General features: G+C 43.1%; 1 protein-coding gene across 1 annotated transcript; it reads left to right on the forward strand.

The window, feature by feature from the left end:
• The first annotated feature begins 14,781 nt into the window (after positions 1 to 14,781).
• Positions 14,782 to 233,464, forward strand: LOC126484688 (putative odorant receptor 71a). Its single transcript, XM_050108283.1, has 7 exons — positions 14,782 to 14,910; positions 142,431 to 142,574; positions 167,713 to 168,095; positions 192,652 to 192,751; positions 214,366 to 214,479; positions 221,865 to 222,020; positions 233,292 to 233,464. The coding sequence occupies exons 1-7, from the start codon at positions 14,782 to 14,784 to the stop codon at positions 233,361 to 233,363; spliced, it is 1,098 nt and encodes a 365-aa protein (XP_049964240.1). The 3' UTR covers positions 233,364 to 233,464.
• The last annotated feature ends 16,687 nt before the right edge of the window (positions 233,465 to 250,151 follow it).

Genomic DNA, 250,151 nt, shown 5'->3' on the forward strand with positions numbered 1-250,151 from the left:
TTAATATAATACTTGATTATTTTTGTTTTGTTAAGAATAAAATTAGGACACTACAAAGTCAAAATCTCGTGTTTTTGAGTCACTCGTCTTCTGACTGGTTTGATGCAGCCCGCTACGAATTCTTCTCCTGTGCCAACCTCTTCATCTCACAATATCACTTGCAACCTACGTCCTCAATTTTTTGGTGGACATATTCCAGTCTCTGTCTTCCTCTACAGTTGTTACCGTCTACAGCTCCCTCTAGTACCACGGAAGTCTGATGTCTTAACAGATATCCTACCATCTTGTCCCTTCTCCCTGTAAGTGTTTTCCACATATTGCTTTCCTCCCCGATTCTGCACAGAACCTCCTCGTTTCTTAATTTATCAGGTCACTTACTTTTCAACATTGGTCTGTAGCACCGCATCTCGAATTCTTCGATTCTCTTCTGATCCGGATTTCCCACAGTCCATGTTTAGTTACCATACAATGCTGTGCTCCATATGTACATTCTCAGAAATTTTTTCCTCAAATTAAGGCCTATGTTTGATACTCTACTAGGCTTCTCTTGCCTGGGAATGCCCTTTTTGTCAGTGCTAGCCTGTTTTTGATGTCCTCCTTGCTCCGTCCGTCATTGGGTATGTTACTGCCTAGGTAGTAGAATTCCTTAACTATCTACTTCGTGACCATCAGTCCTAATGTTAAGTTTCTCGCTGTTCTCGTTTCAGCTACTTCTCATTTCTTTCGTCTTTCTGCGATTTACTCTCAATCCATATTCTGTACCCATTAGACTGATCATTGCATTCAGCAGATCATGTAATTTTTTCTTCACCTTCACTCAGAATAGCAATGTCATCAGCGAATAGTATCACTGACATCTTTTCACCTTGAATTTTAATTCCACTCCTGAACCTTTCTTTTATTTCCACCATTGCTTCGTCGATGTACAGATTGAACAGAGGGGGTGCAAGACTTCATCCCTGTCTTACGCCCTGTGTAATCCGAGTACTTCGTTCTTGGTCGTCCACTCTTATTATTCCCTCTTGGCTCTTTTACACAATGTGTATTTCCCGTCTTCCCCTATAGCTTACCCCTATTTTTCTCCGAATTTCGAACATCTTGCACCATTTTACATTGTAGAACGCTTTTCCTAGGACGGAAAGTCCTATGAACGTATCTTGATTTTTCTTTAGCCTTGCTTCTATTATCAACCTCAAAGTCAGTATTGCCTCTCTGCTGTTTTGCCCTTTCCTAAAGCCAAACTGATCGTCCTCTAACAGATCCTCAATTTTCTTTTCTATTCTTCTGTTTATTATTCTTGTCAGCAACTTGGATGCATGAGCTCTCAAGGTGATTATGCAGTAATGATTCTCGCACTTTTCAGCTCTTGAAGTCTTCGGAATTGTGTGAATGATATTTTTCCGAAAGTCAGATGGTAGGTCGCCAGACTCCATACATTCTTCACACAAACGTGAATAGTCGTTTTGTTGCCACTTGCCCCGATGATCTTAGAAACTCTGATGGATTTTTATCGATCCCTTTTGCCTTATTTGATCTTAAGTCCCACAAAGCTCTCTTAAATTCTGATTCTAATTCTAGATCCCGAGTCCCTTCTAAATCGACTCCTGTTGCTTCTTGTATCACATCAGACTAGTTTTCCCCCTCATAGAGGTTTTCAGTGTACTCTTTCCATCTATCAGCTTTCTCGTTTGCATTTAACAGTGGAATTCCCGTTGCACTCTTAATGTTACTACCTTTGATTTTAATGTCACCGTACGTTGTTTTGACTTTCCTCTATGCTGACTCAGACTTTCCGAAAATCATTTCTTTTTCGATTTCTTCACATTTATCCTGCAGCCATTTCGTCCTAGCATCCCCGTTCTTCCTATTTATTTTGTTCCTCAGCAAATCGTATTTCTGTATTCTTGAATTTTCCTGAACATTTTTGTACTTCCATGTTTCATCGATCAGCTGAAGTATTTCTTCTGTTACCCATGGTTTTCTTTCCAATGTCTGTGACTGCCCTTCTTAGAGATGTCATTCCTCTTAAACGCTACTGCCTACTGAGCTGTTCCTTATTGCTGTATCTATAACCTTAGAGAAGTTCAAACATATCTCGTCATTCCTTAGTACTTCCGATTGATTGTTCCTGACTAACCTCTTAAACATCAGCCTACTCTTCATCACGACTAAATTGTGGTCTGAGTCTATATCAGCTCCTGGGTACGCCTTACAACCCAGCATCTGATTTCGGAATCTCTGTCTGACCATGATATAATCTAACGGAAATCTTCCCATACGACGTGTCCTTTTGCAAGTATACCTCCTCCTTTTGTGATTCTTGAACAGAGTATTCGCTATTACTACCTGAAATTTATTTAATTACTATAATCAATTATAATACTTACATAACTGAATTCAGTGTTCGAGTAGTAATATTCCCTCTATACAGGGCGATTCAGCTGCCCCTATAGATAGGTTTTATGCAACCCACAACTCCTTCAAGAACCACGTGCAAAATTTTCAAGTTCTCATGCTTCATACACACTAACGATTAGTTTTAAAGAAAAATTGAATAGGACCTTTTTGTAGGAAAATTAAACGCAGTTGAAGTTTATACCGAGGTACGTTTTCGCTGGAGGCCGCAGTTTCGGATTATTTAAGAAAAACTCTTCTGAAGTTCTCTTTTGTTCGTTTTTCTTGAATAATTTGAGTACTACGCCATCTAGCATAAACTTATCCTGATACATAAATTAACTACATTAAATTTCCTACAAAAAAAGTTCTGTTAAGAGCTGTGGGAATAATAGTTTGCACATAGCGATCGACAGAATATGAAAAGCCTGCACATGGTATTTGAAGGTATTGCAGGTTGCATAAAGCACATGGGTAGGGGCAGCTGGCAGAAGTCATGGAATAGCGATATGCACAAATACAGATGGTGGCAGTATCGCTTATACAAGATGCAGAGTGGCAGTGCATTGGTAGAGCTGCCATTTGTGCCCAAGTGAGTCACATGAAAAGTGGTTATGGTGGCACAACGGGAATTAAGAGACTTTGAACGCGGAATGATAGTTGGAACTGGATGTAAGGAACATTCCGTTTCGGAAATAGTTACAGAATTCAATATTCCGAGATCCACTGTGTCAAGAGTGTGCCGAGACTACCAAATTTAAGGCATTACCTCTCACCACGACTAATGCCAGTGCCACTGCTAACAGCACACATTGCCTGCAGCACCTCTCGTGGGTTTGCGACCATATCAGTTGGACCATAGACTACTGAAAAACAGTGGCCTGGACAGGTGAGTTCGATTTCAGTTGTTAGGAGCTGATGGAGAGGTTCGTCTGTTGCACACACAACCCTAAGCAATGGACCCAAGATGTCAACAAGGCACTGTGCAAGCTGGTGGCGGCTCTATAACAGTTTGGGGTGTGTTTACATGGAATGAACAGGGTTCTCTGGTCCAACTAAACCAATCATTGACTGGAAGTAATTATGTTCAGCTACTTTGAGACCATTTCCAGCCATACAAGGATTCCATTTTTATAGATGACAATGCCCCATGTCACTAGGTCGCAACTGTTCGGAGTTGGTTTGAAGAACATTCTGGACAGTTTGGCTACCCAGATCACCCAACATTAATCCCATCGAAGGTTTATGGGACATAATTGAGAGGTCAGTTCGTGCACAACATGCTGCACCGGCAATACTTTCGCAATTAAGGATGGCTATAGAGGCAGCACGCATCAATATTCCAGCCATAAAAAGTACTGGTCCTAGCTCACGTGGCTCAGTCCTGGCTCACACCAGGACCGACCCTAGTTACCTAGCATCAGTACTTTTTACCTACTATATTCCCAATATTCACTTATTTGCATTTAAAAAACTCCTGTTTTAGTACAAATTACTTACAAAAATTTATGAACATGAATAATTTTTCATATCACGTTCAGTTATTGTAAAATAATTATTTCTTTCTCACAGAAGGTGAATGTAAGAAATTAAATTTAATACTCTTTATGAAAGGTGAACGTAAGAAAATAAATAAAATGAATTATGGTGGAGGTAAAAAGAAAATAAATAAATAACTTTAGTATAGAAAAGACCAAAAACCTTCAGCGCCGTATGAAAGAAGCTCTCAGAAGGAATTTTTCGACTTCTCTATTTTTCTGATCTTCTCATCCTCTGGGTTTTTTTTCCAAGTGCCTTTCAACGACTTCCTAATAGCTGCTGTTATGCATGTGTCTTCCTTCGTCTTTAATTGAGTGAGTAGAGCTTCTTCAGCAGCATCTTGGTGTACAATGATTCCCATTGCTTCAGTGGCCAGCACGCTCCTGGCCTGGGGCATTCTCGAAGCAGATATTTTCGACCACAGCTTGTATGTGTAGTTAGTATTCGAATGACAAAGTATATTCTAAAAATCCTGTTTTCATCTGTTTATTTGGGATGTAAATAAATTATTCTCTTCATAGTTTTGTATTTCATCTGAAGATACAAAATTTAAATAGCGTGTAATATTTCTTTACAACACTCAAAATAATATTAAAAAAAACATTATGTGTTAAATTAGATGTATCTTCCAGTGATGTTTTAAAGGGCGACTGCTTTAGCACCATCTCTGAATGAAGTGATGAACTGCTTAATGAACTGCACGAGAGAATGTGTACGCGAGACGAAGCAGAGTGAATCAGCACGCGGCCTTATCCGATATCCTCTGACACCAGGAGTGATGGAAGTGTTGCTCTAGGTCAATATTAGCTTATCTGGAGGCATTTGCTTATTTTAGTGATTAGTTCATTAACAGCATGCACAGTGCTTCGGCCCTTTCTAAATCCAAACTGATTATTAAGAATAATGTTATGTTTTTTGTTATATTTTTCTAGTTGGTTACATATTACTCACCTAAATGTTTTAGAAATAATTGGTAATACTGATTCTGGGCGAAAACTTCCTATCTCCTCTTGCCTGCCCTTTTTGTCAATAGGTCGAACTTCTGCATACTTCAGCCTGTCTAGAAAGCAGCCCTCATCAAACGATTGATTTATTTTGTGACAGAGTTGTGCTGCAGTATTAGCACATCCTGACTATTATTTTTGTTGGAACTTCATCCCAGTCCACAGATTTGAGATTTTTTAGGGATTTTTTAATGTTAGCCACTTCATAGTAGCATACCTAAGTGAATATGAATTCTACTGATCTGGGCTGCATTATATTGGGACTTACAGGTGGAAGAGGGAGATTGTCAATTATGTCAGAATTTATGAAATACCTGTTCGAATTCTTCGCAAATATGTCTGGAGTTTGTAATCATTTCCCCATCTATTTCTAATTTATGAGTAAAACTTTTTGTTTATTTCTGCACCTACTTGACTCCTGACAATTTGCCATACAGCTTTTGATTTATTTGTGGCACCTGATATGTATTTACTGTTTGCCATTTGTTTTGCCAGTTTAACTACTCTACCAAATATTTTTCTGTATTTGTTTACTTCGCTGACAAACTCTGCTTCCATGTGCAGTTTCCTCTTTCTAATACTAGAGATCCTGATGCCTTCAGTTATCCACGAGTTCTTTTCACATGACTTTTCTACCTGCAATCTACACAGAAAGGTTTCAAATTTGTCTAAAAATGCACCTGTAGCTGAATAGACAGCGATATAGTGTATACTAATAATTGAATCACTGATTGGAAAACGGAAGATAGGGCAATTTTTTCGAAAATAAGCTGAGATATACATTTAATTTTGGAGCTGTCCACATATCTATGAGTGGAAACGGTAAGAAAAAACCAGTAATAATACGGAAAGTACAATCTTTTAAAGTTTGTAGCTAGTGAAATAGAGAAGAGTGTCCGGACATTCTTCTGGTTTCCACACACTAGTGTAAGCAGCATCACCAGATGTCAGGCAAAGAATGTTACAACAATGTTACTAAGTGGCATTTAAACACATTGTTTCAGTTTTACTGACCCACATTATTGTCAGCGTGTTTACGTAAGTTGGTGTTTGTAGACTAATAGCATAATGAGTGAAAGTGACTCTGAAATTGTAAAAGGGCACGGGAGAAGAAAAGGTGTAAGAAATGTAGATGACTACATCAAAGAAAGACGCAAGAGAGCTGGATCACTAGGACAGGAACACGTAACCTCTAAGGGACTAGTTGTGTCAGCAAAACGGTCTGCTCCACCATGCAAGTAAGTTTTATATAAATGTTTTCAGGTGATATTTGTCTTCATTTTACTGCTAAATACTTAAGTGAAGTATATTGTATCTTGCTCCAACATTCTGTTTTATTGCAGTTGTTCCTAAACGTGTTTTGAACATTTCAAAGATGAGGATCAAATGGAAAAATTAGGAGATTGTACGATGGTAAAAGTAAGAGGGAGGAAGATCTATATTTAATGGGACTGAGAGTGCATTCACCTGTACAAGGGAGAAGGAGCAGAAAAGAAAATACGACGTTTGGGGTGAAAGGTACATTCAGATTCTTTGTTATGAGACAGACCGAAAGGATACAGGTATGTTGCAAAGCAAGGATACAGGTGTGTTGCAAAGCATTTTGCAGCTTGCATGCTGTGAATGGTAAGGCTGTTGTATGTCTAACATCGCTCCTTGTTAATGGCTAGTCTCCAGATGGCCCTAGATGAAAGCATATTAACAGAGGAAATACAGTTGGATCTGATGTCATTGCTAAGATTGATGCTCATATTCGATCTTTCACAACCGACCAGTCACACTACAGTGGCAAGAGTATTGTATATTAGCATTCCAACATAAATGTGAAAAAGATGCACGACTTGTGATAGAAACCCAGAATTGACAGTGAAGTATGAATATTATCTCAAATACTTTAACGAAAATTTTGATTATAGATTCGGTTGCCCACAAGTAGATTTATGTTCTGCCTGTGAGGAGTTTCTAACCGAAATTAAATCTCTATCCCGACTGAAGTTACAAGACAAGGGGCTGTTGCAGAACTGATGGTTCACAAGCGATGAGAATCTAAGTTTTATGAAAAACAACATGAGGTGTTAAAACTGTGTGCTGAAAGGAATTTTGTAGGAAGCCTGGTGTTTGAGTATATGCAGAATGTCCCCCTTCCTTGTCTTCCTTCTACTTAAGAAAACTGTGACTTTTTGTATTTGGAATCCATAACCTGAAAGACAATACAGCACAGTTTTACCGCTACCATGAAGGACAACGCAAACGAGGTCCCAATGAAGTGCACACATTTCTCAGTAACTACATATGTGGACTACCTGACTCAGTGAAAGAACTACATGTGTTCAGCGATTCTTGTGGCGGACAAAATACAAACAACACTGTTGTATGGTATCTGATGTATCTCGCAATGACTGGGAAATTCCAAATAATTCAGCATTATTTTCCTGTTAGAGGTCACTCCTTCCTCTCATGTGACAGGGATTTTACCATAATGAAAAGAGTCATACAACAGTAAGATAGAATTTACTCAGTCAAACAGTATGTTGGAATGATAGTTAATTCAAGAAAGACACTGAATTCGTTTCAAGTCAAGATTACTGAACACAAAGATATCACTGACTTTAAGGAACGATGGCCACATCACTTCAAAAAATCTTCATTTGCCATAAATTGTTAAGCAAAGGAAAGATTTTCGCTTGCTAAATTTCCTCATTTGACCTATAAACATCAGAATCCAGAGTATGTCTTTTGTTTGGAATGGATAGATGGACTGCTTCACAATACATACAGGGTTTTAAAGGAAAACAAACACCTGATTTTCCAAGAACTATCGCAAGCAACAATAAGATTCCTATAAATACGAAGAAGCAGAAATAATAAAATAGTGAAGTACATTCCATTAGAGTATCAAGAGTTTTTTAAAAACATTCTTTAGTGGTCCACAGGAAATACTGATTTCTAGTCTGATGGAAAAGATTAGGACTTCCAAAAAGACAACATTGTACAGTCTGATGAAGAAGATTAAAAAGTGTAAAGAATATTGTTAGTAAAAAAAAAAATTATTTTGTATCACAGTACATTGTATCCCTTAAGCTGTTTTACTAAGTAAATATCAATGTTTTCGAATGAGCAGTAACGTAAATAAAAATAAATAGCTGTGTAAATCTATTTTACTGTAACATTCCTTGCAAACTCCCTACGAGAGGATCATTTACTGGAAAAGGGACGATTGTCCACCAACTTCCAAAGAGGATAGCTTCAAAAATATTTATCGAATGCGCTGGGAAGACTGATCATTGCGTACAGACAACCTAGTTCTACAAGTTTGTAATGGATCACAAAACTGTAGGAACAATATTGTAAGTGTTAACAAGTTTTTTTTAGTTTTCTCTAAAGAGACGTTTTTAGACTTTCTTCCTTTTTCCAATCAGTGATTCAATTAATATGCCATATTCCAAAAGATCGGTGCAGTAGCTTTCAAGTAATAGTTACTCGTCCAAGCCTGCCTTCAGAGCTTAGTAATCCATCTACTAGAATGCACGATCCTTCAACACTAATTTTCGACAAAAACTGGCTGCTAAATTGTAACCTGAAAGTGAGTTTATCAAGTTTATATTTTCACTTTTAAGCCTATGTTCGTTTAAGCATATAACTTTTCCAGAACTTGTGTTCTCCAGAAATACCTCTAGTTCATGCAATTTGTTCATCATCCCTACTGACTATGTTAAGGTGAATTATGAAATTATTATGAACTAAATCAAACAAAGAATCATTTAATTGGTCATCGAAATTGGCACCTGTGTGGGTCTTTAATTCTAAATTGCATTCCGTAATTTTGTTTCTCGTGGACCAAATTCCATTGGAAGCGGTCCACTCTGTTAGTTTCCCTGTGAAGGATCGTCGAGCACAATAACAGACTTATTTCTACTTTCGTTGAAGAGAAATCTCTTCAAGAGCATTGCTTATGTTAGAAGGTAGCATTATTTTACCATATTTGTTGAGATGCATTCCATAGCGTGCGAAACAGTTTCTTTCATAGTTACTAGTGCCTATCACCTTAACATTCACAAAATTGGCACAGCTTCAAATTAGTATGTCTAATTTCTTTGTTAACGCACGACCAGTCTGGTAAGTCATACCTTAGTGGCAATGTTGTTATGATGACATTGGTGAAATACAGGAACCGCACCACTATAAACAGGTTCTTCATAAAGGCACTAGATTCTTTCCTGTAGAGGTTATTAGCACCCCCTATGAGCATAGCACAATCAGTCCTTGTGAAATCAGAACATTTTTCGTTAACACTTACTGTTGCGGTATAGAAATTTGCTCCAGTTTTTACGGTACCAGAAACTTGAACACTGCCATTTACAATGTCAATAATTCCGGAATGTTTCGTGCATGACTACCGCCAAATAGTTTCACTTTCTTCTTTTGTAGCCGTTTTTCCACTGCTGAGCCGTTGTTTGACGTAGACTTAGCATATTCCTTTGAAAAACCGTTATTATACAACGCTAAGATGTCTTTCTCAGTTTCCTGGTGTTTATGGCTGTCCTCTTTAGATGAAGTACAATTTGTACCGTGAATCAACATGTCAGATTTGTTTACATCGGATTCTTTACTGTAATCTTCTAGCGATGGGAGCCGGCCGGTGTGGCCGAGGGGTTCTAGGCGCTTCAGTCTGGAACCGCGCGACCGCTACGGTCGCAGGTTCGAATCCTGCCTCGGGCATGGATGTGTGTGATGTCCTTAGGTTAGTTAGGTTTAAGTAGTTCTAAGTTCTAGGGGACTGATGACCTCAGATGTTATGTCCCATAGCGCTCAGAGCCATTTGAACTAGCCATTTTCTAGCGATGGAGAGAAATGTATTTTCTTTTCCAAAAGTGCACTCGTATTCTTCAGTACAGTATACTTTTTGTTTAGAGCAAACATATCACTTTGAAGTGCCCTGATTATTTCGTCCTATTTTCTGATTACTTCTTTAAATTTGCGTTCACAGGTATCACTTACGCACGTAAGACAAGACCATGTATAATCGTCAGTTTCAAATTTTATGCTTACTTTGGAACATTTCTCATTAAACCAACATCGACAGTTGCTACACTGGATACCCTTTAATACTTTCTTGTCACAAATCTTGCAGTTGTTTTCACTTACGACTTTACCGCACGGCGCCATCTTGGGTAAGTGTTAAGATAAAACATTGGCTGTTTTGGTTATGGCAAGGCAAACACTGTGTTTGTCCACCAATTTAACCAATGTCTTGGAGGAATCTGAAGACTTTTCCGTACACCTAGCAAGTGAGCTGTGACTGGTCCTTTTTATCTGCTTATTCCTGACTGCAGGACATTCCAATGACTTGTTGAGTCCATGCCACGTCGGGTTGCTGCACCAAGCCTGACAAAAGGAGGTCCTACACGATACTAGGAGGTATCCTATGACTCTTATCGCCTCAGATTAAACTAGATATAATTTGATGCTTTAACTGAGAAAAAGTTAAATGCGAATGCGGCACGAACATCGGTGAATCTGCGTATCCGTTCCACCCGGCATTGCCTCGTCTAACTGAGCTAATGGGACAGCTCGGTAGAGTGCAGAGTTCATGTTACCTGTTCCAGGCCATGGTGACAGCAATTACAGCGTTGACATAGCCTCGTTTTTTAAGTCACATTTCCATGAAACCTAATGGCGGGACTACACTACTTGCCATTAAAACTGCTACACCAAGAAGAAATGCAGATGATAAACGGGTATTCATGGGACAAATATAGTATACTAGAGCTGACATGTGACTACATTTTCACGCAATTTGGGTGCATAGATCCTGAGAAATCAGTACCCAGAACAACCACCTCTGGCCGTAATAACGGCCTTGATACGCCTGGGCATTTAGTCAAACAGAGCTTGGATGGCGTGTACAGGTACAGCTGCCCATGCAGCTTCAACACGATACCACAGTTCATCAAGAGTAGTGTTATGACGACCCAGTTGCTCGGCCACCATTGACCAGACGTTCTCAGTTAGTGAGAGATCTGGAAAATGTGCTGCCCAGAGCAGCAGTCGAACATGTTCTGTATCCACAAAGGCCCCTACAGGACCTGCAACATGCGATCGTGCATTATCCTGCAGAAATGTAGGGTTTCGCAGGGACCGAATGAAGGGTAGAGCCACGGGTCGTAACACATCTGAAATGTAACGTCCATTGTTCATAGTGCCGTCATTGCGAATAAGAGGTGACCGAGACGTGTAACCAATGGCACCCCATACCATCACGCCGGATGATACGCCAGTATGGCGATGACGAATACACGCTCCCAATGTGCGTTCACCGCGATGTCGCCAAACACGGATGCGACCACCATGATGCTGTAAACAGAACCTGGATTCATCCGAAAAAATGACGTTTTGCCATTCGTGCACCCAGGTTCGGCGTTGAGTACACCATCGCAGGCGCTCCTGTCTCTGATGCAGCATCAAAGGTAACCAGAGCCATGGTCTCCGAGCTGATAGTCCATGCTGCTGCAAACGTCGTCGAACTGTTCGTGCAGATGGTTGTTGTCTTGCAAACGTCCCCATCTGTTGACTCAGGAATCGAGACGTGGCTGCACGATCCGTTACAACCATGCGGATAAGATGCCTGTCATCTCAACTACTAGTGATACGAGGCCGTTGGGATCCAGCACGGCGTTGCGTATTACCCTCTCTAACAACCCTACCACAACAAAGGTAAAAAATTAATTATGAATGTAGTGTTGCTCACGCTGCTAAATATTGCATTTTTGGGCAACAACAAAGTTCTATTACGTGGCAGGTGTCATTAGAGCACAGTTAATAAAGTCATTTCTTGAAATAATGGATAAACTAGGCACTCATCTTTTCGTATTTCCCACGCTGGTCTCGTTGTGAACTCATGGCTCCATCGTCGAAAATCTAGGTAGTGATGATTCCAAGCTCGGATGCAAAGAGGCCTAGGTGTTATTCTGCGATATTCAAAAGTTTTATAGATGTGTTTCATAAACCATTTTTGAAGATTAAACTTTTGCATCTTAGGAAAATGGTGATGTAGAAAAGTAATCACCACTCCGAATTTAAGTTACACTTCTTTTTTATTACTTTTGTTGCAATATCACGTAACTCGTTCCAAAACATCACTTCACAATATAAAAAATACTTGAAAATATCTTCCTCACTGTTAAAGTTCACATTTCATAAACTGACTACAATTTGCGTCTTTTTAACACGACGACCAAAACTTGACTCTCTAATAACCGCTTACGCGCCCAAAAATCAGAGTTACAAGTACGTCAAAGATCATAGTGACAAAAGAAAGAATACACATAAGAATATTATCATTGCAGTATATACATATCGATGTATCGAAGTACCTCTACATGAATGAAATCAAATCTGAATGTTGTCACAGAAATATGTTAACTATTTTACAGAAACACAGTAGGATATTGCTGGTATCGAGAGGTTGAGGTTACGTAATTCAAGTACCATCACACCTCCTGAACCCACCGATTCCATATTCTGTCAACGGTCATTGGCTCTCGACCAACGCGAGCATCAATGTCGCGATGCGATAAACCGCAATCGCGATAGGCTACAATCCGACCTTTATCAAAGTTGGAAACGTGGTGGTACGCATTTCTCCTCCTTACACGAGGCACACAACAACGTTTCACCAGGCAACGCCGGTCAACTGCTGTTTGTGTATGAGAAATCGGTTGGAAACCCATGTCAGCACGTTGTAGGTGTCGCCACCGGCGCCAACCTTGTGTGAATGCTCTGAAAAGCTAATCATATCACAGCATTTTCTTCCTGTCGGTTAAATTTCGCGTCTGTAGAACATCTTCGTGGTGTAACAATTTTCACCTACATCTACTTCTACATGACTACTCTACAATTCACATTTAAGTGCTTGGCAGAGGGTTCATCGAACCACAATCATACTATCTCTCTACCATTCCACTCCCGAACAGAGCGCGGGAAAAACGAACACCTAAACCTTTCTGTTCGAGCTCTGATTTCTCTCATTTTATTTTGATGATCATTCCTACCTATGTTGGTTGGGCTCAACAAAATATTTTCGCATTCGGAAGAGAAAGTTGGTGACCGAAATTTCGTAAATAGATCTCGCCGCGACGAAAAACGTCTTGGCTTTAATGACTTCCATCCCAATTCGCGTATCATATCTGCCACACTCTCTCCCCTATTACGTGAGAATACAAAACGAGCTGCCCTTTTTTGCACGCTTTCGATGTCCTCCGTCAATCCCGCTTGGTAAGGATCCCACACCGCGCAGCAACAGAGGACGAACGAGTGTAGTGTAAGCTGTCTCTTCAGTGGACTTGTTGCATCTTCTAAGTGTCCTGCCAATGAAACGCAACCTTTGGCTTGCCTTCCCCACAATATTATCTATGTGGTCTTTCCAACTGAAGTTGTTCGTAATTTTAACACCCAGATACTTAGTTGAATTGACAGCCTTGAGAATTGTACTATTTATCGAGTAATCGAATTCCAGCGGATTTCTTTTGGAACTCATGTGAATCACCTCACACTTTTCGATATTTAGTGTCAACTGCCACCTGCCACACCATGCAGTAATCTTTTCTAAATCGCTTTGCCACTGATACTGGTCTTCGGATGATCTTACTAGACGGTAAATTACAGCATCATCTGCGAACAACCTAAGAGAACTGCTCAGATTGTCACCCAGGTCATTTATACAGGGTGTTACAAAAAGGCACGGCCAACCTTTCAGGAAACATTCCTCACACACAAATAAAGAAAAGATGTTATGTGCACATGTGTCCGGAAACGCTTAATTTCAGTGTTAGAGCTAATTTTAGTTTCGTCAGTATGCTCTTCCACCTACGCTCAATGGAGCACGTTATCATGATTTCATACGGGATACTTTACCTGCGCTGCTCGAACATGTGCCTTTACAAATACGACACAACATGTGGTTCGTGCACGATGGAGCTCCTCTAAATTTCAGTCAAAGTGTTCGTACGCTTCTCAACAACAGATTCGGTGACCGATGGATTGGTAGAGGCGCACCAATGCCACGCTCTCCTGACCTCAACCTTCTTGACTTTCATCTATGGGGGCATTTGAAAGCTCTTGTCTACGCAATCCCGGTACCAAATGTAGAGACTCTTCGTGCTCGTATTGTGGACGGCTGTGATACAATACGCCATTCTCCAGGGCTGCTTCAGTGCATCAGGGATTCCATGCGATGGAGGGTGGATGCATGTATCCTCGCTAACGGAGGACATTTTGAACATTTCCTGTAACAAAGTGTTTGAAGTCACGCTGGTACGTTCTGTTGCTGTGTGTTTCCATTCCATGATTAATGTGATTTGAAGAGAAGTAATAAAATGAGCTCTAACATGGAAAGTAAGCGTTTCCGGACACATGTCCGTATAACATATTTTCTTTCTTTGTGTGTGAGGAATGTTTTCTGAAAGTTTGGCCGTGCCTTTTTGTAACACCCTGTATAGATCAGGCCATTAGTGTGTATTTTGCTAGAAACACTTGAATTGGGATGAGGACTCACATACTCGTCGCCAAGTGCGGTATTTTTTCTTGGCCCTGCATACCGCAACGTTTACTTCCGTTTAAACTCGGCATGAGCAGAGTGTAGTTGATTCCAGTTTACTGCGTGCCTTTAAATCGGTACAAACAAACGGCTTACAGGGGGGCGGTAGCGTCGGAGGCGGGTCGGGATCTGCTGGGCCCCGGCGAGAAGGTGCTGCGCCTGTTGGGGGTGTGGCCGCCCCCGGGGCCGGAGGCGCGGGGGCGGCTGCGGGGGCGGCTGCCGGCGCCGCTGCTGGGACTGCAGCTGGGCATGGTGGGCGTGCTGGCCAGCACGGCGGCGCACATACACCAGGGCGGCGGCGGCGACGACGACGAGGAGGCGCGACAGACCTCCGTCGCCATCTTCATTGTCGGCACCGTCATCGGGATGCTCGTCAAGGTCAGGAGTAAACATTAACAAACACTGCTCGAACCAGACTGTAATAACTCTTTCGCATCACGCTGAAAAGTGCCCCTTTACTCAGCACTTTCATTTTCCTCACACTATACCGTGTTTTCTGTCTATAGTGATGCTTATACGAGGGATGTTCAGTAAGTCATGCAACACTTTTTTTCTCGGACAGTGTCGGTTGAAAAAAAAGCGGAATTTATTGCGGAATATTCCCACTTCAGTCGTTATACTTCCATGAAGTTCCGATAGATGGCGGTGTGGTGTCACCGCCAGACACCACACTTGCTAGGTGGTAGCCTTTAAATCGGCCGCTGTCCGTTAGTATACGTCGGACCCGCGAGTCGCCACTATCAGTGATTGCAGACCGAGCGCCGCCACATGGCAGGTCTAGTCTCTTGAGACTCCCTAGCACTCGTCCCAGTCGTACACCCGACTTTGCTAGCGATGGTTCACTGACTACAGACGCTCTCATTTGCCGAAACGACAGTTTAGCATAGCCTTCAGCTACGTCATTTGCTACGACCTAGCAAGGCGCCATATTCAGTTATTATGTCTTCTGAACAGATAATATTGTGACTCATGTACCGCCAAGAGCGACGTTCATCATTAATGGATTAAAGTTAAGTATCAAACTACGTCCGCTTTCTGAATTCTAATTCCTTGTCATGTTCCAGACCTCACGTCAGTATAGTTCTTCCCTCCTCACGCCAGCCTGCGTGAGCTAAAACGCGTGCATTTCGGCCTCCTCTAGTAACACGGTGTTGGCTCTTCTGCCAACACAACAGGCGGCGCTATAAGTATCCTTCAAAATGGCGTCTGTAGTCGTGGTGCATTCCAAGCAGACACATGGCATCGCGTTCCTTTTTTTTAGAAAACCAGAAAATTGGAGGCACTCATAGGTGATGGTGAGCCCCCCTTCTAACAGCCGTGTTCCTTAAGTATCTAGAGGAACGGAAGGTTCCAAATGATTGGAAAAGAGTACAGGTAGTCCCAGTTTTCAAGAAGGGTCGTCGAGCAGATGCGCAAAACTATAGGCCTATGTCTCTGACATCGATCTGTTGTAGAATTTTAGAACATGCTTTTTTGCTCGCGTATCATGTCATTTCTGGAAACCCAGAATCTACTCTGTAGGAATCAACATAGATTCCGGAAACAGCGATCGTGTGAGACCCAACTCGCTTTATTTGTTTACGAGACCCAGAAAATATTAGATGCAGGCTCCCCGGTAGATGCCATTATCCTTGAGTTCCGGACGGCGTTCGATAGAGTTCGGCACTGTTGCTTGATAAACAAAGTAAGAGCCTACGGAATATCAGACCGGCTGTGTGGCTGGATTGAAGAGTTTTTAACAAACAGAACACAGCGTGTTGTTCTCAATGGAGAGACGTCTACAGACGTTACAGTAACCTATGGCGTGCCACAGGGGAGTGTTATGGGACCACTGCTTCTCACAAAACTAGTAGATAGTGTCGGAAGTTCCATGCAGCTTTTCGCGGATGATGCTGTAGTATACAGAAAAGTTGCAGCATTAGAAAATTGCAGCGAAATGCGGGAAGATCTGCAGCGGATAGGCACTTGGTGCAGGGAGTGGCAACTGACCCTTAACATAGACAGATGTAATGTATTGCGAATACATAGAAAGAAGGATCCTTTATTGAATGGTTATATGATAGCGGAACAAACACTGGTAGCAGTTACTTCTGTAAAATATCTGGGAGTATGCGTGCGGAACGATTTGAAGTGGAATGATCATATAAAATTAATTGTTGGTAAGGCGGGTGCCAGCTTGAGATTCACTGGGAGAGTTCTTAGAAAATGTAGTCCATCAACAAAGGAGGTGGCTTACAAAACACTCGTTCGACCTATACTTGAGTATTGCTCATCAGTATGAGATCCGTACCACGTCGGGTTGACAGTGGAGATAGAGAAGATCCAAAGAAGAGCGTCGCGTTTCGTCACAGGGTTATTTGGTAAGCGTGATAGCGTTACGGAGATGTTCAGCAAACTCAAGTGGCAGACTCTGCAAGAGAGGCGCTCTGCATCGCGGTGTAGCTCGCTGTCCAGGTTTCGAGAGGGTGTGTTTCTGGATGAGGTATCGAATATATTGCTTCCCCCTACTTATACCTCCCGAGGAGATCACGAACGTAAAATTAGAGAGATTCGAGCGCGCACGGAGGCTTTCCGGCAGTCGTTCATCCCGCGAACCATACGCGACTGGAACAGGAAAGGGAGGTAATGACAGTGGCACGTAAAGTGCCCTCCGCCACACACCGTTGGGTGGCTTGCGGAGTATAACTGTAGATGTAGATGTAGAGCCATTGGGCGAGGCTGATTGTGACAGTTTTTTGTTGAACATCATCACAGGCGATGAAAAATGGATTCCTCACTTCGAACCAGAAACAAAACGCCAATCTGCGGACTGGCGTCACACCACTTCTCCTCTGAAGAAAAGTTTCAAAGCCATTACCTCGGCTGGTATAAAGTCATGGTCGACGGTCTTTTGGGTCTCTGAGGGGGTTACTCTGTTTCATGCCCTCCCTCATGGTGCGACGATTAGTTCTGAAGCGCATCATGTGACCCTCAGGAAACTGAAGAAACGACTTCAATGTGTTCTTTGCCACAAAGCTATAAATGAATTGTCCATCTCTATGACAACGCAGGACTTCACATACGTTTGAGCACTCGAATGGACATCACAAAACTGTTCTTTCTCATCCACCCTACAGTGCAGGTCTCTCGCTTTCCGACTTCCATCTGTTTGGCCATGATAAAAACTCAATCCGTAGCAAACAGTAGGTGGAAGATATTGAAGTTACTGATGCGCCAAGATGTCAACTGCGACATCGACCAGTAGAGTAGTACCTTGTCAACATATAAGCCCTCACAACAATTGGGTGTAAGGCCGTCGCATTGAGTGGAGATTATGTTGAAAAATAGGGTTTTCTAGCCAAAAAAGTGGGGAATAATATGGCGTACTGGAATCTTGAGTAAAACCAACCTACTTTCAGAAAAAAAGTGTTGCATTACTTACTGAACGCTCATCATATTGTTATACTCCATGCGTATATGTTCTCGCCAATGTCCATCAATCGATACAAACTTTGTAGCAACTTCTTTGCTTGATCACTGCAACAATGTCGACTCTTTGAGAGCCTGTCTGCTTGCAACCAGTGGGATTCGTCTGGGGGTGTTGGGCCATGATGGTTCAGTTCATTTGAAAGAGGGACACCAGTACATTACTGTATTGTGGAGAGGTCTTAGAGCAATTGCGCTGTGTGCTGATGTAGGGAGGAATGCTACTTGTCTGGCGGAAGCCTAAGCTGTTAAACAGATCCAACAATGCAAGAGTAATTAGATGAGATCATTACAACTTACATGCTTTAAAGAAAGTTAATTTTTGTGAGGAGGTTAGTGTGACACGATTTCATCAAGAGCACTCCACATGCAGGAACTCGGGCATGTCCTTTCGCACAGCGGTATAGGCATACGTCGGAAGCTGTTTATTGCATCTCGCGTACATTATTTTGCTTCGTTATGTTGTAAACGTACAGACATTACCCGCTCCATATACAGGGTGTCCAGAAAAGGGCTCACTGATTTCAAAATTAAATATCTCGAAAACAAATATCGATAGAGGAATGCAGTAAACGGTATGTTTATTGTGAAAGCTGTAAGAAGTTTATACAGCAGTTTGAAATAATAGTTACAAAAGCTGCTAACAGATGGCGCTGTACGCTGTACAGCTCATATCAGCACACATAACTGAAATAATCGTATGAAAACAATCTTTGCAAACAATCACATCACAATGTTTTCAAAATGTTCACCATTGGCACTACAAAGGTGGCGCAAACGAAGAATGAAATTCGCCATCACATTTCGTAGTGTCTCTACCGAAATGGATTCACATGCCACAGAGATCGCCGATTCAAGCTCGTCCAGCGTGGCGGGATGTTTCGGGTAGACCATGTCTTTCATTGTGCCCCACAAAAAAAAGTCACAGGGAGTCAAATCCGGCGAATATGGAGGCCAATCCATTCCTGCACCAGTAAATTTGGGATATTCCAAAGCAATGACTCGATTCCCGAAGTATTCCTCAAGAAAGCGAAACACTTGTTCGGTCCGATGTGATCGGGCTCCATCTTGCATAAACCATTCAGTACCTGGTCGATCCTCTAACGCTTGCTGTGTGGCGACAAATTGTTCCAAAACTGCAACGTTACGTGCACCAGTGACCGTTTCTCGAATGAAAGAAGGGTCAATAATGCCTCTGCTGCATACTGCAGCCCACACAGTAACTTTAGGAGAATACAGGGGTTTCGCTCCACACCAATATGGCTTTTCGGAACCCCAAAATCGCCAGTTCTGCTTATTCACGTGTCCATTCAGGTGGAAGTGTGCTTCATCTATAAGCCAGACGCAGCCAACATCAAATCCTTCACTATCAATCATTGTGAGCATCTGATTAGGAAAGGCAACCCTTTGTTGCACAGCTCGTACGGGTATGGCCTGGTGCGTTTGAAGTTTGAAAGGAAACATGTGTAGGCTCTTTCTCAGTATTTTCTGCGTGCTGGAACGCTTCAAACCAGTCTCAGATGCAATTCTATGGACGGATGACATTGGATTTCGCTGAATAATTCCAGAAACTGTGGCGATATTTTCAGGCGTAACTGCGGTTTGCTTGCGGCCAACATGCCCCACTAGATCATCAGTTACGCTGCCTGTTCGTTGAAATTTTGCGAAGAGCGTACGAATGGTTTTCGCATCGGGTCCTTTTGGAACATTAAATCGTGCTTGAAAACTTCGCCTTGTTGCCGTAGGACTCTCTTCTAACCTGTGGTAGTCTAGCACCAGAAAAACGCGTTGTTCAATGGAGTACATGGTTTTAATCTCTTCCTTCGGTACGCTAACCTCCTTTCACGTTTCAATAGTGGGACTGATCGCTCTGGGCTTCGGATCACTATTTATACTAGGAATTACGTATGGCGATTAAAGCGACATCTGTTAGCAACTTTTGTATTTATTATTTCAAACTACTGTATAAACTTCTTACAGCTTTCACAATAAACATACCGTTTACTGCATTCCTCTATCGATCTTTGTTTTCGAGATATTTAATTTTGAAATCAGGGAGTCCTTTTGTGGACACCCTGTATATACATTAGTTTCTATATCAGAACTGTATGCTACGAAAGTGATTATTCGTCTGCTTGTAGATTCAAATTTTAAACTGCGCGTTGAAATATTCCTAATGGGCTGTAAAGTTATCTGCTTCTGTTGGCGGACTATATGCTCCTTTTTATTCATTTCTCTCGGTTTCAACTGAAAACGAGCATTATCATTTATTTTGTATTTCGGCCCACTTGAGTGTGTTGCTCTGCTTGACTGTCGTCTTGTTAGATTACGTGAGCTAAATACACGATTCACCAGCATTCTGATGAATAGACACTCGTCTGTTGAACTACCACCGAACAATATTAATAATGATCAGTCCTTCTCAGGAAGCTATTAGGTTACAGATGCTGATAAAGGTAGGTGGACGTGTGCCACATTGCTGGCTGTTTTTTTACGAAGTATTGGGCTATGTAAACTCACTCACGTTTACAACATTATCTATAAAGGAGAATCAGGCTTCAAAGTTGCCCTTCATGACTTTCGTGACTAACTATTTTGTAAATTAACGTTATTGCTCGGCTGGACACTATAAGGAGAAGACTAACCCATATTCAGTGCAATCCATTGCCTTTGCGAACTAATATATTCACTGTGCAGTATGCAATCATAAGATGTGCAGCCCCGTTTCTTTTCATTGGATTAAATTTATGAAAGTACATGTACTTTGTTACTACTTTCTACTCAATTCACGAGTCCGATCGCATTACCAACTTGTTTCTCGGAGTAGTAGCGTACTGGGTCTCTTGGTGCAATTTTGACACCAAATTGGTATCAAATTGCTATGCAAATTAATTAACTTGATCAATTAATTACCGCCACCACCACCGCCTTCCCATCCGCAGATGACGTCATGGGCTTTCTTCAGCTGACACATGGAACCCCCCACCCCGTCCCCCTCCACAACCCTCCCCCTCTCCCTCCCCCACCTATCCCATTGGTGGGAATTTCGAATTTTGGTGAGAATTTATTTGTCCCAGGGATGTACTGACGCCCCCACCCCCCGGGAATTTGCGGGAAATTTAAAATGGCGGTGCCCTTCCTGGGACTCAAATCTTGGTCCATCAGGACAGGAAGGCCCAAGTGCTGCCCCCAACACATGGAAACTGACCAGATGCAGGAGAGGAAGGCTAGGTTAGTGTACTTTATTTATTTCGGTTGTAAACTGAGGTAAAGATTGTTCATAATTACGTAATTAATTATAAAGATTTGTCGAAATTACATAACAATATGCTTGACGCTACACAAGGAGGGCCCGAAATCGTAAGACAGCCCAAAAATTCACGATACCCTACAACTGGTATTACCCACTGGGAAAATATTTCAAAATACGACTCGAAACTAGTGGCACACATACTCAAACTCTATCTTTCATCTATTAGCTGGCAGAAAAAAGTCTGGGGTAACAAGGTACTATCTTTACTTTTTATTACAGGAAATATGTTCAACTGGTATAGGACAGAGAGGAGTTTAATAAGTGTATTACCTGTAAGCATACAGCTGTTTGACTTCAGAATTCGCTATAGATGCCTCGCCCTGCAGCCCAGGAATCGAAGCCAATAGACGCTACTGCGGCTGATGGAAAGTGCTTCACTGATCTAATTACGCATCGAAATTATCGAGAAAGAAAACAGCATTCATAATGAACGGGTCATAATGCAACACATGCACTGGGGAAAATCGTTGTCCCGACAGGCTGCAGATGGGCGGCAGTTGACTGTGCATTCTCCTTGAAGTACGATCGAGCACTAGCGAAATTATAGGCACCCCTGCCGCTCCCTCCCTCCACCTACTATGCAGACACAGACCTTTTCGGACAGGTCAACTGCTACTGAGTGCCTCGCAGTTTTTTCTGCGGCCTACCGCCCTTCCTCTGGCAAAGGAGCGGCACCCAGCCTGCTTTGAGGCGAGGGTCCTTCACCAACACAAAAGGATGTAAAGCCAGCTAAATATGAGATAAATGAGGGCCGCCATGCCCCACGCGCTGTGCCCTGCTCGGGGCACATCGACCCCACACACACAATGGACCGTCACCACATCACTCCTGCAAGTGCCTGCCTTGGACACTCTGCACTGTAGCAATTGTATTTAACATCAATATATCTCTATTAACCGAACATCTACTAAAAAGGAAACAATCGTGATGATGATAATAAATATCCTCTTTCCATGAAAATGGGCGCAGTCTTTTTTCTTTTTAGTTTTATGTTTTATGTTTAGTTTTTAGTTTGAAAGGAGGATATAAGATGAACATCAACAAAATCAAAACGAGGATAATGCAATGTAGTCGAATTAAGTCGGGTGATGTTGAGGGAATTAGATTAGGAAATGAGACACTTAAAGTAGTAAAGGAGTTTTGCTATTTCTGGAGCAAAATAACTGATGATGGTCGAAGTAGAGAGGATATAAAATGTAGACTGGCAATGGCAAGGAAAACCTTTCTGAAGAAGAAAAATTTGTTAGCATTGAGTATAGATTTAAGTGTCAGGAAGTCGTTGCTAAAAGTATTTGTATGGAGTGTAGGCATGTATGGAAGTGAAACATGGACGATAAATAGTTCAGACAAGAAGAAAATAGAAGCTTTCGAAATGTGGTGCTACAGAAGAATGCTGAAGATTAGATGGGTAGATCACAAAACTAATGAGGAGGTATTGAATAGAATTGGGGAGAAGAGGAGTTTGTAGCACAGCTTGACTAGAAGAAGGGATCGGTTGGTAGGACATGTTCTGAGACATCAAGGGATAACCAATTTAGTATTGGAGGGCAGCGTGGAGGGTAAAAATCGTAGAAGGAGACCAAGAGATGGATACACTAAGCAGATTCAGAAGGATGTAGGTTGCAGTAGGTACTGGGAGATGAAGAAGCTTGCACAGAATAGAGTAGCATAGAGAGTTGCATCAAACCAGTCTCAGGACTGAAGACCACAGCAACAACAGCAACATGAGCAAAGTCATTGTAGTTTTTACGTTCGACTGCAGGATAGAATTTGCATCTCATTACTTTGCAACAGCCAACGAAGCACATCGCCGCCAATTACAAATGGCCAAAATTCAGAGGTCGGGCTATACACTCCCTATATATGTCCACCCTGCATAATATTGGGAAAAAATAACTTCCACTATTTTGCTGCGAAAATTACTAGTCACCTCAGAATGCCCTCGCTATATCGAAGCCGTTGCCAGAGTAAAGAAAAAATGAGAATTTAAACTCCATAGAAAAAAACACCTATGTTAAGCAATTTATTTCAGCCTGATGGAGAAATTACACTACCTGAGAGCGTCTCTCGCTCTCAAATCAGTGTCTGTAAATAAAATGTCGTGCATATGTGTATTACAAACGTTTTAGACACATGAAATAACGTTAGAGAATACAATCTTGCACACCACTTCCTTACATGTCGGAAAAAATCATTTTACTTTTGAGAACTATAAGCCATAAGTCAAGAGAAATTTACTGTTTAGTGCACTATGGCAGGTTCCGTTTTACAATGCAAAGCTATATTACACCTGCGTTTGCAAAACAAATCGTCCGAGCCTGTCTTGCAATAGAACCTCCCGTAAGATTTTACTGCGTCTCTCTCCCTCTCTTCCATTACATAGAAATCAAATACCATCTACAAGCTTACATTTGACATTTTTGATCCATAGCTCCCCTCTACCGACCTTAGTGTAAAATCCCTACCACATAACAGCCATTCAATTGCAACAGTAGCAGATTCTTGGGCTCTAGTTTTGTACGCAATTTGATCATCACAACCTGTTTCATGCAATCTTTTCACATGTCGGAAAAATACATGTATCATTTCTAGATTCCACAATGAGCTATAAATCAAGTGGTGTCTACTTTACAATTAGAAGTTATGAAGTATGAAATAACACAGGACTTGCGGTAACACCTATTTTTAAACACGCAATCGTGACGATAAGACAGTCACGATTCCACAAGAATCGATATAGCCGATTTCTATTAGTTTTATGGGCAAAATCAGTGTAGTTCTGAGAGAACTATCTGCATCTACCACTTGTAATGCCACCCAATGTAACTGCACGGTTCCAAACAACTGTCTGAAGGTGGTGACCTCTATATTAAATCCCATGCTCCACAGTGACAAAGTAGCAGATATCCAGTGTTCCGCCAAGTCTCTCTCCATCCCAACCAAGTGATTTCAATCATTATTTGCTAATAAACAGCGTACCAGTAGGCGGATGGGATGGGAAAGACAACGTCGATATGGGACAATGTACTGTAATATGCACCACAGTTGATAGCGCAATCAATTTTATCAGTTGCTCCGTAATTTCGACGCCAGCCAGTGACACAGCAAATAGCTTCCCGATTTCTGTATCATCGACAAATCACCCCTCCACTACTTTGCAATTACAATATGCTAGATTGCAAATACAGGTAGATGAGTGTGCAGTATGCCTATTTGGCTACCAAATCATACCACACAGTGTCCTATAGCGATGCAATTAGGTTATCTACATATTTCCAGCGCATCGATCATAGTGCAGAATTTAACTGGCCATTTCTCCCTGTGTGGATGAGCATCCACAGTATTCTCGCTTTCATGGGATAAAGGCGGAGACTGACAGACCTCCCCCACATTGGATTTGACCAATCCTCCTGCAACAACAATCTTGCTTATGCCACCTACTCAAATTTACAAGATCTCTCCAGATATGTTTGTGTCGAGGAGGGTATCACCTCTTATTGGTGTACAGAAGACATGAGAATGTTGCGATGATATAACAGATGGTTTAGAAGAAAAATATGGTGTATACTTGACGGAGCTCCATACGGATAGAGTTTGAAACATTTCACATAAATCAACTGTGCTATCAATTCTGAAGCATTATTCCACTGTGTGGATTCAGTATCAGAAGGTACCGGGATGAGAACAATGATTGTAAAGCGTTATCACACATTAATATGATGAACCTCAAAATTGTGTATTGTTAAAGACACGTGGTGTCCGAAGTATTAGTCGTGCAGAATGCAAATACTCTTAATTAATTCTGGATATATTTGTCCAACATCAGACATACAACCATTCCGCAAGTTTCCTACTTCAATCACTATGGCGACAAACTTTAAAATGATAAAACTACTTCCTTCTACACTATTATGGTGTCCCAGGAAGACTTCGTCAGTGTATATTCGCCGCTCGAGCTGCTTATAAACCAACTAGAACGAAGTCAGGAGACTGCTGTTCTTTCTCTTAGGAAATTAATGGATTTTATATGTCCTTTTAATATAATAACTGATGATGGTCGAAGTAGAGAGGATATAAAATGTAGACTGGCAACGGCAAGGAAAGTGTTTCTGAAGAGGAAAAATTTGTTAACATCGAGTATTGATTTAAGTGTCAGGAAGTCGTTTCTGAAAGTACACTCCTGGAAATTGAAATAAGAACACCGTGAATTCATTGTCCCAGGAAGGGGAAACTTTATTGACACATTCCTGGGGTCAGATACATCACATGATCACACTGACAGAACCACAGGCACATAGACACAGGCAACAGAGCATGCACAATGTCGGCACTAGTACAGTGTGTATCCACCTTTCGCAGCAATGCAGGCTGCTATTCTCCCATGGAGACGATCGTAGAGATGCTGGATGTAGTCCTGTGGAACGGCTTGCCATGCCATTTCCACCTGGCGCCTCAGTTGGACCAGCGTTCGTGCTGGACGTGCAGACCGCGTGAGACGACGCTTCATCCAGTCCCAAACATGCTCAATGGGGGACAGATCCGGAGATCTTGCTGGCCAGGGTAGTTGACTTACACCTTCTAGAGCACGTTGGGTGGCACGGGATACATGCGGACGTGCATTGTCCTGTTGGAGCTGCAAGTTCTCTTGCCTGTCGAGGAATGGTAGAACGATGGGTTCGATGACGGTTTGGATGTACCGTGCACTATTCAGTGTCCCCTCGACGATCACCAGTGGTGTACGGCCAGTGTAGGAGATCGCTCCCCACACCACGATGCCGGGTGTTGGCCCTGTGTGCCTCGGTCGTATGCAGTCCTGATTGTGGCGCTCACCTGCACGGCGCCAAACACGCATACGACGATCATTGGCACCAAGGCAGAAGCGACTCTCATCGCTGAAGACGACACGTCTCCATTCGTCCCTCCATTCACGCCTGTCGCGACACCACTGGAGGCGGGCTGCACGATGTTGGGGCGTGAGCGGAAGACGGCCTAACGGTGTGCGGGACCGTAGCCCAGCATCATGGAGACGGTTGCGAATGGTCCTCGCCGATACCCCAGGAGCAACAGTGTCCCTAATTTGCTGGGAAGTGGCGGTGCGGTCCCCTACGGCACTGCGTAGTATCCTACGGTCTTGGCGTGCATCCGTGCGTCGCTGCGGTCCGGTCCCAGGTCGATGGGCACGTGCACCTTCCGCCGACCACTGGCGACAACATCGATGTACTGTGGAGACCTCACGCCCCACGTGTTGAGCAATTCGGCGGTACGTCCACCCGGCCTCCCGCATGCCCACTATATGCCCTCGCTCAAAGTCCGTCAACTGCACATACGGTTCACGTCCACGCTGTCGCTGCATGCTACCAGTGTTAAAGACTGCGATGGAGCTCCGTATGCCACGGCAAACTGGCTGACACTGACGGCGGCGGTGCACAAATGCTGCGCAGCTAGCGCCATTCGACGGCCAACACCGCAGTTCCTGGTCTGTCCGCTGTGCCGTGCGTGTGATCATTGCTTGTACAGCCCTCTCGCAGTGTCCGGAGCAAGTATGGTGGGTCTGACACACCGGTGTCAATGTGTTCTTTTTTCCATTTCCAGGAGTGTATTTGTATGGAGTGTAGCCATGTATGGAAGTGAAACATGGACAATAAATAGTTTGGACAAGAAGAGAATAGAAGCTTTCGAAATGTGGTGCTACAGAAGAATGCTGAAGATTAGATGGGTAGATCACATAACTAATGAGGAGGTATTGAATAGAATTGGGGAGAAGAGGAGCTTGTGGCACAACTTGACTAGAAGAAGGGATCGGTTAGTGGGACATGATCTGAGGCATCAAGGGATCACCAATTTAGTACTGGAGGGCAGCGTGGAGGGTAAAAATCGTAGAGGGAGACCGAGAGATGAATACACTAAGCAGATTCAGAAAGATTTAGGCTGCAGTAGGTACTGGGAGATGAAGAAGCTTGCACAGGACAGAGTAGCATGGAGAGCCGCATCAAACCAGTCTCAGGACTGAAGACCACAACAACAACAACAACATGTCCTTTTAAGCTGGAAACATACGTACTCTCAATCACACTTCCCGCGTCAGTCGTGCTTATCATTAGTAGTAGTAGAAGTATTGGTTTTGACGGATGCGGCTATGTCTCACAAGGAAACAGAGTGAGGAAAAACCCACATGAATAGTTTCGATAGCTGATATATTGAGATACAACCTGCGTCCTGCTGCACGAAAATGCACACGAAGAAACAGCAGCTTCTTAACTTTTTACGAGGGAATAAGCACCACGTTCAGTAGCCAGAGGAGATGCAACAGTCTTTTTGCTGTTTACAGTAACATCACCACAGCTTTGGTAGCACTCCTCCTGCACAGAGAAGTCCTGGTCTGATATTAGGTACGTTTGCTCATGTGTAGGTTAATATAACAAATTCTTCCAAACATCACATCTCTCGTGTACAACCCCCTCACGCTATTAAAGGTGATATATGTGAGATTGGTCCTCTCTCCTACAGAATATTCTTGGGAATACCATAAGTCTGATAAACACATTGATTCTTCTTCTTAATACTTAAGGAATAACACTATTTGTGGGAACCAACTATAATTCGGTAATATCTATATTCGGCAGCATGTGTTAGAACGCAGTTACGGATTGAGATACATATGTTTTGCCTGCGTTAATATGTCACCTCTGTGTAATACTTATGTCGCCTTTGTTAAAGTATGTGTTACGAAGACCCACGTAGTTTACAGAGAGGGGGTGAGGGTTAAAAGTGAATGCAGCCAGACATAATTTTTAAGCTTTTCTCGGTCTTGAGTCTACGGTTACTCCCAACCCACCTCAGTTCCCCGCATTTTGTGGTACTGTACTTTTCCTCTAATTGTATGCCTTCTCAGCCAATTTACGTGATTTTGGGAGTTCTTATCGTGATTTTACATATTTCTTCGTATTTTACTGAATTTTACGTATTTTCCATCAATTTGTCATAATTAAATCAGGTTCTTCTCGATTTTTGCCGATTATATGTCAATTTTTCATATCTTTTGATATGTTTCTGTACTTATATGATCATATTGCTGGCACATCCATGAGTTGTTTGATTTTATACGGGGATATTTGCATGCCTTATGTGTTGTTGGTAGAAGAGCCAACACCGTGTTACTAGTGGAGGCCGAAATGCACGCGTTTTAGCTCACGCAGGCTGGCGCGGGGAGGGAAGAATTATATTGACGTGAGGTCTGGAACATGACAAGGAATTAGAATTCAGAAAGCGGACGTAGGTAGTTTGATACTTAACTTTAATCTATTAACGATGAACGTCGCTCTTGACGGTACATGAGTCACAATATTATCTGTTCAGAAGACATAGTAACTGAATATGGCGCCTTGCTAGGTCGTAGCAGATGGCGTAGCTGAAGGCTATGCTACACTGTCGTCTCTGCAAATGAGAGCGTCTGTAGTCAGTGAACCATCGCTAGCAAAGTCGGCTGTACAACTGGGGCGAGTGTTAGGACGTCTCTCTACACCTGCCGTGTGGCGGCGCTCGGTCTGCAATCACTGACAGTGGCGACACGCGGGTCCGACGTATACTAACGGACCGCGGCCGATTTAAAGGCTACCACCTAGCAAGTGTGGTGTCTGGCGGTGACACCACATCTTATCCTGAGAATTCCCCTCTTCCTGATGATCTACATGTATCCATTTTGGATAGGAAAATCATGGAAACCATAGTAACACTCGCCTCGTGCCTAGATGAGACTCAACAAGTGGTGCACATTGGAAACTCGTGGTCTGGAAACAAATACGTGTACTGCTTCGACACATTAAAGAGCTTCTCTGAGGACTCACATAGTGATGTACTTGTTGGAAACTGAAAGTCTGGCACAGTTCTACACATTCATCTCCCTTCCATTCTATCGTGTTGGGGCTTGTATGTTGCTTCCGACAGAGCTGCAGCCCCACAAATAGCGAAAAAGTCTTCGAAAAACGATTCTGTAGGGGACGTATTAAATTTAAGTTTATCCTGGCAAAGAGAAAAGCATCTTCGGTGCATGTTATATCACCGATATTTGGTAACAGTATTGTCTGGATTCTCCAATTATATTAACAAACCAAGGCATCCTGCTGCGCCTACTTGATTTCCTTTTATACTCTTAAAGGTCCACGATGACTGTAAATAAGCAACCCAACTCCACTATTTTGTGTGCTAGATGTCCGTTGGACGAAGGGAGACAGTCCTTCGTATTACTCTTATGTTTGGTACAGAACTGTAATCGAATGGACCCAGTCACTTACAACCAAATATTCCACAGATACAGTGCAATTGCTCTATTTTCTGTATGACTATGTCTGTGTGAGTGTTATGGAAGATTGTCACAAACCACACCCAGTTCACTCACCGGTACATCCACCTTCGAACCATATCCGAACGTACCGTGTTCTAGACCATCCTCTAGACACCATACCAGATATAATGCATGGCGGATCCACCAGTGCAACATATGCATGGACACAGACATACAAAAAATAGAACAAATGCGTTGCATCTGTAGACTCTTTAGTTGTGAGTGACTGGGAGCATTCGAATACAGTATATTACCATCTGACTAATGTGCTGTTCTGTATAGTGCATAAGAACAGTACTCAAGAAAGGACTCTCTCCATCAGACGGACATCTGGCACACAACATAGCAGGATTGGGATGCCCATGTACTGTCATCATGGACCTTCAAGAGCACGAAAGTAGGTGTGATTGGCGCAACAGGATGCCTTGGTTTGTTGTTATTACTGGAGAATCTAGACAATTTTGTTATGAAATATCGGTAATGTAACTTGCACCGAAGATGTTTAGCTCTTTAGCAAGATGAATTTAAATGTGCTTACATCCCCTACAGAATCGTTTTGCGAAGGGTTTTTCGCAATATCCGCGGCTCTGGCACCGTCGAAAATAACGTACAAGTGGTTGAAATCGAGACTTCGCGATTGGTAACATGTGCATGTATAGAGCTATCAGCGAAGGACGGTTGTGGTTCGAATCCATGACTTGCTAATTGTTCGGCTATAAATAATGATCGCGGGAGTGCATATCCTGCAGGTACGGGAAGGGAAAACTCTCACGTTCCAGAATGCCAAGTGCAGCTGACGCACTGTAACTAACGAATAACTTATTACGAGGATAAAAAACAAAAATCTGCAGTATTCAGATGCCCTGACATGGTTTTGGAGACGTATCAGATTTGGAAGGTGTAAACAAAAGTAGCGTAGCTCATCTGGTAAGCAATAAGAGCATATACAGGGCTATTACAAATGATTGAAGCGATTTCATAAATTCACTGTAGCTCCATTCATTGACATATGGTCATGACACACTACAGATACGTAGAAAATCTCATAAAGTTTTGTTCGACTGAAGCCGCACTTCAGGTTTCTGCCGCCAGAGCGCTCGAGAGCGCAGTGAGACAAAATGGCGACAGGTGCCGAGAAAGCGTATGTCGTGCTTGAAATGCACTCACATCAGTCAGTCATAACAGTGCAACGACACTTCAGGACGAAGTTCAACAAAGATACACCAACTGCAAACTCCATTCGGCGATGGTATGCGCAGTTTAAAGCTTCTGGATGCCTCTGTAAGGGGAAATCAACGGATCGGCCTGCAGTGAGCGAAGAAACGGTTGAACGCGTGCGGGCAAGTTTCACGCGTAGCCCGAGGAAGTCGACGAAAAAAGCAAGCAGGGAACTAAACGTACCACAGCCGACGGTTTGGAAAATCTTACGGAAAAGGCTAAAGCAGAAGCCTTACCGTTTACAATTGCTAGAAGCCCTGACACCCGATGACAAAGTCAAACGCTTTGAATTTTCGGCGCGGTTGCAACAGCTCATGGAAGAGGATGCGTTCAGTGCGAAACTTGTTTTCAGTGATGAAGCAACATTTTTTCTTAATGGTGAAGTGAACAGACACAATGTGCGAATCTGGGAGGTAGAGAATCCTCACGCATTCGTGCAGCAAATTCGCAATTCACCAAAAGTTAACGTGTTTTGTGCAATCTCACGGTTTAAAGTATACGGCCCCTTTTTCTTCTGCGAAAAAAACGTTACAGGACACGTGTATCTGGACATGCTGGAAAATTGGCTCATGCCACAGCTGGAGACCGACAGCGCCGACTTCATCTTTCAACAGGATGGTGCTCCATCGCACTTCCATCATGATGTTCGGCATTTCTTGAACAGGAGATTGGAAAACCGATGGATCGGTCGTGGTGGAGATCATGATCAGCAATTCATGTCATGGCCTCCACGCTCCACGCTCACCCGACTTAACCCCATGCGATTTCTTTCTGTGGGGTTATGTGAAAGGTTCATTGTTTAAACCTCCTCTACCAAGAAACGTGCCAGAACTGCGAGCTCGCATCAACGATGCTTTCGAACTCATTGATGGGGACATGCTGCGCCGAGTGTGGGAGGAACTTGATTATCGGCTTGATGTCTGCCGAATCACTAAAGGGGCACATATCGAACATTCGTGAATGCCTAAAAAAACTTTTTGAGTTTTTGTATGTGTGTGCAAAGCATTGTGAAAATATCTCAAATAATAAAGTTATTGTAGAGCTGTGAAATCGCTTCAATCATTTGTAATAACCCTGTATTTATGGGAAAAAGTATCAGAGCGGCAGCAGAAATCAACTCTGTACACATGTCAGCTCTCTGCTGTAAATGCATACACAGTAGAGTGCAAGTCAGTTGAAAGTCTAGAACTGTGCCAGACTTCGATTTTCCATGAAATGCATCGATACATGAGTCTGCAGCCAAGCTTTCTAATGTGTCGTAGCAGCACACGGATTTGTTTCCAGACTTCGAGTTGCCAATCTGCACCACTCGTTGAGTCTCATCTCGATACGAGGCGAGTGTTGCTACACTTTTCATGATCTTTTCATCCAAAATGCGTACATCTAGATCATCGGGAAGAGGGGAATTCTCAGAAGGTTTTAGTAAGCAGGTGTATAGGAAACACAAATATACCCATATGGATCAAACATTGCACGGGTATGCCAGCAATATATGGCCATATACATACAAAAACAATCAATAAATATGAAAAATGACATACAGTCGATAAAACTCGAGGAAAACCTGGTATAATTACGACAAATTGCTGCTAAATGCATAAAACTGAAGGAAATACTTCGAAATACGTAAAATCGCGAAAAAAATTACCAAAATTACGTAAATTGGCTGAGAATACATAAAATTAGAGAAAAAGTGTCACGAAAGGCGGGGGGACAGAGGTGGGTAGGGGATACCTGGACACTCAATAGCGAGGAAAGCTTAAAAATTATGCTCTGGCTGCATTGATTTTTAACCCTCACCCTCTTCGAGTAAACTACGTGGGTTTTCGTATCACATACTTCAACAAAGGCGACATACGTGTTACACAGAGGCCAAACAGAAAAGTAGGCAAAACATATGTATCTCAATTCATAACTACGTTCTCAAACACGCTGTCAAATACAGATATTACCAAATTACGATTGGTTCTCACAAACAATGTTATTCTTTAAGTATTAAGGAAAACAACCAATGAGCCGGCCGAAGTGGCCGTGCGGTTAAAGGCGCTGCAGTCTGGAACCGCAAGACCGCTACGGTCGCAGGTTCGAATCCTGCCTCGGGCATGGATGTTTGTGATGTCCTTAGGTTAGTTAGGTTTAACTAGTTCTAAGTTCTAGGGGACTAATGACCTCAGCAGTTGAGTCCCATAGTGCTCAGAGCCATTTGAACCAAAACAACCAATGCGTTCATCAGACTTAAGCCATTCCCTATAGTATTCTGTAGGAGGGAGGACCAATCTCACATATGTCACCTTCAATAGTGTGAGGGGGATCTACGCAAGAGATGTGGTGTTAGGAAGGAATTGCTATATTAACCTACACATGAGCAAACGTGCCTAACGTCAGACCAGGGCTTCTTTGTGCAATAGGAACGCTTCCAGTGCTGTGCTGATGCTACTGTAAACAGCAAAAAGATTGTTGTATCTCCTCTGGCTACTGAATGTGGTGCTTACTCCCTCATAAGAAGTTGCTGCTTCTTCTTGTGCATTTTCATGCGGTAGTACGCGGGTGGAACCTCAATGTATCATATATCGAAAATATTCATGTCGCCTTTTCCTCGCTCCATGTCCTAGTGAGGAATAGCCGTATCCGTCAAAATCGATACTACTACTACTAATGCGGGAAGTGTGATTGAGGGTACGTACGTTTCCGACTAAAAAAGACGTTTAAATTCCATTAATTTCCTAAGAGACAGACTTCTCCTGACTTCGTTCTAGTTATCTTTGTCCCAGGGCTGTGCTGAGGTCCCACCCCCAACCCCACTTGGGAATTTGCGGGGAATTAACATTGGCGGTATCATTTCTGGGACTCGAACACTGGTCCTCCTCGACAGAAAGCACAAGTGCACCTCGAAAACAGAATTATACCACCAGAGACGCTTGGAATTGATGGGAAATTAAAAATGGCGGTGCCCTCGCTGCGACTCGAACCCTGTTTCTAATGGAAAGAAAGCCCAAGCGTATACCCCCCTCCCCCCTCCCCACCCAAATGGAAATCGTCCTGATACAGGAGAGGAAGGTTAGCTTAGTGTACTTTATTTATTTTGGTCGAAAAACTGAAGTAAAGATAGGTCATAGTTATGTAAAGAATCATAAAGATCGGGCCTATATGCATAGCGCTGCACAACGACGACCTACAATCGCAATACAACTCAAAAATTGACGACACCAAATAATGGATGTTATCACGCTGGGAAAACCTTTCCCAACACCGCTTGAAACAGTGATATACACACTCAAACTCTACCCTTCACCTACAAGCTGGCGGAAAAATGGTGGTGGTGTGAGGTACTAACTTTATTCTTTTTGGTGGAAAATATGCTCAACTGGCGAGATGCCGGTGTTGGACAAAGATGAGTTTAAAAAGTGTATTACCTGTAAGCATACAGTGTATCTATCGTTGTTTGACATCAGAGATCGCTTCAGGCACCTGCTCAAAAACCACCCTACAGTCCAGGTAATCGAAGCGAATACATGCTACCAGAACAGATCGACAAAATGAATCACAACTATAATTAAACTTCTCTCACAGAGAAGTCGATATGGAGCCTGTAGTATTCAATCCCGACGCAATTTCTGTGTTGCATCGTCAATGTGAGAGTGTGAGGGTTACAGTAAATGGGTTGTGGTTTATCGGAAACAATATAATGGACACCCAGGAGAGGTTCCATTCGGCGACTGTCTCAGAGAGAATTCGGCATGCAGTCTGTATTAGTCAACCGCGACACAATTCCTATGTTGCATCGAGAATGTGACGGTACAAGGGTTACAGTAAACGGGCTGTGGTGCATTGGAAACAAACTAATAGGCTCCCAGGAGAGGTTTCATGCGGTGACCATAGCCACGTTAGGCTCCCGGAGAAAAGGAGGCATGGAGAGTGTAGTATTCAATCGCGACGCAATTTCTGTGTTGCATCGTCAATGTAGCGGCGGGAGGGTTACAGTAAACGGGTTGTGGTGCATCGGCGACAAACTGCTGGACTCCCAGGAGAGGTTCCATGTCGTGACCGTAGCCAAGTTAGTCTCTCAGAGAGAAGTTGGCATAGAACCTCTAGTATTCAATTGAGACGGAATTTCTGTGTCGCGTTATGTGAGGGTGCGAGGGTTACAGTAAACAGGTTGTGGTGACTCAGCAACAAGCTAATGGAATCCCAGGAGAGGTTCCATGCGGTGACAATGGACATGTTTCTCTCTGACATAAGTCAGCATGGAGAGTGTAGTATTGAATCGTGATGCACTTTCTGTGTTGCATCGTCACTGTGTGGTTGTGAGGGTTACAGTAAACGTATTGTGGTGCATCAGAAACAACCTACTGAACTCCCAGGAGAGGTTTCATGTGGTGACAGTAGCCATGTTAGTCTGTTAGGGTGAAGTTGCCACGGAGCCTGTAGTATTCAATCACGATGCAATTTCTGTTTCGCATCGTGAATGTGAGGGTGTAATGGTGCATCAGAAACAAGCTAATGAACTCAAGGAGAGGTTTCATACACTGACCATAGCCACGTTAGTCTCTCAGAGAGAAGTCGGCATGGAGCCTGTAGTATTCATTCACGACGTAATTTCTCTGTAGCGTCGTGAATGAGAGGGTCCGAGGGTTAGAGTCAACGTGTTGCGGTGCATCGGAAAGAAGCTAATAGACTGCCAGGAGAGCTAATAGACTGCCAGGAGAGGTTCCATGCGGTTACTATAGCCACGTAAGTCTCTCGGATTGAAGTAGAATTGGAGTCTGTGGTATCAATCCCGACGCAATTTATGTGTTGCATCGACAGTGTTTGCTTGGGATGGTTAATGTAAACGGGTCGTGGCTCATTGGAAGCGAGCTACTGGAATCCAAAGACAGGTTACATGCAGTGACCATTGGCACATTAGGCTCTCAGACAGATATCTGCAATGGAGCCCGAGTTATTTAAACACTTTGCAATTTCTGGGAGTCCATTAGCATTTTTCGGATGCACCACAACCCGTTTACTATAACACTCGCACCATGACATTCACGTTAGGAATAGAAACTGCGTCGCAATTGAATACTACAGGCTCCACGCCGATTTCTTTCCTATAGACTAATGTGGCAAAGGTCACCTCATGGGACCACTACTTGGAATCCAGTAGCTATTTTCCAGCGCACCCCAAGCTGTTTATTGTAACCCTTGCACCTTGACATTGACGATGAAACACAGAAATTGCGTTACGGTTGAGTTTTACAGGCTACATCTCTCTGAGAGAATAACGTGGCTACGTCACAGGATGCAATCTCTCCTGGGAGTTCAGTAGATTGTTTCCGATGTACCACAACCACTTTCTGTAACCCTCGCACCCCAACATTGACTATGCAACACAGAAATTGCGTCTCGATCGACTACTACAGTCTCCATGACGACTTCTCTCCGAGTGACGAACGTGGCTACAGTCACCGCGTGGAACCTCTCCTGCGGTTTAATGATGCACCACAACCCATTTACAGTAACTCTCACACCCTCGCATTGACGATGCGACACAGAAATTGCGTCGCAGTTGCATAATACTTACTCCATGGAGACTTCCCTCCATGAGACTAAAGTGTCTATGGCCACCTCTTGCAACCATCCCTGGGAGTCGTTAGCGATTGGATACCTCAGGCTACATGACGACTTCTCTCTGAAAAGTCGGCATGGAGCCTGTAAAATTCAATCGCGACGCAACTTATGTGTCGCATCGTCAGTGTCAGGGTGCGCGGGTTACAGTAAATGTGTTGTGGTGCATTGGAAATTAGTAAACCGGTCGTCCAGGCGAGGTTAGAAGCAGTGGCAGTATCCACGTGGGTCCTCCAGAGAGAAGCCATCATGGAGCCTGTAGTATTCAATTTCGACTCAATTTCAGTTCTGCATCGTCAGTGTAAGGCTGCGAGGGTTACATCCCAGGGTTCTGATCCATCGGAAGGAAGGAACAAGGCTACGGGTACTGCGTGGAACTACTCCTGGGAGTCCACTAGCTAGCTTCTGATGCACCACTATCCGATTACTGTAACCCTCGCACCATCACATTGTTGATACAACACAGAAGCTCCGTCGTATTTAATATTACGGTCCCCATGCCGATTTCTCTCTGAGAGTATAACGTGGCTAGGGTCAACAAATGTAACCTCTCCTGGGACTCCATTATTTTGTTTCCGATACACCACAGTTACCTTCGCACCCTCACATGGACGATGCAACACAGAAATTACGGCGCGATTGTATAGTACAGGTTCCATGCGGTGACCGTAACCGTGTTAGCCCCTCAGAGAGAATCGGCATGATGACTAGTATCAATCACGATGCAATTTTTGCGTTGCACTGTCAATATCATGTTTCGAGGGTTACAGTAAATGGGTTATGGTGTATCGAAAAAAACCTGCTGGGCGCCCAGGAGGGATTGAACGCAGTGACCGTAGCTATTTTAGTCTCTCAGACAGCAGTCAGCATGGAGCTACACGGGTGCATCGGAAACAAGCTACTGGTCTTTGAAGTTAAGTTACTAGCATTGGCCATATCCACGTGTGTCCCTCGGTGGGAGGTCGGCATGGGGCCTGTAGTGTTCAATAACGACGCAATTTCTGGGTTGCATCGTCAATGTGATTGCGCGAGGATTACCATAAACGGATTTTGGTGCATTGGACACAAGCTACTGGTCACCCAGGGGACGTTACAAGCACTGGCCGTATCCACGTGATTCCCTCGGAGAGAAGTCGTCAGGAACCTGTAGTATACAATCGCGCCGCAATTTCTGTGTTGCATCGTCATTGTGATGGTGCATAGGTTACAGTTAATGGGTTTTGATGCATCGGAAACAAGCTACTGGTCTCCCTAGGGCGGTTACTGCAGTGGCCGTATCCACGTGAGTCCCTTGGCGAGAAGTCGTGATGGATCATATAGTAAACAATCACGACGCAATTTCTGTGTTGCATCATCATAGTGAGGTTGCGAGGGATACAGCAAACAGGTTGTGGTGAATCGGAAGATAGCTACTGGCCTCCCAGGGGAGGTTACAAGCAGTACCGTACCCACGTGATTAACTCGGAGAGAAGTCGTCTCGGAGCCAGTAGTATTTAATCGCGACGGAATTTCTGTGTTGGATCGTCTTGTGATAGTGCGAGGATTACAGTGAATGAATTGTGTTGCACTGGAAATAAGGTACTGGTCTCCCAGGAAAGGTTACGAGCAGTGGCAGTAACCATGTGATTCCCTTGGAGAGTAGTTGTCATGGAACCTGTGGCATGCAATCGTGGTGCAATTTCTGTGCTGCATCGACAATGTGAGGGTGCCGAGGATTATAGTAAAAGGTTTGTTGTAAATCGGAGGCTAGCTACTGGTCTGCCATGGGAGGTTACAAGTAGTGGCAGTAGCCAGGTGAGTACCTGGGAGAAAAGTCGGCATGGGGCCTGTAGTATTCATTCACGTCTCAGTTTCAGTGTTGCATCATCAATTTGAGGGTAACAGTAAACTGGTTGTCGTGCATTGGAGACAAGGTACTGGTCTCCCAGTGGAGGTTGCTAGAATTGGCCGTATCCACGTGAGTCCCTCGGAGAGAAGACTGCATGGAGATTGTAGTATTCCATCGCGACGCAATTTCTGTTTTGCATCGTCTATGTGAGGGTGTGAGGGTTACGATAAACGGGTTGTTGTTGTGCATTGTAAACATGCTACCTGTCTCCCAGGGGAGGTTACAAGCAGTGACCGTATCGTCATGTGAGGGTGCTAGGGTTACAGTAAGCGGGTTGTGCTGCATTAGAAAGAAGCTACTGGTCTAGCAAGAGGGTTTGGAAGCAGTTACGTATCCACGTCAGTGCCTGGGAGAGAAGTCGGCATCGAGCCTGAAGTATTCAATCACGACGCAATATCTGTGTTGCATCGTGAATGAGAGGGTGCGAGGGTTACAGTAAATCGGATGTGCTGCATTGGAAAGATGCTACTGGTCTCTCAGGGGAGGTTACAAGCAGTGGCCGTATCCTTGTGAGTCCCTTGGAGAGAAGTCGCCATGGACCCTGTAGTATTCAATCGCGACGCACTTTCTGTATTGCATCGTCAATATGAGGGTTCAACGGTTACAAAAAACGGCCAGGAGCTTGTTTCCAATGCAACACAACCTGTTTACTGTAACCCTCACACACTCTCATGACGATGCAATACAGAAATTACGTCGCTATTGAATACTATAGCGCCCATGCAGAATTCTCTCTGGGGGGCTCGCGTGGATACGGCAAGTGCTTATAACCTCTCCTGGAAAACCACTACCTAGTTTCCGATGCACCACAACGCATTTACTCAACCTGGTAACAAGCTACTGATCTCTCATGGGTGGTTACAAGCAGTGGACCTATCCATGTCAGTCTCTTGGAGAAAAGTCTGCATGGAGCCTCTAGTATTCAATCACGACGTAATTTCAGTGTGGCATCGTCATGTGACGGTGCGAGGGCTACAGTAAGTGGGTTGTGCTTCATAGGAAACAAGCTACTGGTCTACCAGGTGAGGTTACAAGCAGTGGCCGTATCCACGTGAGTCCTTTGGAGAGAAGTCGGCATGGAGCCTGTAGTGTTTCATCGCGACGCAATTTCTGTGTTGCATCGTCGATGTGAGGGTTTTTGGGTTGTATTAGATGGATTGTGGTGCATCGGAAACAAGCTAATGGTCTCCAAGGTCAGGTTATAAGGAGTGGCAGTATCTACGTCTGTCGCTCGGAGATGTGTCGATATTCAATCGCGACGCAATTTCTGATTTCCATCGTCAATTTGAGGGTGCGAGGATTACAGTAAACAGGTTTTGCTGCATGGAAGGAAGGTACTGGTCTCCCAGGGGAGGTTACAAGCAGTGGCTGTATCCACGCGAGTACCTCGGAGACAAGTCTGCATGGAGCCTGTAGTATTCAATTGCGACACAATATGTGTTACATCTTCATGTCGGTGTGAAGGGTTACAGTAAACGGATTTTTCTGTTTTGGAAACATGCAGTGGTCATAAGCACGTCAGTGACTCAGAGAGAGGTCGGCATGGAGCCTGTAGTATTCAATCGCGTCGCAATTTCTGTTTTGCTTTGTCAATGTGAGAATGCGAGGATTATAGTAAATGGGTGGTGCTGCATTGGAAAAAAGCTACTGGTTTCTTCGGTTAGGTTACAAACAATGGCTTTATCTACATGAGTGCCTCGGAGAAAATTCCGCATAGAGCCTGTAGAATTCAAACGAGACGCCTTTTGTGTGTTGTATCGTCAATGTGCGGCTGTGAGGGATTCAGTAAAAGGTTTGCGGTGCATTGAAACAATCTACTGGTCTCCCAGGTGAGGTTACAGGCTGTGGCCGTATCCACGTGAGTGCCTCAGAGAGAAGTCGGCATTTGGCCTGTAGTATTCAATCGCGACGCAATGTCTGTGTTGCATCGTCATGTGAGTGTCCGATGGTTACGGTAAACGGGTTGTTCTGCATTGGAAACAAGCTACTGGTCTCCCAGAGAAAGTTGCAAGCAGTGGACATAGCCGCATGAGTGGCTCGGAGAGAAGTCTGCATGGAGCATGTATTATTCAATCGCGACGCAATTTTTGTGTTGCATCATCATGTGACGGTTGGAGGGTTATAGTGAAGCGAAATGTATTGTGAGGAGGGCTATACGAGAGGTTTTCAATGAATTCGAATGTAAAGTTCTATGTTCTGACTTGGCAAAAAATCCTAAGAAATTTTGCTCTTATGTCAAAGCGGTAGGTGGAAAAAAACAAAATGTCCAGACACTCTGTGACCAAAATGGTAATGAAACAGAAGATGACAGACTAAAGGCCGAAATACTAAACGTCTTTTTCCAAAGCTGTTTCACAGAGGAAGACTGCACTGTAGTTTCTTCTATAGATTGTCGCACAGACGACAAAGTGGTAGATATCGAATTAGACGACAGAGGGATAGAGAAACAATTAAAATCGCTCAAAACAGGAAAGGCCACTGGACCTGATGGGATACCAGTTCGATTTTTCACAGAGTACGCGAAGGAATTTGTCCCCCTTCTTACAGCGGTGTACCGTAGGTCTCTAGAAGAGCGTAGCGTTCCAAAGGATTGGAAAAAGGGCACAGGTCATCCCCGTTTTTAAGAAGGGACGTCGAACAGAATTGCAGAACTATAGACCTATATCTCTAACGTCGATTAGATTGTAGAATTTTGGGACACGGATTATGTTCGAGTATAATGACTTTTCAGGAGGCTAGAAATCTACTCTGTAGGAATCAGCATGAGTTTCGAAAAAGACGATCTTGTGAAACCCAGCTCTCGCTATTCTTCCACGAGACTCTGAGGGCCAAACACACGGGTTCCCAGGTAGATGCCGTGTTTCTTGACTTCCGCAAGGCGTTCGATACAGTTCCCCACAGTCGTTTAATGATCAAAGTAAGAGCATATGGACTATCAGACCAATTGTGTGATTGGATTGAAGAGTTCCTAGATAACGGAACGCAGCATGTCATTCTCAATGGAGAGAAGTCTTCCGAAGTAAGAGTGATTTCAGACGTGCTGCAGGGGAGTGTCGTAGGACCGTTGCTATTCACAATATACATAAATGACCTTGTGGATGACATCGGAAGTTCACTTTTTGCGGATGATGCTGTGGTATATCGAGAGATTGTAACAATGGAAAATTGTACTGAAATGCAGGAGGATTTGCAGCGAATTGACGCATGGTGCAGGGAGTGGGAATTGAATCTCAATGTAGACAAGTGTAATGTGCTGCGAATACATAGAAAGAAAGATCCCTTATCATTTAGCTACAATATAGCAGGTCAGCAACTGGAAGCAGTTAATTTCATAAATTATCTGGGAGCACACATTAGGAGTGATTTAAAATGGAATGATCATATAAAGTTGATCGTCGGTAAAGCAGATGCCAGACTGAGATTCATTGGAAGAATCCTAAGGAAATGCAATCCGAAAACAAAGGAAGTAGGTTACAGTTGTTCAAGTGTGGGATCCGTACCAGGTAGGGTTGATAGAAGAGATAGAGAAGATGCAACGGAGAGCAGCGCGCTTCGTTACAGGATTATTTAGTAATCGCGAAAGCGTTACGGAGATGATAGATAAACTCCAGTGGAAGACTCTGCAGGAGAGACGCTCAGTAGCTCTGTACGGGCAATTGTTCGAGAACATACCTTCACCGAGGAGTCAAGCAGTATATCGCTCCCTCCTACGTATATCTCGCGAAGAGACCATGAGGATAAAATCAGAGAGATTAGAACCCACACAGAGGCATACCGACAATCCTTCTTTCCACGAACAATACGAGACTGGAATAGAAGGAAGAAACAAGCTACTGGTCTCCCAGGGGAGGTTACAAGCAATGGCCGTATGCACCTGAGTCACTTGGAGAGAAATCGGTTTGGAGCTTCTAGAATGCAATCGCGACGCAATTAGTCTGTTGCCTTGACAATGCCGGGGTGTGAGGGATACAGTAAAAGGTTTATGGTGCATTGGAAACAAGCTACCGGTCTCCCAGGGGAGGTTACAAGCAGTGACCGTATCCACGTAATTCCCCTGGAGAGAAGTTGACTTGGAGCCTGTGGTATTCAATCGCGACGCAGTTTCTTTCTGCGTTTCATCGTCAAATGATGGTGCGAGGGTTACAGTAAATGGGTTGTCGTGCATTGGAAACAAGCCACTGGTCTTACAGAGGAGGTTATAAGCAGTGGCCGGATCCATGTGTGTCCCTTGGAGAGAAGTGTCCAGGGAGCCTATAGTATCTAATCGCGACCCACTCTCAGTGTTGCATCGTCAATATGAGGGTGCGAGGGTTACAGTAAACGGGTTGTGGTGCATTGGAAAGAAGCTACTGGTTTCAATGGAGAGGTAACAAGCAGATGCTGTATTCATGCGAGTTCCTCATAGAGAAGGCAGCATATAACTTTTAGTTATTCAATCGTGACACAATTTCTGCGCTGCATCGTCATATGAGTGTGCGAGGGTTACTTGAAATAGGTTGTGCTGCAATGGAGAAAAGCTACTTACAAGATGTGGCGGTATCCACGTGAGTCCCTCAAAGAGAGGTATACTTGAAGGCTGTAAAATTTCTGTGTTGCACCGTCAGAGTTACATTGAAAGGGTTGTGGTGCAGTGGACACAAGCAAATGGTCTCCCAAGAGGAGGCTACAAACAGTCACCATATAAACGTGAGTCCATAGCAAATAAGTCGCCATGGAGCCTGTAGTATTCAATAGCTACGTAATTTTTTTGTTGCATCTGTGAGTATGGGAAGGTTACAGGATATGTTACAGGATATGTTACAGGTTATGTTACATTGGTAATAAGCTACTGGACTGCCAGGGGAAGTCACACGCAGTGGCTGTATCCATGTGAGTCCTTCGGAGAGAGTCGGCAAGGTGCCTGTAATATTTAATCGCGGAGCAAATTCTGTGATCCGTCGTCAATGTGAGTATGTGAGAGTTACTTTAAACGGCTTGTGCTGCAGTCAAAAGTAGCTACTGGTCTCCAAGGAGAGGTTACAAGCAGTTGACGTTTCCACGTGCGTGTCTCAGAGAGAAGTCGGCATGAGCCGGTAGTCTTCCATCGCGACGCAATTTCTATGTAGCATCGTCAGTGTGAGGGTTCGAAAGGTACAGTAAACGATTTGTCATGCATCGGAAACAAGCTCAAGTCTCCCAGGGGGAGCTACAAGCAGTGCCAGTAAGCACTCGTGTCCCTTGGAGAAGTCGCCATGGACCCTGAAGCATTCATCCCGACGCAATTTCTGTGTTGCATCGTCAATATCAGGGTTCGAGAGTTACAGTGCACGATTTGTTATGCTCGGAAACAAGGTCTCCCAGGGGGAGCGTCAAGAACTGCCAGTAAGCACATGTGTCCCTTGGAGAAAAGTCGCCATGGACCCTGAAATAATCTTTTCCGTACGTTCTTCCTCTTCTTATATACACGGTTACTAAAACGTGGCATCGTAACCAGAACAATGCTTTACATAAGAAGTATAATACTACCAACAACAGGCGCAACACTGAACTAATTCGAAACGGTAAACAGCAAAGAGACGATGTTCCGCGCTCTTAGCGCTTCGTTTGTCACAGAAAACAATGTAGCAAATCCTTGCACACTCGCTGTATGCGTAACATAAGGCGCTGTATGCGTAACAGGCCGAGAAAATCCCAAGCAGTTCGCCAGGAAGTCACGAGAGGGTGTTAGATGCATTCAGCGGCCGCCCATTTCCTCTGCAGGCGTGGGCGAAAGTGGTAATAACTCCACTTCTAGGGCTAGTAGAACAATAATTAAAAGTTTACATTAAAGAGAAATGTTCCAATTAATTTTCGACAGCAAAAAAAAAAAAAATAAAAAAAAAAAAAAAAAAAAAAAAAAAAAATCGTAACATTTTGGATTTGACCACCTCCGGCTCCCTAAGTATTCATTCGAGACGCACCTTCAGTGTTGAATCGTCAATACGAGGGTTCGAAAGTTACAGTAAACGATTTGTTATGCATCGGAAACAAGCTCAATTCTCCCAGGGGAAGATCAAGCAGTAGCCGTAAACACTCCTGTCCCTTGGAGAAACGTCGCCATGGGCCATGCAGTATTCAATCGCGACGCTATTTCAGTGTTGCATTGTCAATATGAGGGTTCGAGAGTTACAGTACACCATTTGTTATGTAACGGAAACAAGCTCAGGTCACCCAGGGGAGGCTACAAGCAGTGCCAGTAAGCACTCGTATCGCTTGGAGAAAAGTCGCTATGGACCCTTCAGTATTCAATCCCGACATAAATTCCGTCTGGCATCGTCATTATGAGGGTTCGAGAGTTACAGTACTCGATCTCTTATGCATCGGAAACAAGCTCAGGTCTCCCAGGGGAGCCTACAAGCAGTGGCAGTAAGCACTCGTGTCCCTTGAAGAAACGTCGTTAAGGATCCCGAAGAATTCATCCCGACACAATATCTGTGTTGCATCGTCAATATGAGGGTTCGAGAGTTACACTACACGATTTGTTATGCATCAGAAACAACCTCAGGTCTCCCAAGGGAGCCTAAAAGCAGTGGCAGTAAGCACTCGTGTCCCTTGGAGGAAACTCGCCATGGAAGCTTCGGTAATCAATCCCGACCCTATTTCAGTGTTGCATCGTCAATATGAGGGTTCGAGAGTTACAGTACACAGTTTGTTATGCAACGGAAACTAGCTCAGGTCTCCCAGGGGAGCCTCCATGCTGTGCCAGTAAGCACTCGTGTCCCTTGGAGAAAAATCGCCAGGGACCGTGAAGCATTCAATCCCAACGCAATTTCTGTGTTGCATCATCAACATGAGGGTTCTAGGGTTACAGTACACGATTTGGTATGCATCGGAAACAAGCTCAAGTCTAGCAGGGTGAGCTACAAGCAGTGCCAGTAAGCTCTCGTGTCCCTTGGAGAAAAGTCGGCATGGACCCTGAACTAATCAATCCCGACGCAATTTCTGTGTTGCATCGTCAATGTGAGGGCTGTAGAGTTACAGTACACGGTTTGTTATGCATCGGAAATAAGCCGTGGTCTCCCAAGGGGAGCTGAAAGCAGTGCCAGTAATCACTTGTGTCCCTTGAAGAAAGGTCGTTATGGTTCCCATAGAATTCATCCCGACGCAATATCTGTGTTGCATCGTCAATATGAGGGTTCGAGAGTTACACTACACGATTTGTTATGCATCGGAAACAAGCTCAGGTCTCCCAGGGAAGCCTACATACAGTGCCAGTAAGCACTCGTGTCCCTTGGAGAAAAATCGCCATAGACCGTGAAGTATTCAATCCCGACCCTATTTCTGTGTTGCATCGTCAATATGAGGGTTGGAGAGTTACAGTACACGATTTGTGCCGCATCGGAAACAAGCTCAGGTCTCCGAGGGGGAGCTACAAGCATTGCCAGTAAGCACTCGTGTCCCTTGGAGAATTCGCCATGGATCCCGAAGTATTCATCCCGATGCAATATCTGTGTTGCATCGTCAATATGAGGGTTCTAGAGGTACAGTACTCGATTTGTTATACATCTGAAACAAGCTCAGGTCTCCCAGGGGGAATTACAAACAGTCCCAGTAAGCACTCGTGTCCCTTGGTGAAAAGTCGCCATGGACCCTTCAGTATTCAATCCCGACGCAATTTCTGTATTGCATCGTCAGTATGAGGTTTCGAGATTTACAGTACACGATTTCTTGTGCATCGGAAACAAGGTCAGGTCTCCCAGAGGAGCTACAAGCGGTTCCAGTAAGCACTCGTGTCCCTTGGAGAAAAGTCGCTATGGACCCTTCAGTATTGAATCCCGACGCAAATTCAGTGTGGCATCGTCAATATGAGGGTTCGACAGTTACAGTACTCGATCTGTTATGCATCGGAAACAAGAGCAAGTTTCGCAGGAGGAGCTACAAGCGGTGCCAGTCAGCACTCGTGTCCCTTGGAGAAAAGTCGCCATGGACCTCGAAGTATTCAATCCTGGCACAATTTCGGTGTTGCATCGTCAATATGCGGGTTCGAGAGTTACAGTACACGATTTGATATGCATCGGAAACAAGATCACGTCTCCCAGGTAGAGCTACAGGATATGCCATTAAGCACTCGTGTCCCTTGGTGAAAGGTGCCATGGATCCCGAAGTATTCAATCCCGACGCAATATCTGTGTTGCAACGTCATTATTAGGATTGGAGAGTTACAGTACACGATTTGTTATGCATCGGAAACAAGCTCAGGTCTCCCAGAGGAACCTAGAAGCAGTGCCAGTAAGCACTCGAGTCCTTTGGAGAAAAGTCGCCAATGAACCTTCAGTAATCAATCCGACGCAATTTTGTGTTGCATCGTCAATATGAGTGGTCGAGAGTTACAGTACACGATTTGTTATGCATCGGAAACAAGCTCAGGTATCCTAGAGGGAGCTAGAAGCAGTGGCAGTAAGCACTCGTGTCCCTTGGACAAAAGTCGCCATGGACCATTCAGTATTCAATCCGGACGCAATTTCTGTATTGCATCGTGAATATGAGGGTTCTAGAGTTATAGACCACCATTTGTTACGCATCGGAAATAAGCTCAGGTCTCCCAGGGGAGCCTACAAGCAGTGGCAGTAAGCACTCGTGTCCCATGGTGAAAGGCGCCATGGACCGTGAAGTATTGAATCCCGACGCAGTTTCTGTGTTGAATCGAGAATATGAGGGTTCGAGAGTTACAATACACGATTTGTTAAGCATCGGAAACAAGCTCAGGTCTCCCAGGGGAGTCTACAGGCAGTGCCAGTGGGCACTCGTGTCCGTTGGAGAAAAGTCGCCATGGACCGTGAGTATTCAATCCCGTCGCAATTTCTGTGTTTCATCGTCAATATGAGGGCTGTAGAGTTACAGTACACGATTTGATATGCATCGGAGCAAGCTAAGGTCTCCCAGGGGGAGGTACAAGCAGTGCCATTAAGCACTCGTGTCCCTTGGAGATAAGTCGCCATGGACCATGAAGTAATCAATCCCGACGCAAATTCTGTGTTGCATCGTCAATATGAGGGTTCGAGAGCTACAGTACACGATGTGTTATGCATCGGAAACAAGCTCAGGTCCCCCAGGGTGGGCTACAAGCAATGCCAGGAAGCACTCGGGCCCCTTAGAGAAAAGTCGCGATGGACCCCGAAGTATTCAATCCCGACGGAATTTCTGTGTTGCATCGTCAATATGAGTGTTCGAGCTATACAGTACACGATCTCTTGTGCACCGAAAACAAGATGAGGTCTCATAGGGGGAGCTACAAGCCGTGCCAGTAAGCACTCATGTCCTTTGGAGAAAAGTCGCCATTGACCCTGAAGTATTCAATCTCGACATAATTTCTGTGTTGCATCGTCAATATGAGGGATCGAGATTTACAATACACGATTTGTTATGCATCGGGAACAAGCTCAGTTCTCCCAGGGGAGCCTACAAGCAGTGCCAGTAAGCACTCGTGTCCCTTGGAGAAAAGTCGCCATGGACCCCGAAGTATTCAATCCCGACGCAATTTCTGTGTTGTAACGTCAAAATGAGGGTTCCAGATTTACAGTACACGATTTCGTATGCACCGGAAACATGCTGAGGTCTCATAGGGGGAGCTACAAGCAGTGCCAGTAAGTACTCGTTTCCCTTGGAGAAAAGTCGCCACGGACCTTACAATATTCAATAGCGACTCTAATTGTGTGTTGGATCGTCAATATGAGGCTTCTAGAGTTACAGTACACGACATGTTATGCATCGGAAATAGGCTCAGGTCTCCCAGGGAAGCCTACAAGAACTGCCAGGAAGCACTCGTGTCCCTTGGAGAAAAGTCGCCATGGAACCCGAAGTATTCATCCCGACGCAATTTTTGTGTTGCATCGTCAATATAAGGTTCGAGAGTTGCAGTACACGATTTGTTACAAGTCGGAAACAAGCTCAGGTCTCCCAGGGGGAGCTACAAGCAGTGCCAGGAAGCACTCGTGTCCCTTGGTGAAAGGCGCCATGGACCCTGAAGTATTCAATCCCGACGCAATTTCTGTGTTTCATCGTCAGTATGAGTGTTCGAGAGTTTTACTACTGGATTTCTTATGAAACGGAAACATGCTCAGGTCTCCCGGGGGAGCCTACAAGCAGTGGCACTAAGCAGTGGTGTCCCTTGGAGAAATGTCGCCATGGACCGCTAAGTATTCATACCGACGCAATTTCTGTGTTGCATTGTGAATATAAGGTTCGAGAGTTGCAGTACACGATTTGTTATGCATCGGAAACCAGCTCAGGTCTCCCAGGGGAGCCTACAAGCAGTGGCACGCACTGGTATCCCTTGGAGAAAAGTCGCCATGGACCCCTAAGTATTCAATGGCGACGAAATTCCTGTGTTGCATCGTGAATATGAAGGTTCTAGAGTTACAGTACACGATTTGTTATGAATCGGAAACAAGCTCAGATCTCGCAGAGTGAGCTACAAGCATAGCCAGTAAGCACGCATATCACTCAAAGAAACGTCGTTATGGACCCTGAAGTATTCAGTCCCGACGCAATTTCTGTGAAGCGTCGTCAATAAGAGGGTTCTAGAGTTACAGTCCACATTTAGTTTTGCATCAAAAATGGTTCAAATGGCTCTGAGCACTATGGGACTTAACTACTGAGGTCATCAGTCCCCTAGAACTTAGAACTATAGTCTTAATTTTAATGATTATTCTTTATTGTTCGTTTGCTAGATTGAGTCTTCTTTCTTTTTATATTTTTTTTGAGGCTAGATTGGTTCCTACTTTACTTTTGATTTTGGGTTGAGGCTATCAACTAACCTAAGGACATCACACACATCTATGCCCGAGGCAGGATTCGAACCTGCGACCGTAGCGGTCACGCGGTTCCAAACTGACGCGCTTAGAACCGCACGGCCACTCCGGCCGGCCTAGTTTTGCATCGAAACAAGTTCAGGTCAACCAGTGGTGCCTACAAGCAGTGGCAGTAAGTACTCGTGTCCGTTGGAGAAAAGACGCCATGGACCGTGAAGTGTTCAATACCGGCCCTATTTCTGATTTGCATCGTCAATATGAGGGTTCCAGAGTTACAGTACACGATTTGTTATGCATCGGAAACAAGCTCAAGTCTCCCAGGGGAGCGCTTCAAGCAGTGGCAGTAAGCACTCGTGTCCCTTGGAGAAAAGTCGCCATGGACCCTTCAGTATGCAATCCCGACGCAATTTGTGTGTTGCATCGTCAATATGAGGGTTCGAGAGTTACAGTACATCATTTGTTATGCATCGGAAACAAGCTCAGGTCGCCCACGGGAGCCTACAGGCAGTGACAGTAGCCAGTCTTGTCCCCTGGAGAAAAGTCGCCATGGACCATGAAGAATTCAATCCCGACGCAATTTCTGTGTTGGATCGTCAATATGATGGTTCGAGAGTTGCAGTACACGATTTTTTATGCATCGGAAACAAGCTCACTTCACCCTGGGGAGCCTACAAGCAGTGCCAGTAAGCATTCGTGTTCCTTGGACAAATGTCGCCATGGACCCTAAAGTACTCAAATCCAGACGCAATTTCTGTGTTGCATCGTGAATATGAGGGTTCGAGAGTTACAGTACACGCTTTGTTATGCATCGGAAGCAAATTCAGGTTTCCTTACGGGAGCTAAGAGGACTGCCAGTAAGCACTCGTGTCCCTTGGAGAAAAGTCGCCATGGACTCTTCAGTTTTCAATCCCGACGCATTTCCTGTGTTGCATCGTCAATATGATGGTTCGAGAGCTTCAGTACACGATGTGTTATGCATCGGAAACAAGCTCAGGTCCCCCAGGGTGGGCTACAAGCAATGCCAGGAAGCACTAGTGTCCCTTAGTGGAAAGTTGCAATGGACCCCGAAGTATTCATCCCGACGCAATTTCTGTATTGCGTCGTCAATATCAGGATTCGAGAGTTACAGTACACGATTTGTTATGCATCGGAAACAAGCTCAGGTCTCCCAGGGGGAGTTACAAGCAGTGCCAGAAAGCACTCGGGTCCCTTAGAGAAAAGTGGCGATGGACCCCGAAGTATTCAATCCCGACGGAATTTCTGTGTTGCATCGTCAATATGAGGGTTCGAGATATACAGTACACGATCTCTTATGCACCGGAAACAAGATGACGTCTCATAGGGGGAGCTACAAGCCGTACCAGTAAGCACTCATGTCCTTTGGAGAAAAGTCGCCATTGACCCGTATTCAATCTCGACATAATTTCTGTGTTGCATCGTCAGTATGAGGGATCGAGATTTACAATACACGATTTGTTATGCATCGGGAAGATGCTCAGTTCTCTGAGGGGAGCCTACAAGCAGTGTCAGTAAGCACTCGTGTCCCTTAGAGAAAAGTCGCCATGGACCCCGAAGTATTCAATCCCGACGCAATTTCTGTGTTGTAACGTCAAAATGAGGGTTCCGGATTTACAATACACGATTTCGTACGCACCGGAAACATGCTGAGGTCTCATAGGGGGATCTACAAGCAGTGCCAGTAAGCACTCGTTTCCCTTGGACAAAGGTCGCCATGGACCCTTCAGTATTCAATCCCGACTCTAATTGTGTGTTGGATCGTCAATATGAGGCTTCTAGAGATACAGTACACGATTTGTTATGCATCGAAAACAAGCTCTGGTCTCCCACAGGAGCCTACAAGCAGTGGACATAAGCAGTCAAGTCCCTTGTTGTAAAGCCGCCATGGATCCTGAAGTATTCAATCTTGTCGCAATTTCTGTCTTGCATCATGAATATCAGGGTTCGACCGTCACAGTACACGATTTGTCATGCATTGGAAACAAGCTCAGGTCTCCCAGGGGAGCCTACAAGCAGTGGCAGTAAGCACTCGTGTCCCTTGGTGAAAAGCCGCCATGGACCCTGAAGCATTCAATCCCGATGCAATTTCTGTGTCGCATCATGAATATGAGGGTTCGAGAGTTACAGTACACGACTTGTAATGCATCGGAAACAAGCTAAAGTCTCCCAGGGGAGCCTACAAGCAGAGGCAGTGAGCAGTCGTGTCCCTTGGAGAAAAGTAGCTATGGACACTTCAGTATTCAATCCCAACGCAATTTCTGTGTCGCATCGTCAATACGAGGGTTCCAGAGTTACAGTACACGACTTGATATGCATCGAAAACATGCTCAGGTCTCCCGGGGGAGCCTATGAGCAGTGGCAGTAAGCACTCGTGTCCCTTAGTGAAATGCCGCCATGGACCCTGATCTATTCAATCCAGACGCAATTTCCGTCTTGCATCATGAATATGAGGGTTTGAGAGTACCAGTCGCCGTCGATACTTTAGTATTCAATCCAGACGCAATTTCTGTGTTGGATCATCGATATGAGGGCTCGAGAGTTACATTACACGATTTGGTATGCATCGGAAACAAGCTTAGGTCTCCCAGGGCGCGCAAGAAGCAAAGCCAGTAAGCACTCGTGTATCTAGGAGAAAAGTCGCCATGGACCCTGAAGTATTCAATCCCGACGCAATGTATGTGTTGCATCGTCAATATGAGGATTCGAGAGTTACAGTACACGATTTGTTATGCATCGGAAACATGCTCAGTTCTCCCAGGGGAGCCTACAAGCAGTGGCAGTAAGCACTCGAGTCCCTTGGAAAGAAGACGCCATGGACCATGAAATAATCAAAGCTGACGCCATTTCTGTGTTGCATCGTCAATATGAGGGCTCGAGAGTTACAGTACACGATTTGTTATGCATCGGAAACAAGCTCAGGTCTCCCAGGGGGCGCCACAACAAAACCAGTAAGCACTCGTGCATCTTGGAGAAAAGTCGCCATGGACCCTGAAGTATTCAATCCCGACGCAATTTCTGTGTTGCTTCGTCAATACGATGGTTCGAGAGTTATAGTACACGATTTGTTATGCATCGGAAACAAGCTCAGTTCTCGCAGGGGAGGATGAAACAGTGGATGTACGCACTCGTGTCCCTTGGAGAAAAGACGCCATGGACCCTGCAGTATTCAATCCCGACGTAATTTCTGTGTTGAATCGTCAATATGAGTGTTCGAGAGTTACAGTACACGATTTGTCATGCATCGGAAACCATCTCAGTTCTCCCAGGGGAGGATCAAGCAGTGGCCGTGGGCACTCAGGTCCGTTGGAGAAAAGTTGCCATGGACCCTGCAGTATTCAGTCCCGACGCAATTTGTCTGTCGCATCATCAATATGAGGGTTCGAGAGTTACGGTACGCGATTTGTTATGACTCGGGAACAAGCTCAGGTATCCCAGGGGAGCCGACATGCTGTGCCAGTAAGCACTCGTGTCCTTTGGAGATAAGTAGCCATGGATCCTTCACTATCCAATCCCGACGCAATTCTTGTGTTGGATCATCAATATGGGGGTTCGGGAGTTACAGTATACGATATGTTATGCATCGGGAAACAAGCTCTGGTCTCCCAGGGGAGCCTACAAAGATTTTCAGGTAAGCACTCGTGTCCCTTGGAGAAAAGTTGACATGGGCCCTGAAGTATTCAAACCCGACGCAGTTTGATGTTGCATCGTCAATATGAGGATTCGATAGTTACAGTACACGATTTGTTATGCGTCGGGAAACAAGCTCAGTTCTCTAAGGGGAGGATCAAGCAGTGGCAGTAAGCACTCGTGTCCCTTGGAGAAAAGTCGCCATGGACCCTGAAATAATCAAACCCGACACAATTTCTTTGTTGCATCATCAAAAGCAGGGTTTGGCACTAACAGTACACGACTTATTATGCATCGGAAACAAGCTCAAGTCTCCTAGGGGAGCCCACAAGCAGTGCCAGGAAGCGCTCGTGGCCCTTGGAGAAAATTCGCCATGGACCTTGAGGCATTCAATCCCGACGCAATCTCTGTGTTGCATCCTCAATATGTGGGTTCGAGAAGTACAGTACACTATTTGTTATGCATCGGAAACAGCTTCAGGTATCCCAGGGCAGCCTACAAGCAGTGGCAGTAAGCTCTCGTGTCCCTTGGAGAAAAGTCGCCATGGACCCTGAAATAATCAAACCTGACCCAATTTCTGTGTTGCATCATCAATATGAGGGTTCGAGAGTTACAGTACACGATTTGTCATGCATCGGAAACAAACTCAGGTCTCCCAGGGGAGCGTACAAGCAGTGGCAGTAAGCACTCGTGTCCCTTGGAGAAAAGTCGCCATGGAGCCCGAAATATTCATCCCGACGCGATTTCTGTGTTGCAACGTCATTATGTGGGTTCGAGAGTTACCATACACGAATTGTTAAGCATCGAAAATGAGCTCAGGTCTCCCAGGGAACCTACAACCAGTGGCAGTAAGCACTCGTGTCCCTTGAAGAAAAGTCGCCATGGACCCCGAAGTGTTCATCCCGACGCAATTTCTGTGTTGCATCGTCAATATAAGTTCGAGAGTCGCAGTACACGATTTGTTATGCGTCGGAAACTAGCTCAGGTCTCCCAGGGGAACCTAGAGGCAGTGACAGTAGGCAGTCGTGTCCCCTGGAGAAAAGTCGCCATGGACCGTAAAGAATTAATTCCCGACGCAATTTCTGTGTTGCATCGTCAATATGAGGGTTCAAGAGTTACAGTACACGATTTGTTATGCTTCGGAAACCAGCTCAGGCCTACCAGTGGGAGCTACAAGCAGTGCCAGTATGCACTCCTGTCAGTTCGACAAAAGTCGCCATGGACCGTAAAGTACTCAAATCCAGACGCAATTTATGTGTTGCATCGTCAATATGAGGGTTCGAGAGTTACAGTACACGATTTGTTATGCTTCGGAAACAAGATCAGGTCTCCCAGGGGGAGCTAAAAGCAGTGCCATTAAGCATTCGTATTCCTTGGAGAAAAGTCGCCATGGACCCTGAAGTATTCAATCCCGACGTAACGTCTGTGTTGCTTCGTTAGTATGAGGGTTCAAGAGTTACAGTACCCGATTTGTTACGCATCGGAAACATGCTCAGGTCTCCTAGGGGAGCCTACAAGGAGTGGCAGTAGGCACTGGTGCCTCTTTTGAAAAAGTCGCCATGGAACCTGAAGTATTCAATGTTGTGTGTTGGCAGGAGAGGCAACAGCGGTTTTGAGTGGAAGCCGAAAGGCACGCGTTTTAGCTCACGCAGGTTGGCGTGAGGTCTGGAACAGGACAAGGAAATTAGAACTTAGAAAAACGGACGCAGATGGTGGAATACTTAACTTTAATCCATTAATGGTGAACGTAGCTCTTGTCTGTACAATATTCATTATCTCAATAGTAACTGGTAATGGCCCCTTGCTAGGTCGTAGCAAATGACGTAGCTGAAGGCTATGCTAACTATCGTCTCGGCAAATGAGAGCGTATTTTGTCAGTGAAACAACGCTAGCAAAGTCGGCTGTACAACTGGCGCGAGTGCTAGGAAGTCTCAATAGACCTGCCGTGTGGCGGCGCTCGGTCTGCAATCACTGATAGTGGCGACACGCGGATCCGACGTATACTAATGGACCGCGGCCGATTTAAAGGCTACCACCTAGCAAGTGTGGTGCCTGGCGGTGACACCACACTCAATCCCGACGCAATTTAAGTGTGGCATCGCCAATATGAGGATTCTGGAGTTACAGTACATGATTTGTTGTGCATCGGAGACAAGCTCAGGTCTCCCAGGGGGGCCTACTAGCAGTGCCAGTAAGCACTCGTGTCCCACGGAGAAGAGTCGCCATGGAACCTGAAGTATTCAATCCCAACGCAATTTCTGTGTTGCATGGTCAATATGAGAGTTCGTGAGTCACAGTCCACGATTTGTAATGCATCAGAAGTTCAGGTCTCCCACGGTGAGCTACAAGCAGGGTCAGTAAGCACTCGTGTCAGTTGGAGAAAAGACGCCATGGACACTTAAGTTTTCAATCCCGACGCAATTTCTGTGTTACTACGTCAATATGAGGGTTCGAGAGTTACAGTACACGATTTGTTATGCATCGGAAACAAGCTGAGGTCTCCCAGAGTGAGCTACAAGCAGTGTCAGTAAGCATTCGTGACCCTAGAAAAATCACGCCCGGCGCCCTTCAGTACTTGATCCCGATGAATTTTCTGTGTTGCATCGTCAATATAAGGGTTCGAGAGTTACAGTACACGATTTGTTATGCAGCGGAAACAAGCTGAGGTCTCCCAGGGTGAGCTACAAGTAGTGCCAGTAAGCACTCGTGTCCCCAGGAGAAAAGTCGTTATGGAGCCTGAAATATTCAATCCCGACGCAATTTTTGTGTTGCATCGTCAATATGAGGGTTCGAGAGTTACAGTATACGATTTGTTATGCATCGGAAACAAGCTCAGGTCTCCCAGGGTGAACTACAAGCAGGGGCAGTAAGCACTGGGGTCCCTTGGAGAAAAGTCGCCATGGACCCTCAAGTATTCAATCCAGACGCAATTTCTGTGATCCATAGTCAATTTGGGTTTCGAGAGTTACAGTCCACGATTTGTTAGGCATCGGAGACAAGCTAAGGTCTCCCAGGGGGGCCTACTAGCAGTGCCAGTAAGCACTCGGGTCCCATGGAGAAAAGTCTTCATGGAGCCTGAAATATTCAATCCCGACGCAATTTCTGTGTTGTGTCGTCATTATGAGAGTTCGAGAGATACGGTACACGATTTTTTATGCATCGGAAACAAGCTCATTTCTCCTAGGGTGAGACACAAGTAGTGCCAGTAAGCACTCGTGTCCCATGGAGAAAAGTCGCCATGGTACCTGAAGTATTCAATCCCGACGCAATTTCTGTGTTCCATTGTCAATTTGGCTCTCGAGAGTTACAGTACACGATTTGTTATGCATCGGAGACAAGCTCAGGTCTCCCAGGGGGGCCTACTAGCAGTGCCAGTAAGCACTCGTGTCCCATGGAGAAAAGTCGACATGGAACCTGAATTATTCAATCGCGACGCAATTTCCGTGTTTCGTCGTAATAATGAGGGTTCGAGAGATACGGTACACGAATTTTTATGCATCGGGAACAAGCTCAGGTCTCCCAGGGGGAGCTACAAGCAGTGTCGGTAAGCAATCGTGTCCCTTGGAGAAAAGTCACCATGGACCCTGAAGTATTCAATCCCGACGAAATTTTTGTGTTGCATCGGCAATATGTGGGTTCGAGAGTTACAGTACACGAATTGTTATGCATCGGAAACAAGCTGAGGTCTCTCAGGGGATCCTACAAACAGAACCAGTAAGCTCTCGTGTCCGTTGGAGAAAAGTCGCTTCGGACCCTGAAGTATTCAATCCCGACGCCATTTCTGTGTTGCATCGTCAATATGAGGGTTCGAGAGTTACAGTACACGATTTGTTATGCATCTGCTACAAACTCAGGTCTCCCAGGGGATCCTACAAACAGAGCTAGTAAGCACTCTTGTCCCTTGGAGAAAAGTCACCACATATGCTTCAGTATTCAATCCCGTTGGAATTTCTGCGTTGCATCGTCAATATCAGGGTTCGAGAGTTACAGTACACGATCTGTTATTCATCGGAAACAAGCTCAGGTCTCCCAGGGGAACCTACAAGCATTGGCAGTAAGCACTCGTGTCCCTTGTAGAAATGTCGCCATAGCCCCTGAAGTATTCAATCTCGACGCAATTTCTGTGTTGCATCGTCAATATGAGGGTTCGAGAGTTGCAGTACACGATTAGTTATGCATCGGAAACAAGCTCAGGTCTCCCAGGGGACCCTACAAGCAGTGCCAGTAACCACGTGTCGCTTTTGGAGACAAAACGCCGTGGACCCTTCAGGATTCAAACCCGACGCAATTTCTGTCTCGCATCCTTAATATGAAGGTTCGAGAGGTACAGCACACGATTTGTTATGCATCGGAAACAAGCTCAAGTATCCCAGGGAAAGTACAAGGAGATCCAGTAAGCACTCGTGTCCCTTGGGGAAATGTCGCCATGGACCCTGAAGTATTCAATCCCGACGCAAAATCTGTGTTGCATCGTCAATATGAAGGTCCGAGAGTTACAGTATTCGATTTGTTATGCATCGGAAACAAGATCAGGTCTCCGAGGTGGAGCAACATGCAGTGCCATTAAGCGCTATTGTCCCTTGGAGAAGAGTAGCCATGGACCTTGTAGTATTCAATCCCGACGCAATTTCTATGTTGCATCGTCAAAATTAGGGATCGAGAGTTAAAGTACACGATTTGTTTTGCATCGGAGACAAGCGCAGGTCACCCACGGCATCCTACAAATAGAGCCAGTAAGCACTCATGTAACTTGGAGAAAAGACGCCATGGACCCTTCAGTATTGAATCCCTACGCAATTTCTGTGTTGCATCGTCAATATGAGGGTTCGAGAGTTACAGTACACGATTTGTTATTCATCGGAAACAAGCTCAGGTCTCCCACGGGACCCTACAAGCAGTGCCAGTTACCACGTGTCTCTCTTGGAGAAAAAACGCCATGGACCCTTCAGTATTCAATCCCGACGCAGTTTCTGTGTTGCATTTTCAATATGTGGGTTCTAGAGTTACAGTACACGATTTGTTATGCATCGGAAACAAGCAATGGCCTCCCAGGTAGAGCTACAAGCAGTGTCAGTAAGCACTCGTATCCCTTGGAACATACACGCCATGCTCCCTTCAGTACTCGATCCCGATGAAATTTCAGTGTTGCATCGTATAAATGAGGGTTCGAGAGTTACAGTACACGATCTGCTATTCATCGGAAACAATCTCCGGTCTCCCAGACGATCCTACAAGTAGAGCCAGTAAGCACTCGTGTACCTTGGAACAAACATGCCATGCTCGTTTCAGTAATAGATCCCGATGAAATTTCTGTGTTGCATCGGAAATATGAGGTTTCGAGAGTTACAGTACGCGATTAGTTATGCATCGGAAACAAGCTGAGGTTTCCAAGGGTGATCTACAAGAAATGCCGGTAAGCACTCGTGTCCCTTGGAGAAAAGTCGCCATAGATCTAAAATATTCAACCCCGACGCAATTTCTTTGTTGCATCGTCAATATGATGGTTCGGGAGTTACAGTGCATGATTTGTTATGCAGCGGAAACAAGCTCAGGTATATCAGGGGTAGGTACAAGCAGTGCCAGTAAGCACTCGTGTCGCACATAGAAAAGTGGGAATGGACCCTGAAATATTCAATCCCGACTCAAGTTCTGTGTTGCATCGTCAATATGAGAGTTCGAGAGTTATAGTACACGATTTGCTATGCATCGGAATTAAGCTGAGGTCGCCCAGGGGGAGCTATAAGCAGTGCCAGTAAGCAGTCGTTTCCCTTGGAGAAAAGTGCCATGGACCCTGAAGTATTCAATCCCGTCGCAATTTCTGTGTTTCATCGTCAATATGTGGGTTAGAGATTTACAGTACATGATTTGTTATGCATCTGAAATAGGCTCATGCCTCCCAGGGTGGGCTACAAGCTGAGGTCTGTCAGGGTCAGCTACAAGCAGTGACAGTAAGTACTCGTGTCCCTTGGAAAAACGTCGCCATGGACCCTGAAATATTCAATCCGGACGCAATTTCTGTGTCGCATCGTCAATATGATGAATCGAGTGTTACAGTGCCCGATTTGTTATGCATGGGAAACATGCTGAGGTCGCCCAGGGTTACCTACAAGCAGTGCCAGTAAGTACTCGTGTCCCTTGAAGAAGAGTCGCCATGGACACTGAAATATTCAATCCCGACGCAATTTCTGTGTTGCATCGTCAATATGAGGGTTCGAGAGTTGCAATACACGATTTGGTATGCATCGGAAGCAAGCTCAAGTCTCCCAGGGGAGTCTACAAGCAGTGCCAGTAAGCCACTCGTGTCCCACGGAGAGAAGTCGCCATGGACCCTGAAGTATTCAATCCCGACGCAATTTCTGTGTTGCATCGTTAATATGCGATTTAGTGAGATACAGTACCCGATTTGTTATGCATCGGAAACAAGGTAAGGTCTCCCAGGGGGAGCTACAAGCAGTGGCAGTGAGCACTCGTGTCCCTTGGAAAAAAGACGCCATGGACCTCTCAGTATTCGTTCCCGATGAAATATCTGTGTTGCATCGTCAATATGAGGGTTCGAGAGTTACAGTACACGATTTGTTATGCATCGGAAACAAGGTAAGGTCTCCCAGGGGGAGCTACAAGCAGTGGCAGTGAGCACTCGTGTCCCTTGGAAAAAAGACGCCATGGACCTCTCAGTATTCGTTCCCGATGAAATATCTGTGTTGCATCGTCAATATGAGGGTTCGAGAGTTACAGTACACGATTTGCCATGCGTCGGAAACAAGCTCAGGTCTCCCAGGTGAGCCTACTAGCAGAACCAGTAACCACTTGCATCCTTTGGACAAAAGTCGCCATGGACCCTGAAGTATTCAGTCCCGACACAATATCTGTTTGCATCGTGATTATGAGGGTTCGAGAGTGATAGTACACGATTTGTTATGCAGCGGAAACAAGGTGAGGTTTCCCAGGGTGAGCTACAAGCAGTGACAGTAAGTACTCGTGTCCTTTGGAAATCGTCAATATGAGGATTCGAGAATTACAGTACACGATTTGTTATGCATCGGAAACATGGTGATGTCGCCCAGGGTTACCCACAAGCAGTGCCAGTAAGTACTCGTGTCCCTTGGAGAAAAGTCGCCATGGACCCTGAAATATTCAATCCCGACGCAATTTCTGTGTTGCATCGTCAATATGAGGGTTCGAGAGTTGCAATACAAGATTTGTTATGCATCGGAAGCAAGCTCAAGTCTCCCAGGGGAGCCTACAAGCAGAGCCAGTAAGCACTCGTGTCGCTTGGACAAAAGTTGCCATGGACCCTGAAGTATTCAATCCCGACGTAATTTCTCTGTTGCATCGACAATATGAGGGTTCAAGAGTTATAGTACTCCATTTGTTAATCATCGGAAACAAGCTGATTTACCCCAGGGTGAGCTACAAGCAGCGACGGTAAGTACTCGTATCCCTTGAAGAAACGACGCCATGGACCCTGATATATTCAATCCCGACGCAATTTCTGTTTTGCATAGTCAGTTTGAAGGTTAGGAAGTTACTGTACACGACTTCTTATGCATCGGAAGCAATCCCAAGTGTCCCAGGGGAGCCTACAAGCAGTGCCAGTGGGCACTCGTGTCCCATGGAGAGAAGTCGCCATGGAACCTGAAGTATTCAATCCCGACGCAATTTCTGTGTTTCATCGTCAATATGAGAGTTCGTGAGTTACAGTACACGATTTGTTATGCATCGTAAACAAGCTCATCTCTCCCAGGGGAGCCTACGAGCAGTTTCAGTAAACACTCGTGTCCATTGGAGAAATGTCGCAATGGACCGTGGAGCATTCAATCCCGACGCATTTTCTGTGTAGCATCGTCAATATGTGGGTTCGAGCTATACAGTACACGATTTGTTATGCACCAGAAACAAGCTCAGGTCTCCCAGGTGAGCCTACAAGCAGAGCCAGTAAGCTCGCTTATCCCTTGGACAAAAGTCGCCATGGACCCTGAAGTATTCAATCCCGACACAATTTCTGTGTTGCATCGTCAATATGAGGGTTCGTGTGTTACAGTACACGATTTGTTATGCATCGGAAGCAAGCTGCGGTCTCCTAGGGTGGGCTTTAAGCAGTGACAGTAAGTACTCTTGTCCCTTGAAGAAACGTCGCCATGGCCCCTGAAATATTCAATCGGGAGGCAATTTCTGTGTCGCATCGTCAATATGAGGATTAGAGAGTTACAGTACCCGTTTTGTTATGCATCGGAAACATACTAAGTTCGCCCAGGGTTACCTGCAAGCAGTGCCAGTAAATACTCGTGTCCCTTGGAGAAAAGACGCCATGGATCCAGAAGTATTGAATCCCGACGAAATTTCTGTGTTGCATAGGCAATATGAGAGTTCGAGAGTTACAGTACATGTTTTGTTATGCATCGGAAACAAGCTATGGCCTCCCAGGGTGAGCTACAAGCAGTGTCAGTAAGCACTCGTGATTCTTGGAAAAAACATGCCATGCGTCGTTCAGTACTTGATCCCGATGAAATTTCTGTGTTGCATCGTCAATATAAGGGTTCGACACTTACAGTACACGATTTGTTATGCATCGGAAACAAGCTCAGGTCTCCCAGGGTGAGCAACAAGTAGTGCCAGTAAGCACTCGTGTCCCTTGGAGAAAAGTCGCCATGGACCCTGAAGTATTCAATCCCGACGCAATTTCTGTTATGCATCGTCAATATGAGGTTTCGAGAGTTACAGTACGCGATTTGTTATGCATCAGAAACAATTTCAGGTCACCCGGGGTGATCTACAATCAGTGTCAGTAAGCACTCGTTTCCCTTGGAGAAAAGACGCCATGGAACCTTCAGTATTTGATCCCGATGAAATTTCTGTGTTGCATCGGCAATATGAAGGTTCGATAGTTACAGCACACGATTTGCTATGCATCGGAAACAAGCTCAAGTCTCCCAGGGGAGCCTACAAGCAGAGCCCGGAAGCACTCGTGTCCCTTGGACAGAAGTCGCCATGGACCCTGAGGTATTCAATCCCGATGCATTTCCTGTGTTCCATGGTCAATATGATGGTTCCAGAGTTACAGTACACGATTTGTTATGCATCGGAAACAAGCTATGGTCTCCCAGGTGAGCCTACAAGTAGTGCCAGTAAGCAGTCGTGTCCCATGGACGCTGAAGTATTCAGTCCTGACGCAATTTCTGTGTTCCATCATCAATATGATGGTTCGAGAGTTAGATTACACGATTTGTTATGCATCGGGACAAGCTCAGGTCTCCCATGGGATCGTACAAGCAGTGCCAGTAAGCACTAGTGTCCTTTGGAGAAACGTCGCCATGGATCCTGAAGTATTCAATCCCGACGCAATTTCTGTGTTGCATGGTCAATATGTGGGTTCTAGAGTTACAGTACACGATTTGTTATGCACCAGAAACAAGCTCAGGTCTCCCAGGGTGAGCTACCAGCAGTGTCAGTAAGCACTCGTGTCCCTTTTAACAAAGACGCCATGGACACTTCAGTATTCAATACCGACGCAATTTCTGTCTTGAATCGTCAATATGAGGGTTCGAGATTTACAGTACACGATATGTTATGCATCATAAACAAGCTCAGGTCTCCCAGGGGATCGTACTAGCGGTGCCAGTAAGCACTCGTGTCCCTTGGAGAAAAGTCGCCACGGACCCTTCAGTATTCAATCCCGATGCAACATCTGTCTTGCATCGTCAATATGAGGGTTAGAGTGGTACAGTACACGATTTTTTATGCATCGGAAACAAGCTCAGGTTTCCCAGGGTGAGCAACCAGCAGTGCCAGCAAGCACTCGTGTCCCTTGGAGAAATGTCGCCATGGACCCTGAAGTATTGCATCCCGACGCAATTTCTGTGTTGCATCGTCAATATGAATGTTCGGGAGTTACAGTATACGATATGTTATGCATGGGGAAACAAGCTCAGGTCTCCCAGGGGAGCCTACAAGCAGAGCCAGTAAGCACTCGTGTCCCATGGCGAAAAGTCGCCATGGACCTTGAAGTATTCAATCACGGCGATGTTTCTGTGTTGCATTATCAATATGAGGGTTCGAGAGTTACAGTACAGGAATTATTATGCATCGGAAACAACCTCAGGTCTCCCAGGGGAACCTACAAGCATTGGCAGTAGGCACTCGTGTCCCTTGGAGAGATGTCGCCATGGACCCTTCAGTATTCAATCCCGACGCATTTCTGTGTTGCAACGTCAATATGAGGGTACGAGAGTTGCAGTACACAACTTGCTATGCATCGGAATCAAGCTCACGTCTCCCAGAGGTGCCTACAAGCAGGGCCAGTAAGCACTCATGCCGATTGGACAAAAGTCGCCATGGACCCTGAAGTATTCAATCCCGACGTAATTTCTATGTTGCATCGGCGAAATAAGGGTTCAAGAGTTATTGCACACTATTTGTTATGCTTCGGAAACAAGCTGATTTATTCCAGGGTGAGCTACAAGCAGTGACAGTAAGTACTTGTGTCCCTTGGAGAAAAGCCACCATGGACCCTGAAATATTCAACGCCGACGCCATTTCTTAGAGCATCGTCAATATGAGGGTTCGAGAGTTACAGTACACGATTTGCTATGCATCGGAGACAAGCTCAGGTCTCCCAGAGGAGCCTACAAGCAGAGCCAGTAAGCACTCATGCCGCTGGGACACAAGTCGCCATGGACCCTGAAGTATACAATCCCGACGCAATTTCTGTGTTGCATCGTCAAAATAAGGGTGCGACAGTTACAGTACACGAGTTGTTATGCATCGGAAACAAGCTCAGGTCTCCCAGGGGGAGTTACAAGCACTGCGAGTAAGAATTCGTGTCCCTTGGAGAAAAGTCGCCATTGACCCTGGAGTATTCTATCCCGACCCAACTTCTGTGTTCCATCGTCAATATGTGGGTTCGGGATTTACACTACACGATTTGTTAAGCATCAGAAACAGGCTGAGGTCTCCCAGGGTGAGCTACAATCAGTGACAGTAAGTACTCGTGTCCCTTGGAGAAATGTCGCCATGGACCCTGAAATATTCAATCCGGACGCAATTCTCTGTGTCGCATCGTCAATATGAGGATTCGAGAGTTACAGTACACGATTTGTTGTGCATCGGAAACACGCTGAGGTCGCCCATGGTTACCTACTAGCAGTGCCAGTAAGTACTCGTGTCCCATGGAGAAAAGTCGGCATGGACCCTGAGGTATTCAATCCCGACGCAAGTTCTCTGTTGCATCATCAATATGAGAGTTCGAGAGTTACAGTACACGATTTGTTTGCATCGGGAACAAACTCAGGTCTCACAGGGGAGCCTACAAACAGTGCCAGTAAGCACGCCTGTCCCTTGGAGAAAAGTCGCCCCGGTCCCTGAAGTATTCAATCCCGACGCAATTTCTGTGTTGCATCGTCAATACGAGGGTTCGAGAGTTACAGTACACAATTTGTTATGCATCGGAAACAAGCTGAGGTCTCCCAGGTGGAGCTACAAGCAGTGCCAGTAAGCAATCGTGTCCCTAGGAGAAAAGTCGCCATGGACCCAGAAGTATTCAATCCCAACGCAATCTTTGTGTTGCATCGTCAAAATGTGGGTTCGAGAGTTACTGTACACGATTTGTTATGCACCAGAAACAAGCTCAGGTCTCCCAGGGTGAGCCACAAGCAGTGTTAGTGAGCACTCGTGTCCCTTGGAGAAAAGACGCCATGGACACTTTAGTATTCAATCCCGGCGCAATATCTGGTTGCATCGTCATTGTGAGGGTTCGAGAGTTGCAGTAAACGATTTGCTATGCATCGGAAACAAGCTCAAGTCTCCCAGGGGATCCTACAAGCATTCCCAGTAAGGACTCGTGTCCCTTGGAGGAAAGTCGCCATGGACACTTCAGTATTCAACCCCGACGGAATTTCTGTGTTGCATCGTCAACATGAGGGTTCGAAAGTTACAGTACACGGTTTGTTATGCATCGGAAACAAGCTCAGGTCTCTCGGGGAAGCCTACTAGCAGTGCCAGGAAGCAGTCTGGCCCTTTGAGAAAAGTCGCCATGGACCCTGAGGTATTCAATCCCGACGCAATATCTGTGTTGCATCCTCAATATGAGGGGTCGAGAGTTACAGTACACGATTTGTTATGCATCGGGAAACAAGCTCAGGTCTCCCAGGGAGAGCTACAAGCAGTGCCAGAAAGCACTTGTGTCCCTCGGAGAAATGTCGCCATGGGCCCTACAATATTCAATCACGACCTAATTTCATTATTGCAACGTCAATATGAGGGTTCGAGAGTTACGGGAAACGATTTGTTATACATCGGTAACAAGCTCAGTTCTCCCAGAGGGGGATCAAACAGTGGCCGTAAGCACTCGTGTCCCTTGGAGAAAAGTCGCTATGGACCCTGAAGTATTCATTCGCGACGCAATATCAGTGTTGCATCGTCAATATAAGGGTTTGAGAGTTACAGTAAATGATATGTTATGCTTCGGAAACAGTCTCAGTTCTCCCAAGGGAGGCTACAAGCAGTGGCCGTAATCACTCGTGCCCTAGGAGAAAAGTCGCCATTAGCCCTGTTGTATTCAATCGCAACGCAATTTTTTGTGTTGCGTCATCAATATGAGGGTTCGAGAATTACAGTAAACGATTTGTTATGCATCGGAAACAAGCTCAGGTCTCCCAGGGGAAGTTACAATCTGTGGCCGTAATATCTCGAGTCAATTGGAGTGAAGTCGCAATGGAACCTGTAGTATTCAATTGCGACGCAATTTCTGCGTTTCATCGTCAATATGAGGGTTCTAAAGTTACAGTAAACGATTTGTTATGCATCGGAAACAAGCTCATGTCTCCCAGAGGAAGTTACAAGCTGTGGCCGTAATGACTCGAGTCCCTTGGAGTGAAGTCGCCATGGAACCTCTAGTATTCATTTGCTCACATTATTTCCGTGTTGCATCGTCCATATGAGTGTGCGACAGTTACAGTAAAAGTTTTATTATGCATTTGAAACAAACTCAGGTCTCCCAGGGAAGTTACAAGCTTTGGCCGTGATGACTTAGTCCCTAGGAGAGAAGTCGCCATGGACCCTGTAGTATTCAATTGCGACGCAATTTCTGTGTTGCATCGTCAATATGAGGGATCTACAGCTACACTAACCGTTTTGTTATGCATTGGAAACAAGCTCAGGTCTCCCTGGGGAAGGTGCAATCTGTCGCCGTAAATGACTCGATTCCCTTGGAGTGAAGTCGCCATTTACAATGTAGTATTCAATTACGCCGCCATTTCAGTGTTGCATCGTCAATATGAGGGTTCAAGATTTACAGTACACGATTTGTTATGCATCGGAACCAAGATCAGGGCTCCCATGGGAAGTTACAAGCTGTGGCCGTAATGACTCTAGTCCCTTGGAGTGAAGTCGGCACTGACCCTGTAGTATTCATTTGCTCAATCAATTTCTGTGTTGCATCATCAATATGAGGGTTCGACAGTTACAGTAAAAGATTTGTTATGCATCGGAAATAAGCTCAGGTGTCCCAGGGGAAGTTACAAGCTGTGGCCGTAATGACTCAAGTCCCTTGGAATTTTCCTTGAAGAGAAGATAGAGAGGACCCAAAGAAGAGCGGCGCGTTTCATCACAGGATTATTAGGTATGCGTGATAGCATTACGGAGCTGTTTAGGAAACTCAAGTGGCAGACTCTGCAAGAGAGGCGCTCTGCATCACGGTGTAGCTTGCTGTCCAGGTTTCGAGAGGGCGCGTTTCTGGATGAGGTATCGAATATATTGCTTCCCCCTACTTATACCTCCCGAGGAGATCACGAATGTAAAATTAGAGATATTTGAGCGCGCATGGATGCTTTCCAGCAGCCGTTCTTCCCGCAAAACATACGCGTGTGGAACAGGAAAGGGAGGTAATGACAGTGGCACGTAAAGGGCCCTCCGCCACACACCGTTGGGTGGCTTGCGGAGTATAAATGTAGATGTAGATGTAGGAGGGTAATACGGAACGCCGTACTGGATCCCAAAGGCCTCGTATCACCAGCAGTCGAGATGACAGGCATCTTATCCGCGTGGCTGTAACGGATCGTGCAGCCACGTCTCGATCCTAGAGTCTACAGATGGGGACGTTAGCAAGACAACAACCATCTGCACTAACAGTTCGACGACGTTTGCAGCAGCATGGACTATCAGCTCGGAGACCATGGCTGCGGTTACCCTTGACGCTGCATCACAGACAGGAGCGCCTGCGATGGTGTACTCAACGACGAACTTGGGTGCACGAATGGCAAAACGTCATTTTGCCGGATAAATCCAGGTTCTGTTTACAGCATCATGATTGTCGCATCCGTGTTTGGCGACATCACGGAAGCGTGTATTCGACATCGCCATACTGGCGTATCACCCGGCGTGATGGTATGGGATGCCACTGGTTACACGTCTCGTTCACCTTGCAACGTCCCCTTAGAAAAATTAGTGAATTACTGCGCTGGTACACCCGTTACGTTATTTGCTTTTCAAACAGCTGAGAGAAAATGAACGTACTCAGACATTACTCTCTTTACTTATTCTGATCAACACTAAACTGACACACAATATTTTTTAGCGCAACGCAATCTGACTTTCAAAAATCCCTACAAAAGACCGTGACTAACAATAACCCATACTATTCATGAATCACTTACGTCACAAAAATCTTCGTTACTCAAACTGCTGCAATACAGTGAGCGCCACTACTGCCAGCTAAATAAAAGATTCTAAATACTGAAGCCACTATCTGCTGATACGCATAGTTAGCAAATGAAAGATTTTGATACAGAACAATGTATTTACCTTAAGTGTGTTCAAAAGTCATAGTATATATATCAGTTCATGACATCCAGTCTTAGAAATTTACTGTCTCTAATGGACACACGTCCAGATCATCGGCTCTCAAAACTCCGCCATCTCTCTCCCCATATCCACCAGTGCTGGCGGCTCACCTCCAACTGCGCAACGCTACTCGCTGTTAACAGCCAACTGCCCAACACTACAATAGCATATACTCCAACAATGTAAGCCAACCACAGCCTTCACACAGCGCAGTCAGTGATTTTCATATAGGGCGCTACGTGGCGTTACCAACATTAAAACCTAAACAGCCTACTTACAACCTCATGTTCGCATTGACGGCACTTTGAACAGTGGACGTTACATTTCAGATTTGTTACGACCCGTGGCTCTACTCTTCATTCGATCCCTGCGAAACCCTACATTTCAGTAGGATAATGCACGACCGCATGTTGCAGGTCCCGTACGGGCCTTTCTGGATACAGAAAACGTTCGACTGATGGCCAGCACATTCTCCAGATCTCTCATCAGTTGAAAACGTCTGGTCAGTGGTGGCCGAGCAACTGGTTCGTCACAATACGCCAGTCACTACTCTTGATGAACTGTGGTGTCGTGTTGAAGCTGCATGGGCAGCTGTGCCTGTACACGCCATCCAAGCACTGTTTGACTCAATGCCCAGGCGTATCAAGGCCGTTATTAAGGCCAGAGGTGGTTGTTCTGGGTACTGACTTCTCAGGATCTATGCATCCAAATTGCGTGAAAATGTAATCAGTTGTCAGTTCTAGTATAATATATCTGTCCAATGAATACCCGTTTATCATCTGCATTTCTTCTTGGTGTAGCAATTTTAATGGCCAGCAGTGTACATCCCGTTTGAATACTACACACTCCATGTCCACTTCTCCTGAGTGAGTAACGTGGATACAGTGACCGCATGGAACATTACCTGGGCGTCAAGTAGCTTGTTTTCGACACACCAACACGCATTTACTGTCCGCTCCCTTCCTCACTTTGGCGAACCAGCACAGAAATCGCACTGCAATTGAGTACCACCGGCCCCATGACACATCCTAGAGACTAACGTGGCTACGGTCACCAAACGGAACCACTCCTGGGAGTGCTTTAGCTAGTTTAAGATGCACCACAACCCATTTACTTAACCCTCGCACACGCAAATTAACGATGCAACAAAGAAATTGCGTGGCAATTGAAAACTACTGGTTCCATGACGACTTCCCTCAGAGGGACTCAATTGTATACGTCTACTGCTTTTAAGCAACCTTAGGAGACCAGTAGTATATTTACAATGCACCACAACCCGTTAATTGTATCCCTCACACCCTCACATTGACGATGCAACATAGAAATAGCGTCGGATTACATATCACAGGCTCCATGTTGACTTCTCTCCAGAGAGAATCACGTGGATATAGCCACTGCTTGTAACCTACACTGGGAGACCAGTAACACGTTCCTGATGCACCACAACCTATTTACTGTAACCCTTGCACCATCACATTGAAGATGCAACACAGAAATTTCGCCTAGTATGACAGGCCCCATGACGATGTGTCTCCGAGGTACTCATGTGGATATGGCCACTGCTTGTAACCTCTCCAGGGAGACAGTAGCTTGTTTCAGATGCACCACAAATTGTTTACTATAACCCTCACAGCCTCACATTGATGATGCAACACAGATTTTGCATCTGTGATATACTACTACAGGCTCCATGCTGACCTCTCTCCGGAGTACTCACGTCGATACGGCCACAGCTTCTAATCTCCCCTGGGAGGGCAGTAGCTTGATTCCAATGCACCACAACGCATTTACTAAAATCCTCGAAAAATCACATTGACAATGCAACACAGAAATTACGTTGCGATTAAACACAAAAGGTTCTCTAAAATGGACTCCCGTGGATATGCCCACTGATGTAACCTCCAATGCGAGACCAGTAGCTTGTTTCTGATCAACGACAACCCGTTTACTGTTACCCTCGCACCATCACATTGACGATGCAACACAGAAATTGCGTCGCAATTGACTATTAAAGGGTCCATGGCAACTTCACTCAAAGGGACTTGAGTCATTACGGCCACAGCTTGTAACTTCCCCTGGGAGACCTGAGCTTGTTTCCGATGCATAACAAATCGTTTACTGTAACTGTCGAATTCTCATATTGACGATGCAACACAGAAATTGCGTCGCAATTGACTATTAAAGGGACCATGGCAACTTCACTCCAAGGGACTCGAGTCATTACGGCCACAGCTTGTAACTTCCCCTAGGAGACCTGAGCTTGTTTCCGATGCATAAGAAATCGTTTACTGTAACTCTCGAACCTTCATATTGACGGTCAAACGCTGAAATTGCGTCGCAATTGAATACTACAGGGTCCATGGCGACAAGGAGACCGCGACGTGTAACCAATGGCACCCCATACCATCACGCCGGGTGATACGCCAGTATGACCATGACGAATACACGCTTCCGCGATGTCGCCAAACACGGATGCGACAATCATGATGCTGTAAACAGAACCTGGATTTATCCGACAAAATGACGTTTTGCCATTCGTGCACCCAGGTTCGTCGTTGAGTACACCATCGCACGGGCTCCTGTCTGTGATGCAGCGTCAAGGGTAACTGCAGCCATGGTCTCCAAGCATGCTGCTGCAAACGTCGTCGAACTGTTAGTGCAGATGGTTGTTGTCTTGCTAACGTCCCCATCTGTAGACTCTAGGATCGAGACGTGGCTGCACGATCCGTTACAGCCACGCGGATAAGATGCCTGTCATCTCGACTGCTAGTGATACGAGGCCGTAGGGATCCAGTACGGCGTTCCGTATTACCCTCCTACATCTACATCTACATTTATACTCCGCAAGCCACCCAACGGTGTGTGGCGGAGGGCCCTTTACGTGCCACTGTCATTACCTCCCTTTCCTGTTCCACACGCGTATGTTTCGCGGGAAGAACGACTGCTGGAAAGCCTCCGTGCGCGCTCGAATCTCTCTAATTTTACATTCGTGATCTCCTCGGGAGGTATAAGTAGGGGGGAAGCAATATATTCGATACCTCATCCAGAAACGCACCCTCTCGAAACCTGGACAGCAAGCTACACCGCGATGCAGAGCGCCTCTCTTGCAGAGTCTGCCACTTGAGTTTCCTAAACATCTCCGTAATGTTATCACGCTTACCAAATAACCCTGTGACGAAACGCGCCGCTCTTCTTTGGATCCCCTCTATCTTCTCTTCAACCCGACCTGGTACGGATTCCACACTGATGAGCAATACTCAAGTATAGGCCGAACGAGTGTTTTGTAAGCCACCTCGTTTGTCGATGGACTACATTTTCTAAGGACTCTCCCAATGAATCTCAACCTGGCTCCCGCTTTACCAACAATTAATTTTATATGATCATTCCACTTCAAATCGTTCCGTACGCATACTCCCAGATATTTTACAGAAGTAACTGCTACCAGCGTTTGTTCCGCTATCATATAATCATACAATAAAGGATCCTTCTTTCTATTATTCGCAATACATTACATTTGTCTATGTTAAGGGTCAGTTGCCACTCCCTGCACCAAGTGCCTATCCGCTGCAGATCTTACTGCATTTCGCAGCAATTTTCTAATGCTGCAACTTCTCTGTATACTACATCATCAACCACGAAAAGCCGCACGGAACTTCCGACACTATCTACTAGGTCATTTATATATATTGTGAGAAGCAATGGTCCCATAACACTCCCCTGTGGTATGCCAGAGGTTACTTTAACGTCTGTAGACGTCTCTCCATTGAGAACAACATGCTGTATTCTGTTTGGTAAAAACTCTTCAATCCAGCGACACAGCTGGTCTGATATTCCGTAGGCTCTTACTTTGTTTATCAGGCGACAGTGCGGAACTGTATCGAACGCCTTCCGGAAGTCAAGGAAAATGGCATCTACCTGGGAGCCTGTATCTAATATTTTCTGGTTCTCGTGAACAAACAAAGCGAGTTGGGTCTCACACGATCGCTGTTTCCGGAATCCATGCTGATTCCTACAGAGTAGATTCTGGGTTTCCAGAAATGACATGATACGCGAGCAAAAAACATGTTCCCAAATTCTACAACAGATCTATGTCAGAGATATAGGCCTATAGTTTTGCGCATCTGCTCGACGACCCTTCTTGAAAACTGGGACTACCTGTGCTTTTTCCAATCATTTGGAACCTTCCGTTCAAAAAATGGCTCTGAGCACTATGGGCCTTAACATCTGAGGTCATCAGTACCCTAGAACTTAGGACTACTTAAACCTAACTTACCTAAGGACATCACACACATCCATGCGCGAGGCAGGATTCGAACCTGCGGCCGTAGCAGTCGCGCGGTTCCGGACTACAGCGCCTAGAACCGCATGGCCACCGCGGCCGGCCAGAACCTTCCGTTCCTCTAGAGACTTGCGGTACACGTCTGTTAGAAGGGGGGCAAGTTTTTTCGCGTACTCTGAGTGGAATCGAACTGGTATCCCGTCAGGTCCAGTGGACTTAGCTCTGTTGAGTGATTTCAGTTGCTGTTTTATTGCTTGGACACTTATTTCGATGTCAGCCATATTTTCGTTCGTTCGAGGGTTTAGAGAAGGAACTGCAGTGCGGTCTTCCTCTGTGTAACAGCTTTGGAAAAACGTGTTTAGTATTTCAGCTTTCCGCATGTCATCCTCTGTTTCAATGCCATCATCATCCCAAAGTGTCTGGATATGCTGTTTCGATCGACTTACTGATTTAACGTACGACCAGAACTTCCTAGGATTTTCTGTCAAGTCGGTACATAGAATTTTACTTTCGAATTCACTGAACGCTTCACGCATAGTCCTTCTTCCGCTAACTTCGACATCGTTTAGCTTCTGTTTGTCTGAGAGGTTTTGGCTGCGTTTAAACTTGCAGTGAAGTTCTCTTTGCTTTCGCGGTAGTTTCCTAACATTGTTGTTGAACCACGGTGGGTTTTTCCCGTCCCTCACAGTTTTACTCGGCACGTACCTGTCTAAAGCGCATTTTACGATTGCCTTGACCTTTTTCCATAAATATTCAACATTGTCAGTTTCGGAACAGAAGTTTTCGTTTTGATCTGTTAGGGAGTCTGAAATCTGCCTCCTATTACTCTTGCTAAGCAGATAAACCTTCCTCCCCCTTTTATATTCCTATTTACTTCCATATTCAGGGATGCTGCAACGGCCTTATGATCGCTGATTCCCTCTTCTGCGCTTGTAGAGTCGAAAAGTTCGGGTCTGTTTGTTATCAGTAGGTCCAAGATGTTATCTCCACGAGTCGGTTCTCTGTTTAATTGCTCGAGGTAATTTTCAGAGAGTGCAATCAGATGCTCTGTCCCTACCACCCGTCCTAAACATCTGAGTGTCCCAGTCTATATCTGGTAAATTGAAATTTCCACCTAAGACTATAACATGCTACGGAAATTTATGTGGAATGTATTCCAGATTTTCTCTCAGTTGTTCTGCCACTAATGCTGCTGAGTCGGGAGGTCGGTAAAAGGAGCCAATTATTAACCTAGCTCGGTTGTTGAGTGTAACCTCCACCCATAATAATTCACAGGAACTATCCACTTCTACTTCACTACAGGATAAACTACTACTAACAGCAACAAACACGCCACCACCGGTTGCATGCAGTCTGTCCTTTCTAAACACCAACTGTGCCTTTGTAAAAATTTCGGCAAAATTTATCTCTGGCTCCAGCCAGCTTTCCGTACCCATAACGATTTCAGCTTCGGTGCTTCCTATCAGCGCTTGAAGTTCCGATACTTTACCAACGCAGCTTCGACAGTTTACAATTACAATACCGATTGCTGCTTGGTCCCCACATGTCCTGTCTTTGCCCCGCACCCTTTGAGGCTGTTGCCATTTCTGTACTTGCCCGAGGCCATCTAACCTAAAAAACCGCCCAGTCCACGCCACACAGCCCCTGCTACCCGTGTTGCCGACTGCTGAACTATCCAGCGGAACCCGAAACCCCACCACCCTATGGCGCAAGTCGAGGAATCTGTAGCCCACACGGTGCCAGAACCGTCTCAGCCTTTGATTCAGACCCTCTACTCGGCTCTGTACAAAAGGTCCGCAGTCAGTTCTGCCGACGATGCTGCAGATGGTGACCTCTGCTTTCATCTCGCTAGCGAGACTGGCAGTCTTCACCAAATCAGATAGCCGCCGGAATCCACAGAGGATTTCCTCCGATCCATAGCGACACCTATCATTGGTGCCGACATGAGTGACCACCTGCAGATGGGTGCGCCCTGTACCCTTCATTGCATCCGGAAGGACCCTTTCCACACCTGACTCCCCCCGGTATGTACACGGAGGGCACGTTGGTTTTCTTCCCCTGCCTTGCAGAAATATCCCTAAGGGGCCCTATTACACGCCTGACGTTCCACCTCCCAACTACCAGTAAGCCCACCCTCTGCGACTGCCCGGATCTTGCAGACTGAGAGGCAACCTCTGGAACAGGACAAGTAGCCATATCCGGCCGAAGATCAGTATCAGCCAGAGACAGAGCCTGAAACCGGTTCGTCAGACAGACTGGAGAGACCTTCCATTCAGCCCTCGGGAATGTCTTTCGCCCCCTGCCACACCTCGAGACGACCTCCCACTTTACCACAGGTGAGGGGTCAGCCTCAATGTGGGCAGTATCCTGGGCAGCCACAGCCATAGTCCGATCGGCGGATGCGTGGGACGAGCTGGCCGTCCCCGACAAACCCATGTCTGGCCCCCACAATGATGCCCATTGGCAAGTCTCAAGCTATGTGACCGAAGCCAACACTGCCTGAAGCTGGGAGGGAAGGGATGCAAACTCAGCCCACATCCGAACACAGCAGTCGCAGTCCCTATCCATGCTAATACTGTTGTGCAAAGAACGCCTGCACTAATCTACAGAGAGCACAAATAATTCGACACAAAATTTAAACGGTTATTAAAATACAAGATTGCCTAGTAAATGCAGTAATGCTGCTACTTGCGCACTGCTGACACACTGCTTGGCGGCAGAAGGAGACTACGCGATTTTACACTATTCAGGTACTATAAAACGCGATGCGCTCCTGAACCCACCTATTCCGTATTCTGCTAATAGTCATTGGATCTCGACTAACGCGAGCAGCAATGTCGCGATGCGATAAACCGCAATCGCGATAGGTTATACAATCCGACCTTTATCAAAGTCGGAAACGTGATGGTACGCATTTCTCCTCCTTACACAAGGCATCACAACAACGTTTCACCAGGCAACGCCGGTCAACTGCTGTTTGTGTATGAGAAATTGGTTGGAAAGTTTCCTCATGTCAGCACGTTGTAGGTGTCGCCACCGGCACCAACCTTGTGTGAATACTCTGAAGAGCTAATCATTTGCATATCACAGCATCTTCTTCCTGTCGGTTAAATTTCGCGTCTGTAGCACGTCATCTTCATGGTGTAGCAATTTTAGTGGCATTGTCAATGTGAGAATGCGAGTGTTACAGGAAATCGGGAATTAAGTAATGGACTATCTGGAGAGGTCCCATTCGGTGACGGCAGACAAGTTAGTTTCTCGAAGAGATGTCAACATTGAGCCTTAAGTATACAATCACTATACAATTCTGTGTTGCATCGTCAATGTGAGGATGTGAGGGTTACACCAAACGGGTTGTGGTGCTGCGGAGTCACGCAAATGAACTTCCAGGAGGGGATTCCATGTGGTGACCATCACCACGTAAATCTCTTGGAGTGAATTGGGCTTGCAGCCTGTAGTATCCAATCACGAAGCACTTTCTGTATCGCATCGTCAATGTAACGGTGCGAGGGTATCAGTAAAGGGGTTCTGGTCCTTCTGAAAGAAGCTACAGGACTCCCAGGAGAGGTTCCAGTCGGTAACCATAGCCACAATAGTCACTCGGAGATAAGGCAGTAATTAGCCTGTAGTATTCAATCGCTTTACAATTTCTCTGTCGCATCGTGAGTGTGAGGTTGCAGGGTTTTCAGTAACCGGGTTGTGATGCCTGGGGAACAACATAATTTTTTTTAATTTTTTTATTTGTTACGACACAGGATAATGTTATAAATGCAAACAATGATAATGATACAATAATTCAAAACAACAAACACTAATAGTCATACGCAATAACCCACCACCTTATCTAATCAGTGGGTCCTTTTATTACAGAATAGCAAAAGCAGCTTATACTTAATACAGATTACTGGCACAAGCTATGGACAAGGTTAATCTATCTTGTTAACTACACTAAGACTAATCTACTCTGCAGCGTTACAGTTGTGCCAGATGACCTACAAACCTACTTTTTTGTGGCCTGCTCACCGAGCTGATCCCAGTGAACGGGCCCCTGGCACTGGGCTGGCCAATTTACTTAAAGATCGCTGCACTCCCTACCTGTGTTAGTAGTGTTAGTGTTCTAAATTGTACATTGTGTCTAGTCTAACTACTTTTTAATATCTAGTGCGAAATTCCAAAGTCGGGAATGATACACCTGCTTTCCTAGTCCTGCAGCGCGGCGGGTTTCGGTCGTGAGAGCGGCCGGTCAGTACCGCGCTCCGTGGTATTGGCAGGTGTACCTCGGTCTAGATCGGTTCATCTCTGGTCTTTAACCATTTTTGTTCCTGATGAAATCCCTCGTAATATTTTGGAATATTTCGTTTGCCAAACTGTTTAGGAGATTGAAGGTCTCGCCACGTCCTATTAATTAATGCATGTGTGTCTCTATTCGGTAATTGGGTCCTGAGTTCGTGCGCCACATCATCGTGTAATGTGCAGACGATGTATTCGGGTGTTACTTCCGGAGAACTATAGTCACATACTGGTGTTGCCTGTTTTCCAAATCGACAAAGATATGTCGGAAATGGCCTATGTCCTGTAAGAAAGTGCATCAGAACCCTGCTCGGCTCAAAATAGCCTATCTGTAGTCTCTCCCTGATGTTTGGCAGTAGTTGGAATACTCTTCTTCCAGTTACCTCATTTTTCTCATTGTTGTTGCCATAATTACTCGCCCCTTCTTCTAATTGCATACTTATTCCCTACTTGTACTCCCATGATTTCCCTAGTCCTCTCTACTTTCCCCTTGGTGACCCAGTACCACGCTGCCTTCTCTCGAATCTTTATGTCCAGAGGACATAACCCCATTATTACCAGTAAGCCCCCCCCCCCCCCCACGGGAGTTGTACAGTATGCTCCGACAGAACGCAATAACTTATTCCTCTGCACCCTTCTCACAGTCATGGCAGGCACCACCCTCGTGAGCCTGTGTGCCCAGACACCGCTCGCATATCCTACTAAGGATGTCAGGATACTATTGTGATAGTTTGACCAAGTTTGGAGGTAGGTGGAATCTTTTGTGGCCTATATTAATGAGATTGTTTAAAACTTCTAATGCTCGCTGTGTTATGCTGTCTATATATGAGGTGTAATTGCATTTTTGATCTATTGTAACTCCTAGATTTGCCTCGCGATGCTGAAGAACTGGAGTTCCTTCAATTCTGACGGTCGGATTCCTGAATAGACTTCCTTTCATTAAGAGGTATGTAGACTTACATGGTGTGATGGTCATCTTCCACTCATGAAGTTCTGTCATTGCTCGTTCTACTTTGGGTTCGAGTTCCTCTCGGCTACGGCAGCCTACCAACAGGAGGACGTCGTCGGCATAGACTATCACGTCTAACACGTCCTCTCAAAGTTGTAGTTTCTCTAGGAGCGGTTCTCTGTTGATATCCCAAAACAGTGGCCCCAGAACAGATCCCTGGGGGCACCCCGTCGTGATGGTTTTACTTATTCTTCCGCTAGGCGATGATAACCAGACCTCCCTGCTCATGCAGTAGCTCCTCAGACAGCCATAGAGGGGCCCTGGGCACTCCTTCTCATGCAAGAGGGAGAAGAGCGAGGGCCACCACAGGTTGTCAAAGGCACCACTGATGTCTACCATGATGCCTACCACATACTTGTGCGGGGCTGAGCTGCAGACCTCAGTTGCCAAGGAAATTGCGTCAGACGCCAATCGCCCCGGCCTGAAGCCGAACTGCCTGTCACTCATCCCGCACAGTATCCTGTGTGCTGCCAGTCCGTCAGCCAATAGCTTCTCCAATAACTTCCCTATGATGTCCAGGAGGCATATGGAGCTGTAAGACTTAGGTTCTGTGGGGTACTTGTCCTATCCCTTCTGAATGATCATCACATTTGACCTTTTCCAAGTTTTGGGAAATTTTCCAGTCCTGAGACATTCATTAAACAATTCTGTAAGAGATGCTATTAGCAGAGGGGCGAGGATCTGTAAAACCTCTGCTACTATTCCGTCTGACTCAGGCGCCTTTCCCTTTTTTAATGATTTAATTTGTGCAGTAACTTTGTCTACTGAGAAGGGGTACACCATGGTGTCGTTGGTGTATTCTTCCTGATCTTCCCTGCTGATTTGCTGTTGGATTTCATTATCCTCATTTTCTTCATCATCGGGCAACAGAGTGCGCAGGAGAACTTCGGCAGTTTCCTGCCACGACTCTGTCATTCTGCCTTCATCTCTGATTGTCGAGAGGACCACAGGAGACCTGATTTTCTCTCTTGCCAATTTTAACGGCATTCCGCAAGGATCTTTGGCTAGTTGACTCAATACGTATCTCTCCCAGCTTTTCACTCTTACTTCCTTTAATTCTTTTTGAAAAATCTCTCTTTCTTCTCTGTATTGCTGCACCCAGTAGTGCTTTTCTTGCCAGACGGCACTTCGCTGGTAGTACCTCCCCGCCCGTCTCACAGACTGACGCATACGTTCAAGGTCGGCAGTCCATGGCGATGGGGAGGCCGCCATGGCCCTTCTCCTGGTTGGCACAGCGGCCTTTACCGCCCTAACAACTGACCCTACCAGCTCTTCGCCGTACCTGTCAACGTCTAGATCACCCTCAGGCAACGGTGGAACGTCACACTCCCGAGCTAGGCATTCCCAGTGCCGAGCGGCACTCTTCTTCACTAAGACAGAAGGAAATTAAATTATGATCGCTTGTAGTGGCGTGATCAAGAACATTCCAACTTTTAATGAGTCGAATGGCATTAGGCGTTGCTAGGATGACATCTATGTTTGTCCCTTGTCCACCTCCTCCTGTGTAGGTGGGGGGATTTCCGGGTTTGTTTGTCACTACAAGTTGAGAGGCCATGATCAGTTCTTCGGCCTTCTCGCCGTGTGCGTCTGTAGTGCCGCTGTACCACATGGGGGACTTTGCATTTATGTCTGCGTGATAATGACCCTACGCCCACGCAGCGCAGTGATGACTCTCGCAAAGTGGTCCAGGAAATCTTCAAGGCCGCCCGGAGTGGCCGTGCTGTTCTAGACGCTTCTGTCTGGAACCGCGTGACCGCTACGGTCGCAGGTTCGAATCCTGCCTCGGGCATGGATGTGTTATGTCCTTAGGTTAGTTAGGTTTAAGTACTTCTAAGTTCTAGGGGTCTGATGACCACAGATGTTAAGCCCCATAGTTCTCAGAGCCATTTGAACCAATTTGAAATCTTCAAAGTTTCTTCCATATTGAAAGTACATGTTCACAAGGTATATTATTCCTACTGGTGTCTGTAATGCAACAACGTTGCAGTGACTGTTCAATAGCTGCATTATTGTGGTGGCCAGTAGGGTTCTATTCACGACTATTAGAACTGCCTTTGGCTCTTGTCCAGTGGAGATTGGGGGAGGTGGTAGACATGAATGAGATTTGTGCAGCCCGGGAGTATGGCTCCTGCAGTCAGACTACATCCAGTCTTCTCTCCTCCACTACCATTCGAAGCTCCTGCATGACTAGCCGACTGTTACGGGTGTTTATCTGTCCTATCGTGATTTCAGATGTCGTTATGGAAAATAGGTGTGAAAGTTGCAATCAGGCCATGTTTTGTTTTAGTCTGACGCGATTCGGACGTTTGCAAGGACAGACTGTACGTAAATTTCCTGCATATTAAACTCCTCTCCTCTTCTCTCAAAAACCTTCCTAAGCAGGTCACGCAGGGCTCCGAACACAGTGGGAAGATTCATTGACTATAGCTGTATCCTGTCCACAGCCTCCATTGCCGAGAAGGTGACCTTTCTTCCGTATTTATGCCCTATGCGTACGACGTGCCTGAGCGCCGTGGTAAGGACAGCTGGCTGCTCCAAACGCGATAGCTGCATTGCGAGCTCCAAGTTGGGGTGTATCCCTCTTGGGCCCATTTCCGCAGCTCTTTACACTACTTGCGACTGGATCGTACTCGTAATCGTACGCGTACTCGTGACTGTGTTGTCTTGTAAAACAAGTTTAGGTTCCTGAGCAGGGATTATTCTATTTGTTTTAGTCGATTGTGAGCTGTCTTTTGTTTCTTCAACTGGCTCGGTCTGGATGCATAAATCGACCGTGATTGTCTGTTGTGGGCTCATCTTTTCCTGTTTTATAACAAAGCTTTCTGCCTCCGGGTTGAGTGTCGAATAGGCACTCGAAAGAACCGGAGTCATGGGCTCAGTCTGAATACATAGATCAGCCATAATTTCTCCTAGTTCTTTTGTTTCTACAACTGGCTAGGTCTGAATGCATAAATCGACCATAATTGTCTTTTGTTCTTTTGTTTATTGAAGAGATTTTAAGAACTCTTTGGATTTATTTACTCTGTCAGCATCCCTTCTCTTCTTGCTTGGAGACTTGATTTCGTTGACAGCTTCAGCCATAATCTGTTCTGGAGATAATGCGCCGTTCCAGCATTTTATAGGTTGGGCAGTTTCTCCCAGTTGTGCCGCACGTCCTTTTGCCCCTGCGTGTACATTGTATACAAACCCCTGATTTTCTACAGTCCTTTACTGCTAGAATATTTGTGAATATAATCTATGTCCCTACAGTCGTGGCATCAGGGTACGACCAGATAGTCTTTCACGTTTATTGCATGCAATCCTATATACACCCTGCCCATAGCTGTTAGCTTCCTCCATAAGGCCCCTGTTACCTCGGCAACATGATGAACTACATCCCTGTCCCTAGGTCCTGTTTCGAATCTAAGCTTAAATTCTTTTAAGAATGATTCCATGTCCAAGTCACCAAGTTTCTGCTGGCACAGGGTTTCGCATAAATCTTCATTATTTTTGTCATCTTCCAAGGCAACATCTACGATAACTACGTTTTTGGTTGCTTTTACTCTATTGATCTTAATTGTTTCCCTTACTGGATTCACGGCGGTGGCAAACACTTCCTGAACCTTTTCTATATCTTGGCCGGGCATTGGTCTTAGAAAGACTGCTGTGTCCGGCCGTTTGGAGACCTTTGGTATGGTTTCTCTGGTGGTTTGGGCCTTTATTGCAGCTTGTGCCGCGACGCTGGCCCATTTCTTAAGTGGTTGTCTCCTCAGCCTCTCATTTTCTTTTTCCAGTTCTTCTATCCTACCTTCTACCTTAGCATTGTCAATTGCCCATGCCACTAGCTCGTTTATGATAGCCTGCACTGCAGCCTGGCTAATTTTGCCATTCTTAATGTTGTGGTCTAGGAACTGGGTAGCTCTCAAATGCCTATCCATATTACTCTCCTCCGTCGCCTGACCCAGGCCATCTTGTGGCGAGGGATCAGCTAACAAAAAAGCCTTTATGGGCGCACTCAAATCGCTTGTTCGTCAGAAGCCATCATTAATTAGACAAGCGAAAAAGATTGGGAGCCGGCTCCTCTGGCATGGTGGGGGGGACTAAATGCAGCTCGCCCACCAACCTCACCCCTATGTCAAGGGCACTCCTGAGCTGCCGGGTTCAGCACACCATTGCCAGTGTAGTGCTCCCCTTCAGTGGCCCCGTCATCGACGATTTCTCTCAGCGTTCACCGGAAAGTGCACCCCACACTCCGGAAAAGTGGATGTACTCCTCGTCCTTCGCCGCCTACTTACCCAAGCTTCCACCTAAAGACCTAGGACTCACATCCTGGGTTTGGCAGAACACGCCCCCGTTACCCACAGGCGTGTGCTCTGCACAAAGAGAGGGAGGGAAGAGGAAACTGCCCAGCGCAACTGCAACCGAATAGCTCCACTCAACCCCCCCCCCCCCCCCCTCAGGGACAGATCTTCGGTCCCAGGACACAGCTACCTCTGTGCCATGCACACATCGCTTTCGCCTTGGGTTGGGGGCCTTCCTTTAACATCCTACCTTGATGGGAGTTTAACGTCCTTCCTTGACTCACGACAACCCTCACCGTACGCAGCACGGAGATGTTATGATGATGTGATGGTTATGATGTTATGGCCCGGGTCTTATGTTGTTGAGTCTGACATCATCGAGGTGGTGTGGCACTCAGACCCGAGTTATGTTCCCCAGAGGGCCTCCACACGTACTGGGGGATCATGGTCGACCATGACTCACCCACCACTTTTGATAGCTCACAGTGGGCCAGTGCAAATCAGAGAGGATTTCACCCAGTCAACGGCTAGCCTTATAACATCATGCATGGACAGCATTTCCCGTGTTAGCTTCACCCCACCTGAGGGGGTTACTGAGCGCCGGGGCTACGTCAAGGGATAGGATATTACGGTCTTCACCGCACTCAGGTACCTCTGACCCTAAAGAACACTTCAGAACAATCTGAACATTTCCAGGAATCAGAGGGTCTCCTGACGGTCTAAACCCAGTTACAGAAGGCAAGACACTTCCCCCAGGTGACGCCACGCAGACCGCTTTCCAGTGCGAAACAACATAATTTCTCACCAATGGAAATTTCATTCGGTGACCGTAGCTGTCTTTTTCTTACGGAGAGAAGTCGGCATGGAGCCTGTAGGACTTATCGCGACGCGATTTCTGTGTTGCATCGTCAATGAGAGGATGCGAGTGTTACAGTAAACAGGCTGTGGACCATCAAAAACAAGCTACTGGTCTGCCAGGGGAGGGTACTAGTAGTAGCCGTATCCCCGTGAGTCCATCAGAGAGAAGTCCACACAAAGCCTGCAGTATTCAATCGCGACGCAATTTCTGTGTTGCATCGTCCATAACCCCGTGAGTCCATCAGAGAGAAGTCAACACAAAGCCTGTAGTATTCAATCGCGACGCAATTTCTGTGTTGCATCGTCAATGTGAGATTGCGAGGGTTAGAGTAAATGGGTTGTGGTCATTGGAAACAAGCTACTAGTCTCCCAGGGGAAGTTACAAGCGGTGGCCATATCCACGTGAGTCCCTCAGAGAGAACTCAGCAAGGAGCCTGTAGTACTAAATCGCTGACGCAATTTCTGAGTTGCATCATCATAGTGAAGGTGCGAGGTTTACAGTAAATGACTTTTGGTGTATCAGAAACAAGCTACAGAATTACCAGGAGAGGTTCCATGCAGTGACCATAGCCATGATAGTCTCTCGGAGATAAGTCAGCATGGAGCCTCCAATTTCTGTGTTTCTCTGTCAATTTGACGGTGCAAGTTTAAGAGTAAACGGGTTGTGGTGCATCGGAAACAAGCTAATAGACTCCCAGGAGAGGTTCGACTCGATGACCGTGGACACATTAGTCTCTCGGTGAGAAGTCTGCATGGAGGCTCTAGTACTCAATTGCAAACCAATTTCTGTGTCATATCGTCAATGTGAGGATCCACAGGTTGCAGTAAACAGGTGTTGGTGCATCGGAAACAAGATAATCGATTCCGAGGAGAGGTTCCATGCAGTGACTGTAGCCACGTTTGTCTCTCGGAGAGAAATCATCACGGAGCCTGTGGTATTCCAATGCGACTCAATTTCTGTGTTCCTTCGTCATAATAAGGGTGTGAGGGTTACGGTATATGGGATGTGGTGCATCGTAAATGTTATATACACTGATCAACATCCACATGATAATAAAATTTGCTTTATTAGGTGAAGCCAGGACACCACTTAATTTTACAACAGATAACCTTCTTTGGAAAATAATAAGACTTTTCTCCTGCCCCAAAATTTAGTATCAAAACACGAATATACAACCCTAATAAAATTGACTTCTATAACTGAACTTGGTAGTGCTCTCTCGATGCTCTCCAACGGAGACTGGCGTATTGAAGACGGGCACCTGGTCGATCCGGCTGCGACGATGTTTCCTCCTGGCGGCGGTCCGCGGCGTGTCGAAAAGCCCCTGTTTCCTTTCCTGCCGGCTATTTAACCCGTAGGCTCTGATCTTCCTCCGCGTATTCTGTCGTGAGCATTGGCGGCCGTTGGTGATACCCGATTGGCGGATGGTGATGTCATCGTACGAGTATTACCATCCAGTTTGGTAATAGGGGTCGCGCGCATGCGTATTCCGCGGCTGCTTTCATGTTTGGCGGGAAACGCCCCTAGTGCCAGAACTACGTTGCAGGTGCGGCTTATTCTGCAGCGGTAGCGGCCCGTTGTGTTTGCGTGGCTGTGCACGCCACGGCATCTCAGAGATTCCATGCTGTGACTGTAGCCACGTTAGTATCTCGGAGATAAGTCGCAAAGGAGCCTCTAGTATTCAATTGCGACGCAATTTCTGTGTTGCATCGTCAATGTGAGGGTGTGAGGGATACAGTAAACGAGTTGTGGTGCTTCGGAAACGAGCTAATGGACTCCCAGGAGAGGTACATTGTGGTGACTGTAGACACGTTAGTCTCTCAGAGAGAAAGCGTGGAGCCTTTAGTATTCAAGCGCGATGCAATTTCTGTGATTCATCGTTAATGTGAGGGTGGAGGGTCACAGTAAACGGGTAGTGGTGCATCGAAAATGAGCTGCTTGACTCATATGTGATGTTCTATTTGGTGACTGTAGACACGTTAGTCCCTCAGAGAGAAGTTGGTATGGGTCCTGTGGTATTCAGTCGTGACCCTATTTCTGTGTCGCATCGTCAGTGTGAGTGTGCGAGGGTTATAGTAAATGAATTGTGGTGCATTGGAAACAAGCTATTGGACTCCCAGGAGAGGTTCCATGCTGTAACCGCAGCCACTTAACACTTTGGGCCCTTAGCCATAGTGCACGAAACTCTACCACAAGTCCTATCTGTTTTTAGAGTATTTTAATTTACTACAACTTTTAAATGGTTTTTGTTATAGTAGTGACAGTACCCTTATTGAAAAGCCTGAACTTTCTACTTTGAAGCTATGTATAATACTTTGTTCTTTTAATCAATATTTGCTTTAATGAAACTTTCAATTATAGTACTATTTTTGAAAAGTGAAAGTTTGTTCAAGGAAAAATGGACTCAATGTTCAGAAGAAAAACTACATTATTTTAGACAAGAATTTTAATAATTATTTATACAGCTTGTTTTATATACACTATCTCCCTTCAGCTTTTTTTAAGATGCAGTTTCCGTCTTTGTATGATAAATTTTGAAGCATGGTAGTTTGCAGAATAAAACTTTGCATTCGCTACACTGGTAACATGTCTTCTTGCGCCACACTCTCCCAGTATGCTTTTTGCCTCTCAGAGAACACACTAGACATTGGTTTTGCTTCTGTTTCTTGCCTATATCTGACTCAATCTTTTCCAGAAAATGTTTTCCAGTTGATAGTCTTGAGAGTCTTGGACCAGTGCTCTCAAATACAGGATCTCACACTTATACACATATGGACTACAATTGCCAGAAACTTTCTCAATTCTAAGGGAGTAACTCCTTTCCACTTTCATAGGGAGCAGGTAGGGGAAAGGAATTTGTGTTTCATAATTTCTTTATGCTTTGTTGTGCATACAGATTAATTTGCTGCTTTATATGATTCACCATACTGTCTGTAAATAAACACAAAAAGAATTCTAGAGGTGTGCTGTTCTGGAATAAACTGGTAAGGCAGCACTTCCCAGATTGTCCTGAAAATGGATAGATTTATGGCACATGATCAGTAGTCGTCCAGCCTTCCTCAGAATCGGCACAGCACGAATTTCTCGGTCTCACATTCACCCTTGGTCGCCCATGCACTACAGATATGGTATCACCAGGAACAATGGCAATACATGCTTCTGAAGAACTTGGATGCTCGCTCTCCTCGTCTGAATCTACCATAAAAGTAGCATTTACAAATGAAATTACTTACTACAGTAGTTAAGTATTGAAAGCTCTTTCAATTGAGATCTGAATAAAAATATTTCATATTTTGTTACCTGCATTCCTTACCTGAAGACTCAGAATCTTCTTATTGAATATAGTCTACGTCATCATCAGAATCAAGCAAATCAACATCCTCCAAAAAATCAACATCTCTTTCATCAAACTCGCTCCACGAGCGATTTCATCACCCGTCAAACCACGCTTCACCATGACGGCGGAACTGAACGCCCGCGCAGCAGAATATCCACGCTCGCAAAGCCTCACAAAAAAAGAAGAGTGGTTCTCCCTTGTCCAACATGTCACACCATCTAGCGTCAAATACTTCAACTATACCATCTGCCGTGCTTCCCAGACCATTGTGAGACCTACAAACACGTAAAGGAAGGAAGGGGATGATCGAGCACACGCACCCTAAAATTATGGGAGTCCAATTTACGGGATGGCCAGGCGCGCCCGTATTTTTACCGGTGTGGCCTCCTAAGTGGTAATATCTCAGAGAGAAGTTGGCATGGAGCCTATAGAATTCAATCGCGAATCTATTTCTGTGTTGACTCATTAATGTGAGAGTCTGAGTGTGGTGTCACCGCCAGACACCACACTTGCTAGGTGGTAGCTTTAAATCGGCCGCGGTCCATTAGTACATGTCGGACCCGCGTGTCGCCACTGTGTGATCGCAGACCGAGCGCCACCACAAGGCAGGTCTCCAGATACGGACTAGCACTCGCCCCAGTTGTACGGACGACTTTGCTAGCGACTACACTGACGAAGCCTCGCTCATTAGCCGAGCAGATAGTTAGAATAGCCTTCAGCTAAGTCAAAGTCTACGACCTAGCAAGGCGCCATAGCAATTGATAGTTTGATAGTTATCGTATGAAATGTCTCATCAAGAACGCTGTATACAAATGGTGGATTAAAGTTAAGTATTCCAGCAGCTACGTACTTTTCTTTATAGCATTCGTAAGTATCCTGTTTCAGACCATCAAGTCCGCCTGCTTGCTTAATGGGCGCCTCCCTTAAATAATGTGCGTAGTGTTGGCAATCTGTCAACACTACACTGAGAGTTACAGTAAACACGTTGTGGTGCATCTGAAATAAGCTACTGGTCTTCCAATAGAGGTTCCATGAAGTACCATAGCTGTGTTAGTCTCTCAGAGAGAAGTTTTCATGGAGCCTCTGGTATTCAATCGCGACGTAATTTCTGTGTTCCTTCTTCAGTGTGATGGTGCGAGGGTTAATGTAAACGGGTTGTGTTGCATTGAAAACAAGCTAATTCACTCCAAGGAGAGGTACCATGTGGTGACAGTAGACACGTTACTCTCTCGGAGAGAAGTCAACAGGGAGCCTGTAGTATTCAATCACGGAGCAATTTTTGTGTTGCATCGTCAATTTGAGGGTGCGAGGGTTACAGTAAAAAGATTATGGTGCATCGGAAACCAGCTAAGGGATTACCAGAAGAGGTACCATTCGGTGACCGTTGACACGTTAGTCTCTCCGAGGGCAGCTGCCTTGGAGCCTGTAGTACTCATTCGCGTCGCTATTTCCGTGTCGCATCGTTAATTCGAGGATCCAAGAGTTACAGTGATAGGGTGTTGGTGCATCAGAAACAAGATAATCGACTCCCAGGAGAGCTTCAATTCGGTGGCCGTAGCCACGTTATTCCGTCGGAGAGAAGTCGGCATGGAGCCTGTAGTATTCAGTTGCGACCTTATTTCTTTGTCACATTGTCAATATGAGGGTGCGAAGGTTATAGTAAACGGGTTGTGGTGCATTGGAAACAAGCCAATGGACTCCCAGGAGTTGTTCCACATGGCGACTGCAGTCACTTAATATCTCGACCGTGAGCATGGAGCCTATAGATTCAATCGCGACAGAATTTCTGTGTCGCATCGTTCTGCCATCGTTAACTATCACATCTACACCACGGCAGCCAGAAGAATTTTTCGCCATGATGGCTTCGACATGCTGCAGAAAACAGCTGGATACAAGCGGTCGTGCGCTTTTGGCCTTTCACCTGTAACTGACAAGGTTGTAAGTAGGCTGTTTATGTTTTCTTATTGGCAACGTTACGTAGCGGTCTGTGTGAGAATCACTGGCTGTGCTGTGTGCAGTCTGTGTCTAGTTTGCATTGTTGTCTGCCATTGTAGTGTTGGGCAGCGGCAGCTGGATGTGAACAGCGCGTAGCGTTGCGCAGTTGGAGGTGAGCCCCCAGCAGTGGTGGATATGGGGAGAGAGATGGCGGAGTTTTGTGATTTGTAAGACTGTATGTCAATTATGACTATTAAGGTAAATACATTGTTTGTTCTCTATTACAATCTTTCATTTGCTAACTATGCCTATCAGTAGTTAGTGCCTTCCTTAGTTTGAATCTTTTATTTAGCTGGCAGTAGTGGCGCTCGCTTTATTGCAGTAGCTCGAGTAACCAAGATTTTTGTGAGGTAAGTGATCTGTAAAACGTATAGGTTAATGTTAGTCAGGGCCATTCTTTTGTAGGGATTATTGAAAGTCAGATTGCGTTGCGCTAACAAAATATTGTATGTCAGTTTAAACACAGTCATGTACAATTGTTCTAAGGGGACGTTTCATATGTCGACCCTTATCCTAGGATACCTCACTGGAATCTTCTGACTTTTTTCTTGTAGTTTGTGTAATTAGTGTAGCTATTGTTTATTGCTAGTGCGTAATCATAGAGAGAATTTCCTTTGTAGTTGTAGTTTTTCATTGTTGTACAGTAAAACAGTTGTGGCATGCATGTAGATTTGCACCAAGTATTTCGCAGCTGCAATTAACTAGATATTATTTTCAGTGCTATGTTAATGTGTTCTCTTATTTTTGCTCTTCAAATTGTGCTTTTCTGTGTTATCGTGTGAAATATTGTGACAATAATGGCGTGTGAAAAACGTAACACTAGGCTCCAAAGTAAACTGAGAAATAATAGTGACGACGAGCGTAGCTTGCCAGCAGCACTGTTTAACGAATTAACAGACGTTCAAAGTAGTAATTTGGTAATTGTGCATAGGGAAATGGAGAGGGCGGCAAACAATGGCGTAGGCAGTGAAACAATTAGTGAACAGGGAAGCATTATCGATCGATCGCTCGGCAACAGCTCGCCTCAGGAATCCGAAATGACAGGACACAATTTTGCAAATACTGTAGATTCAGGTTTTGGGTCCTCACCGTTTTCGCAAATAAGTCAAGACACATTTTCTGCTTGTCAAAATGTAAATGTTGCCGGTGTAACTTCACTGCCGAAAAGCACTGTGGAACATGTTTCAGACACCAGTGCATTGTTAATACAGTTGATGCAACAAATGGGACAAAGGCTACAAAAGTTAGACACAATGCTTGAACAAAATCAGAAACAAATGGGACAAAATCTTCAAAAGTTAGACACAATGGAACAAAATCTTCAAGAGTTAGACACGATGGAACAAAATCAGAGACAAACACAGCAGCAGCTTCAAAAGTTAGACTCATTGGAACAAACTCTTGAACAAACACGTGAAGATTTAACTACTGAGTTACATAACATTGAATCGAAATGTCAAAAAGTCTGTAATGACGTAAAAACTTAAATTTGTGAGCATTTTCAACCTATTTTTTCGCGGCATGAAAATGCATTACAGAATCACGAAGCAGCCATAAAAGAACTGCAAACTATTGTTCATGAAAATCATGAGACCTTGCAAGCTAAATTTGACTCAGTTGCATCTACCGATTTGGTTACGGAACTTGAAAAAACTCAGGAAAACTTAAAGGACACAGTAGATACTCTGAAACTTGGTTCAGAAAAACACACTGAGGAAATAAGTACACTATCAGAGAAAGTAGCCGAACTTTCGGATCAGTTCACTAATTTATCTACGAAGGTAGATGATAATTTGAATGACACAAAACCGGTAGTCTTTAATGACACAGAAGAGAGCGAACAAATTAGGAAACTGAAACAAAATCTGAATCAAATTAATACGCAACACCAAAGAGAAATCCGGGAAGTACAAGATCAGCTGACACAGGTAATACAAGAATTACGTATTTCAGAGGACACTCGCGCTCCGACACGGGAAGAGGGACATAGAAATACGGAACAACCACAAAATAATAACACAGGACACTTCGGAAATTATGAAAGAAATTGGCAAGGCGCATTGGATTTTGAGATGGAACCGCCGACACAACGTAACAATGACCGATATGCTACTCGCCGACACGATGATTTTGACTATAAGCTGTTCATTACTACACGTAAATTCAAAACGTTTAAGAATTCTGCCAACGACATTCATCCACAAGCGTGGCTTCATCAATTCTCTCATTGTTTTCCTCCCAACTGGTCATTGGAGCACAGGTTAGAATTTGTGTGTGGCTACTTGGAGAATGAACCAGCTGTAAGAATGCGATCGGTCATTCACGATTGTCACAATGAAGGAGATTTTTATCATGCCTTCCTCTCAGCATATTGGTCTCAAGCTACACAAGACCGAGTAAAACATAGCATCATAATGATGAAACATTTCGAACAATCTGAATTTTCCAGTCTTGTGAAATATTTTGAAGACATGTTGCACAAGAATCAGTACCTGTCAAACCCATACAGCCCCTCAGAACTCATCCGTATTTGCTTAATCAAACTGCCTGAACATTTACGACATATTATTTTAGCAGGACGTTGCAAAGACGACACTGAAGCTTTTCAGGGACTGTTACAAGAATTAGAAATTGACACAGACAGTCGCGGGATGCGAAAACAGGAAAACAATCACTACAGGTCACACCCGTCACAATTCCGTGACGACAGAAACAATAACTGGACACGACAAGTCTATTCTTACAACGCAAATCGTGACCAAAACAGACACCACCCATATAACAACCACTGGCAGAGTAATAATAGTTACAGAGAAAGTTTGCATTTCCGTAGTAATGACTATCACAGAGACAATCAGAGAAACAGACAATTTGGGAACCAAAATAATTATTATCAAGGGAGACAGAATAACTTTAGACGCAACGGTCCGCCGTGCAGTGATAATTCAGGGAGAAATTCTCCACCACTTAACCGACAAGAAAGAAACTATGGAATCTACCGACATGACGACAGACGATATGATCGTAACGACAGACCTGAATTGCATCAGAACTGGCGGGATTCAAACAGAGCAGGGCCCTCTCGGCAAGGCGAATTTGTAGAAGTTAGGTCTCCTAATCCCAGTAACGACGCGCGCCAACAAAGAAACAGACAATGACTCGCACCGCAGGCAACCACGTGCGGCCGCTGGCTCAGGGAAAAATAACATAGACGCTAACCTTGAAAAAAATTCCAGTTTTCTTTACCGACGTATACCACATGATAATTGCGTTAAAGTTGAAACTCTGTGTACTAGGAGGAGCAAAAGGTTACACCACATTTCACATGTAAAACCGCTTATTGAAAGATAATCTGCTTTTTAACTTTGTCTTTGCCATATAACTTTTCACTTTACATTACTAGTATGCTTTGTCAGACTTAGAATCTGTTAATATGCAACAATGTTTGAAGTTAAATATCCAGTCAAGAACCAAGAGAACTTATTTAAACAGAAATTACGAATGCATTGTTATTGTGAACAGACGACACAGTGTTATTGTGTGTGTACATTCTTGCTTGTTAGTTGCATGATTACGTAATAACTATAAGGCTCACATACTTAGAACATTTACCAGTACTGCTAATGAGATTTTAATGCAACATTTTGGTTTAGTTGAAAATACATTCTGGATTTAAAGTACTTTCTGTGGAATTAATGATGACTTAGCATTTGGTTTCTTTGACAGATACACGATTATATCACGACGCTACTAATGAGTGACAATTTACAATGTTGTTTTTGCGGTGTATCTGTTTTATATCTGCACAGTTTTTCTGAATTCTTCTGGAAAGCAAAACATGTTTTAGTAGTAAGCTACAATGTGAGGGCCTTTTTCGTAGCACAACAATACTTTACAGTATAGTACTTTCTTGATCACTGTAATGTACGTAATAACTACGATATCTGTACACAAAGCATTTCACTTTCGTTTATGATGGGGTAAGTACATTGACTTCTGCAGAACTTAGCTTTCGGAGGACGATAATTACGACACTTCCACAGAATTATCTTACAGCAAGACGCACATTTAGCGCTACAGGACATGCATTTGAGTGATTAATTTTGTACTAAAAACATTTATTTTTAAAGATATTTGAAGTACAATGATACGAAGTTTTTCCGTGATACATTTCATTCCATTGTTGTAATCTGTAACACCTGAGGGTATAATTACATTGATCCTCAGGGGGGTACACGCCTACTTTGTGTACCATGTGTTTGGCAAGCACAAGGAGCCCTAGCTAATATGGTATTTGCTTATACAACTTTACACATCGGTACCATATTTCTCTAACACAGAATTACACAGCTATCTGATCATTTAACTGAGAGATAAACTTTTTTTACTACATCAGTGACAGATGTTTACGTAATTACACAGTTGGATAACTTCACACTTATCAAATTGTATTTTGTCTGTACTTTGTGAAATGCTCATATTTTTCGGAACCATTGTGATACTATGGGAGCTTTGAATGTCGTATTTCTTATGGGATCATGATTTTTTAGAGTACGTTTGAGGTAGATGACACTATTGAAACGAGCAGAGAATTTTTTTTAGGTTTTGACATTATCGCAGAAAGCTACGACGTTTTTGAGATTTGACTGAGGTGTTATGATATTAGTATGACGACGATGTGTATTATGTTGTTGAGGAATGTTTATTACGCTACGTACACTCCTGGAAATGGAAAAAAGAACACATTGACACCGGTGTGTCAGACCCACCATACTTGCTCCGGACACTGCGAGAGGGCTGTACAAGCAATGATCACACGCACGGCACAGCGGATACACCAGGAACCGCGGTGTTGGCCATCGAATGGCGCTAGCTGCGCAGCATTTGTGCACCGCCGCCGTCAGTGTCAGCCAGTTTGCCGTGGCATACGGAGCTCCATCGCAGTCTTTAACACTGGTAGCATGCCGCGACAGCGTGGACGTGAACCGTATGTGCAGTTGACGGACTTTGAGTGAGTGCGTATAGTGGGCATGCGGGAGGCCGGGTGGATGTACCGTCGAATTGCTCAACACGTGGGGCGTGAGGTCTCCACAGTACATCGATGTTGTCGCCAGTGGTCGGCGGAAGGTGCACGTGCCCGTCGACCTGGGACCGGACCGCAGCGACGCACGGATGCACGCCAAGACTGTAGGATCCTACGCAGTGCCATAGGGGACCGCACCACCACTTCCCACCAAATTAGGGACACTGTTGCTCCTGGGGTATCGGCGAGGACCATTCGCAACCGTCTCCATGAAGCTGGGCTACGGTCCCGCACACCGTTAGGCCGTCTTCCGCTCACGCCCCAACATCATGCAGCCCGCCTCCAGTGGTGTCGCGACAGGCGTGAATGGAGGGACGAATGGAAACGTGTCGTCTTCAGCGATGAGAGTCGCTTCTGCCTTGGTGCCAATGATGGTCGTATGCGTGTTTGGCGCCGTGCAGGTGAGCGCCACAATCAGGACTGCATACGACCGAGGCACACAGGGCCAACACCCGGCATCATGGTGTGGGGAGTGATCTCCTACACTGGCCGTACACCACTGGTGATCGTCGAGGGGACACTGAATAGTGCACGGTACATCCAAACCGTCATCGAACCCATCGTTCTACCATTCCTAGACCGGCAAGGGAACTTGCTGTTCCAACAGGACAATGCACGTCCGCATGTATCCCGTGCCACCCAACGTGCTCTAGAAGGTGTAAGTCAACTACCCTGGCCAGCAAGATCTCCAGATCTGTCCCCCATTGAGCATGTTTGGGACTGGATGAAGCGTCGTCTCACGCGGTCTGCACGTCCAGCACGAACGCTGGTCCAACTGAGGCGCCAGGTGGAAATGGCATGGCAAGCCGTTCCACAGGACTACATCCAGCATCTCTACGATCGTCTCCATGGGAGAATAGCAGCCTGCATTGCTGCGAAAGGTGGATATACACTGTACTAGTGCCGACATTGTGCATGCTCTGTTGCCTGTGTCTATGTGCCTGTGGTTCTGTCAGTGTGATCATGTGATGTGTCTGACCCCAGGAATGTGTCAATAAAGTTTCCCCTTCCTGGGACAATGAATTCACGGTGTTGTTATTTCAATTTCCAGGAGTGTATTTCTCATGATGAAATATTGAAGAAGTGTCGATGAATATGTATCATGAGGTAAGGAATAATGAGTAGTGGTTAGGGACTCTGATTTGTGGAACAGGATGTTGGAAACCAAGAACTGTACTTTAAGAGTTATGAAATGTGTGTAAATGCTTGCATGTACCACAATGCCAACGAAAATTTTTTGGACACTGTTATATTTACAGGATTTTGTTTCTACACATTTGTAACGTATATTTTCGACCTGTGAAATTTTCATATGAGACTGTCACTGTAGCGGAAACTGGTGTCTTAAATATTTCGGTAAGAAAGTTAAGTGATCACCTGCACCTAATGCGTCATGGGCACCCAGCTGGGCGACAGTCGCCTTAAAAAAAGCCATTAGCGTGTGCCTTCCAGAGGCACAGGTGAAAAATAAAAAGGGGAGGCCATTATCCTGGCTATTGACGTTCCTTTGTAGAAAGCATCAGAAAAACGACACGGTCGAACTTGATAACATATGATTACACTGTGGAGCTCTTAATTTATGATATTTACTAAATTGCCTAATGAAATGACGAGGAACATTTTTACATCTATTGTCTTGCTAGCTGAGAGAAATGCCATATGGCTTGCTTTATGTATATATTTGCTCATTTCGTTTAATATCTAGTTTCTAGCTGCACTGCAGCATTGCTTATTATAAAATTTAATAGATGTACTAATATCACTATTTTCTGTCTACAGACCTAGTAATGAATACGTTTCTGATAAACTTTCTTGGAAAAGAGAGCACAAATAGACATTTCCCTTCACAGGAATTGCATAAATACTATTTTTAATGACTTGGTAATTTCTTTTCTAGAATAAATTGTGATGCATCACTCTAGTGTTAAGATGTGACATAGGTATTAGACATGGTCATTTTCAGTGTAATATTTTTTCTGCTTGAGCTTTGTCATGTTTAGATATAAGCTTCTGTTTGCCAGGCATAGTGCTACTGAATTTTAATTTGTGTTACTCTGCTAAGCCAGATTTATTTTTCTTGTTTGCTGCACATTGCCTTATATTAGTTGTAATATTGCAATTGCTTTGCCAGTTTGAATTTTTTGTCATTGATGTTTGTGTTACTTGTTTTGTGCTGCTGCATTGCCTCGTCCCTTAGTTTAGCATCTGAGCTCAGTAGATGTAAGTTAACTTAAGAGGGGGTAGACTATATAAGAGAATGAGTTGCAATGAATTGGAAGAAACGCATTGAGAAGATATAAGAAACAGATTTGGCAAAAATGAGTATTGTGCACTGAGAAATAATTATTTTGAAAGAAATATGAATAGAATACAGAAAGCAGGTATAGATAGGACATTTGGGAATAATTATGAATGAAGGGAGATCTCCAAGAAGTAAAGATAGTTTTGTTTGCAAAATACTGCAGTAAAACAAACCCTGTCCTTTCCTTTTGTATTATTATGCTATGTGTTTGTGTATCCTTGTGTATTTCTTTTCTTCCTGTCTCTGTGTACTGTTTCATAGAAATTTTTTTCTGTTCTAGTACCAAGCTACATTCACTATGATGAGGAATACTGTTATCCTCAAATATAATTTGCATTTATAATATGTTATTTTCTTTGTAAAGATGTTTAGACATTATTTATTCTGTTTTGTTTTAATGCTCATGTGTAAAGTTGATGTTTCAAAAGTTATTCTGATCTTTTATGTAGGTACTTATAATTCCTGTAACACTGATGTATATGTTATTTCGATTCTTTTGTAAAGCCTGTGTTACTACAAATGTTATCTGCATTGTTACGTTCTTTAATGATGTATTTTGTACGTTTGTAATTGTATTCTTATGTTATAAAATTGTAATTGACACCAGTTCATCATATTATTAACTTGTAAGTTACATTTCACTGCACACGTTTCTGTTGGTCATAGTATATGGACAATATGTGAGAAGTAGGGACTGTTAGTGTTTGCACGTGTGTTAAAAAAATTCAGCAAGGGACTGGATAACGGCATTGCTGGTTCTAAGGACAATTCCAAAAACTTCGTGAGTGTACAAGTGGTGGTTTATGGACTTGCTATATTGTCTGCAAGACTTCTAAGGACAATTCCAAAAACTTTGTGAAAGCACAAGTGTTGGTTATGGACTTGCTATATTATCCGCAAGACTCTTCAATGGTGATTGTGCACCTGCACAGTCACAACAGATGGCTGCTGGCCATCTCTACAAGGACTACAGTGGGTCTACATCTTTGATGATCCATCAATACCATTATCTCTACAAGGACTACAGTGGGTCTACATCTTTGATGATCCATCAATACCATTATTTCTACAAGGACTGCAGTGGGTCTGCACCTCTGGTGGCCCACCAATACCGTAATCTCTACTAGTACTACAGTGGGTCTAATCTGTGATGACCTACCTACCAATATTCTTCAAAACTTCGACTGACTCTGCGGTGGGTTTGCTCTGTTGTGGCCCATTACCTGTCAGCATGTCAAGAGTCAGCACTGTCTTTCCGTTGGAAGGACAACACTGCTTCTTCAAGATGGCATGGAAATCTACTACTTCCGTGTGCATTCTCTTTTACTACTCAGACTTTGAGAAAAAAAAAACACTGTAATTTTACTGTGATGAACACAGACTGGACTGTGAGAAAGTTTAGCTTTTGACCAACATTGTATCAATAAGTGTGTGCATTTGATTTCTTTGTTATTGTAATTATGAAAAATTTTTTCAAATCATTATTGGCCACTGCCCAAAACAATTTGTAAAATTTTTTTGTGGGGAGCATGGGGGCTATGTAAGTAGGCTGTTTATGTTTTCTTATTGGCAACGTTACGTAGCGGTCTGTGTGAGAATCACTGGCTGTGCTGTGTGCAGTCTGTGTCTAGTTTGCATTGTTGTCTGCCATTGTAGTGTTGGGCAGCGGCAGCTGGATGTGAACAGCACGTAGCGTTGCGCAGTTGGAGGTGAGCCGCCAGCAGTGGTGGATGTGGGGAGAGAGATGGCGGAGTTTTGTAATTTGTAAGACTGTATGTCAATTATGACTATTAAGGTAAATACATTGTTTGTTCTCTATTACAATCTTTCATTTGCTAACTATGCCTATCAGTAGTTAGTGCCTTCCTTAGTTTGAATCTTTTATTTAGCTGGCAGTAGTGGCGCTCGCTTTATTGCAGTAGCTCGAGTAACCAAGATATTTGTGAGGTAAGTGATTTGTAAAACGTATAGGTTAATGTTAGTCAGGGCCATTCTTTTGTAGGGATTATTGAAAGTCAGATTGCGTTGCTCTAACAAAATATTGTGTGTCAGTTTAAACACAGTCATGTACAATTGTTCTAAGGGGACGTTTCAAGGTCACCTTCAGCTTTGGGTTGGGACTGGATCGATGCAGCAACAGTTGCACAGCAAACATCATCGAGACAGAGAGCAACGGAAAAGCAGAAAGGGAAATTCAGTAGACTTTCGCTGCAACAACATGGAGCAGAACATAAAGTTACGGAACGTGCTGTGATCAACATGACAGCGAGAAACATCGACGCAGGTGCCATCTCAGCACTTAAGAAGGGACTTAGCTGCTCCTTCGCCACGAAGCATCTCCTTCGCTGACATATGGAGTGGTGTTGAACAAGCAGTTCGTAAGTTTCCAAGTGATGTGGCTGAGGAAATTCCTAGAGAAACGAGCCGTATTCTCTTAAAATCCAAACCACCAGCTTCAAACATGACTGGAGCTGAACGCAGTGGCCTCGGTGCTCTCCAAAATTATCCTCACCATCGTCCTACCAGCTGACAAGGGCAATGCTGCCGTCTTAATGGAACGAGCCGACTATGACGCAAAAATCAGACGGGTGTTGGAGGAAGAACGTACAAAAAATTACCTCGGAATCCTACATTCAGAATAGTGAGGAAGACTACAGAGCTTCTCAAACGGTCGTCGCTGGAAGAGAATACTATTAAGAAGCTCCTCCCCAAGGCACCAAAACCGCCCACGTTCTGTGGTCTGCCGAAGGTGCATAAGAAGGACACACTGTTGAGGCCGATAGTGAGTACCATCGGATCGCCGACCTACAAACTTGCTAAACATCTGGTCAGCCTCCTCTCTACACACGTTGGACACTGTGGACACCATATATAGAATACTGCGTACTTCATCAAACTGATTAAAGGCCTGCGACTTGCTGAAGGGGATATTATGGTTAGCTTCGATGTGGTTTATTTATTCACGTGTGTCCCCATCACAGACTCTATTGACTTGCTGTCCCAGCTCTTTGACGACACCATCGTGGATTTATTTAAGCAAACTCTGGCGTCATCATATTTCTTACATGATGGAGAATATTTTAACCAAACTGACGGCGTGGCGATGCGAAGTCCATTAGCTACAGTAGTAGCCAACCTCTTCAGGGAGCATTTCGAAGACATCGCTTTGGACACGGCTCCTACAAAGCCGAGCTGTTTTTATCGCTACGTCGACGATACCTTCGTTATTTGGCCACACTGAAAAGTTAGAAGAGTTCCTTGAGCATCTTAACAGCATCCACGACCACATAAACTTCACAATGGAAGTAGAGAAGTAGGGTTCCCTACCGTTCTTGGCCGTGCTTGTCCGCCGTAAACCCAATGGGTCTCTAGGTCATAGCGTTTACCGAATGCCCGCCCACTCGGATCGACATCTACACGCCACCAGTTTCCTTCACCCAGTACAGCAACAGTCAGTTCTGAGGACCTTAGTACATCGAGCTGAAACCGTCTCAGACACTGAAAACTTGCCGAGAGAATTGAGCCACATACGCAAAGCTTTTAAGGAAAACCGTTACAACAACAAACAGATCTCACAAGCAGTGTCATCCAATCCTCAAAGGATGAAGACCTCTGAAGAATACACCAAGCAGGTTGCATTATTACCGTTTTGTGGTTCGACAACAGGGAAGATTAGTCGCCTCCTGAAGAGGCATAAAATAGACGCAATCTTCAGGCCTCCGGCGAAGATCCGGCAACTAATGCAATCTGTGAAATACAATGTAGGCCTCAGAACGCCAGGAATTTACAAGATACCGTGGGGATGTGGGCAGTTCTATGTGGGCCAGACTATTCGCAGTCTTGAACAACGCCGGATAGAATATAAAAGGTGTTACCGTCTGCGTTATCCCGAAAAGTCAACTGTAGCACAGCATGCTCTGGAAAACGGACACCGAATGGCATTCGATGAGACGTCTATTATTAAACGGACTAATGGCTTCTGGGATAGCGAGATAAACGAGGCCATAGAGATTAGAATTTCTGAGAACACCTTCAGTAGAGACGGTGGATTGCAGCTGAATACAGCGTGGGATCCGGTGTTGAGGGAGATGAAGCGGGCTCGGTGGTAGCGCGACCAAAACATTACCATATATGGTGCGGGACTGAGCACCAATGATGTCACGAGCGACGGATTGGCTATATAAGCACGGCAATGACAACCACACGACAGTCATGCACTTGACAATGGCACAGGAGAGCTCTGCCGAAAGCTCGTGGGCAGTAAACCACTTGACCGGCTTGAAACCCGCGAAAGAGTGTGCAAGGGTTACAGTAACTGGATTGTGATGCATCGGAAAGAAGCTACTGGACTCTCTGGAGCGGTTCATTGAAGTGACCGTACACGTTAGTCTCTTGGAGGGAAGTGGGCTTGGACACTGTTAATACTTGATCGCGATGCAATTTCTGCGTTGCGTCGTCAATGTGAGGTTGCGAGGGTTGGTGTAAACGGGTTGTGGTGAATTGGAAACAAGCTAATGGACTTCCAGGAAAGGTTCCATGTGGCGACCGTAGCCACGTTTCTCTCTTGGAGAGAAGTCTGTATGGAGCCTGCAGTAATCAGTCATGACGCGATTTCTGTGTTGCATGCTTAATGTGAGGGTGCGAGCGTTACAGTTAACACCTTGTTGTGCGTCAGAAACTAGGTAATGGACACCCAAGAAAGTTTCTAGGAGGTGACCGTGGACACTGTAGTCTTTCGGAGAGAAGTCGTCATGGAGCCGGTAGTATTCAATCGCGACGCAATTTCTGTGTTGCATCGTCAATCTGTGGCTGCGACGGCTAGAGTAAATGGGTTGTAGTGCATTGGAAACAAACTTCTGGACTCACAGGAGAGGTTCCATGTGGTGACCATAACAACGTTGCTCGCTCAGAGAGAAGTCTGTAGTGAGGGTCTAGTACTCAATCGCGACACAATTTCTGTGTTTCATCAACAATGTGAGGGTGCGAGGGTTACAGTGAAAGGGTTGTGGGGCATTGGTAACGAGCTATTGGACTCACAGGAGTGGTTCCATTCGGTGACCATAGCCGCGTTGTCTATCGGAGAGATGTCGTCATGGAGGCTGTAGTATTCAATCGAGACGCAATTTTTGTGTTGCACCGTCAATGTGAGAGTGCGAAGATTACAGGAACAGGTAGTCGTTCATCGGAAACAAGCTAAGGGACTCTTAGGAGAGATTCCACGCCCTTGCCGTAGACACGTTTGTCTCTCAGAGAGAAATCGACATGAAGCCTGTAGAATTCAAGCGCGTCGCAATTTCTGTGTCGCATTGACAATATGAGTGAGGAAGGGTTGCTGTAAACAGGTTAGATTGGAAGCAAGCTAATGGTCTCCCAGGAGAAATTCCTTTCGGTGACCGCAGCCACGTTATTCTCTCGGAGAGACGTCGTTATCGAGCATTAAGTATTAAACTGCGACGCAATTTCTGTGTTGCATCGTCAATGTGAGGGGGCGAGGGCGACAGTAAACGGTTTGTGGTGAATTGGAAACAAGCTAATGGACTTCCAGGAGAGGTTCCATGCGGTGACCTTATCCACGTTTGTCTCTCAGAGAGAAGCCAGCATGGAGCCTTTATTACTCAACGCGACACAGTTTCTGTGTTGCACGTTATGTGAGTGTGCAATGGTTACAGTAAACGGGTTGTGGTGCATCAGAGACAAGCTAATCGGCTCCCAGGAGAGGTTTCATTCGGTGACCACAGCCAGGTTAGTCCCCCAGAGAGAAGCCAGCATGGAGCTTGCAGTATTCAATCGAGAACCTATTCAGGTAACGTTACGGTGCGAGGGTCACAGTAAACGGGTTGTGGTGCTTCGGAAACATGCATTTGGACCTCCAGTAGAGGTTCCATTTGGTGACCATGGACACGTTACTCTCTCGGAGAGAAATAGGCGTTGAACCTGTAGTTCTGAATTTCCAACATTTTTCTGTGTCGCATCGTCAATGTGAGGGTGCGAGGTTTACATTGAACGGGTTGTTGTGCATCGGTAACGAGCTATTGGACTCACAGGAGTGGTTCCATGCGGTGACCATAGCCACGTTAGTCCTCAGAGAGTAGTCGGCTTGGGGCGTGTAGTATTCAATCGTGACACAATTTCTGTGTTGCATCGTGAGTGTGATGGTGCGAGGGTTACAGTAAATGGGTTGTCCTTCGGAAGTGAAACAACCAGCTTGTGTAATGTACTGGGGAAAATCAAAAAAATGGCGCTGATCATTATGGGACATAACGTCTGAGGTCATGAGTCCCCTAGAACTTAGAACTACTTAAACCTAACTAACCTAAGGACATCACACACATCCACGCCCGAGGCAGGATTCGAACCTGCAACCGTAGCGGCCGCGCGGTTCCAGACTGAAGCGCCTAGAACCGCCTGGCCACTTCGACCGACTGGGGAAAATCGTCATTCCCTATAGACTGCAGAGGGCATTGTAGTTGAACGTGCGTTCTCCTCGATCTATAGTCGCAAACTGCCGTAATTCGAGGCCCTCTTCCTCATGCCTCCTTTTTCTTCCCTCCATCCTCCTACGGCGAGGACACAGGTTTTTCCAACGGTCCACCCTTTGCTGTTTCCTGCCACCCATATGAGGCCGCTGGCCACACTTGTCTTTCTGCCATCTGGCCGCATAAGGCGACGCTCCTACGCCAACACAATAGCGTGACAGTCAACTTAACAATAGGAGATAAAAGGACAGCTGCCTCAAGTGCGATTTGTTCGTCTAAAATATAGCGACAGAGCCTCCACAGTTCATGGCTCAAGTGGCTCTGAGCACTATGGGACTAAACTTCTGAGGTCATCAGTCCCCTAGAACTTAGAACTCCTTAAACCCAACTACCCTAAGGACATCATACACATCCATGCCCGAGGCAGGATTCGAACCTGCGACCGTAGCGGTCGCGCGGTTCCAGACTGAAGCGCCTAGAACCGCTCGGCCACCACGGCCGGTTCCACAGTTCATCCTCTTGATCAGAGCGCTTCTGTGTCTGGTGACCACTCCCAGTAGACACACCCCACCTCGCTTCAGCTGCCTGCCATTCTGAGACTGAGAACAATTGTACTTAATGTCAATGGAAATCTTTCTTGCAATCTGTTAAACGTATTTCTCCACTCTGGAAAAACAACGAAATTCCAGAGAACGCTCCGGATGACTTTTTCAAAATTCTGCTGCTCGCAAAAGAGGAAGCTTTCTGCCTAAATCGAATGCAGCCTTACCCCGCAGCGTCTTCAGTGTCCGGCGGGTGGGTGACGCCGACAAGAGCTGCACATACAATGGAGAGTGACGCCGAAATCCATCAGAACAAAACCGTGATAAATGAGTGCTCCCCTGATCACGGGCTGTTTGTCTAAAGGGCCAGCCGCGACCTCTTAGGGACCTCCCACCACGCCTTGCTGAGAACTGGACCGTAGAAAACACTATCGCAATGATAATAACTGTCCTCTTTCCACGAAAATAGGAGCAGTCCTATTTCTTTTAGTTTTATGAGCAAAATCGGTATAGTTATAAATTCAACTGCAGGATACAATTTGCATCTCATTATTTTGTGACATCCACTGCCGCCGATCACAGATGATCGCGTTTGTATTACAAACATTTCAGAAATGTGAAATAACATTAGAGAGTACGATCTTTCATGCCATTATCTCACATCTCGGGAAAAAACACATTCATTTTATTTTCGACAACAAGAAGCTATAATTCGAGAGGATGCAGCTGTTTTGTACATTGTGACAGGTCCCAGTTACCAATACAATGCTGTATAGTACTGTTGTTGTTGGTGTGGGCTTCAGTCATGAGACTGGTTTGATGCAGCTCTCCATGCTACTCTATCCTGTGCAAGCTCCTTCATCTCCCAGTACCTACTGCAACCTACATCCTTCTGAATCTGCTTAGTGTATTCATCTCTTGGTCTCCCTCTACGATTTTTACCCTCCACGCTGCCCTCCACTGCTAAATTTGTGATCCCTTGATGCCTCAGAAGATGTCCTACCAACCGATCCCTTTTTCTAGTCAAGTTGTGCCACAAACTTCTCTGCTCCCCAATCCTATTCAGTACCTCCTCATTAGTTACATGATCTACCCACCTAATCTTCAACATTCTTCTGTAGCACCACATTTCGAAAGCTTCTATTCTCTTCTTGTCCAAACTATTTATTGTCCATGTTTCACTTCCATACATGGCTACACTCCATACAAATACTTTCAGAAACGACTTCCTGACACTTAAATCTATACTCGATGTTAACAAATTTCTCTTCTTCAGAAACGCTTTCCTTGCCATTGCCAGTCTAGATTTTATATCCTCTCTACTTCGACCGTCATCAGTTACGAGGTGCATTCAAGTTCTAAGGCCTCCGATTTTTTTTCTCCAGACTGGAAAGAGATAGAAACATGCGCATTGTTTTAAAATGAGGTCGCGTTCATTGTCAATACGTCCCAGAGATGGCAGCACCGTACGGCAGATGAAATTTTACCGCCAGCGACGAGAATGAGAACTGTTTTAAATACCTAAAACGGCGACGTTTTCCTTACTTGAACAGCGTGCAGTAATTCGTTTTCTCAATTTGCGTGGTGTGAAACCAATTGAAATTCATCGACAGTTGAAGGAGACATGTGCTGATGGAGTTATGGATGTGTCGAAAGTGCGTTCGTGGGTGCGACAGTTTAATGAAGGCAGAACATCGTGTGACAACAAACCGAAACAACCTTGGGCTCGCACAAGCCGGTCTGACGACATGATCAAGAAAGTGGAGAGAATTGTTTTGGGGGATCGCCGAATGACTGTTGAACAGATCGCCTCCAGAGTTGGCATTTCTGTGGGTTCTGTGCACACAATCCTGCATGACGATCTGAAAATGCGAAAAGTGTCATCCAGGTGGGTGCCACAAATGCTGACGGACGACCACATGGCTGCCTGTGTGGCATGTTGCCGAGCAATGTTGACGTGCAACAACAGCACGAATGGTACTTTCTTTTCGTCGGTTGTGACAATGGATGAGATGTGGATGCCATTTTTCTATCCAGAAACAAAGCGCCAGTCAACTCAATGGAAGCACATAGATTCACCGCCACCAAAAACATTTCGGGTAACCGCCAGTGCTGAAAAAATGATGGTGTCCATGTTCTGGGACAGCGAGGGCGTAATCCTTACCCATTGTGTTCCAAAGGACACTACGGTAACAGGTGCATCCTACGAAAATGTTTTGAAGAACAAATTCCTTCCTGCACTGCAACAAAAACGTCCGGGAAGGGCTGTGAGTGTGCTGTTTCACCAAGACAACGCACCTGCACATCGAGCTAACGTTACGCAACAGTTTCTTCGTAATAACAACTTTGAAGTAATTCCTCATGCTCCCTTCTCACCTGACCTGGCCCCTAGTGACTTTTGGCTTTTTCCAACAATGAAAGACACTCTCCGTGGCCACACATTCACCAGCCGTGCTGCTATTGCCTCAGCGATTTTCCAGTGGTCAAAACCGACTCCTAAAGAAGCCTTCGCCGCTGCCATAGAATCATGGCGTCAGCGTTGTGAAAAATGTGTACGCCTGCAGGGCGATTACGTCGAGAAGTAATGCCAGTTTCATCGATTTCGGGTGAGTAGTTAATTAGAAAAAAAATCGGAGGCCTTAGAACTTGAATGCACCTCGTATTTTGCTCCTCAAATAGCAAAACTCATTTACTACTTTAAGTGTCTCATTTCCTAATCTAATTCCCTCAGCATCACCCGACTTAATTCGACTACATTCCATTATCCTCGTTTTGCTTTTGTTGGTGTTCATCTTATATCCTCCTTTCAAGATACTGTCCATTCCGTTCAACTGCTCTTCCAAGTCCTTTACTGTCTCTGACAGAATTACACTGTCATTGGCGAACTTCAAAGTTTTTATTTCTTCTCCCTGGATTTTAATACCTACTCCGAATTTTTCTTTTATTTCCTTTTTGCTCAATATACATATTTAATAACATCGGGGAGAGGCTACAACCCTGTCTCACTTCCTTCCCGACCACTGCTTCCCTTTCATGCCCCTCGACTCTTATAACTGCCATCTGGTATCTGTACAAATTGTAAATAGCCTTTCGCTCCCTGTATTTTACCCCTGCCACCTTCAGAATTTGAAAGAGAGTGTTCCAGTCTAGCATTTACGAAACAAATCGTGAGAGCCTGTCTCTCCTTATGTACGTGCGAGATTGAAATTTCGTTAAAAGATATCGCCGCAACGAAATAGAAATAAATGCTTGTCAGGAATCATTTCATGCTGCCCTAGCCCATTCATATCAACTGGATAGGCTAAGCAGTTAAATTGATGATGAGAGTCAATTTGCATGGCGAGTAATTTTTTCTCTTTTCAGTAGTAGGATTACACTCACCTGGTAGGTCAAATGTGAATCCATGGAGGGAAGACGATGTTCTTTTCGAGGAACACTATTGAGAACCGACATTTGAAGCTGAACGCAGAGGGATTCTACAGCCCACACCATACATTTTGCGTAAGGACTTCGCTATTAAAAACACGACCGTAGCGACTATGTTACCGTCTCCCTGCATAAAAAGCAGTCTTCAGTGTACAGGCACACACGAATCGCTGATAGCATTATGCTTTCTGGTTGAAATACTGTCTGCAATTTGGAATCAAGTCTATCCATTCTACCACATCCTTGCGCTGGATCCTGTAGAGACGTCTTTTAACACTAGAAGGACCGGGGGTTTCGATTTACGTAAAAGGACCAACCCATCATTTTGACGGGTACAGCTTTATTTGCCGTTTTTTAAAAATGTAAACACATTTTAGCACACATTCATTTATTTCAGACAAGTTACACAGTTTACCAGAATGCAGTTTTACTTTTTTCTGTAGAATGACATGGTATAATGAAGATTTTATACCTAAAAATTGATCAAAGTGGAATGGATAACTTTCCGTAGAAAAGAAAACCATGTGTTTTAACACAAATATCTGAAAAGCATAATATATTCTAGAGAAAACATTTATAATCCTGCTTTTACTGATTCAAAACCACCTGCTGCATCATAACACCTCGCACAGGTGTATTCAGCATTGCCTAACCATGGTCTGCAAACATACTTGCCACACTTTATACGTCAATGCTTGCTTCTATTCTTGCCTCTAGACCGTCCAATTTGACAAGTCTTCCGAATGTTGCAACGATGCGATACTGTACTGGGAAGAGTATTTTCTACCCTTGTGGCCTTATATACTGAAGTCAACTCTTCTGCCAATTTGTATACAAACTGACGTCTGCTTAATTTTTCTCCTGTTACTTCCTTACAGACTCTCCAAGCAGTCACAACCGGTAAGTCCAATACATTGAAAAAAATGTGCATGGGCCATCTGCGTCATCCATACTTCACAGTGTAAAGACGAGTCATTTGATCAATTACGTCAAAGCCATAGTTGGTGTTATTGTAGTAGGTCACTGACTCGGTTAGCTTTCTAGGATGTCGTTCATCGATAGTTTCTGTGTCATGCACTGAACTCAAAACAAGCACTTTTTTCTTCCATGATGTCACCTGACTTATAAAGAATAGTTGTGTGCAAAGGTGCTACAGCAGATTTTGCTGATCGAGGTATTTCCCTTCCAGATTTCTTCACTGTGCCTACAACGCTCGTACTCTTACGTTTCAAATTTTCTGCAAGGCATTTCGTGGTGAAAAACTGTTGCAGGTTATGTTTCTTCTTGCGGAAATAAAGGCTGCATAAGACACGTTACAACACGCTCTGTAAGGGGAGCACCTGTGCGACGCTGCTCATCTTTGTCTAAGTAAGGAAACCCGTTCACTAGATACTTAGAATTCGTGTCAACTGAAAGCCAAAACTTTATTCCAAAGTTGTCTGGTTTATTGCTTATGTATTGAATGAAAGAGCATCTAGCCTTGCACGGAAACAGTTGGTCATCCCCAGTAATATTTTCAGCTGGAATGTAACACAGCAAGGAATTGGCAATGAAAGTATTCCACACAGCGACAGCAGGTGTAAAACGATCTGTCTTTAGTATGTGTGAAAGTATGCTGTTTTCGTCAAATCGCATAAACCGTAAAATTTCGGTGATCTTATTTCCGCTCACTGTGTGCCGAAAAAATGCTGGTCCCCATGTATTCGGCCATAACAGCTTCAATGGAAAGTTTTTTGCTCCATATACGCCTCGTAAATAGATAAGTGGTATTGCGACTTATATTGCATTGACGCTAATGGTCCAGTCATTATCATGTAGTGAAACGTCCTCTTAGAACAATTATACACGACTGTCCTTAACCTGACACACAATATTTTTAGCGCAACGCAATTTGACTTTCAGAAATCCCTACAAAAGAATGGCCCTGACTAACATTAACCTATGCATTTCACAAATCGCTTACCTCACAAAAATCTTGGTTACTCGAACTACTGCAATACAGTTAGCGCCACTACTGCCAGCTAAATAAAAGATTCAAACTACGGAAGACACTAACTACTGTTTATTTACCTTAATAGTCATATAGCAGTTCATGACAAATTACAAAACTCCGCCATCTCTCTCCCCACATCCACCACTGCTGGCGGCTCACCTCCAACTGCGCAACGCTACGCACTGTTCTCATCCAGCTGCCGCTGCCCAACACTACAATGGCAGACAACAATGCAAACCAGCCACAGACTCTCCCCACATCCACCACTGCTGGCGGCTCACCTCCAACTGCGCAACGCTACGTGCTGTTCACATCCAGCTGCCGCTGCCCAACACGACAATGGCAGACAACAACGCAAACCACCCACAGACTGCACACAGCACAGCCAGTGATTCTCACACAGAGCGCTATGTAACGTTGCCAACAAGAAAACATAAACAGCCTACTTACATAGCCCCCATGCTCCCCACAAAAAAATTTTACAAATTGTTTTGGGCAGTGGCCAACAACGATTTGATAACATTTTTAATAATTACAATAACAAAGATATCAAATGCACACACTTATTCATACAATGTTGGTCAAAAGCTAAAATTTTCTCACAGTCCATAAAGACAGTCCAGATTATTCATCACAGTAAAATTCCAGTGTTTTTCTCAAAGTCTGGCAGTAAAATAAAATGCACATGGAAGTAGTGGATTTCCATGCAGTCTTGAAGAAGTATTGTTGTCCTTCCAATGGAAAGACAGTGCTGACTCTTGACATGCAGACAAGTAATGGGCCACAACAGAGCAAACCCACAGTAGAGTCAATCGAAGTTTTGAAGAGTATTGGTAGGTCATCACAGAGCAGACCCACTGTAGTCCTGGTAGAGATTACGATATTGGTGGGTCACCAGAGGCGCAGACCCACTGCAGTCCTTGTAGAAATAATGGTACTGGTGAGTCAGCAAAGACGCAGACCCACTGTAGTCCTTGTAGAGACAGCCAGCAGCCATCTGTTGCAAATGTGCAGGTGCACAATCACCATCAAAGAGTCTTGCGGAGAATATAGCAAGTCCATAAACCACCACATGTCCACTCACAAAAAATTTGTTTGAAATGTCCTTAGAACCAGCAATGCTGTTATCCAGTCTCTTGCTGAATTATTAACACACGTGCAAACACTAACAGTCCCTTCTTCTCACATATTGTCCATATACTATGACCAGCAGAAACGTGTGCAGTGAAATGTAACTTACAAGTTAATAATATGATGAACTGGTGTCAATTACAATTTTATAACGTAAGAATACAATTACAAAGGTACAAAATACATCATTAAAGAACATAACAATACAGATAACATTTGTAGTAATACTGGCTTTACAAAAGAATAGAAACAGACATATACATCAGTGTTACAGGAATTATGACATAAATACATACATAAAAGATCAGAATAACTTTCGAAACATCAATTTCACACATGAGTATTAAAACAAAACAGAGCAAGTAATGTCTAAACATCTTTACAAAGTAAATGACACAGTATTAGAAAAATTCTGCAACATAAATCTTATTAGCTAAACACTTAAAGACAGGTTAAAGACAAATACACAATAGTACATACACACATAGCAAAATAATACAAAAGTAAAGGACAGGGTTTGTTTTACTGCAGTATTTTACATGGAGATCTCCTTTGGTTCATCATTATTCCCAAAAATCCTATCTATACCTGCTTTCTGTACTTTTTTTCGTATAACTTCTCAATGCATTTTTTTCCTATTGTCCATAGTCAGTTTCTTATGTAGTCTACCTCCTCTTAAGGTAACTTAAATCTACTGAGCTCAGATGCTAAACTAAGGGACGAGGCAATGCAGCAGCACAAAACAATTAACACAAACAGCAATGATCAAAAATACAAATGGTGAAGCAAGCAGCATAAATTACAACTAATGTAAGGCAATGAGCAGCAAACAAGAAAAATAAATCAGTAGTAAACTGGCTTAGCAGAGTAACACAAATTAAAATTCAGTAGCACTATGCCTGGCAAACAGCAGAAGCAAAGGTAATATATTATATCTAAACATGACAAAGCTCAAGCAGAAAAAAATATTACACTAAAGACAACAATGCAGACAAGGGAAATGTATATTCACATCTTAATGTCTATGTAATTAAAGTGGCGCACCACAAGAAGTTATTCTACCAAAAAAATTACCAAGTAGTTGAAAAGAAAATTATGAATGCATTTCCTGTGAAGGTAAATGTCTTTTTGTGCTCCCTCATTTTTTTGAAAAAAATTATTATTTACTCGATCTATTTACTCGATCTGTAGACAGAAAATATTTATGTTAGTACATCTATAAAATGTTATTTTAACCAATGCTGCAGTGCAGCTAGAAACAAGATATCAAATGAAATAAGCAACTATGTACAAAGCAAAGCATAAGAACATCGTTCAATAGCCATGTGGCATTTCATAAGCAGTAAAAAAATATCTCATCTAGAAAGACAGTAGTCATAATCAGGTGTCTAGACAAACTATTTCTTGTCATTTCATACAAAGGAATGTCAGAAGCAAGGTTAATGGTCTCTTTTTTTCTCCACCTAATGGCTTTTTCTCCAGGCAGCTGGCCCAGCTGGGCGCCACAATGCATTACATCAAGGTTACTTAGCTTTCTTACCGAAATATATACGACACCAGTTTCCACTGCAGTGACAGTCTCATATAAAAAATTCACAGGTCGAGAATTTGCGTTACAAATGTGTAGAAACAAAATCCTGTAAATATAAGTGTCCAAAAATTTTTCGTCGGCATTGTGGTACATTCACGCATTTACACACATTTCATAGCTCTTAAAGTACGATTCTCCGTTTCCAACAACCTTTTTCACAAGCCAGAGTCCCTAACCACTACTCATTATTCCTTACCTTGTTACTCATATATATATATATATATATATATATTCATCGACACGTTAATCTTGCGACGAAACTTCAATATTTCATCATAATAAATACATAGCATAATCAAATTCCTCACATAGCATCAGCTTATTGATCATAAACATACCGCAACAGCGTTATACACATCGTCATCATAACATCATAAAACCTCAGCCAAATCTCAAAATCATCGTAGCTTCCACCAATAATTTCAAAACCTAAAAAAAAATTCTCGGCTCATTTCAATAGTGTCATCCACCTCAAACGTACTTTAAAATCATGCTCCCTTACCAAAGACATCAATCACAGCTCTCATAGTATCACAATGGTTCCGAAAAAATATGAACAGTTCACAAAGTACAGCAAAATACAAGTTCATAAGTGTGAAGTTACCCAACTGTGTAATTGCGTAAACATGTGTCACTGATGTAGTAAAAAAAAAAATGTTTATCTCTCAGTTAAATGATCAGATAGCTGTGTAATTTGTGTGTTAGAGAAATATGGTACCTATGTGTAAAGTTGTATAAGCAGATACCATATTAGCTAGGGCTCCTTGTGCTTGCCAAACACATGGTACACAAAGTAAGCGTGTACCCCCCGGAGGATTAATGTAATTATACCCTCAGGTGTTACAGATTACAGCAACAGAATGAAATGTATCACGGAAAACCTTTGTATCATTGCACTTCAAATATCTTTAACAATAAATGATTTAAGTGCAAAATTAATCACTCAAATACGTGTCCTGTAGCGCTAAATGTGCGTCTTGTTGTAAGATAATCTCTGTGGAAGTGTCGTAGTTATTATCCTCCAAAAGCTAAGTTCTGCAGAAGCCAATGTACTTACCTCATGATAAACAAAAGTGAAATGCTTTGCGTATAGATATCTTAGTTATTACGCTTATTGCCGTGATGAAGAAAGTACTATAATGCAACGTATTGTTGTGCTACAGAAAAGGCTGTCTCATTGTAGCTATACCACAAAAGTTACTACTAAAACATGTTTTACTTTCCAGAAGAATTCAGAAAACTGTGCAGATATAATACAGAAACACCGCAAAAGCAACAATGTAAATTGTGTCACACATTAGTAGCATCGTGGTATAGTCGTGTAGCCGTCAAATAAACTAACCACTGTGTCATATGGTCTCTCTCAGAAAGCACTTTAAATCCATAATGTATTTTCAAATAAACTAAAATGTTGCATTAAAATCTCATTAGCAGAACCGGTACATGTTCTGCGTATGTGAGCCTTATGGTCGTTACGTACTCGTGCAACTAACAAGCAAGAATGTACAAACAACAACACTGCGTCGTCCGTTCACTATAACAATGCATTTGTAATTTCTGTTTAAATACGTTCTCTTGGTTCTTGACTCGATATTTAACTTCAAACATTGTTGTATGTTAACAGATTCTAAGTCTGACAAAGCATTCTAGCAATGTAAAGTGAAAAGTTTTATGGCAAAGACAAAGTTAAAAAACAGATTATCTTTCAATAAACGGTTTTACATGTGAAATGTGGTGCAAGCCTTTACTCTTCCTACTATGCAAAGCTCGAGCTTCAACGGAATTATCATGTCGTATACGTCGGTAAAGAATACTGGAATTTTTCTCAAGGTTAGCGTCTTATGTTATTTTTCTCGGAGCCAGCGGGCGCACGCGGCTGCCTGCTGTGCGAGTCATTGTCTGTTTCTTTGTTGGCGCGCGCCGTTATTGGGATTAGGAGACCTAACTTCTACAAATTCACGTTGTCGAGACGGCCCTGCCGTGTTTGAATCCCGCCAGTTTTGATGCAATTCAGGTCTTTTGTTACGATTATATCATCTGTCGTCATGTCGGTAGATTCCATAGTTTCTTTCTTGTCGGTCACGTGGTGGAGAATTTCTCCCTGAATCGTAACTGTGCGCCGAACTGTTGCGTCTGAAGTTATTCTGTCTCCCTTGATAATAATTATTTTGGTTCCCAAATTGTCTGTTTCTCTGATTGTCTCTGGTGTAGTTCCATTTGTTGCATTAGCTGTAATAACAATGCATTAGTGTCTGGAATCTGTTGCTCTACGCTTTTCGACAGTGCATTTGCACCGGCAACATTCACATTTTGACAAGCAGAAAATGTGTCTTGACTCATTTGAGAAAACGGTGAGGACGCAAAACCTGAATCTACAGTATTTGCAAAATTGTGTCCTGTCATTTCGGATTCCTGAGGCGAGCTGTTGCCAAGCGATCGATTGATAATGCTTCCCTGTTCACTAACTGTTTCACTGCCTACGCCATTGTTTGCCGCCCTCTCCATTTCCCTATGCACAGTTACCAAATTACTACTTCGAACGTCTGTTAATTCGTTACACAGTGCTGCTGGCAAGCTACGCTCGTCGTCACTATTATTTCTCAGTTTACTTTGGAGCCTAGTGTTACGTTTTTCACACGCCATTATTGTCACAATATTTCACAAGATAACACAGAAAAGCACAATTTGAAGAGCAAAAATAAGAGAATACATTAACATAGCACTGAAAAAAATATCTAGTTAATTGCAGCTGCGAAATACTTGGTGCAAATCTACATGCATGCCACAACTGTTTTACTGTACAACAATGAAAAACTACAACTACAAAGGAAATTGTCTCTATAATTACGCGCTAGCAATAAACAAAAGCTACACTAATTACACAAACTACAAGGAAAAAAATCAGAAGATTCCAGTGAGGTATCCTAGGCTAAGGGTCGACATATGAAACGTCCCCTTAGAACAATTGTACATGACTGTGTTTAAACTGACACACAATATTTTGTTAGCGCAACGCAATCTGACTTTCAATAATCCCTACAAAAGAATGGCCCTGACTAACATTAACCTATACGTTTTACAGATCACTTACCTCACAAAAATCTTGGTTACTCGAGCTACTGCAATAAAGCGAGCGCCACTACTGCCAGCTAAATAAAAGATTCAAACTACGGAAGACACTAACTACTGATAGGCATAGTTAGCAAATGAAAGATTTTAATAGAGAACAAACAACGTATTTACCGTAATAGTCATAATATATATAGCAGTTCATGACAAATTACAAAACTCCGCCATCTCTCTCCCCACATCCACCACTGCTGGCGGCTCACCTCCAACTGCGCAACGCTACACGCTGTTCACATCCAGCTGCCGTTGCCCAACACTACAATGGCAGACAACAATGCAAACCAGCCACAGACTGCACACAGCACAGCCAGTGATTCTCACACAGAGCGCTATGTAACGTTGCCAATAAGAAAACATAAACAGCCTACTTACAGTAGCTCTTGCTGTGCTCTGTTTTCTGTACACTTCTTTGTATTTTGAAGCATGCTGTCATCAATTAGCCGTCTCCATGCACTGGAGTATATACCTTTGTGACAAACTTCTTCACGTAGTCTGTAGGTCCTGATGCTTCCTTCAAGATGTTCTGCCTTGAACGTCTTCCGGGAACTGCTTCATAGGTGTAACAGTCCATGTTGTTCCGTCATTAGCTGTCTCAATACTCCCAATGGAAGGATTTCCTTCCATCTGAATCATTCCTTTCGCTCTCCTAAGAACGCCTCTCGTGCTGTTAGCTGTAGGTTAGTGCACACTGTTGTTTGACGTGCCTGAATATAAAGTATATAGCAGAATAATTCAGTTACAACAAAAACAATGAATTTCAAATTATAATGCAGCAAGATAGAAAACATTTATAGTGCTTACTGAAACATCAGTTGCGATAAAAGATAAAATAATAATACAATGGCTATACAAACGCACCTGCTATAGGTAAAGCAACATTGGTTTACAACTTCTCGGTTTGCTCTTGTCCAGTAGTTGCATCCTCACTGTCTGAAGAGTCACTGATTTCATTGAGGGGAGGGATATATTCCTCATCATCAAAAGCGCTTACAGCTTCATCTTCTCCTAATTCATCAGCTTCACAAACATGACGAGGATCTTCTCCTTTGGAGTCACCATCTGACACTGATATCAAATATTTTAAAATTTGGCCGGCTGCTATGGCCAAGCGGTTCTTGGCACTTCTGTCCGGAACCACGCGGCTGCTACGGTCGCAGGTTTGGCCTTGGGCATGGATGTGTGTGATTTCCTTAGGTTAGTTAGGTTTAAGTAGTGCTAAGTCTAGGGGACTGATGACCTCAGATGTTAAGTCCCATAGTGCTTAGAGCCATTTGAACCATTTCAAAATTTATTCATCAGACAAACCGCGTCTTTGAACCGCCATTACGAAACAACTGAAATGTGGACAGCACAAACTGCGCCACTTGAGCAACAAAGCTTCGTTGCTCACGGACAATGGGTCTGCAGAAGACAATAATCAAATTAGAATGGTAAACAACAACAGCTTTGAACATCTCCAAAAGCTATTGCTCACGCTTCGGTAAGCGTCAAAATGACCGATTTTGGTCGTTGTGGTAGGAGTTGTTTGGGACACTTTTCAGAATGGTCCTACTGGGTAAGTTCTTTGCAGACGCCTACCTAACAAATATTTATGAAAAGTCACAGAAAATGGGGTCAGTAGAAGAATCCATTTAGGAGAAATAAGTCTACAGAAGTACAATACCCGTCAAAATGACGGGTGCGCTCCTTCTAACGTCAATGATTACAGCCACAGCTGAATCATATTCGTGCCACTCTCATATCTTGAAATGAGTCACTTTTTTGGAAGCTATCTGCTGAGGGTCTCCTACAGCAAAAACTCCAGTGCTGTTATTTAGACAGTCCCTCTACATCTTGAAGCTGCGTTTCAGTCTCTGCGCCGCAATCCCTGAAACTTCGTGCATGTGATCATCTCAATTTAGGTCTGACCTGAACGGAAGTTAGAGACTTCTACATCTCGTGGAGAAACAGGACAAGCTGAGTTAATGCGACAGGACAGCGTTTTGACCACTCGGTGGAAATGGTAACATGTTGTCGTAGCTTCATCAAACATGTTCAATGTGTAAGGCCAGTGCCAAACGAAGCTTCCCCCTGCAAATGAGGTAGTAGAAAAGATAGTAACGAGCAGTTATGGAGGTGTTTTTTGTTGGGAAAATTAGGAAGACTCCACATCATACATGGCATGGAGGATTTTGCTACTGCATTGCAACACATCTCAAAACTACATACATTTACTGCAGTCCAAACGAAATCTGTGTCTCTCAGGGTGCATTCATGTCTATCACTCAAACATTCCCTCACACCTTGGTATTTTGTACCACCCAACAGAGAAAACCTGTGAACTTCAAAAACTCAGTTAACATCACCATTAGAGAACTTCAGAAGACATTACCACGTCCCTGTCTTCTGATATATCTGAAACAAATACAGTCTGCTTTCCGGCATTGACCATATGTGGCGATCCTATTAAATACACAGGTATTGGTTCATTGGCGCAGGTGGCTCGTGATCGAAGTCACTTCCACAGACCGGTGTAAAGTTTCATCGCCTGTACTGTATGAGGACCTTCTCCCACAGGTTATCAGTCGCAGGAGAGGGTCCCTGTCTGATACACCACTTTTTTGCTGAAACACGCTTTGTACACTGCCATACATTTTGTTTTCTTCTGACATGACTTCGACATCTGTGTCAGGCTCTAAACTGACATTAACACGTTTTGGTCCATTGGCTCTTACAAAAAAACTAGACATTGCACGGTGTAAATCGTGTTGGTGCTGCTGACCACACAACACACCCACACACTGGGTGATTTAAGTAAAAAACAGTCACAACATAAGGAAACTGAAAGAGATTTGAGGCATTGTGGAGCGTTTCCAAACTGCTGTCCGAAGGTGACTGACGACCTCTACATATTTCATCATTCACAGTGACGGGATAGCTGATGGCAGTGTGTTCCGTTTGACTGATTCCTCATATTGCTGCCATATACGCGATCACTGTTTCGGTGTCAGACATCCCTGGAAGGTGTTGCCCCCCCACCAAGACTCTTTCTCTATCTCAAATACGCAATGTCAGTCAGTCATTATGTGGTAATCAACAGCGTTGGGATTGGAGAGACACCATCGATGTGTCGTGATAATAAGCATCACAGTTGATAGTGCTATCATTTTTTGCAATTTTATCGTAATTTCAACACCGACCAATGACGCGGCAGCATGCTTACCAGTTTCTATATCATCGCTCAACAGCCCCTCCACTACTTTGCGAGTACCATCGCGAATGTAAATAGATGACTGTGCAGCACATTCATTCATTGTTATTTCTCGAACATATACACCAAAGTACAGCAGACAGCGACCTACACATCTTTAGCACGTCGATCAGTGCGTAATTTACGATCTTTCTCTATGTGGATGGGAGTCACAGGGCATTCTCACATTCTTAGGATAAAGTGAGAGACAGAAAGATCTCCTCGCATTGTCTTTGGACCAACGCTCCCTGCAGCACTGGTACCGATTTAATCTGCAGCTGACCAGAAGTAGACCGCTACCTTCCGTGTTTCGTGGAGGAACAGTCCGAACCGGAGCTGTAACAGCTGTCCTGCACCCATCCTGTAGCACAAGATTTCTCCAGATGCGCGAATGTCGAGGAGGTTAGTATCCCATATCGGAGTACAGTAGATATGAAACTGTTGTGATGAGATAACAGACGGTTAAGAACAAGAAACGGGTGGTTTTTATGCATTATGGAGCTCCAGACAGACGGAGTTTGCAGCATTTTACGTAAATCAACCGCGCTATCAATTCTAAAGTATTGTTCTAGTATCTGAGGTTATTACCAAAGAATTCGTAAGAGAAAACATAAACACATGCACTGAAATCTGGCTGTAATGTTAGATCGTCGCGGTTTCCACCCACTGTTCACACCGATTTCCTAAATACACTCCTGGAAATTGAAATAAGAACACCGTGAATTCATTGTCCCAGGAAGGGGAAACTTTATTGACACATTCCTGGGGTCAGATACATCACATGATCACACTGTCAGAACCATAGGCACATAGACACAGGCAACAGAGCATGCACAATGTCGGCACTAGTACAGTGTATATCCACCTTTCGCAGCAATGCAGGCTGCTATTCTCCCATGGAGACGATCGTAGAGATGCTGGATGTAGTCCTGTGGAACGGCTTGCCATGCCATTTCCACCTGACACCTCAGCTGGACCAGCGTTCGTGCTGGACGTGCAGACCGCGTGAGACGACGCTTCATCCAGTCCCAAACATGCTCAATGGGGGACAGATCCGGAGATCTTGCTGGCCAGGGTAGTTGACTTACACCTTCTAGAGCACGTTGGGTGGCACGGGATACATGCGGACGTGCATTGCCCTGTTGGAACAGCAAGTTCCCTTGCCGGTCTAGGAATGGTAGAACGATGGGTTCGATGACGGTTTGGATGTACCGTGCACTATTCAGTGTCCCCTCGACGATCACCAGTGGTGTACGGCCAGTGTAGGAGATCGCTCCCCACACCATGATGCCGGGTGTTGGCCCTGTGTGCCTCGGTCGTATGCAGTCCTGATTGTGGCGCTCACCTGCACGGCGCCAAACACGCATACGACCATCATTGGCACCAAGGCAGAAGCGACTCTCATCGCTGAAGACGACACGTCTCCATTCGTCCCTCCATTCACGCCTGTCGCGACACCACTGGAGGCGGGCTGCACGATGTTGGGGCGTGAGCGGAAGACGGCCTAACGGTGTGCGGGACCGTAGCCCAGCTTCATGGAGACGGTTGCGAATGGTCCTCGCCGATACTCCAGGAGCAACAGTGTCCCTAATTTGCTGGGAAGTGGCGGTGCGGTCCCCTACGGCACTGCGTAGGATCCTACGGTCTTGGCGTGCATCCGTGCGTCGCTGCGGTCCGGTCCCAGGTCGACGGGCACGTGCACCTTCCGCCGACCACTGGCGACAACATCGATGTACTGTGGAGACCTCACGCCCCACGTGTTGAGCAATTCGGCGGTACGTCCACCCGGCCTCCCGCATGCCCACTATACGCCCTCGCTCAAAGTCCGTCAACTGCACATACGGTTCACGTCCACGCTGTCGCGGCATGCTACCAGTGTTAAAGACTGCGATGGAGCTCCGTATGCCACGGCAAACTGGCTGACACTGACGGCGGCGGTGCACAAATGCTGCGCAGCTAGCGCCATTCGACAGCCAACACCGCGGTTCCTGGTGTGTCCGCTGTGCCGTGCGTGTGATCATTGCTTGTACAGCCCTCTCGCAGTGTCCGGAGCAAGTATGGTGGGTCTGACACACCGGTGTCAATGTGTTCTTTTTTCCATTTCCAGGAGTGTAGGTAATATCTGATACACCAGAGTGTGCATATCGGCAATTTGCGAGGCATAACCTATTTAAATGGATAGTGGTCTCGAACCTACTACTAAATAATAATTAACCTTTTCCCTGAAGAGTTTTATTCCACGTCACCCTTGTGACTACATGCAGTGAACGGTCGTGCACATTATATTTATAGTTAGTGTATGTTTGGTTAAGTTTCTACAGGGTTCCTAAACAAAACGTTGATCATCTGTGCATAAAGTCATAAATGATTATTTAAGCTTTACCCACCCAGTCAATCATATATGCGTAGTAATGTAGTGCCATAACATAACGTTAGTCAAATTTCGCGTTAACAAATCGACGTATTACCCCATGTACTGGGTGATCAAAAAGTCAGTATAAATTTGAGAACTTAATAAACCACGGAATAATGTAGCTAGAGAGGTAAAAATTAACACACATGCTTGGAATGACATGGGGTTTTATTAGCACAAAAAAGTTCACAAAATGCCCTTCAGCTGGGGCTGGACAGCAAAACATCAGTGACTACACATGACAATCGTGTATAAAAGGAGCTTGGCGTCCCAGGTCCCCAGACCGTTCGTGCGATTATTGGCTTTGGGGTTACCTGATGTCGCAAATGCATCGTGATCGACCGACATCTCTAGGGATGCTGAAAGACAACATAAGACGCCAATGCCTCACCATAACTCCGGACATGCTGTACAGTGCTGTTCACAACATTATTCCTCGACTACAGCTATTGCTGAGGAATGATGGTGGACTTATTGAGAATTTCCTGTAAAGAACATCATCTTTGCTTTCTCTTACTTTGTTATGCTAATTATTGCTATTCTGATCAGATGAAGCGCCATCTGTCGGACATTTTTTGAACCTTTTTTTTTTTTTTTTTTTTTTTGTTCTAATAAAACCCCATGTCATTCCAAGCATGTGTGTCAATTTGTACCTCTCTATCTACATTATTCCGTGATTTATTCAATTTTCAAATTTATACTGACTTTTTGATCACTCGGTATAATGGAAATTATTTTATTTCCATCTTCTCCCAACCCTCAGAAGGTCTCGCGTTACGGACGTATAGCCTTGTTCATCCCCCGCATGAGATCGTGCAGAACCATATGACTTAGTGGTGATCATTTGAGGTTTTTAATCTAACAAGCTGAACGTCTAAGAAAATTTCCTTGTCAGTTAATAAGGTCTCGGTTTATAGTTAATTACAGGTAATTTCCCAGTACATAACATAAAGACAGCCAATAGTAGGCACTTTTCACTTTCCGTGCGCGCATGCTCGTGGTCCGCCGTCTGGCTCAGTACATTTCCGCGGTGCTAGTCAGTTCCAACGCAGCGTCCGCGGCTAACCGACCGCTTTCCATGAAGTGGGGCCGAGGCTGTTCCTCAGCTAAGTAAGAACGTAGCTTGACATGGTACCACGGTACTTTACCTTTTTATGTTTGAGCGTGCCTTATTCTGGCATGTATTAGTTTATTTTATGCTTCTGAAGAAGGCTTGATTAGCTGAAACTTGGGCAAAGACTTGTAGTTTTTCGCAACTAAGAAAGATCTTTGACGTATTAAACCGAATAGTAGTTGTAAGTAGCAGGACTTTCGCCCATTCAGGCTCCTCATCGTCGACTGCAAGATCTTTGCCCTCATCCTCCGTGCGCGTCTCCACCCAGCTATCGGGAAAACAATCCATACCGATAAGACCTGTTTAGGTGGTGTGAGAAAAATCCATAAAGCGTTAGGAGCATACTGCGACGTAATAACATTGGTGAAGGCTTACAGAATATGGGGTGCCATTGTCGTTGTCGATTTCAGCCATGCATTAGACTGAGTCGACAACGGATTCCTATGTGCAGTTTTAGAATGCATGGGCCTCTCTCCGGAGTCTTCGGAGGTGCTCACTCGATTGATCCACAGGGCGTGTTCTCACATGATGGTCAACAGTTAGCAGTCTGGTCACACTGTTGTTGGATGGTCAGTCCGAATATGATGCTCCTTGAAGGGCATATTATTTGCGTCAATGCTGGAACCAGCTTTGCATGGTCTATGACGACATTTAGCAGTCATCTGCGTATGGGATGTGACCTTTCGTTGTGTTGCATTCCCTCACAATGTTTCATTCCTGGGCAGATCAGGTGATGAAATACACATAGCGCTTCAGGGGCTACGTCAGTACGGGGCGGTCGCTGGGAGCGCCATCAGTCTGAAGAAGAATAAATACATAAATGTCGGAGGAGAGCTTACCGAAACAACGGCGATGCCGTTTGACAAAGTGCCTGCACTAAGATGTTTGGGGCTGCGGTTTCGCAGCTATGTTCGCCACACAGCGGCTGCTACGTACCATCGACTATTACAGCAGACACGTGCTCTGATACAGAGCAACAAATTGCGTCGAATGGACATGGTCCTACGAACACGCTGTGTCAGCACCTATCTCGTCTCAAAACTGAACTATTTCGTGTACGTCCCTCGATTGTTGCAATGGCCGACAGATTTCAAGCAGCATATGGACATTTCGTGAGCACTGGTCTTGTTTTTAAAGTCTGGTACGTCACCCTGACACTGACGCAACGGGCGGGCGCTATCGATTTAATTCGTCTATAACTGTTCGCAATCGCTCTATCTCAACACTACGTCGAACGTGGGCCTCTGCCCACACCAATCTGAGGGTCACACTGATAACTGAAGTGGCACCACTCTCTCTACAACGGCTGGTTTCTGTGGGTCACATTTCACCGGCACTCGTCCACATCAGAGGGTTCTTAATTTACCTCAGCGGACCTCCCGTCGACACGAACGCCCCGCACGAAAGACTATTATCGCCCTTACCAACAGCAACAACCCGTCTATACAGTCGCAGACTGGCACCCAGAAGTTCGCTGGAACACGTTGTGGCGAGCAGTTCACACGCCTTTTCTACCTGTGGCGGTGCATTCATTGTGGTACACGTCTGTGAACGGAAAGTTCGCTACTCGTCAACGGCAACACTGCATTTATCTGACGAACGACCCCTCGTGTCCGAGATGCTGAACCGCTGATTCGGATGTGCACCGCCTGACTTGTGACGCGACCAGCGAGTGCTGGCTGCTCACGCAACGCATGCTGGTATTACTTTTGTGGCGATTGTCAGAGCCTGTCTTCGCTGACGATATATTGCAACCCGCCGGAGTGTATTTTCCACTATCCAGGACGAATGCCGTTGACTGGCGGAGAGGCATGGCCCTTTACTTCATACTTCATCACGCACACGAAGGTACATTCGACTTTTGGTCCCTACTGATGACAACACATGCGGCTTTCAGCCGCCACCCGAGGTACAGGACCCACTTCCCTAATTATTTAGGTTCACTGGATGCGAACCCTCCTGCTCATTAGGGAGTATGAGACGCTGTTACTGAAGAAGAGTCCTGGAGCATGTTGATCCCCTACGGACGGAATAAGGGGGAACCCCTACCAACAAAGGAGAAGATGACTCGGACGCTCGCTACGGAAGTCGTAAGATCTTTTGTTAATAAAATAAATAAATAAACATGCTTAATCGTCTCCCTGATCTTAGAGCACGTTGCGTGGGCGTGGCGACGGGATGGCCGTGCCTCGGGTGTCGACCCCTGCCATACCCGTTGTCCTGTTCGCGGGAGCAATTCGTTAGAAAAAAAAAAATTAATCGCTCGGCTTCGTAAGATGGAGGACTCTGGACCGACTCTCGCTCCTGATACTTTTTTCTTTGTTCCCACGTAATTATAATAACAGATTCATTATGACTGGGCAAATTATCAGTATCCAAGGAATCATTTATTGGTAAATAATCTTCACCTTGAAAATTTCAGTTTTTCTCTAACGTTTTGGAAGTAGTTTACCATTATAACTGTATCCCTGCAGGTTCGTTTCAACCCAACATGAGCCCATTTTCCCGGTACAGGTACAGATACGGTGCGACTCACCGTATGAACACATTTTCTCCTTAATGCTGCAATTAGTTTTGGCTCACCAGAGACAGTTGCATGTGCACCAACAACTTTCGGTTCGTGGAAGGAGAAAGGGAACATGTTTACGATCACGAAGAATATTTCATTTGTTTGTTACCCCAGAGGTAACTACATGTCAACGCTCCAACATGTTCGGTTTTACGAGTAAATGTTTGATGCGCCTGGTACTTCAACAGCAAGAAAACGTGATACTGATAGTGAAGCCTTGAAGTTTCAAAAGTGCGATTAAAAACGGTACTTTTGTACAATGAACAGCTTCTTCTCCTAAACAATCTGATCGCTTCGAAACTTTCTACAGCAAAAACACAAGAGCACATGGAAATTGGAGAAGAAATATTTCGCAGAATTTTCGAAATGCTAGCGGAGAAACAAGACGTCGTACAAGTTCTAAACATTCTGCGTGGTGTCTGTTCGTTCTATATCGTGTCTCGCTACCACTTTCGCGCAACGACGCTCTGAGCGTGTTTTTTAGGGAATTGACTAGTTTGAACCTGGGACCTGTTGCTGGTAAGGAGACGCCAGACCACACATGACATGTAGAATTCAGAAGAGTTCAGTTGGACTAGCGATGATATAACCAAATACTTAATGATTTCAGCGTCAGCTCCACTGCACTCCCTGTAACAGAATCTTAATACTAACTAAATTTAGTGGAAGGGGTTCAAGGCTTTCCTATTTTTAGTTAGCTGGTAAAATAACGTCGAAAAAGCAGTTAAGTTTACCATTGGAAATTGTATTCTACTCACAAAACATTGTTTTTTTTTTAATACAGGATTGTAAAAACCGACTGCGTTCAACAAAAATGTGAACGAATATTCCCTGAATGGGTTTCCAAGTTCTACAATGGATCGATGGATGACCTGTGCCATATAAAATCTGTAATCTAGGTTTAAATTAAGTTTCACAAAAGAGAAAACTATCAAAATGGTCTACAGCGACCCTCAATTATCTTTAATTACTTATCTAACTTGTCGTAAATTACAGTGGCTGATGTGGCTTCTCAATAAATATATAACAGAAAAATCATCGCGTTTCAGATTTTTACTTCAAGTGGCAAATGTGAACACCATGAGCTTTAATTGGCGATCGACACAAGTATTACGCAAAAAGGGGTGTAACAGATGAGACTTCTGCAGTTCTGAGTGAAGCTTTATGCGCTGTTATGCAGCATCGCGTGCGTTCATTACCTTGTCGGTGTTCGTCAAGGGGCGGCAGGCAGCACAGCTCCGCTCACCTTGCCGTCTCGGAAGTAACTCTCTTCTAACTTCTCCTTACTACAATTTACCGAAGTTGGTTTAAAAAAAAAACTATCTGACTGTGTTTTCATCTGACCAATAAGGGTCTCAATGTGAACCTTAAGCTCCGCCTACAAAAATTCTGTCTATCCAATGAGAAACGTTATACTTTTTGTGGTGGGGCAATGTTTTTAAAGTTTGCAACGTAACAGAGACGTGAAAAAGTCTCACGTTAAAACTGGCAGCTGGTGTGGTCCTTTAGTGTTATCGTAACATCTATACTGTTCTTTTGGAGGGCTCTATCTTTTAACATGGGCTGGGGGGTGGTCCTAACGTAACAGAGACGCGAAAAAGTCTCACGCTAAAACTTGCGGGTGGTGTAGCCCTTTTTGTGTTATCATAAGATCTATATTGTTCTTCTGGAGGGCTCTAGCTTTTAACATGGGCGGGGGGGGGGGGGGGGGTGGTCCTAACGTAACAGAGACGCGAGAAAGTCTCACGTTAAAAACTTGCGGGTGGCGTGGTCCTAGCAGGTAGCTGGCGACGTGGGTGTCCGTCCCTTATCATAGGGCCTTCCAGCTTAACACGGATCTACTCTCGGCTTCTGTTCTCGTTTCTCCCCTCGGAACTGCATCTGTCTCACGGTGGGAAGGTATGACATGCATTTAGGCATTCTTGTGTTCGTCTGTGGTATTCTATTTGCTCAGTCGTTACTCGTATTACTTTGGTTAATTTAATGTCATGATTTATTCGGAGCTATGTGACATACTACTGGATTTGCTTATCATGTCAGGGTTTTCATGGAAGGTGTTGGATTTGCCTGACACCTTACATATCACCACCCTTCGAACTTAATTTTTGCACTGAATTTAGGCAATGATTGAATCGTTGTCTAAGTCAGTCAAAAATTTTATCTAAATTTTGTTGCCTACTGTTCAGCCACGTTATTCTGGTTCTATGCTAGTTTGTATTACTAATTTATACTTTTATATTCTTCCACATTATAATTAAAAATGACAAGAGAAGAATATTTTTATGCTATTATTAATTTTTAATTATTTTCTTTCTTTATTTAAGTGTGAAGTTTTTTTTAAGAAGTTTGTTATCGAAAGTGAGGAGTCTTTCACATAGATTTTCTTAGAAATATTGTTTTTATAAATGTAGTAATTAAGAAAAAATCTATTCCTAACACATTTTCTAAATATCATGTACAAGTAAAATGTTTTTGTTTCTAGACACTCATTTCAACATTGTTACACTAACAAATAAGAATTGCTTTGACAAAGAAATATACATACACAAGTATTGAGATATTATCCTAACAAATGGTACAAATGTTAAAAAAAAGGGAAAACATCCAACAAGATAATTTTTTATTCTTTGTTTTTATAAGGAGAAAATAAGTAAAATATAGTTCTTGTTTTATTTTTATGAGGAGAAAATAAGTGGCATATAGTTTTGGTGTTTATTATGCCTTACTTTTGTTCTTTATATACTGTCCATTTCAGAACTAATGACTTATTTTTATCGATAGTCTATTTTTTATTTAAGTCCATAGTCAATGACTGTTATTTTGTAGTTCATTAGCTGTCTGGTGTGCTCAACTTATTTAGTTTTTCACACGTTTCTTTTGCACAATTCCTTCATCACATAATTTGATTTCACACATTCACACAATCCTATAAATGTTTAAGCATGAGGTTGGCGAATATTTTTGCGCGAAGGTGGTGGGCTTGAGCGAGATGGATGTGGGCAAGTATTTGATGCACAGCTTCGTTCGTCGTTCCTTGTTGGCTTTGCAAGTGTGTGTTGCTGTTGTGGAGGTCCCATAATGGAATGGAGCTGTGAGTGAAGAATCTCGTGGTTTACTGGCTTTGTATGCATGAAAGTCATCGTTATGTGTCGCTGAAAGCGGTCGTTTTTCGTTGTAATACTTTGCGGACGACTAGTTTACAGTAGGATAGGGATTTGGGAAGGTATGTCGTCTATTCTTCACCCATCTTCTTTCTTGGTCTCAATCTTGTGAATCTTCAACTTCTGTTCTTCCTGCTTTTTCTCTGCTTCTTACTTGATTCTTGGTTCTTCTCTGGGCAGGATATGGAAATATTTATTGGTAACTAGTCGCTTTGAAGTTCTCCTCCTAGTAACAGTTTGATAAATTGTTTGGGCGTGTCATTTTTACCTTGTGGGCGTTTTCTTCAGTTTCGTGCATCAGCGTGCTGTCTAATAGCGGTAGTGTGACTTTTACACATATTTTTTGCCAGTGGTGGCTTGCCCAAACGGTCTTCTCGTCGGGCCGTTTTTTGCTCGCCTTCCGGCGATCGGCGTCCCATTGCGTCTCTGCAGGGTGTTCTGTCCCAGCAGCAGAGTTCCGCCTAGTGGTCAAATTTGTTGCCCATTTCAGTTACAAGGGCCTTCTGTTGGTCTCACTGTCCTTTCCCTTCTCTCGACGCTTCTGCCTTGTAGGAATCATGTCTTGCTAATTACATCCTTTTCTTTCTTGATATCTTGCATTGCAACTTGTGGGTCGTTCCATCTCTCCCTTGCTGGAGTTTTTGCAATGGTTCTTACAAAAAGTTTTACTAATAATAATCTAACATATGTCTAGTACCTACATTATTTTGCGCCTTTTTAAAAGCTTTACAAATTTTGGCGCCCTTTCCCTGTTACAATTCTAAGATATTTTGAATCTTAACTTCCACAAAAATCCTCAAAATCGTTTTTTATTTTTGTTTAGTGTCGTGGTGTATAGCATTTTAGTATTTCATGCTGTTAGACTATCTACGCTTTATCCCTTCACCTTAATCTATGGTACTATTTATGTTATTTTTGTTTTTGTTTTTATTGAAACTACTTTCCTTTTCCCACCTTCCTCTGTCTTCATTTTTCTTTCTCCTGACGATCTTATCTGCAACATAATCTTGAAATATTGTGCTGAGTATTTACCAGTAATAAAATTAATCTTCAAACTTTTTGATATGGCTCACATGGTGAAGTCCTAAGGTTTTGCCTGTTTTTGGGTTCATTAGTTCCACAGCATTATCATGAGCAATTCGCCTAATTATGACAGGTCCTTTGTATGCACCGTAAAACTTATGTATTCTGTGTTTCTGTTTGCTGGAGAGATGGTGTGTTTTTACAAATACTTTCTTGCCTACTGAGAATGTTCTTTTAATTGCTGGTCGATCTCCTCTTTCTTTTCTTTTAATGGCTGCCTTTCTGATGTTGGAGAGTGCTGTTGCTATGAATTGTTTGTGCTGTCTACATGGTACAATAGGAAATCTAACATTTTCTCTGGTTATGTTTGGGGGTTAAATATTTTTAAGTACAGTAACTGGAGGTAGTAGTGTAGTGCTATGTGGCATTTCATTTATTACTTCTTGAAAATCTTTAAGGTATATATCCCAAGTGATGTGTCTTTTGCTTGCATATAATCGGCATAAAGTGCCTATGTCCTTAATAGATCGTTCTGCTGGATTTACGCTAGGTTTGTACTTAGATATGTAGATGGGTTTTATTTTGTGTTGTTTTGACGTGTTTTGCCATTGCACTGATTTGTATTGTGGGCCATTATCCGAAATTATTCGTTCCACTCGACATACTTGTCTGAGAAAATCTTGTCTAAATGCTTTACTTATAGTAAGTCCTGTTGCCCGTTTTAATGGTGTCATGGTAACATATTTAGAAGTAAGTTCCAAAACGACAAATATGAAAATATATCCATTTTTTGTGCGTGGGAGGGGCCCCATCAAATCTGTTGCAGCTATTTGTTTTAATCTTTTATGGATTATTGGAAACATAGGTGGTTTGGTTTGGAAAGTGCCATGTATAGCCCTCATACATTTTTTGCATTTGACTAATACTGTTCTGATTCGTCTTTCCATATTAGGAAAATGGCTTGTTTGTTTTATTTTTAAAAAGCATTTCTTTGGTCTAAAGTGGCCATTACTTAAATGTGTATACCATATGTACTTATTAATTAGTTCATCTGGGATATAAATTAACCTTTCATTCGTTGCAACATTTCGTCTAAAAAATAAAACATTGTTTTTTACGAGATAGTGCTGTCGAATGTCTGGAAAATCCTTACTTCTCCACTTGTGTTTGATTCCTAGTATTTCGGGATCCTTGTCCTGTTCTTTGCCTATGTTTTTCAATGCTGTCGTAATGTAGTTTTCGAAAGGTACTTGTTTCATATAGTACATTGTAAACTGGTCTTCTGCCGCTTCCAAACCTATGTTATTGGATGCACCCTGTGGACATCGTGATAAAGCATCTGCTAATACATTCGCTGGTCCTGGTATGTGCGTAATAGTGAAGTCAAATTCTTGTAGTATTAACATCCATCTGGCTAACCTCCCATGAGTTAGTTTGGCGGATAACAGAAATTCTAATGCTTTCAATGCTTCCAGCTCCGTGACTGAATAGTTTTTCTCTCTTTTTGTGAATACCCGAGTGGCAAATGCAATTGTTCTATATGATCTTAGCCCTGCCTGTTCGTATTCTTGGAATAAAACAACTCCTAAACCTGTTTTCGCGCTATCAGTGGCCATACAAAAATTTTGTGTTAGATCAGGATGTGCTAAAATCGGTGCTGTTGTTAGTACGTTTTTCACTTTTAAAAATTCTTCATTGGCTTGTTGATCCCATACCCATGGCGTGTTTTTTTTCAGTCAATGCATATAGGCGTGGTGTTGCGAGAGAGTCGATTCAAATAATTTTTTTATAGAATCCGGTGAGACCTAGAAATTCTCTGAGAGTTTTCTTATTATATGGAGTACAGAATTCTTTGATTGCCGTTAGTTTTTCTGGGTTGGGCATTACCCCTTTCTCTGAAATTATGTGTCCTAGAAATTTGACCTCTCGCCTTCCAAATTTGGATTTTGTTATATTTACTGTGACACCATGCTCTTTCATGATCTGTAAAAACTGATTTAATGTGTCGTTGTGATGTTCCCAAGAGGGTTCTGCTATAATCACATCATCAACATAACAAGTAATTTATTGTAAAATTTCAGGACTGAGTATAGTATTAAATCCCCTAATAAACGCTGCTGATGATATGTTTAAACCAAATGGCAATCGTTTAAACTGGTAACATCTACCGAATACGATAAATGCTGTAAATTTTCTACATTCTGGGGCCAATTCTATTTGCCAGAAACTACTCTGTAAATCAATTGATGAAAATATCTTAGCACCGTGGAAGTTTTGTATCAATTCCTCTAATTTTTCTGGGCGATCTGTCTCAGTGATTATGATTGTGTTGAGCTGTCTGGAATCAAGCACTAACCTGATGCTCCCATCTCGTTTTTGTACAATATGGAGCGGGCTGTTATATGTGGAGGTAGCTGGTTCAATAATATCGTCATCTAACATTTTAGATATCTCCTGGAATACTTTATTCCTGTAGCTTAATGGGATTGTATAGGGTGGTACTCTAAATGGTTTGTGCTGTTTTACTTCAAACTTGTACTGAAAGTGCTTAATACTGCCAGTCTTAGGTAAAAATACCTCTGCTTTATCTCGTAAAATACCCTCTAATTCTCTTTTACTGTGTTCCGAGATACCTTGAACTCCTTGCAATTTTTCGTCGATTTCTTTATGAACTTCTAACATGAGTTGAGGCGATTCCCCCTTTTGTGCATACCATTCTAATTCTTCATCCTCTTTATCTCGCATCATTCTTGATTGTTTGTTTATGGCTGGTATTTCTTCTAATTTTAGCTTTTGCTCAAAGAGAAGTGTGACATTCCCGAATGTTACGCTACCTTTCCCCATATCTATTATCGCTCTCTCTCATTTAAAAAATCTGCACCTATAATCAAATCTACAGTTAGTTTAGGTATAATCACGAAGTTGGCTTCGATCTTTTGACCTTGGCACGAAAGAGTTAACCTTGTTTGTCTCGTAACTTCCGCAGCATTGTTTCTAATAGGACCTCTTACTTTAATCTTACGTGTTTTCAGAACTGGCAGTTCCTCATTGGCATTACACTGCATGAATAAATTTTCTGAGATCGCAGTCAGTTCACTTCCGCTATCAATTACAATATTGACTGGGATATGCTTTACCATGGCCTTCACAATTGGTTGAATTTGAAAGGGTTGCTTCTGTTCTTCTTCTTCTTGCATCAACGAATCCTCCACTGAATCATACATGAGTCTTTTTAGGAATTTCCCTTGTGAATTCGAACTTTCTGTAGGATAAGCTTCGACTGCTACTTCTCTCTCTTTTATTTCCTCTTCTCTATTGCTTCCTTCATTTACGCTTTCTTCAACATCCTCTACTTTTTCCTCATCCTCGTCTATCTTCTCCTTCTTCGTCGCTTCTTCCACATAATCGCATCTAAATGCTCTAATTATCGCTTCATAACTTCCTTCATTATATACGTTGGGTTGTGTGCCCACTCGTAACTTATTTTCAACTTCTGTCGACTGCTCATTATCCTCATTGAATTCGCTTTCCCTGGTTTCCATCTCAAATAGCTCTGCAATACTCATTACTTCGTCCTTTCCTCCTACATTCGTTGTGCATGCCTCTGGTAATTCATCTTCCTCGTCAGTATTCTCCCAATTAATTTCGTCCCAACACGATATTGTTATTTTCTTGTCTTCGTTTTCATCTGGTCCCTGCGGATTTGTTTCTTCCTTCTTCTCTTCTCGTGATAAGATTTTTACTTCTCTGTTCTAGGTGCTGCAATTGTCCTGGGTCGGTGCGTCATTCTCTTTGGCATGGGCGCTTAACTGTCAATTCGAACGTTTATTGGGGTTTGGTGGTCTTACCTCCACCTCTTCTGTCTTTATTCTCTTTTCTTGTTCAGCTTGTTGATAGTAGTTTCTTTGTTGATAATTTGTCGGTCTATTGGTTCTCCAGTACCCGTTCCGGTTGTCGTTATTCCCTCTATAATAGATGTTGCCGTTCCTGGGTGAATTATAGTTATTGCCATATTTTCTTCTAAATCCATAACCGGTTCTTTGTTGAAATCTATTGTCGTTTCTTGGTGCGAAGTTATCACATGGTTCGTAATTATTGTTTCTTCGTACTGTGTCTTGTGAATTCCACTGCTTTTTGCTTTCGTTTTCACTGCGCTTCGTCTTTTTCTTGCGTCATCTTCCGAAAATATGAACTCTAGTTCCACTAGAATACCTTTAAATGCTTCGACGTCATTGTCTCCGCGACCTACTAATGATTGCTGGTATTTCAATGGTAGCTTCATCGTGCATAATTTAATCAACTCTCCGTCACTGTAAGGTACATCTAAGCATTGATTTTTCTTTGCCATTAATTCGAAAAATTTCACGGGACTCTTCTCTCCTGAATTTTCAAAATATGGGTTCTGTAATAATTCGTACTTCACTCTGTTTTGTGCTTCGCTGGACCAATATCGTGAGAGAAATTTCTCTCTGAAATCTTCGTACGATCGGCATGTCGCTGCAACATTCTGCATGGTTTCTGCGACTGTTCCTGACATGTGTGCACATATAAAGTCTAATTTGTGTGCTAGCGTCCAGTGTTCTGGTAATCCTACTCGGAATTGATCAATAAAAGTTCGTGGATGTAATGAGTTTCCTTCTAGAAAGTGTTGAAATTTCCTGGCTGTGAGGAAATGATCGTTGTCGAACTTCGTCATAGTTCCATATGAAATTCGCGATTCTTCGCCACTTTTGTTTCTGATAATTTCTCCCGTCGTTCTTTCCGGTTGTGGTAGATCCATTGGATATTGTCCACTGTAACTTTCGCCTACCCTTGCGTAGTATCGTTGGAGTGGTACGCACTAATTTTCTTCCTCGGTTTTGAACGTGTAGCTGAATGCATTGCACTGTACTCTTCGCGACCTGGCTTTCCACTGTCACGTATGTTACTTTCCACCTGTGATTGGAATCGCAAATGCGTAATATCTTCGTTAATTGCCTGTTTTTCCGGTGCTATTACAGATACAGATGTGGTTGCAGACTCTGTGCTTGTTCGATCCTGTTTACTACGCTCTTCAATGGTTTGCAACAACTCTGTTCGCAATTTCTGAAACTGTCGCTTCGTTTGCGCTTCTATTTTGACTATGCGGTTATCATATCTTTTCAGCGCTGCTTTCGTGATACGTTTATGTAACACACTGTTTTCAACAATTTCATGCGCTGTACCTGCTGCTTATCTAGTAATTTCGTTTATCTGTTTCTCTAGTTTCTTGACTTCTCCCTGGGTGTTGTTACGTAATGTTTTGATCTCGTCCTGAATGTCATTACGCAATGTTTGTACGTACACTTGTACCTTGTCAATGTCTGTTCTCAATTGATTGTGACCTGTTATTAAGTTTCCTATCACTTCTCGAGATTCTTTTGCCTCGTCTTCAATATGACTTAAGTGTAACTGAATTTTTTTGTTTTGTTCTTTAATCTCACGCATTTGTCTCGTGATTTCTGCAATTTGTTTCGTCGTGTCTGCATTTTGTTTCGTCATTTCTGCATTCTGAATTTTAATTTGTTTCGCAATTTCTTCATTTTGTCTTGTCATTGTTTCCGTCATTAATTGTAATAATTCTGCCAGATTGGTGGGTCCTATTGCGTTTTCTTCCGACGTCCTACGCTCTGTGTTTTCACCCAAGTGTTTGTTCGCAACCGATTGCATTGAACTGTGCTGTGACACGTTTCTGCTCGCATTCCTTGTACTCTGTGGTGAGGGAGCTCTGATTACTTGTACTATGGGCTCTACGTATTCAACACGCAAGTTAGAATCCTCATCGACTGTCTCTCTACTTTCCTGTTCCTCTGTCGTATGCTGACCTAGGTTATCTGTGCCTTGACGTACATTATCCTCGTTATGGTGAGTTATGTGTCCTATTTCCCGCGATACTGCATCGTCTGTTGTACTGTCCTCTATTCTCTGTCCATTTTCATGCTGGGTCTCTACCTCAATTCGGTCAAGGTCTCAATCTGCCATTGCTAATCTTTCCGAATCCCTTATTTTCTGTTTTAAAAGCAATTCACGCGCCCTACTTCGAGTCAACATGCTCTCATACGATCTCACTCGTTTCATAAACTTTTCTTAATACTAACTAAATTTAGTGGAAGGGGTTCAAGGCTTTCCTATTTTTAGTTAGCTGGCAAAATAACGTCGAAAAAGCAGTTAAGTTTACCATTGGAAATTTTATTCTACTCACAAAACATTGTTTATAAATTGCACTATTGATAAAAGGAAATGTTTTAATACAGGATTGTAAAAACCGACTGCGTTCAACAAAAATGTGAACGAATATTCCCTGAATGGGTTTCCAAGTTCTACAATGGATCGAAGGATGACCTGTGCCATATAACATCTATAATCTAGGTTTAAATTAAGTTTCACAAAATAGAAAAACTGTCAAAATGGTCTACAGTGACCCTCAATTATCTTTAATTACTTATCTAACTTGTCGTAAATTACAGTGGCTGATGTGGCTTCTCAATAAATATATAACAGAAAAATCATCGCGTTTCAGATTTTTACTTCAAGTGGCAAATGTGAACACCATGAGCTTTAATTGGCGATCGACACAAGTATTACGCAAGAAGGGGTGTAACAGATGAGACTTCTGCAGTTCTGAGTGAAGCTTTATGCGCTGTTATGCGGCATCGCGTGCGTTCATTACCTTGTCGGTGTTCGTCAGGGGGCGGCAGGCAGCACAGCTCCGCTCACCTCGCCGTCTCGGAAGTAACTCTCTTCTAACTTCTCCTTACTACAATTTACCGAAGTTGGTTTAAAAAAAACTATCTGACTGTGTTTTCATCTGACCAATCAGGGTCTCAATGTTAACCTTAAGCTCCGCCTACAAAAATTCTGTCTATCCAATGAGAAACGTTATGCTTTTCGTGGTGGGGCAATGTTTTTAAAGTTTACAACGTAACAGAGACGCGAAAAAGTCTCACGCTAAAACTTGCAGCTGGTGTGGTCCTTTAGTGTTATCGTAACATCTATACTGTTCTTTTGGAGGGCTCTATCTTTTAACATGGGCTGGGGGGGGGGGGGGTCCTAACGTAACAGAGACGCGAAAAAGTCTCACGCTAAAACTTGCGGGTGGTGTAGCCCTTTTTGTGTTATCATAAGATCTATATTGTTCTTCTGGAGGGCTCTAGCTTCTAACATGGGCTGGGGGGTGGTCCAACATAACAGAGACGCGAGAAAGTCTCACGTTAAAAACTTGCGGGTGGTGTGGTCCTAGCAGTTAGCTGCCGACGTGGGTGTCCGTCCGTCCCTTATCGTAGGGCCTTCCAGCTTAACACGGTTCTACTCTCGGCTTCTGTTCTCGTTTCTCCCCTCGGAACTGCGTCTGTCTCACGGTGGGAAGGTATGACATGCATTTAGGCATTCTTGTGTTAGTCTGTGGTATTCTATTTGCTCACTCGTTACTCGTATTACTTTGGTTAATTTAATGTCATGATTTATTCGGAGCTATGTGACATATTACTGGATTTGCTTATCATGTCAGGGTTTTCATGGAAGGTGTTGGATTTGCCTGACACCTTACAAAGACAAACTAATTGCGCACAAAGACATCGACGAAAAGGCAGTATCTGAAGGAACTGAAGAAGTTGCTTCGTCTTGATCAGACGATTACGAGGCCGAAGAGAAGCAGTCGAAAATGGACCGCGATTACTTTCGGCAGTATTACAAGACTAGGGTCGTCAATCTTGAAGAGAGCATCCAGGCTGGAGTTCGGCCACTCTTCTTAGAAGGGGAGCTTCACGTCTCAAAAGCATGAAAGGTTTGTAAAGATGGGAAGAACACATAAAACAAGATGGAACACGGCATGGACAACTTAAAAGCAATTAATTCGTGAGCATATGATCGTTTCATAGAAGCTCGAGAATGAGATCAGCAGGTGACGACGAGAAGGCTGCAGCAATGGGCTCCTGCTGCTGCTAGACAATTTCCTGATTTAAATTTTGAAGCATCTGACTCGTTGGTCGTGCTCTTCAAACGAAGACATCGTATTCGTCAGAGAAAAATCACCAGAGCAGAATCCAAGAGGAAAAGCGCTTCACTGCAGCAACTCGTTGATGCAGCAGCAAATTTCCGAATGCAGACTCGAGCCCTCATACCAAAACACGACAAGGATTTTGTTTTTACATTCATCAAACAGGTATTACACACAAAAGTACCTGCTTCATTTACATCAGTTACACTAGTATTGTTATAAACCATGCCATGCTAACTTATGAATGTTCGTTCTAGGCTTCCAGTATCAATAATCTCATGACCAAACTCTCTCCGAATGCGGAACAGAGGTTTTTCTTGTGCAGCGACACGATGTGCACAAGGTGAGACATTTGTACACTGGACAATAGGCAGGCACCGTATCTGGAAAATTACTGCCAACGGTATTCGTTTGCTTGCAAGAGACCACTGGTTCATTTGGAACAAGGGTGCAAAAAGTATCTGATGAGAGTGCACACAAATACAAAAACGTTATGATAACATCTTCAAAGTCCGGAAAACTCACGACAGTACTATCTATACAGGAAATTTCTAATTGACATCTTGAAGTCGTACGTGAGAGAAGAACAATTTCTTTTGCTGCTCGATTCATGGGGAGAGCATACGAACCCGGTTTTGTACGACAAAATTTTTCAGGATAGAGAGGGTCTGCCAAAGTGCAGTATTGAAGTAATTTCTCCAAAAAGTGCTGCGTTGGTGCAGCCCTGCGACGTTTATTTTTACAGGAAGATGAAAACATTATAAAGTGAGTACACGCTTTTAACGTGCCCATGCTTGCCTGTTAGCCAGGCACGTTATCAGCAGAAGGGGCAGGCTGGTTTACTCACATCCAAGCCAAGCTGTGCCCAACCCAGTTTATCCTAACTTCCCCAAATGCGTTTTTGCAAACACAAAGTTCATTTTTCAATTTATGTTAATCTAAAAAGTACCTGTCTGAAAGAAGAAGCCTTTCTTTCATACTAAGCTTTCTTCGCGCTTCGTTGCATTCCACCTGAAGGTAGTTTTTAATATCCACTGAGCCACATTTTCTTTTCTCTTTCAGTCAATGTTTGCCCTAAATGTACAAAGTCTAATGTACTCTTAAATGACCGTAAGTCCTCAGAACATATTTCCACACACTTGTCAGCCACTAGATCTTTGTCCTCTTTCAAAACGTTTATGGAGCAAGACCCTCAGTAGTATCGATTCCGGACAATGGTTGCTGTCCTCCGTTTTTTCCCCAGTGCACCATTCACAATATTTAAAAGGTTGTCGGCATCGCTTCGGACATCCTATATATAGCAATAGAACACAATACATAACTAACGAGAACAGAAGTTTTAATATCAGGCGCTGCGGTCGTTCTAAATGGTGTGAACTCAGGTTAAGAAGCAGATAACATCGGACAGTCATGAAGAGGCATCAGCCATGCATGGATACGCAGCCTAAGGAATAGAGACCCAGTGTAGTGCTTTGTTCGCGCTGTAGCCATGTGGTGTGCAGCACAGGCTGGCGGCAAAAAACCTTTTCCTCTCCTGTGGGAAAGGTCGCGACAGTTGAACAGGCCCTGAGCGCCTAAAAACCACCAGTTTTCTCCAAAGCCCAGCGTTCGAATCACAGCCTTGCTTCTAATTTGTGTATGTCCTCTTTATTAAAAAAACGCGTGCTTCTTTAATTCGAGACAAGTGTGCAAAGAGTTTCCGTCTCCCTCAAAATGACCTTGCAAGATTAATGTTTTTTTAGATCCCAAAGCGCATTACAAATCACATTACAAAAACAATTAATGTGGAGGGAGGCACAGGCCACTGTGTTTCAATGGTGTTGCAGTTCCCTTTGTTTGAACAAGAACACTATATACAGTCTGATTAAAATCACTTGATAGTTGACACTCCACGCGTTGGAGCTGTCAGTTCACTTCCAATTCCTTGTCTGGCCTTTGTTGTTGATGTGTTTGGATACCGATTCCTGCGTCTGGTCCTTTTATTACGCATTTCATCAGTCATGATAACCACTTCAAAAACAACACACACACACACACACACACACACACACACACACACACACAAACCAATGGTAACGAAGTACGCTCGTTTCATACGCAGCACTAGCCAAACACTACTGGATCTTTTCGCAAAAGACGCAATTCATTGTAGCATACTGAATTATTATCATCACAGAGATTGGCCGACAGCAGATAAGCTTCATCAGACATGACATGAGGCCAAACGTTTTGACGGCAGCAAATCATCGATGCAGCTGGTTCTGTAGGGTAGTTATTATAAGACTATTACTCCACTTACTGACGTAGTGCAAAATTTAAGTAACAAGCCTCCTGTGCGGAAAGTCTTGGGTTCTAATCTCTTCAACTCCTTTAATTTCTTTGTATTTAAGAATGTTTATCAAATCGACTCTGATTATTATTATTTTCAATTCGCTGGCTTAAATTTAATTTTTTATTTTTAATCTTTTGTCACACCATTTTCATCATTTTTTATTTACTCTTTTTTTTCTATCATTCTTTTTTCGTTTGGAATGTACCTGTTTCGCCTATAACCTATAACCGAGTGCTAATCAGGACTCAACGGTTGGTATAGCGTCACCTCGTATAGCCAGTATGAGGGTAGTTTTAGATACCTGATGAAAGCGAGAAGAAACAGTTCGCTTTTAGTGCTGAAACTGAAATTTTTCTGTCTTTTGTTTGCTCGTAGAGGTCTGTTTTAAACACTTGCCATCAACAATGCGAGCGTGGTTAATAGTTCTGCCACAAGTTGTTGAACGCTGTTTTCTCAGATAAATTTCACATCACAAGGTTGTAATAAGTTTAGGACATGAGTCTAAATTCAAGGCTATAAAACCTCGTCTGCTGCAGTTCAGTCATTGGTCTCTGGAAATGAATTGTCGGCAAAGTGTCTCGCGTTCCCGCCATATCCGACGGCAGCCGCTTCCAACATTGTTCAGCATTACATGAACGGACCTTCAGCGTTTTTAATGCGAGCAACTGTGTTCGCGTGTCACCTTTAACCGAGCGGCAGCCGTTTTGGCAACAGTGTAATGGTGACAGACTTCGGCTATCAAGTAATTTTAATCGGCCTATACGTATATGTTCTGTAAGCATTAGGAGTTCGGCTCACAATAGAAGCTTCTGGCTGGCTGTGGCGTAGCTAAGGATGTTCACTGTGAAGTACCTGAAAGTCTTGGTGTAGGGTCCAAGTCCGTCGTAACGCTGTGAGAAACCCAACGAAAAACAAACATCGAACTTAGGTCAAGTCCACAGCATAGATTGCCAGTAGAATGATACTGGGCATGTATCCGCTAATCATGCAGGGATGAATACTACACTGCCTTGTTGTCCCAAAATGAGCATCTTTATTGTTCTTCTGAAGACCATTGGAAGGCGGTAGGGGGGAGTGGCAGGGGAGGGGGGTGGCGGGGGGTGCGCCTCAAGATAGTTGCTGAGTGCGGGCTGCCTGCTGCAAGTATGCGGCGCCGCCGGTTGTGTCAGCGAGTACATAGTCCCGCTCCCTGAATCGCTGGCAATTGCACCCGGATTGGGTGACATGTCACTCGTTATGTGAGTGGGTCAGGAGAGGACTCTGGTCACACAAAACACTTGTTGTGAAGTCTCGTGGCCTGCGACACAACCTGGTTTTGACTCCGATAAAACACAACATTGCCACGATGATCTTTCATGTTCTGCTCATCTCGTAAACAATTCGTGGCTTATCCGGTTTAGTGCTTACAGTAGCGGACTAGGATAGGTATAAGTCTTACGAGAAGGTAGCAACAGAAATGTATTTTACGTTGCGTGAGATAGAATTAATAGACTGAGATTTCAGTAGAGTTAACATTATTTATTCTCGGATGGAAGCCTGGTGGATCTCTTTGTGTTCTTGTAGTACCTGCCGATATTATTTTACATGTTTCATGCAGCGTGGTGGGTGCAACGAAAGAGCGACAAGGCAGAGATTTGAAATTAGAGGTAGATGTTGATCGTGTTTGCACTGTAAAAATCAGATCTTGGTCCGCTGGATTCCACAGTCACGGAATTAACACTCACAATCACAATAAGATTCACCAGAGCCTTACCAGTGCACCACATGCAAATAGGGATTGTGGCTTCCAAATCGTTCACTCGTGTGTCCATGCCTCGTGTGTAATTCCCACTCATGAACCAGCGTTCGCACCATTCTAGAGAGCAATCGCAGCACCTGACACTAAAACTAGTTTCCAGCAGCAGTATGTGGACCGATTTGAAAGTTACTGCCAGATTAAAACTGAGCAGCAGGCTGGGATGGGAACCTGGGACCTTTGCTTTTCACAGACAAGTCCTCTTCTCATTGAGTTATCCAGTCACGATTCACGACCTACCCTCAGCTTGACTTTCACTGGTACCTATTTTCCTACCTTTCAATTCACAAAAGTTGGGTTACATACCTTGTGAGCCTAATACTCCTGGAAGAAAGGATATTATGAAGAAGGTACAGGGGATAGGCAAAATAATGTGAACACCTGTACTTACTTGGGAATGGTTTACTAGCAAAGAGTTGGACCTTCATTTGCCCATAATACAGCTGCGATTCTTCTTGGAATACTGGCATATAATGATGGAATGTTATGCCAATCAACTATCAGAACCTCTTCTACCTCTTTAGGTTCGATAATGTTCAACTCCGGGGACTGTGCTGGCCAGGGAAGACGCTGCAGTTCAGTTGCATGCTCCTCATACCACGATTATACTATTCTGGCTGTGTGATTTGGTGCATTATCACCTGAAATATGGCACTATTGCTCGGGGAAAATATTTGAATGATGGGGTGCACATAATCGTTGAGTGTAACACATCCTTCGAGAGTAATGAATATCATGATATGGCTGCCCACACCATCACACTTCCCCATCCATCCTTAAGCTTTGGACTCTAGCAATCAAGATTGTAGGCTTCTTTTGGCGTTCTCCTAACGCACACCCGGCCTGGTGTTGGAAATAACGAAAACGGTGACTCCTTGGACTGTATGACGTGTGTTCACTGCTCAGCCGTCCATGATTTATGCTCCTGCCACCATGGTTCAAATGTGTCTGAGCAGTATGGGACTTAACTTCTGAGGTCATCAGTCCCCTAAGAACAAATTAAACCTAACTAACCTAAGGAAATCACACACACCCATGCCCGAGGCAGGATTCAAACGTGCGACCGTAGCGGTCGCGCGGTTCAAGACTGTAGCGCCTAGAACCGCTCGGCCACTCCGGCCGGCCTTGACACCATGTTTTACGCTTCTTTGGGTTGGTTGTCGTTACTAATGGTTTCGGTATAGCAGCTCGACCACGAATATTCGCTTTATGGAGTTCTCGCTAGTTGTGGCTCTGAGCACTATGGGACTTAACATCTTAGGTCATCAGTCCCCTAGAACTTAGAACTACTTAAACCTAACTAATCTAAGGACATCACACACATCCGTGCCCGAGGCAGGATTCGAACCAGCGACCGTAGCAGTCGCGCGGTTCCGGACTGCGCGCCTAGAACCGCGAGACCACCGCGGCCGGCCAAAGAGTTCTCGGTGGACATTGTCGATAGATACGGGGTCTCGCCGTAGTTTTGTGTTGTTTTGACACAATTCGCGTTATCGTACGACGATCACTGTCATTTAGTTCTGATTTTCGTCTACTATTACGTTTAGACGACCCTGTATTTCCATGTTTTGTGTAGGCAGTCATGGCTGTTGAAACAGTTGCTCTTGAAACATTGAATAAGGTGGCTACCTTGATTACTGATGCTCCAGCTAGCCGGGCCCCACAATCTGCCCTCTTTGCCTTCTGTTAGGCCTTCCGTAGCCCGTCTACCACGGCCTCTGAATGCAAATATGAAGTGTGCGCCGACCGGGGTGACCGAGCGGTTCTAGGCGGTACAGTCTGTAACCGCGCGACGCCTACAGTCGCAGGTTCGAATCCTGCCTCGGGCATGGTTGTGTGCGACGTCGTTAGGTTTAAGTAGTTCTAAGTTCTAGGGGGCTGATGACCTCAGAAGTTAAGTCCCATAGTGCTCAGAGCCAATTGAACCATGTGAACGAAGTGTGGACTGCTCGTAAACAACCTGCACTGTTGCCTAGTCTGTACTGAACAAGTACAGTCCAGCGAGCATGTGCCTTACCTGCGTTGCTGACCGTCAAACACAAATACCCCATTGCTACCACTTGTTGACATTATTTTGACTATCGCCCGTAGGAGGAAAGGTACTGGCTGAAGTAAAGCTGTGCAGGTGGGTGGCGAGCCATGCTCTGATAGTTCAGTCAGTAGAGCACTTACCTGCAAAAGGTAAGGGTTCCAGTCTGGTACATAGTTTCAATCTGCCACAAAGTTTAGTTCAAACATGGTGCCTCTTTGCTTATTATGTAAATTGAAGGTGGAGCTGCATTTGGACTTAGTGCGGAATCGGCGGCGAGGAGAGAAAAAATCTACAAGTCGGGGACTCGAACTCAAGATCTCCTGCTTACTAGCCAGTTGTGTTAACCACTGCGCCTTCCAGACACGGTGTTCATCACAAATGCACCGACTGTCTCGGCACTCTCCCAGGCCGACCCACATTCCCACCTATAGCCACCTAACCACCGTAGCCGTCCGTATCCTCTGTGCCCGCTAGGAGGTCGAACGATATTTTGCATCCGCCCTGAATGTTGTGGATTCATTGCCCATCGAGGTGAATAAATTAGATGAATGTGTGGTGTCTGTTCTTTCGGACATGTACGAGGGTTATTCCAAAAGTAAGGTCCGATCGGTCGCGAAATGGAAACGACTATGAAAATCCGATAAAGCTTTGCACAGATGTGTTGGGTAGTGTCTCTAGTATAACCCCAGTTAGCATCACGTCGCTCTTCTCATTTCTGAGCTCGCAGTGAGTGCGTAAAGATGTCTAGAAAGTAGTGTCTGCCGCCAAGTACGAGGGCCTGGTGAGAAATTTCGCCTGAAGCTATGCAGCCAACATTACATAACTGTCGTGCTGTTTCGTCTTCACGACAATTCTCAGACGCATTCTGCAGGGGCAATGAAGATGCTCCTGCATCGTTTTCAAATGGAAATGTTAGATTACCCACAATACAGTCCGCAATTGTCTCCCCCTGAGTTTCATCTCTGGTCACATGAACCGCTGTCTTTGACGACAACATTTTGACACAGACAACGAGGTGTAGGCCAGCGTGGAGAATTGGCGGAAAGCACTGGCGGCTGCCTTCTATGATGAGGCTATTGAAAAGTTGGTACAACGCTATGACAAAAGTCTAAGTCAGAACGGCGACTACGTAGAGAAGTAGCTGAAAGGTGTAGCTAATTGTTACAAGTAAAACATTTCTGATGTTCACTGTGGTTTCAATTTGGCAATCAATCGGACCTTACTTTTGGAATAACCCTCGTACAAAAGAAATGTCACCACGCTTTCATATAACTTACGTATGTGTTTTCCATGACGACACCAGTAGTGCAGATTGGGAAGCTGATCAGACGCGGTACAGGGACCTGTGCCGGTGTTGTGCAGTAGCCTATCACTAGACGTGCTAGTCTCACCCGAGTGTGGGCTGCCTTGCAGATCTGGTCGTTCATGGGGCAGCGCGGCCGCATGCAGCTGCTGCTCGCCCTCCTGCTGGAGATGCGGCGCCGCTACCAACGAGACTCCAGGGGCGCCCGCCCGCGGGCACAGTCCAACGGCGTCACGCTCTTCTACATTCTCCAGGTGGGGCGCCACAAGCCACCTCGGCTCACTAGGCACACACTACTCACTGCTCTTTCCAGGCTATGCAGTAGTATTTAATTTGATGACAACGTTAGATCCAGTGGTATTACCTGTTGTTGATGTTCTTCTGATGTAAGACTGCATTTTATTTATTAGAAGTATTAGTGTTATAGGACGTATGAAGATATATTCCCTACAAGCTACGACACTATCTATCGCTTGAGCCTTGTCCCGCAGTTACGCAGGGTCAGCCATCATTAATCGGATTTGGCAGGTTAATGTTTAAGGAGTGGCCGGATGCCCTTCCTGCCGCCCCCCCCCCCCCCCGGGGGACGGGATTAGTGGTGTACCCTAACTGTCTGCGTCGAGTGTAATCCGTGGAATTGTGCGAAAGTGTTCAGATGTAACTGAGGCTGAACATGGGGACCAGCCCGGTATTCACCTAGTGGGATGTGGAAAATCGCCTAAAAACCACATCCAAGCTGGCCGGCACATCGGCCCTCGTCGTTAATCCTTCGGGCGGATTCGATCCGGGGCCGGCGCGTCTACCTGAGTCCAGGAAGTAGCACGTTAGCACTCTCAGCTACCCTGGCAAGTTCTACAAGCTACGACACTGTTGCGAATGAAACAATGACCCCGAATATACAATAAATTTCTTTTACTTCACGTCTATAGTCACAAATGTTTTTGCCAACAGACTACCGGTTTCAGTTTACAATGGCCATCTTCAGATCTGCAGCAAAATATGGGAAAAATACACAAATACGCTAGTAGATTGCCTACAGCTTAAAACAATAAAATAAGCACAATGACAAGTACTAATGACATACATATGCATTTGTGTGCTTTAAATATGAAGAGGCATACCTGTTTTATAAAAACATGTCCTAATATAGTACCATAGTGGCATCGTCAAATGATAAACACGAAGTCAGCACCAGCATCGTCAAATACATGTAAATAACAGCATATGCAAGAGTCATCTTGTCAGCAGTACTACTGTTTAAAACAAACTGCCGTACAGTAGCCACAAAATTTTTGTGCTGCAAATTCATCAGATGTCGCTACTGTAGGTATACACATATTCTTCAATGTAATCCCCATCAGCAGACGTCTCACACAAAGCGACTGCAAAAAGACAGTTTTTACGTTTAAACTTTTACAAAAACAAAGAGAAGAAACCATTTTTTGTTACCAACTGTTTCATTCGTTCTCAAAAATATTAGCTTTTAATATTTATGCACTTACACTTTCATTCAAACCGGTTCTAGAAACTTTTTTTTCGCTCTGTTCTCTGTAATTCAAAAATGTAGCTTTGAAAGCATTTGACAACTATTTAAGATGAGGAAAATCGCTGTACATGCATTCTTTGGTCAGCTTAAGGGAATAAAATAAAATGTTACGCAATAAATAACGTGAATATGCGCAACACATTAATTTCTTGCTTTTTTCCATTAAATATTCAATTTTTTCACGTGCTGAGTGACAGCAAGCTTTGGAACGCGATCGATGGAGGAGTGCTGTGGAGTGCAATCTAAAAGGCTCTCACTAGAACCAGGTTTAGGACGATGAGGATTACAGAAAACTATTGTGGTTGATCTTGGATCCATGTTGTTGTTGTGGTCTTCAGTTCAGAGACTGGTTTGATGCAGATCTCCAAGCCACTCTATCCTGTGCCAGCCTCTTCATCTCTGAGTAACTACTGCAGCCTACATCTTTCTGATCTCTTGGTCTCCCTCCCTCCCTCACTAAATTGGTGATCCCTTGATGCCTCACAACGTGTCCTACGAACCGATTCAATCTTAGAGCCAAGTTGTGAAACAAATTCCTCTTCTCCCCAATTCTATACACAACCTCCTCATTAGTTACGTGATCTACCCATCTAATCGTCAACATTCTTCTGTAGCACCACATTTAGAAAGCTTCTATTCTCTTCTTGTCTAAACTATTTATCGTCCATTTTTCACTTCCATACATAGTTACAATCCATACAAATACTTTCAGAAAGGACTTCGCGACACTTATATCTGTATTCAATGTTAACAAATTTCTCTTCTTCAAAACCGCTTTCCTTGCCATATCCAGTCTACATTTTGTATCCTTTCTACCATCATCAGTTATTTGCTTCCCAGATAACAAAACTCATCTAAGTGTCTCATTTCCTAATCTAATTCCCTCAGTGTCACCTGATTTAATTCGACTACATTCCGTTATCCTTGTTTTGCATTTGTTGATGTTCATCTTAATCCTCCTTTCAAGCCACTGTCCGTTCCTTTCAACTGCTCTTCCAGGTCCTTTACAGTTTCTGACAGAATTATAATGTCGTTGGCAAACCTCGAAGCTTTTATTTCTTGCCGGCCGGAGTGGCCGTGCGGCTCTAGGCGCTACAGTCTGGAACCGCGGGACCGCTACGGTCGCAGGTTCGAATCCTGCCTCGGGCATGGATGTGTGTGATGTCCTTAGGTTAGTTAGGTTTAAGTAGTTCTAAGTTCCAGGGGATTGATGACCTCAGAAGTTGAGTCCCATAGTGCTCAGAGCCATTTTATTTCTTCTCCATGGATTTTAATACCCACTCCGAACTTTTCTTTTGTTTCCTTTACTGCTTGCTCCATATACAGATTGAATAGCATCAGGGAAAGGCTACAACCCTCTCTCACTCCCTTCCCAACCACTGCTTCCCTTTCATGTCCCTCGACTCTTATAACTGCCATTTGGTTTCTGTACAAATTGTAGATAGCCTTTCGCTCCCTGTATTTTATCCCCGCCATCTTTAGAATTTGAAAGAGGGTATTCCAGTCTATACTGTCAAAAGCTTCCTCTAAGTCTACAAATGCTAGAAACGTAGGTTTGCCTTTTCTTAACATATCTTCTTTGGGAAGTCATAAGGTCAGTATTGCTCCCCGTGTTCCATCATTTCTATAGAACCTAACACATCTTCTCCGAGGCCGGCTTCTACGTTTTTCCATTCGTTTGTAAAGAATTTGTGTTTGTATTTTGCAACCGTGGCATATTAAACTGATAGTTCGGTAATTTTCACATCTGTCAACACGTGCTTTCTTTGGGATTCGCATTATTATATTCTTATCGAAGTCGGGGGTATTTCACCTGTCTCATACATCTTGCTCACCATGGCTGGCTCACCCAAGGCTATAAGTAGTTCTAATGAAATGCTGTCTACGCCCTGGGCCTTATTTCGACTCAGGTCTTTCAGTGCTCTGTCAATTTTTTCACGCGGTGTCATATCTCCCATTTCATCCTCATCCACGTCCTCTTCCATTTCCATAATATTCCTCTCAAGTACATCGCCCTTGTATACACCCTCTATATACTCCTTCCATCTTTCTGCTTTCCCCTCTTTACTTGGCACTGGTTTTCCATCTGAACTCTTGATATTCATACAGGTGGTTCTCTTTTCTCCAAAAGTCTCTTTAATTTTCCTGTAGGCAGTATCTACCTTACACCGAGTGATATATGCCCCTACATCCTTACATTTTTTCTCTAGCCTTCCCTGCTTAGCCATTTTTCACTTCCTGTCGATCTCATTTATGAGACGTTTGTATTCCTTTTTGCCTGCATCATTTACTCCATTTCTATATTTTCTACTTTCATCAATCAAATTCAATATCGCTTCTGTTACCCAAACATTTTTACTAGCCCTCGTTTTTTTGCCTACTTGATCCTCTGCTGCCTTCACTATTTCATCTCTCAAAACTACCCATTCTTCTTCTTTGTATTTCTTTCCCCTGTTCTTGTCAATCGTTCCCTAATGATCTCTCTGAAACTCTCTACAACCTCTAGTTCTTTCAATTTATCCAGCTCCCATCTTCTTAAATTTCTACCTTTTTGCGGTTTCTTCGGTTTTAATGTACAGTTCATAACCAGTAAATTAGGATCAGAGTCTACATTTGCCCCTGGAAATGTCTTAAAATTTAAAACCTGGTCCCTAAATCTCTGTCTTACCATTATACAATCTATCTGAAACCTCCCAGTGTCTCCAGGCCTCTTCCACGTATACAATCTTCTTTCAGGATTCTTAAACCAAGTGTTAGCTATGATTAAATTGTGCTCTGTGCAAATTTCTACCAGGTGGCTTCCTCTTTCATTCCTTACACCCAGTCCATATTCACCTATTACTTTTCTTTCTCTTCCTTTTCCTACTATCGAATTCCAGTCCCCCATGACTATTAATTTTTCGTCCCCCTTAACTATCGGAATAATTCCTTTTATCGCATCATACATTTCTTCAGGCTCTTCATCAGCTGCGAAACTAATTTCGATATAAACGTGTACTAGTGTGGTAGGCGTGAGCTTCGTGTCTATCTTGGCTATAATAATGCGTTTACTATTCTCTGCATAGTAGCTTATCCACGTTCCTATTTTTTATTCATTATTAAACCTACTTGCGTATTACCCTTATATTTTGTATTTATAACCCTATATTCACCTGGCTAGAAGTTTTGTTCCTCCTGTTACCGAACTTCACTAATTCCCATTATATCTAACTTTAACCTATCCATTTTTCTTTTTAAATTTTCTATCTACCTACCCGATTAAGGAAGCTGACATTCCATGCTCTGATCCCTAGGACGCCATTTTTGTTTCTCCCTTGGATCTATAAACACTTAGAATTAGGCAGGTACAGAGGAACAAACATAGGAACATGATTCTATGGTTGTGCCTTGTCAAAGCTTTTATGTGGAGGCTTTGTTTGCTGCCTTGTTAAAAGGAGCCTGCCCCCGGTCTACCATATATCCACCCTGCCTCCGACCCCCCACACCTTGTTACACACACACACACACACACACACACACACACACACACACACACACACACCTCACAATTTCATGTAAAATCTTCTCCACTCGCACATACAGGTCCAAATACTTTGTCTGTAGTCTTCTCCGTCACCATCACAACATGACAGACAATAATTGAAGCATCAGTGTCGCATTGTTCACCTTGCTATCGTTTCTTAACTCTGTCAATTTTTTTTCCTTCATCTGCTTTGTGGCAGCTTGATATTTCTCGTCTGTGCTAATCTCTTCGTCTCAGAGTGGTACTTGCACCGAACATCCTTAAATATTTGTAGTGTATGTTCCAAACTCTGTGTTCACCTACAATGTTTGCACTCCATGGCTCCCTCTTTATGACGAAGACTTGTCCTCCTTTAGGTAATATTATCCAGATGTTTTGTCCTCCCATGCAATATGAGAAGAACTTGGGGATTTCTTATTTTTAAATGTTAATATTTTAGGTGAGCTTTACTATCACTATTACGAATAGCAATTTAAAATACAAATTTCTGTAACCTTTTACATTTGTTAAATTATACTTTCTACTATGTAGTTCAGGAGATTACATCAGCTGGTAGATTTATGTCAGTTGATAAGGCATGGACGTATTGTACGTACGACTTTTGGGTAAAGGTTTGGCAGTACACGACCAAAAAAATAAGCTCAAAATCATGAACGTTTGAGCTACGTAGGTGAGGAGTAATATATACATGCAAATCCCTTTCAGTGGTCAAAGGCTCCTTTTTCAGTCCTGTTTAGATCAAACACTATATCCGGAACTAAGCAAAGATGTGGTATTAGGAGCTAATAAATTCAAAGAACATGTAAGAATAATGATGCTGCCAACAGTAGCAAATTTTATATTTTATTAAATGTTAATATTTTAGGCGAGTTTTTCCACCACTATTACGAATATCAATTGAAAATACCAATTTCTGTAACCTGCCGCATTTATAAATTATGCTTTCTGCTATGCACGTCAGGAGATCACATCACCTGGTAGATTTATGTCAGTTGATAAGGCATGGATGTATTATATGTACAACTTTTGGGTAAAAGTCTGGCAGAAGACGACAAAAAAAGCTCAAAATTATGAGCGTTTTAAGTGCGTAGGAGAGGAATAATATAAACGCAAATCCATTTCAGTGGTCAGGGGCTCCTTCTCCAGTCCTGTTTACATCACACACTATATCCTGAACTAAGCAAAGATGTGGTATTAGGAGTTAACAGATGCAAAGAACATGTAAGAATAATGAAGTTGATAACAGTAGCAAATTTTACATGAAAGTTGTAGTTATTGTTAACACTAGAACGCTAAAGAGGAGAAGATGTACATTGCTACTAAACCATTGTACACTACTGGCCATTAAAATTGCTACACCACGACGATGACGTGCTACAGATGCGAAATTTAACCGACAGGAAGAAGATGCTGTGACATTCAAACGATCAGCTTTTCAGAGCATTCACACAAGGATGGCGCCGGTGGCGACACCTACAACGTGCTGACATGAGGAAAGTTTCCAACCGATTTCTCATACGCAAACAGCAGTTGACCGGCGTCGCCTGGTGAAACGTTGTTGTGATGCCTAGTGTAAGGAGGAGAAATGCGTACCATGTTTCCGACTTTGATAAAGGTCGGATTGTAGCCTATCGCGATTGCGGTTTATCGTATTGCGACAGTGCTGCTCGCGTTGGTCGTGATCCAATGACTGTTAGCAGAATATGGAATCGGTGGGTTCAGGCGGGTAACACGGAACGCCGTGCTGGATCCCAACGGCCTCGTATCACTAGCAGTCGAGATGACAGGCATCTTATCCGCATGGCTGTAACGGATCGTGCTGCCACGTCTTGATCCCTGAGTCAACAGATGGGGACGTTTGCTAGACAATAACCATCTGCACGAACAGTTCGACGACGTTTGCAGCAGCATGGACTATCAGCTCGGAGACCATGGTTGCGGTTACCCTTGACGCTGCATCACAGACAGGAGCACCTGCGACGGTGTACTTAACGACGAACCTGGGTGCACGAATGACAAAACGTCATTGTTTCGGATGAATCCAGGTTCTGTTTACAGCATCATGATGGTCGCATCCGTGTTTGGCGACATCGCGGTGAACGCACATTGGAAGCGTATATTCTTCATCGCCATACTGGCGTATCACCCGCCGTTATGGTATGGGGTGCCATTGGTTACACGTCTCGGTCACCTCTTGTATGCATTGACGGCACTTTGAACAGTTGTGTTACGACCTGTGGCTCTACCCTTCATTCGATCCCAGTGAAACCCTACATTCCAGCAGGCTAATGTACGACCGCATGTCGCAGGTCCTGTACAGGCCTTTCTGGATACAGAAAATGTTCAGCTGCTGCCCTGTCCAGCACATTCTCCAGATCTTTCACCAATTGGAAACGTCTGGTCAATGGCGGCCGAGCAACTGGCTCGTCAGAATAGGCCAGACACTACTCTTGACGAACTGTGGTATCGTGTTGAAGCTGCATGGGCAGCTGTACCTGTACACGCCATCCAAGATCAGTTTGACTCAATGCCCATGCGTATCAAGACCGTTATTACGGCCAGAAGCGGTTGTTCTGGGTACTGACTTCTCAGAATCTATGCACCCAAATTGCGTGAAAATGTAATCACATGTCAGCTCTAGTATAATATATTTGTCCAATGAATGCCTCTTTATCATTTGCATTTCTTCTTGGTGTAGCAATTTGAATGGCCAGTAGCCGGGCGCGATTAGCCGAGCGGTCTAGGGCGCTGCAGTCATGGACTGTGCGGCTGGTCCCGGAGGAGGTTCGAGTCCTCCCTCGGGCATGGGTGTGTGTGTTTGTCCGTAAGATAATTTAGGTTAAGTAGTGTGTAAGCCAGGATTGGAAATCGAACAGAAGGGTATGAAAAGGTTATGGGTAAATTTGGAGAGGATATGGAGGCCAACAGGAACGGGAAACAACTCCTGGATTTCTGTGCCAGTATGGGCTTAGTAATCACAAACTCCTTTTTTAACATAAGAACATCCACCGATATACTTGGGAAGGCAGGGTAACCAGATCTGTCATTGACTATATAATAACAGATCAGGAATTCAGGAAGGCTGTGAGGGACACACGTGTATTCAGGGGATTCTTTGATGACACTGATCACTATTTAATCTGCAGTGAAATTGGTATTGTGAGGCCGAAAGTGCAGGAGGTCAGGTCCATATGTAGGAGGATAAGAGTGGAGAAACTTCAGGATAAGGAAATCAGACACAAGTACATAACAGTGATCTCAGAAAGGTACCAGTTAGTTGAATGTAGTCAATTGCAGTCATTGGAAAAGGATTGGACAAGGTACAGGGACACAGTACTAGAAGTGGCTAAAGAATGTCTTGGAACAGTAGTGTGTAAAAGTAGGATGAAGTAAACAGCTTGGTGGAATGACACAGTCAAGAAAGCCTGTAAAAGGAGAAAGAAGGCGTATCAAAAATGGCTACATACTAGAACTCAGGTAGACAGAGAAAGTTATGTTGAAGAAAGAAACAAAGCCAAACAGATAATTGCAGCATCCAAGAAGAAATCTTGGGAAGACTTTGGAAACAGGTTGGAGACTATGGGTCAAGCTGCTGGAAAACAATTCTGGAGTGTAATTAGCAGTCTTCGAAAGGGAGGTAAGAAGGAAATGACAAGTATTTTGGACAGGTCAGGAAAACTGCTGGTGAATCCTGTCGATGCCTTGGGCAGATGGAGGGAATATTTTGAAGAGTTGCTCAATGTAGGTGAAAATACGATCAGTAATGTTTCAGATTTCGAGGTAGAGTGGGATAGGAATGATGATGGAAATAGGATCACATTTGAGGAAGTGGAGAAAATGGTCAATAGACTGCAGTGCAATAAAGCAGCTGGGGTGGATGAAATTAAGTCGGAACTCATCAAATACAGTGGAATGTCAGGTCTTAAATGGCTACACAGGATAATTGAAATGGCGTGGAAGTCGGGACAGGTTCCATCAGACTGGACAAAGCAGTAATCACACCAATCTTTAAACATGGAAACAGAAAAGATTGTAACAACTACAGAGGTATCTCTTTAATCAGCGTTGTGGGTCAAATCTTCTCAGGTATTGTTGAAAGGAAAGTGCGAGTATTAGTTGAGGACCAATTGGGTGAAAATCAGTGTGGGTTTAGGCCTCTTAGAGGTTGTCTGGACCAAATCTTTAGCTTGCGGCAAATAATGGAGAAGTGTTATGAGTGGAACAGGGAATTGTATCTATGCTTTATAGATCTAGAAAAGGCATATGACCGGGTTCCTAAGAGGAAGCTATTGTCTGTTCTACGAGAGTATGGAATAGGAGGCAAACTGTTGCAAGCAATTAAAGGTCTTTACATGGATAGTCAGGCAGCAGTTAGAGTTGATGGTAAATTGAGTTCATGGTTCAGAGTAGTTTCAGGGGTAAGACAAGGCTGCAACCTGTCTCCACTGTTGTTCATATTATTTATGGATCATATGTTGAAAACAACAGACTGGCTGGATGAGATTAAGATATGTGAACACAAAATAAGCTGTCTTGCATATGCGGATGACTTAAATGTGATGGCAGATTCGATTGAAAGTTTGCAAAGTAGTATTTCAGAGTTAGATCAGAAATGTAAGGACTATGGTATGAAGATTAGCATCTCCAAAACGAAAGTAATGTCAATGGGAAAGAAATATAAACGGAATAAGTGCCAAATAGGAGGAACAAAGTTAGAACAGGTGGGCGGTTTCAAGTACTTAGGATGCATATTCTCACAGGATGGCACCATAGTGAAAGAACTGGAAGCGAGGTATAGCAAAGCTAATTCAGTGAGCGCTCAGCTACGATCTACTCTCTTCTCCAAGAAGGAAGTCAGTACCAAGACTAAGCTATCTGTGCACCGTTCAATCTTTCGACCAACTTTGTTGTATGGGAGCGAAAGCTGGGTGGATTCAGGTTACCTTATCAACAAGGTTGAGGTTACGGATATGAAAGTAGCTAGGATGATTGCAGGTACTAGTAGATGCGAACAATGGCAGGAGGGTGTCCACAATGAGGAAATCAAAGAAAAACTGGGAATGAACTCTATAGATGTAGCAGTCAGGGCGAACAGGCTTAGATGGTAGGGTCATGTTACACGCATGGAAGAAGCAATGTTACCCAAGAGACTCATGGGTTCAGCAGTAGAGGGTAGGAGCAGTCGGGGCAGACCAAGGAGAAGGTACCTGGTTTCGGTTAAGAATGATTTTGAAGTAATAGGTTTAACATCAGAATTGGCACCAATGTTAGCACTGAATAGGGGATCATGGAGGAATTTTATAAGTGGGCTATGCTCCAGACTGAACGCTGAAAGGCATAATCAGTCTTAAATGATGGTGATGATGATGATGATGATGATGTAGTGTGTAAATTTAGGGACTGATGACCTTAGCAGTTAAGTCCCATAAGCGTAAAACAAATGGCCAATAGGGTAATTATTACTACTCGAAAAATTTAGTCAGCGGAAGACATAATCTACAGGTTATACATTAATTAATTACATTTATTGGGTCTCCAGTGGTATATTAAGTACCAGATTAACTGCAGAATTTTCTGTTTTATACCGTATTAGAATCGTAAATTTAACGAGTGGTATGTAACCCAGGGTTAAGGTATTAAGTTGAGTTCGAATTAGTTTGTGTGTGTGTGTGTGTGTGTGTGTGTGTGTGTGTGTGTTGTAACACTCCACCCGTCACTTATCTGGTTATGGTGTGTGTTCACCCCAGGTAATTGACTAACAGATCAACAGAGAGTGCAAAACTGCCCGAATGTCGCATAATGCAAAGAAAGTAAAAAGGCCCTGTGACTCCTGATTGAACTACGGTGGCAGTGTTGACACTCATTCATTCAGAATTGATCCCTTTTAATTAAAGGGGGTACACATTGATGTTATATTCAGCTGTTGAACACCAGATGCAAATGTTGAACATAAAATTAATTAAGAAAGTGACTTGGGGTTTCAACTACTTGATTGAAAACAGATGCAGTCGATTAGCACAGATTTATTTTAACTCACGACCTTCAATCATCACATTACATGACTCTCCTAACAGGCAGTGGTAATAAATTGCGTTTGCGTGGAGTAAAGCGCGATAAATCAAAAGTAATTCCTATCGACTGACCCAGGCGTAATGCGAAGTGCGAGAAGAATTCGACAATACACGGCCCATGAAACCCTCGTGGAAACTTTACCGACGTGATCCAACAAATTAATCAGTGGCCGGAGCGGGCGCAATATCACCGAATACAGCATGGCGGAGCGGTGTCGTTGTGCGGACGTCCGCCAACCTCGTGGTGCTGCAAGGCTGCGCTCGTCTGTTCACTCCTAGCTATCTTGCTCGGTACATAGCTGAACCAAAACTTCCTATCTCCAAGCTCAATCGTTCCATTTGCTAAGTCCTAAACTACAGAGATGCTCACTCTTTCTCAGGCAAGCTGAGTAAAGAACGCCACGTCCGCACTCTAGGCAAACTCGGAATGGAAGACCTCTACGGAGACTTCTGCCAGTCCGCTCTTCGCCTCGGTTTCCCCTCCAGCAAAATCACTTACGCCAACTGCAGCGCCAGTCGCGTTAATTATGCGTCGCTTCCCAGCGCTGACCAATGCCTGCTCTGGGAAGTGAACAAATTCCCACAAAATTTCCCCTCCTCTCAACTTCTGCTATTTAGCTCCTCCCAGGCCACACATGAAGGTTAGCGTCTGCACAAAACACCAATTTTTTCGGAATTCTTATTCCCAGGAAAGTACTTCAAATTCCTCAGTCCTACGTTCCCACCGGAGGCCGGTGTATTTCATTCTGTCGCTCTTCACCTGATTTACTTCAGACTCTGCGGACCGTGAATTCAGCATGAAGTTGCTATAGTCACGAACACACATATTTTGGCCTCTGTTGACCGCTCCACCATAGCTTTGCGCGGCTTACTCGCATGCTTCACTGAAAACGGGAAGACGGACATTTATCAACAGGCGTACAAGTTCTCCGTCTGCTTCCCTGTACACCAGCATGGGGTCAACCACCCACTTACTGTCACTCATCTTAAGGCGGCTGGACGCCGCATCGCGTTACTGCTTTCTCAGAGCTTGAGCCGCCCTAAGCTGCCTATTGTCGCTTCCTTTTGCCGTTCCCCAGCCGGCCACGGTCGACTCTAAATGCTTCCCTGGGGTAAACTAGAGTCCAGTAAATCGACTCGTTTCCACAAAGTTTTCATGTCGTGTGAATTACTTTAAAACCATCACCCGACATTAATTATTCCAATATGTCCATACTATACCCTCACAAGGTGCATTGTGCCTTGTCAGTCATTTTTGTTCAGCCCTACTGTTCGCTCAACGTGAGTTAGGTGATCTTTAATGACTTCATGTAAGGGGCATAGTTCTTGCCATCTTACAGTGTGTGTGTGTGTGTGTGTGTGTATGTGTGTGTGTGTGTGTGTGTGTGACAGAGAGAGAGTGTGTGAGAGAGAGAGAGAGAGAGAGCAGAGTTTGTATAAGATGCCAAGAATATGACTCAGAATACCACGAAAAGTAAGGTCCGATCGGTAGCGAAATAGAAACCACTGTGAAAATCGATAATGTTTTATTTGCAACAAATAGCTACACCTTCAAGTTACTTCTCTATATAGTCGCCGCTCACGCTAGTCTACAGATCACTGTCTGTGCCAAAATGTTATTTTTATAGCCAGTGGTTCATGTGACCAAGAGATGAAACTCAGGTGGAGCCAATTACAGGCTGTATTGTGAAGGATCAAACAATTCCCATCGAAAACGCTGCAAGAGCATCTTCATTGCCCCTGCAAGAGCGGCCGAGAATTGTCTCATCGGGAGGAAACACGTAACAGTTATGTCATATGCGCTTCATAACATCAATGGAAATCTCTCAGCAGGCTCTCACACTTCACGGGAAGCGCTATTTTCTAGGCGTCTTCACGTGCTCATTGCCCGCTCAGAACTGAAAAGAGCGGCGTGATTTGACACGCTAGAGCCACTGCCCGGCACATCTATGCAAAATTTCGTCGGATTTTCACTGCGTTTTTCATTTCGCGCCCAATCGTACCTTACGTTCTGTGAAAGGAGCTTCGCAACAGTGAAGAATCCTGTGGTATTCAGTAACCAAAACGTACACCACACAACACAGAGTAATGCAACAACCCAGAGGCGCAACACTGCAGAGGCGACACAGCGCACAGTGATGCCGTTACCGTCGCTGCGGGAACAGCGTCGTTGTGCCGCTCTTCCATTGCATTCAGTGAACACACAGACGAGGCGCACGTCGGCCAACTCTTCATCAGGAAAAACTACTGTGTGCCAGTGTTGACGCACAACTAACATTATCGGAAAAAACAAAACTCTTGACAGAACAGAGCAGTACTGAATGCAGACTTGAGGGGAATGAGTAAGGAGGACGTACCTGTCGTCAACAGCAGGTATCGGAAGTAAAAGGACTCAAGACACACAGCGTAACCGTCAACATTTTCACTGTCACGCACTAATTCTGCAGCAACACAGATACAAAGCTAACTGGCGCAAGAAACCAAACGGAATGTAATAAATAACTCTGTAATGAGCCCCCGGACCCGTGGGTCTCTTGCATCCAGATATGCTCTAAGACGAAGAACACGACGCACCACGAAGGAATAATCTGAATTCGCCGGAAAACCGTAGATGTATGTGTGCAAGCAAACAAATTATTACAATAGCAGAAAAATTGGATGATTTATTCAAGAGAAAGAGGGGGTGGGGTTGTTTGGGGGACGAGACCAGACAGTGAGGTCATCGGTCTCATTGGATTAGGGAAGGACAGGGAAGGAAGTCGGCCGTGCTCTTTCAAAGAAACCATCCCGGCATTTGCCTGGAGTGATTTAGGGAAATCGCGGACAACTTAAATCAGAATGGCCGGACGTGGGATGGATCCGTCGTCTTTCCAAGAGAAAGAGCTTCGCAAACTGAGCAAGTCAGTAATGCGTTGATCCACCTCTCGCCCTCATGCAAGTAGTTATTCGGCTTGGCATTGACTGACAGCGTTGATGGATGTCCTCCTGAAGGATGTCGAGGCAAATTGTGTCCAATTGTCGCGATAGATGTCAAAATCTCGAGGTGGTTGGAGGGCCGTGCCCACAATGCTCCAAACGTTCTCAGTTGGGGAGAGACCGAGTGACCTTTCTGGCCAAGGTAGGGCTTCGCAAGCACGAAGACAAAGAACTCTCTCCGTGTGCGGGCGGGCATTATCTTGCTGAAATGATAGCCCAGGATGGCTTGGCATGATGGGAACAAAATGGGGTGTAGAATACTGTGATGTACTGCTGTGCTGTAATGGTGCCGCTGATGGCACTAAGGGGGTCCTGCTAGAAAATGAAATGGCGTCCCAGCCCATCACTCCTGGCTGTCAGGCCGTATAGAAGGCGACAGTCAGGTTTGATATCCCACCGCTGTTGGAGCGTCTCCAGACACGCCCTCGCTGATCATCGGGGCTCAATCCGAAGAGGGACTCATCGCTGAGGACTGTTTTATATTTATATATCTCATTGACTAGAGATCCGAGGGTAAAGACGTGTTTCGAGATGCCAAGGACAGCAGTGGCACCCACACTTTGTGATCCCGCCATACGGCTCTGTGATGTCAGTGATGGTCAGGGGTGCCATTTCTTTCCATAGCAGGACCCCTTTGCCTGTCATCTGCGGCAACCTTACAGCTTATCAGTACGTCGACGATATTCTGTACATCCTTTTGTTGCATTTCACGGAAAGCAGTTCTGGGCTTACATTTCAGCAAGAGATCCTACTGCTTTCTTCGTGCTTGTTAAACCAACGATCTAACGCTCCATTTGGACAGAATTTTGCACTATATCCACTCGGAGGACATGCAGCAAACCTCTCAGTAAACGCCAATCCAAATAACAGCTTGCATAAGGACCATACTTGCTCAATTGTAAAGCTCTTTTTCTTGATTAAATCATCCAATTTTTCTGAAAGTGTAGTAATTTGTTTGTCCGTATATGTACATCATTTCCAGTGATTTCAGTGTCATTCGGATAATTGCTTCGTGGTGCGTCGCTTTACTTTTTTTTTCTTTACCTGTAATGGTACTCAGAAGATACACCCAAACAATCGTTAAGTCCCATAGTGCTCAGAGCCATTTGAACCAACCTAGACAACCTCTCAAAGTTTGCTTGTGGATTCTGATTAATTTGGGGATTAAACCTGTTGAATCAGGCAGTGCTTTCAGGCTCATTCTACTGATCTTCCCTATGGCTCTCCTCTCTCTGTCCTCTACTTTTCTTTCTTCACCCCATTAGTTCCTATTTTCTTTGGAATCTCATTCTCTCGCTGTCCTAGCAAACAGTTTTTGTTTTGACTGAACACGTTCCTGTCTACTACTTTCACTGCTTCTATCTAGGGTTTCTAGAGATGCATTTTTACTTGTTTGTAGAATGGTAAATTCTTTAATTTTCCAATATATGTCGTAATCTTATGTGGAAGCGTCATTGTTGGGCGTCTCTGATCGTGACCATAAAATTTCAGTATTCGTTTTTTAATGTCTGCTGCAATTTGGCAATTTGTCTGTAATAAAACTATGTGCGGTATTTGGTACACATAAGTAAAATGGAAATGTCGTGTGGCTAGGGCCTTCCATCGGTAGACCGGTCGTCTGGTGCAAGTCTTTTGAGTTGACGCCGCTTTGGCGACTTGTGTGTCGATGGGGATGAGATGATGATGATTACAACAACCAGTCTTTGAACGGAGAAAATCTACAACCCAGCCGGGAATCGAACCCAGACCCCTTTGCATGGCACTCCATTGCACTGATCACTCAGCTATCGGGGCGCACGGTACACAAAAGTGGTGATGAGGGAATCCTGATTGTAAAGGTGACGATGCGGAAATGTATTTAGTAGCGTGGCTTGTATTTATTTATATTTATTGATCATTAAACTTACATCTATTCCAGGATATACCTAAGAAATGGCTGAGGTAGCAAACTGATTATGTCTACAACTAATATAAGACGGATATACACTTTAGCTGATAGGGAGTAAAACTACAGATGTGTGGCTGGATCTGTTAACTTTTAGATCACGTTAATAGCACAGTATCGGCATTCTACATATACAATAGAAAGTCGAATTACTATACATACTTGAAGTGGCTGAAATGTACAATCACCAAAGTAAACAGAATCATTTCTGCTTTGAACAGCAGCCTAAATTATCAAACACTCACAGACACAGTCACAGACAGACAGACACACATACATAATGTCTACTTAATGTAAATATGATTACAATTTTCTATAAAATTTGCCGCTATCGGCAGCGTTATTATTCTCGTATGTTTTTTGCACTCGCAGCTCCTAAAACCCCATCTTTGCTTAATTTAGTGTATTCTATGCAATGTAAATACAACTGGAAAAGCACCATCTGTTCACTGAAAAGTATTTTCATTTATATTACTGTTCACCAGTCTAATCAAAATGTCTGCATCAGTTTGAGTTTTGTACTAAAATATTTTGTCTTCTGCTGCCAGACAATGCTACAGTTTACCCAGAACTCATACACAGAATACATTCATATTTCTTTACGTACTAGACGAATATGTAATAAAAAATAGGGGTTCATATTTAGAAAAACGCAGTTGATATCCGTTTGACCTATGGCAGCGCCATCTAGCGGGCCAACCATAGAGCCATCTGGTTTCCTCCTTCAAGCTAGTCAAGTTTCGTTCTTTGTAGTTTTTTCGTTTGACGCTTATTTCGTGGGATATTTGGCCCAGTCACGATCAATGGACCACCCTGTATATATATATATATATATATATATATATATATATATAGACAAACACACCTATTGGTCTTTATTTTCGTATGTTTTCTGAGAACATACCAGATCACTCGAGAATGCATTTCTTTATAGGACTCCAAGAACATTCCAAAACGTTCGAGAACATTTAAAAACATTGAAAAATATGGGATGAGAAGTTCCGCCTTATGCAAGACACCTTTTTTCTTTTGTTTCGCCCATACACGTTTCAGCACTTTTGTGCTATCGTCAGTGGGTTCTATTTTTATTTTTAACTGTAAATTGGTTGTTAACATATTAACATTTGCGTCGTTTACAACATTATGTAAAAGTTACATTTATAACGGGATTGGCGAAAAGTGGGTGTAATCATAAGTAACATACATTACATGATGTTATTGTCCACTTGTTTGGTAGCTGTTCTGCTACATCATGTAAGGTATGTTATTGTCCACTTGTTTGGTAGCTGTTCTGCTACATCATGTAAGGTATGTTATTGTCCACTTGTTTGGTAGCTGTTCTGCTACATCATGTAAGGTATGTTATTGTCCACTTGTTTGGTAGCTGTTCTGCTACATCATGTAAGGTATGTTATTGTCCACTTGTTTGGTAGCTGTTCTGCTACATCATGTAAGGTATGTTATTGTCCACTTGTTTGGTAGCTGTTCTGCTACATCACTCTGAGCTGTTCTGCTACATCATGTAAGGTATGTTACTTATGATTACACCCACTTTTCGCCAATCCAGTTATAAATATAACTTTTACATAATATTGTAAACGACGCAAAAGTTAATATGTTAACAACAAATTTACAGTTAAAAATAAAAATAGAACCCATTGACGATAGCACAAAAGTGCTGAAACATGTATGGGTGAAACAAAACAAATAAAGGTGTCTTGCATAAGGCGGAACTTCTCATCCCATTTTCTTAGCAAGCACGGAGACAACAAGAAGAACTGCACCACAAGATGATTATTGAAAAATATTCGAGAACGGTAAAGAAAACTGTAGAACATTCTCGAAACTCCTCGAAGATTCCATTACGTTCTGGAACACGCATGTTCTCGAATATTCCCTATCGATTTACCTCTTTGGCACTCAGCCTCCAGTTGGTTCACCGACTTCCCATAAGAAGTCCACCACCGCGATGTGCTACTTTAACACCCATGTCTTCGAGTCCAACCCCTGCAGCTCCAAACCGAAACTTTTTGCTTGTATGGGGGTTGGAGGACTAGCAATTCATACAATGCATAAGGCTACAGGTGCGGGTTGTGGACTTACGGCGGCAGTCGAGGACAAACCATGCTTACGTTTATTATGTACTAGCAGAGAAACCTGCCGTTGCGCAGGTATTTATTTATAGCTGTGCTTCCACGCAGCGTCTGATCTTGTGCGTCATGTTTATGACGTCATATCTCCTCAACTATGTGTCGGACAGTGATATAATTTCGTGGGTACATTCAGTGGCGTATGTGGTTACCGTTTGCAAAATGTTTTGCGAATAAAGTTAGTAGCAATGAAGTTAAAAATTTAAAGCCGCAGTTTTTCAGGTATGTCACCTCTTATGACAGTGGTATCTCTGCGTACAATGATACAATATTGTAGGCACATTCAGCGGTATATGTGGATACTGCCTGCGAAATTTATTACGAATAGAATTAATAGTAAAGAAATGATAAATCGAAACGTCATGCATGTTGTGGCAGTTTTTCACGTATCGCGTTCTTTATGACGTCATATCTCCAGAATTATGTGGTGTACGATGATATTATATGCAGATACATTCAATTGTGTACGCACATACGGTCTGCAAAATGCGTCGCCAATTCAGTTAGAATGGCGAGCGGAAAAATAGGAAGCGATTGACTTTTCTCCTTTCATAATATTGTTGGGGTTCTTAGCGAGAAAAAATTTCGTATGGGTTTGAAATTATGTGTGAAGTTTGTTACAAGTCACTAAGTGCTCTCATATTCAAATAGTGGATGAATGTAGGCTGGGAATACACGTGTTGGTGCCTGACAGTAACGTAAATGTGTACCAAGCTTGGCTGAAACCAGTCCAGTGTATAGAAGGATATGTGGAACATACACACACACACACACATATATATATATATATATGTATATATATGTATATATATATATATATATATATAGGAAATAAAGACCAATAGGTGTGTTTGTCAACCAGTAAATATCATTTCACAGAGCATGAAGAAATGTGATTTTCCAACTTCTTAAGAGGGAATTTATGACAAAATAGTACACGGATATCGGTATCCAACGGGCTCGGTAAGTCGGCAAACGACCACGTTACCATCTTCAAAAAAATGGTTCAAATGGCTCTGAGCACTATGGGACTCAACTGCTGAGGTCATAAGTCCCCTAGAACTTAGAACTACTTAAACCTAACTAACCTAAGGACAACACACACATCCATGACCGAGGCAGGATTCGAACCTGCGACCGTAGCGGTCGCGCGGTTCCAGACTGTAGCGCCAGAACCGCTCGGCCACCAGCGGCCGGCTACCATCTTCAGATAGCTGACGAACTGACTGCATAGACTGCAGTTGCAGTTCATCAAAAGGACGTCATCTTCTTGCTTTTCTTGGTATCTTCTGAGGTCCTAGCTTGCGGCTACTTTTTCAAAGATATGTATGGGGAATACTAACCTTTTACATGGCACTAACGAGATGTTTATGGTTAAACTCCAGTACTGGTTCAAAGTCTCGCTACTTTTGGCTCCACACACACATTCAAACACACATTCTCACACCGGGTTTTAGGGATTAGGAGTGACTTCTCTGAGGGATGTGGAAATTCTTAAGTGAGTTCGAGGCTAGGAACGATGGGAATGTTCTTGTTGAGGCGGGTGGAATGTGGAGGTCTTATTCTTGGAGATAACAATGTTGATAAGGAGTTCTTCCTAATAAGGAAGGTTTAGGCCGTGAATGGCAGATCTTTCTGTAATAAGTCGTCTACTTTTTTGCTGTAGCGTTTTTTTTTTTTTTTTTCATACTCGCATTCACTCGCACATCCACACACTCATGCATCTAGTGGTGGCTTTTGGGGCACTATCCAGAATGCTCTACAGTGTCAGCAGCTTTTCACCGCATCAGGGCAGCCTATCCTGGGACAAGAGATGCAGAACCACCATGGGGGCAGCCGAGCTCTGGCACATACACTGATGTGACAGAAGTCATGGGATACCTCCTAATGTTGTGTTCGACCTCCTTTTGCGCAGCGTATTGCAGCTACTAGACTTGGCATGCGCTCCACAGGCCGTTGGAAGTGCCCTGCAGAAATACTGAGCCATAGCTGCGGAAGTGTTGTCAGTGCAGGATTATGTGCACGAACTGATCTCTCGATTATGTCTCATAAATATTCGATCTGATTCATGTCGGGCGATTTGTGTGGCCAAATAGTTCGCTCGAATTGTCCAGAATGTTCTTCAAATCAATCACAAATACTTGTGGGCTGTTGCCAAGGCGCATCGTCATCCACGAAAAATTGCATCGTTGCTTGGAAACATGAAGACCATGAATGGCTGGAACTGGTCTCCAGGTAGACGAACATAAGCATTTCCTTTCAATGAACGGTTCAGTCCATTCCATGCAACCACAGCCCACACCACTACTGCTTGGCTCTTCAGTGCATTGTTGACAACTTGGGTCCATAGTTTCCTGGGGTGGTCGCCATACTCGAACCCTAACATTACCTCATACCAACTGAAACTGGGACTCATCCGACAGGCCACAATTTTCCTGTTGTCCAGCGTCCAACCGATGTGGTCAAGAGTCCAGGAGAGGTGCTGCAGGCGATGTCGTGCTGTTAGCAAAGGCATTCGCGTCGGTCGACTGGTGTCATGACTAAAGTGCGCGTCATTTATGACGGCGGCCGAGTTTAGGTTCGTTCCGCGCATCTGATGTCACAAAACACAGTCAGCCAATGAACAGAGAACGACGTTGCCAAAGCTGGATTGCAGTGCAGAGCACGGACGAGTGCCTTCAGTTTTAGAAACCTTCAGTCATAAATAAAGTAACTGAGCAAAAGCAGTGTCTTGATAGCAGACTTTCTTTTATAGAAAGTTTGGGAAAAGCATTCTTTAAACAATTGCTTCATATTCTATTAATTAATTAAACCAAACAAGCAATAAGCCTCCTAATTCAGGCGATAGCAAGGAAAGGTGTTTGTATCATTCTCACAAACCGCTTTTTCGCAATAAAGAACAACAGTGATTGTTTATTTCCTATTGTACTTCGACGAAACGTGAATAATTCATAGTCATACCAACAGTGTTTGTCGGTATTTTGCGTGATATGTTGGGAGATATATTGAATCACGAGCTGCGTTAGCGTAATGGTTAAAGTGTAGGGCTGCTAAGCCAAAGGTTCTGAGTTCAAGCCTTGTTCAGTACCAAATATTTTCTTTATTTAAAAAGAATATCGAAGTGTCTTACTTCATGAATTTTATTCGTTTGAATGTAATTTTGTGAAATTTCTAGTGACAACTAAAATCGACTATACGGAAAGTATACGCTATGGACTTTTACCTCTGCAAACTCTTCAAAATTTCATGCAATGGTTTACTACATATAATGCTGCACAATAACTGCGTTGAACTTCGGAACAAAATTAAGTCATTAATGGGGGCGGGGGGAAGGTATCAGTCAAGAAGACGTGTAAAAATCAAATTTTGGGGCCAAATAGTTTTTGTGAAATCGAATGATAAAGTGTGTCAAAGCAGTCGAAACAGCATGTGTCTGCACAGGCGAGCAGTGCAATGATGACAAAATCGCGCACAGCGCGGAATGTGGGGAGCACGTCTCTGTAGCAGCGAAAGGTTTAATGCGGCCGTGGTGGCTTTACTTCATAAACTGCGCGCTCCCCCCTGAACGTAAGTTTGCGAACTATACTATGGCGCTGCTTCTCTTGGCGCGTACAACTGGCAACGCAGCAATCACCCGGGTCTGGGCGGGCATGCGCGAACCGCCAAGATAAATGAATTGAACTATAGTGAACGCCAAATTTTCGCCACACCGTCCTTTAGGATACATTCGTCGTATGTCCCACATTGATTTCTGCAGTTATTTCACGCAGTGGTGCAGGTCTGTTAGCACCGACAACTTTACCCAAACGTTGCTGCTCTCGGTCGTTAAGTGATCGCCGTCGGCCACTGCATTGTCCGTACTGAGAGGTACTGCCCAAAATTCGGAATACTCGACACACTCTTGACACTGTGAATCTCGGAATATTGAATTCCCTAACGATTTCCAAAGTGAAATGTTCCTAGTGTCTAGTTCCAACGACCATTCCATGGTCAAAGTCTTAATTCTCTTCGTGTAGCCATAATCACATCGGAAACTTCTTCGCGTGGATCTCCGGAACACAAATGACAGTTCGGCCCATACACTGCCTTTTTGTACCTTGTAGATGATACTACCGCCATCTGTATACGTGCATGTCGCTATCCCATGACCTTTGTCGCCTCGGTGTAGCAGGGCAGGCACCACGCTACAGCAGTGGGCGGCGGTCGCTGTGTCAGCTGTTGCCACCAGGCGGCCAGTGTTGGAGACATCGGCCACGGCTCGGCCGTCGCCGCCTTGGCTGCAGAATCCATGGGACGTCGCCTACTGAGCAGTGGCGTTACGCCACCGCTCGGTCACGCCGCACTCCGTCAACATTGTGCACGTCAAGCATTCACAGGCAGGAGGCCACTGGATGCCTCAACCACTCTGCCACCGCTTGTAATTAACCTCGGCAGAAACCCGTTGTAAAGCAATCTGCGAAGCACGAAACGATCCTTCTGACTGCGGCCTTCTTCACTCAAACCTCTATAGTTTCTTTAACAGTTGCATACCATTGCTCTATGTTGCACTGGCCAACACCCATAGGAGGAGTCAGCGATTGATCCCTCTACCATTAAACTTTCTCTAAGATAAACCATATGACTTATGCATTTCATTATTTTTGGTAAACTAGAAGTTACAAATGTTGATTATTATTACTGAGTGAGGGTTACTGGGACTTGTTTTTATAAAAGAATTCCTTAGAAAAATGTTTAAATAAATTATAAAAAAATGATTTTAAATTTATTTATATTAATTTCACAATTACAAGGGTTACTCAAATTCACACTCAGAACACTTTACGTATGAACTACTTCTTCGTTCTTGATATGTGCAGTGGAGACATACCTATTCCAAGAGGCATGTAATTACGGTATTTGCTTCTGGCACATAACTAACAGCGTCCTTTCTTTGGCAGATTATGCACAGCTGCATGTGTCACTTTCTGTCGCAGCTCTGTAATGATGTTTCTTTCCTCTGCTTACAGCACCTTGGGTTGGTTACACTCATAGACAACAGCCGATAACGCTGAAGTTTATTTTGAGTGTAGGCCTACAGCATTTTGAGTGTGTCTTTTCATGTTGAGATCGCAAAGTTCCTGAGCTAGATTTTTCAGGTACTGCCTTCTTCCAGAACTCTTTGCCAGGTGATTCTTTGCCCATAACTTGTGTGTATCTTCAAGTCCAACATACGAATTATATACTACAATTGCTCGACGACAGCTGTGCATTCTTGCACGCTTATGGAATGTATCCACTCCAGACATTGTACAGTTGCAGAACAGGATGATGTCTGGCTTCTGTTCCGCACATTCATGTCGTGATGTTGAGTTGACAATAATGCAACAACCTTTCCTTTCTTAGGCTCTTTACTGAATAAAGTGACATCATCACTACAGGCAAACCGGACCGTTCCCAGAGTAAGCTTTTTTAGAGAAACGGGACGGAGAACTGTATGAACATAAACTGTCCTTGTTGTGTCTATGGACTCCACAGTTCAAAACAATTCCAATTGCTGACACAATTTCCTCCGTTTAAAATGCTTTCGAATTTTTCACGAAAATATCTTCAGATGATTCCCCAAAGACTGCCTAGCTTATGGTTTGGATACATCAAAATGTTATCCAAGATGTTATCATCAAGGTTCATGAGAAAAGGTTTACCTGTTGTGTCAGGTTTTGTCCCCAGCCTAGTTCCTTATGGGGTCCTCATTACGTTAACAGCAGACCACATCCTCTGGCTTACGTAAGAATCTCTCTTCCGTATCATACCTGATGGGCCGCCATGTCTTTTTCAAGGTGATCAATTTGTGCTTCGGCTTTCTTGTTGCTTGAATATCTATAAAAATGTGAGTGCAGAACCGAACACTAGAACACAAGACACTCATCTACCGAGACAGACATCCTTACATATCCCAAAATATCTGCAAAAAGTAATAAAAATCAATACATACCCTGTTCATTTTCATCCAACTCGCTGCTGTCAGAAACTTCTTGATCTGGAATTTCCACGACCACACCTCCAGTTTCTAACAACCCTACCACAACAAAGATCAAAATTTAATAATGATTGTGGTGTTGCTCACGCTGCTAAATAATACATTTTCGGGCAACAACAAAGTTATTATGTGGCAGGTGTCATTAGAGCACAGTTAATAAAGTCATTTCATGTAATAATGAATAAACTAGGCACTCATCTTTTCGTGTTTCTCACGCTGGCTCAATCGTCGAAAATCTAGGTGGTGATGATTCCAAGCTCGGATGCAAAGAGGCCTAGGTTTTATTATGCGATATTCAAAAGTTTTATAGATGTGTTTCACAAACCATTCTTGAAGATTACACTTTTGCAGGACAATGGTGATGTAAAAAAGTGATCAGCACTCCGAATTTAAGTTAGACTTCTTTTTTATTGCTTTTGTTGCAATGGCACGTAACACACAAAACATCACGATACAAAACATACTTGAAAACATCTTCCCCACTGTTAAAGTTCACGTTTTATAAGCTGACGACAATATGCGTCTTTCCAACATGACGTCCAAGACTTGACTCTCTAAAGGTCCAACTCTCTAACAACTAACTGCTTACGCGCCAAAAAATCAATCGTTACAAGTACATCAAAGATCATAGTGACAAAAGAAAGAATACACATACGAATAACATCATTGCAATATAAACACATCGATGTATCAAAGTAGCTCTATATTAATGAAATCAAATCTGAATGTTGTCTCAGAAATAAGTTAACTACTTTACAGAAACACAGTAGTTTTGCTGGTATCGAGAGGTTCAGGTGAGGTGCCGTAATGGTTACGTAATTCAAGTACCATTACAAGTTTCACTGATTGACCTTCCGCATAGTTCCCCAACTAAATTCACTGTATTAATTCTCAAGCAACTTCCTTCTTTCCTCATCTGTCTGTTTCATCTTTTTTTCCATTCTGTCAGTATGCTTAAACTCGCCACACTGTTTACCGGTTGACTGCGGTGGCGACTGTTGAGCTGCTACACCTCCAGTTACAACAATCGCTATAACACAACAATGAATGTAAACCTAAAGCACTTCTTATGATCGACTGTAGCAATAATCCGCACCAGTGTTGAGCAGCTGTTGGCGCTATCCCGGGTGTGAGACCCAGCCGTGCTCTTGCCTTGTGGCGGCAGGTGAACGCGGTGGCGGCGGCGCTGGCGTGGTCGGTGCAGCCGCTGATCTCGGGCGCCGACCGCCGGCTGCCGCTGCCCGCCTGGCTGCCGTTCGACGCTACGGCGTCGCCCTACTACGAGGCGGTGTACGCCGGCCAGGCGCTGAGCCTGCTGCTCGTGCCGCAGATCTCGCTCTGCCTCAACATCTGCTACTTCGCGCTCATGCTGCACCTCGCCGCCGAGCTCGCCATCCTGCGCGACAACGTGGCCGTCGTGGGCTGGCGGCGGCCCTCCAAGGAGGCGGCCCTCCACGACGAACGACACGCCGTCGACCGCGAATTCGCCGCCGCGCCGGAGAACCGCCTGCTGGAAGACAACGTCCGCCACCACCAGCTCATCATACGGTGAGGTCGAGTCGCATCTCTGGGCCGCCGCGCGACTCTCTCAAGGCCGGTTTCCTCATAGGGCGCCGTGTTCAGACAGTCCTTCGACTGTGCCCCTGCCGTGACGCTTCGAGTGCACTCCCACATAACGGACCGTGTGCGAGCTGCGTTTAGTCACCAATCGCGAAAATAGACGAGGATGTTGTTGTGGCTCTCGAGACTTATTTGGTTTGGTTTTATTGAGAAGAAGAAAATTTGGAATCTGGGACCAAACTGCTGAGGTCTACGGTCCTTAGGCCTACACACTCCTTAATCTAACTGAAACTAACTTGCGCTAGAGACAACACACACACCAATGCCCGAGGGAGAACTCAACCTCCGACGGAGGGGGGGGGGGGGGGGGGAGCTTCGCGAACCGTGGCAAGGCACGGGGTTACTCATTCATTCATTCAAGCCTTTGAAGCAACGGCCCGCGGTTCAGCTCCTTTACGCCCATGTTGCTGGTTTAGATACGTGGTCGACACGTTCGCTATATGGCCTCATGGTGAAACGGAGCTATACAAGTTCCACGAATATTTGAACAATATGCACTGGAAGATAGAGTTCACGCTGGAAGTAGAAAAGAATGGTGCTATCCCATTTCTAGACGTCGAAGTGTACAGGAGAACGGAGGGAACACTGGGGCACAGAGTATATCGTAAGCCTACACATACTGACAGGTATCTGCACGCCCAATCCTACCACCACCCAGCGCGGAAGATTGCTCTTTGGCAATCCGTGCACAGCCCCTAAGTGATGCTCAAAACATCGCGCCTGAACTTAAAAGGTTACGCACAACGTTTCTAGCCAATGGCTACAGCCATAAGTCGATAAACACAGCCTTGTCGACGAACACAAGCAAGAAAGATAAGCAGGAAATAGACAAACTGCAGCCAACAGTACGCTTACCCTATGTGAAAAACGTTACTGACCGAATAGGCAAACACCTTCGCCGCGTTGAGGGGCAGCCTGTCTTCTATAGTGGTCCAGGACGTGCTAGCCTCCACCGAGGACAAGGTGGATGCATTACACACTGCAGGCGTTTACAAGGTGGAATGCGAATGTGGAGAGGCATTCATCGGCGAGACTGGTAGGCCAATAGCAACGCGCATTCGGGATCACGAGCGTTATATTCGTCTAGGGCAACACAACAAATCCTCAGTCGCACAACATCACCATGCCTGCGGAAAAGAAATAAAATTCAGTGAAGCCTGTGTGTTGGCCAAGCAGGCAATTATGACGAAACGCAAAATCAGAGAGGCCATCGAAATACTTAAACACCCTAACAACATGAACAGGGAGGATGGACTCAGGCTTGCCCCATCTTGGCTGCCAGCAATCAGAGCCCAACAGACCGCACTGTCGACATGAGGCACGGGCACTACCGGCGAGTAACTGCCGCCGCGCGGCCGACGTCCAGCAGTTGGTAAACAGCAGCAAACTTCTCATTCGACGGTGGCCACCAATCGTGGTACATAACACAAGAGCCAATGGACAACAGACGTCACGTTCTCCCTCTACCGCAATTACCTATTAAAATTGTGGTGTCACCGCCAGACACCACACTTGCTAGGTGGTAGCCTTTAAATCGGCCGCGGTCCGTTAGTATACGTCGGACCCGCGTGTTGCCACTGTCAGTGATTGCAGACCGAGCGCCGCCACACGGCAGGTCTAGAGAGACTTCCTAGCACTCGCCCCAGTTGTGCAGACGATTTTGCTAGGAAAGGTTCACTGACAAATACGCTCTCATTTGCCGAGACGATAGTTAGCACAGCCTTCAGCTACGTCATTTGCTACGACCTAGCAAGGCGCCATTACCAATTATATTGAGATTATAATTAATGTATCAACAAGAGCGATGTGCACCAATTATGGATTCCAAGATCTTCGTACTTTATTTGCAATTCTCAAGACATTGTCCTGTTCCAGACCTCACGCCAGTCTGCGTGAGCTTAAACGCGTGCCTTTCGGCTACCTCCGAGTGGCTTGGCTGTCTCGCCAGGTCACAACAGACACCACGTTCAAAGTCGCTTAAATATTGATAATCTGCCTTTGTAGCAGCACGAACCGATCTAACAACTGCGCCAGACAGTTGTTGTCTTACATAGGCGTTGGTGACCACAGCGCCGTATTCTACCTGTTTACATATTTCAGTATTTGAATATGCGTGCCTATACCTTTCTTTGGCCTTTCAGTGTAGAATGAGCTCTGGATGCTGCTCAACAAATATTGCAAGTTCCTTGTCCATGTTAATGAAAACCGCAAACAATGTCACGACTTTTCTTTCTTTACTTCTCGGACACTTGGAGCAGTTGCAAGAGCTCACTCGTGGTTCTTACAAAATCAGACAATGCACTTTCCATATTGTTATCAGCGCTGCCAGGCGAAATCAAAGAACTCTTGGCCTTTGTTTATATGGTCATCACACCTTACTGTTGTAAAACGTAGAGAGGAAGCACTGTAATCCACCGAGGATGGACCTACCTCATCGTCCTCGTTTTCTTCTCAATTTAAAACACAATATAGGGAACTTTAAACGTTAGTAAAAGTCTCCACTTCTTCTTTGGAATCTGCCAGAGATGGTTTTGCGTCTGGCAAGAGCTCCAACAAAATACGACGTATTACTTCTACAAGTAAGCAGAAATGTAGCTGAATGTGGAAAATATTATCACTCTTACCTTCAGCAAGTATAACAAAAAGTAAGACGAACAGAACTTATACTTTCTGGATTTGTTAAGCTTCTCACCGATCTCCCTCCATATATACGAGGGCTATTCGGAAAGTAAGGTCCGATCGGTCGCGAAATGGAAACGACTATGACAATCCGATAAAGCTTTGCACAGATGTGTTGGGTAGTGTCTCTAGTATAACCCCAGTGACCATCATGTCGCTCTTCCCATTTCTGAGCTCGCAGTGAGTGCGTAAAGATGTCTAGAAAATAGTGTCTGCCGCCAAGTACGAGGGCCTGGTGAGAAATTTCGCCTGAAGCTATGCAGCTAACATTACATAACTGTCGTGCTGTTTCTTCTTCAAGACCATTCTCCGCCGCATTCTGCAGGGGCAATGAAGATGCTCCTGCATCGTTGTCAATTGGAAATGTTTGACTACCCACAATACAGCCCGTAATTGTCTTCCTCTGAGTTTCATCTCTGCTCACATGAACCGCTGGCTATGAAGACAACATTTTGGCACAAGACAACGAGCCGTAGGCCAGCGTAGAGAAGTGGCGGAAAGCACTGGCGGCTGCCTTCTATAGCGAGGGTATTGGAAAGTTGGTACAACGCTACGATACACGTCTAAGTCGGATCGGCGACTATGGAGATAAGTAGCTGCAAGGTGTATCTAACTGTTGCAAATAAAACATTTTAGATTTTTACCGTGGTTTCCATTTCCCGACCTATCGGACCTTACTTTCCGAATAGCCCTCGTAGTCTTCGACAAGAGTATTGTCGTAGTCTTTATGCGACACATCGTGGAGTTCCGGATGCTGCCGAAGACGTATTACCAGCTGCTCTCCCAAGCTTACGAAAAATCCGGAGAGGCTAGTGTGAGGTGAGACAGGACCTGTGCATTCGAGAGAGATTCGTAGGATTGGTTCAAGTGACTCCAAGCACTATGGGACTTAACATCTGAGGTCATCAGTCCCCTTTACTTAGAACTACTTAAACCTAACTAACCTAAGGAGATCACACACATCCATGCCCGAGGCGGGATTCAAACCTGCGACCGTAGCAGCAGCGCGGTTTCAGACTGAAGTGCCTAGAACCGCTGGGCCACAACGGCTGACGATTCGTAGGAGTTCGGGGAAAACCGGAATGAGCCGAAAACCAAACGACCGCCAACAGGCGACGTACCATCGCTTTGATGTAGTTTCCACATGACGCACTGTGTACCCGCTGTGCACCTGTCACCTGTCGTGGATTCGCTCTGCCGACGGATAGCCTACAGTACGGCAACCGCATGTATTGGACACAGCAGCTACACAGCACACTTTGCCGAAATGAGGTATTTGGCGCATTTGCAAAGCGAACAGGACGAGTTCAGTCGCGATCCCACTCCCTAAGACGCAGTCGGAGCATAGTCGGAACACACTCTGAACGCGGTACCCTACGTGGAAACTGGCCGTCAAGGTGCGTTTGTTTGCACCTGCGCGTCATGGGGGTAGTCGCCGCGCGACTGTGCTCGCCCCACACCCAAGCACAGGCACGAGTGTCGTCCTCTGGTATGAGGAGACTCCTGCCGCCTGTGTGCATAACTCAAAGGCGTGGAATACTTTGAACCGATGCGTGCTTTTATATGGCAACAGAAAATTAAAGGGAGAGATATTTAAATTGCGATGAAATGTTAAAGTTGAAATGAATGTTACTTGAGTGTTAAATGTTAGTGTGCTTCACAAACAAGGTTTCCCTCATTATTAAGAGTGACTTTATATGTATATAAGCATTCAGGACTGTCCAGCTATGCCTATGTTTAATAATTTTACTTGTATAATGCAATGTGATCAAACGGTAGCGATACGAAGCTGTAGCCTAAACGTATCGCACCGTTGCTGTTGGACGCCGCTCTCCCGAAAAGCTTACTTAAGGTTATTTCTCACGTTAGAGGTGTGTAGCCACTTACACTCGTAGCACACTCTGGGACGTGTGAATGTAGTCGTCTCAGATTTTTGGGGAGAAAATAATTGTAAATTACAGTTCCAGTGCAAAGATGGCCTACTGTGACGGAAAAGGGCCGCGTGCAGGCTCTAATTGACACTCATACGAGGGCTGCTCGGAAAATAAGATCCGACTGGTCGAGAAATGAAAACCACAGTGAAAATCAAAAGTTTTTTATTCGCGTCAGTTAGCCACACCTTCCAGCTACCTCTCTAAATAGTCGCCGCTTTGACTTAGACATTTGTCGTGGCGTTGTACAAACTTTCCAGCAACATCGACACAGAAAGCAGCCGTGTGATTTTCCAGTTGAATAACATTTACAGACTTCCATAGTGGCCAGGGCTCGACATCTTCTGAATAGACGTTGTACTGAACGGTGACAGATTTATAAATCTTTTGTATCTGTATATATTTCTACATTCATATCTACTATTAGCAACTGGAAAACAGCAACAAATCTATGTATTATTTTTCCTATTTGATTTTAGATTTAGAATAAATTAATACCTGGATTCTCTGTTGATGAACAGCATCTGCTCCCCGATACTGTAGCCGTTAAAGAACCCACAGCGTGCAAAGGAAGTCATAACAATACATATAACAGAGACTTTGGTAATAAAAAATACAGTGTGTTACAAAAAGAATGATCTGATTTCAAAACTCCTTATTTATTGATAAAAGCATACTACAAACATGGGTGAACAGCAAAATACACACTCATAAAATGTTAAAGTTTTAGCTTTACTATTACAAGTGCTTTATATGTCCACCAGTAGCAGCACGAACAACAGCTAGATTCGTCATAAACTTTGCGCAATGTCTCTGCTTTTACAGAAGTTATGGTGGCTGTTTTTCTGTTCTTCACTTTTTCTATTCGAGGAGGTAAAGGGGAGATGAGCACACTTTGCTTCCATGTCCCCACAAGAAAACATCGCATAGTGTCATGTCTGGCAATCTAGGAGGCCAAGAATGAAGGGCAGTGTCTCGGGGTCCAGTGTACCCTATCCAGCGTTCATCTACCTTCAAATACTGCAGAACTGGCCTTTTCCACAACTTCGGGAAGTCTCAGCACACTAGCACAACATCGTACCTCAGTTTCTGGGTCACCCTCTGCCTCAACACTGGATAGGGCGCACGGAACCCCGAAAATGTGCCCTGCATTCTTGGCCTCCTATCTCGCCAGACATGACCGCATGCGATTTTTCCTTGCGGAAGTATGTGAAGGAAATTCTGTTCATCTCTCCTTTACCGTGTGACATAGAACAAGTGAACAACGGAACAAAAGCTGCCATAACTTCTGTAAAAGCAGATACATTTTGTGAAGTTTATGACGAATTAAGCTATCGTCTAGATGTTGTTCATGCTGTTACTGGTGGACACTTAGAGCATTTGTAATAGAAAAGCTAAAAATTTAAGTTTTTGTGAGTATTTTGCAATCCATCCCATGTTCGTAGTATGTTTTTGTCAATAAACACGCAGTTTTGAAATCAGATAATTCTTTTTGAAATACCTTGCATAGTCCCCTTCACTATGTACAACAGTCAACGCTTGGGTGACTTTTCCATTCCGCGACTGTAGAAATCACGTGGTTTTGAGGCGAAGAGTTCGCCGTGTCATGTTCGCAGCGCATTTTCATCCGCGAAGGAAGTTCGTTGAAGGTTGTGCGACAAGAGACCGGAAAAAGGTGAAAATCAGAGAGCGCGAGATCTACATCTACATCTACATCTACATGACTACTCTGCAATTCACATTTAAGTGCTTGGCAGAGGGTTCATCGAACCACAATCATACCATCTATCTACCATTCCACACCCGAACAGCGCGCGGGAAAAACGAACACCTAAACCTTTCTGTTCGAGCTCTGATTTCTCTTATTTTATTTTGATGATCATTCCTACCTACGTAGGTTGGGCTCAACAAAATATTTTCGCATTCAGAAGAGAAAGTTGGTGACTGAAATTTCGTAAATAGATCTCGCCGCGACGAAAAACGTCTTTGCTTTAATGACTTCCATCCCAATTCGCGTATCATATCTGCCACACTCTCTCCCCTATTACGTGATAATACAAAACGAGCTGCCCTTTTTTGCACCCTTTCGATGTCCTCCGTCAATCCCACCTGGTAAGGATCCCACACCGCGCAGCAATATTCTAACAGAGGACGAACGAGTGTAGAGTAAGCTGTCTCTTTAGTGGACTTGTTGTATCTTCTAAGTGTCCTGCCAATGAAACGCAACCTTTGGCTCGCCTTCCCCACAATATTATCTATGTGGTCTTTCCAACTGAAGTTGGTTCAAATGGCTCTGAGCACTATGGGACTTAACATCTGTGGTCATCAGTCCCCTAGACCTTAGAACTACTTAAACCTAACTAACCTAAGGACATCACACACATCCATGCCCGAAGCAGGATTCGAACCTGCGACCGTAGCAGTCGCGCGGCTCGGGACTGTGCGCCTAGAACCGCTAGACCACTGCGGCCGGCAACTGAAGTTGTTCGTCATTTTATCACCCAGGTACTTAGTTGAATTGACAGCCTTGAGAATTGTACTATTTATCGAGTAATCGAATTCCAACGGATTTCTTTTGGAACTCATGTGGATCACCTCACACTTTTCGTTATTTAGCGTCAACTGCCACCTGCCACACCATACAGCAATCTTTTCTAAGTCGCTTTGCAACTGATACTGGTCTTCGGATGACCTTACTAGACGGTAAATTACAGCATCATCTGCGAACAACCTAAGAGAACTGCTCAGATTGCCACCCAGGTCATTTGTGTAGATCAGGAACAGCAGAGGTCCCAGGACGCTTCCCTGGGGAACATCTGATATCACTTCAGTTTTACTCGATGATTTGCCGTCTATTACTACGAACTGCGACCTTCCTGACAGGAAATCACGAATCCAGTTGCACAACTGAGACGCTACCCCATAGGCCCGAAGCTTGATTAGAAGTCGCTTGTGGGGAACGGTGTCAAAAGCTTTCCGGAAATCTACAAATACGGAATCAACTTGAGATCCCCTGTCGATAGCGGCCATTACTTCGTACGAATAAAGAGCTAGCTGCGTTGCACAAGAACGATGTTTTCTGAAACCATGCTCATTACGTATCAATAGATCGTTCCCTTCGAGGTGATTCATAATTTTTGAATACAGTATATGTTCCAAAACCCTACTGCAAACCGACGTCAATGATATAGGTCTGTAGTTCGATGGATCTCTCCTACTACCCTTCTTAAACACTGGTGCGACCTGCGCAATTTTCCAGTTTGTAGGTAGAGATCTATCGGTGAGCGAGCGGTTGTATATGATTACTAAGTAGGGAGCTATTGTATCAGCGTAATCTGGAAGGAACCTAATCGGTATACAATCTGGACCTGAAGACTTGCCTGTATCAAGCCAATTGAATTGCTTCGCAACCCCTAAGGCATCTACTTCTAAGAAACTCATGCTAGCAGCTGTTCGTGTTTCAAATTCTGGAATATTCCATTCGTCTTCCCTGGTAAAGGAATTTCGGAAAACTGCGTTCAATAACTCCGCTTTAGCGGCACAGTCGTCGGTTAACAGTACCATCGGCACTGTGCAGCGAAGGTCTTGACTGCGTCTTGCCGCTTGTGTACTTTACACACGATCAGAATTTCTTCGGATTTTCTACCAAATTTCGAGACAATGTTTCGTTGTGGAACCTATTAAAGGCATCTCGCATTGAAGTCTGTGCCAAATTTCGCGCGTCTGTAAATTTTAGCCAATCTTCGGGATTTCGCGTTCTTCTGAACTTCGCATGCTTTTTCCGTTGCCTCTGCAACAGCGTTCGGACCTGTTCTGTGTACCACGGGGAATCAGTTCCATATCCTACCAATTTATGAGGTATGAATCCCTCAATTGCTGTTGCTACTATATCTTTGAATTTGAGCCACATCTCGTCTACATTTGCATAGTCAGTTCGGAAGGAATGGAGATTGTCTCTTAGGAAGGCTTCTAGTGACACTTTATCCGCTTTTTTAAATAAAATTATTTTGCGTTTGTTTTTGGTGGATTTGGAAGAAATGGTATTGAGCTAGCTACAACGACCTTGTGATCACTAATCCCTGTATCAGTCATGATGCTCTCTATCAGCTCTGGATTGTTTGTGGCTAAGAGGTCAAGTGTGTTTTCGCAACCATTTACAATTCGCGTGGGTTCGTGGACTAACTGGTCGAAATAATTTTCGGAGAAAGCATTTAGGACAATCTCTGAAGATATTTTCTGCCTACCACCGCTTTTGAACAAGTATTTTTGCCAACATATCGAGGGAAGGTTGAAGTCCCCACCAACTATAACCGTATGAGTGGGGTATTTATTTGTTACGAGACTCAAATTTTCTCTGAACTATATCATCGGAGTCTGGAGGTCGGTAGAAGGAGCCAATTATTAACTTAGTTCTGCTGTTAAGTATAACCTCCACCCATACCAATTCGCACGGAGTATCTACTTCGACTTCACTACAAGATAAACCACTACTGACAGACACAAACACTCCACCACCAATTCTGCCTAATCTATCTTTCCTGAACACCGTCTGAGACTTCGTAAAAATTTCTGCAGAACTTATTTCAGGCTTTAGCCAGCTTTCTGTACCTATAACGATTTCAGCTTCTGTGCTTTATATTAGCGCTTGAAGCTCAGGGACTTTCCCAGCACAACTACAACAATTTACAACTACAATTCCGAATGTTCCTTGATCCAAGCACGTCCTGTATTTTCCATGCACCCTTTGAGATTGCAGCCCACCCCGTACTTTCCCGACGCCTTCTAACCTAAAAAACCGCCCAGTCCACGCCACACAGCCTCCGCTACCCGTGTAGCCGCCAACTGAGTGTAGTGAACTCCTGACCTATTTAGCGGAACCCGAAACCCCACCGCCCTATGGCGCAAGTCAAGGAATCTGCAGCCAACACGGTCGCAAAACCGTCTGAGCCTCTGATTCAGACCCTCCACCCGGCTCTGCACCAAAGGTCCGCAGTCGGTTCTGTCAACGATGCTGCAGATGGTGAGCTCTGCCTTCATCTCGTAAGCAAGACCGGCAGCCTTCACCAAATCAGATAGCCTCTGGAATGCAGAGAGAATTTCCTCAGATCCAAAGCGACACACGTCATTAGTGCCGACATGTGCCACCACCTGCAGCTGGCTGCACCCTGTGCTCTTCATGGCATCCGGAAGGACCCTTTCCACATCAGGAATGACTCCACCCGGAATGCACACGGAGTGCACACTGGATTTCTTCCCCTCCTTAGCCGCCATATCCCTAAGGGGCCCCATTACGCGCCTAACATTGGAGCTCCCAACTACCAATAAGCCCACCCTCTGTGATTGCCCGGACCTTGAAGGCTGAGAATCATCCTCTGAAACAGGGCAGGCAGCTGCATCTGACTCAGCCAGAGACAGTGCCTGAAACCTGTTTGTCAGACGCGCCGGGGAGGCTTTCAGATCAGCCTCCGGGACGTCTTTCGCTGCCTGCCACGCCTTGGAACGACCTCCCAATCAACCACAGGCGAGGGCTCAGCCCCACTGCGGGCAGCAACCGGGGCAACCACAGCGGCAGACCGATCTGGGGACAGACGGGACGAGGTTGACATCTCCGTGATACCCAAGTCCGGCTCCTCACAGTGGTGCCCATTGGCAACAGCCTCAAGCTGCGCGACCGAAGTCAGCGCCGTTTGCAGCTGTGAGCGAAGGGATGCCAACTCAGCCCTCATCCGAACAGAGCAATCACAGTCCCTGTCCATTCGAATCGATGTTGAACAACAGTTACTGAAACACGAGTCCGTGCCTAGATAACGCAAGGGAAACACGCAAAGAATGTATTAACTAACCTGTACAAATGTCTAACGACTGCGCTACAATCTGCCTGAATTTACGATTACAGTAACTAAAACTCGAAATTACACCTCCTATACGAAACTGACACGCAATTTAAGTAAGAATCTACGAAGTAAACACTAAAGCGCGATGCTACAGCTCTCAAATACTATAATACGCCCGAAATTTATGAATTAAACAATGCAAGTACCCAAAAACACGCAAAGAAATTAAGAATTAAACTATGTAACAAATAAGTAAGCTAGGGGTATACGACTTGCTGCTGCAGCTGCTTATCCAACAGCGGCAGGGAGCACAGGTGTATAAGGTGGATGCGGTATGACTTCCCAACCAAACTCCTGTTTAGTATTTTGTGCCACTCTAGCATAATGCGAGCGGGCATTATCCTGGAGCACCATGACTTCACGCAGTCTTAGCGATCGTTGTTGCCGCGCGGGGTTATCCGAGCGGTCTGGGGCGCTGCAGTTCTGGGCTGTACGGCTGGTGCCGGCGGAGGTTCGAGTCTTCCCTCGGGCATGGGTGTGTGTTTGTCCTTAGGATAACTTGGGTTAAGTAGTGTGTAAGCTTAGGGACTGATAACCTTAGCAGTTAAGTCCCATAAGAGTTCACACACATTTGAACATTTTTTGACCGTTGTTCTTGAATTGCGTCTGCAAGACGTCTCAGTTGTTGACAACAGATGCCAACAGTGATGGTTACACCTCGGGGAAGCAATTCGTACTGCACCACACCATCGCCGTTCCACCAGATGCATAACATTTTCTTTTGCGGATGCGCGCAACTCTTTGAACGGAGAGTTGCTGCTTTGTTTGGACTCAATCATTCCTTTCTTTCCAATATGTTAACATAAAGACACCATTTCTCGTCACGAGTAGCGATACAGTGTTTTTCACGATGCAGTTGATGAGGAGCAAGCACATATGGCCACCCGCCGATATTTGTGATTTGGCATAGAGCATGCGCTACCCATACACCACAGTTTTGAACCTTCACCATTGAATTAAAATGTCGCACGATGGTGGAATGATGACAGTTCATCACATCTGCCACTTATCGAGCACAATGATGTGAATCATTGTGGATAAATGCGTTTTAATGAGCTTCATCAGACTGCGAAGATGCAAATGTTTCCTTCTGCCTCCGCTGCTGTCATCCCTCTATTGTACTCAAACAGAAGACTATGTCGGAAATGCTCCGATTTCTCCATTTAGCACTCCATTTTCTAACGTCCACATCTCCACTCACTATCTCCAAATGACAAAATGACGATATGTAAACTCAGATATCGACAATCTACTACAAATAAACATGGCAATCGATAAACAATCCCATAGCAACCGGAATACCAACAAGCAAAACAAAAACTCCTCGGACTAAAGTACCAGCATCATCTGTAACCGCTAGTGAGGAGCATTTGACCTAGTTGTAAATCTTGGCTGTAGTCTTTCCCTAAAGCCATCGTAGCACTGAACGAGGCAGCTTACGTTGAGGTAGACGCGGATGGGCCATCCGACCTCACGAGAGACAGCACCGACGACACACGGGACGAACTGGCTAACGTGATTTGCGCTCTCAGCGCTCCCCAGCGACCGTGGCCAGATTTGTTTGGCTCGCAAACCGCACAGTTTCTTTACGAAAATGGAGCCGCGCAAAATAGCTGCGTTAAGTCTGTTAGCGATTGTCGAAGAAGAACGGAGAAAATCACGAAGGAGATTCTGGACTTGTCCGTCGATGGCTTGAACAGCGAATTGTTGGTAGAAGAACACTACATCATGTTGTACGACGATCTGAGATACATATTACGAAGGTTGCCCAGAAAGGAATGTACCGTATATTTTTCTTCAACAATTCTTTATTGAACATAATGAGAATTACACACACGAAATAATGGTGTTTTATCTACAAACCCTATTTTCCCACGTAATCTCCATCCCGTTCTATGGCCTTCCTCCAGCGCGAAACAAGGGCGTGTATGCCCTGTCGGTACCAATTCCGTCCTAAAAATATCTACCACGCATAGAATCCTTTAATGGCCCAAACAAGTGGAAGTGCGAGGGGGCTAGGTCAGGTGTGTCAGGTGTGTCAGGTGTGACAGCCGTGGATGATCTCCCTGGCCGCTGCAAATCGTGGAGCTCCGCCTAACCGCCTTCTGATGACCTCACCCTCCGTGCCCAGCGACTAACTGTACTTCTGTCGACAGCAGATGCTCCATAGACTTTGCACAAGCGTTTCTGAATATTCCCCACTGTTCCTTTCCCTGCAGTGACAAATTCAAAGACAGCACGTCGCCTGTAACGTGCATCCCCTACAGACGCCATTCTGAAACTGTCCTGCAGCTACGCTATCTTTCGGAAGTGACGGGAACTCAGGACACTTAAAAAATTACATACGTAACGCTTCGCATTCGTAGCATTGTTTTCTGCCGAGAAAAAAATGCGGTGCATTACTTTCCGGGCAACTCTCGTAGTAGAAGTCATTCGTTAACTCAACTGGATTTTTACCCCATTTTCGGTTTTAAATTGAATATAAGAAATGTATGGCGTCTAACGTCAGTTTGCGCATGAATAATATCCATTTCTCGATGTTGCATTGATTACCTACAGTGTGAAATAACGTAATTCATCACAAAGTCTTCAAGATCTAGATTCGTTTCATAATTTCATTTGAACGGAAGAAAAGATATTTTCGGAATAGTACACCATCACTGAAATAGATATTTACTCACAAGATGCAAATATGAACCAAGCCAAAAACCCAGCGATATATATACAGGGTGAGTCACCTAACATTACCGCTGGATATATTTCGTAAACCACATCAAATACTAGCGAATCGATTCCACAGACCGAACGTGAGGAGAGGGGCTAGTGTAACTGGTTAATACAAACCATAAAAAAATGCGCGGATGTATGTTTTTTAACACAAACCTACGTTTTTTCAAATGGAACCCCGTTAGTTTTCTTAGCACATCTGAACATATAAACAAATACGTAATCAGTGTCGTTTGTTTCATTGTAATATGTTAATTACATACGGAGATATTGTAACCTAAAGTTGACGCTTGAGTACCACTCCTCCGCTGTTCGATCGTGTGTATCGGAGGGCACTGAATTACGTAGGGATCCAAAGGGAACGGTGATGGACCTTAGGTACAGAAGAAACTGGAACAGCACATTACGTCCACATGCTAACACCTTTTTATTGGTCTTTTTCACTGACGCACATGTACATTACCGTGAGGGGTGAGGTACACGTACACACGTGGTTTCCGTTTTCAATTACGAAGTGGAATAGAGTGTGTCCCGACATGTCAGGCCAATAGATGTTCAATGTGGTGGCCATCATTTGCTGCACACAATTGCAATCTCTGGCGTAATGAATGTCGTACACGCCGCAGTACATCTGGTGTAATGTCGCCGCAGGCTGCCACAATACGTTGTTTCATATCCACTGGGGTTGTAGGCACATCACGGTACATATTCTCCTTTAACGTACCCCACAGAAAGAAGTCCAGAGGTGTATTATCAGGAGAAACACGGTCGTCATCGTAAACATGTCCCTGCAGATGCTGCTCGCCGACCGTGGCCCGTGCTTTTTACAACACGCAACTGAACGTCGGAGGTTTCAAGCGTCAACTTTAGGTTACAATATCTCCGGATGTAATTAACATTTTACAATGCAACAAACAGCACAGATTACGTATTTGTTTAGATTACGTATTTGTTCAGATGTGCTAACAAAACTAACGTAGTTCCATTTTAAAAAAACGTAGGTTTGTGTTAAAAAACATACTTCCGTGCATTTTTGTATGGTTTGTATTAAATAATTACACTAGCCCCTCTCCTCAGGTTCGGTCTGTGGAATCGGTTCGTCAGTATTTGATGTGGTTTACGAAACATATCCAGCGGTGACGTTAGGTGACTCACCCTGTATATATATCGCTGGGTGTTTACTTCCAGACGTCGGATGATTTTCACGTTAACATTTCTGGCCACTGGGCAAACTTTACGATCCTTGCCGTTGATGGAAAGACTCGTGTGTCTCAGCTATAGAGATAGCTATACGGATAGACAGGTGCAACCACAATGCAGTGTTATCTGTTGAGGGGTATAAGCATCTGCCAGCAGCAAGTCGTATACTCTTAGCTCACTTATTTGTTGTATAGTTTAATTCTTAATTTCTTTGCGTGTTTTTGGGTTCTTGCATTGTTTCATTCATAAATTTCGGGCATATTATAGTATTTGAGAGTTGTAGTATCGCGTTTTAGTACCTGAATGGTGTAAACTCGCGTAGTCTCCTTCCGCCACGGAGCAGTGTGTCAGCAGTACGCAAGTAGCAGCATTACTGCATTTATTAGGCAATCTTGTATTTTAATAACCGTTTAAATTTTGTGTCGAATTGTTTGTGCTCTCTGTAGACTAGTTCAGACGTTCTTTGCACTACAGTTTTTAGCATGGATGGGGACTGCAACTGCTGTGTTCGGATGCGGGCTGAGTTGGCATCCCTTTGCTCCCATCTTCAGGCAGTGTCGGCTTCGGTCACACAGCTTGAGGCTGTTACCAATGGGCATCACTGTGGGGGTCCGGATGGGAGTTTGTCGGGGACGGCCAGCTCGTCCCACGCATCCCCCGATCGGACTACGGCTGTGGCTGCTCGGGATACTGCCCACATTGAGGCTGACCCCTCACCCATTGTAGAGTGGGAGGTCGTCTCGAGGGGTGGCAGGAGGCGAAAGACATTCCGGAGGGCTGAACAGAAGGCCTCTCCAGTTTGACGAACCGGTTTCAGGCTCTGTCTCCGGCTGATACTGATCTGTAGCTGGACATGGCTGCTTGTCCTGTTCCAGAGGTTGCCCCTCAGTCTGCAAGATCCGGGCGGTCACAGAGGGTGGGCTTACTGGTAGTTGGGAGCTCCAACGTCAGGCGCGTAATGGGGCCCCTTAGGTTATATGGCAGCAAGAGAGGGAAAGAAAACCAATCTGCACTCCGTGTGCATACCGAGGGGAGACATTCCAGATATGGAAAGGGTCCTTCCGGACGCCACGAAGGGTACGGGGTGCACCCATCTGCAGGTGGTCGCTCATGTCGGCACCAATGATGTGTGTCGCTATGGATCGGAGAAAACCCTCTCTGGCTTCCGGCGGCTATCTGATTTGGTGAAGACTGCCAGTCTCACTAGCGGGATGAAAGCAGAGCTCACCACCTGCAGCATCGTCGACAGGACTGACTGCGAACCTTTGGTACAGAGCCAAGTGGAGGGTCTGAATCAGAGGCTCACACGGTTCTGCGACTGTGTGGGCTGCAGATTCCTCGACTTGCGCCGTAGGGTGGTGGGGTTTTGGGTTCTGCTGGATTGGTCAGGAGTCCACTACATGCAGCAGGCGGCTACACGGGTAGCAGGGGTTGTGTGGCGTGGACTGGGAAGTTTTTTAGGTTAGATGGCCTCGGGCAAGTACAGCAATGGCAACAGCCTCAAAAGGTGCGGGGCAAAGTCAGGACATGCGGGGACCAAGCAGCAATCGGTATTGTAATTGTAAACTGTCGAAGCTGCATTGGTAAAGTACCGGAACTTCAAGCGCTGATAGAAAGCATCGAAGCTGGAATCGTTATGGGTACGGAAAGCTGGTTGAAGCCAGAGATAAATTCTGCCGAAATTAAGGTACAGACGGTGATTAGAAAGGATAGATTGCATGCAACCGGTGGTGGAGTGTTCGTCGCTGTTAGTAGTAGTTTATCCTGTAGTGAAGTAGAAGTGGATAGTTCCTGTGAATTATTATTGGTGGAGGTTATACTCAACAACCAAGCTAATTGACTCCTTTTACCGACCTCCCGACTCAGCAGCGTTAGTGGCAGAACAACTAAGAGAAACTCTGGAATACATTTCACATAAATTTTCTCAGCATGTTATAATCTTAGGTGGAGATTTCAATTTACCAGATATAGACTGGGACACTCAGATGTTTAGTACGGGTGATAGGGACAGAGCATCGAGTGACATTATACTGAGTGCACAATCCGAAAATTACCTCGAGCAATTAAACAGAGAACCGCCTCGTGGAGATAACATCTTGGAGCTACTGATAACAAACAGACCCGAACTTTTCGACTCTGTAAGCGCAGAACAGGGAATCAGTGATCATAAGGCCGTTGCACCATCCCTGGACATGGAAGTAATCAGGAAGATAAAAAAAAGGGAGGAAGGTTTATCTGTTTGGCAAGAGTAATAGAAGGCAGATTTCAGACTACCCAACAGATCAAAACGAAAATTTCTGTTCCGACACTGACAATGTTGAGTGTTTATGGAAAAAGTTCAAGGCAATCGTAAAATGCGTTTTAGACAGGTACGTGCCGAGTAAAACTGTGAGGGACGGGAAAAACCCACCGTGCTTCAACAACAAAGTTAGGAAACAACTACGAAAGCAAAGAGAGCTTCACTGCAAGTTTAAACGCAGCCAAAACCTTTCAGACAAACAGAAGCTAAACGATGTCAAAGTTAGCGTAAGGAGGGCTATGCGTGAAGCGTTCAGTGAATTTGAAAGTAAAATTCTATGTACCGAATTGACAGAAAATCCTAGGAAGTTCTGGTCTTACGTTAAATCAGTAAGTGGCTCGAAACAGTATATCCAGACACTGCGGGATGATGATGGCATTGAAACAGAGAATGACACGCGTAAAGCTGAAATACTAAACACCTTTTTCCAAAGCTGTTTCATAGAGGAAGACCGCACTGCAGTTCCTTCTCTAAATCCTCGCACAAACGAAAAAATGGCTGACATCGAAATAAGTGTCCAAGGAATAGAAAAGCAACTGGAATCACTCAACAGAGGAAAGTCCACTGGACCTGACGGGATACCAATTCGATTCTACACACAGTACGCGAAAGAACTTGCCCCCCTTCTAGCAGCCGTGTACCGCAAGTCTCTAGAGGAGCGGAAGGTTCGAAATGATTGGAAAAGACCACAGGTAGTCCCAGTCTTCAAGAAGGGTCGTCGAGCAGATGGGCAAAACTATAGACCTATATCTCTGACATCGATCTGTTGTTGAATTTTAGAACATGTTTTTTGCTCGAGTATCATGTCGTTTTTGGAAACCCAGAATCTATTCTGTAGAAATCGACATGGATTCCCGAAACAGCGTTCGTGTGAGACCCAACTCGCTTTATTTGTTCATGAGACCCAGAAAATATTAGATACAGATCCCAGGTAGATGCTATTTTCCTTCACTTCCGGAAGGCGTTCGATACAGTTCCGCACTGTCGCCTGATGAACAAAGTAAGAGTCTACGGAATATCAGACCAGCTGTGTGGCTGGAGTGAAGAGTTTTTAGCAAACAGAACACAGCATGTTGTTCTCAATGGAGAGACGTCTACAGACGTTAAAGTAACCTCTGGCCACAGGGGAGTATTATGAGACCACTGCTTTTCACAATATATATAAATGACCTAGTAGATAGTATCGGATGTTCCATGCGGCTTTTCGCGGATGATTTTTTACAGAGAAGTTGCAGCATTAGAAAATTGTAGCGAAATGCAGGAAGATCTGCAGCGGATAGGCACTTGGTGCAGGGAGTGGCAACTGACCCTTAACATAGACAAATGTAATGTATTGCGAATACATAGAAAGAAGGATCCTTTATTGCATGATTACATGATAGCGGAACAAACACTGGTAGCAGTTACTTCTGTAAAATATCTGGGAGTATGCATGCGGAACGATTTGAAGTGGAACGATCATATAAAATTAATTGTTGGTTACGCGGGTACCAGGTTGAGATTCATTGGGAGAGTCCTTAGAAAATGTAGTCCATCAACAAAGGAGGTGGCTTACAAAACACTCGTTCGACCTATACTTGAGTACTGCTCATCAGTGTGGGATCCATACCAGATCGGGTTGACGGAGGAGATAGAGAGGATCCAAAGAAGAGTGGTGCGTTTCGTCACAGGGTTATTTGGTAAGCGTGATAGCCTTACGGAGATGTTTAGCAAACTTAAGTGGCAGACTCTGCAAGAGAGGCGCTGTGCATCGCGGTGTAGCTTGCTGTCCAGGTTTCGAGAGGGTGCGTTTCTGGATGAGGTATCGAATATATTGCTTCCTCCTACTTATACTTCCCGAGGAGATCACGAATGAAAAATTAGAGAGATTCGAGCGCGTACGGAGGCTTTCCGGCAGTTGTTCTTCCCGCGAACCACACGCGACTGGAACAGAAAAGGGAGGTAATGACAGTGGCACGTAAAGTGCCCTCCGCCACACACCGTTGTGTGGCATGCGGAGTATAAACGTAGATGTAGATGTAGATGGTTGCTGAAGAGGGACAGCAGCCTTTTCAGTAATTGCACGGGCAACAGTCTGGATGATTGACTGATCTGGCCTTGTAACGTCAATCGAAACGGCCTTGCTGCGCTGGCACTGCGAAGGGCTGAAAGCAAGGGGGGACTACAGCTGTAGTTTTTCCCGAGGGCATGCTGCTTTACTGTATGGTTAAATGGTGATGGCATCCTCTTTGGTAAAGTATCCCGAATGTAAAATAGTCACCCATTTGGACCTCCAGTCGGCGAATGCTCAGGAAAATGTTATCATCAGGAGAAACAAAATCGGCAATCTACAGATTGGAGCGTGGAATTCCCTTAATTGAGCAGGAAGGTTAGAAAATTTAAAAAGGGAAATGGATAGGTTACAGTTAGATATTGTGGAAATTAGTGAAGTTAGGCAAGTGGAACACGACTTCTGGTCAGAAGAATCCAGGATTACAAATACACAATTAAACAGGGGTAATGCAGGTGTAGGTTTAATAATGAATAAGAAAATAGGAATGCGGGTAAGCTACTACAAACAGCATAGTGAACGCATTATTGTAGTCAAAACAGCCACCACAGTAGTACAAGTTTATATGCCAAATAACTCCACAGATGATGAAGTGATTGAAGAAATGTGTGATGAGCTAAAATCAATTATTCAGAAAGTTAAGACAGACGAAAATTTGATAGTTATGAATGACTGGAATTCGATAGTAGGAAAAGGAAGAGAAGGAGAAATTGTAGGTGAATATTGACTGGGGGAAAGGAATGAAAGAGGAAGCCGCCTGGTAGAATTTTGCACAGAATACAATTTAATTATAGTTAAAACCTGATTTAAAAATCATGAGAAAAGGTTATACACATGGAAGAGACCTGGGGACACCGGAAGGTTTCAGGTTGATTGTGTAGTGGTAAGACAGAGATTTGGGAACTGAATTTAAAATTGTAATACATTCCCAGGAGCAGAAGTGGATTCTGACCAAAATTTATTGGTTATGAACTGTAGATTAAAACTGAAATTGCTAACAGGCAGTGTATTAAGGAGATGGCATCTGGATAAGTTGAAAGAACCAGAGGTTGTTGAGGGTTTCAGAGGGAGCTTTAGGCAACGATTGACAAGAACAGGGGAAACCAGTACAGTAGAAGGCGTATGGGTAGCCCTGAGAGAGGAGGATGGGAAGAGTGTTTAACGTCCCGTCAACAAGGAGGTCATTAGAGACGGAGCACAAGCTCGTATTATGGAGGGTTGAGGAAGGAAATCGGCCGTGCCCTTTCCCGGCATTTGCCTGAAGCGATTTAGGGAAATAACGGAAAACCTAAATCAGCATGGCCTGACGCGGGTTTGAACCGTCGTCCTTCCCACTGCGAGTCCAGTGTGCTGAACACTGGGCACCTTGCTCGGCCTTTGAGAGATGAAATAATGAAGACAGCAACGGACCAAATAGGTAAAAGGACAAGGCCAAACAGAAATCCTTGGATAACACAGGGGATACTGAATTTAACTGACGAAAGGAGAAAACATAAAAATACGGTATGTGAAGCAGGCGAAAAGGAATAAAAACGTCTAAAATATTTGATCTGCAGAAAGTGCAACTTTGCTGAATAGGAATGGCTAGATGACAAATGTAAGAATTTAGAAGCATATATCACTAGAGGGAAGATAGATACCGTCTACAGGAATACAAAGAGGTCTTTGAAGAAAAGAGAAGCAGCCGTATGAACATCAAGAGCTACGATGGAAAACTAGTTCTAAGCAAAGAAGAGAAAGCTGAAAGGAGGAAGGAATATATAGAGGGTCTGTACAACAGAGATGAATTTGCAGGCAATATTATAGAAACAGAAGAGGACGTAGATGAAGACGAGATGGGAGACATTATACTGCTAGAAGAATTTGAGAGAACACTGAAAAACCTAAGTTGAAACAAGGCCCGGGGAGTAGACGACATTGTCAGAACTGTGATAGCCGTCGGAGAACCAGCCATCACAAAACTCATCCATCTGGTGTGCAAGATGTATGAGACAGACGAAATACCATCAGACTTCAAGAAGAATATAATAATTCCAATTCCAACGAAAGCAGGTAATGACGGGTGTGAATATTACCGAAGTTTAATAAAGGAAATACTAACACCATTTCTTTACAAAAGGATGAAAAAATTGGTAGAAGCTGACCCCGGGGAAGATAAGTTTGGATTCCGGAGAAATGTAGGAATACGCGAGGCAATATTGACCCTACGACTTATCTTAGAAGACAGGATAAGGAAATGCAAACCTGCGTTTATAGCCTTTGTAGACTTAGAGAAAGCTTATGACAATGTTGACTGGAATGTTTTCTTTGCAATTATTAAGGTAGCAGGAGTAAAATACAGGGATCGGAATGCTATTCACAACTTGTACAGAAACCAGACGGCAGATATAAGAGTCGAAGGGTATGAAAGGGAAGCAGTGATTGAGAAGGGTGTGAGGCAGGGTTGTAGCCTATCCCCGATGTAATTCAATCTATACGTTGAGCAAGCAGTAAAGTAAATCAAAGGGAACTTTGAAGTAGGAATTAAAGTCCAGGGAGTAGAAATAAAAACGTTGAGGTTTGCCGATGAGATTGTAATTCTGTCAGAGGCAGCAAAGAAATTGGAAGAGTAGCTGAATAGAATGGATAGTGACTTGAAAGGAGGATATAAAATGAACAACAATAGCAAATCAACGATAAGGAAATAGAGTCGAATTAAATCTAGTTATACTTTGGGAATTAGATTGGGAAACGAGACGCTTAAAGTAGTAGCTGAGTTTTCCTATTTGGGCGGCAAAATAACTGATGATGTGCGATGTAGAGAGGATATAAAATGTAGGCTGGAAATGGAAAGAAAAGGGTTCCTGAATAAGGGAAATTAGTTAACATCGAATATAGGTTTAAATGACAGGAGGTCTTTTCTTAAAGTATTTGTCCGAAGTGTAGCCATGTATGGAAGTTATACGTGGAAGATAAACGACAAATGTGGTGCTACTGAAAAATGCTGAAGATTGAAGTAACTAATGAGGAGGTACTGAATAGAATCCTGGAGGACAGAAATTTGAGGCAAAACCTGACTAGAAAGAGGGAGCACACAAGTTATTAACATTTAGAACATCAACTATAGGAAACCTCTACGTATGAATATGCAGTTTGCCGTAAGTTTATCAGAAAAAATCGTAGCTAAAACTAGGCGTTTCCGAAAGATCCTCGGTTTTCTGATGCTCTGAAACAGTTAATATTCATACCACGGACTCTGTTAGAAAGAAACCTACCAAATACATTCTTTAACGCTATATAGTTTGATGGCTCCCATGTCCCGTTTATAAAATAAAACGATGTCTCATCTCACTGGCCACTTCCCTCTCCATGATGCAAAAATCTGACACGACAGGTCTTTATTTTTCGCTCCACAGTGCAGTGATACGTGGGTGGAATTCCACGCTATGACGTCGCCAGCTGCTAGTCCACGTACGTTCTCAAGTCCCGTGAGAGGACGGCTTTTGTGTTGCTTTCTTCGCTTCCCATACGTAAGTAATTTCTCACCTCCAGAGGAGATAACCGTAACAGCGTCAGACTTCTTAGCTTACTGCACGTGTTCCTAACCGAATCTTGCTGTATGAATATACCGACGGGACGGTAACAAACAAGAAACACTTAGTACAATTTTCGCATAATTTGAACGTATTCTTCAGTACGATTGAAAGCTGAAGCAGCCTTTTCGCTTTGGCAGCCATTAATCCACAATAATGGATTATCTGTATAAAAAATGCAGTCATAAACGAGAAATTATTACAACAGAAGAATTGTTATACACGTAGAAAAATTCGTTTACTCCAGCCCACAGTGTGTTAGAAATGGAACGATAAGACGGCAGAAGACCAATTAATTACCAAACTTGTATAATAATTGAAAAAATCGTTCGAATTTTAAATGCACCCGTAGGAAAACTACATACAGAGAGAATCTTAACTAGCTTTGAGAGTTCTATGGATTGTTGGAAGTGGTGGCATGGGCAGTGTCGTAACTCGGAAAAACTCCTTTTATTACTTTAACGGTTCAAGATATCGAAACGAGGTTTTCAGCAAATGATACAACATCGAGGGGTACGCAATTTTGTTTTACTTTTAAGCGTCTTAACACTTGCATCACCCTAGATTTTTAAGTAAGTATAGTTATTTAATTGAACAATATACTTGTTTTGATGACAATCGAAAACTCTTGCAAAGACGAATACTGTGATATGATGCTTCTTAAAATTGGCGTTGAAACTTTTCGTTTAAGTATCCGAGGTATGTGCTAAAATTAAAAGGCGAGGCACCTGAAATCGACTATTGCGATGTGAAGGCGATGTAAATGCCTTTACATCGCAATAGTCAATTTCAGGCGCTTCGCCTTTTTACATCGCAATAGCCGATCTCAGGTGCCTCGCCTTTTAATTTTAGCACATATCTCTTGCTTTCATTTCATGCCAGCCTCCGTCGTTGCAATAAGCATTTAGACTTTTTACTTGTTTTCACGAAACCTGTCCACTTAAACACGAGTATGTACACAGATTTGATATAGTTTGCCTAAACCCCTTCGGGTACACTACAAATTAGCGTATAGTTAGCACACCCTAGCTGATCTGGTATCTATGTAGTATAAAGTAGGGCCAAGAAGAAACGAAAACATTAGTTCTCAGTAGTGTAGACCTATCTTCTGGGTTCATATAGCGGCGGAGTCGGGCATTAGAGCCCCATTCGGTAATGTTTTCACTGCAATAGCTGCCTTCATTTTTAATAATTTTCTCGGATATCGGTACTTATGTGAAAAGTTTCAACACCAACATTAAGCGTTATGTCACTGTGATCGTCTTTGTTGTGACCAGACGAAACTACTTTCGTCCAGCCATAGCTGCGAGTTCTTTGATTGTTCTGGCTGGAGGCTCATCAAACTAGAAAACACAAAGTATTAGTTCACTTTATAACATAAAGGAATAAAAGATTTACTTAACTTTGTCACGGTTCTTTGAAACAGGATGCGCTTGACGATGTACAACTTTAAGTGACCATTAAAGCAACTCTTGATGCACTAATTAACAAACGATTCTCTTGAAGTATAACATGCAACATTTACGAAAGTACATTTCCACAGAAACTTGAACATCTCGTTAGTCCTACGGTATGATGCTGACTCCTTCAGATGACGTCACGATCTGGGCAGAGCACTTGCATGAACGACACGATGTTGAAGTGCCTCCTATTGGTTGCTGCGGAATGTCCGTGGCACCGATTCGCGTTGCCTACTTTGGTGTGGCACGACGATCTTTGGACAATACCACAGTCTTTTTCAAAGAGCTTTCCGAGTACATTGTTCATTTAAAAATAGTATACCTGGTTAAATATCTCGGTTGATACACAGATTAAGAGGATTAGTAACGCAAATTGTGTGCTATTCTGCGTACTTCGTTTATCTAAAGCTTCATTTCGATGTCTTGAACGAATCACGAAATAAAAGGGGTGGTACCTCTCACGCGACTCACATTGTTTACATGTCAGTAAGCTATGATGTGTAAGTGGATGTTATAGCTTAATCAGTACGGTAGCCATCCATTACTATCTAATAATAATAGTTGCGTCTTATCCCCTTCCTATGTAAATTTTCATTCGCATATTTTATTTACAATAAGTAAGTATTTCAGCAAAGTTCTTTTTACCAAATAAGAACTTCGCTTACTTTTCAGGGCAGTGAGCGAGCTGGAGCAGATAATGAGCACCTCAGTCTACATCCACCTGTTCGTCAACATGATTAACGTCTGCTCTCATATCTTCGTCATTTCTGTGGTAGGTACTGCACGACAAATTTAAATACAGCATATCTGCTTACAAATGTGAAAATTTCATTATGGCCAAAATTTGAAATACTTTGGAGTATCGGATGGTTATAATTAAAGTGCAGCTACTCGTGGAGGTCCAGTGTGGTTTGTAATTATAGTGTGGTGGCGAAACTTCGTAGATATGCTAATGCGTTAACGCGGAACCGCAATACGCTGGAAAAAATTTATTCCAATTTGGATCACTAGGTGCAAATCTAGCGCTATCCACAGTTTTTATGACACCATCGCTGTCATTTGACAAGCCATAACGTGAGCGATGAGTATGGCTATTGAGAAGAGAGAGAGTGCACTGTTGGTAAACTGTTTTATATGAACAGCAGCAATTACAGTGCTGCATTGAGAGAGTATCGCCGACTCTAAAGTCTGGCGAGATGCCAGATACCATGAAATGTCTTAAAGAATCTAATACACGATTGAGTTTGGTGTGCCACCAGGAAGAAAAAGGCATCCTATTCCGGTGCAGGTTGCTGCTGCTGTGGATGACAAGCAGCACGTGCCCCAGATAGCGCTAGTGACCGTGCAGTCTCACAATAAGTGTCCATCCCATGGTGAACAGCACGCAAAGCTTTGCAGCGGTACCCATACAGGATCCAGTGGGTGCAGCAGCTGAAACCTCATAGGTCGCAGCAACATTCTGAATTTGTTCTTCAGTTTCTGACATGCATAACTTGATGACCCGGCAATATTCTGTGGAGTTACGAGGCGCATTTTACACTGCATGGTGCGGTGAATACACAGAACAGCCGAAATTGGGGTACTGCTAAACGGCATGTTGTGCACGAAGAGCCATTGTGCTCGCTGTACCACAGCTGTGGAAGAGCACAACTGCTTGAAAACCTCTGCTTTCATGAAGATGGTGCAACGCCTGTCGCTCTCGCAGTGAAAGATTTGCCTAATGCAACTTTCCACGAACACGTTACCTCCAGAGGTTTCCCAGATGCATTACCTTGTAATCCGCCCCTCCCTTCTTTGTTGAGGCTGCTGTCCACTATGGTAAAGTCTTCTCACAAGATCCTAGAGTACTAAGATTTGAAATAAACTTTTTACTTATCTTTTCTCCCATAGTTAGCTCCAATTCTTCATGCCTAGGGGTCCGATTCTTGAAGCTGAAATTCTGTGATTTTTAGGTTCTCATGGTTCAATTGATCCACATAATTTTGAAAAATGTCGTTGAAGGATTTTTGTTTTTACGATAATTTACTGTCTCACATTTTACTATATCACACTGCCTTTTGGTTTTTCACATTAACAAAGCCGAAATTACATTGTTCGTCCAGAGTACATTAACACGTCTGATCACATCAGGGGCATGCTTACTACTACCTCACTCTGAAGTAATATCAATATTCCAAAGGGTTTACCATTTTTCTTGACAAATGAATTTCTATTAGGTTAGATTATTATTTCGTAAACGAATTCAGAAATAAACATAATAAACCGTACTAGATTGCACCATCAATAATAAAAATTTTAAGTGTGCCAAATATTTCGAAATTTCAAATGTTTCTAAAAAAATTTAATTGTACATTCAGAGATATTACATATCTATTGTAACAATGAAAATAAAATAATTTCTTTTCATAAATTTTAGCTTGAAATATAACATATTGTATACAAAATTACAGGGTGTTACAAAAACCTACAGCCAAACTTTCAGGAAACATTCCTCACACACAAAGAAAGAGAATATGTTATGTGGACATGTGTCTGGAAACACTTACTTTCCATGTTAGAGCTCATGTTATTACTTCTCTTCAAATCACATTAATCATGGAATGGAAACACACAGCAACAGAACGTACCAGCGTGACTTCAAACACATTGTTACAGGAAATGTTCAAAATGTCCTCCGTTAGCGACGATACATGCATGCACCCTCCATCCCATGGAAACCCTGATATGCTGATGCAGCCCTGGAGAATGGTGTATTGTACCACAGCCGTCCACAATACGAGCACGAAGATTCTCTACATTTGGTACCGGGGTTGCGTAGACAAGAGCTTTCAAATGCCCCCATAAATGAAAGTCAAGAGGGTTCAGGTCAGGAGAGCGTGGAGGCCATGGAATTGGTCCACCTCTACCAATCCATCAGTCACCAAATCTGTTGTTGAGAAGCGTATGAATGCTTCGACTGAAATTTGCAGGAGCTCCATTGTGCATGAACCACATGTTGTGTCGTACTTGTAAAGGCATATGTTCTAGCAGCACGGGTAGAGTATCCCATATGAAATCATGGTAAAGTGCTCCATTGAGCGTAGGTGGAAGAACATGGGGCCAAATCAAGACATCACCAACAATGCCTGCCTAAACGTTCACAGAAAATCTGTGTTGATGACGTGTTTGCACTACTGTGTGCGGATTCTCGTCAGCTCACACATGTTGATTGTGAAAATTTACAATTTGATCACATTGGAATGAAGCCTCATCCATAAAGAGAACATTTGCACTGAAATGAGGATTGACACATTTTTGGATGAACCATTCGCAGAAGTGTACCTGTGGAGGCCAATCAGCTGCTGATAGTGCCAGCACACGTTGTACATGGTACGGAAACAACTGGTTCTCCTGTAGCACTCTCCATACAGTGACGTGGTCAATGTTAATTAGTACAGCAGCAACTTCTCAGACACAGACATTAGGGTTATCGTCAACTGCACGAAGAATTGCCTCGTCCATTGCAGGTGTCCTCGTCGCTCTAGCTCTTCCCCAGTCGCGAGTCATAGGCTGGAATGTTCCGTGCTCCCTAAGACGCCGATCAATTGCTTCGAACGTCTTCCTGTCGGGACACCTTTGTTCTGGAAATCTGTCTCGATACAAACTTACCGCGCCACGGCTATTGCCCCGTGCTAAGCCATGCATCAAATGGGCATCTGCCAACTCCGCATTTGTAAACATTGCACTGACTGCAAAACCACGTTCGTGATGAACACTAACCTGTTGATGCTACGTACTGATGTGCTTGGTGCTAGTACTGTAGAGCAATGAGTCGCATGTCAACACAAGCACCGAAGTCAACATTACCTTCCTTCAATTGCGCCAACTAGTGGTGACTCGAGGAAGTACAGTAAATACTGATGAAACTAAAATGAGCTCTAACATGGAAATTAAGCGTTTCTGGACACATTTCCGCATAACATCTTTTCTTTATTTGTGTGTGAGAAATGTTTCCTGAAAGTTTGGCTGTACCTTTTTGTAATACCCTGTATATCCATCTTGACTGTTGTTTGAAATTGCATATATTTTCATAGAATTAAAATTATTTCCTTCTTCCCATTTCATTCCACCATATGGTAAATATTGGTTCAGAGCATAACCATATAAATTATTTGCATCCAGATACATTATATAGTTTGATATTTCTTTATTATTAAAATCTTTAAAATATTAATTATTTCCTTTTACACATCTTTTACAATATTGTGAAATTCCACATCTTATTCTTTTTAATCAACCATTATAAGCAAATCATAATCATATAATAATTAAAAGTTTTTGATCAGTAATTTTTAACATTGCAATTCAAGATAAACCTGCTGCTGTAAAATATCAAGAACGATCTACATTATGTTTGTATACATGTTTTTCTAAATTTTCAAAAACATCACTTAGCAAAAATACATCAGCTTAAACATATAAATCATGATATTCACCAAGATTTTTAACATTGAATTTTTCCCAAACTAATGGTCCATGTTCATAATTTTCATCACTTATGTCACAACCATTTAATTCACTATAAAATTTATCTTTTAATGGTAATTGTGTTTCTTCAAATTTTTTTCCAAGAATCCATGTAGTCATATGGATAAACACCTTTTCTAATTAGTAGATTAAACAATTCTAGAGAAAGATACTTTTTAATATTTCTTAACTGATTTTTATTTAATTTGTTACCAAAACTAATATATTTACTTTTATTGTTTGGTATATATTCTATTTTTTTATTATCATAACCAAGTTCTTCTACAAAAAGGTATGAATCATAACAAGATAAATTATGTAACCAAATAGGTACAAAATCAAGATGTTGTTTTAAATTACTTGTAATGCATAATGGAGTAATACATTTACCAGTTAAAAGATCATTATAATGAACTTCTCAATTAATTTTTTTATAATGACTTTTACATAATGTAAAATATTTACAGTTATTATGTATTTTATTTTCGTCATTTGTAAATTGTTTCATTTCCTCAGTTTCAGAATATATTCATCCAATTTCATCAACTTCTTGTTTGATCCATTCTATAAAGTATTTATGACAATTTAGTCCTCTATAAACAACAGCATCTTTATAATTTCCATATATATATTTAATATGATACCAAAATCAACTTGGTTCACATTTTTGATATTTCAGTGTAAATGGTGTTTCTGGATTTGGTTCATAATTACCCATTTTCAAAAGTAAACTTTCAAAACCAGCATAAATAACAAATAGACCTTTTTATGGAAATTGATAATTTTTAAATAAACGGATTCTCCTTCACCTGGCATTTCAACTTATAATGGTTTATTAGTTAAACTGTTTGTTGTATGATTATCTAATTTTTCTTTAGTATTAAAATGTAGTAAACATAAATCACAAATAAATTTTACTTCAGTATGTTCAGTCATTTGACTTCATACAAGTCTAGATAAATTTTTTACATAACAATAATCTGAATTATTATGTATCTTGAAATAAAGTAGATTTACATGTTTTTCTTTTTTAGAGTTCCTTATTTTTAATGGATATACCTGATAGTTTTCTTCATTATAATCATCAAATAAATAAACATTAATAGATACATTATTTCTATTTTATATTTTTGGTATATGATCAGCTAGTAAAGAAAAATTCAATTTTTTCAAGTTTTTCATCAAGATTTAGACTAACATTTTTAAATTTTGTTATTCTATCACAATGATCATCTACAGGAAACAAAGCCCGTAGAAAACACATCCGATCATTATTTTTTACATTGACACATGCTTTCATATTCTTGATTATATCTGGTAATTCAATATAAGATTTTTAATTGCTACTTATAAACCAATAATTCTATTTAATTAGCATCCTAATCCTTGTGCTCAAAAATTAAATATTTTTTCTAAAATATGTTTTTAATCATTTTTAATTTATTTAAAATCCTTTTCTGTATAAATAATATAGTTTGGTGTTTGTTGTCTAAATACTTGAACTTTTTTATTTATTCGATCTGTTTCTAATTTATATTCAGAATATAAATGAAAATGTATCTTTAATAATAACGTACATACAAATATTCCTTAACAATTAAAAAAAATTTTTACTGCATTTAAGAATTGTTTAGGATCAAGTATATCTCTACTATTTTCTAAAGTTATAAATTGTAATCTGTCTGCAAATGCTTTTTCAACTAAGGAATCTATAACTCTTTTTCTATCTCTTGGTTTTTCAAGTTTATTTGTAGAATATTTAAATTTGCCTTTCAATGGGATATCTTCTTTAGTTAGAAAAACATCATAAATATCATAAAATGGTAACTTTTTCCAAAGTTACCATCAGGTTTATAATTTTTAACAATATTTCTATTATCTTGTACAGGTATATAAATAATAACAATACTATTAAAATTATTACTTACTTCAGTTAAATAATTATTATGATTTTCACTTATTGTAGACTAATATTTTCAACAATACTCATATTATTTTTAGATGTATTATTTTCACTTACTAAAGGTGTATTATTTCTAACAATATTTGAATGCTTCCTAATACTAATTGAATGACTACTAATAATAAATGTAATTAAATCAGATTTACAAAAGCTTGAATATAATCGTTAATTATTTATTCAACAAAATTCACGAAGTCTAGAACATTTAATTTTTGCAGTTGAGCAGCAATGTTGCTTCCCATTTTTCTCTTCCATTTACTACAAAAAAATTATTAGATTTGTAAAAAATACTTTTGGAATAAAATGATAATTATTTAGTAGATGAATAAGGATTATTATTAAATAAATAATTAATCAAAAAGAGAATTAATGTATTATTAAGTTTAACAATCAACTAGTACACTATTTAGTTTAACAATCAATTAGATAATTATTTATCTTTAAAACAATTTGTTTTTAAACAATTAGTTTATTAATTAGTTTACTACTTAGTTTAACAATCAATTCCTTTCCCCTTCTATTAATTACTAAAATTTGTATAAATTATTTTTATTCATAAAATTATAATTATTTAATAGATAGACAGATAATTACACATAAAGGATTATTATTTAAAGTTAAAGCTTCCTTATTCTTAATATATTCTAAGGTAAATTCCTTATATTTATTATTATGTTTATCTGTATGTGATGGATTTATATAAAAACAATATAAATCTTTAATTTCTTGACAAATTTTATATTTCTTTTTCAAGAAATTCGCTTTTTTTGGTAATTTTCTCCATTATATTTATTTAAACATGGCCTACATCTAGTTCTATAACCAAGTTTAGTGAATTTTTGTAAAGTAAAATAATCAATTGATTTCTCTGTATTACAATATTTACAAAATTTAGTTTTCACAGAACAATCTTGTTGAACTTGCTCCATTTATATACAATAAAATTTATTAGACCAGTAAAAAAGTATATTAATAATCATCATACTCGCCATAATATCCTGAATCATTTAAAGCATCAAACATAGAACTAAAATCAATTATTTAAATTTTTTCTGGTACTTTGTTTTTAATAATAGTTCTACAAAATGGACAATTTTCTTTTTCCTTTAAGCATTCATCAATACATTCTTTATGAAAAATATGAATTCAATTTGTTTTAAGAAGTTGATTATTATTTTAATCACTTAAACAAATAGAACGATCGATATTTTTTTCACATACCTCAATTAGTACATAAGTTACTTTTAGTGTAGTTTGCCATTTATACGAAAAAAAATTTTATTAGATTTAGAAAAATGTAAAATTCTCTAACTTACGTACTGTATCTTTCAATATATTTATTACTTTAGCAATTACTTCAGATGTTTTATGACAATCAATACCAAACAAAGATAAATCAGTTGTACCAGCTCTAACTTATTTTTTTGTAAAATCACTATCTTCTTAGAATGTATCATCACTGAAAAATACAACCAACCATTTATGTAACCAAATGTGGAATTTAATTTGATGGTAATCCTGGAAATTCTCTAGTTATATTTCCCTTTGATTTATATGTAAAAGTGCATTCATCTAATTCTACATAGATATATTTGTTAAAAAATAAAAATGTTCTACCTGCATAACTATTTACTATACTATTCCATAAATTTTTTTAAAAATAATCCTGTGTTAGTAATTGACTTTGGATATCCTGAAATTAATTGTAATGTGTTAATCTAACATATCAACCATATTGTCAACAAAAATTACAATTCCACCATTTTGCCTTTTATATATTCCATATATTTTTGTAAATCTCGTGGAAAAAATGTCAACCATTTAGTTATTAATTTAGGTTTATTCTTATTTATCGAAACCCACTTATTATGAAAAATATACAAACTTCCAGTTGCAAATAGTAGGTGATCAAATTTCTTAAGTTCATGTAATGATTCAATTGGTTCAATTTGAGTTGGTGATATAGTAGCAGCAGCAGCAGTAGTAGTAGTAGTAGTAGTAGTAGTAGTAGTAGTAGCAGTAGTAGTAATTGTTGTAGTTGTTGGTCTGTTTGCTTGTGTTACATACAAACTTTGAATAGCATCAATATCATTTTGATATAATTCTAAATGTGAACCATTATAATAAGCATACATTATTTTTTCAAAATCATCTGAATGTTCTGAACCTATTGCATGGCCAATTTCATGAACTAAAACTTCAAATAGATTTGTTTCATAGTTTGATGAATTTTTGTCAATTTCCAAGTAGCAGTTTTCATCTTTGTCCATATGTATTTCTAATGGATATTTACTACTATTAGAAAAAAAATGACCGTTCACATTACCTTTTCCATCTAACTTCTTTGGACAATGTTGACCATTAAATTCATATAAATATATTCGTCTTTCACCTATAATTAAAATATCAGGATAATTGATATTATGAATAAATTGAATACCACTATATTTCCTCCATAAGCTAAAAGCCGTATCTGTTAATTCCTGTACTCTTTTTTTGCTTCTTTATAATTCCACTTTACATTCTTTTTATTCGATTTAGACATACTAGTTCTATAATTATCAAATGAATCTTTTACACCATAGATAGGTTTGTTGGTAAAATGTAAAATTTCTTCACATAATTGATGAGTAACCTCATGTTTGTGTGTTAGTTGAAGTAACATTAATGATTCTTTTCATAATTCATCACTAACTTGGGTTATTTCAGTTTTTGGTGAAATATCTAAATAACCACAATCAAATAAATATGTAGGAACATTGTTCTTTTGCAGTTCGAAGCCTGGTGCAGCTATTATTATTGTCACAAACAGTAACAACAGAAGTATCTTCATTTAAATAGAATTAAAATAATATAATACATAAAGATAATTCATTTACAATTAAATTTAATCATAAGTAGAAACCATAAATTTCAGCTAATATTTATTTTGTGAATACTAATAAAAAATATTTCTTTTAAATGAAAAGGATTGTAGATATCATCAGCAATAAGCTTACTAACATCAATAAGCAAGTTTTCATGATTATTGATGTAGAAAATAATCCATCATTTAAAGATAAGGATGTTGCTGTGATTTTAGAATACAAAAACACAAATGATGCTATGATTAAACATGTTTATTTAGAAAATAAAGCAAATTTTGCTAATATTTTGAGCATCGAGTTTTGTGAGCCCACTTCAAGTATTGATAAACATACTATTTCCATCAATGAATCTGGATTATATTCTTTAATTTTAAAATCAAACAAAGAAGGAGCTTAACAATTTAAAAGATGGGTTACTGATGAAGTTTTACCATCAATTAGAAGACATGCAGAACATAAAATTAAGACTTTTTACAATGATTGAATAAAACACAAACATTATTGTATACAACAACTACAACTATATAAAATCGAAGATAGACATGCAAATTGTAAAGAAATATTAAGATTAAATTATAATCCTAATTCAATGAATCTGTAATACAAATGAATGAAAATTTAAGATTTGTCTGTCACCTGAACTATTTTAAAATTTAAAATAACTATACACAAGAAAAATTGATTAATGATATGGTTAGTCTTCATCAATCTGAACTTATATAAAATGACCATCAGCTGAAGCAGGATAGTCTGCTACTGCTTTAGCTTCATTTACCCAACTATTATGTGAATTATCAAAAGCTAACCATTTAACTTAAACTTTATTACCTTTCTTTTTTAAAACTTTTTCAACTAAGTAAACATCTGGATTTTTGTTTTCTGTAGGTCTTGTTCATAAAAATGCCTTTCATATTTTTCAATTTATGTGTGATTGCATTAGAGTAAATAACATCTTCAATTTCAAATATTTCTGGTGATCAATTAGTTTTATTTCCTTTTTCAAAAAGGGCTTTAAGTTTACAAATATAACTTTATTTTCTGTTTTAAATTTAGCTTTTTCATTATATGCAATGTTACTTATTTGTAAATATTTCTCATTAATTTGTATTGATTTCATTTTTATAGTTCGTTGAACTCTGTTTTTGTCGTCAATTAGATCTTTAACTAAATTTAACCATTTATAAATTCCTTATCAAGCAAATTTCTTCCACATCATTACTTTAAGTGTTCTGTTAAATCGTTTAACAACAGATGCTTGTAATTTTGAAAATTTTTTAATAATGATTATTGGTGTAATTCTTCATAATTTTTTTAAATTCTTTGTTATAGAATTCTTTATCATTATGCGTTTGTAAATTATTTGGTTTTCTATCTATAAATTTTTTTTGAAAAGTGTCAATCACATTCTTACCTGTTTTAACTTTAATAGGAACAGCCCAAGCAAATTTTGAGAAAACGTCAATAACAGATATTAATATTTATAGCCTTTCTTAATTTTAAGAATACCTTTCAAATAACCAGAATCCATTTCAACTACATCAGCTTGCCGTAAATCATCTATATTAGAAGAAAAACATTTCTTTTAAAATTCTTTCTAATTGGTTTATGTAGTTCATGAATTATATTTTCACAGATATTATTATTATTTAGACCTTCACCATTTACAAATTTTTTTAATAAAATTTACCCTTTTTACTTTTACATATTATACAAAGACCTTCATTTCTTTGGCTTCCATTTTTAGTTGTTGCTGTGTGTGTACTATGTGTATCAGTAAACTTTTTACAGTTTAAACAATAAATAAGATAGCCATGTGAAATATGATGTTCCATCTATATAGATAAAAAATTTATTAACTTATAAATTATTTCACCAGATATAATAAACTTTACATCAACTGGAAAAGTTTTAACACAATCTATAACAGAATCTTTTAATTGTACAAATCAAATGCTTGATGTGTGTACTGGTATTGATTGATTATTATTATTTAATTATTAATATACTTCATTATCTAAACTTTCTGATATATCAAAATCATTAAAGTTTAAATATCCATTAGTATGTTCAGCAACAGCAATAATTCTTTTAAGTATGAAAATATATTCAAATTTGAATATTTTTAGTTCACCAGCTGTTGGAAAAGTAAATTCAATTTTTTTTTTATATATACATTTTCTTTGAGATTACTTGACTGTTCTAAGTATAGATTTTAATATGTTTTTGAGAAAAAAATCTGTAAAAGCTTTTTCTACTTCTTTTTTGGTAAAATAATTATTAAATAATGTAAAAATGTTGTTTTATTCTGGTTTTACAACATATTATTTTTGTAAGTATTGTTTGTTAACTACATCTTTTGGATCAATTGGATCATTTACAGTAGCAAAGTCTTCTATTTTTAAAACCAATATAACCCCTAGTTATATTAAAAATAACATTAAAATTTTTTTGAAACTGTTTAATTGCATTAGTTATCTTTGGATCTGTTAATGATTGTAGTTGTTTAATTCTCATTTCAATATTTTTTAAATCGAGTGTAGATGTATTAACTACTTGTTCATTTCGTAGATCTATCTTATTTCCAAAAACCTCCATTTGTTAAATTTAAAATATCATTAAAATTGTAATACTCACAAAGCAATTTTAAAACAAATAGACATAAACGGCCAATTCAATATTTTTTATTCTTTCTGCATTGTAATATAATTCATCTTTTCCTAAATCATTAATAATTGTTTTGGTATATTACATCCAAATGATTCAGAAACAATTTTTTGTTTTTAGAATAACAAATCCAACGTGTACCAGGAATATTAGGTGTATCTAAATTTCCTCTACCACATTCAATTTTAAATGGTTTAATTGGCAGTTCATCAATCATATATAAACTACTAAAGTTTTTCATTTTTAATTGTTTAGTAAGTTCTTCTGTATCAAAATTACCTAATGCATTAGGATTTTTATCAATTACTTTTTGAAATTTATTTTGTTTTTTTTTATTCCAGTTCCTGCCTTTTTCACCATTTCTAAATTATGTCCCTTTTGTCCTTCTTATTTTTTATCTGCTGTCCTCTTATTTATAACTGCATTTGCAATTGCTACAGATCCACCAACTACTGAACCAGTTCCTCCTAAATACGGTAATGCAGCTAATAATAATCGAAGAAATCTCTTTCATGTTGTGTTAGTCTTTTACCTTCTTTTTTGTTAGATATTCAAAAAATTTTTAACAACAAGAATGTCTAACATAACAAACAAATTTCCACGAACTTTCTTTTTGTTTTTCCTTTTTTTTGGAACATCTGTTAAAAATGGTTCAATTGTATTTAATTGTTCATAATTTAACTTTAATTTAATTGATTTTGGTTTTGTTTTGCACTAGGTAGCAAAGTATGATCAATTGTAAAGTTATCCATTTATATAGTTAAACATTTAATAAAGTTTGTTTATATAGTTTAAAGATTTTTATAATTCCCAACCATTTTCATCAACATCAAATCCCATTCCTAATTTTCGTTTTCCATACACTATTCCTGTAACAGCAGTTGCTTCAACTTTTGCACCAAATAAAGCATCATTTGTATAAATCTTCCTTTTGCAGCTAATTGTAGTTCTTTATTTGCTATATGTCTTTTTCTAAACCTTTATTATCTCTATAAGTAATGTCATGTTTTTTACAAGCCTCATCTAGTGGATTTGCTAATTTTTCTTCTAATTTTGTACCTGGACCACAATAATTATAACCTGTAAGATGCATTCCAAGTGGTAATTTGTTAATTAAAGTGTTTACTAACCCTTTTCCATATTTATCACTTTTCCAAAATGTATATTGAAGACGATTTAAAAATCTAAATAAATATGGAATTCTTTTGGATTATCAATTGTAAAATCGCTAAATTTATTTGTTAACATTTGTGCATTACTAACTTTTTCATTATGATAATTTGTATTTCCTGCTAATTCTTCACCATGAATTACTGCTAATCTATTAATTAATTGTCTAACATCATTCATCCAAATATATTCAATTGATTTATCTTTATATTTTTTAACTAACCCTTGAGCGATATTGTTAGGATTATATATTTTTATATTTCTCTCTTCTACTTGATTAGAATTCGGATCATTATTTTGATATATAGCATTTGTTAATATTAAGATGTCTTCATAGTTGTTTAATGCATCTTCTTCATATTCATTTTCAACTTTACTGTCAGGCAAGAGTTTCATTTAGTCATCAGTTGCTTTATAATTTTTCCATTGATTAAGATTTTATCATTGTTAAATTTAACTTCAGAATCTCCTATATAGTGTTTGCCATTTTCAAACCGTAATCCAGAACTTTATCATTGATAGAACCAATATACTTTGTTATTGTTAGACCAATATAATTCGTTTGAGGTAACATCTGTTTTCAACTCAATTTTGATTTCTCCTTTTCTTCTACTGTTTTCAGCATGTCTTCAAGTTTTTTCAACTAAAAATTCTGAAGGTGTTGATGAAGTAGGAAAAACATCATCATACTTTTCTTTATGATGATAAGGAACCATTTGTTTTTCTGCTTCTCTATGTTCTTCAATCGCTTTCAAAATATTATCACTTAAACCTTCAATTACTTGTTTTACTTGTTTGATAGCATCAATAACAGGTTGATTTTCCTTTTTAAATATTTCATATTGTGTTCCTGGTTGGTTTTCCAAAGCTTAAATTATTCTTTAAATTATTCAGCTTGCTTTCTATTTTGTTTACCTTTTTTAACAACTTCTTCATCATACTTTGCAAAAATTTATTAAGGAATAAATTTCATTGGTTATTTTTAACATTTATGTTTATGTTTTTTTATGTTTATGGTTATGTTTAACGTCTATGTTTATATTTATATAGATGTTTAATGTTCATGTTTACATTTACATTTATGTTTAATGTTTACATTTATGTTTATGTTTGTGTTTTTACCTTTATTTCATTTTCTAGATATATCTATTGTGAAAAATCCAAACTCATCTTTCCAACATTTGCTACACATTTCTTTAAAATTATCAAACTTTGAATATCCCCCAACACACTCATGGCAAATATGATTTTAATTTGTACCATGTTCTCTAAAAATATTAAGAAAATTAAATTGTCTCTAACTAACTGTTCATGTATTTCTGAATAAGTTTGAGCTAAGTAAAAACAATCTATTCCTTTATGTCTTCCTCTAGTAAAATATTGTCTTACAAAATCTAGATTTTCTAGAACAAAATCATTAAATACAACAACAGAATTTTCTTTCCATTCATCTAATGGAATAATTTCTTCATTATTTTCAATAAAACTAACAATGTTTTCATTAATTTTCTCTTCTTTTTTTTACAATGTTTTATTAATTCTTGATACTTTGGTTGTTCTAAACTTTTTGAATAAATACGTAAATGTTTAATTTTATTCCATTTTAACAATCCTGGAGCTAAAATGTAATTATCAATCATTAATACTGTTTTTCCACAACCACTTGTTCCAATTAATGCACATCTAATAGAATGTGGTAAAAATTTAACAGGTCTGTTTTCTAACTTATTTTCTGGAATTCTTACTTTTGAATCCCAATCTGTTTTGTTCATTTATTTAATTTTTTTCAGTAGTAAATGAGTAGATTATTTCAACTTGCTACATCTTCAGTACTTAGAAGAAGATTAACTATTCCAATTTGTGGTAGTTATACTAATGTTTCACTAGTTGGCTTTTATTCAAGTTTTTTAACACCAAATGATAGAAACGAAGTTTTTTCGCAAGAAATGTGGAATATTAATCCACCAGATAATTTTTGGAAAGCATATGATGCATTTCCAGATTTTAAAATACTTACTTCAGTAAAATCAGATACTGATATAAATCCATTTAGTTTTATAACTAATTAGTTACATAATCAATATGAGATGTAGAAAGGATCTTGTAACTACACAGAAAACTACTATGAAACTTTGTGCAACTTTATAATTCCAAATGATACACTTGCTCCTATAATTATGTATGGCAAAAAGAATCTTACATATGATGTAGAACATAGATTACTTACTGAAAATTTTTAATTATTAATATTTTCTTCTATATAAATGAATGAAATACTAAAAAAATTATCAAAGTGTGATCTTCATGCTTATACACATTTCTGAAACATTTAAGAAAGATAGAAAAAATAAAAACTGAAAATTTTAGTATCTTACTTATTAAATGATTTCTGATTTGTTTCATTATGTTTTTCTGGATAGCTCTTTTAGTGTAGATTATGTTATCAATTTGAATTTTTAAAATCGATTAATATTTGGCTGAGAAATCGTCACTTAATCTACAGCAAAAAAGTGCTGTGTCATGAAAATGGACTTTTTTGTTTATTAAGTTATTTTGATGAAATTTGGTATACGGCCTACTGTAGTTTCCAGACGAAAGTATTTGAAGAAAAAATTCGGTGTTTTGCATTTTATAAAAAAAAATTGGGTTTGTTGCATTTTATATGTTACAAGCTATCCACTTGTTGTATTTTATATGTTTCAAGCTGCACTTTCAGTACAGTATAGACATCTATGATTGCTAGTGTGAACTCCCTAAATTCTAACTTCCGTCAACCGAAGGCACTGAAGTAAGTTCCATTTACTATGATGAGGGAGCATACTTTACTGTAGATGTAATTTTCTCTATTCTTGTTTTTAATTTTATTGTTCAAAATTATACTCATCAATTGTTCTGGTTGTTCTCCAATTTTAAAATGGTATAATGTAAAGAAAATAATGAATTTGGGCCTGAAATAAATTGATGCAGAAGTTGAGTTTTAGAAGATACTTTGTCAGTTGAACCATACTATATATACGTTCTTCAAGTTCCTTTACTTCAGCCAAACTTCACTCAATTGTTGACCAATGATAGTGCGCGTATCAAAGGTCATTATAATGTATTGGCTAAAACATCCAACACACAGCCCAAACAAAAGGAGCAGTTTGGTTAATTCAGACTTAGTCTTCATGTAGTGCTGTGTACATAGGGTCAGAGGAGTCTGAAACACAGAAAAATGTTTGCAGGACATTGTGAGGATGTTTTGCAGTTTTTGAAAATCAATAAAATTTTTAATATAACTTACATTTATTAACTAATACATTTTAACTATTTACTTACATTCACAATATGATTTATTAAAATAATGTACTTTGTTAACTAATTCATTTTGTTTATTTTATTATGTTCACCTATGGGAAATGTATATAAAATAAATGATTTTCATTATAGCTATTATTATATTTAATAATTATTAGGTAAAAGGGAAGGTAGGATGCTTTTGTATGTTCTGGATCATTAGATCAATCTTATGGAAAATAAAAAATGTGTGTGTTAACAAGTAATATTTTATTTTTTGTTAGATTGGTTTATTGGCCCAGAACATACAAAAACATCCTATTGCATAGGTCATGTGGTACATATTACTTACCATTTACGCATGTTCTCCTGGATGACAATGCATAGCACAAACTATATTGGTGTACTGGTTGATACTCTGTAGACAGACAACGTTTGGTACCATTCCGACTGACATCTGGAGGCATGGTTTTAAGGAGAATGGTGTAGAAACAGACTGTTTAGCTTTTAAGAACCATTTAGCTTTCCAAACCACACAAATAATTTAAAATGGAAGCACTTTCGCCTGAATTCCACAACTCATGACTATAATTTTGCCATAAAAGCAATGTGTCTATTTATCTGTTTAATCCTACTTGCAAGGAGGCCGCATGGAAATCGCGCTTTCGGATTTTTTTACATTTATGGCACTTTTATATTTATGGCACTTTAAGTTCGAACTTAAAGATCAGTCGACCAAAATAATTCAACGCAAAATGACTTCGAACTTTTCTGAGCAACTTTGATACCCTAAAGGAAGGTCATCTTCCTGGTGGGCTACATAGATGTGTACTAGAGTGCTGGACCCTCACTTTGTTTTCCAGCAATGGAAAAGTTTCAAACACATCTACAAGTTCCACAAGAATTTCCATGAAGCGTAGAGCACTTAAGGATGAAAAATTGTATTTTGTAATAATTACCGTTAGATATGTGTTAAATAGCCTATTTCTAAGGAATTTTATATTTAAATGACACAGGTATTCGAACTAAAAGATAAAAAACGATGAAAATTGTGCTCAAAATGGGACTCGAACAAGCAATTATACTTTCGAACGGTACTGATTTTTTTTTCCTTCCTCATGTGTCTTATGCTTCACGAAAGTGCTAGTAGAACATGCACCGCTGTTTAACAGTTCGCATTGGCTGGAGATCGAACCCAGAACACCTATACGGTAAGCGAGCATTCTGTGCCGAAGCCATACTGCCTGACACAAAAACTCGACCTTATATAAGGGTATTTAAGACGCTCGGAAAACTTCATGGTCCATTTTCTCTAGAATTTTGAGACTTGCATTGAGGTGTTCCGGCTTACTGATATTTGAGAGCTGAAATTCACATGACGTAAACATGAAAACATTGTATTATTCTTGAAGAACCAAGTTTGTCAATATGGCAAGCAATTCTTTTTGTTACTATGACTGGTTTTGAGAGAATCTGAAAGTTACAGAAACAGACATCCCAAGGGAAGGTGGCTTGAACTTACATGATGTCATATAACTGCTGTGAACACTATTTCAATGCTACAACATACTTTGTAACATTATTAGATGTATGGGCTTGTTGCAATATTAAAAGACACATAGTAATATTATGTCAAATAAAACATGCCAGAGGACATTAGCTTGCCAGAAATAAAATAACACACAATTGAAACATATAACATGTTGTGCCAAAGACCCAGCATACACTAATCGCTCGACATCACAGTGGCAATAAAGGTAGCCCCTGACAATTGATAAATTTCGGTACATGTGCCACACTGCAATTAATTCTTCTGTCCAATCTCATTAAAATTGTTTTCAAGACAATTTACATAGTGTTAAATCGCAACTTTAAAAAAACGTAGGGTTTTGAAAATATATGTGTCATTTTTAAAAAGTAAAATTTACAACGAAGTATACTTTCTCACCTATAATTGGACACATATAATAAACTGTCGTTTTATAAAAATAAATTTACAGTAAATATAGCATACAATAAACATAGCTCATCAGTGCAAACTCATATCAAAAGTCCTGACAGAGGAGGTCATCATACACAAGACAAATACAGGTCATAGTCAAGGACCATAAAAAAATCACTCCATGAAATACTATCAGGATCACATAATTCTCTGCACCATATAATATGAGCTACTCTATTTTTTATATGCCAGTGGTGCAAGGCTTGTGGTCTAAGTACAGCGGCTTTATTAAAGTATCACAGGTTAACCTGTCAGTGTAATCACAAGGCGGATTATTGAAAAATATTGTGGACCCCATGGTGTAGTTCCTGGGCTTTTCATTGGAGCATTGCAAATTTTACTACTTAAAGGGGAACTGTATATTTTCAAAGGCAATGATATTTTAAAGTTGCAATTTAAAATGTTATGTAAATTACCTTGAAAATAATTTTATTGAAATTGGAGAGAAGACATAATTGCAGGGTGGCATGTTTATTGATTATCGGCCACCACTATATAAACAACTGTGTACTTCCTTATCTGTGAAAATATTATACTAGCTAAGTCGCCATTTTTGTGTCAAGTGATTAGCGCAGAGACATCAGTACAAAGTGTGGTATGTTTTAACTGTTTGTTATTTTATTTGTGACAAGCTGATGTTCCGTGCCAAGTTGTATTTGATGCAACATCACTATGTGACTTTCAGTATTGTAACAAGCATGTACATCTAATAATGTTACAAGATACTTTCTAACATCAAAGCAGTGTACACATTGGTTATATGAAATCGTGTATCTTCAAGCGAGCTTCATTTTGTATGGTTGTTTTTGTAACTTTCTGAACCGAGGATGACAGTGTAGATCTGTCGAACATGGCCATAATAATAGGAATTGCCAGAACTCTTGGAAAGCTTGATTCTTCAAGATTAATTTAACTTAACTCAAGATTAATTTAACTTAACTCTTTACCCGAGTAACGCAAGACAAGTCCGAATTACGGACTTTATTGTTCCTTTTTCTCCTTCTCATTGAATTTGGGCTTATTTATTTATTTCTGTATGAACGGTTTGCTCTGCAACCTCACCATGTTTCGTCTAGTACGGGCTGTTCTCACTCCGAACGACTATCAGGTCACCTTTAATACATGTTTTCTGTAGTAAGCATCTCTGAAAGTCGAGATCCTTTGCACTTAGGAACTCAAGATGTCTTTTAAACTGCAACGCCGACTGAAGTATGGTTATGAAAGTGTAGTTTCTGTAATCTTAGTGTGTTTCAGCTAAATATGAATCCAGCGGCCAAAATAGTTCATTCTAAATTCCCCAAATGCGATTCAGCAAACGCAAAGTTCGTTTTTCAAGTTCTGTTAATCTAAAATATACTTAGCTGAAAGAATAAGCTTTTATTTCGTACTAAGCTTTCTTTGCACTACGTTGCATACCATCAGAATGTAGTTTTTAATATCCACTGAGCCATTTTTTTTAAATATTTGAATTAATGTTTGCTCTGAATTTACAAGGCCTGTGTACAGCTGAATGGCCTCAGGTCCTTAAGACATTCCCGCACACTTGTCTTCGTTCTCTTTCGAAATACTTATTGAGTGAGGAAACTGATGGTCAAATTTAAAAATGTGTAGTAAAATACTCGAGGTTCCCGAGTGAGTGTTTAGTAACTTTTTACACAGTTTGCATTGCGAGACACAGACCTACTTATTTGAAGATGCCTCATAAACACATGAAACCTTCTGTTATGCTGAACTTGGGCCCTGTTTCGTGACTGGCACATTTTTCCCAAATGTTAATTTGTCCTCAATCTTCTTTGTTTGGTTTGTTCATTTTGTTGTTCCCGCCGTTGACATAGCTGAGCTGCAGTGAAACTTCCTACGCAAACATATATTTGGCTATTATTTACTCACATTAGATTGATAGCGCAACCTGATATCAAGTGCAGCAGGCTGTACGCGTCCCGTGATGCTTGGTACACTTACAGAAACCCAAGTTGGCGTGCTGTAACCACTGTGCCTCAGGTTGCGGCAGGTTCAGCCGCTTCACAGGTTGCGGAAGAGGTAAGAGGAGCAGGTAGACTGAAAGGAGAACTTGTACACCTCTGATACGATACACTGATGTGACAAAAGTCATGGGATAGCGATATGCACGTATACGGACGGCGGTAGTATCGCGTACACAGATTATAAAAAGGCAGTGCATTGGTGGAGCTGTTATTTGTACTCAGATGATTCATGTGAAAAGTTTCCCATGTGATTGTGGTTGCACAACGGGAATTTACAGAGTTTCAGAGCGGAATGGTAGTTGGAGATAGACGCATTGGACATTCCATTCCGGAAATCGTTAGCCAACTCAGTATTCCGAGACCAACGGCGTCCAGCGTGTGCTGAGAATACCAAATTTAAGGCATTATGTCTCACCACAGACAACGCAGTAGCCAGTGGACTTCACTTAACGACCGAGAACAGCGCCGTTTGCGTAGAGTTGTCAGTGATAACAGACAAGCAACAGTACATGAAATACCCACAGAAATCAGAGTGGGAGGCACCACGAACGTATCCATTAGGACAGTGCAGCGAAATCTGGGGCTAATGGGGTATGGCATAAGATGAACCACATGAGTGCCTTTGCTCACAGGACTACATCGCCTGCAGCTCCTCTTCTGGGCTCGTGACCATATTGGTTGGATCTTAGACGACTGCAAAACCGTCGCCTGAACACATGACTTCCAATTTCAGTTGGTAAGAGCTGATGGTACAGTTCGAGTGTGGCTCAGACCACACGAAGCCGTGGACCCAAGTTGTCAACAAGGCACTGTAGAGACTGTTGGTGGCCCCATAATGCTGTAGGCAGACAGGAGGATAACTATGTAGAGCGAAAATATTCTGTAGCTTATGCAGCCCTTTATGTATCCCTACTTAGTTTCTAGATGATTCAGTGCTCCTGGTTTGTAAGGGAAGTCTAATAAGACAATGATGCCCACCCAGCTAGCAGTGCGGTTTAACGCTCTGCTTCCCAAGCGGGATGGCATCCCAGTCCACTCCACGAACCTGCCCAGCGGATTACTGTTGAGGTCCAGTGTGCCGGCCAGGCTATGGATGGTTTTGAAGGCGGTTTTCCATCTACCTCATCCAATGCGGGCTGGTTCTCCTTATTCCGCCTGAGGTACATGATGTCAGTGATTGCTGCACAAACACTGTCTCCCCCTATGTGCGGACTATTATTACTCTACCACGCAAACATTTGGGGATACCCATGTCTGCTATGAGACTTTTATTTTTAAATTTGTTGTAACGTCTTATGGGACCAAACTGCTGAGGACATTGGTCCCTAAGTCTACTCACTACTTAATCTAACTTAAACTAACTTACGCTATGGACAACACACACAGCCATGCTCAAGGAAGGACTCGAACCTCCAATGGGGGCAACCGCACAGACCCTGACAAGGCGCCTCAGACCAGGGGCCACCCCGTGCGGCTTATGAGACGTTCCCGGTGTGTGTATGTGGGGGGGGGGGGGGGGAGGGTAGGGTCTGAACCGCACAATAGCCCTGGGTTCAGTGTGGGGCAGCAGTGGGGTGGGTGGACTGCTGTGGCCTGTTGTGGGGTTGTGAACCACTGAGGGCTATGGCGGGAAAGAAGCCTCTCCATTGTTTCTAGGTCCCCGGTTCAATACACAATACACAATACAATGCCAGGCAAAAGGAGGACTGACACGATTTAGGAGATATCACATGACTTTCGTCACCTCTCTGTATGCTGGGCCACAACTACAAAATTAGAACGTTCATAGAAAAATCGAACAATAATCCATTGTAAAATACAAAAATTACAGAAAGAGAAAATAAACGCCAGATGTTTTAGCCATACAAGAAGAAAGAATGACTCCAACTGTACGAAAAGCTTCAGCACGCTTGAGTCCAAATCAAAAATATAAACTGATGCCTGCTTGCGTAGGTGCTACTGGAGACCGACGAGATGGCGGTAGTGGTGTCCACGGCCTCCAGTCTGGCCGTCTTTCTCAGTGGGATCGCTCTGTACTGCATCATCGGCCACACCATCATCGACCAGGTGGGTGTGTTGAATTGTTGTTATTTGTTTCTTTTCTCGTACTTCATAATCAGAGGTAGAGAGAGAGAGAGAGAGAGAGAGAGAGAGAGGCAGACGGGTACATATGTCCTGTCGCGAAAATGCATTCTACGTTTCTGAAGGATGAGACTTGCTCGCGAAACAATTGGGCGAGACTGTTTCACGAGATAGCTGGCTCCCTGTTCATTTACGTCTCCACCTATAATCAGCAAGCCACCTTACGAAGAATGATTGTTCGTAAATAGAGTCTAAGACTACTGTGGGCTAGTGTAGACTAAGTAATGGTAAACTACGACAGTTTTGCGAGTAGCCGCGGTCAGTAAGATGGTAACTGAGTTATCGGTATGTTAGGTGTGTTGCATACCTATCAGACATTACTTCATTTCGATCTCTTTGTTTGCGAATGCGATCAGTGTCTTACTACAATGAAGATCCAAAAAAACTGGTACACTTGCATGAACAGTCCCTTGCTGCCATGCAGGGTCCATAGATTCATGAGGTTGTCTCCGTACCCGTACACGTCCGTCCGCTCGATACAATTTGAAACGAAACTCGTCCGACCAGGCAGCATGTTTCCTGTCATCAACAGTCCAATATCGGTGTTGATGGGACCAGGCGAGGCGTAAAGCTTTGCGTCGTGCAGCCAGCAAGGGTACACGAGTGGGCCTTCGGCTCCGAAAGCCCATATCGATGATGGTATGTTGAATGGTTCGCACGCTGGCGCTGTTGATGGCCCAGCATTGAAATCTGCAGCAATTTTCGGAAGGTTTGCACCTTTCTGTCACGTTGAAAGAATCCATTCAGTCGTCGTTGGTCCCGTTCTTGCAGGAGTTTTTTCCGGCCGCAGCGATGTCGGACATTTGTTGTTGTACCGGATTCCTGATATTCACGGTACACTCGTGAAATGGTCGTACTGGAAAATCCCCACTTCATCGTTAACCCAGAGATGATGTGTCCTATCAGTCGTGCACCGTCTGTAACACCACGTTCAAATCCATTTAAAATCTTGATAACCTGCCATTGTAGCAGCAGCAACGGATCTAACAACTGCGCCAGACACTTGTGTTGTATAGGCGTTGCCGACCGCAGCGCCATATTTTGCCTGTTTACATATCTCTGTATCTGAATACGCATGCTTATCCAGTGTCTTTGGCGCTTGCTAGTCTGAATTAAAAAGCACAACAAAGCAGACGGAAGCTGCATTGGTGTGTACTCCGTAGTCATCAACACACAAACATACACACAACACCAAAAACATAACTACGAAATATAAATAGTAAGAGCCTAACTGGAAAAGCTGTTATAGCATTGCTGACATAGCCAAATATTGGAGCTTCAGAATAAGGCAGGCAGCTATTCTAAACTAAGCAGACTTTGATTTGACTGGGATGAATCAGAAGTCATCCATTTCACAGTTGCAATAAACAATGTTCCAGGAGAGGAGAGGAACAGCAAACTTCTATTCATTGCAGTAGTTTGCTAAGCATAAGAATAAATGTAATATTACAGTGCAGATATACTGAAATCTGTCTTGTTTCTTCATTTGTATGGCCTGTAAGTACCTAGAAGAAACATTATTTATATTTTTATTATGAGAAGAAGAAAGTTATTCGAAAGAAACGGACATGAAGATGTTTATTTAAACAAATTTTTGCGTCAGAATATCGAGATTGTAAAAATAGTCTGATATTTTTATGCACGTACCACAGAAAAAAGATTTCAGATATTTGTATCTGTATCCGAAGCGAAAGAGCACCCAGAAATAATTTCTCTAATTCCTGAAGCTGTATTTTAAATTAATCTACATACCTGAGCACATTATTTTTCAAAAATTCGATTTCTAAATAAAAAAATAACCATCAAAATAATATCAGTGTTGATTACTTTATAGCTTATGTAAATTCAAAGGCTTCCACAGTCGATGTCATTTTGGATAAAATCATTTTCGGTATTGGGTCGCGTCATTGTAACTACTAAAACAACTAAACCGCCGATATTTCGACCGATTTACTGCGGCGTTCTTCAGGGTGGTTAACTGTTGTATACCAGTGAATGTCTTACTTAATATACTGTCATTTTCGGTTATTTGTTGCCTATCGAGATTTCATTGGACAATTTGAGGAGGGTGTTATGGAGGGGTGGCTGTACGATACGCTATAGCCTGTGTTTGGCTCTATATAAAATTTGATCAAATTGTTCTTCATACAGTTAGAGGCATGTAAGAATATATATCATACTGAATTTTCGTATACATCCCTCTACCCCCTCTCCCATAAATACCTTACACAGTATAAGCGTTGCAAAAATAAACCTGCACAATAATACAACATGTTTTATGTCTTATTTCAGCGTTTTTCTGACCTTTTTTTTTCCTGAGGAGACAAAAGTCATCTGATGCCGTGTCGGACCCCCTTTTGTCCAGCATAGTGTAGCAACTCCACGTGGTATGGATTCAACAAGTCATTGGAAGTCCCCTGCAGAAATACTGATCCATGCTGTCTCTACAGTCGTCCATAATTGCGGAAGTGTTGCCGGTGCAGGATTTTGTCCGCCCCTGGTAGCTGAGTGGTCAGCGTGAGAGAATAGCAATCCTAAGGGCCCGGGTTCGATTCCCGGCTGGGTCGGAGATTTTCTCCACTCAGGGACTGGGTGTTGTGTTGTCCTAATCATCATCATTTCATCGCCATCGACGCGCGAGTCACCGAAGTGGCGTCAAATCGAAAGACTTGCACCAGGCGAACGGTCTATCCGATGAGAAGCCATAGTCACACGACATTAACTTTTTTTTTTTTTGTACACGAACTGACCTCTGGATTATGTCGCATTAATGTTTGATGGGATTCACGTCGAGCCGTGTGGATGGCCAAACCATTCGCTCGAATTGTCTAGAATATTCTTCAAACCAATCGCGAACAATTGTGGCCTGGTGACATGGCACAGTGTTATCTACAAAAATTCCATCATTGTTTCGGAACATAACATCCACGAACGGCTTCTAATGGTTTCCAAGTAGCCAAACATCCAGTGGACCCAGTCCATTCCATGTAAACACAGCCCACACCAGTCTGAAGTCACCACCAACTTTCACAGTATCTTGTTGGGAACTTGGCTCCGTGGCTCCGTCGAGTCAGCGCCACACATGCACCCTGCTATCAACCCCTACCAACTGAAATTGGGAGTCATCTGACCATGCCATGGTTTTCCAGTCGTCTAGGGTCCAACCGATATGGTAACACGCCCGGGAAAGGCGCTGCAGGTGATGTCGAGCTGTTGGCAAAGGCACCAACGGATACGTTCGTCGTACGTCCCGCATTGATTTCTTTGGTTATTTCACGCAGTGTTACGTGTTTATAAGCACTGAAAACTCTACGCAGACACCGCTGCTCTCGGTCGTCAAGTGAAGGCTGTCGGAAACTGTGTTTTCCGTGGTCGCAGATAATGCCTGAAATGTGGTGTCCTCGGCATACTCTTGACACAGTGGATCTCAGAACACTGAACTCCCTAAGGATTTCCGAAATCATACGTCTAGCACCAACAACCATTCCGCGTACAAGTCTGTTAATTTACGCCATGTGGCCAAAATCACGTAGGAAACATTTTTACACAAATCACCTGAGCACAAATGACAGCTGCACCAATGTAATATCCTTTTATACCCTGCGTACGCGATACTACCGCTATTTGCATACTGAAGCGCCAAAGAAACTGGTGTAGGCATGTGTATTCAAGTTCAGAGGTATGTAAATAAGCAGAATATGGCGCTTCGATCGGCAACACCTGTATAATACAGCAAGTGTCTGGCGCAGTTGTTAGATTGGTTACTGCGGCTACAATGGAACGTTATCAAGATTTAAGTGAGTTTGAATGTGGTAGTACAGTCAGCGCTCGCGCGATGGGACACAGCATTTCCGAGGTACCGATGAAGTAGGGATTTTCCTGTACGACCATTTGACGAGTGTTGTGTCAATATCATGAATCTGATAGAAAATCAACTTTCCGACATCGCTGCGGCCGGAAAAAGATCCTGTAAGAACGGGACCAACGACGACTGAAGAGAATCGTTCAAAATGACAGAAGTGCAGCCCTTCGGCAAATTGCTGCAGGTTTCAACACTGATCCGTCAACAAGTGTCAGCGTGCGAATCAATCAATGAAACATCATCGATAAGGGCTTTCGGAGTCGAAGGCCCACTCCTGTACCCTTGATGATTGCGCGACATAAAGTTTCACGCCTCGCCTGAGCCCGCCAACACTGGCACCGGACTGTTGATGACGAACATTCTTGCTGGTCGGACGAGTCTCGTTTCAAATTGTATCGAGCGGATGGACGTGTATGGGTATGGAGACAACCTCATTAATCCATGGACCCTGCATGCCAGTAAGGTACTGTTCAAGCTGATGGAATCTCTGTAATAGTGTGGGGTGTGGGCAGTTGGAGCGATATGGGACCCCTGATACGTCTAGATACGACTCTGACAGGTGACACGTACTTAAGCATCCTGTCTGATCACCTACATCCATTCATGTCGAGTCCGGCCATCCTTATTTAGGTTTTCCGTGATTTCCGTAAATCGCTCCACGCAATTGACGGGATGGTTCCTTTCAAAGGGCACGGCCGACTTCCTTCCCCGTCCTTCCCTAATCCGATGAGACCGATGACCTCGCTGTCTGGTCTCCTTCCCCAAAAACAACAACAACATTCATGTCGATTGTGCACTCTGACGGCCTGGGGCAATTCCAGCAAGACAATGCGACACCCCACGCATCCAGAATTTTATCACATTAGTTCCAGGAACACTCTTCCGAGTTTAAACACTTCATCTGGCCACCAACCCCCCTGACGTGAACATCACTGAGCATATCTGGGATGCTTTGAAACGTGCTGTTCAAAAGTGATTTCCACCCCCTCATACTCTCACAGATTTACAGGCAGCCCTGCAGGATTAATAGTTTTAGTTTCCTCCAGCACCACTTCTTTGGCTCTTCAGTGTATATGTGCATATCACTATCCCATGACTTTCGTCACCTCAGCATATTTCGTTTTGGAGAGTCGGCAACACTGCGGCCACAACACCACCACCAGAGCCGCGGTGGAAAGTGGTCACAATGATTTTCAGCCGTGTATCGACTCGTGCTACACCTTGTGTTTAGACTGCATTGTTTTTCTTTTCTTCCCCTGACGTCTTTGTTTGATATGTTGTCTGTCATTAAGTGGCTGCTTTGTTGTCTTTTCCCTCTGCTAACGATATCTGCGTTTTTGCCTTCGGGAAACTGCTATGGAGGAAGTGAGATCTTTGACAGGTGGTAACCTCGTGTGGTGGCGCGGAAGTACGGGGTTGCTCGCAGTGAGAGTGTGGTGGACACGGGAGGGCAGTGTGGCTCTCCAGCGCGAAGCGGGCGTGGTCGGTTGTACCGAGTCGCCACGTGATGTATGTCGGTTGTGTGTAACGAGCGGGTCGAGTTGACGGAAGAGCTCCCCGCATGTTGGTTGTATACAGAATCGCCCCACGATTAGTTGCTGTTCATTTCGCCTTGGTGGGACGTTAACAAGCTTCTTTAAATCCTTCCTTTCAACACTGGAGTTTAAAAGGAGATACCTAACATGAAGGAGCAGTCACTACCCGTCAACGTCGCAGAGAAGACGTGAACTCCGATGACAGAGCGTGTTGTCGCGTGACCGTGGCGTGTTGGGTACGCTGCCGACGCGTGCGCTGTCGGATGTGTGGATCCTTGCCATCGGAGGTCGTGTACTGCCCGTTCGAGCATAATTGCAAGTTAAGTTCGTGGAAGGTTCAATCATTGTTGTGTTGGCTGAAGAGCCAACACCGTGTTACTAGAGGAGGCCGAAATGCACGCGTTTTAGCTCAGGCAGGCTGGCGTGAGGAGGGAAGAACTATACTGGCGTGAGGTCTGGAACATGACAAGGAATTAGAATTAACAAAAAGCGGACATAATTAGTTTGATACTTAACTTTAATTCATTAATGATGAACGTCGCTCTTGACGGTACATGATTTACAATATTATCTGTTCAGAAGACATATAGTAAGTGAATATGACGCCTTGCTCGGTCGTAGCAAATGACGTAGCTGAAGGCTATGCTAAACTGTCGTCTCTAAAAATGAGAGCGTATGTAGTCAATGAACCATGGCTCGCAAAGTCGGCTGTACAACTGGGGCGAGTGCTAGGAAGTCTCTCTAGACTAGACCTGCCGTGTGGCGGCGCTCGGTCTGCAATCACTGATAGTGGCGACACGCGGGTCCGACGTATACTAACTTACCGCGGCCGATTTAAAGGCTACCACCTAGCAAGTGTGGTGTCTGGCGGTGACACCACAATCATTAAGTAATAATTTTGTGTAACCAGCGTCTCTTCTGCCTTGTGGCCTCCGGCAACCGCGTTTCCTGTCCGCGGCACCGGTGTAATTGAAGACAGTGATCTTTCCTCCTCCTCTCGTTACTGTCCGATGGGAGGTGTAGTTTTGGGCAGTTTAATTGTTCCGCTATTCTGACGTGGGTTATGAGCAAATTCATGCTTCTTGTTGGTTGATCATGTGGTCGCTCATTCAGGACTGTGTGGTGTAATGTTTCCTTGCACGATGTTAGCTCTAATTCTGTCTGCAAGTTAAGCCATTTTATTACAAGTTTTCGCTGGATAAAAGTCGGTGCAGTGACCAGCCTGAGAGTGGCAATCGTGTCTACGGGCGTATTTAAATTGGTCAGTTTTCTGTCTAGCCTGTGCATCCCTGAGTGGGTGATTTGTGGCCGCTTTACATGGGTCCGTCATATCTGTTATGTTCTAATGATATCCCAGCACACTTCTGTTTAAAAATTTTTTAAATTCCTCCAAGTCTGTAAATTCCTTTTATTGCCATTAATCGTGTGTTTGCTGAGACCTATTTAATTTTTTTAATGGCTGTGTTGGTAGCTTCACTACCTCACCGTACTTTATTAACAAAGTTCTGCATTTACTTTAGTTGCCTGTTTACTAATGTTCTTTAATTTTTTTAAATTGTTGTATTGCTATAAATTACTTCTTTGGCGTTAGCGGCGTGTTTTAAAAGGTTGTTTACTGCCGTAATGCTAGCTTCTGTGTTTTTTTAAAAAAATAATTTTTAATTGTTGTATTGTTATAAATTACTTGATTCCCGTTAGCGGCGTGTTTAAAAGGCTGTTTATTGCCGTACTGCTAGTTTCTGTAAGATACAAATAAAAAATTGTAAAAATCTCAACTCGACAGTAAACTACTAGGAATTTTGCCCCGTTTCCCAACTTGTGGTGTGGCTTGTAGTAACCGTAACCACTGTGTGTGTCTGATTTGGTTCGTCAGTGCACGCGGCCAGCAGTAACGTACTGTGTCTCGTGTGCAGAGCGAGCAGCTGCCAGAGGCGGTGTACAGCAGCGGGTGGACCGGCGCGGACGCCTCCTTCCGGAGGACGGTCTCCATCCTGATGGTCCGCGCCTCGCAGCCGCTCAGCATCACAGTGGGCAAGATGCGCGTGCTGTCCAAGCCCACGTTCGTGCAGGTCTGATGCGCACACTACTCCCAGCATTTCCCTGCATTCGGCTGCCGTAAGCTGCCTTCTACGATTACAGTAACGGTCGTCATACGAGGCATGTCCAAAAGTTAAGAGTTTTCAATAGTTTTCAATTCAAAAAGCATTAAGCACGGTGCGTCACCTAAAACTTGAAACATGTACGTTTCAAATATGACTGAAATTACGTAACTGACTGTAATTTGAAACACAATCGTTAGAACCGGAACGGCATGTGAACGTTTATTTTATCTCGTCACTTCGCTCTGTACTGAACTTTCATGTCTGCGAGAATGTGAAGTTAATTTAGCTGCGAAGTGTAAAGTTGTTAACTGTCAATAACTTTAAATGAAACTAAAACTGCATGAATTTACGTAATACAAAACTGAATCTGATGCAACGCTATTGACTTCAAGTTGACCCTGGAAGTAAAACAAAACTTAATCAATTTGTAAAACAATAGTCCCTGTGCTTAATGAATGCTGTCCCTGAAATAATAAAATTTCTTACCTTTATCTGCGCTGTGGTAACGCTCTTCGGAGTGTTCTCAGTTAGTACTTTAAATTGTGTAGTTAGCAAACAGCTATTATACAAGACTGTTGCTTAGCATACATTTTAATTAAATCGAATATGGCTGAGACAATAACTTCTTCGGAGAAATAGTTAATCAAAAATGACATCGATCTGGGAAGTGGTATTGGTTTTCGGTTAGTAACAATATGGCACCACCTTTAAAACTTGTATTTTGGCTCTTTGAAAATTAATAACGTTTAATATTGACAGACTCAATAAACTGATTATACATTAACAACAAGCTTTACAAAATGAATGGATGTGAGTGCTATACATTGTCTCAATCAATCCCTTATGAATACGCGCATTGCATTAGTAACAAAACAACTTTCTTTACCTTAAGTATTTCCAACTTCTGTTGAGATTTATTTTACAGTTAGCAAACAGCATAATATCTTTCAAATAAACTAGTTGGTGCCCGTAGCGAGTAAGTATATATCCAGCACACATCAGATACGTCTTTACACTTGACGTCCTCTATACATCTCTCAAAATAAAGTTAGTCTAACACATTACCCATCAGCGATCGTTGTTGATCAGCGACGCTACTACACAATCGATGCCACATTTTGACCATCTCTGGCACAATGTTCTTTCTTACAAAACTTGAATTGATTTACCCTGTGTGTATACTTTCAAACTTACGCCGCAAATATTGAGGCAACTGGAAGCGCTATTGATGTGTGGTTTTCACAGGATGGAAAGACCCCGGGGGTGGGGGGTGGGGGATCAACAAATTGTAATAATAATTAGAAAGTGTATTATGCAAACATACACTTTTTTACGTGGAACAATGCCTATTGACATTGCCGTACATAAAGTAGGGCGTTTGTTGCAGGATTCTGGAGCGTGTCGTATTTTGAAAAGTTCCCATACCGACCACTGTACAATACCTGTGGTAGCAAACAACTCAAGTGCATACATACATCGTCTGGATTCTGGCAACTAAAGAGACAATTGAACTTGACAGGCCGGTACGGAACAACTGCTACATTTCAGTGGAGATGTCCAAGAGGACTAGAGGAATAAGTTGCTGCCTCTAATCGGGTGTATTGGCTACGTCCTTGTAGACAGCGTCTTTCAGCGTTCCCCACAGAAAAAACTCTACAGGCGCCAAATCCGGTAAACAAATCGGCCGAGGTACATGTTCTCTGCGTCCAATCCAACGATTTGGAAACAGTTCGTAAGGACATGCTGTAGCGTATTGTGCGCTATGGGCTGGACAGCCATCATATTGGTACTACAGGTTCCTTCCAGTCTGCAGAGAACGTCTTCGAGCATCCGTGGAAGAGGACCTTTTCGAAGGTTGCGATACTTGTGCACGTTCAGTGTTCTGTCTCTGACAAACGAGCCTGTGACCTGATGATTCATTATCCCGCACTACACGTTTACACTCCTCGGACGCTGACGTTCCACCTGACAAAGCCAGCGAGAACTGTCAACAGACCAATAGTGCAAGTTTCGGCGGTTTACCTGGTCATGATTAGTAAATTTGGTTTCATCACTCAACAAGATACGTGATACAGCACGGAAGTTCACATGATTCTATTAATAATTTTCATGGAGCTCTTGATGAAGAGAAATGTGATAGGAATGGAAACTATTTCGATGGAGAATTCGTAGGACATTTTCCTGAGTCACGCCACTTCCTCGTACGATTGCGCGGGAGCTAACGTGCCGATAAACTGCATCTGACGTCACGTGTTTCCTTCTGTTACGTTGCCTAGGTGTTACGCTACCACTTTCGCGTAGCTCGTTGAAAAGGCTTTTTAAATAACTGCCAAGATGGTTGACGTCTATTGGAATACCCGCATACATCGTCCAAGGACGAACTGCGCTCTTCCTACACTATCCATACAACATGACAGTGTCAGCTTTTGCCGCGTTGGTAAATCCCATCGTCCACACACGACCTATTGCTTGGATGGCACACACTAACCGACTGACAACTGGCAATGCGTTTATAAAACACACAAGCACAATATGTCAGCAAAGATAGCAACATTGTACCTAACAACAACGCAGGTTGTGGAAACTTTTCAAAATACAATACCTCGTAAACGACCCACACTGGAATCCTGCAACAAACACCCTACATCTAGTATGTTTGCAGGAAAAATACAGTTTCTAAGTATTACTACAATCTGTTTATTACAATAGTGGTAGCCCTTGACCATCAATCCATTCTGTGAAAACCACACATCAATAGCACTTCACATTCCCGCAATATCTGCGATGCAAGGTTTAAGTGGCTGGCTGGCTCTGAGCACTATGGGACTTCACTACTGTGGTCATCAGTCCCCTAGAACTTAGAACTACTTAAACCTACTAACCTAAGGACAACACACACATCCATGCCCGAGGCAGGATTCGAACCTGCGACCGTAGCAGTAAGGTTTAAGTGATTCGCCCTGTATTAATGAACAATTTGAAAGTTCAAAAGCGTACATCACTGTTTTTCGACGTAGACGCCTCAGTTGTTGTTTATGCTGCACTCAGAAAAGTCTCCTGTCACCTCTTTGGCTCATTGTTTGATGACACTGTTGATCTCACAGTCGGTAGGGAAGGTTTTTCCACCCGTAAACAAATCCATAGAGGTGAAAAAAAAATGAAAAACTGAAAGTGCCATATCAGAGTTCGGGGCGGAGTGGTTGTCGATGTTCCAACCGAATGAATCCAATAGCTACTTTCTGGCATACTTATGTGGGAAAGAGCGTTACCATGCCACAAGCACATTCCCTTCCTTAATGTCCCCCTTCTTTTGTTCTAGATCACGCTCCAGATTTTTAAAGTTCCATTGTACCGCTTAGCATTAATTGTTTTCCTCTGGTGCAAAAATTCATTGATGAGATTCCCGTTACTGTCGCAAAAGACAGTCCATGATGTTTCTGGCGGAAACAACAGTCTGAATTTTTTCGCTGAGAATGAATATGGACGTCGTCACGACGTTAACTCTTCGTCTGAGGGATGTAGTGGGCCACCCACGTTTAGTCGTCTGTCACACAAAAGTCAAGGAACTGTTCACCTTCCGTTTTGAATTCTTGTGGACGTGCATTTTCGTTGACTTTCTGTTGATATGTGAGCTGTTTTGGCGCCCACTCAAAGGCGGCAGTCAATCCACATTTCATGTGATTTTTCTCTGCCCACGTGTTCTCATACTTTTTACCCCCTGGGGGTTGGGAGATGGAGGGGAGAGGAAGAGCACTCTGGGAACCGAAGTGATTAAATATCAATCATTTACAGTTAATGCTTCTGAGACATATTTTTGTGTCACCTTTATCTACGTTAATGATGTGGGCTGAAGCAATGAATTACAATTTGTACCTATTCAGGATTCGAACTCAGATCTCCTGATTACTGGGCGGATGCACTAAACACTGTAATACATCGGCACTGCAGCTAGTACAGCTGCACGGATTATCCTAGTACGTCTCCCTCGCTGACACAAATTCCCATTCACGCCTCAGCTTGTTACTGTTCCTCTTCTAAATTCTGATCCATATTGCAAAGGCTCTCTAATATTAGAATAGCACCTTACCGATGACCGAAATGGGCTGAGGCATGAATTATAATTTTTATCAGAGAAGCAAATGTATTAAGATAATCGGAGCAGGTGTGGTAAGTCTAGTGCCAGGGTGTGACGGTGTTTAGCATATTTGCCTAGTAAGTAGGAAACCTGAGTTCGGATTCAGAAGTGCTACAAGTTTTGATTCATTGCTGCAGCCTACATCATTATTGGATTTGATTTTTATCTCATTTTTATTACGTTTGATATTCTGAACCCTATGAACCCTTATCAACCTTCCTGTACATGGATTGCAAACGAGTAGACGTTGGTAAATTCAGGTGGACTTTCTTGATTCATCATTGTAGCAGGGCCTGGGAAAGGCCGTTGAGTTTAATTTTTCGAAGAGTCGCATCTGTCTGCCTGGACTTTCTTAAAGCACAGCTCCATGACTGGTTCTGACAGATAAGCGCTTTTTCAGACCTGCTGTCATCTGATTGGAGGAGACGCCTGGTACCACTGAAAAATTCGTCTTGTTAATCAGCCAATTTGCCCCCTCCAAGTTTCTTTCTGTCTCTGTTCACAGAGCGAGGCAGGCTGGATTTTATGCAGAGTTATTCAGTCGCTGTGCTGGGGTCCGGTGAGAATGACGTACCACTTCTGTGCGCACTTTGAAAGTGATTTTGGATCGGAGAAAGTTTAGATTTTTGTGTTGGGAACTGTCTATAATTTTTGAAGCGTTTATCAGAAGCATTATGATGTTCTCTTGAGTGATAACTTTGCTATTATTTAACTAGATGCCACTAGGATCAACTTTCTTCTTTATCTGGTCACGATCCCCCGACTAAGTTTCGTGTGTCACACTCTAGGTTTCGCAACTCTGCATTTACTATCAAATGGTGATTTCCATATGGTTATTCTGTGAATGTTTGAATCACTGTGTGTGAGCACGTGAGCGTCCATGTTGGTTTCCTTAGTTAAACTAATGCTCGCTTAATTATGATGGAAATGAGCGTTTGGCGTCATTGGCCGGGAGGCCCCTCGCGGGGCAGGTCCGGCCGCCATATCGCAGGTCTTATCACATTCGGCGCCACATTGGGCGACCTGCACGCCGGATGGGGATGAAATGATGATGAACACGGCACAACACCCAGTCCCTGAGCGGAGAAAATCTCCGACCCAGCCGGGAATCGAACCCGGGCCCAGAGGACGGCAATCCGTCACGCTGACCACTCAGCTACTGGGGCGGACTGCTTAATTATGATGATTAATATAATGACAAACATATTCCCTGTTGTGGATTGGCAAGAGAGCCAAACCACTATGAGAGGAAGCCGAAAGGCACGCGTTTTAATTCACGCAGGCTGGCGTGAGGTCTGGAATAGGGCAAGGAAGTCAGACTTTAGCAAAAAATGACGTAGCTGTTGGAATACTTAACTTTAATCTGTAAATGGTGAACATCGCTCTTGACGGTACTGTTTTACAGCATCAATAGTAACTGGTAATGGCGCTTTGCTAGGTCGTACAAAATGACGTAGCTGAAGGCTATGCTAACTATCGTCTCGGCTAATGACAGCGTAATTTGTCAGTGAACCATCGCTAGCAAAGTCGGCTGTACAACTGGGGCGAGTGCTAGGAAGTCTTTCTAGACCTGCCGTGTGGAGGCGCTCGGTCTGCAATCACTGATAGTGGCGACACGCGGGTCCGACGTATACTAACGGACCACGGCCGATTTAAAGGCTACCACCTAGCAAGTGTGGTGTCTGGCGGTGACACCACATTCCCCATACAAGATCAGAGTGTCAGGATATTATACGCATTAAATGTTTACTGAAGCTGAGGACAAAGCTCCATTTTGTGAATAAATGTCAATTTGGAATCAACTTATTCCGTTAAACTTATCCCCAACGTGCATACCAGCACGTCATTCCACGTCATGTGGTCATTAACCTAATCTACCTAATTTACCCTGTAAAAAAAAGATGCTAAGAAGCATTTAGTGAAGTTCATTCTGTGAGCAGTTAATCTGAAGTCCGGTATTGAAATTTCAGTTGCACGGTCTTTGTGTTAGATCGTAGGGCTAAATTTAATTAAGGTTTATGTGACTTCAGAAGGGTTGGCATTCAGTGGAAATGAGAAAATGTTAAGCTCTGTTTTGTTTAGTAGGAAGCTTGTGGGTATGAAGAAGTCCTTTTATATGGCAAAAATTCATCCCACCGAAGGTCCACTTACCAATATTTTGACTTTTTCAGTACTTTATAAACAGTGTTCGGGTTCTACCATCTCGCATACAATTTTCGGAAATCAAGTCTTTCAGTAATGCTTAATGCAGAAGAGATCTAGAATTTCTGTAAACACGAACTTCCTTCTCGTCCGAAGTCAGTCGATGACACGAGTCATTGCTTCGATCTTGTGGCGGCAGCACCGTCCAACGCACGAAGGGCTGAACTACGGCACTGCCGACACAAGTAGGGGCAGCTGTACCGTTACGCAGAATTTCGGCAACGGTGCGTCGCACACCGGACCGCACGTGACAAAGCAGGCGGCCAGTGCGAGCTAGTCGACGCGACGCGACACACGTCTCCCAGTTCTTCCGCCGCGGACCACGTGCGTCGAGTCAACGTGAAGGCCGGTTCCCACTAGGGCTGCCGCGCGTCAAAACCGCGCGTCAGCGGCATGGTTGCCATGGAAATGGCGTCAGCGGCACGGCGCGGCGGGCTCTGCGTCGCGGTTTGACTATGTCGAACCGCTTCCGCTGCCGCGTGCCGCGCTCCAGGTGCGCGCCGCCAATCACAGAACGCGCTGAGCGTGACGTCAGGTACGGACCCCCGGGCCACACGAACTTTCGCCGAACCGCTGGCGCGGACGCGGCGGCAGCTATGAAATACTTATCATCCGATTCCAGGGAAACTATTTGGTAGAAAAATTTGATTCTTGGGCATGTTACAGCCTGATATCTTCTCTCGATAAAGGACCGAATTTCTTTTCGTTATTCGTCGTGGTTACTTGCTGTGTCGCATTTACGTAAACCTTTACACGAAATTTGAATGAGTGTGCAGAGGTAAAAACGCATTGCGTGGAATTTGCGTACAGTTCATTTTAGGTAATACATTATTGCGTATGAAATTTAGTCAACATATCGAAATTGTTTTTAAAGCTGAGAGCAGAATGATAGCTATCACCGTTCTCGAGATATTGGATGATATGTTGACGGACGGGCTGTGCGGTGACCGCGCGCGGGTCGCTCGCTACGCGACCGATACTTTCGTCCTGCTCGTCGTAAACCATGTGGTTGTATCAACCGCAAATTTCGTAAACGGTTCAAGAAATCGAAACGTGTTTTTTTTTGCAAACGATAACTTGTAAGAACTCATGTATTTCGTCGCATGATAAATATCCAAAATCTGTTTAACTACCAAGATATGAAAGAAACTACAGTTTTTTCGGAAGGGATAGATGAATTTTTTTAAACAGCATTTAATAGCATGTGTAATGAGAACTTAAACCGAGACTAATTTGCTGGTATGTCATAAGATGTAATTTGCTAATTATCTACAGCTATTGATTATTTCCTTTGGAAGTAACAAACGTTTTTTTCTTTATCCAGTGTACTTGATTGGTTCAAGACGCGTTTCGCCTTTTACTTTAAGGCATCTTCGGTGGAATCTAGAATGATTCAGTTTTGTTTTGATATGTGATACTTGCAGATCATAAAACAGTTCACATCTTTTTTTGCGTGAATAACTGATTACCTACAATGAATCGAGTTTTTGGCGGACATCTGCGTTTCCCCTCACCTGGTCACATGCTGGAGGTTGAACTAAAACTTAGATTATGGAACATAAGCACATTTTCATGTTTTTTTTTCTTCTGTGACTAGCTGTAGACATTTTACCGAAAACACTGATTTGAAGTCGTAACTACAGTGTGTTCACCTCATGTCCCTTCCTGTTTGGTTTGTTTATGTACATGTTGCCAACCTAAAGAATTATATGCTGAAAACTAATGTTTGTTTATTTTTGTTCTCCTTATATCTGTATGTGTGTGTGGCTAGCCAGTGATAGTTATAGAGAGTTGAAAGTGAATGCAGTAGTTGTCAGACAGTGGTTGAAAGATTTGGTGTTCAGCTGATTTCAGTTTTGGTTTAAATGTTTTGTGGAGTAGTGCATGGAAGGGTAAATTCACTGCTTACATTAATAGATAAAATAGTAGAATAGCATTTCAACAGATGATTATTATCATAATACTATCACCCAACCCCTTTTGTCCTCAATCTTTGATGCCTCATAATATGTCCTGTCAACTTACCCCTCTTCCTCCTCTATTTAATTCCGTACCTCTTCTTTAGTTACATGATCCTCTTATCTAATCTTCAGCATTCTTATTGATCACCACGTTTTGAAAGCGTCCATTGTCTTCTTGACAGAACTGTTCATCGCCCACGTTTCACTTACATTCAAGGCTGCACTCCACACAAATACCGCACTCCACACAAATACCTTTGTAAAATAGTACCCAGTCATTAGAATTTATATTCGATGTGAACAAATTTTCTTTTTCAGAACGCTTTTGTTGCTATTCACAGTCTTCATTTTATATCCTCTCTACTTCTGGTTTCTCAATTACTGCTTCCCTTTCAAGTCACTCAAGTTTTAGGAATGCAATTTGGTTTCTGTACAAGTTGTAGATAATCTTGTGGCCATGTGTTTTATCGCTGACATCTCCAGAGGTTCAAGGAATGTTTTAATTAAGATTGTCAAAACCTTTCTCTTAACATGCAAATGCTATAAACACAGTTTCGCAGTTCTTCAGTGTGTCTACTTAGCTAAGTGGTAGGATCAGTATTGCCTTGCATGTTCAGACATCTCACAGGAATCTAACATCATGCTTATGTTAGTTTGTACAACCCCTCCCCCTCTCCTCTCTACATATTCCTTCTACTTTCTAGCCTTCTCTTATTTGCTTAGTTCTGACTTGCCAAATGAGTTCTTGACAGTTGCTTCTCCTTTGAGCAAAGTTTACTTTGTTCTTTCTCATGTTCATTCTCTTATGTTTTCCAAGTGCAAAATCGCGTTGCAATTTTGGACTTTCTGTCAACGTCATGTTTAGACATTTCTATTTCCTATGGCCTACTTTATTTGCTGCATTTTTATATTTTTCCCTCGTATCAAATTTAATATATCACGTTTTATCTAACGATTTCTACTGTACCTTCTTCCCGTTCACATACTCTGCTGCACTGACCACTTCTTCTCTCAAAGATATCCATTCGTATTCTAGCGGATTCCTCCCTCTGTTTCAGTCAGTCGTTGCATTACGGTAACTTTAAGATTATCGAATAACTGTGGGTCTTGACTCATTCAAGTTCCATTTCCTTAATTTGCCACCGTTTACTGTTTCTTTAGTTGTAAACCGCAGCTCGTAACCAATAAATTATTGTAGGTTTGCGTCTGCACCAGGAAATGTCTTATTATTTAAAATCTGGTTTCCAAAACTTTGTTCCAAATATGTATTATTCTTTCATGATTCTTAAGCAAGGTGCTGGCGATGATTACATTATGCTCTGTGCGAAATTCTATCTGGTGGCTTCCACTTTCATCCCTTCCCCCCAAGCCTTTGTGTTCTTACTGTTTTCCTGTACCTGCTACCGTATCACATTTTAAATTTTTGTCTCGCTTAACTATCTGAATAATCTCTTTTGTCGTACATTGTTTCAACGTGTTAGGAGATAGTGAACAATCATGAACGGTAGTCATGAAATATGTTTATGTTGAAATGAGAAAACACGAATAATGAAATATGTGAAAGAGTACATCGTACAGAAAATGAAAAATTGGTATGTCATCACCCAACTTCGTCTTTCCTTGATTTAGGTGTAAGATATAGTTATTCAAACACACCGGTCGTTTCGGTGGGTCCCAGCCCGTACCTCAGTGGCTGTCCGTCGTTGGCTACCGCTAGCGGCTGCCGCTTCCAGGTGGGAACGCCAATTCCGCGAGCCGCCGCGTCAAAGCGGAAAACGCTTGCCGCTGCCGTTGCCGCACGCCGCGCTGCCGCGCTCTAGTGGGAACCGGCCTTGACTCCGCCGTAAATGCGTACGCGCGGTCGTAAACGCAGTCGCCGTTAAAGTGTCTTCCGCTCCTTCGCGGACGTTACGGCGCCTCCGGTCGCACCAGGAGCAGAACACACTGTGACGCGGCCTTTTGTCCCGCTCGGTCCACGCGGTCGCGCCACGGCTCGTCACTGGAGTGTACACCCTCCGGGATCGGTGATCGAGCCGTGCCGCCAGTGCAACGCACCCGTATAGACGGACATTAGCGAAGAATGTTATGTGTCATTTATTGTAACGGTAGGAAAAATAAATGTGTCCTGTCCCGAAACCGCTCTAGTCGTTTATTGCCACAAAGCCTCTCCCTTGAGCATAGTGCGTGGGCTCGGCGATAAAGCCGGTTCACTGCACATGAGTGACTGTAAGCGGAGATACAACACGTTCCCGCTTCAATCTCATTCACCATCTCATCAGTCATGCCTGACGGACGAGCACTCATTTTTTCATCATGAACATTCGTTCTGCCAAATTTTAGTGCACTACGCCATTTCCACATTCCAGTTTGGTTCATCACACCACCCCATAAACAGTTCCGATTCCGTTAAAAATCTGGAGCTGCACGTTTCTCTTTGCAAAAAGTAACAGGATTACGCTCCTCAGCTCCCACCTGGGAGGAGTAGGAACAGAGACACTCATTTCAACATGGCAGTACAACAAGTTTTCAGCTCACCATGTGTTGTTCTTGAATGCAGTAGTCTACTAGCAACTTCATCGAACAAAATTCCTTCGTCCGTTAGAAACACACTACACTTACTTTCTGTACATGCGTTGCATTATGTGGCAGGATTTCGTCACACATACTCATACGATGCTCTTGCAAATTACTGCTAGATAGTGCTTAAAATATAAAAAAAGATCCTTTGTGATTATTCGCTTTTTAGGCTACTGATGAGCTGTCCTCTTTTATTACTCTAACACAGAATACCATTTGATGAGTATATGTTCAAATGATGTATGCATATAACTTTTTCACATCTTGCATACTCTGCTCCTTACCGTTCAATGTGCTGTTGCAAAACTAACTTGTCTTATAGTAATTTCATTGTAGAACTAGCATTTTGTTTTGTTCTTTCAGGTGCTGAATGGGTCTTACACGCTGTTCAACTTTCTCTATCGGACTCAGAGCGACAAGGAACGGAAAAGCTAGTTATTTCAAAGGCGAAAGAAGAAATACAAGAATTTTGCATTCTGATAACATTATCACATGTATCTAGTCAGCTCCTATTTTTCATGCATATTTTGGAAGTAACATATAAGCTTTTATCACTGCAGTAGTTTTTATTATGACATTTTGCAACACTGAGGAGCAGCCGCACCTACTTTACAGTTTTATCTACAACAGAAACTCAACGAAAATATTTCAATTACAGTTGTAGCAAATGAAGTAGGAAACACAAACTTCCTTATGATTAAAATAAAGCGAAACAAAAACTGAGTAAAATACTTGTTCATGGCGTTCAGTTATTCAATACGAAAACCGTGTAATGTAAATTCTGTCATGACTGTAAATAATTCTGCTGAAGCTAATTTGAGAGGTCAAGTTCCTACCACGCTCAGGATCCATATCGACGTAACAAATTGAGTTTGCACTGCACGTTGTAATCATTTTGTGATTTGTTGAATTACACCTAGAGTAATCAAACACTCACTATTGTCTCGAGAAAAAAGATAGCAGACACTTTTTTGTGAATTTCGTATTTGCTAACACAGGTAGAATTGAAGACCGAAATAAGATGGACATAGATAAGTTCAAAACTTGTCAGAGCAACTGAATTAGTGGAAAGAATAGAAGTTATGTGAATGTTCCTTTCGTTTTCTTTTTATTGCTCCATCTCATTCTCTTCCTTTCTCTTTTCCTCTCTTTCTGTTTCTCTCTTTTCTTCATTCACTTTCTCTCTCTTTTTCTGTCTGTTGCCCTCTCTTTGCCTCTCGCCCCCGCCCTGTTCACAGCTCAAAGTTTACATAACCCGAAACTGTACATTCCGTCACTGCCAGCAACGTGTGGTTCACAAATTCTTAAACGATTTCTCGTACTCCACCAAGTGATGAGCTTTTCTTTATCTACCCAATGCTGGCTCATACACGTCTGAAAGATTGCATGTCATGTAATGGATCTGTAGGAGAAGAACACGAGCAGAGCTTGACGTTCTTCAGCCTCTCGGTAAGTGTTTAAAGTTCTTTTTCTTTATATTCTAAATAATAAGTCTAGAGGAGAGAAGTATCAAAGTTATTCACTTGCTGTACATAGAAGTATTAGGTGTTTCGAATAGTGTGTGTTTGTGTGTGGATATTTGTGTGTGTGTGTCTGTGTGTGTGTGTGTGTGTGTGTGTGTGTGTGTGTGTGTGTGTGCGTACGTGTGTGTTTTCTCGGTAATGCAACTTCTCCCGAATGCATAAAGATGCAAAAATTCTTCATGGAAATTTCCGCTTAAGGCGGACGAAAGAAAGTTACGTGTTATCAGGCTGATAACAATGCACCTTAAGACCCACAGACTCGAATGAATGAAGATGTTTGATCTGAGGTTTTCACAGCGTATGGAAATCTTGAAAATTTCTCCGGTATACAGCCGAGTGGCGTCATCCAATACGCGCGATATTTTGGCAAGCCGACTTCTTGCCATCTTCAGGCGTTCCTGGTGTCTAATTGATATCTCTGATGGATGCTGGCTTTATACACTCCTGGAAATTGAAATAAGAACACCGTGAATTCATTGTCCCAGGAAGGGGAAACTTTATTGACACATTCCTGGGGTCAGATACATCACATGATCACACTGACAGAACCACAGGCACATAGACACAGGCAACAGAGCATGCACAATGTCGGCACTAGTACAGTGTATATCCACCTTTCGCAGCAATGCAGGCTGCTATTCTCCCATGGAGACGATCGTAGAGATGCTGGATGTAGTCCTGTGGAACGGCTTGCCATGCCATTTCCACATGGCGCCTCAGTTGGACCAGCGTTCGTGCTGGACGTGCAGACCGCGTGAGACGACGCTTCATCCAGTCCCAAACATGCTCAATGGGGGACAGATCCGGAGATCTTGCTGGCCAGGGTAGTTGACTTACACCTTCTAGAGCACGTTGGGTGGCACGGGATACATGCGGACGTGCATTGTCCTGTTGGAACAGCAAGTTCCCTTGCCGGTCTAGGAATGGTAGAACGATGGGTTCGATGACGGTTTGGATGTACCGTGCACTATTCAGTGTCCCCTCGACGATCACCAGTGGTGTACGGCCAGTGTAGGAGATCGTTCCCCACACCATGATGCCGGGTGTTGGCCCTGTGTGCCTCGGTCGTATGCAGTCCTGATTGTGGCGCTCACCTGCACGGCGCCAAACACGCATACGACCATCATTGGCACCAAGGCAGAAGCGACTCTCATCGCTGAAGACGACACGTCTCCATTCGTCTCTCCATTCACGCCTGTCGCGACACCACTGGAGGCGGGCTGCACGATGTTGGGGCGTGAGCGGAAGACGGCCTAACGGTGTGCGGGACCGTAGCCCAGCTTCATGGAGACGGTTGCGAATGGTCCTCGCCGATACCCCAGGAGCAACAGTGTCCCTAATTTGCTGGGAAGTGGCGGTGCGGTCCCCTACGGCACTGCGTAGGATCCTACGGTCTTGGCGTGCATCCGTGCGTCGCTGCGGTCCGGTCCCAGGTCGACGGGCACGTGCACCTTCCGCCGACCACTGGCGACAACATCGATGTACTGTGGAGACCTCACGCCCCTCGTGTTGAGCAATTCGGCGGTACGTCCACCCGGCCTCCCGCATGCCCACTATACGCCCTCGCTCAAAGTCCGTCAACTGCACATACGGTTCACGTCCACGCTGTCGCGGCATGCTACCAGTGTTAAAGACTGCGATGGAGCTCCGTATGCCACGGCAAACTGGCTGACACTGACGGCGGCGGTGCACGAATGCTGCGCAGCTAGCGCCATTCGACGGCCAACACCGCGGTTCCTGGTGTGTCCGCTGTGCCGTGCGTGTGATCATTGCTTGTACAGCCCTCTCGCAGTGTCCGAAGCAAGTATGGTGGGTCTGACACACCGGTGTCAATGTGTTCTTTTTTCCATTTCCAGGAGTGTATAATCTTTATCCCCCCGCAGCCGCCGCCTTGGCGCTTCCCTGCAGTCCGCAGCCCATGGTGGGGGAAGCAAGGCGCCCAGTGGTGGGGCGCCCCTGTCAGGACAGGTGAAGAAGAAGACCCACTGTCACCACGGTGGCAGATTTACACGTGCGACCGTGGTCACTGAAGGACTGTGGTCTATGATCTCTCGCAGGGTGCCGCGCTTCACCCACCACCTGACCCCACACTTCTCCCACCACCTAGCGCCATGCTTCCTCCACCACCTGCTGCCAAGCTCCCCCCAACACCCAGAGCCAAGCTTCACTCATCACAAACGTCGCGCATCCCCTACCACCCAGCGCTGCACTTCCCCCACTAGTGACTGCTGACCACATGGAAGTGCCAAGATGGAGGCTGCGAGAGAGGGTAAAGATTGTTTAAATTCGCCACCTATCAGAGATCAGACTCCAGGAACGCCTGCAGACAGCAAGAAGTTGGGTTGCCAAAATATCGCGCCTTTTGGACGACGCCACCTGGCTGAATACCCATGAAAATTTTGAAGATATTCATCCAAACAATCTCAAAATGTTTTCCACTCCACTGCACTTCTCTGCTGAAAACAAAAGAGGGGTAAAATTCTCTCTTGTTTTTCGGCTAAGGGACATCCAGTAGCTTCTCTGACTCCATAGCTAGATTGTCAGTCACCATCCCTACCAACTCCATAACTTCTCTTTCTAGGACGACAATGGAGACCTATCGCAAAGCAGGTAGGAACATCTCTTTCTGGAGCAGGGCAAAGGGATTAACAGGTATAAATTATGTAGCATGAACACATTTTTTATTTTCTTACAAAATTTTTTTTATAACAACGACTTTCTCCATTCTGATGTTGTTTCCTCAAAAACACGGCTTAGGAGGGATTCTAAAGCTTCTGGGAGTGCTGGAAAACAATGTCCTGTACATGTTATTTGATATAAGAGAAGAAGAAGATAATTTGATCAGACATGTGAAACAAATTAAAACCATTCTGATTGCCAAATGCATAGAAATTTTAAAACACCTTTTAAAAGTCATATTGACTGTTTTATACTTGATAAGAATAACAAATCAGCTATTGTGAAACATATAGTCGAGAGAGGAAAAAACAGGATACAGTGTTGCAATAGATAACGTACTTAAAGCATTGTTCAAGGTGAATTATAAGTCCGTTAACATTTTAAAATGCACTAATTCACGGAATAACGTTGGTAGATAGATAAAAATTGATCCACATTCCTGAAATGACATGAAGTTCTATTGAAACCAAAAACGAATGCAAAAACTGGCCAACAGATGGCGCTGGACAGTAACATGTCAGTGCTGTCGCATCATAATCGTGTATAAAATGAGCCTGGCTGATAAACACCTTCATCTCCGGCGGTACCTCGCAATGAGTACCACCCTCCGATAGTGGCATTCGCCTCTGATCGAAGTGTTAGGGTTTTGCAGGGCCATCCAGCCAGCAGCAGCAGCAGTCCAGCCCCCGGCAGCAGCAGCTGCAGCATTCCTGCCAGCGTTCCCACCAGCGATCCAGCCTCTGTGGTCGCCTCCCGCCAGCGGCAGTGGAGTGGGGCTTTGGCCCCAGTCGGCGTTTCGTCGGTCTTCATCTGTCTTCGTCATTCTTTGTGAGTCTCTTGTTTTCTTCTGAAGTTTTTGTCCCGTCCTGTTCCTTTCCTCCTTGTAATCATGTCAACCCCCACCACCACTACCACTGACACTACTACCGCCATAGTATACACCTCTCCATCTGCTGCCACCACCACAATAACGTGGTGTGCCCAATCGCCCCCCCCTCATTCCATCCCCCTCTCTTCTCACCCTCCCTTCTCCTTCGCTCTTTGTCGCCTCATCCCCAGCTCCTTCCTCCTGCGCCTCCTCCTCTGATCCCTTCCCTCCACTCCCTTACTATGTTCCCTCCGTCTCTGCAGCCCCCGCTAGGGTGGTGGCCCGGAGGGCCACGGCCCACACCCCGCTCTCGCCATCACCTCCACCACCATCGTCATCATCATCTTCATCATTGCCATCATCTTCACCATCGCCATCCCCGTCTAAGGTGCCAGCTCCAGCATCCACGCTGGGACTTGCGACTTCCCACCACCTCTCAGTTGCTCCTGTCCCACATGCCTCCTCTCACCCTTCAGTCGCCGTCAAACGCCCCAGTGGCACCCCTGCCTCCTCTGCTCCCGAAAAGGACCACCCCCTCCCCCTTCCCCCCCAGGATGCCATGGATATCTCTCTGCCTGTCCCTGCTACCTCCTCTTCCTCCTCCTCCCCCTCCTCCTACAAATACCTCCTCTCCCGTCTTGATCCCTCCCTCCTCGAGGCTCGGAACCTCATGCTCCTCCTCCACCAATACTTTCCCGGAGCCCCCATCTCCCTCCTCACTCCCCGCCGAGACTCCGTTCTCATCTTCTTCCCCAGCCCGACCTTCACATACTCTCCTGAATCCCCATTACTCGATTTGGCTCCAATGCCTCCCTCACCCCTGCACCTTCCCCATCCCCCTCCCGCCAACCCCAAACCCCGTGTCGCCCGCCTACCCTCACTGCCGTGACGTAATCACTCGGCTTAGTCCGACCATCATGGAGGAGGAAGTGTCCTTAGAAATACGGGCAGTCCGCCACATCTTCAACCCGCCGGCCCCACCCGCCTTATGCGGGTGTTCTCAGAACATGCCCCATCCGTCGACTGTCTCCTGAAGGAGGGTGCCCTCCTCTTCCACCAGCGTTACAAGGTCGACCCCTCCCGTTCCCCTCCTCAATCCCTCTGCTGCCAGAGGTGTCTGCGCTATAATGCACATCCTACATCTGAGTGTCTGTAAACAGGTGCACTTCCTCCGGCAGTGTCCCAACCTACAGTCCACGATTATCCCCTCTCTACCGATGTCAATAGCCACCCCTTCACCTACCACCACCCTGATGATATTACCCATGCCGCCATCTTTCTCCAGCAGATCTTGTCTGAGGTTGTGGAGGCCCACATCCCTTCCGTCGCTATCCACCCCCTCCACCCTTCTTTACCACCACAGGCCATCCTCCTTCTCTGTGGATCCCGCCATCTCTACCATGCCTTCCTTCACACATGTGACCCAGACACACTATGACGCCACCGGCAACTACAACGACACATCAGAAACTTGCTCGTGGCTAAGAAACGACGGGACTGGCGACAGACATGCACCCGTCTTAATGCTACACTTCCTATCAACTCGTCCAAGTACTGGTCAGCCTTCTTCCGCCTTTCTGGATCTAGCCCCCCCCCCCTACTACCCTCTCCTTCATGATAATCAACCCTTCCCTGACAACCTTAGTAAGGCTAATCACTTTGCCTCCTACCTCTCCAATGTCTTTACCATCCCCAATGATCCCCAGTTCGATTACTCCCTCTTCCTGAATGTCCACGATCTAACTGACATCTCTGTCACTTCCCTCCCTCCTGCTTTCCAGTACTTGGACATCATTGCACTCAATTCTCCCATCACTACTCAGGATATCATTGCTACACTCCACATGAAACGCAACACCGCTCCCGGTCACGATCGAATCACCTATCGTCACCTTCGTGAAGCTCCTGCCTCCTTCCTCTCCACCCTGGTCAGGCTCTATAATGTAGTCCTGTCCACCGGCTACTACCCTGACCTGTGGGAAACCTCCCGTATCCTGATGTTTCTTAAACCCGACAAACCGCCGTCCTCTATCTCCTCCTACCATCCCATCAGCCTTACCTCGGTCCTCAGCAAGGTCCTGGAATCCATCCTTACCCAACACATCCACCAGCATCTCCGCCAGCACCGCTTCCTTCCCATTACCCAGTGTGGCTTTCGCCCGTCCTTCTCTACCAATGACCTTCTCCTTCACCTCACTCCTCTCCGAACAGCTCAATTCCCGTCGCTCCGCTATCCTCCTCTCCCTAGACCTCGAACGCGCCAATGACCATGTGTGGCATTCCGGTCTCCTCTTCAAACTCCAAACCTTCGCCTTTCCTATTAACTACGTCCATCTGAATGCGTCCTTTCATTCCCAACGTCCTTCCTACGTCACCATCCATAACACGGATTCCTACACCTTTTTCCCCTCTGCCAGTGTGCCCCAAGGTTACGTCTTCTCCCCTCTTCTGTACCTTTTGTATACGGTGGACATGCCGCCGCCTTCACACCCCATCCACCTTCTCCAGTACACCGATGACACTGCCTTCCTTGCCCTTGCCCCCATCCTGCAGCATTCCCAACACCTTCTCCAATCCCATCTTGACCGGTTCACCACTTGGTGTAACCAGTGGTTGCTTAAGGTCAGGCGATCATTGAAATCAAAACAACCTCTTCCTTCTGCCTCTTCTATGTCACCATCTATGGCCATCCTATCGCCCTCACCCCCACCCTTAAGTACCTTGGCGTCACCCTTGACCGTCATCTCTCCTGGACCCCCATCTCCGGACAATCCAAGCCAAGGCACGCTCCCGACTCCATCTCCTCAAGCTCCTTTCTGGCCGTACATGGGGTCTGGACCCCTTCACCATCCTCCTTCCTCCCACGCCTCCTCCTCTGATCCCTTCCCTCCACTCCCTCACTCTGTTCCCTCCGTCTCTGCGGCCCCCACTAGGGTGGTGGCCCAGAGGCCCACCCTGCCTGGATCTCCGCCCCTCCTACCTTTTTCAAATCCCTTCAAATCCTCGAATGCCATGCTCTTCGCCTCGCCTATCGCATCGGTCTCCCCTCCCCCACGCGGATACTGTATGACCTTATTCCGTTCCCCCACCTCCTCCTTTTCCTCGAATGGTGACGGATCCCCTACACCTCCCGTAAACTTGATCCCCCTCACCTGCTTGTCTCTCACATCCTCTCCCACCCCTGTACGCTGCTGCGCCTGTATTTCCACGTCCCAGCTGCTCTCCACTCTCCTTACCCTCTCCCAAGGTAGTTTCTGTCAGCTCCCCCTCCCTGATGATGCCCTCCTCCCCTCCAACTACCCCTCCTGTCAACTTTGATCCTCCCACCCTGTGTTTTTTCCTCAGGGCACCCTCTCTCCTTTCCCTCCCTCCTCCCTTCCTCCCCCCCTCCTACCCCAGGCTTCCCCCACCCTCCATACCTTCATTCCTTCCCCCATCTCCTCTACCATTGGCGTCTCTGCTCTCCCATCTCCCTCCTCCCTCCCCCAGCATCTTCTTCCCCTCTTGGCAGGTCCCTGGACTCGCACATGTTAAGTGGACATTCGCGCGCCAGAGATCGTCCACCGTTTTAGTGTGTGTGCCGTCGTGTTTGTGCCTCAGTGTTTTCGCCGCCCACGCTCCATCGTTCACGTGTCGTCTCCATCATCAATGTTCAGTGCCACCAGTTTCTTTGGTTGTCTTCGCGTGTGAACGGCTTCGTGTTTTTTCGTTACTGTGTCTACTGTTTTTTGTCCCCCACTATGTTCTGTATATTCTGTGTCTCCATTGTTTTTCTTTTGTAATACCTGTGGCTGAAGAGCAGTGTACTGTGCTGCTGCCAGCCCACCTTATGTAAGGTGTGAAGTAACAATAAAGGAAGAAAAAAATAATCACCTTTTATGCAGGATGGCGCTCCACCCCATATTGCTACATATGTGAAAGACCTCTTGCACACATCATTTGGTGACGACTGCATGCTGAGCTGCCACGTCCGTCATACTTGAAGAACCAGAGAAACTGGTACACTTGCCTAACATCATGTAGGGCCTAGGGTAACACGCAGAAGCGCCGAAACACGACGTGGCATGGACTCTACTACTGTCTGAAGTAGTGCTGGAGGGAACTGACACCATGAATTCTGCAGGGCTGTCCATAAACCCATAAGAGTACGAGCGTGTGCACATCTCTTCTGAACAGCACGTTGCAAGGCATCCCAGACATGCTGAATAATGGTCATGTCTGGTGAGTCTGATAGCCAGCGGAATTGTTTAAACACTGCGTAGAAATTCTGGGTATGTGTGGTGTTGCATTGTCCTGCTGGAATTCCCCAACTCCGTCGTATTGCACAATGGACATTAATGGAGCAGGTGATCAAACAGGATGCTTACGTATGTGTCACCTGTCAGAAGTGTGTCTAGACATATCACTCCATTTGCACATGACTCACATCATTACATATTCTTCATCAGCTTGAACAGTCACCTGCTCAATGCAGGGTCCATGGATTCATAAGCTTATTTCCATACCTGTACACGTCCATCCTCTCGATACGATTTGAAACGAGACTCGTCCACCTAGGTAACATGTTTCCAGTCATCAACAGTCCAGTGTTGATGTTCACGGGCCCAGGCGAGGCATAAAGCTTTGTGTCGTGCAGTTATCAAGGGTACACGAGTGGGCCTTCTGCTCTGAAAACCCATATCGATGATATTTCGTTGAATGGTTTGCACTCTGACACTTTTTGATGGTCCAGCATTGAAATCTGCAGCAAGTTGTGGAAGGGTTGCACTTCTGTCACACTGAACGATTCTCTTCAATCGTCGTTGGTCCTGTTCTTGCAACATCTTTTTCCGGCCGCAGCAATGTGGAGATTTGATATTTTGCCGCATTCCTGACATTTACGGTATACTCGTGAAATGGTCTTATGGGAAAATCCCCACTCCAACGCTACCTCAGAGATACTGTATCCAATCGCTCGTGCGCCGACTATTACACGACGTTCAAACTCAATTAAATCTTGATAACCTGCCATTGTAGCAGCAGTAACCGACCTAACACTGCGCCAGACACTTGTTGTCTTAGATAGTCGTCTCATACAGAAACGCCGTATTCTGCCCATTTACATATCTCTGTACTTCAATTTGCATGCCCATACGAGTTTCTTTGGCGCTTCAGTGTACGAGTATATTTGACCTACCAGGTCCCCAGACCTCAATCCGTGTGGTTATTGGTTGTGGTGTTACCTGAAATTGCAAGGCTACAGCGATCGTCCGACCTCATAGAGAATGCTAAAAGACAACTCCGATGGAAATTTCTCACCATACTTACTGATATGTTGTACAATGCTGTTCATAAGTCCTTCCACTACAGGTATCGTATGAGTCTAATATTTTGAGCATTTTTTATAAAGAACATCGCCTTTGCTAAAAATTAATTGTTATTCTAATTATTGCTTTTGTATCATATGAACCACCACCTGTTGGTCATTTTTTGCACTTTTGTTTGGTTTCAATAAAACTCTCCGCATTTCAAGCATGTGTATCAATTGTTACTGCTCTACCTAAATTATACTGTGAAGTACTTAATTTTCAAATGTTAACGGACTTCTGGGTCACCCTGTACACTTTAAAGAAGAGCTGGAAAACGAAAATCTTTGGAGGAAATGGAAATATTCATCTATGGCGAAAAGTGGAAAAACAAGATCCTGATCGAAATTACAGATTTCAAGAACTAGCAGTTCTTCACCAACTTCAGTTCAGTACTGCCAAAATAGAAAATTCGTAACGATTAAGAATACATACGAATCTGTGTCCCAATAGCAATATCTTTGCAGTTCTTTAAAATTTATTTCGTATTTTCGTTGTTAACGTCAAATTTTCACATTTTCTTTCATTGTAATATTTCTTGTCGACCAACATCAGAGATGCAAGTTGTGCAGAAGACATTCCAACTCACAGATAACACCAAGATCAATGCATCAATAGTTAAATCGAAACAAGCTTTGTTTTGACCGCCAACTTATTTCTAGTGAACAGCAGAAGTGATTGTAATGACGAGTTTTAAGTGTTGTTTGCAAACAGTGGGTAACGTGATTCAATAGTCACAACACATGAAGAAAGTGAGTGATTATTTTTGAAAAAAATTGTTTGAACAACTGCTTTGAAAACGATCATATTAGGCTACCCTTCTCTTTCTTCGCAGGACGGCCGCAGTTCTTGCAAAAACTGTAAAGAAATCTATGTGTTATTCTGTCAAATGTTTCTTGCATTGCCATTGTAGCCTGAAAGTGAGGTTTCTACCTCGAAATATGTTGCTTCATTAAATGATTTAAATAAGTCAATAAAAAACTGTTACTAGTGAGAGTGCGAGGAAAATCTTTTCATATTTTCAGATCACGTCAGCATGGCCAGTGTGAGATCAATTCGATAATTTTTTGTGTCCAATAATTAACTGCAAGACGTGTATTGTCTTGCAATAAGCAATGCAACGTTTTTAACCGGTGAGTTGTGGGAAGTAAATAGTTATATAGGGTATTCAGCAATACCTCTTCTTCTATCCTCTGAAACAATGGTCGTGACATGTCCAGTCTAACCAAAGAACAGTTTCTGTTTTTGCTAGGAAAAGCTTGGCGAGTGAACTATTTTTGTCGGCTTTGGTTCATTTTGGGAATCACAAGCCGTAGCCCACTACGCCCAAATATCGGATAGCAGCTTGAACGAATATATTCAAAATTCTCCTACTTACACGATGTCATACACGGAGTCCGCGAATCCAAGGTCGACTTTTTTGAGCATTTGTTTATATCAGTTCACACGAGCCTGTTTCAGAGCTTCGGCTAAGCAGAATCCAACGGAAAGAAATCTTTTTCGCGGCTAAATGTAAATGTGAAATCGTTTATAGCGCAGTCTCCAATATTTGACCGCCAGTCATATGCCAATCGCCTACAACCAGTAACCCCCAAGAAACACTGAGTCAGTAAAGAATACAATTCCCGTGTAATTATTTTATAAATGAGTTATTGTGTTAAATACTTGACTTAATAGTTGAAGACGCAAAACCGTAATTGTATTGATTTTATTAATTTCGGATTATTTACTCGTAGACTAATGAAAAAGCCAAAATAAATATACCGTGAGTTTATAGAATGAAATTCTCACTCTACAGCGGAGTGTGCGCTGATATGAAACTTCCTGGCAGATTAAAACTGTGTGCCGGACCGAGACTCGAACTCGGGACCTTTGCCTTTCGCGGGCAAGTGCTCTTGCCGGAAAGGCAAAGGTCCGGAGTTCGAGTCTCGGTCCGGCACACAGTTTTAATCCGCCAGGAAGTTTCATACCGTGAGTTATTTCCGCTCCGTTTTTTGACACAGCTGAATGTTTGTCGCGTTATATCTCCTGAACTATGTGTCGTGCAATAGACTTAATTTGAAAGAAGTGATAAATTAAAAGAACTTACCTGGCGCTGAGGTTTTCCTGCATGAACACCAAAGATGAAGTTAAAGATATACTATTTTTCCTTTCCCTGTCATTATTGTGGGGGCGTGTCAGTGAGGGATTGTTTCGAAATGGTTTGAAATTATGTTTTAAGTCTGTTGGTAGCAGCTGAGTTCTCTCATTCTCGAATACTGGGCAATATGCGCGCCGTGAATTACTCAGCCATAAGACATACACAGTTTCCAGCTGACTTATTGTGTTAAGCTTTTAATATCACATTATACCTGTTATTGAAAGATTATGACAGTATATCAAGTTTTTAAATTCGCTCAATTGTATGACATTCTGAAAATCAAAGTTTCATTTCCCCTGGAAGCCGTTCGATAAGCTGTTTGCTAATACAAACCATGTGGCGCAAAGTACCGATGGTTTTTGGAACTACAACCGGCCGACTTCTACGAAATCCATCGCTGATGGAAGCACAGCCACGACCTAGTTCTGAAACTCAAACAGTTTTTCTGAAGGTGCTTGACTGCCAAAAGATATGAAGTGATTCGAGCAGTTGTTGCTGATTATTACCTTTACGAAAATCGTAAAACGTCATCCGACAGAAATGATCTGTTTCTTTAATCTCTCACTGTTAACAAACTACTCGGCCTGATTCAGAGGTGCCATTATTTTCACAATAACAAATGACGATTTTTTCAAAGCAATAGCAATGTAACACCCAACCTAAAAGGAGCCGCTCCAACTCGAACAGTAGATACATTCTCTTCGGAGGTATTCTCGCATTAATTTTCAAAAATATCAAGTACAACCACATTTTATTTAATTCTTTACAAAATTATCACACAGTTACAACATTATAAGCATCGTAATTATATAAAACGTACAAAATGATTAGGTAAAAATTTTAACTAACAAGGGGAGGCCACGACGTTTGGAACGCGGATTTACTTCAAACTTGGTACACTCGTAGTACTCCATTAGGACAACAAAATGTGTAAGTAGTAGCGCGTACTTCTCAAGTGTTATTGAGAAAATCAGAAGATAATTTCCCTCGTCAAATATATACCTGTGCGTGGCAGTTTTTACTAGGAATCGGAGGCTGCCGACTGCCGGCACGGTAGCTCACTCAGAGTGTTCGGTCAGAGAGCTGGTTGGTCTCTGTAATAAAAACTGAGTGAAAGGATCAACAACGAACTGCAACAGATGTCATGTGATGTCCGCTACTACCAAATACAAAAAAATAAAAAATAAAAATAAAAAAGTGGGTAGCGTTCAAGCCCATAATCGCTGGGTTGCTGAATCGAGTCCCGTTCGTCAATTTTTTTTTATTTCTAACACACTCATTTTCTTTGCTATTTATGTTACAGTTGCTATAATGGGGAAAATACGTGTAATCGGATGAACTTTTATTAAATTTACAATGTTATTTGACAGTCTACAAATTTTTATTATCAAAAGTAATATAATATTCATAACTATCGACTAGTAAACACCCAAACGCATGAAGTGATACTGAAAATGTATGCTTGTCCGTGTCTCCAAAATTGTTCGTATTTGATCGAAAAAGAACGAGAAACTGCTTCTCGTGGAGACGCTATTAAAATACACTCGATACTGCATGATCAATTATCAGCACCGATATTTGAGGAAATGCTGCGTTATGCATGGTTTGCTTCCAAATTATCGGCTGAAAGAGAGGTTTTCGAAAATGTTAACGAGGTTTGTTTTTCCGCGGAAAACCTCAAAAGACCTTGCGTATGCGGAAACAGCATTTATTTAATGCAGCTGGTGCCGTTTAACGTTATGTTTTCGATGTTTTTACGAAAAATACCATCCTGCCATTGTACTCGTAATTTCGAAAGCGACGATTAATCGTACATCTTTCGAAAGCCGTCTGTGCCGGTCAAAACTTGTAGGTAACAAGTAGTTTCGGGCTCCTTCCAGGTATAAGGGATTTCTAAAATCACGGAAAAGCACACATTTTCAGTATCACTTTATGCGCTTGGTTATTTTACTAGTCGATAGTTATGAATATTATATTATTTGTGATAGTAAAAATATGTAAACTGCGAAATAACATAGTAAATTTAATAAAAGTTCATCCGATTACACGTATTTCTCCCATTATACGAATTGTAATGTAAATAGTAGAGAAAATTACTGTGTTAATAACAAAAAAAAAAAAAACTGACGAACAGGACTCGATCCACCGACGCAGCGATTACGGGGCTTGAACGCTACCCACTCTTTTTTTTTTTTTTTTTTTTTTTTTTTTAAATCTCATTTTGTTCGGTTTCGTTCGTTGCATCTGCTCGGGGCGGACGTCGTTAAGACATCCGTTTTCAGTTCGTTGTTGATCCGTTCACGCAGTTTTTTTTATTACACATGGCAGCTAACCCTCCGACCGAACACGCTGAGCTACCGTGCCGGCACCACTGGGCTGCCGCCGCTTCCTGGTAAAAACGGCCACGCACAGGTATATATTTGACGACCGAAATTATCTTGCGATTTTCTAAATAACGCTTGAGAAATACGCGCTACTGCTTACACATTTGTTGTCCTAATGGAGTACTACGAGCGTACGAAGTTTGAAGTAAATTCGCGTTCCAAACGTCGTGGCCCCCCTTGTAAGTATTAACTACATTTCAATACACAAAATTTAACATTCTTAACATATATCACGAGCTGAATTTCTCACTCACAGAAGAACATGCTGAATACGAAAAGAAGGAAATAAATCAGCGAATCTTCTTTCGACAGCCACGCAGTAGCTATGCTATCTTCCGCACTGCGTAACCTCGGGGACGTGCCAGCAAACCGCCCCCAGCTGCGGTACGCTCACTGGCTGACTTCACAGGCCAGCGAGACACATCGGCATTTCGAGTTGTACCTCGAATGTTTCAATTCGTTTTGAACTCATAAGCTCAAGAGTAATGTCTAATTCATTAATGAGAACATCTACTTTCTACAGCTTCCTCTAGAAGGCCACGAAGAATTGGCAAGAAATGCGACGAGGCAACCTTCGCAGGCAGCGGTAGTTTTCAAAAATGATAATAACGATTGTATTCTAATAGAGTCAGCTATTACTTCGTATTCGAACTGAACTGACGAATTATACCTACACCAGGTTAGAACTACTGATTTTACCTACACCAGGTTAGAACTAGTGATCTTACTGCTCAATATACTGAAAGTGAGTTAATACAATGAGGTGCTGTTTTTCAAGAACAATATGTCAGTTGTTTATCTTCATACTACCGTCATATTTTAATGAAGGTTATGTGAAATAATGCGAAAAGTTTGTTTGTAAAAGTTAAGTTTTACTTAAAGAGATACAAAGTTTTATATGAGTTATCGTAATCGGCCCTTACGAGTTAACTTTTAATTCGTTTGTTTGAGGGAGACTCCACAAAGGGTCGGAATTTAAACGTTATACTGTGAGAGACTAATTTAGGGTCCCAGTAATGTATTTTATTTCCAGAACGAATTTTCACTCTGCTGCGGAATGTGTGCTCATTTGAAACTACCTGGTAGAATAAAACTCTGTACCGGACTGGTACTCGAACTTGGAACCTTTGCTTTCCGCGGGATAGTGCTCTACTGACTTTAAAAAAAAGTACGGGACGGTTGTGATTAAATTGCATCTACTGATAGAGGTCCAGTGTGGGCTGTAATTATCGTACAGAACCGAAACTTGATAGGTCTTGTAATGTGTTAATCCGAAACCAATTTACGAAGGAAAAAGTTAGTTCCGATTCTCACCACGCGGTGCAAATTTGTTGCTGTGAATGCGTGAAAGATTTAAACAAATGTTTCCATGTGTAATGGATTAGGAACAGGATGTGAGCAGAAAAGATCAAACATCCGGCAGCACAGTCGTTGCCGATAGCGCACGCGCGGATGGCCTTTCTGCGGCTCCCAGCAGGGGGCACCAGGAGCTCCGCTTTCCTCCAACTACGAGCGTCTTCCCGCGCACGCGTATTGCCTGCTCCCGGCATGATAAATTCCTACGCCGCGCGATTATCATCAGTCGTGCCTTGCATCAGTGACAGCAGCAGCTACCACCACCTGATGATATCGAGCAGTTGCATCGAAGAAATGTTGTGCGATATACACAATACTATACGGCGGCAAACCCGAGAAGCGTATTTGCAACAGATCCGTCGGGAAAGCATGAAAAGTAACAATAGTACGTTGCTGCGTAGGTGTGCAAGAAATTGACGTCAGCACTACAGAGTGAAAATTCATTCTGCAAACAATACCTATCGAGTGGCCAAGCCATTTCTTCGCACGACTGCTAGTCCCAAAGGGTACGGTTGAGGACAACTTTTATGAAGTTTGAAAAGGTCGGAGAAAATGTCCTGGTGGAAGTAAAACTATGAGAGTAGATAGTAGGGCGTTCTCAGATAGCTGAGTTAGCAGAGAACTTGCCCTTTAAAGGCAATGGTCCCAGCTTTGAGTATTGGTCTGGCACACAGTTTTAATTACCAGGTAGTTTAAACATATTTTGTGTTGCTAAAAATAGTTTTTATACCGTATTCTTAGTCAGGCCTCTTAAGGGGGGTAGGACGACAAACGGGCCGACTTGGAGCAGGAGAGGTACCACAGGACATTTTCATTTCCACTGTCTATACTTTTACAAATAAATTCATAAAACTTTATCAGCATGACCAGGAAGGATTCAGAATTCACACTCACAGCAGTGGAAGTTAGAAAACATAAGGAAGTAATT

This window comes from Schistocerca serialis, chromosome 6 (assembly GCF_023864345.2).
Source record: "Schistocerca serialis cubense isolate TAMUIC-IGC-003099 chromosome 6, iqSchSeri2.2, whole genome shotgun sequence".
Lineage (NCBI taxonomy): Eukaryota > Metazoa > Arthropoda > Insecta > Orthoptera > Acrididae > Schistocerca > Schistocerca serialis.

Excerpts from the sequence above, each read along its gene's own strand:
- LOC126484688 (XM_050108283.1), top strand. The coding sequence starts at position 14,782 with ATGGTGGGCGTGCTGGCCAGCACGGCGGCGCACATACACCAGGGCGGC. Across the intron at positions 142,575-167,712 it reads CGCTCTTCTACATTCTCCAG|GTGAACGCGGTGGCGGCGGC; the intron begins GTGGGGCGCCAC and ends TTGTGGCGGCAG. Across the intron at positions 214,480-221,864 it reads GCCACACCATCATCGACCAG|AGCGAGCAGCTGCCAGAGGC; the intron begins GTGGGTGTGTTG and ends TCTCGTGTGCAG.